The sequence below is a fragment of the Tetrao urogallus genome, assembly GCF_951394365.1.
Source record: "Tetrao urogallus genome assembly, chromosome: 2".
In the NCBI taxonomy this organism is placed as follows: Eukaryota; Metazoa; Chordata; class Aves; order Galliformes; family Phasianidae; genus Tetrao; species Tetrao urogallus.
This window is the reverse complement of record NC_136814.1, coordinates 33,986,173-34,274,530: the sequence shown is the minus strand read 5'-3', so window position 1 is coordinate 34,274,530 and position 288,358 is coordinate 33,986,173. Positions and strand designations below refer to the sequence as shown.

At 42.4% G+C, this 288,358-nt stretch overlaps 7 protein-coding genes across 9 annotated transcripts; 5 read left to right on the top strand and 2 right to left on the bottom strand.

Moving 5' to 3' along the window:
• Positions 1-6,451: 6,451 nt before the first annotated feature.
• Positions 6,452-8,034, top strand: ZBTB18 (zinc finger and BTB domain containing 18; the record flags this gene model as incomplete). Its single annotated transcript, XM_079550218.1, has 1 exon — positions 6,452-8,034. Exon 1 carries the CDS (start codon positions 6,466-6,468, stop codon positions 8,032-8,034), a length of 1,569 nt encoding a protein of 522 aa, XP_079406344.1. The 5' UTR covers positions 6,452-6,465.
• A 99,069-nt stretch (positions 8,035-107,103) lies between these two features.
• On the bottom strand, positions 107,104-138,297 carry ADSS2 (adenylosuccinate synthase 2; the record flags this gene model as incomplete). The annotated part of the gene is made up of 13 exons (XM_079549909.1): positions 107,104-107,156; positions 107,886-108,035; positions 112,443-112,540; positions 113,144-113,268; positions 114,096-114,250; positions 116,607-116,733; positions 118,054-118,135; positions 118,357-118,464; positions 121,301-121,367; positions 123,572-123,622; positions 124,361-124,429; positions 126,843-126,945; positions 138,130-138,297. 13 exons carry the CDS (start codon positions 138,295-138,297, stop codon positions 107,104-107,106), a joined length of 1,356 nt encoding a protein of 451 aa, XP_079406035.1.
• Positions 138,298-138,719: 422 nt separating this feature from the next.
• On the top strand, positions 138,720-165,840 carry CATSPERE (catsper channel auxiliary subunit epsilon; the record flags this gene model as incomplete). The annotated part of the gene is made up of 10 exons (XM_079550309.1): positions 138,720-138,922; positions 147,870-147,900; positions 149,123-149,197; positions 150,264-150,370; positions 155,288-155,408; positions 155,789-156,250; positions 162,454-162,506; positions 162,711-162,810; positions 164,017-164,174; positions 165,684-165,840. The coding sequence occupies 10 exons, from the start codon at positions 138,720-138,722 to the stop codon at positions 165,838-165,840; spliced, it is 1,467 nt and encodes a 488-aa protein (XP_079406435.1).
• A 3,005-nt stretch (positions 165,841-168,845) lies between these two features.
• On the top strand, positions 168,846-180,058 carry DESI2 (desumoylating isopeptidase 2; the record flags this gene model as incomplete). Its single annotated transcript, XM_079532899.1, has 5 exons — positions 168,846-168,884; positions 175,356-175,428; positions 177,180-177,273; positions 177,604-177,745; positions 179,825-180,058. 5 exons carry the CDS (start codon positions 168,846-168,848, stop codon positions 180,056-180,058), a joined length of 582 nt encoding a protein of 193 aa, XP_079389025.1.
• Positions 180,059-199,112: 19,054 nt separating this feature from the next.
• On the top strand, positions 199,113-202,122 carry COX20 (cytochrome c oxidase assembly factor COX20; the record flags this gene model as incomplete). 2 transcript variants are annotated; one of them, XM_079550548.1, is made up of 4 exons in its annotated part: positions 199,113-199,157; positions 201,107-201,221; positions 201,361-201,444; positions 201,981-202,122. In XM_079550548.1, the coding sequence occupies exons 2-4, from the start codon at positions 201,148-201,150 to the stop codon at positions 202,120-202,122; spliced, it is 300 nt and encodes a 99-aa protein (XP_079406674.1). In that variant the 5' UTR covers positions 199,113-199,157; positions 201,107-201,147. The 2 variants fall into 2 exon arrangements, with proteins under 2 accessions (XP_079406674.1, XP_079406675.1); XM_079550549.1 differs by having other exon boundaries at positions 199,119-199,157; positions 201,381-201,444.
• An 11,752-nt stretch (positions 202,123-213,874) lies between these two features.
• Positions 213,875-226,103, bottom strand: HNRNPU (heterogeneous nuclear ribonucleoprotein U; the record flags this gene model as incomplete). 2 transcript variants are annotated; one of them, XM_079532949.1, is made up of 14 exons in its annotated part: positions 213,875-213,938; positions 214,326-214,397; positions 215,593-215,795; positions 216,274-216,513; positions 217,050-217,218; positions 217,573-217,701; positions 218,124-218,243; positions 218,460-218,723; positions 219,108-219,220; positions 220,278-220,377; positions 221,784-221,923; positions 224,154-224,227; positions 224,361-224,472; positions 225,344-226,103. In XM_079532949.1, 14 exons carry the CDS (start codon positions 226,101-226,103, stop codon positions 213,885-213,887), a joined length of 2,550 nt encoding a protein of 849 aa, XP_079389075.1. In that variant the 3' UTR covers positions 213,875-213,884. The 2 variants fall into 2 exon arrangements, with proteins under 2 accessions (XP_079389075.1, XP_079389076.1); XM_079532950.1 differs by having other exon boundaries at positions 224,361-224,469.
• A 19,563-nt stretch (positions 226,104-245,666) lies between these two features.
• DRC8 (dynein regulatory complex subunit 8) lies at positions 245,667-268,733 on the top strand (the record flags this gene model as incomplete). The annotated part of the gene is given in 10 exon segments (XM_079550308.1): positions 245,667-245,815; positions 251,204-251,337; positions 258,098-258,182; positions 261,087-261,159; positions 262,429-262,431; positions 262,433-262,579; positions 265,892-265,971; positions 267,613-267,655; positions 267,750-267,816; positions 268,603-268,733. Coding segments are annotated over 10 exon segments (912 nt in total).
• Positions 268,734-288,358: the final 19,625 nt, after the last annotated feature.

Here is a 288,358-nt window from a genome sequence, read left to right as displayed (position 1 = left end):
TTGGCTTATGAATGCTCTTAGTTCAATTTTCATGTGTGTTCTCTATGGTTCCTCGGGATGCTTGAGGTGATTTATAAATGTGTGTAGAGACCAGGTGTATTGCCAGATGTTTATATCCCATTACAACAGGGCTTCACAATCCCTTCCAATGGAATGCCCATTCTATATTATTTCTTTCTAATAGAGCATCATCTGGACTGCAGGGTATTCAAGAGTTTTCCCAGTGCAGGATTTTTCTTAACTCCCTTTTCTATCATCTCATTTCCATATTTAAAATAACACTAAGCCTTTAAACCTCTCTAAGTACTCTTTAAAATTAGAGCTCCTTTTATACAAAAAAAAAAAAAAAAAATCACAGAGAAATGTCAACGGTTCCAGGTTTAAATGAATGAAGACTGACTCACTGCCAAAAAGATTTTTAATCTTGAAGCTTTACCTACATTCACTTTTATTACGTTTCTCTTCATCGCATATTTAGAAATAGTAAAAACTGTTTCATTGCATAGTTCCATAAGTTGTAATTTCAGATCACTCTTAAATATAACTGTGGTAAAAAAAGAGCCCATAGTCCAGAAGCTGGACTGGTCTGAAGAGGCAAAAAGATCATTGTCCATGGCTGTATTATCAAGTGATAGAAAGGAAAAGAGAATGCAACTGGATTTAATTAGTAGTCAGCATTGTAAGTACCAGGTATGGGGCGGTAAGATTTTTCTTGGTATGCTTTAAATCATAGAATGGTAAGTTCATGTGTACGAGAAGGTAAGAACAAGCGAAATAAAAGTATGAACAGTCACGTCCCACAAAATTTTGTTTTAAAATTATTTTTTAATTTTGGGTGCTGTAAAAGTATGGAAGACCTGAGAAAGTCCATTTGCTAAATGTCAACGTTAGCCAAAAAAATCCTTTCACATGAATTTTTTCACATTCATCACACTCATTCTTCCCAGAGTTCTGTATCGTGAGAATGACTAAACTGCTTCCCTCCAAAGGCTGCGCCTGGATAAGTAAGTGTAGATGAGACAAGGTCTTAGCAGCAGACCCCGAACAGTTGGTGATATCGCTCACACGAGGAAGGATGAGGCAGGATGCAGTTTACAGATCTAGGACAGCACAGTGAATGTAATCATGTCAGGCACATTCACTGGCAGTTCAAACATATATAACTGCGTATGTTATTGGTATGTTTTACATTTAAAAAACTTCAGAACTATTTTCAATGGTATTTCTTGATACAATACTTACAAGAATTTGTTTTTGCAATTTAAAGAGAAAAAAGCTTTGTGGTCATAGGAAAGATGCGTAAAGAATGGCAGGCAGTGGGGAACGGAGCACTGATCTGTCCCAGATGATGTAATTATTAGCACCGGGAGACCATCAGGGAAACATGAGGAGTCAGCATCTTACTGCTATGTCTTGAACACAAGGACAAAACCTCATTGAGCTCAAAGTATGATTTAATATGGAACATGTTATCAACGGAAAAGAAAAAAACAGCACAGAACTCTCTATCTTATACGTGGAATTGTACCACCACCCAAGATGAACTGAAACACCCTGAGATTAATAACTTTAAACATCCACACTAGAGGTCTGCACTAGAGGTTAGTTTCCCAAAATACAGAGAGAAAAGCATCTTCTTTTGTACTGGTAGGTTTGTTGTTTTTTTTATATGCAATACTTGAAGCATATGGACATGTGGATGCTGGCTGCTGTGCGATATACATAGCAGTGCTGTCAAATGATTAGGCACAGCTAGAATTCAGTGTGCTTCTTTATAGTAGTTTCATATTGCTGAAGGAGACTACATACATGCATTCCGCTTTTGTATCCACTCAATCAATTTTGGACATCAATATATAACCCTCTTTTCTTTTAGCTCTGTCTCTGCTGGTGATTTCTTCAAAAACACCATCTCCTCAGATGGATCTTTTCCTAAGGAAGGCCTTTGCTGTTGGAAACTTGCCTCCACTGCCCTCTCCTATCCCAGCCACTGTCCCCTGCCCTCAAACGGCATGGTGAACTCTGAGGAACAACTGCCCATCACTGGGCTTAGGGTGCATGCCAACCCCCAGCACAGCCTCAATGAAGGCAACACTGCCTTGAGGGGAAGCACTAAGGTGCATAGAGCAGTCAAGTTGTCAGCGACCTTTTAATGGAGGTGAGCAAGTGTCCAGGGTAATCCTTCGCTGGAAGTGAGCAAGTGCACAACCACCACACTCTACAAAATGAACAGCTTTTGGGTGAGTCCAGGAGCCACCTTTCAAGAGCCCTGCTCAGCAGCCCACGCCAGGGTGGCGTCGACGGTGTGAAGGCAGGCAAGAGGGTATGCAGAGGGCACACGGCCAGCTGCCGCCTTCACCCCCGGAGCCGCCATTTTGAAGCGTACGCCCCCAGCCCAGCACAGGTGTCCCGGCCACAGGCACGGAGCGTGACAACCCCGAGGCGAACTGCCTCACGGCTGGCACCGCGGGACAAGCGCGGCGCGGCTCGGCTCGGCTCGGCTCGGCTCGACTCGGCTCGGCTCGGCTCGCCCCGGGCACGAGGCGCCCTCCGCCACCCGCACCGCCCCTTCCCCTCTCGCCCGGCAACCGGCACGAGGCCGCGACCCGCGCACGCCCTCCCGCGCGCGCCGCGCCCCCTCGGCGCCCCGCCTCCCCGGAGCTCGCCTCACGCGCGGCCCCGCCCCCCTCGCCGGGCCCGCCGGGGCCCCGCCCCCTTCCGCCTCGGCTCCCCGCCGGGTCACGCCCCCTCGCCTCTTCGCGCGCTTCGATTGGAGGAGCCCCCGGCCTTCCCGGGCCGCCCTCCTCCACTCAGCGCCCGGCGCCGCCCGTCAGTCAGCGGCGGGGCGCCGCGCCGGTTGGCGGCGGCGGCGGCGCGGGCGGGCCGCGCTGTCAGTCAGGGAGCGGAGTCCGAAGTGGGGAGCGGGGCGGGAGGAGGGGAACATCTGTCTGCCGCAGCCGGGCCCGGCTGTGCCGCCGCCGCCGCGCGCCCGAACTGCGTGCGCCCGGCCCCCGCCCGCCCCGCCCGGCCCCCGCCCCTCCCCCGCGGCCGGCCCCGGGCTCCGCGCCGCCTCCGGCCGTCGGTGCCATGGGGAGCCGCTGAGCGCGGGGCCCGCTGAGCGCCGCCGGCTGCCCCGCTCGCTCCTCAGCTGACGGCAGGGGGGGGCTCGGGGGGGGGGCGGCGGCCCGCGGGCGGGGGCGCGGCGCGGAGCGGAGCGGAGCGGCCCACGAGAGGCGGTGGCGGCGGCGCGGGGACTTCGGGCCGCCGCGAGTGTGAGTCCCGCGCTCGTCCCCGCGCGGCGCCGGGGGCCGGGGCGGGCGGGGCCCGGGGGCGGTGGGGCCGGCGGCGCTGCCGGTCACTTTCCTTTTGTTGCCGCGGCGGCCCGGGGGCGGCTTTCCTGCGCGCCGGGCGGCCGCTTCCTGGCCGCGGGGCCGCCGGCGGGTCGGGCCCCGCGCGGCGGGGGGGCGGCGGCGCTCGCGGCCAAAAGTTGCCGCCGCCCGACGGAGATGCGGGGCCGGGCCCGCGGGGTCGCGCCCGCGGCCCCGGGAAGTTGTGGGGAGGGCCGGGGCCGGCGGCTCGGGGCGCGTCCCGGGCGGGGAGGCGGCGGCGCGGGCGCGGCCCGGGGCGGGGAGCGCGGAGCGGCGGTTCCGCGGAGCCGAGCGGCGCTGGGTCGGCGAGCCGGGGCTCGGCGCGCTGTCGACGGGCGGAGCAGCCCTCCAAGTTGAGGCAGAAGTGTCGATGTGCCGCGAGCGCGGCGGAGCCCCATATGTTGAGGGTTTTCTTTTTCTTTTTTTTTTTTTTTTTTCTTCCCCCCGTTCGAAAGTTTGACAAAAAAAAAAAAAAAAAAGAAAAAAAGAAAAAAAAGAGACTTTGAAGTATTTTGTTTATACTAACAGAAGAGAAAAGTTCTCCTAAGAAAAAGCTGGTGGCAGGAGTGTAGAGGAGTAGCATATGGCATTAAAAGGAGCACAGCTGGAGGTAGCATTTCCATCTGAACATGATGTCAGAGCAGCTGACAGCCTGCCATCCCTCAGCCTTTTATTCTAACACACAGACAGGGAGTTAGTGTGTGCAGATCTGTGTGTGGAGAAGGTATCTCATTCCTCTCTAACATCATCTCCACTTTGCATCTGTCTCTCCCAGTCTGCTTTTTTTCCACCGATCTAACAGACCTGGAGCCAGCGAGACTCAGAGGAAAGGACTTAATCAGGTTTATGTGTACTAAAGGTAGGAGTAGCAATAGATTAGATACAGCATCTTTCTGTTTTGGTGTGTTGTTTATTGAATTTCAGGAAAAATCACATTACTTTTCTAACCAAGTTTGGAGGTAATATATGAAATTGAGTATTAAGCAGATAAGTGGACTTGGTCAAAAAGGCTGGGGCTGCAGTTTGAGAGCATCGGTTTGATGCACATGGATAGAATTAACTTTAATGCGTATCGTGAGAAGAAAATTTCTGGTTTTAGGATGTGACAAGAGTAACTTCGTTCTCAATTTCTGAGACCAAAACTGAAATGCATTCGGCGGCGAGCTAACGGGAGTTCTGCTTTATGCTTTTGTGCTGCATCTTTAGGTTGACTTGATGGGGATTTTTGGTGAAATAGACACGAGAGTGCTTTTAAAAAGAACCTTCTGGCTGAACCGTGTTTGTTGTGAAGGCTCTTACTGCGCTTGGTGGTTAAATAGCCAGCAGCCCGGAACTGTGGGAGCATACAGCTGGAGTGCTTCTGAAAGATAGAAATCACTTGTGTGTTTAAAAACTTTTGTACCTGGGAGAATAGCCTGACTGGTTTCCTCTTTTCTTTCTCGCCTGTAGCATTTGCAATCTTTTATTCTGGCATAACAATAATTATTTGAAGGAGTTTTTGTATTTGCGACTAATTTAGAACTTGTAGATTTGAGCTGCCTGAATTGGCCAGACAGCTGTAATCGCACTCCTCTATTCTTAATCTCTTTATCTGGGCAGCAGCTGCCATATGGCCACAGTCAGCTGGATCAGATGTTTATAAGCTTCCTTCTTCGTCCCTCTCTGTCCTTTCAGCCTCCTAATTTGATCACAGCTACCTTGTGAGCTGCCCTCCAATCTTTATTTTTAGCCCTCTTAAGGATTAGGATTGATGTTGGCTGTGGGGCACTTAAAGTGATTGTATTGTAAATCTTCGTGCTTTACTCTAGCGGTGGTATTTCACAGAATATAGCCAGGGTTGTGCTGTAAGTTTCAGCACACCTCGCTTTGCCGGGGATGGGCATTTTTCAGCAGTAGATATTGCCAGCCCAGAGAGCCACGGTGTGTTTGGATGGTTTGGAAGAGCATTGCCAGCAATCACAGAAGAATAGGTTGAGACAGGGTTTCAGGAGATTTTACTTTCTGTTTGAATTCTGACTTCTCTACTTCTTTGAAGTTTGGTTTGTTGCTTTTTGTGGGCTTTTTTTTGTTTTGTTTTGTTTTGTTTTTTTGTTTTGTTTTTGTGGGGTTTTTTGTATCATCAGAGAGGGTGAATAGAAAAAGACTTGGGTAAGCACAGCACTCAAGATACTCCTTTTAAATGTGCACACGTTCATGTTGAATGGCTTTTTTTTTTTTTCAAGTTTGGTACTGCAAACTCAGTGTGGTGTGGGAGGGGAGGGAAATTTCTGTCCTTTTGCACAGGGGAAGCAGTGCTCAATGGCATTTTAACTGATAGTTTTCTTTTCCTTTTGCAAATTCTACACCTTAGCAAAAAAGCATTTTGTTTTTTCTTGTACAGTGTGGAGAAGGTTCCAAACCTGAAACTGTACCTACCAGGAAGAGAATGCAGTGCAGGCCAGGTTTCTAAAAAAGCTTGATTTTCCTATCAATAAAAATTCTTTACCCCTGTCAGTTCACACTCTTTATGAATGCTAGACCTTCAGGTTTGGGCGGTTAACATTTCTTCATACACAAAACTCTCCTGTTAGTACAGTTTAGCTTTAAAAAGAATGTTGATCACCTGATTTTTTTAATTTTTTTTTTCTTTCACTCTGTGAACTCTCAAACTTGGCGTTTAAAAAAAAAAAGAATTTTTTTCTTTTTTTTCTTTTTTTTTTTTTTTGCCAGTCCTGCTAAGGACACAATCTGGAGGAAGTTCCCTAAGAAAGGAAAAAAATAACTGTTGAACAAATGTTATGAACAGAGGTGGTACTTAAAAAAAAAAAAAAAAAAAAAAAAAGAAAAGAAAAGAAAGAAAGTATACAAATAGTAGCTAAATGCTTCTTAAAATGGCTTATTTAGGAGTGAGGGGAAAGCAGAACTTCAGTGGTTGACTGGGGAAAGAGAGGCCATTGTGCGTGCGCGTTAAATAATCCTCGCGTAGTGGTGGTGTCAGAATTCTGGCAGTGGGAACGCTGGGCTTTCAGAGTGGAATAACTTGGGTTCCTAAGTTCTGTTGTTCTGAGCCGCGTGTAATTTTGAAACATCTTATTACTTTCTAGGTTATGAAGACAGCATGGAGTTTCCTGACCACAGTAGACATTTGCTACAGTGTCTGAGTGAGCAGAGACATCAGGGTTTTCTTTGTGATTGCACTGTTCTGGTAGGAGATGCCCAGTTCCGAGCGCACAGAGCTGTACTGGCTTCATGCAGCATGTATTTCCACCTCTTTTACAAGGACCAGCTGGACAAAAGAGACATTGTTCATCTGAACAGCGACATTGTTACAGCCCCAGCTTTCGCTCTCCTGCTTGAATTCATGTACGAAGGAAAACTCCAGTTCAAAGACTTGCCCATTGAAGACGTGCTAGCAGCTGCCAGTTATCTCCACATGTATGACATTGTCAAAGTCTGCAAAAAGAAGCTGAAAGAGAAAGCAACCACGGAGGCAGACAGTACAAAAAAGGAGGAAGACGCCTCAAGTTGCTCAGACAAAGTGGAAAGTCTCTCCGACGGCAGCAGCCACATGCCAGGAGACTTGCCCAGCGATGAAGACGAAGGAGAAGATGAAAAATTGAACATCCTGCCTAGCAAAAGAGACTTGGCGGCCGAGCCTGGGAACATGTGGATGAGATTGCCCTCAGACTCAGCAGGCATTCCCCAGACTGGCGGAGAGGCAGAGACACACGCAACAGCAGCTGGAAAAACAGTAGCCAGCCCCTGCAGTTCAACAGAGTCTTTGTCCCAGAGGTCTGTCACCTCCATGAGGGATTCAGCAGATGTTGACTGCGTGCTGGACCTGTCTGTCAAGTCCAGCCTTTCAGGAGTTGAAAATTTGAACAGTTCTTATTTCTCTTCGCAGGACATGCTTAGAAGCAGCCTGGTTCAGGTGAAGGTGGAGAAAGAGGCTTCCTGTGATGAGAGTGATGTTGGCACTAATGACTATGATATGGAACATAGCACTGTGAAAGAAAGTGTGAGCACTAATAACAGGGTACCGTACGAGCCGGCCCATCTGGCTCCGATGAGGGAAGATTCGGTCTTGAGGGAGCTAGATAGAGAGGACAAGGCAAGTGATGATGAAATGATAACTCCAGAGAACGAGCGAGTCCAGGTGGAAGGAAACATGGACAGCAGCTTGCTCCCTTACGTGTCAAACATACTCAGCCCCGCTGGCCAAATTTTTATGTGTCCTCTGTGCAACAAAGTCTTTCCCAGTCCCCACATTCTGCAGATCCATTTAAGCACGCACTTTCGAGAGCAGGACGGGATCCGCAGCAAGCCTGCTACCGATGTCAATGTCCCCACCTGCTCGCTGTGTGGTAAGACTTTTTCTTGCATGTACACCTTGAAACGTCATGAGAGGACTCATTCAGGTGAAAAGCCCTACACTTGCACCCAGTGTGGGAAGAGCTTCCAGTACTCCCACAACCTGAGCCGCCACGCAGTGGTTCACACGCGGGAGAAGCCACACGCTTGTAAGTGGTGTGAGCGCAGGTTCACGCAGTCCGGAGACCTTTACAGACACATTCGGAAGTTTCACTGTGAGTTGGTGAACTCATTGTCTGTCAAAAGCGAAGCACTGAGCTTACCTACTGTCAGAGACTGGACCTTAGAAGATAGCTCACAAGAACTTTGGAAATGAAATTTTTATATATATAAATAATATATATATAAATCTATATAGTTGTGGTACAGTCTAAAAGCAATCTTGTTTCCTTGAACTGAAAGTTTGGCTATTAGCTTGTTTTTGCACTTTAAGGCAGCATGAATATTTCACTAATTTAGCACTCTGATAAAACGGAACTTTAGAGGTAACATGGTGGTGAAGTAATAAGCATCGGAGCGTATTTTTTCCCCTTTTTTTGGAATAGAAGCCAGCGGATACTTTAATTTTAAAGAATCTCCAATTTGAAAATGTTGACATGGCTTTGTTCTCCCCAAAACGCTGCGTTATTTTGAGCTCTAGATAATTTTCCTTTCAAAATCTGAATGTAGAAATCCTTTCCCAATTTTATCAGTTCCTTTACATTTTTTTTCTAATTGCATGAATTCTTTCTAGCTGTTGGAAACCTGAATGCTTTTAGACCCAAATGGAAAATTTCTGAAATGCTGGATTATCTATTTTTAAACAAGTGGTTGACTTAAAACTTATTATGGCAACTTCTGGATTTCTGACAGTTCCCACTGGAAAAAAAAATATATAATAAAACAAAAAAAATAACAACAACAACAACAAAAAACCACAAAACAAAAACCCTGAGAGTACACTGGGATCACTGGGACTCTGTCTTATATGAAGGTTTGCTTGGGATGAAAAAGGATATTGCAGCTTCAGCAGTGATGAACTGTGTGTTTAAAAAATGTGAATTACTGTTATTGTATACTGTAATTGATTACATGGGCCGGGGGGAGGTATCAAAGAACTTGGCAGGTTGTGTTGATGCTCTTAGTTGAGTCTTGAAAAGTAAATATTAACGCTACAGAAATGCATGAGTTTCAGTATATTTTTGTCTTTGTTTGCATTGTATAACTTTAATGAGTGAGTTTAAAATTATTTAATTTCCTTAGGAAAAAGCACCGTTGAAAATGCCGGTGTTATGAAGAACGTAAATGCACTGTTTTTATTTTATATAATTTAAATTTTCCTTCCCACTGTCTTTCAGTTGAGAAAAACTTAAGCTACGAGTTGACAATTTAGCTACGTAACAAGGAAAATATGAATGTTTACAAACAGGCTTAAAGATTTGCATGTGCAGTGTGCATTCATTAAAAGAAAACCTTCTAATTGCACAAACCCCACGCCAGCTCCAACTTTAGGTGCATACATTTACCCAGATGAGCATTTTTAGGATTCCTGCTGTACACATCCACAATAGGTCATTCTTTTTCCCCCCTTGAAAAGGGTCTGTGGACTGAAAAAGCCCCGGGCTGAAAGGACTGGAAAGCCCTGATTGACGGGGGAGGGGGGGGGGGCCGGGGGAGGGTAGAGGGCTCTGTGTATCCAAGCAGCAGAGACTGCAGCCTGACGTGTGGTTTTAATGACCAACACGCAGGTCAAAAGCATTTTGCACAGTGTTTGTTTTCCTGTCTTGCACTTACAAATAAGGTCTATGGGAGTAGCATGGAAAACGTTTGCTGTTTTTCCTTTTTTTTTTCTGCTTTTGTTTAAAATTTGATCGCCTTAACTACTGTAAACATAGCCTATTTTTGTGCTTAAGATACTGAATGGAAAACTCCATTGTGTATTGCTGGACTGTTTTGGAAATATTTGGTCAAATGTGTGTTAATTTGGCTGTAATGGCATTTAAAACAAAACAAAAAAAAAGCTGTGAAAATGGCCTTGGAGCGTTATCTTTAGTTACTTGAATAGTTTCTAGGTTTAAAAATACATTCTTTTATTAATTTAGAGAAGACAATCAGTGTCTGAGGAAAAAAAAAATGGACTTTCTCTTGGATTTTTTTGTGGTCCTTGTGAGTGATTGCTTTTTTCCTTTTATTAGTTTCACATTCTTCTTTTGTTCTAAAACTTAGACTGACATCTAGCTTTGACAATCATAGTATGTTTTATTTTCCTGAGGGGGGAATAACTTATAATGCTGTTTAGTTTTGTACTATTGGTGTGTTGGTGAATTTTTAAACTGTGTGCTAACTGCAATAAATTATATGAACTGAGAAATCAATTCCCTTGTCTTTTTTTTTTCTTTTTTTTTTTTTTTCTTTTCCCTCTTTTACATGATAGTTACGGAGTATTTTTTACAATGTGTAACTTTATTTCTTTTGCACAGACTTCTGTTGCTAACTGTTCGGAATATGTTTTCGGTATGCTTTTTGAGCACTTTGATGCTAACGTCCGTTATTTACATCTCTCTTAACATTTCAACAAATTAAATGCTTGTGTTTTGAAAGCATTTCTGTGTCTGTAGCTCTCTATCATTCTGTAGAGGGATTAATCTTTTTTCCCCCAAAGACATCTGCAGAAGCGATCTATTCAGTTCCAGAAATTTTGATTCCACGCAGATCTCTCTGAAGACACAAAATTCCTTTTCTGGGCTTAGTTTCACCCCAAGCAGATCTCTTGGGCTCTCTCTTTTGTATTCCATTTCTGTCAGAACAGTAGAGCAGAAGGAAACAACTTAATCTGAAGTATACAGCTCGGGTAGGGACTGGCAGTCTATGCTACAGAGCAAGTAACGGTCCAAATGTCCAAAATACCAGCAATCCATCAAAACTGTCTGGGCTACAAAGGAAAATGAGAATAATCCTACAGCTGTTTGTGGATTTCTCTTACAAGCTAAACCTTTCTTCTAAAAAAAAAGAAGTAAAGCGCAGTGAAACCTTTGAAAAAGATATTTTAGAGGTTTGTTGCAGGATATGCCCAGAATTCTTTATCGAAACGTTCCCTCCTAGGGATGAAACCAGCCCTGCAGAGCCCAATGGGAGTATAAAAGTAGAGCTAAATTATAAGTCTGGAACAGAGACAGCGGGGCAAATATGAAGGAAAAAATCAGGATTTTAACGTTTCATTAGATTTGTCATCTGCCTAGGTACAACTTTAGTTGACCAAATGAATCTTGTCGCTTAATGCTATGCTGCATTTCTTCCTACATTTGTGATAGTTCATACCTAGCCAATATGATTTTTTTCACTGTTTTGATCTTCATAACCATTTCAAATATCATTTGCTCTTTTTTCCCACCCTCTCTTTTCTAATAAAGTGAGTTATTTTGGAAACACTTTCTTTTGTAAATGTGAGAATGTGAGTATCCTTAGTCATGTAGGTTTCTCATTTTCTACCAGTAAGCCTTTGCTGCAGCCCAGTCTTTCATACAACAGAGTATTATGTGTAGTTAAGGCAGTTTAAAGTATCATCAAGACTGAAAAAGGCTAATATTGCAGTTCTGAAATGCGTACAGTTGATGAGCTTTAGATGTGGCTCTAGGCAGATTTGCCATTTGTTCTCGAACAAGAAGATTTTTAAGATCTGTAGATTCACAAATAAGGCTAGACTTAGAAAGAGCCCTGTTTGGGGGGGTAACAGAAAACATAACAGCCACTAATGACAAGATCATTCAAAATAGGCTTTGTAGGTTCAGATTTTATCTAGTTGGTATATACATGTGCGGCACACGCTTGCTTGTGGCTATCAACGTGTTTCTTCAGTGAAAAGATGAAACATACTTCTGTATGCTGCTTCTCTCCATCAGCTTTAATGTACTGACATATCCAAATAGCTGTAACCTTTTTTTTCCTTTTTCTTGTGATATACTCCCTAGATAATGAAGCATGAGAGAATGGTTCCATTGGCTCGGGGGTGTGTGGTAACGAAACCCATACTGTTTGTACTGCCATTGGGGCATAAGGCAAATTGTGAAGATGGAGGCTGTGCTGTAAACCTCAGAGGTTCAGAAGATCTCCTCTGACCACTGCCCCTCGTTGCTTTAGAGCTGGGTGTAGGTCTACCCTAAGGCTCTCAGGGAATTTACGATTCAGTTGTTTTTTTAAGCTCTTCACATGATCGTCCAAAATTCTCATTGTGCGTGATTTCTCTAAACTGAAGCTTGGGGATCAATGCTATAGAGAATTTTAAAGCAGGTGTATTATTCCATCTACTTAATAAGAACTTTGCACATTTTAGGTGAAATTTAAAAAGAACTCAGAGTTTTAGAAAAAACTTCCTAGTCAAAGAACAGAGGGGATCTTCACTGCTTCTCCTGCTCTAGGACCAAATGATTCCATACGTATTTCTGCTGAGCGGGAGTTAAAGCTGCACACCCCTTCAGAATTTGAATTTCCCCATTTGAATCCTAAGCAAAATTGTAAAATTAATTTGGGAACCAGCGCATTCCCTTTCCCTCCTGCAGCACACCGAACCTTCTACTGCCTGCCCGCTTCTGCCTTCTGCTTTGCTGGAGTGGAGAAGCGATACCGTGATTTGCCGGCAGTGCAGCTCCTCTTTGTTTTATCTAATTAAAAAAGGCTTCTACAACAGTCAAATATTCTAACTTTTTAATGAACTCTTCAGACGTCACAATACGTTTTCCCAAAATCATCAGTAAAATCAGCTCCCCTTTTTATGGTGGACGATACCGCGGCGATTTGCAGCCGAGGAGAACTTGCAAGGGGAGAACATTTCTGCACGCTGCCTCCTCTCCTCCTGAAGCAGTGTAAATTCGTTCAGAGCTAAAGTGAACTACGTTTTGAGGCTGCACAAATACACTAACGCTGGAAAGCAGATCCAAAGGTATTTTCATGTCGTTCTACGTCGCAGTGCTCTCAAACTTATAAACTATTGATGCTGTTTGTCCACCTGATTTTGGAACAGAAATATTCCCAAGGAGTATTGTCTTTTATTATAGAAATCTAAAAAAGGCATTAAGATTTATCTTTTTTTTTTTTTTTTTTACTGGGATCGTGAATGTGGATTATAACAAGTGCCCACTGTTTCTAAAAGAAGGAAGAAGTGAAAAAGAAGCGTTCTGAGCTCTTTCAAAATATTCTTGTTCGAGCTGTTTTGTTTAATTCTTGATGTGCTTTAGTCAGGTTTAATTGTGTCGTTAAATATCGTGAACTTGGTAATACAAATTGTTTTCTATTTGATATAAGAGGAGTTATATCTTAGTTGTATCTGTAAAGATGCCTTTGGGTAGAAAGTGCAAATGTTATCTGTTGCCAGCAAATTGAAAACCTCTTAGGAAGATGAACACTGATTACCAAACCTGGAGCCAGGAGCTCATTGTGGCATGATAAAACTCAGCTAAACCTGGTAACAGGTCGTACCAATGGCAGGTTACACTCCGTTCAGGAATACTGTCTACTTTATTATAGGAAGATAAAAAAAAAAAAAAGGCAGTGTTGCTTTTAAATGTTTGCCAATCCAGGTGTTCTCCAAGCAACAACCCAAAGTGTACCCAAGTGCAGGCTAAGCAGTCCAGCTGCCCACAGCACAAGGCGCAGGTGAACCAAAGGTGGGGCAGGCTCAGCTGTGACAGTGGTTGCAGCTGCTGCAGTGGTTTCAAGTGATAGAAGTGTTTTCAGAAAAATATGTACTTGAAATACACTACTAGGAATGTTTCTCTTGCATTGGAATTGCTTGGTTTAATTGATTTATTGTTATTTTATTTTATTGTATTTTATTTGGTCTCACAGAACTTGATTCTGTTGTGTGCTTAAAATCTTAAGGTTCATTTTGGTTTCGTCTAATTCTGTTGCTTCAGTTGCTTTTCCTAGTAAACAACCACTCCTCTGAAGCAACACATTCTTTGTGCAGAATTCAGGGAATGACCATTCCCGACCAGCCCTTGCCTTTACCCATTTGCAGCAGGAGGCCAAGAGTGCTTGCGCCGAGAAATCCTCTGCCTCGATGGAACAGGACCTGCCTCTCGTACCACTTTGGTGGTGCTGGGCCACCTGTGCTTTCACCTACTTCGATTTCTGAGGTTTTGCTGCCTGCCTGTAGCAAGCCTTGGCTTGGGGCTATAGGATAGAGCACATGCAGCCTAGCCTTGGAGCTGAAATTTTAAGTTGATTTGGGATTGTTGAGGCTGCAGGAAATAAGTGATTAATTGCAAGATGGGTTGTTTTTTAGGAAATTTTAACTTAGAGCAGTCTGATATTTCTTAAGTTTTAAAAAGCAGATTGTTATAAACATGTGTGTGTGAGGATGCACTTTAAAATAACTCACCAATTTTTATTTGGGTGTGCACTGACATCACGTTCTCAGTTAGTGCTTGAAGATCTTTGGGACACGTTTCACACCCATACACAGTAGCCAGTGCAGAGCTGTGCTGTGCAACCCATCACTTGCCGTTCTTTGGTTATCAGCCACAGCCTGAGCACCAGAAAGGATTTCAGGTGCAGTACGGAGCACACCAGCTCTGGCTGCACACTACAACCCGGTGCACAAAGCTGGCTCTAAGTCGGTAAAATATTTAGAGAGCAAATTACATGTGCACTGTGACTTAGAAAGGATTTAGCTGGGAACGCAGTATGTTGCTGCCTCAGTGCTGTAATGGATATATTAAAAGGCTTCACTGTTTCACTACAGTTATATGGTGAGTTATCTGCTGTATCAGGATGTAAAGCTCGAGATGGATTTAAATACTTCTTTCACAACCTTCCCAAAATACATTTTGGTTAAATGATACTTACAGCTATTAAGAAAATAAAAACCACTCTCAATGCTACATTTTAGGCTTTTGTCAAATTGACTTCAATTTTAGCAGTAAATCTACTTTTTATAAACTTTTGGATGTGAGCCCAATATACATTTTACAATTTTAAAAATGTACTTTATCTATAAATAAAGCCCCTGAAACTGATAGAGGTTTATCGTACAAAACATGATTTATTTTCAACTGCATTTGCTGTGTATTCACGCTTACTGAGGATTCATGTTGAGATAATTTTGGAATTTCATACTGAGACAAAATACCATTAAAATCTTAATGAAACATATCCTGTTTCCATAGGCTATTGCTACCGGGTCTTCATTATCTGTAGAATATTCTCTCTCTTTTCAAGTAGCTCAACTGGCACTGTGCATCCAAAATCTGATTTCTATTCATAGTTTTCAGGTGCGTACGTGACAGCTTGAAACTACTGCAAATACTCAACATCTCGTCATTTTAAAGTGGCTGAATGCTCTAAAGAAGGGTCTACCTCTTACCGAGATGAGGCTGACTGATCCTGAGTTCTTTGGGAGCCAGAATCGGCACATCTTTGTGTAACCTGTGGGGACACCACGGGATGTAGCTTGGAGTGCCAGGCTCCTGCTGCTGCCAGTCTGGGACCTCTGTGGGGGAAAGTGCAGTTTGCCCAGCTCTACGGGACGAGCGTTAACCCCCAGAATGTATTTATTTTTCCTAAAGATTGAGAAAGACTCACAGAGAAAAAACTTCAAAAATAGCGAGGGCAAAAAATGGCACAAAGCTGAACTTCGCTTACCAAATTTGGTATGCATAGCTTACATTTGCATCAAGAAACCCATGTGTTTTAGCATCTCTGCAAGGAGACCTTTCAAAGCCCATAATCAGTAGTTAAAAATGAGAGTAAACCAAGAGAACTTTTTTAACCGGAGCGCTAATTTTATCATGCTCTTTTATTCTCCCTAATATATAATACGAGGTTCGCGGCCTGGAGGAAAGCTGGGCTTCCTGCACAGTGGTAAAACCACAGAAGAGCCTCATCCACTTTCCATCCTGGCTGCATTGCTGGGCTGATGGTGCAGGCCATCTGAATGTGCTGGCTGGCAGGCATGCACTGTTTGGCTGATAGGAACCTGGAGGTGAGAATCCTGCAGCAAGGAGCATTGCCCTCACATAGCAACAGAAGGTATGTGGGCACACTCCTACTGGGGTGACCTGCAGTGACTGAGGGGCTGCTGCTGGGAGGATGTTGGCTAATGTGGGGTGATGCGAACGGGGAATTGCAATATCCACACTCACGCTTGCTCGGCACACAACAGAGCTGACAGATCTGCAAGCCACATAAGTACTTGATGATATAAGCTGATTTAAAATGTTAGCCATGGTTAGCCCTGAGCTAACCATGTGGGATGGTCCAGGGCTGGATATCTGGGTGCTGCACTGCAAACACTGTTTAAAAAACGCAGTGAATTTACGTGTCTAATCTTTCAACCTTTCTTCGTGGAGCAGGAGCCCGCGTATGAATGTTCAGAAGTGGGCCCTACCTGACGTGAACTGCCTGTGAGTCACTACCAAGACACCTAGTTGATGACTAGCACTCTTCCTAATGTTAGTCTTCTATTTTAGGTTGATGCTCTTCACATCCAGGGCTCCCCCACATGAAAATGCTACCATTTAATGCATTTTCTTTTTTACAAGAGTCTTTGATGGTTCCTACAAACATTCATGGATAAACCAGATTGCTTAGTTTCAAAACTGCCTGTATTATCAAGAAAATTTTTCTTTTGGAAATGCTCAGCCCCTTTGAGTAGTTTTTGCGACTTCCCAAACCAGGCAGAAATATCTCATGCAGGAGTCTGGAACAGAAAAAATGATTTACAAAGACACCACCTGAGCATGCTTTGCTAAAATTTAATATCAGTGCTCACCTTTTGAATCAATTGTTATCTCTTTTATTTAGAATGAGGAGGAGGAGTCTGTGCTTGGGACTGAAATGTGGTGAGAAAAGAGGGAACATCTGTAAATAATGTCTTTTTCTTTTAGGAGAAGGATAAGCACATTGTTAAAAGAATGAAGGAAATTACAGAAAAATGAGGTTTAAGGGAAAGCACATGTTGAAAGACAGAGCACATTAATCAGGATATAGGAATGGGAGGTATAAAGCCCCTTTTCTACACCACTTTGATTCTCGTGAAGGACAAAAAGCATTATGAGTTTTTTCTTTCTTTGCTTGCTCTGAGGAAGGAAGCAATATACCACTGGAAGTTGTGGTCCCCACTTCTGCTCCAGTTGTGGAAGATGAAGCACTTTTAATTCATCTCAAAGGCTTTTTTCTCCCTCTTTTTTTTCTTTTTTTTTTGAACAAAGGAAGGACAGAGCTGCTCCTCGTGGTTTTACAGATGAGAGGAGCCCAGTTGTGAAGCCTTTTCACCAGGTCAGAGTAAAACTCTGCATGCAGAGCAGGAGGATGTGGGGCCTGCAGTAGCAGTGCTGATAGGGACATGGCATGTTCAGAGCTGCTGAAGTCACTGGAGAAAGATGAAAAAAAAAAAAAAAAAAAAAAAGGAGGTGAAAGCCATGTTTATCCTGGGAATGGATGCAGGGTTTGATATTTCTGAGTGTTTTCACCACATCTTCTGTGCTACCTCTTTAGACCCTTTGTGCACCATGTTTGATGCCTGATGTTACACTTGGCTCTGCGCCTCTCTGCTGTCAGCAGGTTTCCGTTGGTTGTAGACTTTGAGAGGTATTTGTGAGTGAAAGAAAATAATTTTAAAGCCCTCTGTATAGCATTGGAGGCACATGCTTGGATGAAAGTCCAACCATGGGGACTAGGCAGAAATGGCGCTAATTGTGAATGTGTTCATTCCATCAGAAATTTTCCCCAGATATCAGGAATCTCATGGAGGAGCTCCTTTTTGTGTCCACATCATTGAATTGTAAAAAGGTGAGAGGCTTCGCAACTTCAGCCTCTCCCACCACTTCCCAGCTCATCCCCATTTTCCCCAGGAGCCATTTTGTGCCCTCTGCAGGCTGTGGCACTGTGTGGGGCAGGGCCACCAGCGGGTCTGGCACCTGCCACACCTCTCAACATTGCTCCCTCAGAGTGCTGCCCAAGCAGCAAAGCCTGGGTACCTGCTGCCATGGGGAGGTGGGAAAATACCGTCCTCTCCAGCTCCTGTGGGTTTTAACCTGCGCTCCGGTCTTAGACGGGATTACAAATCTTTTCTTCTTTTATTTTATTAGGCGCCTTCTAATACTTCTGGAATCTCACCCATGATGGTCTGTGAACAATTCTGGGCTCCAGCCGCCTGTCCTCCTCAGGCCTCAAATGATGCACATTTGTGAGGCGACGAACTCCACAAAAACATCCGAGTGTGATCTATTTTTTCCTTCTCTTTTGTTGCTTAATGGATGACTCAACTTTCTTTTGTGACTGGATAGCTTTAATTTATAGTTTTTAGGAGAGCAATCGTTCTTCTCATTATTTTTGGTTAAATATTCTTATTTGTTGATTATTTAATAGTTTGTTTGGATAAAGACGTAAAAAAAAAAACCAAAAAAAAAAAAAAAAAACAGCTTGGTGCCATAGACCGAGTCCAAAAGAAATTAACTGCTCTGCTGCACATATTGGAGCAGGGAGTTTGCGGAGAATGCAGCTCTGCTAATGGACTGGCAAACTTATAAAGGCTGTAAGGATTCCATAGAACCACGCTCTGCCTAATTTTATTAATTAACCCTCATTGCTTTGTACAAAGGTTGTCCTGGCTATGGAATAAATGAGTGAAAGGGCTGGTCAGTGGGCATTAAGCATAATTTTACGCTTAGCGTTGCAGAGGACTGGGGCTCAAAGGGCTTGGGTTGTTTTATTTTATTTTATTTTTCCTTGCACACATCTTTGCCGTTCTGGTGCTGACTGACATGGAAATGCAGCAAGGAGTCGCTCCCTACCCCACAGGCCGTGGCCGGGGCACGAATAGAAGAAGTCGGTGGCAGAGGCAGAAGAAGGGGCCACAGCACGCAGCTCCTCATCAACGCGTCCAGGCGAGTGGGCAGCCCTGAGGGGTGGCTGTATCTAAATGCTGCCGAGCTGAGAGACGGCGCGAAGTATTTCCATGAAATAAAGGTCTCTCCACTTAAGCTTTTTGAATGACTCATTAAGTATTAAAGCTGATTTTTGCTCTGCGTTAATTTTCTAGTATTCACACTCTATACTTTCTTTTACATTATATATGGATTATATGTCAACCAAAAAGGGACAGTAGTTGAGAGAGAAATGACTATTTTTTTTTAAATCTGTATGATTCATGGGACAAAGTTCTGTGATGCATCACACCATCCAGTCTCTGTCTGGACCGATGCACCGTTTTTTGTATATTTTTTTTCTGCCTTTTTTTTTTTTTCCCTAAAACATTACTTCTTGGCAAACTAGATATGCAAATGCCAGAATACACTAAAACCACATTTAATTGGACCCACTTGCCAACTTCTTGAACACAGCTTGGATTATTTCACTGGAGGCTGCTTCTGTTAAAAGATGGGGGAGGAGGAAGTGGCATATTGACAAGGCTTCAGATAATTTTTTTTCCACTAGAAGTACAATTATGCTATGAGCCAAGTTTGGAAGTATTTTACTATGTTTAATAATTATTATTATTAAAGGATATTGTAAACATATGCATTTAAGTGGAATGTAATGGGAATACAATCATGTCACTAATTTAGCTTTGGATTAATTTACGAAGCGTGGTTTTTTTGTAGGGTAACCGTCTTCTTCAGTCCCTGGAACCCGCACAGCACTGCAAAATGCTGGTTTAGAGAGGATGTGCATCCTGACTGCAAGCTAAACGTGATGATTAAAAATATTCATTCTTTCAGAAGATCTGTGAAATTTCCATCTCTGACTAGCAATCAATTAAATATAAACCATATAATGGGATTAAAGTCGCAAGGTTTGCAGAGTTCCCAGAAATTTCAAGCGTATATAACGGGTGCACGCCTTATACTTCAGGATTGCAGAAGGAAATAGGGAACCCCTAGAAATTACAGCCATAACCAAACTGATGCTACAAAAAGGTAGCTGGGGGGGCTCAAATCTCTCTCCCAAGCCCCATTCTGCACTCATTACATCTGCTGACGGCCACCAGCAAGCAAGCACTTGTGGGCTGAGGGCAGGGTCCAGGGTCGCTCAGGGCTGTAGGTGCTATGCCCTGCTTTTCTTGGGCCCAGTTGGACCAGCATCTTGCTGTTTTTGGCCCCAGTGGCTGTGGAGCTGCTGGATGGCCATGGGCAGGAGGTGCAGGTCAGGCAGGGACACCAGCCAGCCGCATCATCATGGGAGGCCCAGGTCTGGCCAGACCCAGCACCAGGCATAGAGAAGGGGTGCACCTCTGAAATAGCAACAATGCAGTCAGGGCAGAGGCATCATGTGAAGTAATGAGCATATTTCTAAGGTGCTTATACAGCCTGAAAAGCTGTGGCCAGGCTGGGTGTTCTTTTCCTATTGCCATCCTCCTAAAGCAAGTTTCAAAATAAGGGAGTTTTCTTTGAGCTATATCTGAGGAAATAATTTCTTTGTCATTAGAAACATCTCTTGCTCTCCTTGAGCACATAAACAGTTTACATGGTGTGGTTTTAAAATGTGCTCGTCTGCAAACCTTCACAGCAATCTGAATTGTGAACATTTCGGCGCTTGGATGTAAAATCTGGGATCTCGATTTAGCCTTCTGTAAATGCAAGGATGAAGGGCAAAGCACAGATCTGGGCATGAATTTTTAAATTAAGGGTATTCAGTTTCACAGTTTTAGGATGGCACCTATATGCAGTCGACAACCAAGATGTCTGAGCAGCTCACAGTCTGGAGTTTATTCTTAAATAGTCTGTGAGGCCTGGATTGCCTATTGTCCCTCGTGCATCAGGTTCTTGAATGCATTGGCCTCACTCTGCACTAGCAAAGCTTTTCAGTGCGAATGTGTCAATAGAAAGCATTAAAACAGAGCTTCAATTACTATAATTTATAGCGATAAAGACCTCTATTTTGGATTTAGATTATTATGCTGCAGGAACAGGTTTTTAAGGTGTTGCAGGAAATGTCATCTCCCACCAAAATAGGCTGTGGGCCGGTGTGGCAGCTGGGCAGTGTGGCCATACTGAGATCCAGAGCCAAAGGGCCCCAGGGACCCCAGCAAGCCTGGCAGGAGGCTGGTGCCAGAAAAGAAGTGTTGGCATTGGCCCTCATGCTGTCACGTGGGGTTCAAGGTACTGAACCATCCCTTTTGCACTCCCTGCATGGGTTAAAAGCAGCAGAGAGATTACACGCAGCCAGAGCTTTGTGTTACAGCCCAGTTATCTGCTCCCAGAAAAGATATCCAAAACTCTTGATACCACAGAAATCACTTACTGGAACAAAAAGATTGATCTAAGCCAGAGACTGGGGTGAATACTGGACAGTAAAAGTTACTACAATTTATTTCAGTTAATAAGAAATGCTTTTTTTCCTAAAGGGCAAATGTGTTTTGAAGATGGGGCTGGAGGATGGCTATCTGAGAAAGGTGTAAAGCCTCAGCATGGGTGTGGGGTGAGAGCAAGTAGGAAATATGTGCGCTGGTACACAAAATGTGGAACAGTCAACAGGTAGAGACTCTTACAGGGATGAAATTAGGATGTTTTACAACAAAGCTTCAAGAAAGGCAGGTATGATAGCTGGTAGAGTGGTGTGTAGGAAGACTTCTGGGTTTGGATCAATTTGCTGGAACACCACTGTGGATGTGGGGACACATAGAACTGCCTCATACCAGAAAGGGGACAGAGGAGCAGCCAAGGTGCCAGGTTAGCAACAGAGATAGAGTTGGGAGATATGAAATCTTTGAGGGAGTCACACAGTGGAAAACTCTTGGCCTCAAGACAATGGGTCTCACACAGCCTTTGCAGCTCCAGCCACTAGAGCCAACTGGGTTGGCTCTGCTTTGTCTGCATATGCGTAGTGATGAAATGCATCATTTAGGTGCAGAAATAGCTGTTTCTCAGCTGGAGGTGAGACACATGAGATGTTTCTTTGGCTCAAGTGTACTGACTGCAGAAAACCTTACGGGAAAGACATGCACTCCCTGTCACCAGGGCGACCTGCTATCCCCACAAGCCTCCACGACAGGACTGAGGTGGCAGGTCTCCTCCCTGCACTGAAGCTCAGTGGAATGGAGGTTGGACTCTTGGACCTGCACCTTCTTTGCAGCTTTGTTCATTTGTTAGATTACTTCAGCCAGCTGAGTCACAGAGGCAGATGTGTCACCATAAGATCACAGCTCACTTGAAAGGCTAAGGCTGGCAGGGACCTCTGGAGAACATCTAATTAAAACCTCTGCTCAAGCAGGGCCACCTAGAGCAAGCTGCCCAGCACCAGAGTTCCTCTGGTGTCAAATGTTTGGTAAGCTAGATGCCATTTTGCTTGGCCAGTTTTCTAAAACATCTGTGTTCTCTAATGGGACCTGCAATGATCCATTACCGCCTGCACCAAGCACCAGCAGGTGTAACAGCAACGGGGAAGCCCCATATCTCATCCGGCCTCATGAGCAGGTTCTTCTAGCACCACGATGTTCTTGCTTTGCACTGCAGGAGCACAGGATTGGAAGGGCTAAAGTGGTTTCTAAAACATCTCAAGGCACAACAGCTCAGGGATGTGAAGTTGGTATTTGGGAGTGGGCAGCAGTCAGGTTGCCTGTTTTAAAATGAGCTATGATAGGGGGTAATCACAAGATGTTTCCACATTGCAAACAAGGCAAGAAAATGTTTATTTGCCTTATAAAGGCCTGAATAAAGTTACTGCTCTCAATAAACTAAAGTTTTTATAAAACAAACATGAATGCTTGAGCTTAAATCTGCCAGGAAAATGATACTAACAACATCCTGACTAAGAGAGGTGGTCAGATAACATTTGATAAGTCAAAATCTGAGCCAGATTTTAAAAAATGCAGGCAGATTTCAAAGGCTGGGTCATTATAGAACGTGAGATTTCTGTGAATCAGCATGTTACATGGTCTGATGTATCGAGACTCAAACAAATGTTAGACATATGGAAAGACCTCTATATAATGAGAGATGTGAAAAACAGGATGAGTGTTTAATTTAGAAATAGGATAAGGAAGAGGGGCACATCGGAGGTATATAAGGCAGTGAGCAGCACAGCAGAGATAAAAGCGTGTGCTCCCATTCCTTGTGCATGAGACTGTAATTTTTATTTACTTATACATGATCAGCAAAAGAAAATGTTCTTCAAGCGTGGGTTATATACCACTGGAACATTGTGGCACCACATTCCAGTCCTTTGAAGAGTGTAAAAAGGTTACAGAAAAAAAAAAACCCATAGGTATTTATGTGAATAATGAGCTGTAAATCACACTTCAGGAAGCAAGCCAACCAAAGGCTGGAAAGAAATGTCCCCCGTGCGCCATATGTTTCCCAGACTGCCCCATCCAGAATCCTTGTACCTTGCTCTCATGTACCTGTGGCAAGAGCAGCAGTTGAAACTGGTTATTGACCTGCACTGTGGTCCTGAAAATTATTTATATTTTTTTGTAGCAACTACATCCCAGATGTCCTTCTGCACTTGGTCAGTGTTCAAAGGGAACCATACTCACAATTCCCCGCCCAGCTCCCACCACACAGAGCATGATACAGGTGAACCCCAGCAACCAGGTGCAGCCAGCTGCTGGAGCACCCCACCTGCCTCATAAGTTGTGAGAGACTGCAAGAGCCTGTACTGAGCTCAAGCTGACATTTCCACTGGTGGCCACAAATGCCCATTTGCTCTGGTGACCAGTCCAGTCATAGTATGGTGGCATTGGTTGCAGAGCTGGGCAGGTAGGGTGGGTCTCACCCACCTTAGACTCTAAGCCATGCTGCTGCAATTCCTGGCACTCTTCACAAGGCTGGTGAAGACTAATACTCTCAACGTGACATGCGGACATGCAGCCCTGCCTCCTCGTTGCTGAGAAGGAGCTGTGGCAGCAACCAGGCTCTGTGAGGACAGTTTTCTTTGAGAAAACTCAGTGTAGCAAGAAATGCGCATGCCCATACCAAATGGCAGCAAACTTATGATATAGCCCCTGCATATAACCTATATTCTAATTAATACTCTGCATCGTCTAATCAACAGAAATCTTCTGGCAAATGCGGTCTGGTTTGCAAACTATTCAGCGGAGAGGCTTTTTGAGCCTCTCCACAGATCAGGGTAATTAAGCAAAGCTGCTGGAGGGGCTTCCCTCTGCCGACTCTTCAGCGCTGGGAAGGGGAACAGAGCTTGAAAAAAGTGGCAACCTCTGGCAACCTCCCCCAGCCCTGGAAGGCTCTCTGGAACAGAAAGGGGAAAAATCCTCTCCTTTGCTGCTGCTGTGGAGCTGGTCTCTCTCCCGCTGTCTCCCTGCCAGCGCTGAAAGCCCATCCTGCTTCCTCGCGCTAAGCGCACCGTCCGGCCGGCAGCAGATGCATCGCGGCAGCGGGACCGTGCAACTCCAGAGCCTCTCCAGCAGCCCCTCCAGTAGGAGAGCACAGCTCTCTGCACAATATGCTGTGGGGGAGGAGGAAGGAAGGACTTTGGCCCTGCTTGCTTGTGCTAATTGATGGCTTCTGTTACAGCTATTCACACTTTCAGAAAATGGTAACAAGGATACAGATTTAGAAGCAGAGAAGAAAAACCCAGCAGCCTCACCAGCACAGCGGGAGAAAGCAAAACTGCGTGCAGAGCGCTCCACAGAGGTGCAGGGAGCAGGAGGAAGGACCCAGCTACAAGCCTCGAGCTCTTTACAGAAGCACAGAAATCCCAAAGTGAGTCCTTTGGTTGTGGGCGTGCAGCTCCTGCCCACCTGGCCCAGCCATGCTGCAGGCCTGGCCTCCACCGCACCGCAGAGGTTCTATCTCTGGCCTCAGTGCTCTCTGTGTGCAGACACGAATCTGCCTGGGAGAAGAAATTGCAGATATCTGTCTTTGGGGAAAGCTGTGCACTTGCCTCTTCTCTTTGCTCCCAGATATTGTCTTCTCCTGCTGGGAGAGCACTGTACCTTGCTTAGCAGTTTACATGGTGAGTCTCTACTGCAAGCCGGAGGTGTGATCACAACACGCCTGGGTGAAACCCTGCTTGCTTTAATTTAGCTAGCTGAGATATTAATTTCAGAGCAAGAGTCAGCAGTGCACACTTCGGAGCCCTGGCCTGATGGGCTGGCACCGCCTGCAGTGTTCCTGTGTTCTTGGCACCAGGGCATCGCAGCATGGAACAGGAGAGTCAGACTGGGCCTCATGCAACAGGAACCATGGACAAAGCACAGTGAAACCCAAGCATTTCAGTAGTGCTCCTCTCCCACCTGGGCACCCCGCAGGGCCTGGTGTATCCCTGCACCCAGCAGGCTCTTGGCTGCTGAGGCCATCATTGTGCAGCAGGCAGCAGAGCTCTGCCTGCTGCCCTGGCCACAGCGGCTCTTCAGAGGGGCCCTTCACCTCCTGTGTCAGTCCTCTACACCCTTCTCATGATTCACATCTGGGTGCACGCAGCCTCGTGATTTCTTTTGCTGAGAAGGTCGCTCAAGTATGTGTTTAGTAGGGGACCTTTCTATTTCTAACGTACAGAAACCTCATTAAAAGTCAGAAGACCAATGCAAAATAATAAATGAGATGTTTAGTCATAGGTCTCCATCGCATTCACATTATAAACAGCTCAGAAATGATTTCTACTTCTGAGATAAGATTTAATTGTAAATCACAGAAAATGATGTGATATATATTGCCTGGAGCAGGGTGGTAAACAGATTTCTGGGTCTTGAGGGAGAAAATAAAGCAAAGCATGTATCAGAACAGAGGTTGGCCCCGAGCACAGCTCAGCCAAACAGCATTTCAGCCCAGGCTGCCACTGCATTCCAGAGAAGGTCCTCAGCCCTGTGGGGCTCTCTGCTTCTAGGGATATGGAGGGGCACCTTCCTGCTGAGATTTATCGCTATCCAATGCTTTGCTACGAGTTTTTTTTCTGATGAAACTGCTTTTATTCCAACTTAAGCTGTTCCTTAGGCAGCATGAGACCAGATCGCAACTTAAATGGCAAATGTACAGCAGTAACTTTCCTAGCTGCAGAAGGTGATATAGACAAATCTGTTGCTGATACCAGCAAGCACTGAGCCGAGCCCCTGTTTCTCATTTGGAGTGCATTGCTGTGTCTCCTCTGACATGTTTCTTCATAGCACTGAAAAGAGGCACTTGGAGAAACAGCTTTGCTACTCACGGGAAGCTTTGATTCCAGTGCTGTAGTAGGCAATCGGCAGAAATCAAAGAGAGTACATGCTTTTCCAATGCAGGAAGAGGAATGATCAATTTATTTGAAGCAATGGAAATAGTTTACTTCATTGGCTTACCTGTTAGCCTGCTCCTGGAGGTGGAAATCTACTTAGGGCAAATGCTTAGGCTTCTTGCACCTTTATTTTCTTTGTTTCAACCATCTAGTGAGATCAGAATGCTGGTGGAGTCACCATTGGTCCTCCAGATGGTGCATTCCCCAACTGTCAGCTACCCTGAGACTTAGCCGCAGGGATGTGGCCATGCTGAGGTAGGGCAGCAGCTCCACAGCCTGCTGCTTTACCAAGCTATTAACCACGGTGAGGAAGAGATGGGTAACTTGGACAGAGATGAGGCAGGTGATAGGGCTGAGGCTGCACCACCAGAGCTTACCTACATATGGTGAGTCCTACATGTGGTGAGAAGCAGACTGCTCTTGCACCTCTTGGCCCCTGCTTTCAGTGTAATTTGCTATTATTTATGTGCTCCTTTGCGTGGTGATTCTCTGTAGGTTCACATATATGATGCATACTGAAATGTTATACCATAGCTGAGGGCAAGATTTAAGCTCCGTGTTTTGAGATGTAACGCATCTGTCTTCCAACACGTGGAGAGTCGTAACACTGAAGTGGGGTGGCTCTTCCCTGGCCATGTTCACCCAGGTACCCAAGTGAAACAGACCGGCTGCAGCCTCCTCATTACCTCTCTCATGGGCTCACCCGGCTCCAGACAACATTGCAACTTTTTCACTAACTGGAAATATGAATCTTGCTCTATCCATTAGTTACTGTATATGCAGTTTGTATATATAATATTTATATTTTCCCCCCAAAGTTGTGAAATATATAAAATATAATTCCTCTAGCTGAGAGCTCATCATTCCCATGACAAGGTGCAATCAATAAATTATGCACCACTTGCGGTTATTCTGCATGTCAACTCATATTTCCATGTCGCTGTCCTGACTGTTACTGAGTGTTTGTGTTGTTGTACCTTTCCACCTCCTCAGTGTTGATTTAGGAGTTATTATTCTGGGCTCATAGTAAGTGCAAGAAAATCAAGTTCCAAGTGTTTCTGCCAAAAGAAGGAAATGAAATGAGCAAGTCAACAGAAAATTCCACTTGTCAAACACCATTTGCTTACGACTGTGGCTTTGTTAAGGAAACTTGCATTCGGACAAGCTGCACGAAGTCAACAATTTGTCTTTGCGTCAGTATAACCCCTGTGCCCGGGGAGGACTCTTGGTCGTGACAGCTGTGGTACTCAAGTGAGCGCACAGCAAAAAACCAAAGCCACTTCTGACACTTACAAATTATGTCTTCTGAATAATGCATGGCGCATCCAGATTGGCTGTGGGAGGGGGGAGGGGGGATGCTTTTTCAATGGACAACCAGACGGGTAAGGATTGTATTCTAAGAAGAGTTTGACATACCAAGAAGGGGGAAAAAAAGAAGCCCAAGTACTCGCACACACTATGAGATTGACTGTCAAATCATTTCACATCTGTACCTAAAGCAAACAGACATAATGCTAACAGCTTGCTGGAGCTCAGAAATGCCACCCACTAATCAGTCCACCTGTGGAATTCTCAGTCCATCTTGCAAGCCGTGTACCCGATTGCCAAGACGCCTGACAAGAAGATGTATATTAAAATGTTGAGTAAGACTGGAAATACAATGTGGTGTAGTATAAACAGAATGCACTCGCCGGGCGGCAAGCGGAGACGCCTTTTTATTCCTGGCGTGATGACCCAGCACTGCTGGCTGCCGCCGGCGCTGAGCGGAAGGGTTGGCCAGCCGACCCAAAGGCGTGCTCTCCTCCTGCCCACAGTCCTGTCTCACTCTGATTTTGCACCAAAATAAACCAAAAAATACCCTCCAACTCTTCGTCTCTCTTGATTACTTTTTTTTTTTTTTTTTTTTTTTTTTCTTTTTTTTGGTGCGTGTGTATAATTAACAATTGCTTAAATATCAGTGTCCACAGGAGAAGTCTCGGCAAAAAAAAATACCCAGGAATAATCTCGCCTGTGCAATGAATGCACCCTTCGGGGTAAGACAAAGAGGTAATTCAAAGGAATGGGTGATTGAGATGGTGTGTGTTGCGTGAGCGCGATTCTTCGCAACTAAATTGCATTTAGGATTACAGCATCGGATCGCCAGTTGTTATTTAACACACTGGCAAAATGATCGTTTTGCTCTTTTCATCTCCGAAAGGAATATAAAGGAATGAAAGGAGAAAGTTTACTGGGGTTGTCAGAGGAGGAACGGGGGGCTGGGGGGTGCCGTGGGGCAGATAATTATCCCCTGCAGCACACCATCAGAAGGTTACGCTGTTTGCGGTGCAGAGGGAGGCGACGTGGCACAATTAGGCTCTTCAGATACTATTTTCTATATGTCCCAAGCTCTTACATTTGCACAGTAGCTGTTTTCCCTATCTGTGAGTACAAAACGCTATTTTAACATCTGTTCTTTTAAGGCTATTTGCTCTGGGAAGGCAGTGTGTTTTGCCATAAATTTAGGTCATTAATTTGTATCTGCTCTTTGTTTATTTAAGAAACAGGACAAAAGGGCAGCTGCTGAACCATTTGGCTGTGCCGAGGGGTAGTGGGCTCGACGTGCTGGAGCTCTGCGCACGACCAGCTTGAGTTTGCACCCGCAGCTACAGGACACAACTTTACGGAGAGACTCTGCCAAGCTGCACGGCACCGCCCCGAGAATCGCCAGAGCATGGCCTGTGGTGAAACACGAGCCCGGGGATCTGCACAGGAACGCCGCCGGCACTGGCACTGCTGTTGGGCTTGAGGCAGCTTTTTAAAAGAGGTTTGCAAAGTGATGATGTTTTACTGCCTTGACTCGAGGTGCTGCTGTTGGCTACCAAAGGTAATGCACTACGAGCAAAAAATGACCTGTATAATTAGACATTTATAAACAGAAGCACACTAATACCTCGTAAATTGTTTGTTAACCACATTTAATGCTCTTAAATTGGCCATTAAGTGCAGAATAATTTCTGGGATATTGTTGATATTATGAAGCATTAAAGAGGTTTTATTTATTCTCATAAGCCTAATGGACTCAAACAAATTGATTGTGTTCAAAAAGGTCATTTTTTCTTGTTGATTCTGTGACATCTTCTAATCAGTTTAATCAGATCAAAGAGAAAAATTGCGTAAGTATTTTGAAGTATGCCCTGTTTCCAGCTTCCCACTAGAAACAAATGCACGCACTTCACAAAGCCCTGCTTTACCAGCTAGGCATGAATAGCTCAAGCACACAGTTCAAGTCAGATGCTAAAAAAGAAGCACCCGTGTGCATAACTCGCTTGCTACACATCTCCTGCAGGCTGGCTGGCATGCAGCACTGATTTTCAGTGGGCACAGCATCTCACCCCTCCTCCAGAGAAGATATGTGTCAAGTAAGGTACAATTCAATAGGAGGAATATTACTGAAATGTGTTACCCAGTAAGTAATTCAGGTCTGGTCGGGCTTCTTGTGGAGATGACAGTTGGTCTCATTGCAGCAGCATTAGACCCAATTTGCAGAACTGGTTTCCAAGCCTAGGCTCAGTATATTCTACACTGACACTGATCTTTAGAAAAAAGAAATTAATGACAGTACTTCTGATGGTGCAAAATATGTCTCATTGCCATTTGTGTTTGGCAAAGAATTTCTCTGATCTTCACTGGGTCTTTAGATGCAGTAAATCTTCAAGGGCTTTGGGTGCCCAGACACTCATAGCAGCTCCCAAGGGCAGATTTTTAAACCAATTTAGGCTTTTGCTTCCTTAATCAGTGGGAAGGAGCACCTAAATGTCTTTATAAATCTGTCTCTGAATCATGCACAGCTGAGGAGCATACTATTTAGCAAAATCCCAGAGAAACTATTACAAGGGGGTTGAAATCAAAAGTGTCTTAGGGAAGCAGTTGGAGTTAATCCAGCAGTTTGCAACAGATCCACCATTTCAGATAATGAGTCCAAGGAACACTTCTTAGTTTGCTCATATTAAATCCTTGGTCTTAGAGTGGTCCAATTGGCAACCTCTGGTTTGGGAGAGTTGCTGTCTGATGAGAGCCTCAGGGTGAGGGCCATGGCATGCTGCTGCCTGCCCCAGTCATGTGGGTTCGTTCCCTGTGCCAGGCTCCTCAGCTCACCCCTGGGCAGATCAATTACACAAAAATGTATGGATCTAATATAAAAATGCTGATGGGCTAATGCTGGCTCTGCAGCCCTGAGGGTTTGGAGGGCTTCTTGTTACACCCTCCAGGACAGACATTCTCTGTGGTACGACTCATTTTTATCTGTCCAGATACTCTGATAAAGCAGAGTAAGAGGCAAAATACATCAGAGACAGAAGGGTAAATGAACAGCCCAGGTATTCAACCTAAATTCATCAAACTTTTGTGAAATCAGGGCCCTCGGGAATACACAAGCATTTTGGTAGTGATATGGACAATCACCACCATGTGCTTTAAATTTAATTTTCACAATGAATAATTATTTCCACGTTTCAAGTAAGGCAGCTATTCCGCCTTTGTAACTCAGAGGCTAAAGCCTGCAATTCTCTTACCGAATAACACTCCTGCTGAATTGTGGATAAGGTTGGGTTTGGGAAGCAAATTAAATATGGCACGATTGAGAAGCAGGTCTTCAATCAGAGCTGGAAAAATGAACAGTGCATGCCATGTGATGCTGTGCTTATTTTTTGAAAGAATGGACTTCTCTGTTTGAAGCATGTCAAAACTTCTTTGTAGCTCTCTGGACTTCAGGTAGAGGGGAAAGTAGCAGCTGCACTGGGAAGACAGAATGCCCAAAACAGAAAGACTAATATTTCATTCAAATGCAACAGGTGGTTTGTTGGAGGTGGCAGAAGAAGTTCTTGTGTGAGCTGGGAACTCATTTACTGTTTATTACAGTCCAGAAAGCAATGTGCTTTGCACATGTAACCCCTCTGCACTTTTAAGTTCCCCATCTGTAAAATAAGAGCAGCAAAATGGAATACTTGACTTTCTAAAATGCTTTGGTGTCTCCAGCACTGCGTGTGCATGGAAATACATGAACAAATGTGCACATGAGATTTCTTAATGAATGAGAACACACATCACAAAGTTATATTACTTGAAAAAAAAATACAATTGCATTTGTATTCCAATCTGAGTTTTTCTCATGCTATCTTCATACAAGTATTCCTTTCTACATATATCCCACCATCTTTTCTATGCCGTTTTAATGGACTGAAATGTCTGAGTAGACTATTTATTACAATCCAAAGTCACTGTCTCTTTGGTTACAAAACTTGAAACTGCCTAGCTGGAAAATGCTGGAGGGAAGAATGATTATAGAATAGCAATAAAGAGTGATTCCACTAAATTCTGTGTAATTCTGCTTCAAAATCACTGTTACAGAAGAGAGATGCTTGCTGAAAGTATCCTGCCCTTTTCCCTTTCTGCTAACGTTCTGCACATTCTTCCATGAGCATCAGGAGATTATTCTGTAGGAACTATTTCATGTTTTCTTACTATTTTAAATGGAATTAATTGCATTTGACGAGAGGACCCCACTCTATTTGCATACCCAGCTCTCTCTGAAACAAGAGTGAATTTGGCTAGCTTTTTTGGGAACAGGTCATGCTCCTACATAATTATATTTTTTTCTTCAAATCAGTATATTTTTCATCAACGACACTTCACAACAGGGAAGAACGGGTGTCAGGTTTCAATCTCATATGTTCTGTAATTTTACATTCTGTGGCAATGCCCACGGTGCTGGAATAATTTGAAACAGAATTACAATCTTTCCAAGTTTTGTAGAATAAATGTTTAGAATTGGTAAGAGTTTTGAAATGCAAATGTCAAAATTCTCTCGAACAGTATGTGATTAATTCTTGAAGTACTAACAATGCTTGCCTGTACATGGAATTAGTGGTGGGGATGGAGATAAGATACCAGCGGGCAAAAGAAATGCAGGTGCACTTTCGAATGGTAAACCTGCAAAGCTCTTTAGTTAAAAATAATGAATGAACCCCTGGAAAAAAGGGTTATCAAGACTTCAATGGGGTGACTCCTGATAACAGTAGCCCACAGAAATCAGCCTGGTACATGTCTGCCAAGGAAAGCCCAGGGTATCAAGGATCACAAGAAGCTTTAGTTTCTTTTTTAACTGGACTGCTGCCATCAGTCTTTGCAGGGTACAAGGACTCACGGAAGTGTCTTTTATGACTTCACTTCATTTAACTTTCCCTTCTTCTCCTTCAACTGGTCATGGCCACAAAAATCCAGGCTTCAACTGGGGACCTCGCACAGGCGAGGTCAACAGCTCAGAAAAAGCTTTTGTCTCACCCCATTACGGAGAAAGTCAGTGATGGGTGGTTTTCTGCTTACGGTCTTGTTCTGCATTAGGAGTACAGAAGCCCCAACCTCCTCCCCTGCCTACACAGCTTGATACCTCTCGCACTGCCTGCAGTGGCTGGGTTTCACTCCCCTGCACCACTTAGTGCTGAGACTCTGGGAGAAGAAGTCCTATGGCCCTAAGTGTCTTGCAAATGGCCAGAGAAGCAAGACTGGGGCTGAAGACATGGAGGCTGCACACAACCAAAAGAGGAGAGATGGCACGTGAAGAGCAACAAGACCTCCTGGCCATGGAGCCTTGGAAGAGATCCCCTGCTGCCTATGTTCTGCACCAGGTGCAACCACAGGTAAGCCCATGCCCAGGAATTTCAGAGTTGGAAGTCTGAGAAGCAACCCAAACTGGTATCAAGGATCACAAGAGGCTTTAGTTTCTTTTTTAACTGGACTGCTGCCATCATGCCTTGCAGGGTACAAGGACTCGCGGAAGTGTCTTTTATGACTTCATTTCATTTAACTTTCCCTCCTTCTCCTTCAACTGCAACACCAGAAAGTCTCTCCCAGTGTTGTTAATGTATTCCCATTACGCTTCTGTTAGCAACAACCACTACAATGAGTACCATATTATATCTTCCTTAATAGAGTGTTTGGCCTCCAGAGGCCATTTGCTAGCAGCATCTCTGAAGCCCAGCTAGCAGTGTTCTCTGGAGATGCTGCTGGGGCCAGCAGCACCCATCTGGATATTAGAAGGAAAGTGTGGGAAGCACCCTAGTTTTGCTGCTGTGCCAAATATCTTTTCCGTTCCTGTCCCCTCTCCTACTTCTCATCTTAGAGATCTCACTTAAAACTGAGATGGCTTGAGTCTGAGCATTTGTGCCTAGCCCTCCCATTTGGTTTTGTCAGTTTGCAGAAACAGAGGACAGATCGCAAAAATCGCCTACGGATTTCCTCCAAGTGTAGTGGGATTTGGATTTCCAAATTCGTTTTAATCCTAATTCTATTTTAGCTCAACAGTTTCTCCATTTAATACTTACTATAACTGTAAAAAAAAAAAAAAAAAAAAGGTTGCGTGGCAGATAGAAACACCCTTTTATGCTTTCTTCTACAATCATTAAATAAAAATATTTGGTAGTATCAAGGTGGGCAGTGAGTTGGCGTTAGGTCTGGCTGAGGTGAACCCAATTAGTGGGACTGTTTGCTGGGAGCACCAGCTCCGGAGACTGGGGCTGGATTCCCTTCTTGGTAATGGACCTGCTGTATCACACGCTGCTTAGCTCTGCCTAAAGGGCTCCACTTTAAGATGAAGCCAGTTAATACAACCTTTCAAACACAGAGATCATCTTCTGTAAATATAACATTTGTCATCTAAAGGCTTCAAAAAACCTTTTTACTTTTAGTAAAGAGTGTTCAGTGTAAGACTCAAAAGAACTACATTAAAGCTAAGTTGGTACTATTATCTACAAACACTAGCTTAAATGAATAATCTTGTAAGCTGCGTGCAGTTTACTTTATTGAAATCCACTGCAAATGTGCTCCAATCCTTGATATCTATACACAAAAGATCACAAATTGTTTTTTTCATGTTGAAGTTTGAAAGTGCAAATTCTACGTTTTTAAGTCCTTCAATTTGTTCCATGGGGATTTTTCTACTCTTTTGATATTTACAGTGGCTTTTCAGGAGTAGAGGATCTGTCTCTCTGACTGTAAAGAGAAAATGGTTCGTGTGACATGAAGCTTTGTTAAATGCATAAAAAAGCTGCCTGAATTAATTACTCTATTTTGCTTACACAAAAAGCAAAACCAGTGATCTCAACTATTTCTTTAAAGCACAAAGAGGAAAAAGATGGTTCAAGTGTAATATTGCTGTAATTCTTTATCTGCCTAACTGTGGCTTAATATAACAGGATTCATCCAAAACATGGAGGTGTCCTAACTACAACTACCGACATTACTTCAATGAAGACATTTTCAGGAGTGCAGTCTATTTTTGACAATGACATAAGTGCAGGATAATTTAAATTAATATAGAAGATCCTTTGGGGGCCTATATTTTTTAATTGCCATTACACAATGAATAGTTGATACCTATATTTGGCATATAATGAGGATTAAAATGATATTCCCCAAACGGAGTTTTAATAACAATGTAAACTACCGAGAACTTCATTACAGCAGCTGAAGGATTAGAAACGAGATTTGAAGGTGACCAAAGGGAAAATCAGAAACATCAAGCACTTCTTCTAATCGAAATTGCCTTATTTAAAATAAAACACACAGAACTGATGCACCTCAGTCGAAGTGCTAAATCTTCGACATCCCCACATGGAAACTCAGCAGCCACAGCCCCTCTCCCAGAGGACAGCTTTGTCAGAGCGTGGCTCTGGAGCAGTGCTAAGCCCCATGGGGTGCCTTGCCTGGCTGGACCTTCAGATGTCATCCTCTACAGCTTTTCCTATGCTTCATGATACCTATGGCGCTGGTGCTCAGTTGCCCAGGCCCACATCCACATAGATCTGCAGATCTCCAAAGAGGGAGAATCCACAGCCTCTCTTCCAGCATCAGGTAAAAATGAAATGGAAAACCCATTTGCTTCCAAAGCCAAAGCCTTCCCAGAGACATGCTCAGGACCTGGCCCTTCATCAGAAGCTGCTGATGGGATCCCTGTGCAACAGGATGAGGCAGTGAGGCCATTTCCATCAGTGAGTCCCTCCCTGCAGCAGACAGTCCCCCTCTGGGCATCTCAAGTAATGACCAGTCCTGCAGTATATGTAATCATTCCCAGACCCAAATGCAGCCAAGGTGTCTCACAGGCTGCTCTCCTCGCCTCTCACAAAGGCTTTGAGGAGGCTCACATCCCTTGAACACATTTCCTACCACATAAATATGTCCAAGTACACGCCTGTCTCTTCATGAGCAGCTGCAGCAGTTTGGGAAGATGCGTCACTTCACTAAGAAGCTATATATATATATGTATCCATACATTGATATGTATGGTATGTATTTTAGTGTATTTATGCTCTGTATGTATACATACATATATCTGTACATAGGTATGTGTATGTGTATTTGTCCGTATGCATTCAGTTGTGTTCTGGGAAGTGCATTCAGCTCTGATTGCAATGTTTCAGGTCTAGAAATGAATGATGTACCTGCAAAGTGCAGAGTAGTGCCTCCTCTCTGCTCTGATTGCTTTTGTTTTCACTCCTTTATTAATCATCTCCTGCTGATATGTGGGAGGAGATTCTGATGATGAATATGTGTTAAATAATTTGCAAGCATTCATTTTTTGTCCTGGTTTTCCAACGTGTTAAACTGGCATAAACATTGGCAGAATTTCCTTTAATCCTCCAAGGGATCCCTGCTTGCTCTCGGTCCTGAGCCCTAATCTCTGTAACATGTTGCTGGGTCAGTTACCCCAAGATGAAGGGCATGCATCCTTGCCTAATGCATTTTCTTTCTCTTTCCCCTTTGCCAACAGGGGCTGAGGCAGGAGAACTGCCCCCTCCCTCTTCTCTCATCAGACAAATCCAGCTCCCACCCTGCACAGAGGGGAGAATGCATTGAGTAGCTAGATTTTTTTGGACATGAAGTGGTGTCTTTGTGGGTCCCTAATTCACCCTTCCAAGTCTCATAATTGCCAACAGAGGTCTTTTTTCCTTCTCATAATGTACAAAATGATCTGCCCTTTTATGATTGCCTTGAGAATATCCCACAAAGCTGACGGTGAGGGAGCAGATGCCTCATTCAATTCCAAATAGAAGGAAATCTGTTGTCTCAAATAATCCCCAAATTCAGACACTTTCAGCCAGCTATTATCAAGAGACCACATTTTAAGAGCAGATGTGTTATTAAGGCTGAGAAATGTTATGAGTACTTCATGATCTGACAAATGAATTCAGGCTATCCAGCATTCCAGCATTTGATCTTTTAATAATTCAAAAACCGAAATGAAAACTGCTGGGGGTAGGGGAGGCTTTTCCACCAGAACCTGACCTGGCATTTTAGGTCTTGCTTGGATTTGTTGGGAATACTGGTAGAGGAGATTTGGGGCACATGCAGCCTACGTTAACATTTTTGTTTCTTGTGATAGCGTTAGACCTCTGCCTCATGAGTCATTCCCCGATTTTGCCACGCACCTGGCTAAAGGATAGGTTTGTATGGATACCACAGCGTTAAGCAGCAATCAGAGAGGCAAGCCTGGCTTTGATCTCCAGCTCACAGCGTGTGCTGCCTGTCGCAGAGCACTTCTGCCCCATGCATGTCCCAGGCACGGGGCTGGGCTGTGCCCAAAGGCTGCAATCGGGCAGTGGTTTGTCTGGCCAGTGCGAGAGCTCGTCCATGGTTCTTTGGGCAGCACATATACTGATTGTTGTGGCTGACCTGAAGTGGGTCTCTAAAGAAACTGCTCATTTCCTTCCCTCCTGTGGGATATCTTCTGCAAGAAATGAGCACAAGGATCTCCCTCACCAGAGCCAGAGATCACTGTGTGGTTGGCACCACATCTCCGCAAAGCTCCCAGAGCAATTTCTCATCCCAGGGCCCAGGCTGCACGCCTGTTCAGGTTCTTTTAATGGAAAATCTTTGGAGATAGGGGCAGATATATTGTAGCAAAGAGAAATTCCATTTAGGAACTGCATTACCAAGGACCAGATCTAGAGGGGGGAAGCTACAGGTAAAGCTACCATAGGTGTTTAATTGATTCAGGTGCTCTGACTAAAACTGTCACGCACTTCTGGAATATCTGCTCTGTGTGTCTCCATGGAAAATCTTCCAGGTTCTCCTAAATACCCTCGACTATAACATCTGCATTTTTAGGGCTGGAGAAGAGCTGCAGGACCCAAAATGAGACAGGCTGCAAGAAGCACGAGGGACCTTTAGGAGCGTCTCACAGCACCCCCGTCTCTTGTAGGCTGGATGTGCCACTACCGGCAGCAAGAACACAGTGCAGTGGTCCAGGAACCAAAGCCAAGCGCTGCTCAGACATGCCATCTGTAAAAAATAATGATGTCCTCCTCCCCAGCATTCTGGGTTTTTTACTTCAATTTGGTCATTCTGAGCTTTTCTGATCATTAGAAAAAGCCAGGGCTCCTCAGCGGATTTGTTTAAAAAGCATATTTAAATATCTTTTACTTCTGAGCTGAAAAAGAAGCAGCCTGCATAGAAACCTAGTTTTCCTCACTCCGATGTACCACATTTTAAATTCAGAAACAAAGAGATACACATGGGTAAGTGAAAGCACATCTTGCGGAGCTCATCTGAGAGCTGCTACATGTTTCAGACTAAAGCACAACCTGCCGACCACACCATCAGAGGAAGAAATGAGAAATTATGAGGGTCACTGGGCACTCCATGTGCCTCCAAGGGCTGCAGTTGTTTGGCGAGGCAGAGCCTGTTGCTAATAGCAGAAGGGCCATGCTCCTTGGTGGGCCCCAGATATCCCAGTCCTTGTGCTTTGAGGTAGCTCGGCCACCATAGAGGGGACAAGTTAGCAATCCCCCAAATCAAGCTATATCCCGACAGCCGAGGCTGGGGTGTTATCTTCATGTTTGTGATTCTTTTTCACAGAAAGATTGCAATGTGTGGGGTGTTTTTTTTTTCTTTCTTTCTTTTTAAATGCACATTTAGTCTGAGCAGTAGTGCAGGAGATCTGAGGTGCTAATATATGATGTGAGGAAGGACTGAAGTCTCCTGGGGGGGGGGTCTTTTTGGCAATGATGTGCCTTAGTGAGAGGCTTGAATGAGGAACGCTACGTGCACCGTAAATCACACACAGGACATGTACAAATGGAGGTGACAGCTTGGCAGGTGCTGGGGGAGCTTCTCCTCCTGGTGCCCACCACCCCATCCCAGCCCATCAGCAGTCACGCAGTGCTTCCCAGCCAGTTATCCTGTGGGTCAGAGCTGCCAGAGCACACAGGACTGCAGGGACAGCACTGGCACATCTCCAGCTCGCTTCTAAAGCAGGTGTGATTTGATGTCTGCTGGGTTTGTGGGTAGAGGTTAGAAAAGCTGCACTTTTCCAGATTGGATTCCTTACTCCTTAGGACAAGCGGAGGTGCCAGGTTTCCCTCTGCAGACACAAGCGTCGTACCGTTGGCACCAGGAGCCCCACCAGGTTGCACTAGATACTGGGAACTCTAAATCAGTTACTAGAATAAATAGCTGTGCTAGTTAAATTAGTTATTTCTGGTCAGAAAATGAAGACAAATTAGCAAAAAGCAGATCAAATACTGAATAAATAAATAAATAAATAAAACCCTGACAGCAACATCTGAAATGAACACTTTTTTTTTTCAAGTCAAGATTTTGAAATGGAAAGATTTTAAAAAAGCAACAGGAGATGTTTTAAAAAAAGACCACCCCACACTAACTTCCCCCCTGTATTCTACCTCAGTGAAAGACTCCTCTGTGATTAAAGCTGGTTCCATGAGAAGTGTTGCGATAGATGTCCTAGCAGCATGCACACACTCCCTTTACAGCATGACAAGTCAAAATATTTCTAGTTGCTCCAGAGGCTTATAAACATTGGGCTGCTTGGTCATTATTTGTGTAAAAGGTAAAATCAGGACCGTGGTTTATTTGCAAGTCGGTATCTTTGACACTTTGAAAATAACATGTAAGTTATTTACAGAGTGGCACACAAAGCCCAGAGGTATTCGAATAGGCTGAGAAGAAAGCCTATGGAAAGGAAACCTCTGGTCAGTAGATTTAAGTTTGCCTTTCAGTATGATTAATACTCTCACAGAATTAAGAATCACAGCTGAGGTTGCCAGGGACCTCTGGAGGTCATCTGAACCAACCCCTGCTCAAGCAGGGACACCTGGAGCATGCTGCGCAAAGCCACATCCAGGCTGCTTTTGAAGATCTCCAAGGAGACTCCACATCCTCTCTGGGCAGCCTACACCAGTGCTCAGTCACCTGTACAGCACAGAGGAGCTTGCTCATATTCAGAAGGAACTTTCCTAGTTCTGGCACTGGACATTATTGAGAAGACCCCAGCTCTGACTTCTCTGCACCCTCCCTTCAGGAATTTCTGTACACTGATGGAATCTTCCCTGAGCCTCCACTCCTTCAGGACTCTCAACCTGTCCTCGCAGGAGAGATGCTTCAGTCCCTTTGTCTTCTTAGTGGTTCATTACTGGATTCCAGTATCTCCGTATCTCTCAGTATAGTCAAGGGTGGAAGAACCTTCCTGCACCTGCTGGCAGCACTCCTCCTAATGCAGCCCAGAATACTATTGCTCTTCTTTCCATCAGGGGTTGCTGGCCCATAGTCAGCTTGGTGTCTAGCAGCACTCCTAGAGGCTTTTCTGCAAAACTGCTTTCCAGCCAGTTGGCCCATATATGACACACATGGTGTGTTGTAAAGTGCAACTGGAGGACATAGTTTGCTGAAGATTAGAAGGGTTTTCTCAGCCATAATGTACAGAGGTACCTTGAGTCACAGCAACACCTGAAATGTTCTCAGCAGCAGGGACAAAGGGTTCATTTTGCTGTAGTGATATAGAGAACATACTGTCATCAGTGGTGGGCAGAATTAAGGTTCACAGAGCTCTCTCTGAATCTCTCAATTATATTTTGAAATATTTTGAGGTTTTTTTTTCTTAGCTTAGAATTTCCAAACTGAATATGAAAAGAACTCGGCACGCAGAAGACTTTTTTTTCTTTACAGATCATATCTTCGTTTTACAGCTCAAGTGTGTTACTTAAGAATTTGATATAAAATTTTTTAGGAATTCCTTCCTGTACATTTTCTTCATAAATATCCTGGGTACATTTTGCTTGTGAAGTGACACCATTATTACTGTAAGAAAGAAAAAAATAAGGAAAAAAATGCGTTCTGTGCAAAGCTTATGTGCTCTGCAGGAGTTTATCTGCAGCAGTTATGATCACAGAAAGAGTTCTGGGTGATAAATACATCCTAACCTGCAGTGCCATATCTTTATCACTGCTGTAATGCAATGCAGTTCTAATGCTGCATTGTCAAAGTGTCTGGCTTTGCCCACAGGCAATATTTCTTCATCTGTGAGCTCCAACTTATACAGACTCTGTGGTCACTGGCTTTTAAAAGTAATAAAATTTGGGTACTTTAGGGTATACTTCAGGTACACGCTTAGCTGAAGGTTCAGATTTAAGGGGCACTACAGTACCTTACAAAAGCAGTCAGAATGGTGGTGGCAAGAAAGCCAGTATCGGTAAGATTTCTAACTTAGAGGACAAGAAAAAATATAAGACGTTTGGACAAAAAAATCCTACTTTTTAAATTTCCTCTCTTGGGAAGGGGGCTCTTCTTGACATTACTTTTCAAAAGAAAGCTGAACACCTTCTCCCCTAGCAAAAGAGTAAATCTATAAAGCCATGATTGTTTAGGTCACTCATTCTAGGCTGGAAGATTCCAGAGGAATATAAATTGCTTTTTTACCAGCAATCTAAGTACGTCATTATCTACAGAGAATTTGCCTTCTCCCTGTAATAATATCCCAGCTCTCAAAATACACTCATCCTTTAAAAACAATCACTTGCAAATTTGAATATAACCAAATTCTGTAGGGAAACACTTTAGCTCAGCTTGTTTTCCAGTGCTGCTCCCCTCCCTCCTTCCCCGGTTTGCTGTTGGTGCCATGAGGATTGGTGTAAGATGAGGCCAGCCAGCAGGACCTTCCTGCACCATACTGCAGCCTCCTCGCTGTGATCGGCTTAGGTAGCAGGTTTGCACCTCTTCTGCCTGAAGAGAAGTTGCCTTCGCAACCTTCTATGCAGCAAGACCTGTCTACATCAAATCAAGCTACAATTCCAAGCCACATTCTGCTTCCCATGTTTGCATAAAACTCCCACTGACATGAATAAGACTTCTGTGTATATCATGCTGTGTAATAAATAGCATTCAAAACAGAACCTATGCAAAGCTTTCTCACTGTTTTGGGCTACCAATTTATCCTCGTATTTACAGAATATTGATGTAAGCAGATGCCCAAACCTCCTGTCATTTTTAAAATATGCAGAGATGATTGGTACAGTGGCTACTGACTGCAGAAACACTGAAGAGTTTCTGATCTCCCTTGCCCCACCCCCAGGCTGCCACCAAAGATGCCCTCACTGGACACAGCTCCAGGCTCATCCCTGCACTCTGCACGTTGCATGCAGCTGAGCATGCCCTCTAAGCTACCTTGTCATGCGAGGGGAACATCAGAAAGATGCCCAGCTCCCCACCCACCAGATTGCATCTGGAGGGGTTTTGTATGGCTAGATCTACCTATCAGGGTGAATGGATCCTTTTTGGTTCCTTGGGCTGTGAACTAAGATTCCAGCAGATGCTCCCAGAGGAGTAAGAGAGGCAGCCATACAGCCCCCTCTGCTGCACTGTGGATACCCCTGGCTTCCTTCCCACAAGTGCCAGAGGAAAGGCTTTTGTCTGCTCTCTCCCATCTAAGGTGTTCTTTCAAAGTTTCCATTTCTTAATAAGGCAATTGACAAATAGCATCAACACAGCATAAATCAGATGCTAAATATTTATGTGCCATATAAATCTCAAGAAGTGCTGTCATCTTTTGTCTACCCATTTCAGAGCCTCAACCTGCTTCTTGCTTATACTGAGGCGACTGGGAGGGAAAACAAGTAACTGAGCTAGTTAGGGTGTAATTTGCCCCAGTGAAAGCCAAACACATACATAATGAGCAGTATGCCAGGCACACAAGATTTATGTATGGAGATTGTCACCAGAAAGCATTGCACTGCAAATGTCAGGGTGGCTCTACTAGGCATAGCGTCATGAATTTTTGCAGTGCCACTCTCTGATTAAAGCCTTCCCCAGCCAATTTAGGCCCGGGATGCAAACTCACTGTGACACGGTTCACTCCTTCCAGTGGCCAGCACAGCCCCCAGCAGGCTGCAGGCACCTGTGGGAGCAGCTTGTCCCATGCAGGTGCCAGTCCCCATCCTGCCAGGAAGCCGAGAGCAGGGCAGTGCCACTCTTCCCAGCTCTGACCCACCACCATCGCAGGAAAACTTAGACATGCAGTCCAGCCTGGCAGCGAGTGCCAGCTCATTGACTGGTCCTCCAACACTTGACTTCCTCTAAGCCAGCAAAACAGCTCTGTGCCAGCAGTGCGAGTGTGTGTGCGTCTATGCTTGGGTGCATGCAGATGAGCTGTCCAAAAGCACCCTGTCTTTACTGAGTGTGCTTTGGAGGTGTGCCACTCCACAAATATCGGAAAAGCCCTGTGGATCTATTTTATTTTATTTTTGAGCATTGCTAGAATATGACGACATGGTTTCCGCCCTTTTCAATTTTCCACAGATGATTTCTCTGTTATTTAGTGTTGATTCTAAAGCCACTTAATGGGATTTCCACAGAACTCGGCCATTTCAACAAGGAAAACAAGCAATTTCACTGCCCTAAAGGAGCCAGAGGAGATGACTCTCAAAAAGATACCTGGATGTTCACATTGCATTTTGGAAGAAAAATCACTGAGACAACAGTATGAAAAAAAATGAAGCTAGTAAATGAGAAATTAAAACTGAAAGCCACTCTGAAGTCAAAGAAGTTCTACAATACAACATCTGCAGCAGTATGCAAAGCAATAACAGGCCATACCATGGAAGGAAGGGTAGAGCCACACAGTCATAATGCTGTGCTTGGTGACACTTATTTTAAGAGCCGGGTGCTTTTAATTACTGGTCCCTGAGTGACGACAGGCACTCAGGTGTCTGCATCAAACTTTTTCATTTTCAAAATTTTTCAATTTTGGCTGTCTTGGATATGGCAGTTAATTCAGCAGCCAAGGAGACTCTCCTGTGCATTTCCATGAAAATAAGTCACTGTTTGTATGTTTATCCAGAATGGGATGAAAAATATTTAGCAATTTTCTGCACCTCACTTATTGATTGTGCAGCTAAAAAATCTGACATTTGTGATGTGTGCTGTTTGAATGAAAAATAGCAATTTCTCAGCGTTATTTTTCATTTTGTAATTCTGATTTTTGAAAGTAGGGGCAAGGTCTCTATTTCCATCCCATATTTTAATGCCTTGACCTTACAAGACCTTTTAGGATGCTTGAAAATCCACCTGTTGTTAAAAAAGAGGGAAAGAGTAAAGCATACCGTAAACGAAAGGGGAAATTATAATGATTACAAATAATTTGGGTCTGCTGCTTCTTACAAAAACTGCCCCCAGCATTGTAATACAAGACCGTGGTGTTGGCAGTTTACAGCTGTGTCAAACAGTAATCATTTGAAGAGAAATTTTCTGTACTGTTCAGGTTGATTGATTTTTTTTATTTTTTTTTAATTTCTGATCCATCAGCTCGGGCATTTCCAAGAATGAGATTTGGGGAAAATATGTTATTTTTGGCAACTTTTACATGGCAACTTTTTCTTGGAACCACTGTAGCATTCCCATGCTTCAAAGCAAGGCTTGAAATCTGGCAAGGGATTGGCCTTGACTTCAGGGATGTGCCTCACACATCATTTTTCTAAAAATCCACCTAATTTGGCCAATATATGCTTTGGGGAAAAAATATATCTCAGTTTATAGCTACTCAGTAGATACTCTCTTTGATACTAACAGAAAGCCCCCAAGGATACCACTTTCACAGAGCTTGCTCCTTCCCGTTATCTCCAAGAGATAATAGAGACAGTCCCTCATGAAACAACAGAGTGCACCTGGGGCCACTGTTATGGGAGAGAAGCCAGACTTTCCTGCCATAGCTGATCTAGGCTGAGCTACAGCCAGAACTCAGAAGAGGGGCCATATTTGTAGCATGTAGGACCGTATCTGTGCGGTATCCTCAGGTTATGTTTAAACTGGTAGACTGCTAAACACATCCAATCTCTTAAAGGTCTGTATGCATCAGATTGCCACTCAGTCCCTTTCAGAGGCGTGAGCACAGTCTGGTTCTCTGATCCTGATGACCAAGAAACAGGGACTCTGGGTCACAAAACCTAGAGTACCTCTACTCAATCACTGTACCACCTTCTGGTAGTGGTATGACAAAGTGGAGGCTGCTTCAGATGCAGCGGTGACAAAAAGGGGAATGAGGTTGGGAAAAGCAAGGGACACTCCAAGTTGACACTGGAGCAATAGAGTGAGATCAACAGGAGATGGAATTATTTGGACAAGTAAAATGGGAGTGAGAGCTGGGGACAGGGAGCAAAGGAATATCAAAGTGAGCACAGAAGAAGAGCTGTGGGCAGGCAATGCAATCATCTGCAGAGCTGGTGCAGGAAGAAGGCTCAGTCATGGGGAGGGAATAGTCTGATAGAGGTGGAGAACAGAGCAGGGGATGGAAGACAAATGTGGGGAACACCAGAACTGGACTTAAAAATCAGGAAGGTATAACCAGACCCATTGCCCAGGGTGAAAAAAGAAAGAAGGAGGGCAAACTGTCAGGGAGATAGTAGATCTAGTAAGGTGTAAATCTATTTCTGGACAAAATAATGAGGTTGAGGTTCTGCAAGGCAAGCAGAAATTCAAGAAAAACAAGAAGCCAGAAACAGGAAGCAGTTAGGCTGGAGTATAAGTCATTTAGAGGGCAAGAGACAGATCAGATCAAAGCATGAAGAGGAGGAATAGCAAGAGCAACCACGGCCAGCAGAATATGTTTCTTAGTGACTTTTCTACCATGTCTGTAAAGAGTAACTGTATTTTGGAGGTATTTCAATTTTGGATAAAGCTGTTCAAAGGAGAGCACTATAAATGACATTGCTGTGAAATAAAAACATGGTAGTCAAGATGAGAGAATTTCACCTGGGACCTCCTCGTGGTTTGTGAAGATTAAATAGACATTGGGCTGGAAGTTGTTGGCTCTTAGGAACATTTACCATGCCCTGACTGCTTTCGCTGTGCTGAAGACAGCATCCCCAGCAGTGTGTGTATTTGACACTTGAGAAGGGCTCATACCTAAGATGATAAAAAACGTGAAGAAAACTGGAAATAAAAATTTACAAAGATACCAAGAAGAGTGTATAAGAACGATCAGGACACTACAGGATCAAAAGGTCAAACCTTCACAATTAAGAAAAAGGGCAGATTTGTCTGACAGCTCATTCTGTTTGTGAGGCAAAAAAGGATGCACCTTTTAGGAATAAAACCACATGATATATCACAAGAGAGGCAAATGGAAGGGCACGGAATGCCAAACAACAGGCATTAAAACTTATCAAGTGCAGAAGACTAACAAAGTAGGTTCAAAGAGCTGGGGAAACAGCAGACTCAGAAGGTCAGGAACGATTTATTTAATATAGTAGAAACAAAAGGAATTGGCATCAGCCTGTTATTGGTGGGGTGTATGCCAACATTGTTAATGATGCGGAAACACTCAGTGCATATTTCCGTTCTACTTGGAAAGAAGTGGGGCAATGTAACAGTATCAAATGAAGATGTGGAAGTCCTTTCCAATCTACAAATAACTGAAGGGTATGTTAAATGACTCCTAGAGGGAAATATTTATAGATTAGTTGTTTTGGACAACTAGCACACAAGAGCTGTAAAAGTTTTACTGAGGGAATCTCTTTTCCACTATTATTTCTGGCAAATCTTTGTACATCATCCAAGGAAAGCCTGGAAGTCCCCCACATCAGGTTGGATGGGACTCTGAGAAACCTGATCTAGTGAAAGATGTCCCTGCCCAGTAGGGGTACAGTTGGGTGTACAGTAGGGGTGTTGGACAAGATGATTTTTAATGGCCCCTTCCCACACAAACTATGATAAAGCAAATAACTGAAAGTAGATTTTCCCCAGTGGATACTAAGGTAGTCCACTGTGTTTTCTGCAAGGGCATTCTGAGACACCAGAATCTTTTGTTCAGAGGTCTTAAGCTCCACCATGCATCTGGGAGCCCATGCATGGAGCTCAGAAAGCCCAGGAGTCCCGTTTTGGTCACCCTGAAGAATCTGACTGTCCTCATCTCCGTGAGTAATTTACCATCATGATCAAAAATAATTCCACATGCTCATCTCTGAAAGGTTTTGTAAAAATTAAGCACACTAGCACAAAAGCAGTAAGTACACTAGAACATCCTGCAGGAAAAGTTAATCGTGCTGTCTTCATGTTGGGGTCTGAACTGTGTTCAGTGAATAAGGCACAGGGTCTTGTGTTGAGCACAGACCCAATATAAATAGCTGCTCATTAAGTGAGCACCACCTGCTCCATGAGCTGGATGAGGCAGGGGTTCTGCGGGACAAACAGCACGGGATTATGCTTGTGTAATTAAAGACTGCCACAACGTGCAAACGCTCAGAGGGGCCAAACTGAAGCTCTGCAAGCCGGCTTAGAGTGCCTGTTTCTAGCTTCTCAGTCCTTGATTTTGCAACCTGTAGTAACAATCTTTCACTGCGCTTCGCATATGTAATATCATTACGTCTTTGGTAACCGACCAAAGCAAGCCTGGCATTGTAGAGCTCAGTGGAATCTTATTTAATTGCCTTAGAGACATCACGGATATAGAGCAATACAAAGGTAGAAGAGGGGAAAGACAAAGGAAGTTTCCTCATGTTGCAGAGCACATCTAATGAGGAAGAGGAGAGAAAAAAGAAGAAATGAAGAACATTATTGTTGACTGAAAATGCAAACAAAAACCATCTTTGTCTCCCTAAGACCCCAAACTTCAGTGAAGTTTGCCTTCTGATCCCAGTTCCAGCTCTGTGACTCAAGCTTCGCTCTCCAGATCTGCAATCTATCTTCCCATTTATCTCTAACTAGGACAATTTCTGAGTCCTCTATGAGTCATCGGTAGGTTTTATATAGAAACCAAAGAAGGTTCTTCCAGTCTCTCAGTAAGATATTCCGTGCTGCCAGGGAAGCACTTTTGGTTGTTCTGACAAGCAATTGTAACTGCTCTGAATTGCCAAAAATACTGTCTGAAGAGCAAAAGAATCGCTTGCCATCTAAACCCAAAAAGGTTTATGATACAATCTTCATATTGCCTGAGTGCGTTGATCTCACCTTGCAACAGCAGATATTATAGGCTTTGCAAACTGTCCAGATCCCAGTGGGTATAATTTTCAGGCTCGCTAATTCTCTGGGCTCGAGTGATGCCACTCAGGGGCTCTGAGCCAGCTGAGGGGAGGAGGTGGCGTGCTGCACACAGGAAGGGGTCTGAGTCAGGGCTCCCAAAAGCAAGGACCTCCTTCCTTCTGCTGGACACCGCTCCTTGCAAGCCCGCTCCCATCGCTGATGGCCACCTACCTGCAGTTAGGTCCTGTCCTTTCTCAGCTGAGACAGGAGGGACAGGTGGCCCATGCCGGAAGCAGTGGCTGTGGCACAGGAGAAGGGGGGAGATCCTGGTAGAGAGCCCAGAGCTGCAATGTGACAAACAGGAGGCCAGGTATTAACAGGTGGATGAGAAGACGGGCTGGCTGGCTGCACAGGGAAGGGGCTGTTTCAAAAGCAATGCAGCAAGGATCACAGGGAGAGCGTGCATGGCGGGGAGGGCATATTTTGAAGAGGAGGAAGGAGCTGTTTTGGAATTGGGTGCAAAGCCATTTGTTTGGAGGGATGCCAGGGTAACAGTAGGTGCCCAGAACAAACGCATACAGTCGTCCTCGCACCCCGCGCCTGCATGCTTGTCCTTCGCAGTACCTAAGTAGGTCAGCCCGTTTCTTCAACCTTTCCTCTTCCCTTTCACACTTGCTCTCTTTGTGGGAGGTGGTGGTGGCGGTAGCAGAGGGGCTACACCCGTTTTCACTGATTTCCAACACTGTCTACGTGTGAACAAGAGAAGCGGAGAGAAGCTAAAGCTGCTTTCTTATTAACAGCTGGTGACAGTCCCTTTGCACAGTGCATGTCGCATTTCTTAGTCGAGGTAGAAAGGAGCGAAAGAGGAAGGCAGTTATTTAAAGTTTAGCATTACAGATGAATTACAAGGATATTCTGAGGCTCACAGTCCCCCAGCGATTCCACGAGCCCCGAGGCTGGCCTCACCACACCTTTGCGAGTGACTATTTTAGGCAAGTGTGCTCATCGGGTCTGGGAGGACGACTGCTCCAAGTAATTCTGGGATGCAGGTTTTGCACCACAGGATGCCAGCGGGATCCAGTGAAGGTTGTGGACCGTCTAGCCTGAACTCCATCTGTGCCCTGAAGTTTCCTCTTGGCTGGGCACTGCTGAAGGACCAGAAGCAGCCAGTAGGAAGCAGTAGGCACAGGGACTCATGGGGACTTTAAGCCATCTGAACGTGGCACGCAGTTTTTAAGACATTTTTTTAAAACGCTGTGAACATATTGCACCCAATTATAATTGCGCTATGTGCTCCACGCCGTGCTATGAGTGCACAGCTCCTCGCTGCTACAGAGGGGCAAGTGTGACATACATACAACAAGTGTGCCGTTTTCTCCTGTGTATCTTTTCCCATCGTGTTCATCACGATAGGATTTGCATGCCTCCCAGTAGGGCACTGAGCTATGCGGCTAACATCTGCCACGTGCTGTTTTGTTCTGTCCTCCTCTCCCAAGGAAGGAGCTGAGTGTAGTGGAGCATCTTGTTTTAGTAGTGCATTTGGTTGGCTTTTGCTTTTCGTGCATGTGGAGCTGCATATTTATACGAGCAAAAGGGCACAGAAATGTGTCCTGCAGTTGGAAATGCCTTTATTTCAGTAAGAGGAATTATGGCTAATTAAGTCAAATTAAAAAGGGAAGAGAGAGTTGATTTTCTTTATTCTCAGCATACTCCATTTGACAAATGGGTCTTAACCACAGATGACAGTATTAAGCTTCAGCCTCTCAGACAAGGAAATCTTGGCTTCTATTCCCTCTGCCCATTTATCTATGATAAATTTAAAGACACATGTTCCCCCTTCTTGGACAAACATTCTTCAGCTCTTTTTTTTAAAAAATCAACAGTAAAATACATCTGGAATCGCTTTATATTTGTCCTTTTTCTCCTTCTTTGAATGAGTAGCCCTCCACAAAGCCCTCTGCAATGCCTCACAAAGCCCTTGGTGGACCTCATCAAAGAGTAACAAAGGCTCTGTTTCATGACAGTTTGGATCTGCACCCGATTTAGTGTCACGGGCACTTCTGAAGCCTGGAAGCCTGGCCTACTTGTACTTCTATTGCTAGGGCTTTATTTTAAGTATTTTCACCTTCATGAAGGTGAAACAATCCTTAATAAAGCAAATAATTAGTATTATTAAAACAACAATTCTGGTATTCCACAAGGAACTGAAACACAGACCGACTTTTCGAGACTAAAGAGAAAAACCGTGTTTTATACTAAAACAGAAACGTCATTTCTTGAGCCTAGAATCAATGTCCTATGCATTGGATGCGTGTTTTTTTTCAGCTTTTACAGTTTGATATTCTTTTACTTCAAAGTTGGCTTGTCTTACTATCAGTATGATAACAAAGACATGTCCACATGTTGCTGCTAATAGCAAGTCTATCCATACTTTTTCTATGTACATTTTGGGATCACCTCATTGCAGAGGGTCAGAGTGAGCCTTTCTTTGCTTTAAGCTTAGCAAAACACTTGGTTTCCTATGGTCTCTGCAGTCGCCTGTTACAGCCTATCAGTTACAGTCTATCATCCTTTACTTACTGCTTTGGTATTAAGACAAGAAACAAACACAGATTCACAAAAACATTACAGGAAGCAAATAGTACTTTTAATGTTGGATAAGCGCCAGCCTGAAAAAATAAAGCCTGAAACTTCCCTGACCTCCAGCACAACATTCAGAAGCTGGTCAGGATCCAGCTTGCAGAGACTTGGGCTGCATACGGAGCACATTTGGTAATGCCCTTTCCACATTTCTGAGATATTTGTTGGCATGATCTGTGTCATGTTTCCAAGGTCCAACGCAAAATGTGGCATTTCTGCATGTTCAACACTCCTTACAAGTCTCAATCCCCAGATTCTGTAACAATTTCAGACTCTCGCTGACTGTTCTCTTAATGTTAAGGTGATTTTAGTGAGGGAAAAATACAAGACTAACAAAAATACACTGAAGCATCAGGATAGGAATGGTATGCAGTCTATTGTACAGTTCAGAGGTATTTTCTATGTTTCTTCAGGAGTATATCAGGAAGGAAAAAAAGAACACTGCGAAAGCATTCACCACATACAGAGCCATTTGTGCACGGGGGCCTTCAGGTAGGCTGGGTGCAGCACCGAGAAACTTTCCTCCTTCCCAAGAGATTCCCAGGCACCCACCACCACCCTGCCATGGCTGCAACCTGCCCTCCAAGGGCAAGAAGTAACCCCATGTTTCTGGAGAACTGGCTACTGCAAACTCTCTCCGTCGCAACCACACTTGTTTGTCTTAAATACAAGTTTTTTCCTTGGGTTGCCACAGATTTTCCACCTTGGTGGCCAACCAACAGCTGGCCAGGGAGGTTCATTAGCGCCCATGAGAAACACTGTCTTCCAGTGCCGGCAGGGCCTTGCTCACAGGGGAGGCAGGCGGCAGCACCACGCAAAATGCCAAAAAACCCCAGTTGTTTTCCTCGGTTGCCAGGGTAGGAATTAACGTTGTCCCTGGCGGAGCACAAGGACTCCCTGTGATATGAGTAGGGACAATGGGAAGGTATGTTTTTGTGACCCGCTGCAGGAAATCCTGTGCGTCTTGCAGGGGAACACAGCACTTTCCTGCGCTGTCTGTGGCTGAGCCCTGGCTCCAGAGGCCCATAGCAGCCAGGCTCATAGCGACCCATGCCAAACCCTGCTAAATTTTAACAGTCTGTTTTTATCCAGCGAGCTGCCCTGGGCACAGTGGCAATGTTATGCAGCTCTCAGACGGGCCTCGAGGGCAGAGGGGTGACAGAAGCAATCAAAAACAAAGCTGAGCTTCTCAGCCAGTACCTGCAATCCGTTCTATTGATGGCTCTGGGCTGCAGCACTCAGAAACCCCGCCAATACAACTGGGACAGACACATAGAAACTGTCTGTTTTGAGTTTGGGGTTGGTTTTTTTTTGAGCGATGTGGTTAATACAGTAACTCAGACAAGACTGTGTTGCACGACTGATTTTGAATAAAAAGCATGAGCTACGTATCCCTGCCTCGCGCCCCAGTGGAAATCACACTGATAATTTAAACACAGCTGTCCTGCTGTGCATTTGTGTCTGTGGCCCTCAAGGATGGTGACATGCTGCAATAGCTGTGGCTGTCTCAGAACAGAAATAATAAGAGAAACATCTGTCTCCCTGTTTCTGCTCCCCTAGTTCCAGTAAGCAGCACTTCTGGGTCCTGCTCTTAATGTGGGATGCGCTCGCAGAGAAACAGAGATACCCAGCTCTTCTTCATCATTTCCCCTGGTTGACACTAAATGGACCACCTACAAGGGGCACCACTGCTGCTGTGGATGAGCCCATTTAAAAAAATAAGAAGAAACAATTCAGAAAGTGACGCATTACTTCTGCCTGCGGACAGAGGGAACAGCTGAAACGTGGGAGTCCAGACTACAGCTGTATGACTACAGCTTCAAAAAATATATATATGCATATTTGAGTGAATAAAAACTACTGATTCCCTCTGCTGGTGTTATAGACCTTATTTACTTACCGAGGTGGTGAAACTTGAAACTGTAGTCACAAGAATATCTGCGAAAGGAAAGATGAGACAACAAGAGAAGCCACTATCTCTTCAAAACTGGGAAGTGTTGATACCACAGCAGCCCCCCTGCCCGGTCTTCCCTTCAGACCTCATTCTTCCACCCCGTTCCTGTATCTATATTGTCTCCTTTTATCTTTGTCATGACTTAAGGTCCTATCACACTAAGCAGCCTAACTGCCACCGACACTTGCATCCATCAGGGGAATGGGATCATTGCTAGGAAATAAATATTCACCCAGATAAATTACCAGCAAAAGGGCTTCTGCATCCATTTGGAAAAGCCTCACATTCTAAGACCTGTCAAATGTGGGTATTTTCTGAACAGGCAAAAACAAAACAGAAGTCATTTTTTCCTATGGAGGCCAGGCACAAAGACAGTGGCATTAAGGTTAGGTGACACATCCATCAGAGAAAATGATTAACTCCAAACAACCTGTTTACAGCCAAGCCATAGGCGGCATTTTTAAGTGCTTCTTTTTTTTCTTGTCTTAATTCCTTGCCAGGCAGCTATGAACAGGAGCACGCCCATGAACTTAGTGCACCCTGTGTGCAAAATTCATGCTGAGAGGAGGAGGCTGCATTTATTAGAGAATTCATTTGCAAAAGCTAAAGGGGCTGGCTTTAGCTACACCTTTCCCCTTTCCCTTCAGCTACAGGGAGAGCAACACCTCCTGGAAACATTTGTGCCCGAATTGTGTGATACCTTGCGCTTCCAAAATAACCTCCACTACATGAATGTTGGTGACACTGTCAGACCATGAGGGACAACTCCTTCTCTATATTCTGTCTTCTGGCAGCAGTGCAACAGCGTGGCTACCACAAGCATAAGCTTACGATTAATCTGTGGATCAGGGATGCACAGCCACCGGCTGCTGGAGAAAGAGAGTGTGTGTTAGAAGAACAGTGTAAACAGACGTGATATACATGTGCCTCTGGATCTGAATGTAGGAAAATTTTACCCTGCCCCCAGATGGGCTGGCTTCTGGTTCCATGATGAATGCGCAAGGAAATGTGTGTTAGGCTTTAAACATCCTTCACAGCAATTGGAGAGTGAGGGTACACAGAAAGCAGGACTTTACTCAGGAATTTCCACTGCCACTGCTTCCTTTGACATGTCAGCATCTAACTATTTACCTCTTTGGTGCTCCTTCATACTGATGCTGAGACTATCCCTGTATCCAGGAGGTGAAGTGTCTCTGACTAGATATGATAGCACAGAGAACATGCCCTCAGGGGTACACAGTCTGGTAGAACTCCACATACAGACAGATTTGGTTGTCTGACTTTTTTTCCCCTCAGCTGGTCATTCTTTGTGCATCTTCTGATCCGTTCTCTTTCCGCATCTGTGATTTGTCCCCATCCTCACTGTGTGACTTTACTTGTCCCCACCACCCTTGTCCTCCCTTTCCCCTCTCCGCTCTTCTGTCTTCTTCTGAAGTCCCATTGCCTTCTCCCAGGGTGCTCTCCTGGTGCTTGGAAAATAAGAATAAAAACTGTGATCTCAATGGGAAAAGAAAACAAACAGTTGCAATAAGCAGCCCTTCTTGGGAGAAGTTGACCAATGACTCATTCCCAGGGCATTTAGAACGACAACAGGCATCTTCTCCTGTCTTTGCCATTGCTGCTGTTGTGTTCATTACAGCAATGCTTACCAGCCAGTGGAGAATGGGGCCCCCCTATGCCTGGTGCTGCATAAATCATTTCTTTAGCCTGGGAAAAGAAGGGGGAAAAAAGCGAGGGGAAAAAAGAAGACGACTGAAGAAGATGAATACGTGATTCAAGGATTTACTACTCAGATTGCTTTGGGGGTCTTTTATTCTTTACCCTTTCCTTTGTTTCTCTCCCAGACTGCCTTTCCTGCTGGCCTAGCCCTTCACCCCACCCCATCACTCTCACTCCTGTCTGGCTGCCCCATCTGATTTACCTTCCATTTCACTTTGTCCCCTCCTTTGTCCACCCAAATGCTTTTCTTGCTGTTACTCGCTCCCTTTCCTGTGTGGCCTGATCTCCCAGTTGCCTTCTCCATTCTGTGATACCGGGTAGCTTTTCATCACCTTGCTGGTGGAATCAAGAGATGCAAAATATTCAGTGTGAGGTAGACACTGAATGGTTAAAACTTGGCAAAGTTATAGAAAACTGAAAACAGGCTCTCATAGCAGAAAGTGTCAGGTACCACCAGCTCCAGCTAAATTAAATTCTGTCCCTGTAGTGTGTATGCACAGAGACATTTATATTCATATTTTTAACAGCCATCTAAACTCTGCAGTTCACTGACAAACCCTTCATGAAGCTATCATTCCTTTTTTAACACCTGAACTTTAAAATGTCACATACAGCATTTAAAAGGACAGGCAAATAACCAAGGAAACATCCTAGCATGCATTTTGCTTCCCCTCCTTATGGTTTGATCCAAAGTCCATGGAAATCAGTGGCAGTCTTTCTGCCTAGTTCAGCAGGGTCTGCACCCAGTATGTATGTTCCTTATAAAATTTCAGAGGAAAAAGACCCCACACAAACCTGTTGGGGTTTTTTTTCAGTTTCCTTTTACTCATATATTTGGCAAGACTGATGTGCTGTCAAATGATCTTTTCAGTGCTAAATATACACCATTAACTACTAATAAAAAAACAGGCTTTAAAAATGCAGCTCTTTTTGGCATCTGTACAGAGCATTCAACTTGATCTCACAAGATGTATGGTTTGCACTAGGACTGCAGTCACAGTTTTCTTGTTAAAGCTGTCAACCACTCGAGTATCTATCTTTACAATGCAATTCAAACCTTGGTTATGAAAACAGGCATTTTTACTTGATCTCGGATTTGAAGATCATTTGCTAGCCCTTTTCTGCATGCATTTGCAGGATACAGCTCCTATTAGAACCCGGTTGCAACATGAAAACAAGGGAGGGAAGAAGCTGATCCCTTCTATTAGAGATAGTTCCTCCCAGTGGCAGAGATAGTGTGAACAATAAATGCTTCCTTAAACTGCTGATTTTCAGAAAAAACATTGTGTTAGAACAACTTACAAGGCAAAACTTCACAGTCTTATGTCATTAGAGTTAAAAAGGTAACTTCAGGACAGAACCTTGCCTTTTGACTCTTAAAACCAGCACAGAAATTCTGAACGTCAGATTTGCCATAGCATTGCATTGATGTCTGACTGGACTCACTAACAGATACTTGCTAATGACATGGGAAAGATAGAATTAAGTTTACGTTTGTCTTGTGAAAACTGATCATCTTCTAAAGACAAACCTCTAGCGCATTTTTGACAAGGCCCTGTAAATCTTCAGCTAATATTGCTACAGTGAACTTAAACGTAGTGATACAAAGCAAAGGGAAAACTCAGGTAAGAGATAAACATATGTCTCCTAATGCCCAGGCACAATGGGGAGCCCCCTTATCTGCTCCCATAATGCGCCTTATTATGCTTAAGTAATGGGTATTAGAAGCCAAGCAGTATGTTACATCTCCTCCTACATGGTACATTCCCATACTGCCTAGATACATATGAATCCCGCATGTCACATGTCATTACGTTTTCTGAAACTGTATCTCCATCCATGCTAAAAATACACAAAGAAAGAGAGAACTTGAATGTAAGCAACAGATACTTCTGCATAGACCCTTGGCAGTACCGAAGATGGGGAGATTCACACATGTTATTATTCGTCATTGTTTGAAGAGCCTTTGTGAGGAAGATAACCAACCCCAGGAGGCTCACAGCAGGAACCCAATAGGTGCTCACACATATCCACTTCCAAGCTGGCTGAGCCAGCTTCCAAACAAGGCCCTCTGCACCTGTCTTCTCATCTGCATGGTGCCCTGATCTTTTTCTGAAATGCTTGGTTACAGAGCTGTTCCCATAAATATAACTCCAGAGTTCTCCATAAATAATCTCATTTGGAAACAACAAGCAGTGAGCAAACCTGTGCATCTGTGAACCTACTGCTGGACACTCCTTTGCTCTGGAACGCAGAGCCCTGAGCTGCTGTGGAGTTGAACCACCTTCTGGCAGCTCCTGCCCTGCTGCCCCTCACAGCAAGGAGCGGGGTGGCCCCTGAGACCATGCTGTGGCAGGGATTCAATGCAGACCTTTTGGACCAGCCTGCTTTCCCCCTCCCTGAACACCCAGGAAAATCCTCAGTGATGCTTTTTGAGGCCTAAATACTCACTCCAGCAGCTTCAGAGCTGGGTTCTGTCTCACCTGTGAGAGACAGGGGAGGAGCAGCCATTCCCTGGTGACTTGTGTCAGGCAGAACATGCACACGTTGATACCCCGGTGTCCCAGGCTTTCTCACTTCTGTGCAAGCAGCCGAATGGGCAGACCCCTCCTGCTCAGCTGCGGCAGATGGAGCAGGGAGGCAGGCTGCGTGTCTGCGGGGCTAGGCAGCGGAGCTGTGCTCTCCAGCTCCAACTAATGAAGCTGATTTGATGAGCTGATTATTCTTGTGTATTAGTGCGTTGCTGACATGGTGCTCCACACTGTACCGGATGCTGGAGGAAGGGCACAACACAGACCCCTGACCAAGCCTTCCACCTGAGCGAGTGTACCGCTCAAACCCAAAAAACAGGGTTCTGAATAAGCAGAAGGAGACGGAGCCCCTCTTTATAACAGAGCACTGCTGCTTTCTAAGCTGGAATGTAGCAGCATTCCTAATTTAGATACTCTGGTTGAATTTTAAGTGGAAGCGAACAAAACATTTGAAAAGCTGTCCCCGTTCTCTCAGCAGGGAGACATCGAGAATTTTCTGGTTTTGGGAAAGGAATACTGGCATGAAATCAGCCAGGCCTTTCCCAGGTAGAGATGTGAGCCCTGGAAGCAAACACGGGCTTTCTAGATATGTTGGATGTAAACAAAGAGAGGTTGGTTATCAGGAGGTGATTCATGACGAGAGGGATAATGATGAATAGGTGTTATGACAACAACTGCTCTGCAGCTGTAGCTCTCTCATTTGCCACAAACTGCCAAAAACTCACCAGCTTTCTCCTGGGAGCTTCTAATCACAGCAAACAAGGCTTGACAGTGTCCAACACAGAAGGTACCTGACTGTTGACCTCCCCATGGCATGAGAAAATTGGCTAAATAACATGAAGAAGTGGAATTTCAGATACCTGTTAGGTCTCTGGTCTTTTGCAGACAGCAAAGCATCTTCCAGACAACGTTATTCCTGGTTTACATAAGCCATTAATTATGTTAATTATGTTTCTACCTGTGCAGTTTTTCCAATTTTAGCTCAATATTCCTCCCTCAAAATGTAGAGAAATGCTTTTTGGGAGCACTGAGATACCTTTTTCTTTTTTTTTTTTTTTTTTTTCATTTCCACCTCAGACTGAACAAGAGCAAGCCCCAGCAGAATTTTTTTAGGCAGAGTAGTGGTTCTACTCTTGCTGAATCATCTGTGACAATGATTAGGCAAGAACACAAAAATAAACATTCCTTGGCAGTCAGGCTTGAAACTGCTGTAGAATGTATCAGAACCACCATTTAGAGATGAGCTGCAGATTCTGAAAGACGCTGGGAGATGTCACTTGGTCTGCACTGAGCACTGAGAGCAAACTGCACCAAGCATACAGCTTAACACTGCTCAGAGGAAGGACCAGCGCTGTATTGGTGATAGGTGCTCAACATGGGTACTGAGTGGTCTCCGCCACAGCATCAAATCATGCACAGAATAAACAGGAAACACATACTAGAGGGGGGCAATAAGAGAGGAATGCATGCAGAGGTTTGCTGGAAAGAGAGGCTGACATATGACATCATTGCTCACAACGTTTATGTACTCATATGTATTCGTATATCTTTCCAAATTCCCTTGCTTCAAGTACCTTATTCATGCAAGTCCCTTGCTTGGCCTCATCTGGGAGGGTTTTGATCGTCAGCTCCTCATCTCTGCCATTCCTCATTACAACAGTCACCTATGAGAATAGGTAAGAAACAAAAGGCCAGATGCACAGCTGCACAGATGAGTGGAGCACACTGCAACAAAGGAAAGCAACTCTCTTTGGACCTAACTAACATGTGTGAACTTGCTTGACTGTTTGTAATCCTCTTTCTTGCTGCCTGCTCTCACAGCTCTGCTGAATTTAACCACAATATTTTCCAGCCAGAAGTATCTTTCTTTTTCAGATGATGAGTGCTATTGAATCCATATACCAAGGTGTTAAGAGCAATGGGGATTCAGAGAAAAGGAATGATGAAGAGGAAGAATGGGCAAGAGTTAAAGAGAGAAGCTCAAGTTATTCTCTGAGTTCCTGCATGCCTTTGGACATCCCATTTCACCAGTATGTGTGTCTTGTTTGGAAAATGTCACTTGGAAACACCAGGCACCCCACACCGTGATGTCTTGCTGGGTGTCCCTGATGCACGTTAGTGAGTTTCTCAGATCCCACACTGGCTAGCACCACAGAAGCTTTAACTAAACAGGCAGAAAAGAAAGCAGAGGCTCTGAGATCTGGAAACATCAGCCTGAGAATTTGTGCCTGGCAAAGAGTGTCAATATTTTTGCCAACCACGTTCTACCAAACTTCCTGTGACGTGGCTCTTCTTGTTTCTATACAACAGCAAATATTCCATGAGGTGTGAACAACCACTGCCATATTTTGCACGACATTTCCATCATAAACCAAAGAACAAATTCACTAAATTTTCAGTGATTCTCAATCACTTCTGCAGCCATTGGAGATATAAATGGCTTTAGAGATGGAAAAACATATTGCACAGGAAGGCAAGATTTCCATCCAAGATCTGCAAACCAGAATCTCATTCATGGCAGAAACTGGACAATCCTTTCTCGTCTTGTACCCTGAAAAGCTGAGATGAAGAGGGGGTGCTCAGGCAGAAGACGACATCTACTCTGTAGGTGCCTCCTTGCTTCATAATGGGATGAGGTTGGTTGGGCAGGTGCCTGATCTGCAAAACTTTGCAGTGCGGGCTTTTCTGGCTCTCATCTTCACAAGCAGAGGACTGGACTACATAGACACTCTTCCGATATCCAAATACTGAGCTATCAGCCCAGTCCAGGAACTATATGGGGGAATCTCAAGAGACAGAGCATGCTCCTCCTGCACAATCATGGGCACCTGCAGGCTGCTTCAGGATCTCCTCTCTACTCAGCTTCCCACCACATATCTCATGATTCTCAGTCTCATTAAGATTTTGATAGGGAACTTCCTTGGCCAGGGTAATTGGCCAGTATCTCAGCTGTTGTGACAGTGTAGTCCTTCAAATTTCAGATACCAGGCTCTTGGCTTGGTCTCCAGAAAGCACTCTTATCTGAGATTTATTGAACTGCTATAGAATTACTTCTCTCCAGTCCATCCCTCCTCTGTCTATACAGAAAACATACGGCAAGTCACAGGGGATGCCTCAAGTCTCCTACCAAATTTTTGGTAGGATAGCACCAGCCCTGAACTTGCAATGGTCTTAGAGCAGTTAATCAGCATGGTGTGCTGGGCTGTTCTCACACCTTCTTCAACTGTGCATTTCTGCTGGCCATGTATCTCATGTGCTCTCCCATGCCTTTTCTAGCTCCTATCTCATATATTTTTTTTTCTTTTCAGAGACAAACACATACCTATCTTTCCTAAAAGGATTATTAAATATTTAGAACAGCACCCAGACATACAGTACTCTAGCCAATAGAGAATCCCTTAAATCTGATCATCAGGAAGCACCTGTTACCAATAGCTCATTGAGTCAGCTTCTTCTGCTATCATGTGCATGCAATTAAACAAATTCTTCTGCCCAAGTCATTAAGAATAATAAGTACTTATGTTTTGAGATAGGGGGTAGCTGGCTTCTTGGCAAAATGTAGATTTTTTAAAATGTATGTTTACTTTAAGCAACTACTTATGGAAATAACTAATGGATAAATTAGGTATTTATTGGGTGTAAAGGTGGCAGCTTACAGTGATATCCTGTGCAAGCCTAGGGAGTGATAGCCCAGAACTGTGGTAAGTTCGTATAGACAGTCTCTCAGTTATGCATCCTCTGACTGAAACTGAGGGATCTGAAGAGAGAATGAAGGAATAAGAATGTATTTCTTACTCGTTCTCTTCTGACAAGTTTCTTGATGTGAAAAGACTCAAAGGCAAGCTGGTAGATGCTGTGAACTCCATAGATATTTTTGAAATGATGACCAAGCCTAAAAGGCTATGTTTTCTGAATGTGACTTGATATTTTCTGTTTTGTATCTGCACAAGAAAACTATTTATATTTGTATTATTGTTTTGGATATATGCATCTTTTCTGAAACTTGAATCAAACAGTTTCTAAAGTGGAACCTGGGTGGGAGAGAAAAAACAGCTTATATGAAAAGTACCTGTGCCTCATCTTCCCTTCCTCTTTGCTTTTCCCAAACCTAAGTTATATCAGAAGGGCACAATCAAGCCCTAAAAAAGATTACTTTGATGCCCAAATTCTCGGTGTTGGAGGTTTCGGTAGGATAGGAGCGTAAACACAATGGAACATGAAGGAGACAGCATCTGAAGCCAAGCAGAAGTTTGTGGAAGAGAAGATTAACACTGGAGATCTGGCTAAAGAAGGGACCGAAGTAAATCATTTCTCTTCCTCAGAAAATTAAGCATATGCAAGGGGTAGCAGACAGTGACTATGGGAAAACCTGTCAGAACAAAGTAGCAGTCTTCCATTCTCTCCTACCTACAGATGCAGCCAAATGCACAAGAAAGGGGTTGGGGGTTGTTCATAAATAGTCTGGCTGCTGTTTGTCAGAGGCAACAGTTGAAATGTCCGTACACAATTGCTACTTTAGCATGTGCTAAAAATGACAATGGCATCCAGTCGCAATGGCCCCGCTGAGAACTGTCGTTCCAAGTCACAGTCATAAAACTACTGGTGGGTGGTCTTCATCTCCGCTTGTCCTCATTATCATTTCATTGTGTTTCTGTGGCCCACTGCACCATGGCACTCTCTGCATTTTAAAGCATTTCATTGATGGGGCAGTTTGACATTCATATTTATATGTCCTTGTTGTATTGCAGCGGTTTTCTCTATTCTTGGGATCGAAGCCTTTTGTGAAATGGTGCAAGGAAGATGTGTATTCAAATCTTGGCCCAATGAATTGGGTATTGTCAGGAAATAACAGAAAGTTTTGAGGATTTAAACATCCTGGACACTATCCTGCTGCTGTGAACGTAAAGGAAGAGCTTTTTCTTGCCAGGGGCTGAAAATCAGGCTGCAAAAGGAAATCAGCTGGGGGGCACGTACCTGCTTCAAGAACAAACTACAGACTTATTGAGTTACGGTGCTAAAGGGAGGCAGCCCATGCTCCATCTTCTTCTGCCAGGAGTGGACAAAAATGCTCCCCTTGTCTTCAAAAACAGAAAGTCCAAACCCTAATAATATCCCTTTTTATTTCTTAATTCTCACTTAACATGCCAGTCAAAAGCTAAGCAAAGCCTATATGCAGCTCACTGATTGGGCAAAGCCTGATTTGTAAAAGCAAACTGCTTGCCAAAGCTGTGGAAAATAAAAACAAGAGAGTTTACACAGTAGAAAAGTGAAAACTAATGAAACCTGGAGATTTGCTTCAACAGTTTTTCTTTGTGCTTTTGGCAGATGGTTACTCTTCTTCAGGAACCGGGGCAGGAGCAGCTCATTTGTCCCACAGGCAGAACGGCTGAGGGGCACCATGGAAACTTGACACACACTGAGCTGTTTTCTCCAATCTGGAATACAGAATAAAGTGGGCAGACACAGGAGGCATGGAAGGATGTTGCCATTTTGTGGGGCCGAAGTGTACGTAGCTGGCGTACTGTGAGGTAAATACCCCTGTTCTGAGTACATTGAGCTGCACTACATGGCTCTTCTGATTTTCCAGATTTTGCTTGCTCCAGACACATAAAGGAGCAGCTGCTGCTCATGTGTGCATGCAATGTTGTTCAGTGAGGAGTTGAGGACACATCTTGGCAAATGGCAAGAGCCTTAAGTTTGCAGGTAAAATGCCACAGAAAGGAAATGAACAGATAAGCTCAACTAAAAACACGAGAAAGTGTTTGTTTTAATGTTCTGTTCGTGACTGCTCAAAGTAGGGCAAAGCACTGCTTGAAAATCATACTAAAGAAAGATTTAAAAATCTGATGTGGGGCTTCTCTGGATTTTCCTTTAAAAAAAATTACCCTTGGGCAGGAAGTCAGTGGTCTGCAGTCAGTCAAAAGGCCAGTCTGCTCCAGAAGTGCTCCTTCTTGGAATATAACTTTTAAATGAGCACATTCACAAACCATAACTAAGAATATCAAAACTGATAGAGGAGACTTCATCCCTCTGGGATCGTAATTCTTTCCCTTATCTAGAGAGCAGTTCCATTTAAAAGGAGGTGTAAAGGAGTATGGCACTGCTGTTCCAACACATCTCACCCCTGATTTGCAAGCTTTCAGAGGAGGATTCATTCCCTGTGCCCATTCAGTCCATGGCCTCCAGCTGTGGGTGCCAACAGTGAGAACAAGTAGAGCCAAGTGGGATGACAGCTTTTGCGCTGTGCTCCTTGGCCCACTGGAAGCTGGATGATGAGACAGCAATAAAGATGTCTTTATCAACCATTGAGCCTAGATCCCTAGCAAAACACCAGCAACAATGACTAAATTCTGTATGTTTGTGCTCATATTCATAGCAATGACCTGAGGAGGAAGAGGTGGCTCTGAACAGGCCGTACACATCTCTGACTGCTACAGCAGAGTATCTCTGATGTGATCTAAACTCAAGGCATGTGACCCTTGCTTTGTTCTCCTCTGTGAGGTGAGGGTCACTCACAGCAGAGCTAGCAACTTAACATTATTTGTTCAAATATCACTTGCCATAGTTGCAGCACTTCTGTTGGTGAATGGTTGATGGACCAGCCAGAGCTGTGTTGAGCACGTTCATAACTTTAAAGTTTATTTTTACTTCTGGCTGCTAATGATTTAGGGTCATGATTTTCATCTTGTGCCCAATTTATGAGCTGTTTGGACTGACAGTTTCCTATTTACCATTCACCCTTTGTGGTATTCAGCCGGTCACCTAAACCACACACTAATCCTTCTGTTTTCCTTTGGATGGGTGAAACTCGTCAAAGAGAACAGTAAACAAGGAAATACTGACGTGACCATATAAACAGTCATGTTTTTATGTGCAGACGGACATTACAAAGAATAACTAACCACTCCAACAATAGACAACCATTACTTTCCTAAGCAATATGCATCAGAGACAGCCTGCAAAGAGAAATCAGATGGGATTTAAACAAATAATCACCAAATCTGTTTTTTTACCTTCTCTATTTATTGGGACCCTCACCTTTTGCTCATGTTGGAATCTTTTTGGAGATAATATTCGTGTGTATTTTTATTGCTAGTGTGTGATTTTTCTGATGAATTCTCATAGCACTCACAAGGGAGAGAGGAGAGGTTCACATTAAAAATCCTAACTAGTTATTAGGTTATTATTTTCATCTGTAGTGTGTGCTTCTACTAGCCAAAAATCAAATGAACTTTAGACAAGGTTCTGACCGACATGCAATAATGAGACCTGACATTTGAAAGTTATTAACTACTTTAATTTTAAAGGTGAGCCATCTCATGAAACACACGTAACTTCCTCCCATGCTTAGAGCCGCTTCAGCACTCAAGTCCTCCTCCAGAACAGGAACAATCCTTTTTTTGAAGGTGAATCCCCACCTCTCCCCGCATAGCCTGCAAAGAGAACATTTAAAAATTTTGCTGCGATTTGATTTTTTTCTTTCCCTCATTGGTAACAAGAAAGGGTGGAATGCAGGGGGGAAGGTGCCAGCCATTAGACTGCATGTTTGACATCCTGCCTTGATTCATTTAAGGAAGTGTGCAAGAACATAAGATTGTTACAAAGAACTGCGAAAAGATGACTCTTGGAAGAGATTGCACAGGAAAGAATGTTATAAATCACAAGCAGAGACTGTCTATAGACTGCAGGGAAATATGGAAAGAAGAGAAAATATACTTTCTTCCTAAATACAGAAAATATGGGCTTAAAAAATGAAGCAAGGGACATGGGGATGCTGCTGTTTTGAATGTTTCATTATGTTTGGTTAGATTTTGTGTAATAGCATGTGTCACTGATGTGACTACTCCACCAATATATTATACATAGGGAAAATATTCCATGCATGCAGTGGCATTTTGCACAGTGCATAGCAAAAAGAAAAATCTCAAAAGATATAGTCTTTTGAATTTTGTTTTAAATTTCCATTTTTTATTATTAGCATTGGAACACTGTGGATCCTGCTGTAATCAGGAGCGGTTTTGCCGTGCACTGTCCCCAGTGCCTGGCCGGCTGCTACGAGGCTGCTCTGTGCGCTGAGAAACACTCAGCAGGGAAACAGGGTCATGTTGGGAATCAGCACAGCCAGCTGTGACCCAGCTCTGCCCAGCAGCCAGCATTACCGAGAGGGCCCATTTGTAGGCACGGGAAGAGTCCTGGTCCCCAAGCACCATCGCCTATATTACCGTATGCGCATTCTAGCAAGGTGCCAACAAGCTTCTTATGCTCACCCGCCTCCTCCAGCCCCATCCCACCTGATGTCTCCAGGACACCAAGTCCTCGCATCCCTCCTGATGCAGCAGGAATGCTGCTTCCCAAGAAATTAAGCTGCCTCAAGGCCCTATCTCAGGATGACTGCATGCAGCTTTTCTGTGTCTAGCAGGACAGGTAGAGAGGTGCAAGCACCAGGTTCTGGGGGCCAGAAAGGCTCCTTCCAAAACGTGAGAAGTCGTGTTGTGTTTTGAAGGCTTAATTTGGTCACTGGGCAGCCCCCTCAGCCATCTGTGCTGAGCAGTATCAGCCCTGACTGGCTGGGCAGAGGTACTGGGTTGCCCCCCGCCTCGCTCACTGCTGCGTAGCCTGACACCTCCGATTAGCCTCCTGCATCCCCCTCTCCCCACATCCCTCTGGGAGAGGCAGTTCCCCTCAGGGTGCGAAAACTCAAGCAGAACGGTGGCCAGACAGGGTGTGAGCAGTGGCCTCTCTAGCTCAGTGCAGGAGATGTGGAAACAGCTTCCCTGCTGCACCTTGCCAGCCTCCAAGGTCTACAGATTGTGATCACAGAGGACTGTGTTCACGGCCACAGCTTGGTACCCACTGATTCTCCAGCTTCAAAGATTTTCTTCCAGTCTTGGGGATGAAAGTGACTCCAAAATTGCACTGAACCTCAGCTTCCAGAAACACCAGCAAGAAACAATTTTTGTCGCACAGAAGTTTTTGGAGGTATGCTCAGTGTTAGACTGTCACGTCTTTAAAATTATCTCCCTTGGAGAAGGGAAAACCTAGGTGCATGGGAATGCCTAGGTGGTCCGAAAAACCTTTGGTGCTATTTTGATACTAACAGCAGCATTGCATTTTGTTCTGGGAGGAATATTCATGGCTGAGCTCTAAGCCTCTGATTTATAATGGAAATACTGATAGATCCAGATCCATTTGCAGATGCTATTATAATGTTTCATCCTGGGGAGGGGAGGGGGAAGGGAAGCAGCCTCCTTCCCTTTTCATTTTAAATATCGGCACACTTTGATATTGGTTTCATGAAGCATTTGGATGGGTCCTTATTCACAAATGAATAAAAATGAGTAAAGTCCTCAGAATCAAAGGTAAGCCAAAACTGGCACCCATAAGCACAAGGCAACCCAGAGAGCCCATCTGCAGCCAAACCATGCAGCAGACCCAGACACAGCTTAAAGGCTGGCAACAAGACCGCCTGCAGAATCTGCCAAGGAGCCAGATGCTGTTGCTTCCCAAGCTTGGCATGAGGGTTCCTGATTGCCATCCAACAAAGAGGAAAAAGAGGAATGATATAATGTGGTGGGATAAAACACATCCCACCTCAACCTCCTTTATTGCTCATTGAAAAAAAATTGTGGAAGAAAGTATTGGAAACGTATCATTGTTTTCAGAAATACATACATTAGCCACAACAATGGCCTTGCCAAACGGGAGAAGTAGTAGCTATTTAAATGTATGTGCCATTTGAAAAAAAATTAAATCTTCATATGCTGTGTTTTGGGTATGGATGTCTTTGTGTCTTTTGTTAACTGTTACAGTGATAACCACTAAAATGAATACAAGTGTGGCAAAAAGCTTCCAGTTTTTTACAGCAGTATTTCAAAATCCTCTGTCTCGGCACAGCTGTCTAGATCAGATAGATCACAGTGATGGCTATTGAATGTAAAGAAGCTAGGTTTGTAAAAGAAGGTGCACAGAAGGAAAAAAGAAATTAAAAAAAAAAAAAAAGAAAAAATAAAGAAAAGAAAAAAGGAACCTGAATAAGGATATGTGCAGAGAAGGATTATGAAACAAAAAAAGAATTATATCAAGACATTATACAGATAAGAGCACTGCTTTTCCACAGAGTTACACAGCTCTGTGTTCATGTATCGATTCCATTGGCAATGCACCCAGGGGAAGCTGGAGTAACGCTGTGAAGAATTTGGACCCGGCAATACAAAAAGAAGTCGAGCCGTACACTTGAAGATCTATAAAGAGATGAGAGCATCATCGTGTACAGCAGTGTAAAGGAAGAAGCAAAATAAATAGCAAAGTGGGTGTAAAATGATATGTTGAAAGAAGGTAAAAAACAGCAGTAAAAAGTGGTGTAAAAGAAGAAATAAGAAACTAGTAGTAGAGTTATCTGAATAATAACAACTGATATCATTGTTCTTATCATCATCATCATTGGCATCATCATATAGTATATTGGAAAACAGCAAGGGTTTCCACAAATGGTATGTCAGGGCTGCATGAACTATTTGCAAACTGAAGTCAAATCATCTAGAGAAATGCAACTGAAACCAACACATCAGAAGTTGGTGGACAAATCCATTGAATTATTTCTAATGCTAGTTATTTTAGCACAGTCAGAAGACTGAGGTGCATATTACAAAAGGGGCTTCCAATAAAATCAAGAACAAGGGACCCTCTTTAACTTGATGTGCAATGGTCAGAGCAGCCATTGAGGGCATGGACACATAGCTCCAGCTGAACCTGCAGATGAGTGCACAGGGTATTTTCTGAAGAGGAATGTGATGCAGCTTCTCATTTCTTCCGTGCACAGGAGAGTGCTGAATGTCAGCGTGAGCCCTCCATGCCAGAAGGCTGCCCTAGCTGCTGAGATACTGGCTTATAGAAGCACTTTGAGCTGCTCCATTATTCCAACTTTTACCAGTTGGAATGCACTTGATTGCCATTACTAATTTTATTATAATTATTTTGGCTTAGGAAATTATTTTCTTCACCTGAATCAAACCGCTTTTAGACTTTACTTTTTAGTTCTAACTTGTTTTGGTCAGTCTAATCTTTTTTTTTTTTTTTTAATCAAATTCAATCATTCATACTTCCAGTGTACACAGTCAGTCACATGTTTTCAAGTTGAAAATACTTAATGTAATACGAGGTATGTAAATGTTTGTTGTAACACAAGAATATAGAATAGTGAAAAGTATATTGTGAACTGTTAAATATGAAAAGAAATAAGGTTGTTCCTGGTGCATCTCCCTAAGTTTCAAAGAGACATTTATACTTACAGAGTGCTAGATGTGATAAATCTATTAGATGTGTAAAATCCCCACTGTTGAGAATTTCAGTGACATCCACACTTAGGCACTGGAAAGTAAAGAAATGGGATACCATGAGAAGGTGTAGCAGAAATGGCTTCTCTTACCTTTGCAGACCAGATAAATGTTTTCCTTTCTAGAAATGGACATTTAAGACCAGTAATAAGGAAAGGTTCAGTCTCAATGGCCACTATGGGTTGTCATAGCTGACCACCCTAGAGCATGTAACCTTGAAAGTATGTATTACAATGCATCTGTGTCTTGGTCATTATAACTCTCTTCTTAGGGGACAACATTGCCTGTTGCAGCAATATTGCATCTTGATGTCATGTCATGCAATGAATTATAGAAAACATAAGCACTAACGAGCTCTAAATAATAGCCTAAGATTTTCTGTTCTAGAATCTTGCTTTGTTATATCGTAACATGGCTGAACATTCACCACTAGAGGTAATATTTTCCATGACGTTTTGCTGTCTCTGGTTGACAATGACAGTTCTTATTTTGCTAAGTTTTAGAAAAATCTCCCTCCTTAAAATGAGCCATCTTCTCTTGAGAAGTGAATTCTTATGGTTGGTGGACTGCCTGAGAACTCTTCTCAGGGAAGGAATAGGTCAGAAAAGCCACTTCTCTGAGATTTGACCATGAGATGGACCATCAGCTGCACACAGCAAACTCCAACCATGCTACAGCCTTGAAGTGGTCAGGCTGGTCGTGTCCTGCAGAGACAGGTTGGGGGCCAGCACCTCAGTCCTCTGGGCACACTTCAGGAGATGATGCCTTGAGTAGCTCTGCACTGCTGTCCTGCCCCTGGCCTTGCCCCTTGCCCTGGATGCTGTGGCAGCACTGCTGTGATGCCAGGAGGCTGCTTCTACCCCATAACATGGCTGGTGCTGGTGTGGATCCATCCACCAAGGACTTCTTGGCTGGCAGGGCACCGCTGTCTGGCAGAGCACCTGTATGACTGGCAGCTGCCCAGACCCCTGCTGGTGGGCAGCAGCTGCAGCTGAAGGGGCTGGCACTAAGCGACAGGGCACCCTGAGGCGTCCCATCCCCATGAGCAGGCTCTGGGTTATTAATGGGCTCCCTGGATGCCATGCTGGGGCCCAGGCCAGGGCAGCCAGCCAGCCCAGCATCCCATGAGGATTGCTCAGCTCTCCTCTCTCACCTCTTGTGCTCCATCCAGTGGTGATGAGCCTCCTCGGAGCCTGCAGGCATTGACAGTGAAGAAGGGGGCTCAGGGCAGACCCGGGTGCCCCAGAGGTGCACAAGGACCCATTTGGTCACTGTCACCCCCATGGAGGATGGCTGATCAGGACCTACCACCACCTTCACTGAGTTGAGGCCTGAGCCTGGGGTGCCAGTACATGCGGTGGTCACCATGGAGGGAACCACTTGACCCTATCTGATTGCTAGGGAATTTCTTTTTTAGTTCTTCATCTTCTTTTTTTTTTCTTCTTCTTCTTTCACATCTCTTTTTTCATTGCTAAAATCCCCAAATCTGAAATCTTCCCATAATTTATGAATTTCCCAAGGTAGAAACACACTGTCCTGACAGCAGGAGGGACCCAGCAGTGAAGAACGAGGCTCTGACACTCCCCTTCCCCATTCCCTCCTCTCTTACCTGAGATGTTTCAGATAAAAATAAACAAGAGCAAGTGCTTCCACTTCCTGGGAGCGGAGCCGGCAGGGCTGCAGCTCACTGGAGGAGAGCAGCTCAGACCTGAAAAGCTTTCTTTTCTGTTGGGATCACAGCTTGAGCGTAGGCTTGTTGTGTCGGAATGGGCCTACTGTACCCAAACATCTGAGCTTTCTCCAGCTCCGAGAGGAACATTTTATACTCATTATACATGCAGCAGAATTTCAAAATATGTCCCTGGGACCAGAATGCAGGAGGAGGACATTAAAGGTTAGAAGATAGTAGAGGGAAAAGCAAAAGGAATGAGTAATCTGGAGTTGCCTGATAACCATTTGAGGCTTAGCTAGAATGAACCGTAACAAGCTATGGTGAAAGGGAGAGATGTTCTCCTTCACGTATTGTTAGCAAAGAGAGGATTTTATTGCTTTAGGTACCTTTTAAAAGTAAAAAGCAAAGGATCAGCTCCACATCCCAGGTTTCAAAATGTTATGATCTAAGCGCAGAATTCATCACTGCCACCACTAAGAGATCATACATCCTGGAGTGTCATGAGCCATCCGTGATTTGTGTCATTGCAGAGGATGATAAATCACTGCTAAAGACATAACAAGCAGCATCATCACTGCAACACAATAGATCATGATGCATCAAGATCTTTGCTAAAATATTATTTACAGTTAGCAGGGGCTTGGAATGGCAAAGCAGAAGCTGATATTAATCTTGCCAGTATTGTGCCTTTGTGCACACCAACAGCACTGTCCTGGGAAAAATGGGATCCGTAACTTTCACAGATGCAATAACCACCAGTTGTATACACTGTGTCTGAAAGGGATTAAGTATATGTATTTCTGTGCTGGAAAGAAACAATGCAGATAGTGCAAGTGAAGCCCCATCTTTCAGACCTTTGGGAGCTCAGTGATTACACTGTTTAGAAACCATTTGTAAATGCAGGCATGTAATTGTCCCTGTACTGCAATAGTGGAGATAGAATTTAGTCTTAGAGCTTAGGAGGAAAAGGGACTTACACAAGTCCCTGGGCATTCAGAAAGGCCATAAAGGTCCAGAAAACTCTCCAGATTTCCTCCATCTCTCCAAACATACATCATGTGCATCAATTGAAACAAATCACCTTAGTTTTACTCTCAACATTGCTTTGGGAATCACTTGAAGAAAGGTGCTGAATAAACAAATAAAAGGACATGGATGCTGAATAGAAAACAATACTGCTGACTAAATTTAAGTTTGGATTTTCATTTGTTGTTTTTTGCTTTGTTTCATTTTGTTTTACTTTCAAAATAAAATTAAAAGATTAAATAAAAAAGCCCATAAAAACACCAAAACCAGACAAATTGAAATTCTGAAAATTGCTACCAGCTATTTTTATAGGAGGCTCTCTGGAAACACATCCTTGCTCTGTCAATTCAAACAAGTGTTTCTGAGACACTGGAGACTGTGAATTATTTCTCTTTCCTATGCAGGACATTGCTGATTTAGGTCACCTCAACAGGACTAACAGTTCCATTTAAAGAAATGCTGAGATGGGTAGAAAGTTTAAAAAAGAGGCTTCCTGTTAGAAAGAAATCTGCATTTCCAAGTTGCTGATGACCTTTCTGACAACAACAAAAAAAACCTTAATGCTTTACCACAGTTTCCCCAGCTCCAGCCTTACCATGTCAGTGCAGGAATATTATCCATCTCCCGCTACTCTAAAGACAAAAGGCACAAGGAAAGTGCTGTTCGGTCTTATATCAGTTACTCATCCTGTGTTTGCCTCATGATGTGAAGCTGAGCCCTCCCACAGACTTTAATTGAGTTAAATCATTGCCAGAGCCTTCCAGGCTGCCTCTCGCACACCCTTGGGTTCGTGCATTTCTGATGAGGCATGTGACTGGGGCCATGCTCCCAGGACATCCGGGAAGCCAGCCACCTGCCTAGGAGCTCCAGATATTTCCATCAACTCTATTTCACATTTTCTTCCCGTTTAGATGATCATCAGAGTTGAGGAGGGGAATAGGGAGGATCTGCGAGCAATTTACTGGAATATGTACAGGCATTCCCCAGATTTTCCATCCTCCTCCTTAATTGGATATTATCCCTCATTAATGACTCTGTCAGAGCCTGTACAGTACTAATTGTCTGTGGTTTCTCTCCCTTTCTCTCTCCTCTCCCCTCCCAGTCATTCGTCTTTTGTTCAAGTTCATGAAGTTTAATTTCTGTTCCCCTCACCATGATGGGAAGCGCATCCAACTTTTGTTTCGGCAAAGCACTCAGAGCCTGGCACTACCTCCCAGAACTGGTTCTGTAGGATCAGGGGAAGTCCCAAGGTCTCCTGCCCACTGCATTGTCAGTCATTAAAGAACAGCTATGCTTGCAGTAACAGCCCTGCAAGATTCCTTCACTTCTGAGGCAGGTGAGAATGCAGGAGAGCCAGAGCTCTGTGTCACCCCTATTTACCTTGTGAGGGGCTTGTGTTCCTTCCCAGCAAAGCAGCTAATCCCAGAACAAACAAACAAACAAACAAAACTTAATTTAAGCGCCTATTAATCAAGGGCTGACATGAACAATGAATGCTTTTGAATGGCTGAGTTATTTTGCATTGTCGCCTGCCACAGTAAGCTTTCTGCTGCTCTTTGGCCTTTTTCTGGCTGGGTGTCTTGCTACTAGGACATTTTAGGTCAGTTTATTTAAAGCACAAAGATTGGTGAGGCTTCCACTAGTATTAGCAAGCCCTGTGATCCAATTCTGGTTGCCTATGGTCAGCACAGAGATGCACAGTTACACAGAGCATGAGCATGTCTTTTAATCCTTGCTACGTAGGGAAATCTTGCTTTCCAACAAATGTCATATGATGGGAGGCTGCTTTTTCAGGAAGCAACAGCAAATTATTAGCTCGACATGGTTCAGTCCCCAGGTCATCCCAGGACACTAGCAAACAGGCACAGCCTCTCATGCTCCCACAGGCCGTGCTGCTGGGCTGTCCTCAGAGTGTCCCATGGCTGCCTCCAACCTCCTCCCCACCTTTCCACCACCAGCTTACCACCCACCCACCTACTCCTGGTTCCCTCCTGCACACCGGGGCTGCTTCTGACAACTGGATCAGATGAGCAAGTGCTTCGTGGTTCCATCCTGAGAAATATAGGACAGCAGAGACTATACGACAGTTAGAGACTTCGCTGTAAGATCTGACCCATTTTTGTCCTCTAAAAGCAATATAACATCTGTTCTCGGTATCCCTGCATGCCATTTAAGAAATACGTCTGAAGGAGTTCTAATTCATGCCCTGTCCACTTTCAAATTGTATTACTGCAGCTCTTACTTTATATAGGCTTTGGGATAGTTCTTATATTAACTAAAACATGCAGAGAAGATTATCCTGGGGAAAAGTTCTGTTGCCAAATGGACCTGTGGCACTTAGATCTCAGATCTCTCTGACTGTCCTGCAAAGCCTGCTGTGAGTAAATGCCAGTGCTCCACACTGACGCCACTTCTGGGAGGCCCCTGGAGCTTTGCTGCTGGAGGTGGCAGGAGAAAGAGCTTGGGAGGCATCTCCCCACAACCGTGAGGAAAGCGTAGGTCTTGCAGGCTCCATGGGCTGCAGGACCATGGAGACCCAAGAAGCTGCAGCTCCCAGGTTTCCCATACTTCAGTTTCACAGCCTGGAAATGATGAGCAGAAATCACTTCTCAAGCAACTCACTTCAGCTGGGTGCAGTCAAGAGGGAAAGGGACTCGGCTCAGATGCCTTTCACACCTTGGATGGAGAGAGCGAAGCACTGCTGCCCCTGGGAGACACTGCAGGCCATATATTTTGGCTCAAGGTTCAGGGGGACCTGGCAGGCTCTGAGGGGTGCTGGCTGTTGCTGAAAGTTTTCTCCAGCTCCTGAATGAGATGTTCTTGCTCTGCAGATATTCTCTGCCAGTAAATATTCCTCTAATCTGAGAGCCATCAAAAATGCTGGCTCCACTTATTTTAGAGTCCATCTTTGACCTTTACTGCTGTGAAATACGTCTACTGATATTCCACCAGAGGCTATAAAACATCTGGCTTGACTGTGCACCAAATAGATGGAAATTTCTATCCATTTCAGCTTGTGGCATTGACCCTAAATAGCAATTTATCTGCAGTACTTCTGAGTCCCTTGGCACCTGTGGAGCCCATGATGCTGGGAGCAGCATGCACGTGCCAAGCAAAACCAGCCTGCATCTGGGGAAATTGAGAAATCTTGATTTTGAGGGAAGACATACATAGGTCTCACATAGCATGATATATAGCATTTGGGCAGGTCAAGGAGGCTGAAGTATGCTGGTTCCAACTGAGAACTGCAGGTATACATGTGGATGACAAAGCAACGTATCATGTGCCCTTAAGTGCACCCATTCTGCACCCAGTATCACTGCTGGGTGGCAAAGTAGTCAGAAAAGGCAGAAAAAATGTGGACAGTAAGGCAGGGTGGCAGCCAGCTCAGCTGTGCACTCACACACCGTCAGGCAGGCTGTGAAACACCCACATGCCATGCCTTGGCGTGGGTGGCACCAATGTCTGCCTGGGAGAGGAGCAGTGCTTTGCCAACGCCCTTCATTTCTGGCTCTGTCCCTTCTTCTGTTCCTCCACGACAGCCTGCAGGGATACTGGCTGGTGAGATGGAGAGGGCTGGCCATCATTTCAAGGTAATTTCCTAGGACAGCAAACAAGGCTTGACTTTGCGTTCCTTTTGGTGGGCCGCTGGGAAGGTCAGCTTCCCAGAGGCATTTCTGATGGTGGCATCCATACTGGCAAGGCATTGTGATATCTTCGATTGCACATCTAATTCATTGTGTTCTCTGCTGCAGATGAATAGACAAAAGACCTTCCAAGCAGGAGGGGGGCTGCTTCACCAGAATTGGGATTTTTCACTGTCAGCCAAGCAGAGGATCCAAACTCCAACAATGAGCTCCCTGCTCCAGTCGAAATACATTTATAACCTCTCCAAGCAGAGCTTTGGCAGGGCAATACAAACTGTGAGCTCCACAAGCTAATGACCTTGAAAGTATCCATTTATCTTGGCCTTTCCCCCCAGCTTGAGATGCCACAGAAAGCGTGAGGTTTTCTTTCTTCTCCTTTCCTTTTTTTTTTTTCCCTTTATGAACAGAAGGGATGAATTCTCAACAAATGCAGATGACATGGAAACAGCTTAGTTTCACCTCTGTGGCTGGAGCTCAGGGTTGAAATCCCAGTGGAAATCCAGCATGCCAGTGACTGTCCCTCCTGTCCCCTGTCCAAGTACACCAGGAGAGACATTGGTGGTGAAAGGACACCACTGCTTTGCCTCACTTACCTCACCGGTCCACGCTGCCTGCTCATTCATTGATATTTCTAGATAAACAATATTTACAGCCACAAAACCCAATATTTGAGCCCGTTGTTCGTACCCACCAAAGGCAGCTCCTATCTTTCTGCGCTGTGACAATCTGCACTGCATTAAAATCCAGGAAACATGTTAAAAGTGTTCCTCGAACAAATGGAGTTGGTGCACAGTAAATGGTATTTCCTCAGAGAGAGCAGTGACTCCCTGGAGAGTTTTACTTTTCAAAGTCAGTGTCTGTTTTCTATGTCTTGCCACTGTATAGAAACCACTAGCTGGCACAGCAGGGTGCTCCCTTTCTTAAGGGATATACGACTTGGGTGTAAAATAACCCTTTTCATTTCCTTTGGCACTCAGAACAGACAGCTGAAAGTGAAAAGGAAAGTCACACAAAGCAGCTGACGGACATGGGCAGAAGCTGCTACTAAGAAACATCCTTCCACTTCCAGAAAGAAAATCAGATTTGCCAAGATGTTTTCTGACTGCTGCACGTTTTTGTCCTCATGCAGATGTGGTGAAGCAGCTCCCTCTATTTGCAGCTCTCCCCATCTGGTTGCTGCTCTGCAGATGCTCCCGCGCCGGTGGCCTGGGACCTGGTGCTCACCTTTGATCCCAGCCGGCAACAGGGGCTGTGGGCTGGGACCAGCATTTGGGCTCCAGAGAGGATCTGCTGGCTGCTGCCTTTGAAGCTGTAGAAATAAGCACCAGCTCATGTTTCCATTTTAGGCATACATGTAATGTACATCTTTGCTTACTGGACACTCTGGGATGCAATCCAGCCTCAGGAATTCTTGGCTTCCCGCTGGGCTTTGATGACTTTATAAGAGGTGGTTTTGCACCAAAGAGGTCCACAGTAGTCATCTCCTGACAGCTTGCCAGCTGGATGGAGGCCTGCATGGTGGTTTGGAGAACGGAATTTTCTCTCCAAAGGCACCCCAGCAAGTTGGGTGCTGTGCTCCCTGTGCATGGATGCACCAGACCCCACCCAGTGCCATCACTGGAGATGTGGCTGCAGTATCACACAATGTGGCACATCAAGGACACGAGGCTTGGTGTGACTGTGCACCAAAAGTGGTGGCTGTCCTGTGGCTCCATAGGCCAGATCTTTGCTTTCTGGCAGTGTGGAGAGACTGAGCAAGTTTCTGATGTCTCTCTTCCATCCCTTCTTGTGCTCTGTTTGCAGGGGAACATTCAGTGAGACCATCTCCAAAGCCTGCTTTGCTCCTTGGGTCCTCCAGCTTTAACACATCTCAAGGAGCCACCTGTAAACACTTTGAGTAGAGCTTTGCTGGCTGCCATAAGCAGGCATTAGATCTGAGTGAGCAACTGGAAGTTGATCAGCATTCAGCACAGCACTACAGCGGTCCGCTCGCTCAATGAGATCGCGTTCAGTGTGAATACAACTATCAGAGCCTGGCTGATTCCAAACACCTTTATGACACACGGGTTCAATTATTTCTTTAAAAACAAAAATTCCTTTGCAGAAAAAGGAAATGTCACAGCCTTTTCAAAGCTTCTTAATACAGTCAATAAGAAACCAGCTCTGATTTACATAACAGTGATATACATACGTATGTATACGTGCGTATACATTTGCATGAAAAGCATTTGCAGAGCATTCTAAAAATAGGAGACATTTCAGAAGGTTTCTTGGGCAAATACATCTTCACTTTCTTTTTAGTTCTATTACTTCCCTCAGAATTAATTGTTTAAATTAAAATCCAGTCCTTCCATCCCATCCGTTGTGCAGCACAGGGAGCCACAGACTTTCCAGACACCTCACTCTAATTCCCTCCATGCTCATCCAGGACTGTGGGGATGGGGATAAGCAAAGCAGTTCTCCCAAACTGAGACTCACCTCACAGTCTGGAGGCCAGTTTTTCTTAAGGGAAGGTAGAAAAACAGTAATACTTCCCTTTGCAACACTACTTGTTTTCACATGTAAATGTCTGAATGTTTGACATACAAAAGTGGGAAAAGGGAGGAGGTTAGAGACCAGCTCTTGTGAACTGTATGCTTCAAATACTTGAAAACATGCTGAGCTTAAAGCCCAGGCGTAGCCCTGCTGACATGGAGGAACAACTCCTGTGCCTCATGCTGAGTATGCTTAACTGCTCTTCTGGTCAGGGCCCCTGCTAGCAGACCAAGATCTAATTTATTCTTAGTTACAGCTGCCTAAGATTATACAAAGAAAATCAATCTATGTGAGTAAAAAAATTATGTTAAAATTTGTTTTAGGATAGAAAGGGGGAGCATAAGACAAAAGACAATATTTTGTTGCTGGATGCTGCTGCCTCTGTTACGCTTGTGCACTTTCACAGCTCTTTGTCCTCTTGAAATGCCTCTGCTTCAACCTCTTTTCATTCAGATCAGTCTTTCTATTTGCTTCTGCAAAACAGCCTCTCAGCAGAAGGTGCTCCTATGCCAGTGAGATAATACTGCACACAAAAATCCTCCAGTTTCTAAAACAAATCCTGGGAGCTAAGATCTAAGAAAACTCATAAATGAAACCAATGTCCACAAGTTAAACCCGCGCCTATGCCCATGAGCAACCACATACTGGTATCTTTGTACCTCTCTTTCTTCTCCCTTTCCTTCTCTTGGAGCTGTTCAGACTTTGACCCTCCAGTAGCTAAATCAAGAGCCCTCTGACTCTGGCATAGCTTAGGTGTGCTCTCCACATCCCATTTTGTAATGAGTTTTACATGGGAGTATGGCACAGCTAGTCCACAGGTCTTGGCCATGGATCTGGAGGCTTGGGGATGGCTTTGGCCAAGCACTCAGAAGCTGGTAACATCCAATGCAGCGTCAAAGAGACACCCACACTCCTACAGTGCTTGATGTGAAAGAATGCACAATTCACAGCAAATAAATGGTACACCCCCATCTCTAGCAGCAGCTCTCTAGCACTCCTTCTATCAGAAATATCGTTTCATCTGCCTACAAGGAAAGTAGGGAAAAGCAGCATGGACAGAGACATGCCTGGAGATGACCGAAGCCAGTACTTCAAACAAGCACCTCTCAGCATCTCTCACTGGGGTCTGGTTGTCCCCACGCAGGGAGAATTATCAACACAAAGTTTAAATTTTATTAAGCATAGGTATTTTTTTCTGTCAATCTTATCTTCTTCTTTTTCTTTTTTTTTTTTTCAATTGGCTGTAGTAGTTCTGAAATGCAACGTAAAATAGAGGATTTGTAGAATCACTGGTAGGACAGCGTCAATGTGGCAAGCCAAAAGTTTGAAGAGAAATCCATGCATACAGGCTCCTAAATATGGATCTACATGGCTATTTTCAGCCAGAGTCTTGCACATCCATAGCTCTGGGTTAGAGAAACACCAGCCCCAGGTGAAATGCATTTGGAGGCTCTCCATCACCCGATGGGAATGAAGACCCCTGCCACACAATCATCTGTATGACCTACTTGCTGCTAAGGAATTGTCCAGGACTCATATAACAACTCCAAACTCAAGCACATTCCTCGAGCTGTGTGAGGAAGCTTGCACATTGCCTGACCACATTATATCTGCCTCTAGGCAGTGTTATCACTCCTTCCCTTCCATATGCTTAAGCAGAATTTTTACAAAAATAAATGAAATACATATGTACATTATGCAAAGAGTGTTCTTGAGCCGTGCTATATTTGGTTTTGCATGATACGTATCCAGCGTGTAGACCATTGGCACTCGGTTTTTAACTGTTAGAGATAAGCAGAGTCACAGCAAGCTACAAAAGAGTGTAAAATATGCGGGGCCTGATCCTCCGGCTGACGGAGGCCCCTTTACATCACACTGGCACCGTACTGGAGCCTAAAAGCAAGTGCACATGTGACTGGAATCCACTCTGAGGCCCTTTCATACTGCCAAAAGAGCTTAAAGTTGCCTGCATTTAAATGAGACTCAGAGGCCTGTAGCACAAGCTGGTAGCCATAATTAAAATGTTCGTTAACAGAGCCGCCCCTCTGCCTCTAGAGGAGTGGGAGCACTGACCTGGGGCAGCCGTAGTGGTTGGGTCTGGAGGGTGCCATCACACTGAAGACATGAGGACAGGAAAAGGAGGGCAGCACATGAGGAGGAGCTCCCATCTGGCCCCTGCACAACCCACGACCTGCATTGCTTCTGTGTTCCTGCTCAGGGCTGCCCAGGGCCGCAGCAAACAGCAGGGAGTGATGCACGTGTGGGTGCCCAGGGACCAGACACAGCTGGGAGAAAGAGGGGAACCTGGCCTGGGATTCTCACACAGAGCAGCCCATGGCTCTCTCTTGCAATAAAAGAAAGTTCACTTAGATTTAAAATGCCGGGGGGAAGGATTTTTTTTTCCAAACTCCAAAGTCACGTGGCCAGACTATTTTAAACATTCCTGGCTATTCCCCCATGCACCAGCTCCCTTGGCTGGCACCGGGGTATTCTCGAAGCTCGGTTAGGAGAGTAAACTCTGCATGTATAATTTATCCATTGTAAAGGATGCAAAATCTACTGGGAACAGGAGGGGATAAGAAAGAGTGAAGACACTTGTGGATGCCAAGAATTCCAAGTGCCAGACCTTGCTAGCTCTCTTCCAAAATGGAGGGTCCTGCACGGCTTGCGTTCAGCTTGAGCTGAACCCAGCCGTGCCTGCTGTGTTGAGATTTGGCAGCCTGCAGCTCCCCATTGTTGCCATCTCGCATGAAGGCGGCGGTGCCAAGGCTCCGGCTGCACCCCTCACCGTGCCGCTCCTGCTGCATCAGGCTGCTTGGGCTGTACTGGGCAGTGCAGGGGACATGAGACCCAGGCGAGCCCCATCCGGCCCCGCTCACTGCCGTGACAGATTGCCACTATGAAATAACAGAAACGTGACAAACAATTGGGATGGGGGGAAACGTGAAATTTTATTCTTTATCCTTCCCACTGGGCGAGCCAGAGGGGCTTTGCCAAAGCCGGCAGTAACGCTAAGCACCCTGGGCGCAGTCCCGTGTGGTGCTGGGGCCGCTGCCCGCTGGCTGCAGGGCTCGGCCTGGCTGCCCTGGCTGCGTGCTGCAGCCCAGCTCCCCGTCTCCTTCTGTAGGGTGGGAGCACTTCTGCTCCCCATCAGCACTTGTAGGGACCTTATCCTGGGGTGCCCAAAGATAAAAGGACAGAATTTCATACCTTAGCAAGGCAGTGAGGTCGCTTTAGGAAGCAAGACACGTCAGTGGCACGAAGCCCAGGGTCCTGTGGCCTGGGTTGGCCTTTTTGGGATCCAACACAGCCACTGAGCAAATGGTTATCTGATGGTTTTTCAGCCTCATTCAGCCCTTGGTTTGAACTGGGTTTTGCAAAACAGGAATGTTTTAATAGCCAAGGCTGAGCTCCAAGTCCCTCTGCTCTGGCTGGATCTCAACAGGACATCCCTGCAGAGGGATGTATCAAGGGAGCCAGCCCAAATGAATCCCAGCACCATCCAGAGCCAAAACTGGTCCCAAGCCCATCCCTTTACATACTTCTGAACTGCCCCTCCTTGCAAGCACCAACAGGACTTGGCCAATGGGATGAGGGCATTCTAGGTCCTCAGCAGCCACTGCAGGGAGGTCCCCAGTGCTTATACTGGTTGGAAACCAGAGCTGCACCTCATGCCAGAGGCAGGGTGCAGGGGAAATTCCCAGGGCCCATAGTGTCAACTGCCCCATGCCATCACATCCCAGTCATGCCCATTGGCCATGCCAATTATGTCTGAGAAGAGCTGTGCACTCTGGGCACAAGGGCAGGGAAAGCAGAGGGGAATCAACACACCAATCTCCCATTTCCCATGCCTCCTTGAAAGCAGAGGTCTGAAAGCAGGTGCTACTGTTGGCTCCAAGCTCCTGTTGCCAGGCCAGCCCAAGTATGTGAGGAGCCCAGCCTGTGGCAGTCAGACCAGAGAAATCAGCCAGGCTCTGCCATCTTGTTTTTTCAGCCAGGTGGAAGAGATCCTTCCCTGCAAAGCCTCCCTCCTCCTTAATATGCTGGGCCATGTACTGGTGACAGAAAAGGATCTCCTTGCTACTTCAGGGAGAACTCTGAAGGATTTAGTACCTCACTGGAGTACAGTGGAGATCATCTCCTCTCAAAAGAGAGGTGTACTGACTTTTGACCCACACTCTTCAGATGAGCAATTGAAGTTCAGGTGTTCAATAAGGCACATCGTCCAGTGCTTTCTGCTCACCTGTGCTCCCTGAACCAGGGACAAGGTGACGGCACCAAGAGATGCAGATGGATGCCATGGGAGATTCTTGTTACCTCTCCTTTGGAAAACCCAAAGCAAACTTTCTACCTTGCAGTTTGTAGGTCTCTTGCAATGCCGCACACAAGCAATTGGCTATGCTTTCATGTCCAAGCCTTTCCCACAAACATCAACATACTTCACTGCTTTCCCAGCCTGGTTTCCAGCTATCCTCACTACACCAGGCTGCCCAAAGTGTTCCCTCCACATCCTCAGGCTGAACTTGGCCATGTCCTCCTCCAAACAGGGAGGGAGCAGTCAGGCAGGGAAGGAAGGGCAAGGCAAGGCAAGGCAAGGCAAAACAAACGAGATCACCATTTCCAGCTTGCCAGAGTTACAGGATATGATGGGAACGGGCAGCACATGAACATCTCAGGTTGAACAGGGTGAATTATGGCTAGAATTATGGACAAAGGCTCAACTTGGCACCCGGACATCTCTCACTGTTCCTATGGCTCAGTAATCCTGCACACGGGGGCAATCCTGCAGAGAGCACAGTGGGGCAATGCCTAAGGAAAGATGATTTAATCTAATGGTTAGGAGCTAGCTAACCTAAATAAAGTTTCTTTGTAATTTCTATTAGTATCTTTTGAGAAATTAGACTCTTTAATGAAAGAAGAAATAAGTGATAAAATTACAAATGAGACCAGCCCAGAAAAATACACATTTGCTCACTTATTTGTTAGAAGGCAACTGAGCGGGTCCTTGTACAGAAAAAGGATAACAAATGTCATTGAAGGCCTGCAGGCCTTTGACAACACTGTCATTGAACATGGTGCTAGGAACCAAGCATCCTCCTCACTGCCATCTTCCTGGAACATGTGTGCTGTGGGCTTATTCCCAAACACAAAGGAGAAGCATTTAATGATAGTGAAGTCTTTGTGCGTAATGTTTGACTGGTAGCTTATGACTTCTGTTTAGTGACACACCATTATTCAGGTCTCTGCTATTAATAATGCTTTGAAAAACCCCATTAGTTGCCTTTAACTGTAACTTCATAAAGTAATAAGCCAACATTTTTTATTTTACCAATTCTGCCCCTAAACAGCACCCTGTCTGCCCTTCCTCTCTGCTGCAGATACACGTGTATCCATGTGACTCAAACACTGAGGTGTGCCCCCCACAGACACACATGGCCAAAATGGAAATGCAAGAGCTGGGAACTAAACCAGGGAGCCCCTATTCTTCCTGGGCATTTCCTGAAGGCACTGGTAGTCTTCTGATGGTCAAGGCAGACCCCGTAATGATAAGCCCTCTACAAGTAGACTTCCAACACCATTTATATGTATTCGTACATGCATATGTGTAGCCACACTCCACATATAATCCATACAAACATGGATTCCTTTGCAAATACATTTGTGTAACTTTTATGTGCAACTTTTTTTTTTTTTGCCCCCTTCTGATCAGGTTGAGCATTGCCCCTCCAGTCTTTTCGTTTGGGGATTGAGGCATTTAACAAAATGTCTGTTAGTTTTCCATAGTCAACCCTCTCAAGTCCCCAGTATTTTCCCACGTGTACCCATTGCACAGGATCTCTGCGGTCTGCTTCTGCTATTGCTTCGCAGTCAGACAGCAAGGAAATTGTTCCTCCATTCTCCAGATGCAAAACTTCCATCCCCAATTTTCTCTGCAGCACTCCCCACATTACCTTTGCTTTTTTTCATTTTTTCTCAACACTTGTCCCAGTTGTTTCATGTGTTTCAAGCGTGGGTCCACCAGCGCCCATGTCACCACACCGCCAACTTGGTGTATCCTTCTCCCATTGTCACACAGAGCGCAATTTTCACCTGTTATTGACAATTCAATATTGGGAGATTCTAATTCCAAAGATTTTGATTTTTCAATGAAAAAGTGAAAATGAATCTCGGCAGGACTGCAGCAGAAATGTTGTAAATAAGCTGGTCACGTTGAGGTGGAAGGGGAAGAAGGAAACAGGGAAGAGGAGATGTACAAGCAAAGGGGAGAAGCACGCATAGCCAGCCCTTACAAGAAGGCACTTAAATAATTCAGATGAGAAGCATGACCAGTAGCACAGATGCAGTTCTCTGCACAATCCAACAGAAAACAGCACTGCTCGCACCGCCCCATCTGTTACTTCATTGCTGCTGTGCCTGCAGCTCAGCTCGCACCAACCATGGGTTCTGACCCCCACATTTTGGAGTAATGCTACAACATAGCTGAAAGCCATTGTTGGTGTCATCCTTATTAAATCAACTAGCACTTTCTCCTAAGGGTTAATTGGATAGGTAAAACAATGAAAAAGTGATGTTTAAAAAGAAGAGTCCAATAACCAAAGTTAAATATGGATCTGTTCTCCCTATTATTTCTGATAAAATAGTCTACATTAAATATTAATGGGCCACTTTTTGGTCTTCCGTGCAGCTGGAAATCTCACAGCATGAAGGGTGTCATGCTAGTCCTTAGTTACAAAGGACACTGATAGTTGCACATGCCTGGGGTAAGGAGGGACACAACACCATGTGTCCCAGTGCATCTGGCAAGGCTTTGGTTGGATGTTCATACCCGGAAACAGAAGTCATCACTGATTCTGGTTCTGGAGACATGCTAATTTGCCTCCTAGGGCTAACATTCTGCTGGAGACCTGCCTCCTACCTGTACCAAAATCTGAAATCTTTCATCTTCTCATGGATGAGTAGCAATCAACATGTGCCCAGCAGGGTTAAAACACGGCTGCCTGTATTTCTCTTCTCCCTCTTGTGGATCCCTTTGTCTCCAATAGCTCTGCACAACCTCCATCCCACCACCCCTCCATCCCTCCATCCTTCCATCTCACTGCCCTGTGATGCCTTCATCCCTCCATCCCACCACCCCTCCATGCACCCCTCCGCACCCCTCCACCGCTCCATCCCAGCATGCAGTGTCACCTGGGCAGCGGCTCCTGCGGGCGCCTCCCCTGGGCTCCCATCCAAGCCCGCTCTCTGCCGCTTGCAGATTCTTTCTGCATCACGTCTCTGAGATATGGCCTTCCTTACCCATCTGTACAGCTAAAACTCTTGTCAAGACTCTCAGCGTTTCACATCTCAATTACTGCAAAATCCTTCTCCCTGCTTGGCAAAGGCAGCCTCAGCCAGCGCTTCCTCTCCCATCTCCCTGCCCAGCCACCACCTTACCCGCCAACCACAGCTTTGAGCCATTTATGCACCAAAGGATCACGCAAACACCTCCTAGCAGCTATTTTTCCGCCATCCCTCGCTGGCGGTCGCAGAGCAGCGGTGAAGATGTGGAGTGATTTTACAGGTCCCCCCTTATCACTGCTGTTAGGAGCTGGCGATCACACCATAAAGCTGAGATAAAACACTGCAGCTGAGGCCAAGCCCTGCCATAGTGTGGCACTGCCCTTCCTGTGGCTCTGTACGTGCTATTCGTTTCCTCCCTTGTCTTCTCTTCCCAGATCCGCTCTTCTCCTTCCTTCCTCTCCTGCTGCTTCTCCTTTCCCCTTCATCTCCTCTCCGCAGTGTGAGGAAGCCTGGAGCTGGCTCCCACGTTTCTCTCCCATTTATCCTCAGGTCTGCGCAGCTTTTACTTTCTGTTTTCTACCCCGAAGATGACAGCAAACTGAGAGTTTAAACAAATTTGGCTTAAGGTGCTTTAATGAAAAATTAACGGTTTTAATACTGGCTTAACCATCAAAAGAAGGACATTAATGTTTAATATTTAAACAACACGTCTTCACAATAATTCCACCACATTTCACATAGAGGATTCGCAGCAAACGCCTGGGGTGAGGCAATAAAAAAACCCAACAGTAACACTATTTGCTGGCTTAACTCCTTATTGACTGCCATCCTCTGTCTACACCACATTCTTTTACAAAGAGAATTGAGACGTTATCAGTGTGCCCTCCTTTCCTCTGCCACAGAGAAAAGTAAGAACGCTGGGCTTCAGGTTGTAGCTCTGACTCCTGAAGACTTTTCAAGATCAGGGATATGGAAAAAGGATAAAAAATGGCTCCAGCATTTCTACATGTTGGAAGTCTCCCCAGATTCCCGCGCTAAGATCACCACGTGCCTTGCAGCCAGTGCAGAGGGGACCGAGGTGCTCAGCATGGCACCAGGAACAAAGAGAAGTGGGTTTGGGGCAGGTGCTGCTGTTGGCAGCCCCATGAGCAGCCATGGGCCAGCTCCTTCCATGCTTTGATTTCAGCTGATGGCCAACGAGTCCATTAGTTATGAATTACCCCTAAGCAGACAGCTCTCCAGACCCCTGCAACTCTCACTTGTGGAACGCGAACAACTAGAAAACACCTCACCCAGGAGGAAACACTGATTACATGTTACTGCCTGAACTGGCTTCAACACTCTTTTACGTGTAAAATGAGAATGATTTTCTAAACGGTGAGGAAGTTCAATTTGAGACAGCAGTCTCACTCAAGTAAATCTCAGTCTATAAAAGAGTATGATCCAGCTGGATGGCAAGAAAATAAATCACATGCATCCCAATACAGAGGAAAGAAACTACAATGCTTCCAGATGCGTATTACAGGAAAATAATTAAATAGCAGCCCTGGAAGTCGACATCACAGTTGAAGTGGATGAATAAGAAAGCTTTGTTGATGTGAACCCAGAAATAAAGCAGAGGAGGAAAGCACTTAAAAATAAAAAGTCATCAAAGAAGTTGCATGTCTGCCTTGATCATGCTTCCAGAAAGTTTCTGGGTCATGTGTCCACATAGTTTTCCTGCTTTCAAAACTGAATTCTGTAGCACAACAAATATTATACAGAAAAAGATGGACAGCTGAAGCAGGAAGCAGGCAAGGCTCCTCAGACCAAGACACAAAACGCTGCCTGAAAATTCAGATTACAATGTCTCCGTGGTCTCTACATGGCACACATGAGCAATAAAATACACCAGCACAGAAAGTACTGGGGTGAGGCACTGTCAGCTGCAGACTGGAATTGCTCAGGCATGGGCTGCTCCACTGCCCCGTACACCACAAGGGCCATGTGCTGGGCGCTTTGATTACAGAGGCAGAACACACTGTTAGGATCAAGCACGTTCATTTAAGAGCTACCATGTCTAAGCAATTGCGGAATATGACTGATGAAGGTAAATGTTAATTTTAATTGGCATTCTTTATGGAGCAGGCTCGAAGGACTGTTTGGATGGAGCCTGAGACCTTCCAGGATTCACAAAGTCCTGATGTCCCCACATCACCACAGCCCTCTCATTAGTGGCCACCATGCAACCTCAGAAGTAGGTCATTTCCAGAGATCCCTTTCAACCCCTACAATTCTGTGATTCTGTGATTGAGAAGTATCCTCCAGCTCAACCCCTCGGTGCGGCATCCTTTACTTAACCACCCTGGGGGTTGTACAGCTTCCTATGGTATACCCTTCAGCTTTCCACAAACTAAGAGTACCTTTTCCTTTTCTTTTCCTTACAAATTACCATGCCCACAGCTCCAGAGGGAGGAGATTTTCCACCGCAGTCAGGCTGATACCCCTAGAACGGGGCCACTTCTAGGGAAATGAGGAACACAACTCAGCTGCAATCATGCAAAGGGCATGCCATCCTGTTGCTGTGCAGTTGTGCACAGCGCAGCACAGAGAGACCTGCTCCACTGCTGCAACTCCTGGCTGCTGCCACCACACAAATGACAAGGAGGATGAACAAGGGGAATTGGTGGTACACAAGCCCCATCTGTGCTATGGCTAATTCCACTTTCCACAGCTATCATTTTTTCCCCCTCAGTAGTTGCTGCCCCATCAGAGAGGCTTGTAGTAAGTGGAAAGCCCCACACTGGTGACCTCAGCAGAGCAATGTTGGGACCCAGTGCTCAAACAGCAGCTTTAAATCCGCCTCAGATTCCCACTGGCCTGAATTGCATTCAGCAGAAGTGTAACAAGTGCAAGATAAAGCCTTTTAACTGAGCTTTCTCGGTTGCTTCCACAAATGTTCGCTGGTGGCAGGTACTAGGACAGGATGCTGCTGCTTCCCCGCAGGGGCAGGTGATACCTGCTAGCTTAGGATGGATTCCATTAGCATACCGGGCCAGGAAAACGTCAAGCCAGAGGGGAGAGCAGGAATGGCCTTAAATGCACTCACTGAACTACTCTGGTGGGGAAAGCGCTGACTTCATTCAGTCGCTTGTCACAGCTTTTTGTATTGGTGCCATACACAAATATGCACTTAGAGCCTATTTTGCACAGAACCACAACCCCTTCCCATTAGGTAGCGGACCCCGACTCGGTGTCAGTCGGCACTGTGAGTAAACAAGATTGAATCCAAGGACTTCTCACCATGTTATAACTTTTCAAAGAGCTTCACATGAAAGCCTACATTGTTCCTAAGTGCTAGACATTTTCCTTCTCTAAAGTTTCTAACACGGAACTTCTGCTGGGTTTTGGATTCAGGTCTTGTCGGTTCCCGGCTGCCAAAATGACTTTTGTGAAGCAGATAAAACTTGGAATCGATCTAGTGCAACCTTTACAGCCAGCTCCTACGCCTGGGAAGTTTCTGAAACAAAACCCCGAGTCTCTGGAAAGAAAAGGAAAAAAAAAAAGAGAAAAAAAAAAAAACCTGCGTTCCCGATTGTCGCTCTGTTCTCAGTCGGGTGTTATAGTTTGGGTTGACTGGAGCCCTACTGGCAAAGGGAGGTCCCCTTTCAAACTGGCCCATGAGTTTGTTCTTTGTCCCTTTCGAGGTGCAGCGTATCCAAGTGCCGTTCGCAGTACGCACGGCGCGTCGCTAACAAAGCAACAAAGCGGCTGGCCAGGAAACCGCGCAGATGTGGAGCCCCTCTGCTGACCGACCTGCGGTTTCAGCAGACCTCTGCGTTCACTCAAGCCAGGAAATTTGCGCGTGCCGTTTCGGAGCCGGAGGGGGGAAAAAATTGCATGTAGATTTTGGCACTTAGAAAAAGAGAGGGAGCACCCGAATAGCCTCTGCGCTGACTTGCTGCAAGGAGAGGCCATCCGAGCCCCTCTGCCCGGGCGCAGCCGCTCGGCCCCGGCCAGCCCCGGGCCGCTCTCCAGCTGCGGGGCCGCTTGGCCAAGCCGGCACAGGGCGGCCGCCGCCTTCTTCCCCCGACGCCGGAGCAAAGGCGGGCGGTGAGGGACCCCTAGCGTCCGAGTCGCCCGAGCCCGGCTCCCATCGCCGGGGCTGCGGCACCCTCTGCTGCTCGCCCGCCGCATGCCCGGCCCCGCCGCGTCTGGGCGTGGAGAGGTGGGGAGGCAATCCTGGGCAATGTCGTGCCCCGGGTCGCGACAGGGAGCCCTTTGTCAAATCAAGCCAGAGTAATTGCAGCCCTGATAATTAGCAGCAGCGGCAGGCCTGGCGCCTTCGTAGAATCAGTAAGGTTGGAAAAGACTTCTCAGATCATCTAGTCCAAGCACCAGCCCATCGCCACCATGCGCGCTAACCGTGTCCCTCAGTGCCACATCCACACAGTTCCTGAATACCTCCAGGGACAGTGACATCAGTGACTCCCCCGCCTCCCTGGCAGCCTGTGCCAGTGCCCCACCACACCTTCTGAGAAGTTTTTCCTAATATCCAACCTGAGCCTTCCCAGCACAGCTTGAGGCCATGACCTCTCGTCCTATCTCTGTTACCTGGGAGAAGAGACTGACTCTTTCCTTGCCTTCAGGCAGTTGTAGAGAGTGATAAGGCCTCCCCTGAGCCTCCTCTTCTCCAGACTGAACAATCCCAGCTCCATCAGCTGCTCCTCATAAGACTTGTCTTATTTCCCTACAGCCAGGTGGTGACAGAAAACCTTGTCCTTGTCCCCATCCCAGTCCCCATCCCTGCTCCCTGTCCTGCCAGCCCCACACCTTCATGTACCTTCATGTACCTATGTGCAAAGCAGAGGAGAGCAAAAACAGAGCGGTTCCTCTGAAGAAAGCCCAGAAGCAACAATGAAGGTGGTGTATTACCACCACCTCATGCCCAGCCTCCACCAGCAAGAGGCCACAGCCCAGCCACTAGAAGGGCAGGCAGCCGCACAGTACACACGGCTGGTTGAAATGGTCAATTTGTGGTTTTGCTGTGAAGAGGGGAAAGGCAAAGGGAGGCTTACTTAAGGGGGAACAGTTGGTTTTCCACATCTTTGAAGGTACCATTTGTCTTGCCCTGCTTTTTGTCTCAGAAACCTGGGTGGATGACAAAGGAACTTGTCAGACTGAGAAGCAGGAGATGACAAGCAAGTGAAAATTGGTTTGCAGGAAAGTTCCTTTATCATATTTTGATAGTTTTAGATGCACCTTGAGCCTTTTTTCAGACCTGTGTTCTGTATGTCTGGAAGGTGCCAAAGCTGCCATGCCGCCCTGCCCAAGACTCTGTGAAGGTACCTGGCAGCACCAAGACCTGAATGAGCGCTCCTGAAAAGTGAGCCTTGGAGAGAAGATAGGTGTTGTGCTGTGACCAGGGTGTTCCTGTTAATTTTAACTAGAAAAATAAAAGATGTTTTTTCCTACCAGCTATTTATCACAAGTAATGAAGAAAGAGCACCCTATTTTTTCCACACAAAGCCATCTTGAAACAGGCAAAGAGGAGCTGGAAGATGCATGAGAAGAAGCACCACAGCCTTGTGTGCCAATGCCATCACTCCCTGATGGATTTCCTCACCTGCATGTGGCAGATGCACACACAAAACACACATGTGGCCCGTGAGCACAGCACAAGAGGAACCCTAGATACACACAGCACTTGTGCACTCGCTTCCACAGCAATCGTGCTGCACCCATAGCACCCACCTGGTAGGAAAGGGTCTTTTCAATGCAAGGCAGCACGATGCACCTGCATGATGGAGGTGCTGCTTGGATGATGTCTGGAGATGTGCTGATGGTCCTGCGCAATGTGCACCAGCTCCTGTGAGGGGACCCTGGCGGGTGGTGGGTGGGAGCTGGCTTATGGGTGGGGTGACTGACTGGGTGGGGTCTGGTAGATGGTCCCCAGATCCTTAGTGCCACAACTGAGGAGCCCCATCAGCTGTGGCCTGGGAAAGATGCAAGCAAAGATGCAGAAGTGGCAGAGGGATGCAAGGGAGAAGACTGCTGGGGGTGTTCCAGGAGTAACTTTAAAGCCAATAAAGGACTTCATTTCTCTTCATTTCTAAACCTACGGAAGGGCACAGAGGATGGTGTGCGAAGGGCTGGGAGTATGTGCTGGGGAAATGTGGCAATGCAGAGGATTGCTGCCTGATTGCTGCTGGGCACCCTGAGGATGAGGAGGAAAGCAAGATGGAGCTCTCTGTGCAGTGCTGCCCTCCTGGCTGGATGGTTGCACAAACTCCCAGACCAGTCAGAAGGAGCAGGGAAACTGATTCAGTCACTTGAGACAGAGAGAACCAGACTGGAGGGGGGATGGAAACATGGGGCGAGGCTCCGTCTGTGTTGCGCAGGGATGCTGGGCTCACTGCTAGCTCCACGTTTCCCTTTCCTTTCCCTGCCGGTGTGAGAAAATGCACGCTGCATTTGTTCGGCTGCCAGGAGGATGGCAGCTCAAGCACCATCTTGCTAGCTTTGCTGTGTGTCTTTTCCCACAGCACTGCTTTAAATAATGAACGGAGTCATGATCCACCAGCTGGATTAGACGGTATGAACTTATCTGGCTTAAATCCAATGGTGATATATTTGGTCTCATTATTTTATGCACAAATGCCACAAAACAGCACAAGATTTTTTTTCCTCCAAAATACTCTTTTTCTTTTAGCACTGACATTTCTCTTCTTTGCATTAAGATTTGCACTGAACAATCTGTGCCAGACCAAATTTGACAGAAACTCGTGCTTGCATGGCCGGGTTGTTCCAGGAAACCAGGCTTGGGAACTGTGTGCTCTGCCACAGGTGTGGGCCGGTAAGCACTCCCCAGCCAGTGAAGATGAGGGAGGGCAGATGCAAAAGCCAGAGATTCCAAGGGAACAGAGCTAAGGGAGGGGTGAGAAATGCTCTGAGCGCAGGGTGATGAAGGGACAGAAGCCTTCACTCCAGCAGAGCCAGGAGCTGCTGGGGAGGGTTGGGATTGCTGGGAGCATGCTCCAGTGTTCTGCCACCCTGTCATGTGCCAGAATGAACTCACCACAAGATGCTAGTTACCTGGGATAGCAGTGCCCAGCAGCTTCAAAATTATCATTTATTGTGATAAAAGTGCAGGAAAGGAGAGTGCTGGGTGGGAAGCTTTACTCAGGCATCCTGGCAAGATCATGCCATGTTACAGATGAGTTCAGGCCCCAGACAACATGTTGCTGCTCTGCTTCCCAAAACAAACAGTGCCTGGGTGCCCAACAGTGTGTTGGGTGTTTCATCTGACAATCCAGAAAGAAGGGGAGACAAGAGAAGCAGAAATCTACCATATTTTTTTAAAGTCTTTTTTTTCCCCCTTTTGCTTTGTGTTTACTATAGTCTTAGGCCAGGGCATGCAATTGTGCAGAATCTGCTATTTGAAGCAGTTGCTGAAAAGACCAAATTCAGAAACATATGGAAAAAATATGAGCAAAATGAATCTGAAAAGCAAAGTCAGGCTCTTCCCTTTTGTTTTCTGTTAAGCAGATAAAGGGAAGAGAGCAATCCATGTATTCAGCCATTCAGGTGTGGTGTGCTCAGCACAGCCCCAGCATCACACAAATCCCAACAGTCTCAGTATAAGCAAGAGCTTTTGGAGTCTAATTTGAAGAACTCATTTCACGTGTTCTTCAATGAAAGCCATGTAGTTAGGGGAACAGCAAGCCTGAGGATGCGCGGTGTCTCTTTGAGACACGTCTTCCCAGCACCACCATGCACCACACAACCACACAGCAGTAACCTATGCGACTGGAGCTGAGCCTCCTGCCAACAGCCCACCCCCAGGCAGCTGTTCTGATCCTTTGCACAGATCCAGTTACTTAGGGTGAAGCTTAAGAGAGCACTCAATTATATATATATTTTTTAATTTTGCTAATATTTCAGTCTTTAGCAAACTCACGGACATTTTACATGGACATGAAATTGCCTGCGAAGCTGAAGAACTTTTCTCAAGACAGTAATAGCTATTCCCAGGCACTTTCCAAACTGCAGTGGTACATTTGGATCTCACAAATCCACAGCTGGATTAATGAGCTCTGGGACAGTATGCAGTCACTGAGTGCTTGTGGCGTAACAACATTATGGGAAAACAGTGCAGGAGGGAGATGATGCCTCTGGCTTGCAGGGGAACCAGGAAGCTGAATATGGGAACCAGGAAACTATTTCCATACACATTCAATAAACGCACTCAGGATATGTATGTTAATGAAGGTTTTGCAAAAAGCACCACTTGATCTTCGGTGGCCTCAGGTGGCCAGGACTGGACTGCACATCATTTGAAGACTACTGAATAAAAGAAAACCTAACGTATTTTCTCTGTAGAGACATTTCCTAACCCCTGGCTCCTGATGTAAACCACAGGAGGGGTAAGGTGGCCCTCTCAGCTTCCCTGAGAGATGACGATCAGATCTCCCAGCTCACAGGACATGTTGCCTCTCCTGTGCTAACTGTGCAGTGCAGTCATACAAGGCGACAGGCAAAGGTTTCCGGCACATTTCAAAGCAGTCACATAATCGATATGGAGGCAGAGGAGCAATGGTGGGGTTCACAGCTAAGCAGATAAGGTGTCCTGTCACGTTTGACCTATTTCACAGCATCAGCATCATTTCTGCTCCAGTTATCCTTTATGAGACACACTGGATCCCATTACCACTGGAAAACAAGAGGGAAACATCAGTGTCTTCCACTGAGATGTTAAATGGGCTCCAGCACAGGTTCTATTAGCAAGTCCTAGTGTAACTCTTCTGTAATATTTCTAAAGAAAAGCTGAGGAAAGAACATGAACTGTGCAGGGCAGACTGCCATAGGGATGCTGGCTCTTACATACCCATGAGTGCATCCAACAGCATCCCCCGTACTCAGCTCACTCCAGGCAGCATTGCCCTGTGGGATACTAGGGCAGAACTCCCTTTTTGTGTCACTGCAGGCTGATTACTGATGTGTCTGGAAGTGCGGCAACCTGTCAGGCAGGAGCAGGTAGGCAAAGCAGGCAGACTCACTGCCCTTGGAGGGCAGCAATCCTAGTTAGATTGTAAGATGAGTCTGTGCTTCTGGGAAAAGAGCCATGCTGCTCAGCAAGTATTTGCAAGTATTTGTCCCAGAGAGTTTTGCTCCACCTGTGGAAGGTCAGCCCCATATACTATTACATACAACTGGGAAGAAGCAGTTACCTGCCAGCAGCACTCTGCAAACACATATATCAAACGTAAGGCCGTTGGTCAATGAATGGGTGGGCAATGAGGAGCTGGTCAAGATGAACCAGGAGAGAAGGCAAAAGCAGCCACAAAGGATACTTTTTCAGGCTGTATCAGCAAACTAGGACACAAGTACCCTCCATTTTGCGTGTTCTGGTGCTTGGGAGCATATTGCTGCTGAAGTGTTGCTGCTTCTGCTTGGGGCATGGACCAACTCTTTTGCCTGAGGGGAAATGTAAGCATGTGCAATAGCAGGATCTCCTCTGATGCTGCATGAAGTGTTTTTCACAATTAAGTTTCCATGCACTAAATAATTTCCTTCTCAGAAATTATTCTTACACTGCATCTCAAGGATCCCTTGCTGTGGGGTGAAGAGCTAACTCACGATAGTTAGAAACATGGCAGCAGTCTGTCCCTCTGCTTTAATGTGCACAATTAGTCTTTCCCATTCTAGGTTGAAACATGGATGATGCAGCTTGGATCCTTGCCCAGAACTCAGTGGTCTCTGCTCTCTGCATTACTGGCCAGGAACAACGACCTTTGGCTATGCACTACTTCAGCTGTGTGACAGATTCAAAACCAGTGGGGCTGGAAGTTTCTCCAGAGGACTCCCAGTTTATCTCACCAGGAATGGTGAAGGTAGATGGTGAGACTTCTTGCATTTGGTCTCTGCATCCTGGTGCTGTTCTCCTTGCCACCTGGGCAATGTAGTGCAGACTATTACATCTCTGATGTCCTCTAAATGCCTCAATAGTGGGGTTTGATTGAGTCAGGACATTCCTTCATGTATTTCAAAGCACACAAGCACGTTTCAGTCCCTGGATCTAGAAACTCATAGAAATTTCAGATCTGTTTGAAATGAATTATGAATAGTTACTGCTGAGCAAGTGAGTTCATGGAGTGTGAATCCTTACCACTGTTCCAGGATCACTTGTCTAATGTGCTCCCTTTTAACACTGCTTTTCACTTCTGCAGTGCTCCTGTTGTAGGGGCAGTGCTCATAATCTCTCTTTCCTTAATGGCTCCTAGCTAACACTGCATCTGAGCTGAGGGATTCGGACTTACCTTTTCTTCATGGATGTTTTTTCACAAAAGGACTGAACTGAGGAACTGCAGCCTTCAAAAACATCACCTTCAGCCAAGTTGGTTGGAAAGTTCAGAAGTTATTTGGAGGGAGCTGGCAACAATCATCTAGGCTTTGTTTCCATGTGAAACAACGCTTTAAAAGCTCCACAGGTTAAAATTTATGAAGGCTTCTTTCACTTAGGATCCCTTTATCTGTTGTCCCTGATTTGGCCAGTTTGTGCACTTTTTCTCTTATGTCCACACAGAAGCCTAGCAGGCACAAGGACCCTCCAAGCACTGCCTCTTGAGCTCTGGACCAGCCTCAACATTCTGACTTTCCTGCATGCTCCTGCACAGTTCCTGATGGAGCTTCCCAATTTCTAGACCTTCTCCCATGGTTGCAACAACAAAGACAGACAGGATTCTGTAGGCCAGGGGCTGCTACCACCTCCTGGCTCCCCCTCCAACTCAATGCTATTATCCTAGCATTTTTCTTCTCAAATGTAAGGACAGCATATGTCTGGATCTGCAATTACAAGTTGTATCTTTGTGAATCGCCAAGAAATGAATGCTCCTTGATCCAGCCCATGTGTTGCTTCTTCCCCCTGGTGCCAGAGCATATGATGTGAGCGAGGCACCCAGCCCACCTCTGCAGAGGAGAGCTCTGCTGAAAGTAACACTTGGGTGTGTGAGCTCAGAATAACGCAGCGCTGCTTCCCTTCCTCTCTCTGTAGTGCGAGCTATAGGCAGACCTGGGCTGCTACGCTCCCACACTTTGTTGCAGGGCACCTTGCTGGCAGCTGGCAAAGGAAGAGGGTGTGTGGGCAGAGATGTCTTCAGGGGCCAGCTGGGGCAGCACCCAGCACTGTGCTGCCCGGGCACGCCTGTGCCAGTGGCTTTCCCAGAGCTGCTGCTTACTTTAGGTCACGCATTCCATTGTCTGCCAGGGGAAATTATTTTCTTTCCCCAGCTGAAGAACATTAATGGCATTGAAATAATAAGAGATCTAGAGCATCCCCGTGTTTACACAGCGACATGCCACAGCGACAGGCTCAATGTAAATAGCTAAACACTGAGATAACTCAACACTTAGATCAATGAAAAAAAAATGCCAACATTTTTCCCATTCCAAATTCTTTAGAGTAATCTCATTTGACCTCCAGCACAATGCGTGCTTTAATGATGCCTGAATGATCACTAGGCAAGGAATTAACTTCCACCGTGGGTTAACACACTCACTTTCACCCGGAAGACCTGGGTTCAAATCCTGAATAAATCAAATGGATTTGGTGATCACATTCCCATTCCTCCGAGCTCTTTGTTCACAGCCCATGATGTGACACGGCCAGCAGCCTCATGCAGAGAGCAGCCTGCTGTTCAGCCCATAGAGGTGCTGCAGGTCAGATGCGGGATGTGAGAGCAAAAACCAGAAAGCCCCCCTGGCACAGTGTCCAGAGCCCTTCCCATCCCTGCCCTGAGAGCAGGATTCGGGCACGGAGTGCATCTGGAGAGCAGGCAGCACCTCACACCACCTCCGGGATGCCAAACATGAGCTGCTTTCAGACACCTTGATGTCAAAAAAGTGCCATTTTTGACTGCGGAGCAGATGTTTGAAGACAAACTACCTCACTGTGACCAGCTGCAGATCTGTCTCGCCAGTTTTATGAGTGGGAGAGCAAATGGGATTCGTGCAACCTGTGGGAGGTCTTCACCAGGTGGCTGTGCTGGCAATGTTCTGTACAGCCTATGGAAACCCTGCACCTACAGGGAACCTGACGCTAAAACAGCTTTCTGATGCCTTACATTTCTTGCATTTCTTTTCTGCTTGCTGTAAGGACGTTTGGACAACATGGAACCTCTGGGTGACATTTCCAAATTCTGTCACCAAAAGCTAATTGCACCTGTACTGGAGCTCACAGATGATGTCAGCAAAAGCTCAGGTGCTGAATGGCTACAAAAATCACGTACTTCTGCCGAGAAGCGCTGCTGACATTAAACACATTGAAAGACTGCTTTGTCTTCTCTTTTTTTTCCTAATCAATATCTCCTTCTAATACCATACCCAAAACATAGACAGTAACATCACAATTGCAGTGCAAATAAATAAGCCAGAACACTCTATTATTTCACCTTAAGCAATGTAGGCAGCCAAACTCAAAGGTCGGTGAAGCAAAGAGCACGTTTCCCTACAAATAACTGCTGTTAACAACAGCATGCAGCCAGTGCTTGAGCCTAAATCACACAAAGAGTAAAATACACTTAATTTTTTTTCTGTGAAGCTTCATTCGGAGTGAATGCAGACATACTAGGAGTAAGTAAACATGCTAGAAACAAGATTAGTATGGACAAGCTTGAACGAATCTGTATTGTTCTTTTCCATAAGGTGACGTTGCAGTCTGGAGAGCTGCAGCATGACATGAGGACAGCTTTCTAGCATTTGCTGGGGACATCCCAGTCACAGGATGCACCAACAGGAGTTCATGCCCTCATTTCAATAGCACATTATCCCATCTTTTCATGTTCTTGATGTGCATACTAACAAGACAATCTTTTCTGGCAACACACAGTACTGAAACAGTCAGAAATAAGGTTTGGGTACTGGTTATGAAACTGAGAAGCACTCCCAGCACAGCAGGATGTTCTTCCTGCTCCCACCTCATTTCACATGTGAAACATGGAGGTCATGTTCATGCTGCTGCATTATGGAGCCCAAATGATGGCTGTGGAGCCACAGGGACTGCAGCCTTTCCCCTGTGTAGCGCAGATCCAGGGCTGTGTGCAGAGTTCTCCAAGAGCAGCGAGAACATCTTGGAGCTGCTGGTGCAGCTCTATGAGCTGAAACAAATACCTTCAGTGGGTTGCAGAGGCTCATCCCAAGTGGCTCCCACTAGCAAGGAGGGCTAGAAAGAGGTGTAAGAGAGCCAGGATCCCCTTCCCAACTGTGAGCACCAGCTGCTCATCTTGGGAAAGCATGTGCTTTGTGCTGCCCCTCCAGGTATGAAAGCACAGACTCATCATGCCATGGCTCACTGCCCTAACCCAGCAAGGTCAGGCGGGGGGGAGGCAAGGCCCAGCTGGCATGTGTCCTGTGCACAGCAGTGCCGGCCAGGTAACCCAGCAGGGAGAACTCAGCTGCCTGGGAGATCCACAGCAGATCCTGGGATGAGAGTCGCACAAGCCAGGAACAGCCAGGACATGATGAAATACCCTCCTGAGAGCATACTGCCCATCCCCATAACATGTTCCTACTGGGAGGGGTGACATCAAATGGAACAGAACAGGCTCACCCTGGCCTAGAACAGTTCGTCACACACCAGGGAGAGGCTGGGGTCAGGAACAAGGAGCCCTTCACAAATATTTCTGTACCACAGGATCTGCATGATGTTGGCCCGCACTCAGCTCTGCAGATGAGGAAATTGAGGTGAAGAAAAAACACTCAAACAACCACAGGCACCAGGCTCCATGCAGGATGGCAGGCAGCAAAGCTCTGCTTCCAGTCCATGCCCCCCGGCAGGTCTGCCACCAGCCCCAGCAGCCCTGCACTCCACACTGTGTGTGCTTGCTCTCCCTGTTTGCACACACGGATTTAAAGCATCTCCCCCGGTTTCTCTGCAAATTGCTGCATTCAGATGAAGTGGCAGCTGCTGTAATTAAGACACAGTTAATTACATATCCCCTTAATTGCGATGATAGGATTTTGTCAATTTGGTAAATAAGAACTGCGAGGTTTCTTCCGACAAGTTGAGCCCCCGTGCGGCACAGGCGTGCCTGGCTTACCCCCAGCAAAGGCTGAGACCCAGGCTGGGTGAAATGCCCACCCTGCAGGGCTCAGGACCTCAGCTGGGCCCTCTCAGTTCCACAAATCCCTACCTGTACCAGGGTGACTGTGCAAACACTGCTTTGCTCCAGGGGAGAGAAACTGAAGGAAAAGGGATGGCAAAACGCAGCGATCAACTCTGACCTTCGCAGCCAGTTTCTGAGGCAGGCTCTGCAGCTGTGACCACAGCCATGAGGTGCTGCAGAACCAGCGGGATGCCGGTTGGGTGAGAGGCACCAGGTACAGACGTGTGTGGGGCTGTGGAATTGCCTTTCTGTGACTCAGCACAAAGAGCTGTCAGCCACATTATTAATCAGCTGTGGCTCAGCAAACAAGAATGCTTAGGGTGTTCTCACACAAATAAAAAATAATAATCTCTGTAGAGGTTACCTACAGTCGCCTCAGATTTAATCATTACTTACAAATAAGTAATGATTAGTTTGAAATCAATCAAAACATTGTTTGTGTGCAAACCCAACCTTTCTCCTGATGAGAAGGAACATCAGGCAGAGTCCTGACACAGCAGAGGGAAGCCCCTGCCCCGTGCCTGCTGCTCCCAGAGGCCCCTTCGCTACATCCCTCAGACCCTTCACGGCACCACGCTGGCCTGCCAGGACCTGCATTGTCCTCTGCCTTTCTGCTCAGCAATCCCCAAGCGAGGAGCAGGATGTTTTCCTCAAGCGCTAACAAACCACCGGTATCAGCTCCAAGAGCAACACGTCCCAGCTTGCAGGGTACCACTGCGAGCAGGCAAAAGAATGCAGTCTACAGAGACCTGTGTTGAGGCAGGTGCACAACAGGACAGCAGAGTAAAAAAATTGCACCTTGGGAAGTCATTCACCATCAAACTGGCAGCGCACTTTTAGTAAACAGGCACTGCTTCCATACGGTTCAAATTCTTCATTAGTGAAGGCAGCAACAGAATAGAGAATACACTCAGAAAAAGTGCAGGATAGTAAAGCTAAGAAGGGCTGGAAGGATGTTAGAGAACAGCATAACAGTTCAAAATTGCTTTAACAAATCAGAGAAGTGGTCTGAGAAAAAAAAAACAACACACTGTGGACAGCACTCTACGTGGAAGCAACAATAAAATACTGATTAAGCAAACTCAAAATGGCATGAGATACGAACTGGCAAATATTCCATCAAATATTCCAAAATATCACACAGGATAATTGATTTGCTGATGTAATAAGATAGATATGCAATGCCATCCATCCCTTCTACCCGGCATTGCAAGCATCAGTGGATAAACCATGTTTGCTTTCAGGTCCCAACTCTCAGAGTTAGCAGAGAGTCACAAACAGCCTCAGAGATCTCTAAAAATTACCCTCAAACAAAGCCTGGACATGGACAGTCCGGAGAAAAAAAAACAACTTAGAAGCTTAGCAAATATCCAAAACATTGCTGCAGACAAAAAAGAGGAATAATCTGTCCTCCATGTCCAGTGAATGGAGCACCACACAAGCTTAAAACGGCAGCAGGAATGATCCAAATATATAGCAAGACAAGGTTTTTTTAAAACTTCACAGCAGATCCTCTGGGAGGTTACAAAGTCTCATGGCAGGAGGCTGGGCAAGCATGTGCCTCCATCAGCAGAGCCATCCTTTAGTCCTTCCTGCCACACCAGGCCCTCACTGACCAGAGGGCCCCTCGCAGCCCTCCTTGGTTCCAGAGAGGCAAAAAAAGCTCTTCCTTTCTTCCCTGCCCTACTCCATTCTCCCTGAGGTCTCTCCATTTCACTGCTGAGCTTATAGCTCCTATAACATGACAGAACATGGTGTAAAAAAAAAAAGTCCAGACTCAAATTGCACCTACACTTCTAATTCCAGAAAGGTTAAATACAGTTTTACCTTCTGCCTACAGCAAGTAAGATGCACTGGGGAGTACATCCAATGGCTGTTAAGATCCAGCCCTGAACATGTTGCTGCTTGCGTCAGACCTTCTTTGTTTTCTCATCCTTGAAGCTTCTTTACATTTCACTGTTGTCAGATTATGCTCCTACTGTCAGACCTACAAGTAACATGAGGACTATGCAGCCTGAAGACACAGCCATCTATCCACCAAAGCTCGGGGCGGTGGAGTACAGGGAAACAAGTTTCCAGGTAGTCTGCTGGTAGATCAGACTTCCCCTCCCCATCCAGCTCTGTCTCCTTTGACCCTCATCTTCAGTATGACATAGGTCGTTCATTGTATTGCTTATCATCAACTGCAGCACTGCTAGCAAATTGGACTCTGTTGCGTTTGCCTTGCAGAAGTGCTTCTGTGGTTTTGAATGCTGTCAGAGCCAATCTCATTGCTCACAGTTAACAGGACTACCAGAACCCAAAGGAAGTGAAGAAGCATCACAAAGCCTCACACAGTGAGGTAAGGGGCTTCGTTCCATCAGCTTCACCAGGGACAGGGAGCCCAGGCAGATAGCATGCTCTGCATTGCCTCACCACCCTTCTGTGATTCATCTCATCATTCATAACATCACGGTGCGTGAACTAGGGAAGGAAAGCTTGCTTTATAGCCTCCGTCTTCACCCAGTCTGCAAACAGAAATGCCACTTGGGAAAAGCTTTCCAAATTCTGGAAAGCAGAATGGATTTCACCCCAAAAAGTAAATCCTTTTCCACTGTGCTAGGTTAGAGAACTTCCAAAAAGAGGTTAGGGGGATTTTTAAATGTCTATTTTATTATTTAGCACTATCAGGGCAGTTACAGATGGTCCTATAACTTCAATTGCGTGGCTCTGGCATTTGCATGTACTCTTTTCCTCACCTATCACAGTCTTCCTGTAGGCCCCTACATCAATCACTTCACCTGCCTGAGGTTCTCTCCCTGCCTGCTGCGCTTTCCCTGCCTTGTCAGCTCAGACCAAAGCCATATTGCTCACAGCATGTTGAGTCTCAGAGGCTTCTGAGACTCATAGCAAAGTTACAAGAGAAAGCTGCAAACTAGGCATGCACATGGCAGATATTGAAAATACTCCTTGCTGTATCCAGGGTGGACTGCTAAAGTCACACTAAGGGTAAAACCAGCAAAGATTTACCCACGGGGAGGAGCCAGGGAAAAGAGAGGAATCTCTGTTGGTGCTGCTGACTATGATGAGGACAACAGTTGTGCAGAACTGGCTGACAGGGATATGGAAATGTTAGTAAATATAACAGTGATTCTCAACAGCTCATATTGTGTGTGAGTGTTGGAGTTGTCACTTTTGTATGTTGTATAGCTACATTTTCCAAGATTGACTGAAATTATCTAAAGCATGAAAATACATTCTTTTGTAGACTGAATTGGATCAGAGGATTTTACATAGTGCTGTACAGCTAAGTGGAAGACGTGCTGTTCTTAGTTTTTAGACAAAAATCAAACTATGGGTGTATTCAAGGAGTTTCTAAGACAGCCATGCCACAATGCCATCCAAAACAATAGTCTGCGACTGAGAACTGATCTTAACTCTGATCAAACTGCTCAGGCTGCAACATTTATTCACACTTCAGTGAAGTAGTTGCCATGGAGAGGCCAAAACAATTCACTGACTCTGATGGGCAACAAAGCACAGAAAACATCTACTGTTTTCCAAAAACTGGCGAGTCACTATTTTATACGTAACAGCCAAATTTCATTCCTCAGGAGGTAAAATAAATTACGACTTAATTGTGACAAATAAGTAGACTGTCAGACTCACTGATATAATGAAGCAGTCTCCAACGAAATTCTGCTTTGAGTCACAGAAAAGCTCTGCTGGCCTGAATTATAAAACACTGCCTGAGTAAGCTAACGACTTTCTGCCTTTATTTCTGCTTTGAGACTTGCTACTAATATCATGCAGCTCATCCTATACACACCCATACCTCTGCAAAGATGCAGCATTTCATAGAACCTTTACTTTTACATGTATATTCCAGTTCTTCCTGTAGCCATTTCCTGGGGGATTCCTAACAGATATGCTATTTCACAGAGGGTTTGGGTACCAAAACAGAGATTAATACATTCAGCCACATAAGCAAGTTCTTTTAGGTCTATCGGTAGACTCTTATAAAACAAAAATAACTTTTTACATCATTGCTCATAGGAATTTGTCATGTTGTACTCTGCAATCAAACTAAGGGAGTTTGTTGATCCTGCACCAATCCTGCCACCAGGGTAAGGCTCCTGACCAACGCAGCACACCTTGTGCACACAGACCAGGCTATCGTTAGTTATATAATAAAACTGCTTGACACTACTATTTCACAAGGGTATTTTTGGTAAAGAAGACTGCCCAGCTTTTTTTCTTTTTTCTTTCTTTTTTTTTTTTAATTAAAAAAAAGGTGCATCAACACAAACTCGGACTTAAAAAAGGACCAAAAAAGCCACATTCCCTTATTTGCTAGTAAGCTCAGTAGTGAAACAAACCCTGCTTTTCCACAGAACAAATGGAATCTGGGATCCTGCTCTCTGCCTGCTGCTGATACCATCACTGTCTTGTTTGCTTATCAGCTTGGTTGTTCGCCCTGGAAAGGATGTCCGTGGATTGTATCCTGGGCAAGTGGGACGGGTCCACCAGACACACGTGCTCAGAGGAGCTCCAGGGTAAGCTTACTTGTCCAAGTAAACCTACAGGAACTTTGGAAAATACCTTTCCTACTTGTGCCTATGAGCAACATCACAACAACTCCTAATGACTTTTTATGACTCTGGCCGAAAAGAGAATCCAGGTAGAGTAAACCAAAATGAAATCCAAAGGCTTTTGGCCATAAGAGAATTGATGCATGTCCTGAATGTATTAAGTAACCAAGAATCCAGGACAAAAATTGCTGGGGGAAGGTGGAAAGCACAGAATCCTCCAAGAAAATTTGTTTAATAGCACATCAACTACAAAACTTGTCTACATTTTATTCAATATGCTACATGCTATTTCAGTTGAGAAATCAAGGCTTTAAAAATCCCAATAATATTAAACTAATCCAGTTAGCTGCTCAGCTGCAAGATGCAGAACTCTTATCATGCTGATTACAAGTCAGATGGAGCCACCAGAACAATACTGAATTATTAAGGTCTTACCACACATGCTGTTAGCATCTATTAGATTACAGTGCATCATACCAGGTGGTGCTCATTTCAGCTGAAGATTAGAAAGTACATTTATACTGCTGGCTACATTTTGGGTGGATCATAGTATTTACATACCGTATGTCAGCATGAGATTACAGGAAGATTCATTCTTTTTGCCTAGGCCTTTCAGTAGACTGCAACCAGCTCCAGTAAACTATAAAGCCAAAACTCCATTTCAACCTGACTTTGACAATTCAGCTCTCAGGAATTACATTCATTTTCAAAAAACAGTGAGAAAGCCCATGACTGACTGGTACAACCAAACTTCCTACGAAGCAGCATTTGACTTGCCTCATCTCAAAACAACCCATGCTGTACTGCACACACTACTTCTTGGCAAGAGAGGCTTGAAAGATGAACCAGGGAGGTTCACTCTGCTGCAAGTGTTAGCCAGCTTAAATTGCATTGAAAAAGAAGAGTGAACAGTGCCTCACTTTTTTTTTCATCCCTCCCCCCCAAAGTGAGCTCCGCTGGCCCTCCAAAGCCATTCTGTCTCCACTATCAACACTCAGGTATCTCAGTTCCCTCTATAACAGACAGAAGGGAGCCAACAGATGAGAACAAGGCAACTTACTGATACATGTGCAGACTTATCTAAAAAGGTTAGCCGAATGCACTACAGATAGTGACAGCAATGTATATAGAAAGAGATAAAGAATACGCACCCAGATTTAGGAGCAAATTGATTCAGCACTGAAGAAATTAATAGAGTAGCACATGCAAACAAATTGTATTTATTAAATAAATGTAAGAGTTCTTAAGTGGCAGGGAAGAGGATTAGGATTTAACTCAATATTTTTAAAATCGCATGAAAAACCTTTGAACGTGAACTTATTGCAAGATATTTAAAGATGCAAGATAATTTATATTTTGAAAGATACTGTTATAAAAGAGTCTGCTATGATAGAAAAAGGGAAGTTATGAAGTTATCATTTCCAGGATGATGACAGACAAAGCAGCTGTCATGCATTACATCACCATATCTGTCCATCTCTTTATCTGAAGGGTTTGTCCATTAGCTGCATGCCAAAACCCAATTACATGTGTAATACAAATGGAAAGGCTAAGCATAAGCGTCCCTTGCTTCCTCTCCTATTAAGTTAATAAAGCAGGCTCACCAAAAAGCAGGGACATAAGAGCTGTTATACTCTGCAGTACAGCACAGGCCCAGGACTATCAACCTCATCAATATTTCAGCATAGGCAAGAATGGCATGAGATCAGAATACCTTACCTGTCATCAGCCTAGTCAGGTCTACCAGGTATCTGTGTCTCTCCTGAACACATCCCATTAGCAGGGAGGGGCATTTGGTAGAGAATCAATTTCAACTACTATCCTATGCAGCCAGCCTATCTCCTCACAAACTAGCAACAGAAGAGACTTTAAAGAGGAAAGCAGTGTATAGGAAGGGCCTGAGAAACGTATACTTGTTATTGAAAAAAGTCTGAAGTACAAGAAGTACAGTGGTTTTGTCTTTTTTTTTTTTTTTTTTTTAACAGCTTATAATGTAGCTTATGACAGACAACTGAAAGCTTTTTGCCAATGACTGTGGCAATCTGTTTTGAGGCTAAAGCAGCTCTTGACTTCATGAATGGTAATTTTGGCTCCAGAAGAAACTGGAAGAGCCTTCAAAAGCTACTTTACTTGGCAGCATACAGGCACACTGCTGTTAGTACAGTGTTAAGCTGTTCTCCTCCTTGCTTCTGCAGTGGAATGCAGTACAGTTTCAAGAGCAAAACATGAAACACTTGAAAATCTCCCTAATTTTCACCACCTGTTTCCACAACATTCAGGCTAGCAGACAAGACACCCATTACAGTGTGGCCAAAAGACCCATTTCTCCATACATACAAATGAAAGATGGGGTAAGAAAAGTACCAATTAAAAAACAAAAAACACCCAATAACAACAACAAAAACCATCACGAATTAGACAGACTGACAATTCTGTAACCATTTTTTGACACCAGGAAAGCTGCTGTGCGTCAACCCAAGAATTCACTCTGACAAATCTTGCTTGTGCAAAACTGGCATTCAGGGACAACCTGATAAGCTTTACAGAAGCTAAGTTTAACCACCCGTAATTTAAAGATAAAAATTCTTCATTCCAGGTTGTGAAAATAAACACACACCAACAACAGTTCCTGTACCATATACTACCTGGAATAGAGTATTTGCTCAGAGGATGTTTTCTGCTTCCCAAGCGTACACTTGAGTGGAAGAATGAAAGAAAAACCTTGGAAAAGGAGCATAAATCACTCTTGCATTCACAGCAATTGTTGTTTCTTTGACTGCACTAACACTTCGTATCATTTTAGGCTACAGTTACAGTGCTTAGAAACCTTGTTTCACCTAGGAATATGAATTGCACAACTGTACAAAAGGATGGTTTGTACACTGGAGTTAGGACAGTGAGAAAATTGAAAGTCTTGAAAATGAAGGTCTTTGCTTACCACAAGGCATATAGTAAGCCTTATTTACTCTTTGCAGAAGCAAAGCATTCCCTTGGTTTCAGCAGTAAACCAAGTAAACCAAATTCCCTTGGTTTACTCCTGAAACCAAGGATGCCTCCATTCCCGGGCTGGTAGTTTTGGTGACAGCTACACAGAAGACAAGAACTCCCTAATTATTACCTATTTTTCACATTCAGGACTAATTCACTTCCTTGCCTGCTTTTCACCTTTTGAAGAAACTTTGTAAATTAGGTATAACAGTTATATTGCTCTCTCTCATCACATATTTTTATTTTTTTGATTTGCCTTATCTAGGAGAGGAATTGGATGGCTCTCTCCTGAACTGTGAGGAAGAGAATAAAACTAGAAGACAGGGCCTCCTGTCAGAAAGAAAAAAAAAGTATGAAGTTGTTTTGTTTTCTGCTACTGAGGAGAATAATCTTTACATGTAATGCTGATACAAAGACCTCTTGAAATACTTGCCACTTTTTTCAGTATGCCATGTCAACCTCCTCTTTCCATGTTACACCACTAAAATACAAACCTTGCTAACTGCCCTGTCACATGCCAGCGATTTAACAGGAAATGCTCCTTCTATCCAACCTCAGGCACGTGGTTATCTAAGCCATAATGTGGAAGGCCTGACAGAGTTCATTTTATATTAAAGGTTTCTTACATTTGTCTCACAGCCAAAATCTACTGAACCACCCCCGCTCTATCCTGACACAAGTTTTCCTTCCTTTTTTTTTTCTTTTGTGAAGGAAAAATAAGTTTTATTTGGAATGAAAAGGAAGCACGTGAGTAACACTGTACAGCATACAGAAACAAGTTGCTCTCAGAAATCTGGAATGGGAACATGTAATTCCTGGGTTATTGCCAAAAGAAATCAGATTCTTTGTGTTATATCACAATGCTTATAAATGAAAATTATTCTGAAACATTTTCCAACACTAGTAAGATAAAATATGTTTATGTCATAAGGCAAATGCTTATTATTTTCCCTACATCGAAGACAAATGCACAGAATATTTTTAATGTTATTTCTAAAGCATCTCAATTTAGAATTACAAAATTGTTTGTGCTTTGTTAGCTCTCCAAAGATCTTCTATTGGTTACATTACAAAAAGTTTAAAAGGGAATCAGAACGTTAAGAATTCTCACCAAAAATAACCCTTTTTAATTAGAGAAACAGTTTGCTGAAATACATGCTTTGGAAGTAGATAAGTGCAGGGATTTTAAAGTAGTAATAAAAAAAGTAATATTATAAAACATTTAACTCAAAAATCAGTACTGTTCTTTAATAATTGCAAATGAACTTTTTACAATATCAATTTCCTAACTTCCCGAGCACACTTTCCGGTAAACACTTGAGTGTCCTCTGTGAGTTACAAAGAGTTCAGTTTTCTGTGCTATACAGCTAAGAAAAAACTTGGCATCACACCTTTTTTTTAAAAAAAAAAAAAAAAAAAACAGATCACACAATAATTTAGACAGCATTTATAGCATTACAAAATCAGAATCCCTCTCTTTAATCACTCACAAGAGCAGCCATAAGGAATACAAATAATGAGGATGTAAAACTATCTGTGCAAAACTGCATTATTTTTACTGTCTAAAATTTCAGGGAAGTAACACCGCCAAAAGCAGAGAGAGGATAACAAACAGTCATGAAGTAATGATACCTTAGATTTCCAAACAGGAATTACATTATGAACTAACATTAGGGAAAAAAAAAAAAATTGATGGCACCTTGAACAAATAACAGATGTCCTGGAAATTGCAGTTGAATAAGAACAGATACAGGTTCAAGTTAAAGTCTCTTTCAGGAGTAGCAATTGATTTAAGGATATCAACTCTAGCATTTCTTTCCATGCAAAAAAATCTATCTTTCCAACATCTTTGCTTTGCGGGCTACTAATGCATTTAGGAATGAGCAGTCTTTTGAGGAGTGTGCTTTCTTCCATGCATCTGAAATCTTTAAAACAGCTGGATCATTGATTCCCTGGACTTCCCTACTCCAATCCATTTAACTGCAGGAGAGAAAAGTAAACTTTTATTATAAGAATATAAAGAAAGATTGGACTGCAGCTTAAGATAAGACTTATCTTAAGTACTTAAGATCTTTAGCTCTATAGCTACAAAGAAAAATATTATTAGTAGGTTAAGAAGTTATATTTACATCTGCTGTTTCTGAAGTAAGAATACCCTGGTAATTTGGAAAAGCAAGAAGAGTCTTCAGGCTCCTGTAACAAATAAATCTGTTTTCCAGATCATGAGAAAAAAATACAGAAACTGTTAGAAAAGCAAAGATTTGCCTCACTGCTGTTCCCAGCTTTGGACAGAATCAGATCATCTTTATTAGAAAGCTTGAGAGTAATAGGTGGTTTGTTAGCTTAGGATCTCCTACTGCCACACATATTTAATACCTCAGTACACCAGTGGTTTCACTGACTTCATTATGGCAGCAGGACCCTATTATAACCAATTGGGAAAACACTTAAGCTTAACTTCTAAGAATGTCAGTTGAATGAGAGCTACAGTGTAAGCCAAAGAAAGGATACTTAAGTAACATCTGCAACTTCTGAAAATTTTCAATCCAACAGACAAACAGATCAATAAAAAGTGGTAAAATTAGTAATTGCAAGTATCACCAGCTAACTACAACTTAATTTTCTATATAGTGAATGTTCACTAAGGCAGAGTGTATGAAAGATGAGTTTCATGGAGCTGGGAGAAATAAATAAGTCTTCTTTACTTACCAGGAACACCTAATTCCATTTCTATAAAACGAACGTAGTTCTGTGCATTTACAGGCAACTCATCGAATGTCCTTGCATTTGATATGTCTGTATCCCATCCTGGGAGTGTCTCATACTTTACCTCTACTTTACTTAAGACTTCATGGTTGGCTGAAAAGCAAACAAGATACATCCACAAAGTTCGTACATTCCCTGTCACTAAACACGTAGATTTAAGCTTCTTGTTCTTTTCCTATAAGAAGAGATTTTCTCTTAATGCCAGCACTAAATGTGCTAACACATCTTTGTGTTAATATAAGCAGAGAAAGCAAATCTAAGCAACAATCAAGAATTAAGAGTTTTGGAATTCTAGTACTAACAGTCACATATATTTTTTTAAACTGGAAAATGTAATTTTCAGGAAGTCTGTTTGCTCAAAGTTTTGATTCTTTTTGCTACACAAACATTAAGACCCAATTCTCCTCTCAAGAAGGAATTTGGTTGATGTAAAAGCAACAATTATGCACCAGTTTGTGAGTACTGTACAGTTAAAGCACATATTCTAAATGGCACAAGAGTGTACATATTCTAAAAGAGTGTACTTTTTATTAAATAAACATAGTAGTAAACATGTCCTGTTTATACAGAACATAATACTCATGCCCCAAAACTTTACAACAGAGTAGTTTGTTTAGTTCAGTTCTTAAGGGTCTTAGATATAGAATAGGAAGAAAGGTAGTTTTCCAACATGGTATCCAAAAGAAAAAACAGAATTTCCCCCAGTGTGTGCGCAGCCAACAAACTCAGGCTCAAATTATTCAATAATTTGTCCTGGTGAATGTGAGTGCTCAAAAGCAGTGACGTCTTTATTTAACTTTATTTAAGCCTCTATGAACTAGGCCCTTTTGAGTAAGGGCAAAGAACACATGCTATGCTCTATTGACTTCAAAGCTTGCAGTAGTGAGAAAATGCACACTTTGTGTTGGAATTGAGTTAGCCTTGACAAGCAGGCAAGAACACTAAGGATATCTGATCGCAAAAGCCAAGAATAAGCACTTTTCTTTACGTCACAAGCAGTAACAATTAAGCTGCTGTGTGCTGCCCTGGTAAATTGTAAAATAGCTATATTTGAAGTGTAAAAACACACCCATCTCCAAGCATTGCAGATGGTCCAGAATAAGGTGCCAGCTTGAAAGTCTACAAGCAGTTTGGTTTTACTTTGAAGCCTCTCTGACTAAGATGGGTAGGAAAAGGCTGAAATCACTTTGAACTGATTAGTCTAATCGCACCTACATTCTTCCATTACTCTTAGTTCAATTCTTACTTCCCCAAAAGAAAGGAAGAAAAAGACAGGATAAATTTCTTGGTGCTCCTAGTGATTCTCTCATGTTGCTCCAGCAGGCGTGGTAAAAGATGTGCTGTAAAAATGAACCATTAACTTAGCTCAGCGTAGAAACAGATACAGTAACCATCTAGATTTCTCTGAGTTTTTCCCTGAGGGCAGTCATCTTTCAGGCTTTCTGGAACATTCCTTATTAGCACAGCTGATTAGATAACAGAGAGCACAGATATAATGACAGCTGGTAGTCTGATACTAGAATTTTGAGAAAGAGCAGTGTGATATTACTTTCCAACTGGGAAAGAACAGCTGATGTTTGGGATCTTGGCATAAGTGTAAAAGGATCTCAGCGTAGAAGATCCTTCAGCCATTTCCGGAAAATGAACATGCAGTCACATAGATCAGATCAAAGGTGCACCTAACACAGGGTCCCAGCTCTGCAATCACCAGTAAACGCTCGAGACAAGAGCACAAGAAAAAAAGCAAGCATGAAATAAAAGTTTCTTAAAAATACTCTCCCAATGTTTAAGAATCTGTGTTTTCCAAGTCTTCTGAGCAAGAGGTTGCATCTGTGATGAGATTAAATTGTACCTGAGCTTGTACAGGAAGCATTAGCAGGACTAGACAGTGGTTTTCACATTGCTTTTAATCTGGACCAACCTATAACTGGTAGGGACTTCTACCTTTCTTCCCTAAGCTCACAGAACCAAACAATTGGCAGGAAGACAATGGCCAGATCCACCCCAGGAGCCACTTACAAGCTGACATGATGAGATGTAAATCGCTAAGACATAATTAGTTCTTTCTTAACAGCAAGTGATGAATTGACCACAGAAATCTAACCTGAAAAGTAAAAAAGATTCTTACAATTCTCAGATTCAGCTAGAAAAATCTAGAATCTACGTAATAAAGAGTCTTTTTTTTTCTTCCTGAGATGTTAGTACCCTGCTTCTAATTTGGAGACAGTCATTTCACACGAAGAATCAACATCTCCAAGAAAATGAGATGGGGGGGAAGGGACAGAGAGAAAAATATCCTGCTAGTGAAAGATTTCAAGACAAGAACTTTTCTAGATTGAATTCAAAATATCAAAGTAGCAAGTTAAGAAATATCTAAGAGCCTGTAAAATGAAAGGGGAAGACAGTTACCTTTTGCTTTCCTACAAAGAGCTAGGGCTTGATGTTACAAGAAACCTGCAGTATAGGTTTAGAAAACACAATCAAATATTGAAGAGTATAGCAGTGAAAGAGAGAGATGGGGAACACAGAGGTACTGTGAGAGACAGCATCTTCCAGCTTAAGGGATGATCAACTCAATCTCCTTCTGACAATTCTGGAAGATATGCCAGCAGCAAAAATCACAGCTTCTACTATGTTTCTACTGAAATCTTAACAGCTAAATCAGTTAAAAGAGTCATATTGTACTGCAGTGGCCAAAGGTCAGCTTCCTGTTATACAGGCACATGCAGGGAGCAAAGTCTGCCTTCAGGAGCCTTAACAAGATTCTGGTCCCATTTGAGACACAATATATATATATAAATCACTGAATTAAATCTTCATTCTGGAAAGCATGGCCATCTACTTAAGTCATCCTTAATGATGAACTGCCAAAGGATGTCTTCTGTCCTGAACATAAGACAGCACAAATAATCCTCAGGTTAGATGACAGGGCTACAGATGAGTACCTATGGAGTAGTCCTCAATTCCAATGCACACTGTCCATAATGTTCAAAGGCTATTGCAAGTACAAAAGTTTCCTTTATTTTTTGGAAAAGATAACAAGGAAACAATATTCGAGTTTTACATGGGGAAAACCATTTCCTGGTTTAGTACAAAATGGCCACTAAACTTCCTGAATAAATCACACATCATGTTACTCAATATGCACTCATATTTTTAGCTGGCACTTTTGTTTGAAGATAACAGAGGGCAAATCAATGAGAACTCCATCAAGCACACCGAAGAACAGAACTACAAATTTCCCCAGACATACTAATTTCAAGGACTACTGATAGATCACTGCTTATGTCTTTATACATAATTACATATGTAAACCACCTAAAATCTTTTCTGAGTTGCATTTAATTATCTGTGACCCGCCTCAAACCCCAAGATAGCAACTAGATCAAAAATGTATGTATACGCAACATCAGAAAACCAGAAAGCCCAATCCTTACTACTGAACAACGTTCTTCCTTTCTCTGGAGTATCTGTACAAGAAAATCAAAAAGGATGTGTTACCTTACAAATAGTATTTAAAAAATTTTAGCAGCCAGATATATTTTTGGCCACTGTCCTCCTCAGAGTGGGACTATAGTTTCACAGAATCACAGAATCACAGAATTGTAGGGGTTGGAAGGGACCTCCAGAGATCATCTTCCTATGCTGCAGTTTCCAGCCATTTCCCCTTGTCCTGTCTCCACTCACCACTGAAAAGAGTCCGGCCTCGCCATTCTGCCCCCCACACCTTAGATATTTATAGACCTGGATCAGGTCCCCTCTCAGTCTTCTCTTCCCAAGGCTGAACAGACCCAGTTCACTCAGCCTTTCCTCACAGGAGAGATGCTCCAGGCCCTTCACCATCTTCGTGGCCCTCTGCTGGACTCTTTCCAAGAGATCCTTGTCTTTTTTGTACTGGGGAGCCCAGAACTGGACGCAGTACTCCAGATGAGGCCTCACCAGGGCAGAGTAGTTTCCATCATGCTATGCTGCTCCTGCACTGAAATACACTCTTATTTTCTCCAGAACTGTTTATTTCCTCCTTGCACCTCTCCTCCCTTCCTCTTTTACATTGTGCAGGTCTGCCTGATTATTTCCTGGCTGCTCTGTGAGTTAAGGGGTACTGACTTGTTAAAAAATAATATGCACAAAAGATCTGACTTTATCTGGCTTTTCAGCTGGAACAGTAGCCTCATCTGTTTCATTGCACATCTAAATAGTCTTGTCCTGCAGGAAGAGGGGGATGAATAGTTTCAGATGTAGCCTGAAGGAAATGCAGGCTGATTCAAAGGAAAGGACTAAAGCAAATAGCATTTAAGTTTCAGATGTTTTAGATGCTCTTTCCGGTAGGCAAATAACACTGCAGTGCAGGTATGGTGCAGAGTGTATCTCAGAAGACCTTGAAGGCTTAGTGCTGAAGTAACAAATTCCTGTCATAAATTTTACAAGTAAAAGTCCAATGTATTCAAGTTTCAGGTTGCACTTCAACAATATCTAAAACTGTTGAACAAGTGGCCTTACCTGGAAAATGAGGTATGACTTCACCATCTAGTTTGTATGCAACACCAACTTTGATTTCTGGAAATACATCCAAGATATCCAATTTGGTAAGAGCCAATCTATAAAGGAACATTACTCTGTTTAAATATGTTTTTTAACTCCTCTCAACTTTCAACACATTTTAAAAACATAGGAGAAAACTGATTCCTGCACTTTGAGCACACTGCCATTAATTCTCTTTCCCACAGAAAAACAGCCTCTGTGACACTATTCCATTCATTTTCCTGGCGACTTAAAAAACAACAACAAAAACAGCCTTTTGATTGTGCACTTAGATGTAGCACTAGAAGAAAAGTGCAAAATTCAAATAACGAGCATTCTTGAGTGGGCTACAGTTTTAAGTGGTAGAATTTTAATTGGCCAGAACGCTACCAAGATACTTTATGACCATTCATTTAATTTGGTTTCAGAGCACGATGCCTGTTGCTGTCTGCTGTTGTTGTGTGCCAAGCGTGCCTGTCCTTAAATATCAAAATAAAAAAATACTGGCTGTGTAAACACCAGGTTGCATAACCAAAACATGGTATTCTAAGTGAAAAGAACAAGAGACAAGAAAAACAGGACAATGTAAGTAAAGTATGTACTTAGGTAGGTTTAGAGTAATCCAGAGCATATCACAATTTTTCTATCAAGTTGCCAGCAAAGCTGTTGAAACAACTTACGCAGTAAAGCCATTAATCATGTAGGCATATCGGAGTTGCACGAGGTCCAGCCAGCCACATCTTCTCTTTCTACCAGTGGTAACACCAAACTCTTTACCCCGCATTTGCAGCAATTCTCCAATTTCCTAGCAAACAGTAGTATTATTACATGAGTCTCTTTTCATCTGCAGGAAGCATACATCTGCATCATATATTTTAACACTATCTTATAATACCATAAATTACTTTAAAACTTTTCCCCCATTTTTCCACAAAGTTGTCAGCCGAGAATGAACACAGAAATACAGAATTCTACTCCCTGTTCAAGAGAATGCTATCTGAACAGGTATCTTGAAAATTCCTCCTGCTCTAGCCTTCTATTCCACGGAAAGATCTAATAAGTTGTCAATCAGATTTGGCAGTCTCGGAAGCACAGTTTAGAATGATAGAATCATTTAAAGTCGTAGATAGGAAGGGACCTTAAAAACCATCTGGTTCCAACCGCCAGCCATGGGCAGGGCTGCCACCCACCAGCTGGGGCTGCCCAGAGCCCCATCTAACCCAGCCTTAAGCGTCTTCAGGGATAGGGCACCCAGAGCTTCTCTGGGCAGCAGTGCCAGGGCCTCACCGTCCCCTGCGTGAAGAAATTTTGTTAATCATCTCAAAAACCTCAGCTCATTGCCCAAACACTTTCTGCTGAAAATGAACAGAACTATATTACAGTTTCTTACAATCAAGGCTATTCTTATACCAGAAACAGTAACATGGAACTCACTTAACTTACTGGTGACAACAAACATAGGAACTCCAGTCATTATGACACAGTGAGTAAGAACAAACACATAAATAACAGAATTGGAAGAATGAGGTATCTAAACACAGTTGTCTTTTTTAGAAGCAATACTGATTTAATGTAAGACAGACACAATATTTAACTCAGTAACATGTCAAGCCAAAGGAAAATAATGCTTACATTATCTTGTTCTGTAGGAAAGGCACCAATTCCAACTCTAGTTGTATACGCTTTCACAACTCCATACACTTCCCCAACATTCTGTGGTGGCATGCCCAGACCTGTGCAAACTCCACCAACTGTGCAGTTTGATGAAGTCACAAACGGATATGTGCCTATTAAAAAAAAGAAATGAGTTTAAAAATCACATAAACACCGTTTTGTTTTTGTTTGTTTGTTTGTTTTTAGAACAGATTTTACATGTCAAACCTGGTAATGATCACTGGTATATTGCAATTACCTAGATATTACAATACATGAAAAATAGGAAAACAAAAGCCAACACCATATACTATGTGTATTCTGCAGTCAGATTTAATAAGCTCTTAGATGCTATGTACACTGCTTGATCCTTCCTTATTAAAACAGCAGAAATAGAATTACTACTTTAGTAACCTTTTTTGTCATTACTTCTTCAGAATTCAAAGTACTTAAACATCTGGAGGCATTCAAGGCCAGGCTGGATGTGGCTCTGGGCAGCCTGGTTTGGCGGTTGGTGACCCTGCACACAGCTGGAGGTTAAAACTAGATGATCATTGCGGTCCTTTTCAACCCAGGCCATTCTGTGATTCTATGATCTGAAGATCTGTGATTCCAACTGGTACAAAAGCAGAATCTAACAATTCTGAATGATCATACAAGTCAAAAATTGGAGTAAGATTCCAGGAAATCATGCCTCATGTTATATAAAATAGATTCACCATTAAAACAGTGTGAAAATTTGAGAAGAGATCAATATGAAAATGATATAAAAAGATCAGAAAATGCAGGTTTATCATTTTATATTTCTGGAGGAAAAATAACATGCTCTACGATCTGGTCAACATAATATAACGCTAAGAAATCACAAGGAGGAGTAGAATTCAAAAAAGAGTTGCTTAAAAAAAAAAAATCAATTGGAAAAAAATGATTGCCACAATTGAAATAAAAAAATCAAGGAATTAATTAAAAAAAGAAGCAAGCCAACTTCTAGAATATAATCTAGTTGGCTGGTGATTAGTTTGTCTCTGGTTAAGTATTCAGCCTTCAGCCTGGAAAACAAAATATTGCTAAAAGAGTTAAACTTCCTATAAAAGATCAGCTTTCTACCTCATGCTGCAGATGGCTTTTTTTCCTTTTTTTTTTTTTTTCCCAGAATAAGTATCAGAGATGGGAAAAGAACAATCAAGACAAAAGCAATACAACAGTACAAAAAAATAGAAGCAATTAGAAACTGCTCAGTAAAGTTTTACAAACTACGTACCTACCATCAGGTATATCTAATTTTGGGTTGGTGGGTTTTTTTTTTGTTTTTTTTTTTGTTTGTTTGTTTGTTTTTTTCTCAATTCAAATCTCTGTAGAGAAACACTGGTTTACGTGTGTAACGTTATGTTCGCAATAGCAGTTCACAAGCACTAATTAAGTCTGTATTTCTCTATGTCAGAGTAGCTGAATTACTCTTTACTGCCAGATTCTACAGCTAGTGGATGTCACAGCTGGAGTCAATTAGGTAGTTCTTGCTCATTTTCAGCTCCCAGATTGGTAAATTGACAGTAGTTTATCCTCACCCAGTGTTTAAAATACAGAAAATCAGACACAGTCACAGAGACACGTGCAAGCATCATCACAGGCTTCAGAAAAGTGGCAGAAATGCAAGACTATGGATTTACCATCTTCAGCACTTACAGACATGCACAGTTATAACATTTGTGTTGGTATTAAAACTTCTGTGCAACGAGGCACAAAAAATAGCCTCATCCAGAACAATCAATAATCAAATTTGGTATCATCAAATCTTTTGACTGAGACTTGACTGTTGTCAACCTAGGTGCCCAACCAACTGGAAATATCCGTCTGAGAGAACAGAGATTCCTGTGTCAATCTGCTTCTCAAAGCACAGGCAGGATAAAATCCAGATAACTCTGTCAATATTACAGACACACTTGATGATTTTCAGACATGATCTGCTTTTCCTGCGCTTAACAATCCAGATTCTCAGTGTCTTTCCTTGCATTGTGGAACAGTGAAACATTGTTACATGGAGTTGAAAACACTGACTTTCGAAGAGTTGTACTGTAAGTATTTTGCATACATGCTTTGTCTCTCTATTATGGAGACCTCCATTTTCCTTCTAAGTGTTTTCCCAAGATTTATAGGCATGTGAGCTATTTCGCATAAAATATACATTACACTGAAGTACCAGTTACAATCTCTTTCAAAAAAATAATTTAATCACCCAATCCTTACTGTCACTTTGAGTGAGAAACAATCAAGAAATGATCTTGGGAGACTCCTGAACTCCTTGAAAGTATTTATGTAAAAACATTTTTTTTCCATTGATTGTTTGGTAATCACAGAGTAGAGTTCTTGTGGTATACAAAACATTTGTTCCACAAGAACAGGTATGCACAGAAGAGTTCATATTGAACATATATAAAATATATAGCAATAACAAATGTATAGCAACCTGCATCTTGGAAGGGTTATACCTACCAAAATCTATGTCCAGTAGCGCTGCATTTGCACCTTCTACTAAGATCTTCTTTGGTGGTCCATGTAAAGCCTCATACATGAAATAAACACCATCCTTTACCATTGGTTTTATTTTTTCCATGTAGGCCTAAAGAATAAGAGTAGTGCATACTATAATTTCATTATAATAGAAGACAATCAGAGTGGAAGTGCTTACATTTATACTCTTACTTCCTTTTGAAAAGGAAAAGCAAAGCAAAGATGTAAAATAAATGCTAAAAAAATACGCTATAATATGTGAACAAGGGAAGGAAGAATATTATACTCAAGCTTTACATATGCAGAACATACAGTCTATTGAATTAAAAAAAAAAAAAAAAACAAGAAAAAATCCAATTTCTTTAAGAATTTTAAATACTTAGAAATATTCAAGCTTGAGAATAACCCCATGCTGTATTACACGCAAGTAATTTTCCTCAAGCTACAATTACCTATTTTTCCATCCTACCACTGCATTTTATGTATTCCATATACCTAATGTGCATTATGTAAACTACAAACCATTGTAACATGTACAAATGAAACTGATTTTTACTCCTACATATTGATGTAAGTACTTCAATTCAACAGATATAATTTAAAGTGAACAAAGCTGAAGTTCTAAGAGCTCCCACATACTCGATTCTAAACTAAAGATAGGAGAAGGATGATTTCTTCAGCCTGATTTTCTGTAAGAATTAAACATATGTAACTGTGCATGCCCTCCTCTGTTCCACAAATACCTCACTATTTTTAACTCATGTCAAATTTGGTTGACATTCTCTAAGGGGTAAGAAAATCTCAGAAAATTAAACTCTTAAAATGCTGAGAAAAAAATAAGACAAAGAACATTGCATGCTGAAATTGTACTAGCAGACATAAGAGAATCAACACAATTGAGAAATCTCACAAGTGTCTCAGGTGAATACAGGGAGAATCAAATCAGACTTCATATTTAACCACGAGAGTTGTTTGCTGATAATCAGGCTTCATTACTTCTGCTGCTATCAACCTACAGACTAACAACAATGAAAAAAGTCTTTTTTTTTCCCCCCAAGGCTTTATTACTTCAGTTCATAATGTTCCAACAATGTTCTGCCTTCCCCAACCACAACCTTGATGCTTGTTTTTTTCTAGCCAGTGTGTCTGAGAAAGCGAAAGTCAAATAATAATTCTCTCAAAACAAGTCCTCTTCTTAAAGTTTACAATAGTTCCCTTGAAACCGAGTTTTTAAATGCTGCATAAAGCAGGGTGTCAAAGGTGCTTTTTTAAAGGTATTGTTAGAAGGTTTTTTAAATGGATAAATATCAATGTCATAGGATAGGTATTTTAACTCATCACAGAAGTATGAGAGTCAGTCGCCTCAAGATTTATGTATCAGGAACTGCACACGGTGACTACATCACTTAACAGACAGAAACAGGCTTACCTTGAGTTTTTTCAATTCTCCTTCAATATCTATCTCTAAGGTGGGATATATCGCTTTGTACTGATTGGCTAACACTTTGAATCTGGAAGACAAAAGTCAGGTTTGTTTCGTTTGTTTTTCTTCTCTCACCTCCACCGACCCTGTAATGCACAGACTGAACATCCACAATTATTTTGTTAAATTAAATCATTTTTGAGCAGAACAGGTTATAAACAAACATCAAACTGCTGTAATTGTTTACACAAGGGCACACCCACAAATTAAAAATTATGCTTGAAACATGCATTAAAATACAAAAGTTACCTCTCAGAAAATTCATCAAAATCAGATACAAGATCACACATTCTGAGTCCGCTTCGAGCTGCTTTTGAAGAATATACTGGACCAATTCCTTTTTTGGTAGTTCCCAAACTTTAAAAGGTAATAAGAGAAATTACAATTGATATAAAACTGTTTTTTTTTTTTTCTTTAAAGTTAATACCCCCCTAGCATAAAATGAAATGTGGTTATTGAGAACCTTGTTTTAAATGTCTAAAAACACCAGATACTTTTAGCAGTTAACAGTTTCTGAACATCACTGCTCACAGGCATGAAGATATTCACATTCTACATACTTTTGTTTTCAGACCAGTAACTTCTTGTATTTCAATCAATTTTATTTATCTATTTGTATATAAATCCCAATTTTTCTATCCAAGGAAGCAAATTCTAGAACAATATCCTGAAACGCTATGAACTGAAAGTAACCATACTCCTTCCAAGATGCTTATTTTAAGAAGAGCTAAAGAAAAATATGAACAGTATTGTTTTCAAATCTTTGTGAGAAATACTTCATTTAATTCTGAAAGTCTCAGTTGAAGCCTGGAAAACAAATACTGCCAAACATCTAAGAGTGACATTGGTGCTCAAAATGCTGCACATACAAATATGATGTACATACACACAAAATGACTGAGAAACATTTCCAACTGTTGCTGATTATGAATACTGAATTACTGTTCTTACCCCTCCTTACCTACTAATTTTTAAGCTGGCCAGCTAAATATGAGCAACAGTCCCATATCAATTAAGTGACAATCTGAAAGACTGCAGAATCTTTGCCATGCATCATTATAAAGAATAAAGTCAATACTGAAAAAAGAAATCTGATTTTTACTGTTTAATATTATATGGATCTTTCCAGCTGATACTGGAACAGCAAGAACATCAAATTTGATTCCTTTAAACTGCCTTGAAGGTCGTAACATAATTCAAGAAAGACTCCATTCTACTCCATAAGGTACAAGCTAATCCCAAGGTCATGTCTAAACTCTATATTAAAAGGTAGCAGGTAGCAACTGATACGCAACTAAACTGAAATACAGTCGTGATCAGTACTTAATTCTTTTTAGCTAGACCATTACAAGCTTGAACTAGATTCAAAAGAATAACCTTGGAAAAAGCAAACCAACAAATGTTCTGATTAGATCGATCTCAGGGTGTGATATGTTTGTCTGCAGTCCAATATGAAAGACATTCCAATTAACTTTGCCTAACAGTATTGTTTAAATACATCAGGAGATTGTGGCCTTAAATAATTGGCTCTAGCCTCCACCTCAATTCATATCCCTCTCAAATAATTTTTTAAAAAAGAGCTGGTTTCTATTTATTAAGACAGATCAATTCATAAAGGAGTTATGCTTTCAGAAGACTGTATTTACTGACATTAAAAAACTGCGTAAGCATATCTACTTCTCTATTAGATTACCTTTTCTACAACCTTTCTGGAAGGGAAACTACTGAAAATGGACAGAAATATTCAGATAAAAATTGAACTTAATATTTATAGTACTCAACTCTGAAGTGTTAAGACACAAAAGTTTAATACAAAACATGCTATACAGTCAAATCTACAGTTAGACATACTAGCCAGCTCTTCCAGATTTCTTCCTCCCACAAGCAGAAGCCTTCCAATGATCAGTTTCTGAGATCCTGTGCTCAACCAATCTGTAAAATACTTCCCCCACTCCAGTCGTTTAGCATTAATATTTTGGAGGAAGTAGATGGCCTAATGCTTTTATCCATCAGAAGATTTAATAAGTTTGGGAACTGTATGATCAACGCAGAACTTCAAGAACATAATAAGGCTAAAGGGAAGAACAGACACAGCACTTCTAAGAGTGACTTAAATTTCTTAGCTTTAAATGTAACTTTTTTAGAGGCCAAAGTTCTTTTAAATAAATTAATTCATGAAGGTGTTCGTTACTGTGCTTTCTCTTGTAATCTTCAATGTTGATTAGTAAAATAGCTCCATCTCACAAGTAGCTCAGTGACTCTTGGTATTTTTAAATCACAGATATTACCATGTAGCAGTTTTAGCTTACACTCCACAGTCATTGCTCTAGAATAGCTGATATGAAAATACAGTCTCATAAAAAATATATATACACACATACTCTGTTTGCTTTTTAATTCCTGAGAGAACAGCTAACAAGACTGCTGGTACAGCCCAGTCAAGTGTGAAAATGACCCAACCTAAAGAACAATTGACGAGTTAACGTGCAATAGCAGCCTGTGTGAAGCAAGATATGCCCAAATCAGACACTTTGAAAGGTTACTGTCAAGGATGATAACGCTTTATGGGTCTCAGTAAGGAAGACTAAATTGCTTCTCATCCATGTAGAGAGATTAAATTTACTGGTACCTTGGAAGTCCTACATTACTTGCCAGCTGTAGACTCTTCACACTGAATGCTGCCAGCCCCTTCCCTGTCCCCAAGAAGGGAGCTACTTAGAAATAGTGTAAGAAACATTGCATCTAGTTTTTAAAACTTTCAAAATCCTCAGGAAGTCAGTAGCAACACAACCTAGGAAATATGAACATGTAATTCTAAAACTGAAGCACCCTGAGAAACTGAATTAGTGCTATCAGACCTTTTAGTTACTTGGAGACAATAAAACAGTACTTTTAAATGTAGATTTGCAGCAACATATTTCCTGTAATCAATGAAAATGCTAAGGAGCAAGAACCCCTTTTTATGAGGCAAACTGGGAACCAGGAACTTTTCCAGAGGGCAAAATATCTAGATGAAACTCTTTCATTAGGAATGTAACGTTTTACTAGCCACTGCAGGACAAAAGAGAAAGCAATTCCAGAACACTCCACATTACAGACTTACAAGGAAACATTTTAAATTTGATGACAATCAGTAATGAAAATCCAATACATCAATTCCTCTTTGTACTAAGCCATCCATTAAAGTACCTACTTCTTTCCTGCTTGTTCTTGTCTTTGTTGTTCTTGGATGCCATCAGCAGCTTGGTGGAAATCAAATACTAAAAAATAAAAATAACTTCTGTAAGTATAAATTTTGCATGAAACAAACAACCATATCAGTAATGCTCTGTTCAAACCAATTTTAGTCGTGTTCATCAATGTGGAAAAAAATATATACACAGACTGATGAGAGGGAAATAAAATGACCGGAGTTTTTTCCTCCTCTTTTACAAACTACTTCTCGCCCACCTCCCCACCCTGAGTTCTGCAGTTATTCAGAGACTCTGTGTTTATTTAGTAGACTTGCAAGCTGCTTAACACATCTCCCGTAGAAAAGCTAAAACATTTCAAGCTTCCAGTGACTCAATAGAGCAAACAGACAGAAAAGAAAACATGCAGGTAAAAGAAATCCAGGACAACAGGTTATGCAAAGATGACATCCTGCTGAAATTTATGGTGGGAACTTTAAGTAAGAGTACTCATTCATTCTAAAGATTTCTTATATCACTTTACAGTACAAATTCAAAAGTTTTTGGAAATAATAATAATTTGGTAAAGATCTCATGAACACTGGTCATGAAAACCAGTGCAACTGTTTCTCAAAGATAACAGAAGTCAACTTTACAAGCCCTGTTTTTTTTATTTTTTCAAGTATTACACATCATTAATGACAGGTAAGGATTATGCAAAATACACCTTCCATTAATTCTCTGTCCACTGTAGAAATAAAAAATAAATTTGAAAAAGTTCATGACAAATTTGAACGGAGTCAAACTCTGTTCCAGTTTAACTGATGCCAGCTCATTTTTCTTAAGCACTATATCCTCAAAATTAAAGAATTAATCTACTCCTACACAGGTAGGATAGAAATCTTGCAAAGTACTTTTTCGTTCAGTAAGAGCTTCAGCTTCTCTAGAACAGAAGTGATTTGCCTTGCTTTCCTCACCAAATTTACTTGAATGTTTCTTTTCATGCATTCCCATAATTTAAAGGATTAGATCACCAGCTTGAGCATATTTTAAGTTGATCTTTTGTTACAGACTAATTGCTCACAGACTGCCAACATTCATTTCTGAGAAGACATTTATAATACAAACAGATCTCAAGACTGCCCTTCAAAATTTTCTAAGCAGAAGCATCTGCAACTCCATTAAGATAAAAGGCTGAATGATCAGTCAAAACTAGTTCTTTTTGCTCAGGACTTGTCTACCCACGAAAATTTCATGGTGCTGCCATTGTAATGTAATCACCACAGAACAGTTCTTCTAACCTAACCACCCCAAAGAATTCACATACAGTGATTCCGCTATCAAAAAGAATTTTAGAGATTTAGGAACTGTTACTCAACTATCTCAAGTGAAGAGGAATTACACCAAAATAAAGGGGTATTTAATCTGAAATAACACATTCACTCACTGAGCTATTTGTTCTCCAGATAAGTTTTTAAAAAATCCTTTTTCTTCCCCATGTCATAAGCTTTTGTCTGATAAACACTTCAGAAGCTCCCATCTTCAGAAGAAAACTACCACAGCATCAATAACTCTATTTCCTAATTCATGCAGTTACGTAACTATTATGTCACTAAATCTATTTTACAGCAGGAATTTATGTAGTGAAGACAGGCTAGGAGAAAAAGCCTCCAGCACTGAAGCTCCGTCTTGGTGGTTTGGATTATCAACATTTTTTTTCCAGGCTCTAAACTGAAGTTTAGAGCCTTCTGGAACAAACCTGAATTAAAGCTTGATTCATGACCTCCCTGAGAGAAGAAATGCCACTGTCTTGATCCCAACAGATAAAATCTCTTTTCCGTAGTAAATGGCATTTTAGTTGGTATGGAGCTCATTACTTTGGAAGTCACATCCAGTCCCGTGGTTTCCCAAACGAAGTTGATATATTTAATGAAATGAAAGTAAAACTGCTTTTACATGGAAGGAGGAAATGAGTCCTTCAGTGAATCAGCTCCAGAAGCACATTTTGACTGCTTCTCATATCTCATTTCCAGCTTCAAAAGCGAACCCCCTTTCCAGGCTATGATCACAAATCGGGACTGAAGAGTCACTTCACAATACAAACCTAGGAGGGGGTGCCCATATGACACACAAGTTCTTTTTTAGTGTCTTCAATAAACCAAAGCCGTTATAATGTTTAGCATACAGAGATGTAACCCAAAGAAATTTCACTATAAATGTAGAGAAATGGCTAAAAACAGTCACTCTTTACTGCCATGAAAAGTTCAGAGAGAAATATGAAATTGGGAACTTACCTATATGAGCCCTGTCAGAAATTACTAGTCTTTTTTCCCAGCCTTCTAGCCCTTAAAAGACAAAGTAAGATATTTCAAATTATGCTTTGCATAGCATTTTTCTCTTTTGATGTGTAAATGAATACTTTTTGTCTTCAGTCAATCTATTAATGAGCAATCACATTTCAGAGAAAAAAAGAATAAATTCCAATAATTAAAACATCAGCCCACAGAACTAAGACAAATCAGGCCTATTCTGAGAAAGAATTCCTGATACTCTACTAGCTCTTCAACTTCAGCAATCAATTAGTAGTTTTACACTTATGAAAAATTCAGTTGATTTACCTCATTTCTAGCAGACAGCTATCAAACATGGCCACAGACATGACAGCGAGAAGCCAAAGAGAGAACTCTGAATCAAGAGGATCGCTGTCACACTCACTTCCATTAACACTCATCATCACAGTATATGCTAATAGAAGAGGTAAAGTGTCTTCAACAGCTAACGTACTTGAACAGTTCGTTTTATTTATCGAATTCACTGCTGAAAGCAACAAATGTCTGCAGATAATTCTTATTTAGAACACGTTCTGTTTCTAAGTTGTACAGATACCTTTCGGCTGTCTATATTTCCCATCAAGGCCCTGGGTCTTTTAGCAAGACTTCTGTCAGAAAGAAGCCAGTAAATGGAGTTCTGGAAAAAAGTTACTATACGCAACCTCTGCAGAAAGCATCCTCAGCCTAAATCTCAAAAGACAGTAGGAAGTATCCACAAGCTATTTTAGGACCAGTAACTTATGATTTCCTCACCTTTTCCTTTCTTTAAGTTTTTCTCGGTTTCTTCAAAGAGTCCTGGCAAATGAATTACAACACCATTTCCTGAGGAAAAAAAAGACCATTACACAAAGTTTAATGAATTATGTCAAGCATGGAAGAATAATATTTCAATCAATTCAAAGTCACTTCATGCTTTGCACACACAGTATTTTATTTTTTTAAACTTTTCATACATTACAATTTTCATTTTAGGAATTAATCTATAAAAGACTGCTTTATATCCAAAGTGTGCCTTTTTGAGAAGCTCAAACTTTCAATTTAGATCAGAAAAACAGTAACAACACTGTGGGACCGTTCAGAAAGCAACTTCCTCTTCCTCATTTCTAAAATTAACTTCCCTCTTTACACCTAATTTTAATCACCCAATAGTTTTAAAAGTTTTGCACATTTCTAACATCATTATAAACATCAGCACTCCCTCAGGCCTCTTCACCTGTAAAGACTCAGAATATTCCACGTAGAGATTTTGGGTGACTAGGAGACTAGCAAAAATAAACATTTGAAAGTTCCATCAGAAGCAAACTCACTTTCCTACAGGAAACAGAATTGCCACACTGCCTCATTGCTCAGAAACAGACTACGCAATTAACCAGTATCACCAACAGCTTTAAGAAGCATTTCCATACACCAGAACTGAACCATCTTCAGATGATGCCAAAGTCAGTAGACTTAAAGCTGTCAGTATGAGACTGTCTATAAAAGAATGAAGGGACCTGCCATTTGGAATTATATGCAAATCTTCTAGTTTATTCATCTAATAATACAAGCATTTTGAACATTAAAATATTGACTACTGAAAACAGCTTTGCTAAAACTTCTGGGGTACAATCCTAATTACTTCTTCCCTCTGTTCTTCTCACACTTTTTCTTCTTCAAAACTATAAACCCTTTTAGTGCAACCTAAGCTAAGCAGAATTTTTTTCTTCTTACTAAATACGTTAGAACCTCTAAAAGAGTTTTAAACACAACAGTGCAACAATCTTAAAAGGAACTAGAACAACAAAATTCCGAATAGACAAGGCCAAGAGACGGGCACATAAAGATTTGTGAAAAGCTCTCTCCTGCCCACTGCATTTTTGTAACGTGTTTTTCCCTACTTGACCTGAGTCCAGCAAAAAGAACATAGCAAATGAACATCCTTTTTCACAGGCTTCCAGAAACAACATTTAAAAGAAACATAATACAGCAGCATACCAAAAGAAAATAAAAGCAGTAATGTGTGTCACAGCCCGCAAAACTAGGAGAAATTAGCATCCCAACCTCCCCTCCATCAGAGGGAACTTATATTTCCATGTCTATTTGGGCACTTTCCGCAGAAGTACTAGACGGAGAGTTAATCCAAAGCAATTCAACTAAGAAATCATAATATAAAAGAGGCACTGACAAATTCCCATCGAGTACAGCATTAACACTGACTGCAAGCACACAGCCACCACAAACCAATCCCAAGAATTCAGCAGGTACTGAAAGATGCTCTTCAGTTGCTGTGTTAGTTAGCAAACTGACAATGACCACTTACTATTTGTACAAGACCCAAGCTGAGACACATGACTATAGGACCAAAGAAACGAGATGTGCAGGAAGAAATAGTGGGAAGGAGCATAACAACAAAATCCTGGCTTGTATAAGAACATTGTATAAGGGATGGGAGTTTGTGGTGTCAAAAAAACCAGCTGAAAATCTTGGTAGGTCATAGTTTTTAAGTAATGCAGAAACAACTTCATTTGTGAAAGAGCACATGAACACATGCACAGCTATAGGATTGTTCTAAGTTCACCTTCATTTTCAGGAAGTAATACTGTGTAGCTTTTAAAATTTCTAATTAAGTTAGTCATACAAACCATTCGAAGGAAAATGAGTAGGACCAGAAACAGGATTCCAAGAGTAAAAATGGGTAAGTGTATTAGTATGGAGGAACAGAGGACAGCCTAAACCTCCTTTTGCAAAGCAAACAAACCGTAGGATCCTGACATCACTTAGTACTGTCACTGGCCCAAATCTTCTAGTGTACTCTCTTGAAGAGACCTTTTGACAAGATCTACACAGTACATGGATCTTCTTGGAATCAACATTCCTTCTGCAATTCAATGGAAAAGGGAAGAAAGTGGCTAATGGTACTGGCAGTCATTTATGGAGGCTGAAGAATAAAATGGAGGAGGAATTGTGACAATAAAAGAAATCATTGATAGGAAGAAAAAAAAAAGAGGGAAAGAAAAATGAAGATATGCTTGGCAGTTAGCTGTTTGCATTGATAGAACAATAACAACAAAAATGACCTATCGAAGACAAAAGAAACATCCATAATCCAATCTTAAGCAAAGCTCAAGCCTGCAAGAATTTGAGGGAAAATTTCTGTCTGCTTCTGTCTGTCCTTGAGTATATTTTGTTGTTTTATTATGTCAAAAATTTGAAACCACATTATTGTCTGGTTTTGCTTAAGAGATATCCTACTCACCAATGAATGCAGTGACTTTTGGGTTGATAATCCCACTTGGCAGAAGATGGAAGTCATATTCCACAGAATCCACAACGACTGTGTGTCCTGCATTATTGCCTCCCTAAGGTGGCGAGGGGAAAAATAAAAAAAAAATACATTAATAGTTCTTCATATGGAAGACAAATTAAAATAGCACACATATGGAATAAACTCATTCCATCTTCGACTTTGCAGCTTTCATTTCTGCTACTGGTAAAAAAAAAAAAAAAAAAAAATCTATTAGAGACCTCCTTCTCCCAGTAAGTCTGCTGTACTTGTGTCATGCTTGACAAATTCAACATGTGTATTATCAGTCATAGATTTCGGATGGTATTTATCAAAAGTAAAAATGCCTTTTTTTAAAAATAAGATTAATGTATTTCTAGAAATTGTTGGATAGAGCTATAAATATACTGAAACATGCAAACATTTCTAAAAGCCATCAGTTTCACTACGTTCCTATTACACTTATGAAGAATAAACATTAATAGTCAAACTGCGACATTAACAAAGAAAAATACCAGTTAAAAATGAGTAGATAAAGCCCTAGTGTAATTAGGGAGGATAAGGTCAGCTGTTTGGCAACATGCAAGCTTGTTGTTTTGAATTTGTGGTTCAGTCTTTTTCATGTTTTTCCACAATAACAAGACAAGTTCATTCTATGCCTCCTCAGCCAGTACAAGGCATTAGTATTCAAAGCCTGCTGTTAAGAAGTGACTCTAGAGACAATCAAGACAACTGCGGTTAAGTAGAAGACCCCTTGCACCAAATAATATTCAGCATTTCTACCTTTGCTCATGACCATGAGGTACAAGAGTATTAAGAGATTTGTTAAACCGTGAAATACTTCAAAAATACAAAAAGGGCCCTGTGTTTAAGTCTTACGAAACTAAATAGATTACAAAACATTACAAAATATCCCCAGTTCTTATTTGTTATACTTTTGAAAATAAGCTTATGCTCTGCTGTGACTCCAAGCCTACTTGGTACCTCTAAAACACTTCAGCAGCACAAACACGATACCTAAAGCCATATACCTTGCATTACGAGTAAGGAATATTCTTAGATGTTCAAACCTCTCTGCCATAGGTAAATGCCTCATCTCATCTTATAGCAGTCTGACACCCTTTGGAAACAGAGGGAAGACATAAAGACCTTCCCCTAAGGAGAACACCTGAATTTAAGTGAAGTTGTAATACATTACAGAGTTTTTCCGCGCAGTACCTTGAAAAAGTTGTAGATTTCTCGATACAGATGGTTTTTACTGCAAGAGACTTAAGCAGAAAAGTCCAAATTTCCTATTCACAACATATGAAACATACACAAAAATAAAGCAAGTAATCTGTTTAATTAAAGTTCAGAAATAACTTTCCTCCCATCCTCTCAACAGCAGCAGTCAAGAAAGGTTTAGAGGTCTATCACCTCCACCTTTGATTTAAAAGGATGCTGAACAGCTACATTAGCAAGTAGATGTCTTACAACTGTTTTCTAAATGCAATGCTGATAACTCCTCAGGTACTGCAGGTTACTCAAAAACTAGGCTGTATCTGATGAACTATCAAGTTACACACATAAATTATACAAGCTATTTTTATTATACAAGCCATTTATGTTAGTAACTATTAAGTTACACACATAAATTATAGCTATTTTAGCTATTATACTAGCTATTTATATGAGTTCCCTTACTCTATGTTTGCAAATCTAAGCAAAAGCAGGTGAAGAAAGAACAGTTAGATACAAAAAGAGCATTTACAGTAGAGTGAATCTGACAAAATTGGTAGTTACCTTCTTCCTCATCAGATTCCTTCAATTTATTCCCATTAAATCCACTAGTAATATCAATATAAACAAATTGAACCTATAGACTGATACTTTAAATGTAAATTCAATAAATAGGTCTAAGTACAATACTGGAATACTGAGGTAGCAGTAATTTGCCAATATGAAGATGAGTCCAAACTGAAATCCTGTACTGACTGGAAATTTCATGTTTTGCTTCTCAAGTTATTTAGCAATAACATTTTTTTCTAGAATCAAAATATTTAAAAGAAGAAAAAAATTGGCCATTGTACATCATGCTTAACAATAAATTCTTAGTCTCTTAAAAGATTGCCAAGCTCACTGTGTCATTTAGATGTGCTAACAAAGTTCAGCGGCCAGTCAGCTTGAGTAAGGTGCACAGCATAAGGACAGAGCTGCTGTTTGTTGGTAGTATCAAGATTTTTCCCTTACACTACTGAATGACGTCAAGGTACACAAAGGTGTGTTGTTTCCACACTCGTTTGAAAATAGCTCATGGCTGACAGAATAAAACTGGCATTTTATCCTTTCAGCCTTGAACCGCAGGCACAGCGCAGCTCATGCTTTCTCCAAAAGCAAGCTAGTCACCCAAGTTATATAAACTTCCAGATCTTTGCTATTAGCAGCTATACTTCAAGGGAATTTGCTTGCAAGTTTAAAAAAAAAAAAAAAAAAAAAAAAAAAAAAAAAAAAAATCTCAGCATTGTGTGTGATGAATCACCACTTGAATGCACTCTTAGTTCTCAAGGTTTCTCAATGCTGGTTTGCAGATTATACTGAAATTTTAATCTCAGAGTTCACTTGTTTGTGTTAGGAAAATGCCTACAGCATGGAAAGATTTCATTCCAAATGAGCTACTGATTGCCCAGTAGAACAACTGATAGGTAGGAGTGTCTGGTCAGTTCACACCCTGCTTTCAGCATCAGTCCATCAAAAAGTTCAATTTTTAAAGTTTCAAATGTATAGGAGAGCACTACAACAGCAGCGTTCAATTAAGTCAGCCTTCAAAATATTGACTTACAGGTAAGCCCTAACCTAATGCAAGTGTACTGTTACATAACTAATGAGTCGTAATATACAAAGAGAATGATTCATGTTGTATACTTAAAGTGAACTATCAGTGAAATATACTCATGTTGTATGCTTAGATATTGCACAACACAGCTTTGGTAAACAATTTTGTTTACAAAAACCCAAATTTAGAGTTCTAGCAGCAGGGGGCTTGTTGAGTTCTTGAGTTTGGTGGGTTAATAGTATTGGTTTTGGTCTGTTTCTTTTTTCCCCCTTCATCCAGAAACTGACAATAACACCAACATCTTCATAACTGTTGCCTCCAGGCTTAATCCAATGTATAAACTGAGGAAGTTACCTCTGGCTTCAGTCCTTTCTATCTGTATTTCTCACTCCTCCCTCACCACAGTGATCCAAAAGGGATCAGTTGGGTCATTCAAGCCAACACTCCTTTGATTCAATTATTTAAACATCAGTGGAGAACTCCTGTGTTTCATTAACAGTGAGAAGAAATTTCGTTGTTTATTCTCAAATAAACTTCAAAGTTTTATGAAGTTTTTGCCAAAGGGGAAGAAAAACACAGAGGTCATTTCTTGAGAAACATTTAACAAACTCAAGACTTTACATGCTCGGTACGCAATATCTAATCTCCAAATTATGTAAAAGTGACACTCTGTGAGACAGCAAAGATGCAAACACCTAATACAAAAGATAAGTCAGGAACTCCTTTTAAGAAAAAAAAAAAAAAAAAAGGAACAAATATATTAGCTATTTTTAAGCAAACTAAAGTCACAGAAGACCAAAAAACAGGTCAGCATCGACAGTATATGTAGGACTAGAAGAAAGCCTTCAAAGTCTGCAAGACCCATGCTGTATACAGTCAAACCAATGTAACCTTTTTATGTAGCTATGTGCTCTCTCCCTGCTTCCATGGCTTCTCAGTATATTACAGCTATTTGTAAGAACTGATGCTGCTGAGCTTAACTTTTGCTTATTTAATACTGAAATAACTCTCTAGGTTATGCTAGGAGTCTGTTAGGTAAGGATACAAACAATCTTCTCTCCTGTGTTCTAATAAAGCTTACTTCAAAGATTGACAGCTATTTTTTATATTTGTGCATCTCTATCAAAGCACAGCACTGTGGAATTTTTAGCATACTCTGAGGTTTCTAAAATTTGATTTTCAGAAGTCAGCAATTTCCACATAACTGTGTTGGAGGAAGGTGAATGAAAAGTTAAAACCATTCACTTTCTACTTGTCCTTTTCTCCCTTCCTTACACTCTCTCTTCTACCCACATCTTTGTAACAGTATTTGGAAAGTCTCTCTTCTCTCATAACACGTTCTACAGCGCCAATGGGATCAGCCCTCTCAGCAAAGCAGCCCAGAGCTTTGCCAAATTATAAACAGTATTAAGTTGTGTCTTGAATAGGATTTCCTCAACTTTTCAGCTGCCATGAGCCTAGATTTTGCAAAACAAAGCTGTCTTCCCCTAATTTTTCACTTTTCCTTGTGGTCAATGCCTAGTATCACTGTTGCTTCTCAGAACTGGCTTCAAGGCCAGATGCAGCCTCCAACTTGCAACTTGCTCACTGCTGCCTGCACCGCTGCCAGTGATCCTGGGAGGGTAGCAACCACTGGGTGACACCTAACCTTTTCCGCTGGTAACTGGGAAATGTGAGCTTACTTAATATAAAATATGAACTGAACACCTCTATTTTTCCTCCCCAACAATATCAGTTTGAGCAGTTCATGGAATTGTGAAGCTCAGAATCTTAGAAACATCTCTTCCAGTCATAGATTTGAGGGAAAAACAAACAAAATACACAGCCCTAATATATATTTCCTAGTATTCTTCCAGTGTCACTATTGCAGTATGCTTACATCACTTTCTTGAAAAAGCACGTGATCCTTGGCCGCTAGCTGGTAATCCCACAACATCCAAGCTATTCAGCATGTAGAACCGCTAAGTATACAGGCATCTGAGGGGAAGGTGCACAGTAACAGACAAGTTACCAGACAAGTTCTGTTGACAGTAATCACGGGAACAACAAACTACCTATTTACCTACTTTCTCTAGAAGCCCCGTACCAAAAACCAATCCCTATGAAACACCTGTTTGAAATATTCCTTCCAGAGCAGTAAGCTGCTCAGAGAGATTTCTAAGGAAAAAAAAGTTGTTTTTCCCCTCTAACCTGCTGAAGAAGATTAAGTAGCGTGAAAATCCTTCTCAGTTTAAGTACCACACCCAAGAATCTGCACCCATATACTCAATATAGATAGGCCAGTCAGCACTATACACAGAACTATTGTAAAGTACCTCTATCCTGACAAACGTGAACAGGATCAGTTACACATGCACAGAGGGGGCTTAAGATAGCAAAGGCAGCTGCATGTATTGTACATCTGGGTGCCACTTGATAAACATTCTTAGGAAACACCCTTCTTGCAATAGTTTCAAGTGCCTGAAAATACTAATTTTGAAGGAAAAAAGTCATTACCTGCTGGCTGATATTTTTCTGAAAACAAACTTGAAAGTTCAACAAATCAAACAAGTGAGTCCCACTGGCCAAGACCTGCCATCAAAGTGCTGGAAGGCAACACACGATTATTTATTTTTTTTGAAGTACCTTTACTGGCAGTTAAAATATTTGGGTTAAAGAATTGAATAATATTTGTACAAGCACCTGACTACAATGTAATTATTGTTTTTGAGTCTCTGAGCAAAACCACCTTCTCACCTGGAACCTTCCTGCAGGCTACGAGCCCTTCAGCTTGTTACACGCTGTCCAGTGATAACACCTTCCAGTGCAGGCCACGTACAGAGCACAGAGAATGAGCATTTATAATATTTGTCAGACTCCTTCCTCCCACCTCCCCCTCCCTGGAATTGCATTACAAAATACTGAAGTTGAAATGACTCATTGTTTGCCGGGGTGCTTGGTTCCTCATGCTGATTTCTCAGTTTGTTTTTTGCTAGGTCTGCAGGTACAAGCAGCATTTCCTAAGTTACTCATTTAGCTTTCCATAAATACATTTCAATATTAAAGTTTACTCAGGATGTAAAAAATTTAAGCGGACAAAAATAACACTAATATTACGTTTGCTACCTTAAGAGCTCTTCTGAAGCCAAGTGAAGCCCACAATTGAGGAAGCATGGAATCTCATTTTCCAAAATGACCAAAAACAATATATAGTCACCTTGAAATGTTTATAGGAAAAATCCCAAGCCAGAACTCTCTTCTCTGATGAGTTCGTTCTGGAAATTCCCATGCTCATGGGTTTGCAATCAATCTCACGGACATACCTAAAAAATACCTACAGGACTTTACTGCTGGTCCTTCTGGTGAGAAGAATTTGCAGTTACTCTGTTTTCTTGGTGCATAGAATTCGCCTATATAGTACAGTAGCCAAAGCGCTAAAATCTGTTATGAACCAAGACATATCTGTACGTACCAAGACAAGGGAGTATTTCAAACCCTGACACCTTGCCAACACCAGCAACCTCCTCGCTGCCCAGCCTACAGTACCACAACTTCACCCAACAGCTGAAGTGCACAGGAGGATTTATTAGAAAAGCAGACTGAAATTCCTGCTAGAAATGTACTGTGAGGGCTCCAATACTGACATTAAACTCAGAATTGTTTAAAGCAGCTCTGATATACTAAAATATGCACTAAAGAACCCCCCAAAGTCTGCAACAGTGACTGCCTTTCCTTATGACACAGCAATGCCAAGTGGTCCACCTTAAAACAGGATGCCTCCGGGTAGAGCAAAGGAGGCTTTCAAGCTGACTCCTCTAGAACAGAAATTAATTGCCTAGTTTAAAAAGATGTTATCTTATGCCTGTATTCAGAAAGGAGTCATGCACTTCCTTGAGCTCTCCCCATCGGAGGTGTGTGGGTGTGCACACTTTTTTTTTTTCCTCCTGCCACCACACTGCAGCATTAATTTTCAGCTCAGAGCAGCCACGGTGGTTTCTGAACTAGTAATACAAGTGACTGTCATGCTGGGCAAGAAGCAAGTCCATGCTGCTTTGGTATCATATGATCGTAAACACTTCCATTTAACTCTTAAATGAAAAGCCACAAATGCATCAAAAAAGTGAGCTACCATCACTAATTACAATGCATATATCCCTTCCTTCTTGTCACATGTAGCTTCTTGGCATTCCAGAAACACCTTTAAACAAGGTGAGCAGTGTATGTGATCCTGAAGTTCCATTACATACCCCAAGGTAGCTTTGCAATTATTGGGCCACTCAATGGGGCTTCCCATTTCAAATCATATTGTCAAAAATCTACTTAGACCCTCAGCTTGCCAATCATCCCTCCTTTGAGAAAAAAAAAAACAAATAGAAAAATAACACCGAAGTGTGGATAACAAATTCATTGCCCCACATACATATTCATAATTAATTTCTTGCTCAATGTAGCCATCAAACTCAACCATATAACCTATCCCACGATTTCAGTATAAACAACATTCAACATCATTCTTTGCCTACTTTCTCTTAACAAATAAAACATTAATTTAATTACGTCTAGCCCAAGTTTCTTCAGCTCATCTCAAAAAAATGCCATACAAGTAGGAAACTGGACTCATAATGTGAGTCTTCATTTGAATCAAGAAAAAAAGACTGATCTATCCCTAAGAGATATGAGATCAGGTGAAGGAAGTCAATAAGGACGAAGAAAAATGCTGAAAGCAAAGATGGGTCCATTGCTACATTGCTTCAGTGCACAGAACCCATTGTTGTTTTCTACATTCCACAGCAATAGAATAAAGAATGGATATGAATAACAAATAGCGATTTTGGAAACCATCTACAGACAGCCTCTTCTAAATATAGAAAGCAGCAAGAGAAAAATAAAAAATATATTTGAAATTTGACTGAGCTGCTATGAAGGACTGCATCTTCATCAACCACAAGAAAACAGTGAGATTCTGTAATAACAGTCTGAAAGAACAGCAAGAAACCCGTGTGTCAAGGTGTAATTTGTTCTCTTGTGTTGTTAAGATCTCCTCTTAACATGAGGTTCCAGCTGCTCTTCTGTTTGAAATAATGCCTTGTTGCTGGATTGTTTACAACAAGGAGCAATCACCTACCCACACTGCTCTGAAGCCAGTCTGTGAAGCACTCACTCCTGGCAGGTCAATGAACTCATTTTACTGACCTCTCTGTCCAGCAGCACATGTTACCAGCATGCTGATGACCACAGCCCACAGGTGCACAGAGCACTTCAACAGAGGGAGAGCTCCAGCATGCCATTATCTACAGAGTGCCTGATATGATGGAAACTGCTGTAGCTCCTATCCTGCTCCCATCTCTGCCAAGCTGGTATCAGCTGAGATGTGGCAAGAAGCTTCAATTCAGTTTTGAAGCAGCAAGAAGATAGGATTCTCCAGCACAGTGAGCACACCTTAATTCCGGAAGACTTCAAAATCTTCATCTCTGAGGTATTACTCTAAATAAATAAGCTACCTGTAGAGCTAAAACAGTGACCAGCAAATGTGCTGAAGAAATGAACAAATGAGAATCATGCAGCAAAGACAGCATGTTGGGTGGTTGTTTGTTTTGTTTTTGCTGTGTTGTGTACAGGGGTACACTGAAGGGAGGTAATAAGAGACGCATAATATGTTTTTTCTACTCTTTGTTTTGATAAGATGATTACTTCAAATCATTCACTTGTATTATTTTGCCATTCCCATACCCATTAAGGAATGAAATCATAGTAATCAAATTTCCTAATTTGGTTGCACTTTGCAGCGTAGGAAGTCCCTTAATCAGAACAATGAACGTTCTCCTTTTAACTTTCCATTACCCACGGAACTGGCAAAAACACAACATACATGTTTAAACATTGCCAGCTCTGAGGGCAGCAAGGCTGACTGCTTGCTTAGAGGAAAGTATGACAATAAAAAACCACAAAAGCATGCTTTTCCTGACAACTGCTCCAGAAACCCAAACCAATTCTTGTTCCGTTTTACTGTCTGGACTACAGTTTAAATGACAGCAGGTAAAAAGGCTTTGGTCTGTAAGCCTCTGAGCATCAGAGGTAGGTTTAAGTGCAGAAGTCTCATAGATGTATTTGCCTTAATGAAAGCATCATTTTACCAGGTATCTCTTACTCAAACTTAACAGTGAAAGAACCAGTACGTACTATGACTATATTGCAGATGCGTTAGCATTAAGTGCATCAGAGCCCTCTGTCCTGGCAGTGCCATCATTACACAACCACAGTTGCCAGAGCAGCTGCATTAACACTACATACCTGCAGCCTCTGGGCATGTCTTTGCTTTAGCCTTGTTTGTTAGAAGTCTGGTGTTTCTGAAACCTCATCACTAATTTTAATAAACACAACAAGAAAACTTCACATCCTTTGAGCAACCTCCAAAGCCTAGGTGATATTTGGAAGAAGCACAGCCACAGCACTAGGTGTCCTGGCTGTACCTAGGCAGGCAGCCCGTTCCAGGTGCCCCAGCTTGCATCAGCCAGGCAGCCAGCTACAGAAGTAATGAGGACACCTGTTACCTATGAAACAAGGAGATACGGCAAGTGTAACTGTGCATTGCCCTTACAGGAGTTGTAAAAGTCAGTGATAACTTGCTCAGTTGCAGGACTGTTTTTATGGCCCACATCTGCACAAAACCGAGCATGGTGGTATGAAGCCATGTGAGAGCTCCCAGGCTTTCAGTTCCAATACAATAGAGTTTTCTAAGCCACCTAATATCAGCTCCAACCTACTGAGTCTGCCAATGAAGTAGCTGTACTAGCACACTTTCATAGGAACATGACAGAAATACTTGGCCTCACCCACAGGTGTTTTAGCAACTACGCAGCTGAACAGAGTCCAACAGGAAGACAGGACCCAGAAGTATGGACTGTAGGAAGCTGCCATTAGCCAAGGGCAGACTGAGGTACAGACTGTTTTCATTGGCTGTACTGCTATGAGACACACAAGAGTCATCTTCATACTCTTGCTCAACAAAACCATCAGGGGTATTCCTGCACAACACACAGTGAGATGACACACAAGTCAGCACTGCTGGATGAGAACAGCCCTATCTTCCCTCTCATTCTGGGAAACCCTTCTCTTTGCTTACCTCCTTCTGGGCTCCCCTGAGCCAAGTCAAGTCAGTTTTGCTTACTAAAACAGCAGAAAGTAAAACCAACAAAAAAAACAAACAAACAAAAAAAAAAAAAACACAGTTTCCTGCCATTTTGACGATTTAATTTAACTCCAAACATGGGAGGAGGCCCTGACAGCATGAGGCCCTCAACAGGAAACGGAAGAAAGGAGGGAAAAAACCCTCCTTCCTTCAGCAGCAGCCACAAGTAGTTAGCGAGGGCCGAAACAGCCACCAAGATCACACCACAGTTTTTCCCCATTCCTGATCTTTGCTCAGCTGACTGGAAGAAAGCAGCACATCCATTAAGCCTGGCCACCTCCCCCTCCCCGGCGGAACGCAGCACCGCGTGCTTCTCACCTGGCACCGCCTGCCCCAAGAGCAAGGCTGCAGAGAAAAAACCAGTCCCGTGCTCTGTGCCCCGCAGCACATTTTGGTTTGTGTAAACACAGGGAATGAGAAAAGTCATTCATTTGCAAAACCAGTTGTATTTCTTGACTTCCAAATCCGTCTCCAAGTTGCCAAGTTTTTTTTTTATTTCTCTGCTTTGCAACTGCCGCAGCCTTGACAACCCCAGCTTTATGCACGGCTTTCCTTAGACTGTACAACGTCTCAGTGTTCACAGTGTTAGGAGAAAGGCGCTCTTTTCCCAAACGCATTTATCAAATATGGATTTCGTGCGTGCACCCAGCGGCAGCGGGCAGATAACAGAACCGAGGTGTAGCCCACACGTGCCACGGGCATTTTGTGCAGCCGTACCTCTAACTTCGGGAAAAAACGCACGCAGCGTGGTACTCCACAGAATCGCTACGAGAGAAATATTAAGGGAAAAAGAAAAAGCTCTCCTCTCGGATCTCCATTTGTTTGATGCAGGCACTGAGGAGCGCCCTGTCTGCAGGCTGCACTCACTTTGCAACCCTTCTACGAACAAGGCCTCCACAAAGCGACCCAGGGGGAAATCCCAAGGCAGACAGAGGGGTTCTGCGCCTTCTCCCTCCGCTCACCGCCTCGGGGCCGCGGCGCGATGCTGAGGGCGGGCGTGCTTCCCTTCCCCGGCGCCTCGCAGACAAAGAGCGGAGCGCGGCGGCGGGAAGGGGAGCGCCGACCCCGGGGCACGTTCCCGCTCCCGGCCGCGGGCGGCCGAAGAGACGCCTTCCCCGCGCCTCGCGGGGACAAAGGAGGGCTGAGAGCCTCGGGGCCCGGCCGCCGCTCTTCGCCCCCAGCCCACGGCGGCCCCGCGCCGGGCGGAGAGAGGGGAAGGGGCGCGGGCGGCCTCAAGGTGACACCCGGCGACGCCGGCCGGCCTCCCGCGCTCCTCTCACCTGGCACCTGCAGACGATGTCGGCGTCCTGCGCCAGCAGATCCACCACCTTGCCCTTGCCCTCGTCGCCCCACTGGGCGCCCAGCACGACGGTCACCTTGTTGCCGGGGAGGCGGGCCGCGCACCCGCCATTGGGGATGGCGGGCGCCGGGGCGCCGTGCTCCGCCATGGCTCGCGCTGCCCGCTCCGGCGCCGCTCCAGGCACATGCGGCAGCGCGCGGCGGCCCCGCTGCCCCCGCCTCCTCCCGGCCGGGCGGGGATGCCGCATCCAGGTGGTGGTGCCGCCCACCGGCACCGCCCGCCCTGCCGAGCCGCCTCCAGGCAGCGACCCGCCCCGCTGCCGCTACCGGCACTCTGGGCGCCTTCTTCGCCCTTGCGCCGATCTCCCGCGCCCCGCGGCGCGGACTACGCTACCCATCGCGCCCCGCGGTCCCCGCCCGGCGGCCTGCCGCGCGGAGCTGGGCGCGGTGCACGCTGGGGCGCGTGGTTCCCGCGAACGGCACCTGTAACTGAAAACAGTTGGTCAGCGGCCGCCCCAGGCGCCACCGCGGCGGCGCGAGTCCGCGGCCGTTAGTGACAGGGTGGGGAGTGATGGTGCCGCTGCGGGCGTTGTTCCTGCTGCTCTTGCTGCGGCCGGAGACAGACTGCGCCCTGTGGAGGTGGAAGGAGGGGGCAGGGGCGCCAAGTGGGGCTGTGGGGCGGGAGGAGACCCTGAGCGCGGCTCGGGGTTACACGGGATCTGGTGCCTCGGGTCCTCTTTCTGACTCCCCAGCGCGCAGCAGCCCGTGGCTGAGGTGCTACAGGTGTGCTTGCGCGTCGCCAGATCCACAGAAATGAGCGTTTCTAGAACACGGGGTGAACGTGAGAAGCCATTTTCTCCAGAGGGGTCAGAACATGGCCCTAAGCTTACTCATGAGGAAGAACAATAATGGAAAAAACCCATCTCAGAGAAATGCCTTCCTCGTGCATACTTGAGGCTTTAGAAGTGGAACTAGTGTCTCAGGGGCTTTCATTCTTTCCTACTTCACAGAATCAACACGCCTAGGGGAAAGAATTTTTTTGAAAGCAGCTATTAAAAAGGCATAAGTCTAAATGATGTAATTACTGCTCAGACGGCTACTCAGAAACATGAGTCACTGAGCAGGCGCTGGCAGTCTGCAGCTATCGGGCAGGTCATGGAGTTACGTTGGGTTTTAGTTGCGTCTGTGTTCCTTCAGGCTCACTCCCTTCAACAACTCCAGGAGCTATAAAATTCACCAGAGAGAAAGTTAACCAGTTAAGGGTAGAAAGGTTTATGATAAAATCATATGTAGGACAAGGAGAAACAGCCACAAGCTGAAGTGTAGGAGGTTCCACACCAATGTGTGTAAGAACTTCTTCACAGTAAAGGTGACAAAACAGTAGAACAGGCTGCCCAGAGGTTTTGTGGAGTCTCCTCTGGAGATATTCAAGACTCATCTACCTGTGCAGTCTGCTGTAGGGAACCTGCTTTGGCAGGAGGTTGGACTAGAGGTCCCTTCCAGCCATACAATTCTGTGGTTCAGTGGTTCTGTGATAGTTGGCTGAGTTCTGTAGAAAGATGTTGAGCAATTGCAGGTGATATGAGACAATTGTATGTACACACTTTAAAGAGTAAATGAGCCCCTAACTCTTGATACTGTGCACTGTATTAATATTTTTGGCTGCTAAAAACCATAGCAATGGTGTTCCACTGGACAGAGCCTTGGGGAAGTCAGTAAGAAGCACAAGGAGCTGCTGAAGTCTGTCTCACCCATTTTGCTGATGCAATGGAAAACTTGGTTCTAGTGCAGTCACTTTGAAATAAACTGTACATTGTCTCATGACTCCCCAAAACATGGTCCTGATTTAGGATATGATTTTCCAGTTTAGCTGAAAAATACTAATGCTAAACCATTGCCAGCACAAATATTCTCCTGAAACTCAAAATATATTTGAGTCTTCATGGATAGTGTTCTGATAACATGGTATTAGTGTATTGCTACTTTCCAAAGAGGTACTAGACGCACATTGTCATTCTGCTGCTATTTTTATTCATTACAGGAGAGTTTTGAAATTATATTTTGGTGTGATTTCTTGGTAGGGATAGAACTGCGGAAGAAAACTATGAACTCTTTATCTCCAGGAAAGATGTAAGTGTTTAATGAAGATTGAGGTATAATCAGTATGGTGAGGTTTAGAATTTTTAGTTAATATATATATCTGCCATCCCTCCCCCCACTCCTCCCTTTTCTTTGCAAACTAAAGGGAAGTTTCACTCTAATACCACAAGAGATGCTAAATTATCTACACAATTCACTGTGTTTGTAGTGTAGTTATAAAAAACACTAACTCTTGACCAAAGCAGAAAAACAGGCATCTAATGCCCCTTGTCAAAAATAGGCATTTAATTGTAGTATAAGGAGAAGTTTAGAATAATACTGTACAGAAGTACCCAATTGCACTAATTTTGTTTAATATGATCAAGAGAACCAGCAAGAGCTTGCAATGTTACAGTAGTTCTTTTTCTTCTAGTATGGAGGGGATCTATTAACTTTTTTTTTAGTTCAGCAAGCCAGATCTGCTTTGTGTGAGCATTTTGAGGTGATGCAAAGTTTACCTCCAAGGAGGGAATGAAGAAATGTGACTGCTTTTTCTGGAACTAACAAGCATGGTATTGACTTAGTAAAACTGACCGCACCCATGGTAGAAACATACACTGATAAAGTTTAGGTTTTATTGTCTTCTGAATTGCTCAATGTGTCTGCTTGGAGAAAGTTATAGTTAGGATAGATTTCACTGTAACTCAGGTACATTCAGGCTTTTGACTTCAGTCATTTTCTACCTCTTGATAAACTTCAAGAGGCTCCAACAGGAACTTTTAATAAATAAACACAAACTGGGAGCAATGTGAGATAATTGTTGTATTTCATTCAGCTGAGTTGAAGATATAGATGGAAATGTTACAGATCTGTTTTGAGTTATTCTAATGAATTCTAATCTCAACTATTCTGATTTTTTTTTTTTAAAGGGTTATAGAACAATTTGCCTACATTGTTTAGAGCAGAATTTTGCTAAGAACTTCAGTAGTTCAAACAATCAAGGGTGAATATGAATGTAAAAATCCAAGAATGTCTGGTGGATTATTAGGTGTTGCTCAGCATGGCTTATGGCTCACAGGGTGTTATTTCTTTGACCTTACTCATACTTATAAAACATGTTGAAAGACAACTGAAGGGTATGAATATTTCTTCTGATACTGTTTTTCCTCCTGTAAGTTTGATTTATTTTTTTGAAAGAATACAGATAGAAGAAATAAATAGACCACAGCAACGCAGATGTCAGAACACATGGCCCATGCTACAAGTTTTTTGTTAAAACTAGTTGTTTCTGCTCAGATATTTTGCAGAGTAAAAAACCTACACTGGAATAGTTGTTGTGGAAAAGTGATCTGTAGGTATCCCACAGAACTATGTGAAATGAGAAAATTTTGAAATTCATTAAGTCATTGAAATATTTAATGAAAAACTAGTTAATTTTACTTCCTGTTCATATATGGCATCTTTATCTAAGGTATATTGTGGCTCACAAAAAAAAAAAAATATATATATATATATATATATGGGTTGATAGTGCCATAGTCCAGAAAAGCCTTAAGAATTACTGTACCAGACAATGTTGACGTCTTTAGCACTTCAAACTCTCCAGGATGCTGTTACTTCATCTTCCAATTACTTTATAGAGACAAGAACCGATTATACAGGAAGGAAATATGTCATTTTATTTGAACATTGTGCTTGATGTAATGGATCCCTTCTTGTTTATTCCTGTTTTTAAATTAGTTATTCAAGTTAAACTTTTCCATAAGTATTTTTGGTAAAATTCATTAGTCTTTTTGTCATGATAAAAACGAGATTAAGCACATTATAAAGTAATAGTTGTACACGTCATCATAATCAATAGATTATCACACAGCAATTGTTTCAACTCTGGTTAGATGGATCTAGAATATGAAGGAACTTTATTCACTGAGAGGGATTTTCATGATACATGTGCTATTGAAGATAAAAGTTAAAGACTTCAGAAATGAGAAACATCATCACAACAGCAGTACTTTGAGTTCAATGAGAGAATAGTTAAGATAATACAGTATGCTTTTTAAATTTTCAAACCACCTACTGTAAAGAGGTGTCTCTTTGTATGCAAGTGCAAGTAAGGTAGCAACAGGCAAGACTAAAGATTCTCAGGAAAATAAAATACTTTGGGATTTGTTCTTTGAAAAGTTGCAAAGCTACATCCTTTGCTTGGAAATGAGATTTGTAAATTATGAATTGCAGAGACAGCTATTTAATGTAATAATACTAAGAAAAATGAGGAAAGAAATTTTAAGTTAGTTCCTCAGATCTATGTATTCCATTTTCCCTGAAAGCATGGCAAGTGAATTGTTGTCTTTACAGATGAGAAGTGAGTTTTCGTATGGATGACATTTTAATTTCAATATTTACCATAACTTAAATAGGAAAGTGGGAAAGTAGACGTATTAAATAGAAATTAGCTTCTACTACCATGTTCCCCCAGAATTTCACTGTTCTCAATCTGTGTCCTGGCCTTTCACAGCATCAGACATTAGGAGCTTAATAGAATGCATCATGTGATAGATAGTTTGGGTCATTAACTTTCTGCAGTACATCTGTACATTTCTTAGGAACCCAAATGTTGTGCAGTATTTGACTGAGAGTGATGTTAAATTGGCAGAAAGCTTTTTCTTCTTCAAAGGTCTGGTTTTTTGTTAGAATTTTTCCCTTAAAATGGTCATTGCAAAAGTATCACCTTGAGGGGGGAACACAGTAGCTCCAAATTTACATCAGCTTTATCTGTTTGAAAACAGCAGCCTTTACCATCTCCTGGAATTGCCTTAAGAACTGTGGGTGAGATCTACTACACCAACTATGATTGTATTTGGTTGTTAAATATAGGTTAGAATATGCATTTTTGTCTGTTTTATTTGCTAATCTTTAACCTGAGTTATCTGGTAAATCCTTCGTTTCTTCTGCTGTTAATCCTACCTGATGTTTCTGGACAAGATGGATGAGAACAGACTGGTTAACGAGGTGAAGTGTGACCTTAAAGACAGGCAGTCAGGATGTGCAAGCGTGTAGAAGGGGCCATACCATTCCGCATGCTTAGATAGTTTAAGGACTGGGAAGTGTGCCCTGCCAGCTGGCTGTTCTTTGGGGGCTTGTTTATACAGCTCTTGAAAGAGACTGGTCATGTAATTCTTAATTTCCTCCAAGTGTCACTGATTCTGTGCATTAGCAAGGTTAGCTCGCTTACAGGTAAGGTAGAACTTGAGCTAAAAGCTTAATGCATATTTTATATGTTTTTAGGCTCACATTTCTCTCACACTTTTTTTTAATAAATAATTTATAATTTATAAATAATGCCCTAAACTATTTTTTTTAGTCTTAGAAACATTGATTGCCTGTAACCTGAATACTGAACTGCTAGATTGTATAGTCTGTTAAGAGACAGTTCTTGCACAGACTTCTGAAGAGAACCCTGAAATGCTGACTTTTCATGATTTAATCTAAGTAGATTTTCAGACAAATATCTGTTGTTAACTACTCTGTTATGTACAGTCTTTATTTTTTTAAATAACTGCAGTTCACCCAAAACAACACTGAAGCGTCAGTTTTCTGGAACTTACCGCATAAAACCAAAAGTAAAGACTGAGGTAAACTGCCAAAATAAGTTGTATAAAAATTGATTGCGGTCTCATTGTGTGCACAGTGATGGTTTGAAAGCAGGTGTCTCTCACAGCACCCACAGTCTGTTATGGAATGGAGTTCCTGAGCTGGATAAGCTGTTTACAAAATAACTGTCTTTAGGGATAAAGGTGCTGAAGGGGAGCTTCCAAGTAAGAATGGCATTCATTATTACATTAACTAATGTAATAATGGTTCATTTGGTTGCAGGCTTTATCAGTGAGTTCTGAGATTTATGGTAGCCCCTATTATTTTATTAAAATATTAAACATGTTACACTCATCCCTTTGATGTCCATTTCCTCTTGTTACAGAGATCTGTGTGCTGATTGTATTTTCTCTGGTAAGGCAGCTGCTTATCATATAATCACAAAAAACCCTCAACTATCTCAAAATATTTTGTAATGACCATTGATTGTTTTTGTACACATTCTGCAGTATGATTGCAGCTAAGAAATATGGGGCAATTTTATGGATTTTAACCCTAAATGAGACACCATGGTACATGTGTTATTCAATTTCTTATTGCGTCAAAAGTCTTCATTAATACGGGGAACTGGAATAATGGTGTTTCCTGCCTGTTAAATGGGATTGGTACAGATTATGTGGATATTGTCACAGATTTCCTTCATGCTTACCAACAAAAATCCCCTTCAAGAACTGGCTAATTAGGATTTTTTTGTTCAGTATTTTGTTAAGAACATAAGTGGTGGTTTAGGAGATTGGTTCTGAAGATACTCATGTTGAATCCTGATTATGGTTACCTATCAGAAGAAACTGCAGAATCTTTTAAATGGATTCAGGAAATTTGTAATATTTTGTTGCATCCATGTTCATGAATCCTAGCCTACATATGCGATCAGTGACAAAGGTTTTGGGACATTGAGTTCCTAAGTAGTCTGACTGAATTCATTTGGGTTATTCATAAATCAAAGTCTTTTTCTGTAAGTATTAGAGCATTATATAGGCACATTTATTGCTATAAGTAAAACATAAGCCCACAGCACTAGGAAGGCAGTGTATCAAAGCAGAACATATCTCTCTCTTTTAGACCTTTGAGGATGAAGAGCAATGTTTGCCTGATTCTGATCCTTCTAATTGTTTCACGTGCTATTCAACAGTAGCTTCAGAAATGGAAGGGTAGGTTTTTCTCTACGTGAATATTTTTGGAAATATATAATAATAGTCTTTACTAAAAAAGATGCATTTTTAAAATGATCTGTTTGGAGAAGTGAAAAACATCTCAGCTTGGAATTTGAGTTTTGGATAATGTTATATATTTGTGCATATATATGTGTATACATATACGTCAGATTTAGAACTTCTTTGTTTTTATATTGAATTAAAATTCATGGAAGGGGAAAAGGGAAAATTTTGTACTTGGTAGAGGCCTAAAAATGAAGGATACTGACAAATGGATTATATGCGACATTGTGGTATCATGCAGCCAGTCTTTGCCTGAGCTCAGTCTGTTTCAAGGCAATTGCAGAAGTATATAATGAATGGATATTAAGGTGTTACAATCACAAAATAAACAAGAGAGTTAGGCAAAGTAAATTATGATAACAAAAGAGAATAAATGGAAGGCTTACCTGTATGCTAGGCTCACCTACAAAAACACCAGAAGAGGAGATCTCCAGATGAAATCCTTCCTTACTGGTAGCCAGCTCTTAAATAGGTCTAGGAGGGGGGCAGCCAGGCTCCACCCCTTGCAGCAGCACAGGTGAATTGCCTTCAGCTGTGCTCCTCTGGCTGACTCATGGCTCGCCTCAGGTGATCCATCAGAGGTTCAGGCTGTGACTCAGCAGTTCCCATACACAGAAGGCAGCTAACTAGCAATAGATTACAAAGAAAACTGGGGGATTAATTACCAAAAGATGTAGGCTTTGAAGGACATATGCCTAAGAGGTCTTGAAGTTACAGTAAAAGCTCCCCTTTAGTGTAGAAAGTGGAGGTATTTTGCTTGTAGGGTCCAGAAATATGTATTTTGGAAGAAGCTAATTGTAGAAATAAATAGTATCTTGGATGCTATTGTGGGATTCCGGAGAACATTCTAGAGAAAGGAAGAAGGTGAGACAGTCTCTATGTGTATTTCTCATGCAGTTAAAGTAATGATTTTTGAATTTTAAAATGCAAACATGTCAGTCTGCCCCTTCTCATGTCTGTGAGGAACACTGTGCCAGAGTGAAGCTGCTGCTAAAAGCGTGTATTCAACCAGGAATTTAAAATATTAAACAGAAGTTGCCATTTGTGTGGAGGGAGAGTGCACTGCTGTTTGAGTGTGCCGGCAGATCAATTAAAAAAAAACAAGTAATGAAGCATGAGAGCACATGTTTTAATGCAGTAAGTCCAAACAGGAATGTTGGTGGTTGTCAGGGTAGGAAAGCCTGCCAGAGATAGATTGCCTTATATTCCAAAGCCTTAAGAAAAAGAAAAGTCTGATTATCGTCAAACTCTTGCAAAAGTTCCATAGAGATCCTGCATAAAACCAGTAGTTTTTAGGCAATAATAATAACTCATATTTTGCTCCTTTCATCCACGGAGTTCGCCGATATTCGGCTTACTTTATTTATATAGGAGGAAGAAGTCTATAATGCTAGTCAGGAATATTGTAATGGCATATATTTGTTTATTAGATAAGTATACAAAGTCCTCTTTCTGTAAACATAGCAGTAGGTTTCTTTTTGGTATTTGAACCCCTCTGGTAACTCCTGTATAATATAAAGCATCGTATGGTTGCACTCAAAGCTGTTTTATCTGTTTATTTAAATAGAAAGCCACTAAGTTCCGTACTTGGATTATTTCCATCAATTCCAGAGCAAACTTCCCTGCATGCTTTCTCTTTTGATCCATGTTAATGTTGCTTGAGAATGTCTTTACATTTCCCAGACATTACTGCAAAAGAGAGCACCCTGTTGCTTTTTCTGCTTTCTTTTGCTGAAGGGAATGCACTCGGTATATTTACAAAACAAACACTAAACATGATTGACATGAAGTCAAAGAGCCATGGCAGCAATGTCTCTCGTCCTGAAAGAACTGTACATCACACTTCTTTCTGCTCTTATACATCAGTCACACTAGTTGAAGTTACGTGTATCTGCACCTGAAAATTGCAAATTTAGTTTTGAACTCGCATGAAAATTTTTTTCATTGAATTTGAATATAATTGCTAATTTCTTAATATTTTATTCAAATGCTGATGAAAACACATTTCTGTGTTACGTTTTTCTGCTTAAATTGTTGAAAGAATGATTGACCACCTTTTGTGAAAGCAGTTGATGTTTTTGCAGTGACTTTGTGGAAGTTAGCATTTCATCCAGGATGTTTAGTGAAGTTTGATGTAATGCAATCCTAATGTATGGCTGACATCAGATATCTAACAGTTTCCCCACCTCTCCCACTCAAGTTGCAGCCCATGAATTTTCCCCATTCCAGCCGCAGCACAAGTGCAGGACGCATAGAGGTCCTGTTTCCAACATGACCAGTGCTCTGTTCCCTGTCATGTCACTGCAAAGAGGGACAGGAAAGGGAAATTGTTCTCCCAATCCACTGCACAATGCTCAGTCTCCATAGCTCTGATACAGCAGGCATCCTTCCTTCCAATCTGATCTTTTTAATCTGGTAACTTTAAATTAGATGAACTATAGCAGAAGACATGCTTTCTTTAAGCAGTGCATATTTTTGGTAAGAGGGAAACCACGTTATAAAAAAGCCTGTGAATGATGCTCAGAGTATATTTTTAAATGAGAACCACCAGCAAATATAGATATCTGTCTTTAAACATTTATGCAATGGAACAGCCAATGCCATAATGCTGAACACATTGTATTATAACGTTGTAGACAATGTACACACCTGAAACAAGCAGATTGATTTAAATTGTATAATGTATGTACAACTTGTATGTATATATATATATTATATAGTTTTATTCAATAGAAAGTTTCTTAATAATATTGTATTTTTTATTGTTTTTGTAGCGCAGATCAACTCTTCTTAAATGAGCACCAGGTGAATTTAATTTTGAATGCATTCTTTGACCTCATATTTGTATCTAGATCTTTAATTGTTTTCATTTCTTATGAAATACAATTTTGACACAAACTCATGCTTACTACTGGCAGACTGGCCAACCTATTGTACTCATTTCTTTGAACTTGTGTGTTTACTTGAGATTTTTAAAATGTGTCCCTTTCAGTGAATATGATGAAACACACCATTGGTATGGTAAATTAATATCTGGTTTATAAAATGCCTTATTTCATAACATCTGCAAATTTAATATAAGGAGATTACAAGATAAATTATTTCCTACCTCTCCCCCTTTTTGTTTGAGGTTGGGATCATTTGAGGAAATACGGAAACTTTTCTTATAAACATGTCCATGCTAACAAAGTGAATTGAGATAACTGTTCTATAAATGGTTTGCAGCCTGCTAGAAATGGTGGAAGCTCACAAGTGTGGAAGCAAGCTTAAATTCTGTTCAAGTTCTATTCACCCACCTCTGAGAAAGCAGCTGCAGGATTCCTCAGTTTGCGCTGTTCTAAGGACAGATTGTACAACTTGGCATTTTGATCTGAGTAGATGAACAGCAAACTGCAGCGCATGAACTGTGTGCTGCAAACTTACAGCATGTCTGCTGTTTCATAGCTGCCTCCGTGCACATCCTTACACTGCTCTACTTTGTGGTAAATGGGGGGAGAGCGCCTCACGGAATGATCCTTCTGTTTGCATGTACCTGGGAATTGCAGGTGCTTGCCTTCTGCCTGACTGAAAGAGCAGTGCGTCACCTCCGTTCGGTCATGGAAGTGTCATTTTAGTAGCAGTTTTGCAATGTTTCTTTGACAAGGAGGAAATTCTGTTTTGTTTTAATAGTGAGTAACCTCTCTTCCATTGCTGCAGCAGAATGGGCTGTATATAACTGTGCCACCCATGAGAAAGGCTTCTGAGGGAAACATGAAGGCCTCAGGGGAGAAAAATATCCTCTGCATGAATTTTGCTCTTCCCCCTTTATTTCTGAGAAAATGTGTGCTGTTTCCCTCAGTAGCTGTTGCCCATTGACATCAATAAGAACCAAGGTGTACAAGATTAGTCTGCAGGATCAGCGTTGCTTAAGTTGATGTTATTGCTGTGTTGTTTTATGTGCTATCAGAAGAAGAAATGTTGTCACATTGATAGATTTTTAGTATATATTTCAAAACATATTAACTCTTGTCTCTCTTATACTTACGAGTTAATTTTGTGGATATATGATCCCGAAAGTGCAGATGCCTCTGAATTGAATCACACTGCAGTTTTTCCATCAGAAGTAAGTTGAAATTATGCCACTTTAGAAAAAAGTGAAAATGTATGTCTTGTGAAAATTTACCAGCTGAAAGTGGAAATGTCTTGCTGAAATATTGTATCGGCATACATCTTTACTTCCTTTTACTGTTAGGAAAAGTACATTTGCAATATTTTCTCTTCAGTTAATACTGCAGCAGTGACACGGGTGTGGAATGAGGTGAAACCTATTGTCTGTTTCATAGATAGAAGAGTTAGCAGGTTTTAGTGATGCAGTCACATTTAAGTCTTTTTGAAAATGGTACTGAAGTTGTTGTAAGTGGTAATATCATGTAACATTTAAGTCTCTTCTTCAGATTCCCTGTATCCCAAACTGTTGGAAAATAAGTTAAAAGCATTATGGAAGTCATGAAATGTGATAAATGGTGTTGTCAACTCACTGGTTTAATTCACACCTAAAATGTAACAAGATACTGTATGGGCTGATCTGTATAGATAGATCTCTAGACTGGATTAGGTATTTACTAACGAGGTTATCCAACATGGATTAGTTATAGGGATGAATATTTACAGTAATTTTTGTTAGGACTGGCTTTCTGATCAAAACAAATAGCAGAAAGTATTCAGTTTTGGTGTGGTATCTGACACAGAGTAAGCATGCATGGCACCACAAGTTGTTTATTTATTTTAAGTTGTCATCATTAGATCTTGATTTTTTCACATTTGTTTCATATTTGTTTCATATTTGACATTACTCTCTCGCAGAATAAAAGAAGAAAAAAATAGCAATACTAATTGCATTCCGAAGGCATCTTTGTTATTAGATAACTAGATGTTAAGAAAGTGTTTTTTGTTCTCTGATGTGACAAAAAAACCCACAAATAACAGAATTATATTCTGAGTGTAATATATGCTAAAATGGATTGACTAAATATGGTTTTAGTAGTATGCCATTGTTTGAAAATATATTTTATAATAGAAGAGCTGATTCCAACGTAAGTATTTCTAAAAAGAAAAGATTGTCATAAATAACCTTATCCTAATTGGACAAAAACAGATGATTAATAAAAATGTTTGTTTTACTTACACAGAGTTCTCAGATAGTCAGCAAGATGTTACAGATTTGGGGACAGAAACCTGTTGTTCAGACCTATTTCAAGCAAAAAACATACCACTGTCAGAGGCTTCCAAAATCCGGGTATGGTAATGTATTTATGGTGCTTTTTGTTTTTTAATTGAATGTTCTATAAAATTGTTACATTTATGGCTCTGTAGACAGTTGTTAATGAGTAAGTGTAGAGAGGGCAATGAATAAAATAACTTGGTCATTTTTCTTCTAATTTTTTTTACCTACATTGTAGAAAGTGTTCTTGGAAGCATATCAGTGTGTCCGTTATTTCAGCCATAAGTAGTCAACAGACATGTCATCAAAAATAAAGTATGAGGGACACAGTGCCCAAAGAACTTCAGAATTTCTTTGTAACAGTTTTGCTACACAGAAAAAGAAGGATAATTGAAGGAAAAAAGCAAATGCATGCAAACTAGAAATTATCAGTCCTGAACTAGTGGTATCAGTCTTGTGAATTTGAGTACTTTAGGGAATAGCTTGTTCTCTGCAAGAAGATGTAATTCTTGTTTTCATGGTTACTTCTGTGGATTGATAACAAGTTTTAAACAACTTCCAGATTTGGAGAAACTTTTAGGTACCTGGCTTTAAAAACCCAGGGAGTCCAATAACAGCTTTCAGAGCAACGAGATGTGACTCCTCAAAATACAAAATATGGCTGTGGCCATGTCTGAACCTCTTCTTTGTGCAGTGGGATAACTTTGTGCTTCAGTAATAATTTTGCTCTTTTTGCTTTTCTTTGAAGACAGCTTGTCATCAGCAGGTTTATCTGCCCTTTGTTTCATTCACCATAGTACTTAAATTTACATAAGCATGCAGTTCAGTGCCAAAAAACTCTATTCTACTTTGCATGTACAGAAGCCCAAGGAGTAGAAAGCATGACTAGACTCCAAAATCACCTGAAGTTTTTACTGTAACAAATGGTCGCTGAGTCTTAATCATCAAGCTGTAGATACCAGCTTGAAGCTCAATGTCCCCCCATTCAGTCACGCCATTCCTGGAACTTTAGAACCTATGTGAGCTATTGTGTCAAGCATTTCTTTTTCATTTGGAGAAAAAAAAAAATACTGGCCAGCTGTTATTCACCCTCCTCTAGGCTTCTAAGTTTGGGATTTGCACATTTTTACCTCACGTGACACAAAAAGAAGGTAGCTCAGGTAGAATGTCATTCAGGGTCAACTAAACTGCTTCCAGTATCTCTGCTGGCTTGTTGGCCTAATTTTGCTCTCATAGAGTTATTTTTCTTGATAGTAGCTGGTGGGGTGTTGTGTTTTGGATTTAGGATGCAAACAGTCTTGATAGCACCAATGTTTTAGTTGTTACTGAGCAGTGCTTGTGCTGAGTCAAGGACTTTTCAGCTCCTCATAATTTTCATACTTCTCATACTGCTCTGCCAGCAAGGATGCTGGGGGGCACAAGAAGTTGGGAAAGGTCAGAACCAGGACTGCTGACCCAAACTGGCCAGAGAGACTTTCCATACCATATGGCACCATGCTGAATCATGAAAGTGAGGAGAGTTCACTGGGAGGGGCGGCTGCTCAAGGACTGGCTGGGCATCAGTTGGCTGGTGGTGAGCGATTGCACTTTGCATCACTTTTTTTTTATTCTTTATTTATTCTTTTCTTCTTGTTGTTGTTTTTTCCCCTCTTCCTTATCAAATTGTCCTTATCTCAACCCATGAGCTGACAAGTTGAACACCTCTCACATGAGCGGGAGTTTCTGCTGTGGGACAAAGAGTGAGCAAATGGTTGAGTTGTGCTTAGCTGCCTACCAGGTTAAACCACAGCACTTCTTCAGGTTTGAGTCCTGGTATTTGTGCAAAACATCTTTGACATCTTTTATCTTTCTTTCACCTGTTTGCTTAAGATTTTGTCATTTTCTGTGAGTCTTCCAGCAAAAACCAATACTTAAATATACTCTTCATGATCGGTAGTAGGCAGTAGTTCTAAATATTTGTGATAAAATAATACCCAAAGTATTGATACTCCTTTTAAAGCTTGTTTACTTTTAAAGCTTGTTTACTTTACAGTGTGTTTGCATGTGCTGTATAGGAAATAGGATAGCAAGAAAGTGCCTGGAGGTGAGGGAAATCTGAAGGGGACACAGGTGCTTCTTTATACTACAGCATCCACCAGCAGGTGACATTTGTTGGAGTTTCTTACAAAGGCAATATAGGATTCCAAAGGATTATTATGTATCTTTCATTACACAGGCAACTATGTCAGTTTAATTGGAAATTAAGAAACTACGGTAAGACTTTGAGTATGGACATTGACAAAAAGGCAATTAACGTATCTGATAATTTACATTTGAAAAGTTTCCTGAGGCAATGCCATCTGCTTCTATTCCTATCCTTTCTGTGCTGGAGCCCTTGATGAAAGACGTCTGCACAGGTTGGTTTTTTTTTTTTCCAGTAGTTTAGAAGAATAAATCTAATATGAGGCCTCTCCTACTGTCAGTTGCTCTACTTTTAGCACTATTTACTGCATTTTAGGACAAATACTTTTTTCTTTCCACAAGTATGTACTATTCACCATACGTTCCAACGTGCTGAGAAAAAAAAATCAGCAGTGAGAAAAAAAGTCACAGTTTATTTGATTGTGAGTTCATAAGAAAATAGATCAAGCCAGTAAATGACAGTCATGTGAAAGTATAAGGACTAATATTTCGCAAAGGTATTTGTCACCTGTTTTATTATCTGTAAAATTTTAACCTACATAGACCTCCAGTGAAGCTAATCCAAATATATCAGCTAAATTTTTGCACAAGATAATGAAAATTACTCTGGGTTTACATTTTACAAAGGATTCTCAACTGCAGACATTTCCTGCGACTGTATTTGCCATCTGTCTTTTATTTACTCTTGTTTTACTCTCTGAACACATTATAACACGCTCGCTACTATTTTGTGACTGTACTTTCTATTTATTGAAGAATTGACTCTCAGCATATAACTAATACTGGGTATGATACTGCAAGAAGCGAGTATGGTTTTAACAGGGGTGTTTTAAATACTTGTTAGGTAGGTTTGGTTTGCTCTCAGGCATCTTCATCAGTTGTATCTAACTGTGTAATCGCTAGATGGCAACATAGCAACACTCCGTATCAAAAGCTGCTGTAATTAGAGATGGGCTTTTTTCTGTAACATTTTTCACAGCAGAACTAAACTAATCCTCCCCTGCCCCACCTCGTGAAGTGGGAACACAACATTCTGGCCATTTCAGTAGACTGTTTCTTATTTATATGAGTTCTGGTATTCTTTTTTGTCTTTTTGACTATTCCTTTTTTAAAGAACTGAAGTGCAGAATAATCAAGGAAGAGAAAATAAAATTGCTTTGTAATTTATTTTAACAATGAGTCTATTGATTCACCAAAATCTTCTCATACACACTTGGATATTTTGCAGCAACTTTTTTTATTGAAGCCAGTGGCACTTATATCAACAAGAACAGAATTTGGATCATTTTGTTCTTTTCCAAAATTTAATTTACTGCCATAAGTCTGGAAGTTGATTCATCTGTTAGCAGAAAAACACATCTGAGGTGTAACAAGAAGTGTCCCATAATCCAGCATCATTGTTGAGACCACAGGGCCAGCAGACTAATTCAAATTCTAGTCAGACTGGTCAAGATGGTTACCACTGTCTGAAATTTCAGACTAAAAGAGAAGAAGAAGCAAAACCAATCTCAACTGATCTGCCAGCTTCTTTTACTTTTGGGGCCTTGGACAGACTCGCAGTTTCATTAAATTTTTGCTAAAAATTTGCTGTCTCCTCTGAAGGTCAGCAGCGTCTTAGGAAATCCAGACAGTCTGCAAGTATAGGAAAAGTGTCCTCTATCACATTTTCTTCAGAAGCCAAAGTTACAAAGCTTATATTCCTCCTAGATCTCCTTTATACTGAACTGATTTTTGTTTCTTTTCTAAGTTTGTATCAGCCCTGCTGTATCCTGATGTATTGAAATAGAACTACTTGGGTCTTAATTTTGAAGAAGTAACCTTCTTCAGGGATGTTGACTCTTGCATCCATCAGATTTGTTATTACCCTGTGTACTGCAGAAACTGGACATATTGTTATAGACTATTTCTGTTATGCATGGTTTTCTCTTATTGCTTATCAACACAGTCCTTGCTGGATCATCAGTGGCTCCAGTCATCAACTGCAGTGTGGTTTCACATTAGCTCCTGTTAGTCTGTTTTGTTCTGTGTATTGCAGGTGACTCAATGGGGGCTATGGGAAAGGTGGGGGAGAAGTTCTCTCAGTAGCAGGGAAAGCTGTGTTACTCACTGAAGCTATAATAATGTTACAACCATTCATTTTTAACTTCAGATACTCAGTTCTTAGTGAGGTATATGTATGAAAGCATATACAGAAAGTTCCCAGACATCACTGAGGTAGAGAATATGCCTGCTTAGAAATTACAGGCAGATTTTAAATCTTTTTCTCCCAGTTTTGATTTCATTATCTACTTTCTGGAAATTAGAAAAGGCTTAAGAAATAATTCTGTACCACTGTTGGTACAGTTCTTCTAAGAATATGACATTACTTACATACCTCAATTTCCATCAGTCAGTCCAACAGTAAGATTTCATCTTTCAAATTTACCTTTTTGTTTCTTTCATTTTCAGATTATGGGTAGCTGATATACCTGAAATACCTGATGACATCATCATAAAAATAACTGGAGTATTTCAGGAGTGCTTTGTTCAAAGAACTTCTTTTGTAGTCCCAAGGCCCAAACAGTCATTTCCTAGCAAGAAAAATGACATCTCACTCTGTTCCCTTCAGAGTAGTGAACTCCCTATTAAATGGTCTGCGTGTTTTCCAACAGCAGCAGTTTTGTTATCAAATTTTGGAACTTTCTATACAAACGATGCATTCAGGACACACATAGAAATTAAAATTCTCTCAGATATTTTGACCAAAGGCCTATATAGCAATATAACTGTTGTGGCTCTGTCAGATAATGGAATCTCGTTTTTAATAAACAGCACTTGTTATAAAAGAGAAGCCAGACATGTTTTTAAAGTTGGAGCAGAACACAAGCTTCCTGAGAGTGAAATACTTCGAATGCATTCAAGATATTGGTGTTCATCTGTTTATCCAGTGCAGGTGAGTTATTCGCAGTTCTCATTTGACATTTAAGATATGGATGATCTTCATTAAATGTCTGGATACATCTATTTTAGATCTCTTTTAAATCGTTCTTAGGCTAGGGTGAGAATTAGAAATTACCAGACAGCAACAAATTTATTTAAAGACATTCTGAAATAGGGTCCACGCTGTCTGGCTCTGTGTGAGCTCGTGCAGCCATTTGACATTGTTTCTAGACTCATGGCTTAAATTTGTAAATTGACTTCAATGCAGCTTTGGCAGTTACATTAGTTGAAAATGTTTCCCATAACATCTTGATTTCTTAGCGTACGTCCCTGATATGAACTTTATGAGAAGATAGTGTTTACATAATCATTGTGTTCGTTTTTTTTTAACAGAGTGGAAAACAGTTAAGTACTTGGGCAGCAGGGATGTCTACTGAGCTGTATGTTGGATACAATGAAGCATTTAATAAAATAGCAGATACTGCAAGCTTAGTGAAGATCGTCAGTTTTCCAAACACTGCTTCTTTAACTGTAACAACTGTTAGCTGTGACTCAGTCCCATGCAAAGTGACAATGTTACTTATTTGCAACGCCTGCAGCTCCTCCAGACTATTTTTTCTGGCATTTTATAATGAAGGCAGACAACTTTGGGGCTTAGGAGGTTTTTGCTTACCTGTTCCTCACAGTTCTGCTATGAGGATGATATACATAAATTCAGCATTATCTTCTGGACTGCTGTGGGATGATGTGTTTGCTACACCTATAAAAACAGCACGGATAATGGATATCTTCATGTGTCTGGATCAACACTACCAGAAATGTCTGATGGGAGCACTATCCACCAGATTATTCTCTGTTAAGTATATTTTATTTTAAGTAGTTATTAACTTTCTTTTTTTAGTAAGTGGTAAATAAATGTAAAGTAAGAGACCATTGAAGCTATCTTGTAAATGACAATACAAGAATATCTATTCAATTCATTGGTCTGTTAAGACTGAAACATTAATTTTTGATGGAAAGACGCACCAAGAAAGTATTTAGCAAACTGTTACTTGGATACAATTAACTTGCACTCCTATCAGCATGATTCTAACCTGCACCCCTCTACTCAGTGTGTTTCTAACAAGAAAACTGAGGCTTTCATCCTTAGTATTTGTAACAGGAAGATAATTTGATTTGGTTTTACCAATTGCATTTGACTAACAATGTGAGAACTAATTTTTCCCAAGAGAAAAATAGGCATGGCAATAATATGTTTTTCAGTACATCAAAGAATTTCTGATGTTTTAAGGCATTCATTTTCAGATTATAATCACAGCATCATTGAGAAGGAAATGCTTAAGCAGTAGAAACAGACATGTGGCCTGGGAAGAATATAAGGATGCTGTCCAGATGTGCAAAGGTGGGATCAGGAAAGCCAAGGCACAGCTGGAACTGAGCTTGGCAAGGGATGTAAAAAATAACAAGAAGGAATTCTATAGAAGCATTGGTTAGAAGAGACAGGCAAAGGAGAGTGTATCCCCATTAGTTAACAAGAAGAGAGGTAACAACCGACATGGAGAAAGCTGAGATACTCAATGATTTTTTTTGCCTCAGTCTTCACTGGCAGTCAGGCTTCCCACGTCTCTCACATCTCTGAACTGCTAGACAGGAGCTGGGGGAGTAAAATTCCTCCAACTGAAGGTACCATACAAAGTCATACCGATGGTTCCATGAGAGGAGGTCAAGTGTTTTTACTGAAGCAGCTTTCATAGTGATCGCTTCTAAAGAGAGAGCCTGCATTCGTAAGCATGCTTATGCTGACTTTGGTGGCTGCAAGGCTGCTTCTCCCACATTTCCTCACCCCTCTCTCACAGCTGCTGTGGCACAGTATCTTTTGTTTTCTTAGGTCTGCCCTCCCAGAATCGCCACCAGCAGTGCACAGTGGCTCACCTCTGGCCATCGGTGGGTCCTTTTAGGCACCACTGGAACTGTCTTTTATCAAACGTGGGGCAGCTTCTGGGTTCTTCTCACATAGGCTATCCTTGCAGCCTCCTGCTATCAAAACCCCGCCACATATGCCTGTTACATCCATACATCTCAAAAGTGTCTCTCTCCTGCTTAAGTAACCTGCTAGTTTGGATGTGTATACTGTAATCACAGTGTGTTGTGAAGTAACTGCTGTTTCTCAAGAATTTAAGTCCTTCCCTCACCCTGTACAAGCTCACTGTCTCCCAGCTGGCTACCTCAGAAATAAAGCCGTAACTGAGGCTCAACCACTAGTATGAAAACACCAACCTATGCACTATTGTTCTGGCTAAACTCGGGAATGGTCATTAACTGAAGAGCTGTGAAATGGCAAAAGTAATTGCTGTAGAGGAAGAAGATCTGATGAGAGAAGGGTGGAGGCAGAATCAGCTGCCATTGCTTGTTGTTCACGACACACACCTCATGCTTCCCCTAAACACAGCTCTGTGGTCATCACTGAGGAGAGAGAGTGAATGGTCTGTTTCCAGCTTTGTCTCAGTGCCATGATGTATATCCTCGCAACCTCCCTTGAAACGGATTTGGATTCATTTCCCATGATGTCATAGACATCACTTCTTTCCTCTAATCTATGTGAGAATGGCTGGCCATAAAGTGCAGACTGGGTTTGAAAATGTTGAAGGAAATTTTTTGCAGTATTCTTAGGTGGCACTTGCTTCCCTGTGCTGTGCCTATGAAGAAGGAACAGTTGAGGATTTAGGCAGCTTTGTAATTCTACTGTCCATTGACCATGGCTCCTTGTTCTTCCTTTCTTTCGTTTGTCTTCCTATCCTTGTCTTACAGCTCTCCCACCTGTTCTCATAGAATTCTCATCCATACTCCCTGGATTTCTTTCCCATGAGAGGTTGAAAGTGAAGAGGTAACCATAGTGGCTGGGTGCTGGAGTATGTAAAATAATGACTGATTAGAAAAAAAAAACTTTTTTTTTTAGAGCTGACTACAGTGGAATAGGATTGGCATTCAAGTAGAGGTGACCAGATAGCTACTATGCATACGGTCAGGACCTCTTGAAGCCAGCAAATCATAAGTGTCTGTGTGCAGAATCAAGGAGAAGGCAGGAAATGGGAATGAGGATGCTGAGTTGTGCAGTCCTTGAAAACACACTGCAGGCATGACAGTGCCTCAGATGTTTCAGGGAGGAACTGCATTGCTTAGGCTGAGAATAGACTCGTGGGTACCTTTTACAGAAGAACTTGAAGAATGTAGAGGTTCAAGCCTTATTTTTTTTGTGCCAGGGAATTTTTCTTAATTATGTGATGGCTCCTGGTTTGTGCATGTAGCCCGTAGTTTAGATACCTATTTTAGAGTAGGTGATTCCCAGATATACTGTTTGGGCAAGTCAGAACCACACAGAGAGGGAAAAGATTGTCTGTCACCTGTCGTTGGCACTGTGGAGAAGCCATAAAAACAAATTACAGAAGTAGAACTGGACATTTTTTCAGATTCTCCAGCTATCATGAAGATATCCTTTGTCTCTCTGAAAGCACTGCTGTGGTCAAAAGATTTTTACTAATTATTTTTCTTTATTCTTTTATAGGAATTTACATTTTCTCATCAAACTGACAATATTTTAGAATCCAATTATACACAGGCATTGTGAGTATCAGAAAATGTATATAGTAGATGTAAATTTGATAGTGTCGTTTTGATAAGTAGGAATTAAAAGCACATCAGGACTTCACTAGCTAATGTGACCATTATTATATAAATAATAATGTTAATATTGCTAATGGGCAGATACTGATGCTTGCTTATATACCTCAGGGAGGGGTATATGCAGCCTACTTGGAAAAACTGTGTCCACCTAATACATAGATTCATTCTTTTTTTTTTTTTAATGCCGATACTGATAGGGTTTTTCAGCATTTATATATTTGTGGGTGAAGGTTCAGCTGTTAAACAAACTTATATCCCTAGGTTATATTCACATAAGAGGATCTTGGGTTGGAAACCAATCCTAACTTTCTTATGCTCATTTTTGTTTTGGATTTGCATACAGGTTTATTCCAATCTCTCCATCTCTGAAAGTGTTGACACTCAAGTTACTGAAGTGATAGTTCTGACTATTAACCACCTTTTTTTAGAAATGGAAATGTCCCTATGACAAGCAAGATGCTGATGTCTTTTTAATGTGAATGAATTGATGACAAATTGGTAGCCTGCAGGAGGCTAAAGAAGTTTCTCTCATTTGGTAGGCCTTTTTATTAATATTGTAGAGACTTTCCAGGCTCTAAACCTTACATAATGCATGCAAATCAAGAGCCATTCTTCCTACAAAGATATGCAGGAGATCAGTAAGTGTACCACATGACTGAACTAAGCCGTTGTCTGAGGGAGATGACTTCAGCTGCTGTTAGAGTCAGCACCTCAATGTGTAACCTTAGTACAGTGCTCTGGCAAAGGCTCTGTAAGGATTTGGTGTACGTATAACATAGGGAATATGAATAAGAACTAAAAAGATCAAGCTGCACTGATGTATAGTATTGATAAAGCTGAGGCTTAGATAGTTGTGTCCTGTTCTGATATTCACCATTCAAAAGGAGTATAAAGATACTGGGAAGGATTTACAATCAAATCATTTGGTGAGTGAAGCAGTTTTACAATCTGAGGCCTAAGAAATCAGTTTGTTTTTTGTATTTTAATAAAAGAGGCCGTTGCACTCAACATTTTCATAATTCTTACAACTTTGCACAATGCTTAAGTGTTCCACTGGATGTGCTGTAGGAATTAGAAAGGTATGGTTTTCCCCAACACTTAATGGCCAAATTACCGTAAGGGAAGGTGTGTTTCTTTTCGCTCTCCTTTGAAACGCTGGAGTTTGAGCTCAGATTAACAGGATATCCAATATGATAAACAGTGCACTTCTTTGCTCCAGTTTTACCCCCGATTTCTGGGACGTAGGATTCCTGAAGTCCAGTCTTGCTGGTAAAGACTAAGCTGAAGAAGGCATTCAGTTCCTCTGCCTTTTCACTGACCTGTGTACCCAGCTCCCACAGTTCATTCAGTGAGCACACATTTTCACTGCTACCAACTGTGACCCACAAGAATCTCACTGCCACTCAGTGAAGCAACCTAAAATCTATCAGTAGGTCTACCACTGGCAGGCCCCTACATCTTACATCTCCATCTGGGAGAAAGACTGCAAGAGATTTGATGCCTCTACGTCCTTCTAACTCAGAGTATAAATCAAGCCTACTTCATAGGTAGAAATTATTTGCAGTTTTTGAGACAGTTCTGCTTGTGTTTTGTGCAAGCATCACTATGCAGTCAAATCTGGTTTCTTTCAGGCAAGTGACTTCCCTATTGTCTATGTGATAAAAGTCTGTCTTTAAGCCCTTCGTTTGGAGATGTCTGATTACTTCAGAATTTGTTCTCCCCGCTCTCTCCCAACAGCATGCTGTTCAGTTTTTCTTTCAGTATCAACTGCTGCCTTCAGTGATGATTTACAAACTTTTACAATTTGTGTAGGTGTGCCATTCCACCTTTTTTTTTTTTCCTCCATCCCAATCAGTCAAAATGGATTTCTTCTTGGCAAGTTATAAATATTGTGCAGTTGATTTCAGTCAGACTCAAGGACAAATGTCTTAACATTAATATCTTGAAGTATAGAGCTATAAAGAGCACTGTATGCATCTGATGATATCATCGTGATGCTCTGCATCAAAGCACAAAGTAGCCTGATTATTCCTTTGTCAAAAATGGTTATGCTTTCAAAGTTTTGAATCAAAGCTGCTTAATATTCTCCTTCAAGGAGTGCTAAAAATACTCCTGAACAAGCCTTGCCATTTCAGAATATCAGATCATAGATGGGAAATACCATTGGGTGTCTTCAGTACACTTTTCAAGGTCTGATGATTTTCTGAAATTGATTTATTTATGGAAAACTACACCAGAATTTGGTAAGTACTGCATATCAGGGCTGCCTCGGTCAGCAGTCTCTGACAGACTTCAGATCCAGTGCCACAGCAGGTTGTCTCATGCCTTTAATTTTGGCTTCAATAGAAGCCAGAGTTCACAAAATGTGAAATAGGATAGGATGTAACTCTGCTCATCTCCATCTGCCTAATTCCAGATTCTACTCACCCTGGTAATGGGTTCAGGGATAAGCAATTTTAAATCTCCCATTACATTGATCAGTCTCCCACCCAAACTTCACTTTTCTGCTTTTCACAGTGTCATTTATCTGCAAACTCAAATAAAAATAAAAACAAAATATTCCATCCTTGGGTAGCTACTGTGTTATTCGAAAGTAACCTGGAGGTCTAATAATGTCAAACTTGATTCTCTGGAATCAGTAAGCATCTAAAATTACTCACTACTAGAGCTGACTCTCAGTTTCAGACATCCACCTGTAATCCCATAATGCCTGAATTACTACAGTGAGAGTAAAAGAGACATTGAATTGTAGGTGATGTGATAATAAAGTAACAGTAAGTAATAATAATTAGTGCTTCTTGCCTCCAAATGAAATTACCTTCCTATTACTGTAATTAAGTTACTTTGGTGTTAACGACTGATTTCAAAATGAATTATAACATGAACTCTTGTTTGGGTGGGGGGATTCTTTTGTAGAGAACTGACCAGTGGTGTTATGTCAGCTGAACTGAAGCCTCGTGCTGTTGAAAATGCATGTGAATTACAGCATCAGGTAGGCACTGTAGCTTGAAAAAAATACAGTAACAATGCTTCCCATCAATTCCTGACCTACTGTCAAGAGGATTTCACTGTATAGCATCCTCTTTAATTAACATGACGTAAAATAACAAAGACTTTTCAAGAATAAATATAAAAGGAGGAAAGTTCACAGAATAGTCTTGATGCCAAAGTGTCCGAGATGAGTAAGGTGTGATAAGTTGTGGACTAGAAGGGAGCCACACTACTGGATTATCGTGCTGATTTGTGCAATAGTTCTTGTAGTCATTATTCCCACTAGTAGTGAGCAGCCTCCCTCAAGTCTGTGATGAAGCTCATTTCTGGAGTTTCCTGGGTAAATTAAAATTTGTTGGTTTGTGATTTGTTGGGTTTTTTTTCAGGTCTCCCACTTTTTTGTTGGCTGCCCTCCAAGAAGGCACATTGCTGTTAAGATGTAAGTTTTAATCACTTGTTGTAATTCTAAGATGCCCTAGGACACCTTAGCATTTTGCACAGTGTAGATAGGATCACCGATTACCTATCTTACCCTCTGCAGCCACAGCAGCTCTACATGCTTACTGATCCATGCACAGTTAGAAATACAAAGGCTGTATGTGTTTCTTCTGTTCTAATTAGGATCACATTCCATGTTTTACAGATATGATGGTGATATTTGTGTTAGAAATGTTGAAGCAAATTTTGTATTATGGGAGATAAAAGGCAGAACTGACGATGGGTACACTTCATCCATGAAAAAAGTAAGCCAACTACTGAGAATGCTATTGAAGTATTTTGTGCATAATGGTCTACATGGAAAATAGGACTGTTCTTACACATGTTGAGATTTCTTTAATCTGAATGGATGGATTTAGAAGTTTAACATTTTAAATTTATACTAGATTTAACATTGTATTCAATATAAAAAATGAAGCATGTGGGAGTTATCAAAGCAATACACTGAAAGGAAGAAGAATCTGCATTTAGAATCTGATTTGGAAAATGCAGCTTAAAAAACTTGAAATTTCAGACCGTCTTCTCTCCATAGAGAAAATAAAACAATACTCACTAATTCACACTGTCTTGTCCAGAGAAATTCTGCCCAATCTCTTTATGAGTAAAGTGAGGACATTTCCTCCTTTTTCAGTAGAATGACAATCAATATTTAAGCCAAATCAAACCAAACACAGACGCTGTATATAAATCTACACAGATAATACAACCTTATAATGAATCTAGAGTAAGTAATAATTTTATTTTTGCTGATTGACTAGATTCCCGTGCCAGGAACTCACAAGTGTTAGGAGTTTGAAAGAACATAAAGAGAATGTATAAACCATGACATATTGTTTTGTTTTGTAACCATCAAGCAGCCAAGCTGGGATAGGAAAAGATAAAATACATATAGACATAGATTATATAAGATATAATATCACAGAGCTACTGCTTTGTCCTGTCTGCATGAGATTTTCTTGTCTGGAATTCAGCCATAATTATGAAGCATCTTCGTCACCCTTTCTGATCAAGGAAAATATCTTCTGAAGCATCAGATGTAAATTCGGAGGCATTTCCAAGTTTGCTCGCTTTTTACATTCCATCTTTTCTGTGTAGTAGTAGACAAGGTCTGTATAGTAGAGGCTGAATAAGATAAACTGAGTGCAGACTGGCCACAATAAGATCAGCAAATTCCCTAGTGATGACCTTAGGAGAAATACAGTTCCTTTAAGAACTGATATTTGTGTTTGGGAAGTTATTGGCAGTTTCTTAATAGTGCTGTGAAGGGACTGAATTAGATAATTTATGTTCATAGGACATTTAATTTGTACATTTACACAACAGAATCCGTTTATCATTTTTAGCCACTGCCCACAAATTGAAAAGCAAAAAAACAAAGAATGACTAAATCAGTCTTCGTGTTGAATTGCTTTTCAGAGCTAGTTCAGCAATAACTTGTTGTTGTTGTTCAGAATTACAGATCCTGTTTTGAGCTTGAGAACAGTTCAAAGGAAGGACTGAATGAGCAGTATCAGATTTTAAACAGCACTTCTCAAAACCACATGGCTCGGCCTTTTAGTCATGATGCCACTTACGTGTTCAGAGTGAGGATATTAACTCGAAACTACAGGTTATTGTCTTTTTTAATGTTTAAAAAGAAAGTGTGATGGTGTCGGATCAAAATGGAAAAAAATGCGGACGTTTATATTTTAAAAATATTTTTGCTCAGCAATTCCTTTGGCTCAGGTGTTTCCAATGTTTCCACTTCAACCTAGCTCTAACTCAGAAATTATTCAGGCGTCATTCTTGAAATCCATGGCTTTTCCATTTTCTGGACTAGTCTACAAAATAAACACCTGCTACATAATCTGAAAACAATGAGGAAGTTACAGGAAAAAGAACAATACTGTTTGTAAATAAACATAGGTGAGCTGAGAATCTTTAGAAATATCCAAGAATCATAGAATTGTTTGAGTTAGAAGGGACCCTTCAAAGCCACCCAGTCCAACCCCCTTGCAATGAACAGGGACACCTACAGCTACATCAGGTTGCTCAGAGCCTGACCCTGCCTTTGCTTCAATGATGAAAACAGCCCAACAGCTTTTCTTATCTATTTCAGCTTTTGGGATTTAAAAACAGTCTTTGCAGTCCATACATATGGTGTAACAGAAAGATAACAGCTAGTGGATATTTTTAATGGATTTTTATTTAATATATTAGATTCTCCTTTTGGTCTTCCTTTTTTGCCTTTTTTGTTTGTTTGTTTGTTTGTTTGTTGTTGTTGTTTGAAATATACTTGATAGTACAAAAACAAGAAGACAAGATACTGTGTTCTTTCTCTGTACAGATGATTCATAGATAAAGACAGAAGTTATCTGCACATTTTTAAAGATTTTACTTCTTCAGAACCTCTGCTTGAAAGCAAGCAGGGTGTTTTTCAGCCTGCGAGGCCTCACCTGCTGTAACTCCATGTTCATGCGAGACCCAGAAAGCCAGATGCTTCCCTTGTGATTGTTTACATTCAGTTTGTGCCACTTGCACCTATCCTGCAGAAATCCTATTTCCACGGCCTCCTGCTGACAATAAAGGATTTCCACGGATGGAAATGAAAATCAAATTTGAACATTATCCCATCTGCACTTCTCCAGCACACCAGAAACTCAAGAGGATTGCTTTGGCCATGTTAACAAACTAATTTAACTATGTAAGAAGTGTTTAGAGAAAATCCTTTTATCCCAGCCTGCAGGCTGAAAGTAAACAATGGATAACACCTGCTTCACACTGCAATTCTTGTGGTGTTTTACCTTCTGTTTCTGTATAAAAGATAGCTGGAGTTGGTGAGGTTTTTAAACCAAATGAACTTTTAACTGCTCCAGTGCTTTTACTTAAGGCTTTATTTGTTACTCTTAATCAAAGGAATCTTGCCACTTGTTGGAAGAAGCAACTCACTGTGGTACATGCCTATAGAATTTGGAATCATGACCATATGGATTCCAAGAAATACCTAATGATTAACCAGATGAATACTGTCTTAAGTTACTGTACCAAGTGACTGTACTGCTATGATGAAATCTGAGCTATTCTTCACTTACTATTGACAGGAATCTAAAAAATTATTATATTTTTATTTGCATTCCAGGTCAGATGTTTCTATGGCTAAGCTGTATTCCTTCATCACACTCAGCACCTTGTTGGTCTGCGCCACCTTCTGCTACAGATACAGCCTCACTTGGAAGTCTGAAACACTGGGCAGAAGACCTAAAGGCCAGTATCTCACTGATACACTAACAAAGTAAAACTTTAAATAGGATGGTGTTTGGGACAAGTGATACACTGTTTATTAACAGATGGTTTTGCGAGTACTTCTTATATCTGTATAATACTATTTAATGCATTTAGTTTCATATACAGAGGGCATGCCAGTCAACGTGTCAGAGCTCCTATAGGAGCAGAGCTTTGGTGTGGCTAACAGTTTTTAAAAGACATTTTCCAAGCCAAGCTAAGTTAAGCTGCAGCTTATGCTCATGCTTGAGTTGGCTTCACATTATGATTTTCACTGACTCAACTATGGTATCAGCATAATTTTTCAGTGTGAAATCTGATAAAACAATGCAGGCAAAGTTTCTGCTCTGTCAAAGGGCTGCAGCCAATCAAGTTCTGAAAGTGCTCAGCACAGTCCACAGAGGGAATATTGTGTGTTTCTGATGATGTCTTTTGATGCTACATGTTTTACTTCTGCTGACAAATGTTAATTCTATCTTAAAAGTATGTATTTGATCATACTTCCTCTCAAGCTTATTCACTTGTTCAGTATATAAATGTTTGTTATAATATAGTTGTGAAAGTTATAGTTGGTTGCAGTAGTTACATTTGTTATATCAATAAGCAGTCATGCTTGCATCTATTTTTAACACCATCTGAAGCTGTTAAAAGTGTCAGGCTTCCAGCCTGAATTTTCTTATCATCAAATGAACATACCTTGCAAAGCTTATGCTCTTAATGGCAATTGTTTCATTTCTCCAAAACAAATTAACAAAACTCTATTGATAAATAAATGTTGAAATTCTTACAATTGCTCTCAACATTCATCATTTGCAAAAAATTTCATAAAGATTATAAAATCTGTAGAAATCTAGCTTGAATACGAGCACATTTTTAAATAGTTACTGATTCATTTTGTGTGACTCATACCCTGTGTATCTCAGTACAGTTTGCACCAAGATGGAAATCAGAAAAAATAAGTGATCAGCTTAGAAGTTTCACCTCCAGTGACAGTCTGTTCCTACTGAAGCCCACCTTCCTTTAGGCAGGACGGCCCCCTGGGCTGAAGCACAGGTGGAAGCCCCCCAGTTCCTTCTGCAGTATCTACACATCTGTGTTCCACCTTCCCTTCACATACACCCCATGCGTGCAGCTTCGTAGCAACACTCGTGTGAGGCACTCTGCATTTCTCTGGCCACCATAGTGTTCTCTCAGCTCTCTGCTACAGCTGAAATTTGCTGCTTCTCTACTCTTCACTGTTTCTACACCTGTGAAAACTAAGTAGACAACAGCATTTCCCACAGAGACAAAAAAATCAGACCGGTCTTTAAACTGATCTCTCCATACAAGCTTAGTAAAACGTTATGGCGTTGTCACAGTCAGAAAGATTAGTGCAGTGGAGGCAATACAGGAGTGGAATGACAAAAGGACAAACAGGAAAGGAATGCTCATCTGTCTCCAAGGATCTAGGCTCATGGGGAAGAACTCCACAAGGAAGGGATCTCCAATCAGAGATCCTTTGCTAGTGGCAGTCAGCTCTTACATGAGGTCTAACAGAGGTGCAGCCAGGCTCCACCCCTTGTGGTCACACAGCTGAATTGCCTTCACCTGCGCTCCCAGGGCTGACCAGGTCCTTTCCCCAGGTGCTCAATCAATGGTTCAGGCCATGACTGAATGGCTACCATGCAGCCATAAAATAAATGTAGTATAGTTTCATAGTCAGACAACAATTCAGGGTTTTGTTTTTCTTGAAGGAGGTTTTCTGTGTTCCTGTTCAGGGCCCAAGTACCTTTCAGTGTTACAAGGCAGAAATCCCTGAGTTCACACGTTACAGTTCTGAGGTAACAGTGCCCACTACTGATCACTACCCCCTTACACTGACCTTGAATGAAGACACGTAAGGTCAGGCTGGATGGGGATCGGAGCACCCTGATCTAGATGTGGACGTCCCTGTTCACTGCAGTGGAGTTGGACTAGATGACCTTTAAGAGTCCCTTCCAACTCAAATGACCTTACAAACATAAGATGCTGAGCAGAGCAGCTGTACCTTAGAGGAGACTTACCCTGAGCACCCTGTGCTACATGCCGAGCCCGGCCCCTCAGCTGCCTAAGTAGCCTACTGCTGAGCACGGAAAGATGCTGGCCTGACTCCTCCCCAGCTCTTTCTCATCACCTTCTAAACTGCAGCCACCGAAGAACAGAGGTCATCGGCAAGGAACGAAGAGGAGCCCGTGAGCTCAACAACTTCGGTTGTCACAGTTTTCAGACAAGGTTTCGACTACTGCTGTTTTAATTTTCCTCAGCACCCCGATACGGAAGCGGCTTCTGTCTACCAAACCTCTGGTTTGTAGCTACCAGCCCAGTCCCAGCCGCCAGCCGGAGGAGCAGACGGAGCGCACGGCCCTGAGCAGTCAGTCAGGGGCCGCACTGGCTGACAGCTCGGCAGGCACCGCGAGCCGTTACCGCCAGCAGTCCTCGCAGCCCAGACAGCCCCGATGGCTACACACCGGCACAACCCGTCCCGCCGTAGCCGCTCACGGCACGGCGCGCCCCGCCTACGCGGAACCGCGGAGCGACGTGAGGCGGGCGGCGCCGGGCAGGCCGGGAGCCGCGCCGCACGCCGGGAGCTGTAGTCGCCGCGGTCCCGCTCCTGGCGGAAGGTGGGGGCGGGCTCGAGCGGCTCCATTTTGCGCCCATCCGAGGGGCTCCCGGCCTGCCTGGCGCCGGCGGTACTGAGGCCGCCCGGGAGCCGCCGTTTGCGCTCTCCCCGTCTTCTCCCGCTGCCGCCGTCGGGGCGGGGCCCACTCCCCGCCTCCCGGCCCCCGCCGCCGGCCGCGGGCTGAGCGCTCCTCCCGCGGGTCGGGCCCCGTTCCTCCGCGGCGGCGGCTCCATGGTGCCCGCCGCCCCCCCCCGCCCCGCAGCAACAGGCGGGACGAGGAGGAAGCGGCCCCCGGGGGTGCCCACCGCCCCGCCGCCGGCCTGAGCCTCGCCGCCCCACTGGAGCAGCCAGCGGGCTCGGGGCGCCCGCGGGCCGCCGGCGATGGCGAACCAGCTGGTGATCCTCAACGTGTACGACATGGTGAGCGTCCGCGGGCAGGGGCCGGGAGGCGGGCGGGAGGGGGTTCTGGGGGTGGCGCGGCCCCGAGCCTGCGGGGCCGGGAACTTTCCCTTTCTCCTTCCCTCCCTCCGCCCTGCGCGGGGCTCTGTGCGGGGGTGACGCGTCGCTTCTGCTCGGCAGCGAAAGTTTGGCGTGCGGCTGGGTCGCAGCTTGCGGGGTCCGCAGCCTGCAGAGGGGCTCCTCCCCCCCTCCCTCTCCCTGCTGTAGCCGCAGTAGGAGCAAAGCGTGAATTTGTGCGAGGAGTTCGTCCTCGTCCTTCAGAAGGTTCCTGCTCCGCACGTGTCGCTGCGCAGGGTGCTGGCTGGGTGTAACCGCTGTCTTTGGAAAGTTGGAAGTTTCTGAGTGCTGTGTCGGTATTTTTGTACTGCTGTGGCATGGCGACGCTTGGCAGGAATAAAGGAATTGCCTCATCCCGATCTGCGATGCTGTGAGCTCACCTTGGCTTCCCGTGTGATGCCTGGCTGACACCTCCAGCAGCTGTTGGGTTGCCCTGCATGCAGCTGGAAGCTGCTCAGCTGCCATAGTAACAAATGAGGCAGAAGCACCTGTATGGTACAGCCACGGGATAAGTAATATTAGGGAAATATTATCCCTTAATGCGCTTCAGTAGCTGGAAATTAGATCGAGTGCTACTGGTTGTCCTCTGAGCACTGTTGGGCCTGTGGTGAGGGGCAGGGAGGCTTCACAACAGCATTGGGAACTGTGTGGGACGAGCTCTCCTTGAACCACCACCAGTTTTGAAGTGAACTTCTGGTGCTTTGGGCGGGTGGAGGAGCACAGTGTAGGTCTCATTGCTGGCAGAGAAGTGCATCGTCTTGCTTGAAAGTATTGTACTCATGTGCTTGAGTATTTGCTAGCAGTTGATAGAGGGCTGTCCTACTTGGACTTAGTTATGCATCTGATTGTTGCCATTGGTTTCTGTGGTAGGTATTGGACAGAAAGAAAACAGGGTCCCTGTCAAAGGATTCCCTTCCACTTCCTGTGCTTGGGTTCTGTTGCCAGTGAATGCAACCTGTTACATTTGCGTTGGGTTTCCTTTGCTGGAGCAGGGGTGGTTAATGGGAATGGGAGCAGTGTGTTTGCTGAGAGAGGCACAGGAACAGGGGCCCTGCTTACCTGGCCGAGCACATACATGGGGCCTGCGAGGTGCTGTCAGTGTGTTATGGTAGACCCAAGTGGTAAGGATGTGATATAGTGGGCTTCTTTGGACTGCAACTGAAAAATGTGTGTGGGAAAAGCTCGTGTAGTCTTAAAAGAGCTGGTTTTGTGTGCATTAGTTATAAGTACTATATAAAGTATAAAGAAACAGGACTTTAGTTCCAAGGCTGTTACGCAAGCAATTACCCGTGAAGTCAAAGGCATGGCATGCCTCTGATGTGGGAGGTGAGCGACCTTGACTGTGAGAGCCATCCTGGAGAGACTGCAAGGAGCCACGGGCAGCAGCAGGAGGGCTGTGCTTTTCCTCGGGATGTGCCAGGGCTCAGTAGCTGTGTCTCTGTGTCGAGGAGAAGGAGAGTCTGTAGGCCCACCGCCTGTGAAAGAGCTCGTTCTCCAAAACAAGCAGGCCAGCAAAGCTACCTGTGGGTGATTGGTTAGATTGGGGTGCTTGTTGTGTGCTTATCTGCTGAAGCTGAACATCACCACAAATTATACATAGCACGAGCTGAGACCACTAACTGGGGTGTTTATTTATCCCACCTCAGCTATGGCTGTTTTATAATCGCGTCTGTGTTATTTGACCGCTAAAGAAGCAGATTTCTTCTAAACAGGAAAGAAAAGCTGAGGATGCCATAGTATCTGAGGGACACCATCAGCATGTAGCCTTGAACTCTCTCAGAATGGTCGCTCAGTCCGTTCTATTCTTGCTTGGAGCATGCACTTCAGTGAAGCCTGGCTTCATGGGCAGTGTTAGTGCTACCACACTGAGAGCCCGCTGAAAGCAGTGGAGAGGAGAAGTGTGATGCATGGAGAGGGAAGTGTGGCTGTTTTGGGGTTGTGTGTGTTCATCAGGTGCCTCCAGTTGCGTACCAAGGCACTCAGGTTTACTTTTGGCTTCTGACATTTCACAGTCGTGGTTTGGGGTGTTTGGGTATTTGGGCTTTTGTGGGGAGGGAGTTGTTTATTTGGTGGGTGTGGATATTTTTTGTCCCCTTCTTTTTTAGGGGATGTGTAGGGGGGGCACAAGAGAGCACTATTTGTCCTGTTCATGGAATCAACACTATTATAACTGCAAAGACTGAGCAAACAGCTTGGTGTCAGCCTGCAGCTCCATCTCAAAAACAGCCCCTTCCATGCAGGGACTGCAGAGTATTGCTGCCGTTCAAGTCTGCACAGGACCAAGTTGGTTTGCTTTGTAGCATATACGCCTCTATTTTCCTTATCACTCGATAAGGAGAAAGCCTGGGGTAAAACCGAAGGTGAAGAGGTTCGAAGTTTATTCACTTGTATGGTAACATTACAGAGGGAAAGAAACTTAAGGGCATATTTATGTGCAGTAGCTCACGCCTTCAGAAATGCTTTCTGATCATTGAAAGGGCCGTGTGAAGACCAATAGACTGTGCTTGGAGCTGGAGTACTTTGTATCTTCATTATCACAAACCGCTGTCCCTGTAGCAGTAGAGGGTTTTTGTGCCCCAAGTAGCATCCTATTTTCCCACGTCAAACAAGGCGTTAACGATCTGAACTATTAGCATAAATGGGAGCTCTGAAGAATGTAATGAGGATGCTGTTGAAGCAGTGGGATTAGTGTCTCTGTCAATGCAGTGACACGACTTTATTATGCACATAGAAATGTACGTCCATGTTATTTTTGTTTTGATGGTTGCATTAGACATGAATCCCTGTTTCACAAAACGACTTGCTGCAAAATACTGAGGATGTGGGGCTGTGCTCTTAGACATTCTTCTACAGCAAAATTCAGATCGGACTAAACGAAGGGAGTCTGTTTTGTGCAATGGAAGCGTGAGTGTAGCTTTTGAGATCAGTTTGGGTTTCCAGATTGTAATGCATGTCACTGAAGCAGCCAGCTATGTGTATGTCATTTAATCTGTTGCGATCTTTACTTTGTAAGCTGTGTGTAATCTTTTTAGCTGTGGCCAAACTCAGTGTCCTTTAAGCTGTGATTGTTCTGCATTTCTTTCTTCACCGAGATAAGGCATTTCGTTCAGTGGGAGAACGCGACCGACCTTCCAATAACTGATTCAGATTAAGTAATAATTAGATGTAATTACTGTTCCTAGGGGGAAGGTAATTCTGCCTTACTGAAATTCTTTTGTCTTGAAATCACCTACTCTGTTCTTATGGAAATACAAAGCGAAGTGCTTTTGGCACTCCTTTCAAGCTGCTGACTTGTGTTTAATCTGCTGCCACTGCTCGGTTTCTGTGGTCAGGTAATCTGCATCCACATACTTATGTGCTGCCCGCAGTGAGCAATGCTCACCCAAGTAACACGGGGCTTGCTGAACAGTGCAGTGCAGCAGCTCTCCATCCCATCCACCTGCCCCTGCATGGCTCCACGAGGCAGCTCGGTGCCTGCCTTTCTGTTACGCTCCTGCCTCTTGCATCAGATTTCGCAAGGTTGGAGGAGCAGAGTTGTTTTTTCCTGCCGAGTAACAAACTAGTTTTATTACTTCCAGTGCTTATGGGATATCTCGTGTAACTTGTGTCCCGTGTCAGGCAGCAGACCTGACGTGTGTGTGGTGGGGAATTATTTGGAACTCAGAGGCCAGACCCAGAATTTTCTGCCCAAATGGGTGTCCTGGTGAGGACCAGAGCTCTGCGGACCCCGTCCACATCTGTTTGAGGTTATGTAGAGCTGGACAACCATTCTTACTAGGCAAGCACACTTTTTGCCTGTGCTGACAGACTTTATGTTGAATATTCCTATGGTATTGATTGTAAGTATAAATATAAAACTATTTCGTAACGATGAAGTGGACAAATGTAGAAAATGAGCTTTAGAGGTAGCTTTACATTTAAGAAGCTCTTGAATTGTTCTGGTTTTAATTTCACTTCAGTGAACAGAATCTATTTTTTACCAGTGCAGTTGGGTAGTTTTAACTTTCACCTTGCCTTCTCCGTTCTGTTTCTCTACACCAAGTAGATCTAGCCCCATGTGTTTCTGGATATACTTGATCTGAGAAGGTTGGATTAGATAGAAATGGACTGGCAGCACTCGCTCTTTTCTAAGGAGAGAGAAGGAAACAATTTGTTAGACCCTAGTTTAGGTGATGGTGTAGTAGGGTCTTCCCCATCCCACTCACAGATCTAGCGATGGATTAACAGAGCCAGCCATCAAGGCCACTTGTAAAGTCCAGTCTTAAGCAAAATGTATCCATGGATCTCCATGACCCTTGGCCTTAAATGTGTGCAAGGAGCAAAATCTGCCTGCTGTTAACTCCTGTTGACAAGAATTCCCCCCAGCTGGCATGTCTGAAGAAGAGCTCATCAAATCCTTGGTGTCTTGTGCAGATAATTATCATGTCCCATGCCTGCCAGCACAACTGTGATGTTTGGTGACTGCTAGCAGCTGAATTTGGGGCTGAATTTGGTGGTGCTTAGAATAAGGATGACTCTAGAAGCCAAATACATCCATTTCTGATGCTGGAAACATTGTAACATTTGGCCTGAACTGTTCTTTTTGCCATTTTACTTTAACTTCATGAGTGGCATCTCCAAAGTGTAGTGGATCATTCTTACTGGGAGAAAAATGGCTTTCAGAAATGTTCATTAAATGCCAGGTCAACTAAAATGTCTGTAATTATGTACTAACTCCAGCTAGCGCGCTTGACAACATGACACCTGTCCCCTCTTACATTTTTATTATCAGTTATGCTGTTTTTATAGTGACTTGTGATCAGAAAGCACATATTATGTCAACAGTTTGTGTGAATAAGATAGCTTTTTTTCCTCTTCTTCCCATTTCCTAAATGAATAACTTGCTGAAGGTACTCCCCCTGTCCATGTCCCCTCTGAGCTGCCTCCTTGCAGCCTGCTCTGCAGCCCCACAGCTGTGTGCATTGGGAGTGGATGACATGGGAGGGAGGGAGGATCCCACGGCTGGAGAAATTGACAGGATAAAGATTGCTGGGTTTTAGTGAGAGGTTTCACTTCCTAGTCTATTGAAGTTGTAAGGACTCACCTGGGAGTTTTTATTTTTCTTGAGCCTTTCTTGGAGATTCATCGTATCACTCTCTGAGGAGCAATTTGAAAAAGAAAGTTGTGATGCAGCCAAGGAAAGAGTCATTTTGGAGGTTTTCTTTTTCCAAACTCTGTGTGTCTTCATGGTGCTGAGGGTAATTGTTAGCTGACAGGCACTCACCACTGCTACTTCCAAAAAAGAAAACAGAAAGCACTGAGGAAAAGGCTTCCCCCAACCCCCACCTTTTTAGGAGGTAAGTGGCAATAGTACTGAAATACAGCTATGTTTCTTATCATAGAAGTGATCAGCAGTGATAGATTGTAAACACATACTGGAGGTATGGAAAGGACATCTGATAAATGGAGTCAGATATATCAGGAGCAGAATGAGAGTTCAGGCTGTTGTATGCTGTAACAATCAGAAGGATCAGTGTGGTGGAACGGTGATACAAGAGGTGTGATGACAAAAGAACTAGTGAGATAGAAAGGTGTTACAAAAGAGAAAAAAAAGCTCACCCATCTCTGAAGATTTAGGCTTGCAAGGGAAACTCCACAAGGAAAGGATCTCCAACCAGAGATTCTTCCTTGCTGGCAGTCAGCCCTTAAATGAGGTCTAAGAGAGGTGCAGCCAGGCTCCACTCCAGACACACAGCTGAATTGCCTTCACCTGTGCTCTCAAGGCTGACCAGGTCCTTTCCCCAGGTGCTCAATCAGTGGTTCACAGCGTGACTCAGCAGCTCCCATACATATGGAGACCAGCAATCTAATATTCAAAGGCAAAATACAAGCTCATTTCATTCCTCTTAAGTACCTCTTGAGTTGTGATCATCTGGTCATAAGCAAAAGTATGGTCACTGTGAATAACAACTGGGGTCTGTGTGTAATAGTTCTACATTTTGATGTCCTTTCTAAAAACAACAACAACAACAATTTTGCTCTTGCAATATCATTGGAGTTGATTTAAGTATGTACTCTGTTAGTGGAAAACTTTGAAGTTCTATCCTGGTCAAAGATTAAAAAGGATAAAAAAAGTGGATTTCTCCCAAGTATGGGCTTCATGGTTGACAGACAATGACTAACAGCACTAAGACATGGAGTAAAACCTAATGGAATTAACTGACCATGTATAGTTAATTGCATCCACTGTTCCAGTTAAAGAAAAGGTTGTGCAGTTTTATTTGGTTGACTTTCATGCTTTTGATATGGAGGGATGAGCATTTGTCAGTCTGCTGTCTGAGGACAAATCTGTATTGGAAACTAACTGGAGTGGTTTTTGTTCTTCTTTCCTTCTAGTATTGGATGAATGAGTATACTTCTTCCCTTGGAATTGGAGTATTCCATTCGGGTATAGAGGTGTATGGCCGAGGTACGTACATAACCTGGTTTTTGTGCTAGCAGTGTTGCTAAAACAAACAAGTGTATGTCAGGTAGTGAGGGAAGTCTGGTTCCTGAAACCTGTTTATCAATTTCCTTTCAGAGTTCTCTGGAAAAAAAGAACACGTGGGTGTCAATTTGGAATCATCCTGCATTCTTGTGTAAAGCTGTATGTGCAACTACATAAGAGTATGCTGACTCTTCCCCTAGAAATAGCAATACATAGCTCAGGTTTTGAAACACCAGCTGTATGCTTCATATAAATGAAATGGGACCATTTCATCCGTATTCTGCCAGCACTCGTGCAAGGAGTTAATTTTTAATTGTAGAGACAACAGTTTATTTAAAAGGTGATTGTGCCTGCTGTTTATTTAACAAAGACAGACCTCAGATAAATAGAGCAGCACAGTCTGAATTTGCTAAATAGGTTGTACTGTGGGATGCAGCTTCCTGAGCTGTTTTGTGCCTTTTTCAGTTCCTGCTGCTGCCAAAAGGGGTGTTTCTGAGTGTGTTGTAGCACAGGCTTGGGTCTAAGGTCTTCACACCTTCTGGGAAAACCAGCCTAGGAGATGAAGGTGTTGCTACAAGTAGCCTGTTTAAAAGTAAATAAGCCTCCTTAAGTTTTTTTTTTTTTACTGGGATGTGTTTGGAGGTAAGTAAAGGTGGTGGCATATGATGCAAAAACAATGCTGTGCCAAGTATCTTATGCTGGAGGTGTTTCAGTGGCCAGAGCAGTAACACTGCCATTGGGTTTGCAATGGTGAATTGATGAAATATAATGCTTGTTGTTAAAAACTTACTAAAATGTCATTTAATCCAAACCAGAAAGACCTGATTTGTAATAGCGTTGTGCCTTAAACACACTTGTGCTGTGCCAGATACATGTGCCTCCCCTTCCTGTTCAGGTCATGACAGCTTTCTTTCTCATGTTAGAGATCATTTCCCTGCTGGAAGAATGACTTGCATTTTTCAAAGTACCTCACACTTTATTTACCTGTTGTAAAAAAGATCATCCACAGAACTGCATGGTAGACGTGGATGGTTTAGTGCAAGTTTTTAGGAAAGGAAGTGTAAAGTCATGCTTGAAGCTTTTTATTGTACCTTGGGAGTGGCACGTTGTTATCATACAGACACAGAAGGAAGTTGAAGCATACTGTGATACCTCCATGAATTCTAAGGACTTAACACCAGCAGATGTCATGTGCTGACTTCAGATCCATGCACGGGTTTATTGTTCTGTTAGAGAAGAGCTTGGGATGGTGAACTGTTGCTTAGCAAGAGATTCAGAAATGTATTAGGCTAACACTAGTTGCCACATGTATAGCTGTAGCACGTCATCAGACCTTAGAGGATGCAGTCCCTTGAATCTCTAATCTAAATATGTAAGAGGATTTTTGGAGATCAACACATGTGAAACACGTAGGTAGAATTTGCAATTTAACTTTTAAATCTTCACTTCTGCAATGAAAACAATTACATACTTATTAATTAAATCTGCATGCTGATATAGGAAGTTTCTTGTCATTTTTTGCTGAGGTCAACTACTGATCAACAAAACGATTCATTGCCAGCTCCTTGCTGTTGTTATCCAAGTGTAAATGCAGCGTCTGATGTCTAGCTTTAGATCCTCGTGAAGTTCTCATTGACTGGAAGATCCCTGGAATCGATCCACCAGTCAGGGAGGTCTGCTGTTCTTACTTTCACTTTGTATCATTTTTGTTAAATCTGAGCTTTCTTTTTCAGAATTTGCCTATGGTGGTCACCCATACCCTTTTTCTGGAATATTTGAAATTTCTCCAGGAAATGCTTCCGAGCTAGGAGAGACATTTAAATTTAAGTAAGAAACATCTCTCTTCTTGTTTTTGAGAAAATAGGTTAAAAAGACACTTTGTTGCATGGATAGATATGTTAAATGATACTTGAGAGTTTCTGACTGAGAAAAGAGTGTTTTCTTTGTTTTGAAAAATAAGTGGACTACAGGTGTACAGCAAGGAAGGAATCTCATATCAGATGAGACCAGTGCCGTAAAATGGAATAGAAAAAAATGTGTCCTTCTGGGAGGGCAGAAAGATCTTGCCACCCACACAGGGGTATATTTTGAGCAATGTGAAAACAGTTACCTATTTCATGGAAGCCTGCTCATCCTCATCTCTGTTTCTCTTTTTAGAGAGGCTGTGGTTCTAGGCAGCACTGACTTCATGGAAGATGATATAGAAAAAATAGTAGAAGAGCTTGGAAAAGAATTCAAAGGAAATGCTTATCACCTAATGCACAAAAACTGCAATCACTTTTCTTCAGCTTTATCTGAGGTAAACAAACACTGGGGTCTATAGAAAGGTGCGTCCCAGGTGGCTACAGAGCATCATCTCCTTCCTGTCCTTCGGGTTGTTCGGCATAATTTCCAGCGTCTTATCTCTGGTACCTTGTGTAAATGTTACCCTTTCTTCAGATATTTTGTGTGTGTGTGTTTTTGGGAGAAAAACGCAAGCCTGCGCTGCCAAAAGTGCTGAATGTTGTTACATGCAGCTTGTGTTCCAGAAGGTGGTACTGCTAATTGAGAGACCCAGTAAAGCAAGTATCAACAGGGTTCCAAAATCTTTACAGACACTTCAGAGACAAGTGTGGGAGACAGACCCAGATGTAATTTCCATTACACAGTGCCCTTGCATTCGAAGTACTTGCTAAAGAATAACAGAAGCATTGAAGTTTCATAGACGATGTTTAGCTTCTGTTTGAGGGGCTTTTGTCAAGTTGTCCCTCTGCCAGTGCCTGTGTCCTGGTACATGCCTCTGTGCTGGTGCAGAATAGCTGACTGTGGAATTGAATGGGCATGGCATTTCCCTCTCACCCTTGTTTTAACCTTTCCAGTTTGCCAGCATAAACAAATGCCTGATCATTTACATGCTTGTAGAGACACAGGAGAAACAAACAGCCAGGAACAGGTAACCCAGGACAATGAAGGGAAAGACAGTTGTGTTTTTACTACTAGTTGCTAACCTGTGCTCATCAGAATTTATTCTAATGCTCACTGAAGTCTTTCAAACAAGGACTGGCTGTGTTTTCCATGACAAACTTCCATAAAACTCAGCTGCTTTTCATTCAGAATATTTAGTCTTGACAAAGCACAGGCTACACAAAGAGTCTGATTTCCAGTGGTGCTGGAACATCTTGAGATGATGATTTGTGTGCAGTGCTAGTAGGAATAAGTCTGGTGACATACTGATGAAGCTGCAGCTGGCATGAAGTCTGGCCAATATAGCCAGGCATGTGCTGCACTCATGAACTCATGCTCATGTCGTTTCTGTTTTAACTCATCCTGTTTAGTGTTCAAGCTGGCTAAAAACTAGGGATATAACTTCAAGTAAAACGCTCTTCAGCTACAACAGAGTAATGCTCTTGCTAGCTGTGATTTACTCCAGATTTGCACTGGGGTAAGTAATACCAGAAATGAACATGGATGCAGTTAAGTAAAATAGGTCACTTCTTCAGTAGTGTCAACAAAAACATTTAATGATTGATGTACAGTAAAAACGACCATTTAATGCAACTTTTATGTATTTGAGGAGCTGAAAGCAGCTTTGCATTGTATAGCCACTCTTGTTCTAGCAAACTTACAGTCTGTGTGCTGTAAGATACTGATCTCTTGTCCAAAGTCATCAGAGGCCATCACAGTAAATCACAGAATACTTAGAGTTGGAAGAGACCTCTGAGGGCCTTTTAGTCCAACACCCCTGCAATGAACAGGGACACACACAGCTAGATCGGGTTGCCCAGGGCCTGATCCAGCCTTGCCTAGAAAGTCTCCAGGGATGGGGCACCAACCACATCTCTGGGCAGCCTGTTCCAGTGCCTCACCACGCTCACTGTAAAAAAAATTTTCCTTATACCTAACGTACATCTACCCTCTCTGAGCTTGAAGCCATAAAAATATCCCCAGTTGCATGCATAACTCCACATCACTGTAGCACTGACACTGTCTTTTTGACTGCTTCATTTCTGGGTGTTTTTTGTCATAGTGAGCGCTCTCCTCCAGCTGCTGTTTCTGAGGAATTCTTTGTGAATATGAAACATACCTGAACTCATTTGTTTGCCTTTTAAAGAAGTTATTCACAAAATGAGGTGGTTGGGCTGATCAGAACTCTACCAATGATAATGATAAAAAATGGAGTATAACCACATGTCAAACTTGCAGTGGAAAAAAAAGTGTCTGCAAATTGGGACTCTGCTTTTACTGATGGTGGAAATCGTTTTCCTGCAGCTAACTTGTGTCTTGTGATACAGAGATAGTCAGACTGCAGCAGCTTTCGCCGATTCTTTACAGTAATTAACATCCATTACTGCTCGGTCCAGAATATGAGTTAATTCTTTCTTTTCTCCTTTTCTTTTAGATTCTGTGTGGAAAAGAGATTCCACGATGGGTGAATCGCCTCGCCTACTTCAGCTCTTGTATACCGTTTCTCCAGAGCTGTCTGCCGAAGGAATGGCTGACTCCTGCAGCCCTCCAGTCCAGTGTCAGCCAGGAGCTACAGGACGAGCTGGAGGAAGCTGAGGACGCAGCAGCATCTGCTTCCTTGGCAAGCTCAGCATCTGGGTCTAGAACTGGACGCCACACCAAATTATAAGTCCTCCTCCAAAGTACTAAATGGTTTGAAATACTTCAGTTTAATCTCTCCAGCAATTGACTTTCTGACAGAACGTGAGAGCTGACTCCAGAACATTGTTTTTATATGCAAAAATGGCTCTCATCAGCCCCTGTTTCAGCTCAGGATTATTTAAGTAGCGAAAAGAATTGCTGTGAGAAAAGGGAAGGATGTTGTGTGAAGCCACCCTTTTCATTTTCACCTGTTTGCTAGACCTGAGTTAACATCTTGTATAAAGTAGAACTTAAATTATTTGTTTACAGTATTGTGTACTGCTGTTTACAAGTCCTATAAGGACTCCTGCCACCATGGAAGAAGAGAGAACGTGAGTTTTGCTGGTGTAACTCGAAGGCAGTGGTATGATGATGCCCTGGCTATGAACTCTCCCCTTTGTTTTCAAGACCTAAGGCAGGTGAAACTTAAATTTCTGAGAAATGCTAGAAACTGCTGAATGCTATCCATGTGAACAGGGTACCGTACACTCAAAGTGGCTGATGTAAACAGGTAGATTCCAGGATGTAGGGAGACTGATTTTTGTGTAAGATCTGTTATTGAAGTATGACCTCTACATTCACAAAGCTGAGGATTTTTGCACATAGAAGTGAAATTTCTATCTCATTACACTGCCCATCGATCCCTCACATTTTGTTTTTTCTTTTAAATTCAGCCATGCAGTTTGCATAGTATCTTCTGTCCATATTTACAGTCTACTTCAACCAGAATTTAGATCTATGATTATTGCCTCTTAAAAACATCAACAGTTTTTTCACGGTTTGTGTTACTTGATTTAAAACTTGTATATACAAAGTTAGTACTTGTATTTTATTTTTTTTTAATTTTATTATTATTTCACGTAGTTTGAATAGCATAATACAAGCCATTTATGGTTGGGGAATGGCCTTGCTTCCTGCTGCTGATTTTGCTTCATTTAAGTTTGTAAGCATCAATGGGTTTTGTTTTTGTTTTTTTTTTACCTATATATTAGCACCCGGTTGTGCATATCTGCACAAATTACAGAGAAATCTTAATTTATTTTCCCACAGTTTCTATCTGTGGCATTAACTTTCCTGTCAGATGTAATGAAGAAAAACCTGAAAATTGCTTATGCACCTGCGTGTTTACACAGCAGAACCTGCTAATCTGCACACGTAATTATGTCTGAAGGTAAGAGATGCTATTTTCTAAAACACAGAAGTATGTTTGCTGGTAGATTATAATTAGAGCTAAATTATAATTAGTGATCAGAATATATAATGGAATGCCTTATTCTTGTTCACTTACCAAGAGAATTAATGGTTCTTCCAGTCATTAGTGTGAATTGGCGAGGTTCTGTTGTGTACATGAGGATACAGTAGCACAAATATGAGGGAGGTGAGCTTGTGTATGTTGTAAGACTCGCTGCCTTAAACTGTAACAAAACAACATCTATAAACTGATGAGCTCTCCAAGAAGTGTGCATTACTAGAAACATAAATGATTTTTACAAGCTTTATTTTTGATCTGTTGCTCGGTTTAATTTTTTCATCAAGTGAAATACTGACTCTAAGGTTTCTGTTGTTCAAAAGGGGAAAAAAAAAAAAAAATCCTCCTAGGAGGCAAGAATGCTTAATGCTGTGTATTCTCCAGGCCATGGGTAGTCAGTGCCATGAACCCTTCAGGAAGGTACAGTAGGTTATGTTCTAGTAAGAATTTGCATGATGGCCAACTCAATTCATGGTTGAAAAGAGCAAGAAGTTTTTCTTCTGGCAGTTGGGCTGAAGCCTTTGGAAGACAGCCTTGAAGCTTTCACTCGTCTTCTGTGATACACTGTAGTGACAAAAAGATAAGCTAGTATTCAGTACTGAGGAAGAATCAAGAGCCATTTTTTTTTCAGAAGAATGGGATAGTTGTAGAAGTCTTGTTATCTGTGCTTTGGTACACGTATTAATGATCTCTTCTACCAAGTGGGAAATGCTGAAGACTGACAAGTCTACCATGATATTTCTTTGCTCTCCAGAAGTTGGACATACTGACTCGTTTTGTTTTTCCACTTGAACCTCTGAATTGGGGGTGGGATTTTTGGTTTATTTTTTCCTGGTGTGAAAATGAGCATGGTGGTCTCCAGTCAGCTCTCAAGCATTACAGAATGAACTATTGCACTACTCACAGCTAAGGTGACAGACTGTAGGTGGGTCGTTCCGTCTCTCCTGTGCAGCTGTAGTAGTAATGTGACTCTCTTGGCCAAGGCAGGTCCTTTATTTCAGCTCAGGGTTGAGGCCACTGATCTAGCAACGTACTGTAGCTCTTCCTAGGTTTTAGGAAAAATAAATAGGATAAATTTTCATTGCTACCTAATTCTTCTGTACCAAAACCAGCTTTTTAGGCTTCTCAGATATCCAGAGCTCTAGATCTCAAATCTCTACACCTTCATTAACACAACTACAGTATGTACAATGCAAGAAAGTGACAGATCACAGCACAGTTTTTGTTTAGAAGTAAAACTAAGAATATTTTTTATAAAGCAGACTGGAAAGTTTGTAACAATTGTTCATTTTATCAGTAGCTGTACAGACGAAAATACTGTCTTACACTCCACTTTCTGTTTAAATACATCCATTTGTAAGTCCTGTGAGGAAACTGACACCTGAACCCTGAAGGCTGTTGGGTATTGCATCCAAGCAAGTGGTACTGTAACTTCAATCACGTGCTGTGAACTTGGCCTCCGCTGGATGCCCGCAAGAAGTCACCCTGCCAGCGGTTACTCCGATTTGTTAGCAATAGAGCAAGTTACCTTTCACCAGCATTACTGCCAAGCAGGGATTACTTTAGTCTACTAATGACCACACTGTGCTAGGACTAGAACACTCCAAAATGCTGTGAGAAAGCTGGACACCTGTGGAGTCTTTTCCATCAAAACGGGTAGAAAAATAATTTGCTACTTCAGGGTTCTGCTCTGTTTACTTTCCCATTCTCCTTTAGTTTTCTGTAAGGTAATCCTTTTGATACCTAGTGTACTCCTTAACTGTCATTTTATTTAAATGCCATTTTCAGTTCAGCAAGCCAAAAAAATCCAATGTACTGTCAGTGTGCACCAGAAACTTCAGAGTGGCTTGGTAAAAATATACTTGCATTACTTCAAAAATTTGCAATGCAATTCTGATCACTATTGATACATAGTAATTTTCACTGTTGGAAGTTGGTTACAAGCTGAATAATCACTGATGCATTTTGTTTTGTAAACTTGTATTCAAGTTTACTGTACTACGTAGTATTTGTATAAAATTCAAAGAATTTTGACTTTGTTACCTTGTACATGGCAACAAGTTGTCTAGCATCTTAAATCCATCTGTTTATTAAAAATACTTTTATAAAAAAAGACAGTTGGCTGTGTTTTTCTTATTCTCCTGGTACCTATAGCCTGTATTTATTGGTGCTGTGTGAGCTGACATCTTCTTTCAAACAATGCCTTATGTGAAAGGTGGGTAGTTTTGCTATAGTTACTTGAGCTATATAGGCCATATTCTGTTTTTGGCAGCTTGGTTTGTTTGAAGCATAATTAAAAGCCATTAGTTTTTAATGGGCTAGTTTCTGAAAGTTTTCATATTCTGCATGCCAACCAATACCTGTGGGCACGCAGCCACTTGAAGTGTGCTTGGGTTACGTTGCAGGTACTACATGCCATGCCAATGTGCTCCAAAACCCAGATCTGTACTCTTGGCTTTGCAGCAGACTAAACAAATGCTAGGTAATGCCCCAGGGGCTCAGCTGTTAGTGACAGATCACTGACAGCCAGCAGGGAACCTGGGCTCTGTGTTCAGCTATGCTTTGTGAACTAGGCACAGCATCTCCACGTATGCTGCTGCAGAGGAGTGGCAAGGATAGGAGTTGGTAGAGAAGCTGCTGAAGTATAGGTGCGTTACTTTGTCCAACTGGACCCAAATCACTGTGAGAGCTGCAGAGGTGGGAGGAGCTTACTGAAACAAGACTTCACAAAGGAGACGGAGTACTTCTCTTAAAACTAATAATGTAAATACAAAGATCTGTTTTGCCTGGGGATTTTCCACTCCACTCTTCAAGATTTCACTTCTGTCACCTCTTAAAAGCAAAAATTTTGAGAATGTAGATGAGTTCTGTGCTGTTGTTCCAGAAAACACACTTGTGACATTCAATGGCCAGAAGTGCTTACCCACTTTAAGAAGGCATTCAGTAACCAAAAGGTATATATAGGGTAAATGATGTGTGTCAGAGTCTTTTCCTCTTTCTCCCTCAAAAAGTTACTCTGTAACTTATATTTCTTGTACCAGGCCTATGTTAGAATCAGTAGCTCATCATGTGTTCAAGTGTTAGCTTCCAACACATTAATTCACATGTGTTAAGCAGTATGATTTGAGTAACAACTAGCAAAAGCTGATGATAACATGCCAGCTCGAATGTAAAAGTCACTGATATTCTTATCTTGAAGAGACATAAAAAGCACAGTAAAGACACTGAACGACAACCTGGAGGAAACAGGCTACATAGCTACTGTACCCACTGTAACACAATAGAAAACACAGCAATGATAGCAGAGTAACAAAGTCTAAGCTATAGCAAGCGAGCACTTGCTCAAGTGCAAGAGCCATGGGCACAGAAACAAAGGAAAGAATCCACTTACCTTTGGAAGGCCTCAGGTACGCAGGGATCTCCAGCAAGATAGCCTTGCTCCACTGCCAACCCTTAAATGAGGTCTGAGAAAGGGTGGATCCTGGCTCCACCCCTTCCAGTCACTCAGATGCATTGCATGCACCTGAGTTCCCCTGGGTTGGCCCTGCCTTCCTACCAGGTGCTCAATCACTGGTTCAAGCCTTGACTTAGCATTTCTGTTACACCCACCTACTGTTACATAGATATGATTTAGGGCTTTGTATTAAGTGGAAATGAAAGTTCATATAGTGCTTAGCAAAATGCAACTCAACAATAAGGCATTGCCAAAATCTGTTCCTGAAATACAAAACAGCATCTACTGTTTGTAATGGCTGCAAAACTGTTCTATAATCTTGTTTCATTTGTCCTTCTAGCTTTCTGCTAGTAACAAACCAGATGCTGGTCTAACAAAATTCTCTGCCAGCAACTGCATTTTCAGTTTCTCTGTTCTGGATGGCATTGGAAGATAAGACTCATGAAAGAGGAGTCTGATTTTTGTGTGTATGTTTGTGTGCTTCTTCCAATTCTTGTTCCTAGATTAAAAAAAAAAAAAAAAAAAAATCAGCAAGGCCAGCCACACACCCAAACTCCTGCCAGTCAACCAAAGCAGCCTGCCCTGGGGGAGGATTCCCAGGCCTTGGAGGATGCTCTCACCTCTGCAATTGTTCTCTTTAAGCTCCTCTGCCCTTCAACAGCCTTATGGTTTCCACACGCAGTAAGAGGTTTAAAAGCAGGATGACAGATGGCTTTGGCGGGCCTCTCATCTCTGCACTCTTCTGAGAAGCCTCACTTGGTTGCACTGTAGGTCAGGGTAGCTTTGGTTGTCCTAAAAATGCTAAAGTGGCCATGACAAACCAAACAGGGACAGTAGAAGGATGACCCGCTTTCAGCTTCCACAATCCAGCAGTTTTGGAGCTGTCTTTTGAAAGTGGCAGTGCCCTGTGCTAACCCATCCACAAGGACATCTTGCACTGCTCCAGGCAGGCCAGCCCACCATCCACCTTCTCTCCAATGTGTGGCGAGGCCTTTCTCGGTTTCCGTAGGAACCAGCTGCTGTGTGATACTATTACAAAAGATATGCTATAATACTAAAACTCACGGAAGTGCTTTGCTCCAAGAAAAAGGATTTTTCCATGCGTTTTCCTGCCCACAGTATAACACCACCTTCATAAACACCACAGGCGCCCAAGCCAAACCCCAGAAACAAGTGTGGCACTGCCAGCTCCAGGTAGGGTTTAGCAGGAGGAAGAGGAAGCAGAGCCAGAGCACTTCCAGGTTCTGAGAGCTCCTGGCAGGTGTGGGTCAGATCAGTACAAATGGCAGCACTGCTGCTGCTGCTGAAGGTGAAACCCACTGTTGGCACTACAGGTACTGGGAAAGTACAGACGCCAGGAAAATACAGAGGTGTTTTCAGGAGAGAAATGGCAGGGCTCAGTTTAGGTAGAACGGCTGGAGCTGGGGCTCATAACTGGTGTGTACTCCCCAGCTCTGCCACAGCAGCAGCAGCTGGAGCCATGAGAACTGTGCTTTTCCACGCAGCACTGTACCTGCGGGAAATCACTTCAGTGGAAGAACGACCTTCTTAATGGGTGATAATAAGGCAAATGAAAGGAAATATCTGGAAACAGAAGTTAGCGGGGTGAAGTTCATTTTTAGGGTGAGTTCTGATAAATTTTGTCAAAGTCACTCGAATATTGTACAAAAATGCAGTCAAGAATGCAGAAATACTGAAGGCAGCCAAGTCAAACACAAAGCATTTTTGTTCATTATGCAAACATTACAGCTGATCATGGCACTAATAAGTGTTCATTACTGAGAAGTTCCCATGTTCCCCAGTGCAGAGAAAGCCACATAATCTTGTAAATGAACAATTTTCTTCATTTCTTCTGTGAAATTCACTCAGAACAATTATAATGAATTAGTCCTGACCTCATTTGTGGAGAGACTCCCGTAGCAAAGCTCTACACAACTTGAGGAGATAAAGCTAGAAATCCTCGGAGTGCGATCCCTGCTCTATTGTAGGATGTTTTCCTTGTGCAGCGTTAAAGCACTGCTATGCAAGCCTCAGGAACATCAACACTAATCACTGCAGTTGTGCAACCGAAGTCATAAGGAAACATACAAAACAACAAATAAGCAATTAGATGCTAAATTAAGAAGCAGAATTTGGTGACTGACAATCCATCAACGGAGGAACAAAATCCCGTGGCAGACAGCTCTGGTACTTCATGGAAGAAAGACACAGCTCAGGAAATGCTGAGGTATGGTACAGATAGCAAAATGCCTCACGGTGCTTGATTTAAAATGTATGCTTAGATTATCAATGTCGTGATGGGAAACAACACAGTGGTCATTCCATAGATGAGGACAGCAAAAGAGTACATATAGAATGTATAAGCCACCAATTAAAACATACCGAGCTGTAGCTTGGTTCTTTGGATTCAAGATGATGGACAGTTAAGGCATGATTCAATTGCCTACATTCAATTGCATTGAGTCCCTTTTGGTTTAGCTCCTCAGACATAAGGTACTTTTCCAGCTGATTTACTATTGCCAAGGAAGCAAAGAAAATCACATATATGTGAAAGGAACTTGTTTGGCAAGGAAAAGATTTGCAGGATTGAGCAGGTTCCCTGTCATGTAGCTCTTCCGGGATGCCCACCTGAGTTTTCCTTCCAGCTCACATCAGAGGAAAGCAGCAGGAGACAGATCTGCTTTCAGAATATTCTTTACTTGGTCTTAAAAGACAGTTCAGAGAGTTGTATTGCCAAACTCTATGTCGAATTACCCATCTGCTTGACCAAAGTTGATGTAATCTTTTTAGATTTCAGCAAAGCTGCTGATATGATTTCTCACAGCAACCCTGGATGTACAGATTTTAAGTCCCAGATTTATTTGGAACACAATAGGTGTCTCTAAAATTTTACCTATAATAGGCATAACTTTATGTTCTTATAAGACATGGTAAAAGAACAGTCTCTAAAAAGAATGCCAGGCATTATGTCATTGCATTTAATTCCAATTGTGAAACAGTTCCCAAAACCTCACCAGTTTATTTATTAGATCTTCTCCAGAAAAAGTGGAGCTGTTGGAGTACATTTGGAGGAGTACCATTTAAGCATTTTATTTATATTTCAGTAACCATCAGCTCCTTGGTTATTAGGGGTTTTCCTAACATCAGTGTCACGTGTCAGCTACGCTTGTAAGTGAATATGAGTGAGAATAACTCACCAAAGCCAAAGCAGGTAATTGATGAACCCCTGCAGATTTTAGTTGAGAAAAGCACTAAATTTTGATGCTATCCACAAATGTGCTGCAACTTTTTTCCATTCATTTCACATTCATATGCAATTTTACTTTATAAAGAAAGACACATGGACTGATTTTAGCTAATTTTTAAAAGCAAACTGTTCAGAATCTTCAAGGTTATGTAAATGCTTTTTAAAACAGAATTGTTCATAGTTAGGATGACTAATTTCCTGGAAAGTTCCTGGAATTCATTTTAACATATATTCCTGAATATTTCACCAAAACAAAGAGCTCTCCAGAACCCTATAGCCTATCAGTAGCTTCAGATTGATTAAGGTTATTAATATTGGTTGTTTGGGGGGGCAGATGTTAGCATACAGACACTGTGAGTTTTGATAAATGCTAAAATACCATACAATCAATACACAACAGCATCATTAAATAAACCCTGTTTTTTTGTCCAGAAGGATAAGAAATTGTTATGTGGTTTCTATGTCAGCAAGAGGTCAACATATTTAAATGGCACTACGTTCTTGGGAAAGATAGGTCTGAAAGGGATTCCAAGATGCAATGCTGCACAGATTTCTGTCCTAACACAAAATCATTTATTCCAGCAGCTTGTCTCTACTGTCCTCGGGACCTCATGTGAGGGATACTTTTGCTCCATCCACAAGAAAATGCTTCCTATTGCCTTTATCAATCTGTCCTCAGCAGGAGGCTTGGAAACTAACAGATTCCTCATCCTCATCCCCATCTGTGTTCATTAGGAACCGCAAGTGAATAAATCAGTTAAAAATCTCTCAATCTGGAGAGCTCCTTAGACACAAAAAAAGCCTTTGCCCCTTAGGTAATATCCAGAAGGGGAACAGCAGTTTTTTCTCTCTTGCACTTTGCCTCATTGCTCTCACAGTAAAGGCTGGAAAAGTAAGGGGTGGAGCCGGTGGCTGCTGCTGCCTCGAAGGGGCTAGATGCTGATCTTCCATGGTTACGAGGTAACGCAATGATTCCAGGCTTAGTGGATCAGTTTGGAAATATTCAACTTGATCCCCTTTTTGAAAGCTCCCTCCTGCTTCAGAAACTATTTCTGTCCACCCACCCAAGGCGTTATATTTTTGTCTAGCTACATGCTGGACATTTTGTCCAGAAAAATACTGTGCAAAACAGTGTCCAAAGTTTGGGATACTAAACTAAACTTTCGAATCTAAACTAAACTTTTGAATCTAAAAAGATTAGGTCAGCTGGCTTCCCTTGGCCAAGCAGATGGGTAACCTTGTTGTAAGAGGAAATTAAGACCACAGAGTTTACCCCTGTGAATCCGTGTTAGCTGTAACCAACGACTGCATTGTCTTTTGGGTGTTTTACAATAACTCTCCATAATTCTGCCAGGACTGATGTGAGACTGACAGGCCTGTTTTGAGCAGGGTATTCTTTCTTACCTTTCCTGAAAACAGGAACAATGTTTGCTAGCTTTCAGGTGACTAGGATCTCTACAGATTGCCAAGGCTGTTGAAAAATAATTGAGAGATGTCCCACAGTGACATCAGTCAGCTCTCTGAGTACCCTGGGATGAATCCCATTGTGTCCCAGACCTATATACATCCAACTGGAGCCACAAATTCTGCACAAGTTCAGGGCTGGCTGGGAATCTACTGTTACTGCATTCACAGTTCTCCAGCTCAGGGATTCAAAGGTCCCACAGCCTGTCATCAGTGTTGAAGACAGTGTTGAAGACACTTCTCTGCTTTGTCTGTGTCCCTGTCTGTGAGGCGATCATCTTCATAAGGAACAGACCAGAGTTACCACCTCTGGTCCTTCTTTTACTTTGGACATGCCTACAATTAGGTTGGAAAAACCAGAACTCTGAGTAACACTAGTTTTTTAATAGTCATGAAAAGTCTTTCAACAAAAAAAAAAAAGAAAAAAAAGAAAAAAAAAAAGAGAGATTTAAGATAAAGTGCTGTATCACAACAATCACCTCGATCAACTAATTTAAAGTACCCTCGCAAGAGCTAAAGAAATGTAAAAAGGAAATTATGAAATATACATGCCACTCCAAGGAGCAAGGATGAGAGGGAATCAGATGGTACTCACACTATTATTCAGTATTACGCTGTTGTAAACCCAAGCTAGCACTCTGAAGGATCATTCATCAAAATAAGCACTCTCTTCCCTTCCTCATCTAAGAAATGGCCCTTCTTTCCTCTCTGAAGCACGAGATTAGATGAGGTAAGCTGTGCAGCTTTCTGCCAACACAGACTTCTCCAGAACTGGAAGAATAACTCACCATCACCAGCTGCCTCTGATTGATGTTTAGGCCATTTTAGCTTCAGTGGACCAGAAAAACTAATCTATTAAATGTAAGTTATATCCAACTTTCTAAGAATTTTAAACAGTTTATAAGCAAAGTAACGAAGTGATGTTTAGTTTCTACTCTTGTTCCTGCAGAAGTACCTGAGAAAGCATCAGTTCAACATACTGGAAAAATACAACTATCAGCATAAAGTAAAAGAGTGCTCTGCACAGCTTCGTAATCACAGAATGCCCATGCCCAAGAGCTCTGCAACTGAATTCACTAAACAGCTGGCGATCTCACCGATGAGAATAATGGCATGGGTGAGGACAAACCCACCATTAATGTTAGTAAGACTCCAAGGGCTTCTCCAGCAGCATGGCTAAATAGGACATGCACACAAATCCCACCAGTCCCTCAGGAACAACTGCCCCGGAACCCCAGACAGCTCCAGCTGCCCTACCATTTCCCAGACCTCAGAATACCAACAGCCTCTGCCACCAGCCATCTCACATCAGGTGCTCTGTAAGCTCATAGAGATGAGTGCTTTTCGCCCAGCACCTGAGGCTAGGAAACCAATGTTCTCCAAAATTAAAATATGACAGGAGGTCACAGCCCTTGGTAGGCAGTCACCAACAGGCTGACCTAGCCAGGTCACAGTGTGACAACAGAAAGAAAGCAAAATCATTTGCTGGGTTGAAAAGCACTGGAAGTATTTAATCTCTGAGCTTTCTCAGAAAGCAGCAGAAAATTCACCACATAGAGAAATATTTACATGCTAGATCCCACAGCCTGCAGGCAGCACACGACCCTGGACAGCTAGTAATGCAACCTCACAAGATGGTAAACTTTTAAGCCTTATTCCATGATTTTTAGTGATATTTTTCATGAGTTGATTGTGAGTAGCTCGAGAGCGGACCACATAGAACGGAATGCTGTGGGGTGGAGGGCACAGTGCAGCACTGATTCTGCCTCTTGCACCTGCCACACACACGCAGTCAAATCAAAACCTGCGTGCATAACACATCACATGCATTTGTGGTTTTGGTGAGTAAAACACAGTGGTTGCTGATAATAATAATTCAGTTCAACTACTTGTGTGTGTACCTGTGGCACGCCGGTGATGGCTGGGAAAAACATGCAGTGAATTATCACTGCAGCGTAAATCAAGAACATTTACGTGCTGAAGCTTTAAAAACTGATGTTTGCAGATTGTCATCAAAGCTATGAATTTCATAAAGTTCAAGGGACTGAATTGTCACCATTTCCAGCAGGTTTTTTTTTTAAAGTATGGATGCCAATTATGGGAACATTTATTTCCTTTTCTGAAGTAAGGTGTCTTAGGGTAAAATGCTAAAGATTTTATGACCTGCAACACGAAACCAAATCATTTATGGAATCAAAATGAAAATTTGTGCCAGAACATGAAGAGGAAAAATGGTTCACAGGGTTGCAAATGCATGGGGATATTCAACTTACAGAAAAATGTGATCACGTTGCTCTACTAGATTTTCATAAGAGAAAGATATCCCTCTCTTCATAACCACACCTTATTCCTGTCATGCAAGTAATTGTATATTGCAAATTGCAAATAAATGTATTACTTGCACTTGTCTTGCAAGTAATACATGCAGTTGTGAAAAACTGTTCAAGGATGAAGCACAGGACAAGTAAAATTTCATCAAACATCTCTGATGAACACCTTTAGAATTCACTAAGAATTGCAGCCATTGCCACTGAACCAGGTATTAGTTATTGTTATTAGTGTTATTATATTAGTGTTATTATATATTAGTTGTTATTGTATTAGTTTCACAGAAAAAAAAAAAGAAAAAAAAAAAGGTCAAATATCCCACCAGTATTATGTTTTCATTGCTCTCTTTTTTTATGGTTTATCAAAAAATAGAAAAGTTTTGTGACTTACATACATTGACTATATTATATATTTGATATGCGGCCCAAGACAACTCCTCTTCATTCAGGATCTCTTGGATGCAGCTGTCTTAAGAGTATGCTCTGTTAGTTCCAATGGAACAAAGCACTTGGCATCTGGCAGGCTGCAAGAGGACACTCGTGTCACCGAGCAAGGTGGGGAAATGTCAGTGAAACTTACTCTGGAACCAAAAAATCTTGGATGGATGGATGGATGGATGGAGATACAATGAGATGTACCTGACACATCACTTATTTTTCTTCCTTTTTATACATTGCATCATTTCTGGATATCTTTCCCAGTTGTCTGAGTGTCTACTTTGATATACTCTGCTCCTCAGAAACTCTACTCCTCTTTCCCTGCACAGTGGTAATGGTATACCTACTTTAACAGCACACTGCATGCAGAACACAGCAGCACAGCAGCTCTTGAACAATGCACTCCTCTCTTACCCTTCACTTCAGTGATACCATTATATTCTAGTGCTGCCTGTGTTAAAAATGAACCAGTTGTGAAGACCTTAGCATATTAATGCAGTAAGAACATTCTTTCCCTTCCCTGAGATTTAATCTCAGCTAAAACTAAAGAGCAATGGTAATAAAAAAGCTACTTTAGCCAGTGCTGGATATACACGGAAAAGCATAAGGACAGGAGAAACACACAGTAATACTTCTTCACAATACCTTTGCAACCTCCAGGTGTGGGAATTCTTAAGCCTGAGAGGCCATCTGAGTATTTAGCAGCCCTCAATAGATTTTTTTTTCTCTCTGAACTTTGCAGTAATTTTTAAATAACTATAAGTTTCTTACTGGCTCTTCAGCTTGTTCAGAATTTTCAGAAATCACATCCCAGAAGAAACAATTATAGAAATACCTTATTAGATCTAGCTTTCTTTATTCCCTGATGAGTTAATAAAGATTAAACCCGACACATTCGTATGACACAGAACACAAGGCTTAGTGTTCATGATAATCCCCCCCCCTCACGCTGCTCATGAGGGAAACCTCTGGACACCCCTCTATAACAATAAAATTAGAATGCTTCTGGGAATCTTTGGCAGAAATACAAGTGGCAACACTCTGATCTGTGAGACCTGACTATAGGATGTTCGTAGGTTTAGAACCATAGTAAAATACAGTTTTTAATGAAAAAGACTGTGATTTCACTTGTAGAAATTCAACATACAAAAAACCCATGTGCCAAAAAGTCATGACCAAAATATGGCAGATTTATAAAATAATAATTCATTTTCTGCAAATTGATCTGTAATTGGGACGAGTAATCTAAAGCCTATTAGAGTACCTATCTAATAATTTAATTACTTATCTAATTTCAATCTGATTACAATTAGGAAACTGACTGTCAAGGGAACCTGAGAGGATCCTTCTCTATGGAACACTTAGATAAACAGCTTAAGACAGACAAGAAAAGACAGCATAACTAAAGTATATTTGGGTGAAAGGAATGGATGAGCAAATCTTCCAGGTTCCCTTCCACACTCCTGTTTCTATAACCCTAAGATCACTAGGTCAGTATTATTCAGATTTGTCTCAGAAGAAACAGACATCTCCATGAATTCAATTTCAGAAAACACATTCTACACGTTACAAAGTTGCAACTTAAAAAAATAATGGACCAACCCCTCCCCTCCCCCCCCCCCCCCCCCAAAGAAATATTACCATTATCAGCTTGGAGTGGATTATAATGACATACAAGAAAGCTTAGTGTCTTTCTATTTATCACTAATACATTCAAGGAAAATGCTTTATAGATAAAATAGAATATAGTTTCATCACATAAAAAATGTCAATTAATTAGGAAAATGTCAGTTCTGTTTTCAGTCAGATAGATCCAAAAATCCAGTTGCTACTAAGAAGTCAGGAAATTCTAGATGTAACTCTACCTTCAGCAGTTTAACTGAAATTATAGTTATTAAGATTTTATATAAGCCTTTTTTTTAATAGAAGCTCTTCATTCTTTTTAAATCAGGTGTTTGAATAAGATATGATCTATCTTCTAGATAAATCTAATGATTTAGAGATTTGGCAGAAGAAATAAAGCCATAGAAGCCTGTCCTCATTTCCTTGGTAGTAAGAGGAGTGTGTTGAACTAACAACTCTTACATATTGTGGCTAAAAAGATCATTTGTATGGGTAGCTAGGAATAACTTAGGCAAAGTTATCCTACAGAAAACATCAGCAAAGCCAGTCCAGAATAAAACTGTCTTGCAGCTGAAAATTTTCATGAGCACTAATGCTGGGGAAAACGAAAGAAAAAAAAAAAAAGGTAATTTGTTTTATTTAATTACAGTGTTGTTCCTGACTGCCTTGGCAGCAGAAGTAGCCACACGTGCTTTGTGATTGCCCAATTCTCCTCAACTCTGCTCCCACAGGTGTGGTTGCTCTGACAAAACCTGCTAGATGGTATCTTTACAACCATCATAGCAAACACCACCACAGACCTACCAAAACACAGTGCCAAAATTCCTACACACCTGCATCCCATAATATGATGACTTCCTCCTGAAGGACAAACACCCTCATGAAAACTGGGGACATGAGTGGAATAACCACACTCTTCCTGACTTTTGGCAATGTAGGACCTGTTGCTTTCATGGTGTATGAATTGACACCTGGTCACCATAGGCAATTGCCTTCTGTTTAAGAAGCTCCAGGTTGACCATGAAGACAGATAAAATGTCCAGATAAAATTGTTTCAAGGCATGCTGGCCTGCTACCTAACAACACCTGTGACAGAACAACTTCAGGCACTCAAGCTACATCTGCACTGCTCTCAAAAGAGCAAACATGCGCCTCCCCTCATGACCAGTGGTGATGAGACTAAGTAGGGTCTGACCATTCAAGAAAGCACTCAGCATGATGAAGGAAATAAGCATGGAAGAAGTCAACAAGACAGATTCCTGGTTGCACTGTATGACAGGAGTACTTTTTGTCCACTGCTCTATATGCAGTAAGTGGTGGCCAGTTTGCCACTGCTAAAATGACAAGAGTCTTGTGTGGCCTGGTCTTTATGTACAGAGGTGAGGGATAATGAGCCAGAACCAGGATGGTTGCCAAAGACCAACCCAAACCACTAAAACTGATCCAAAGCACTCCCAAGCTAGGAATTCCAAGGACGAGTGGGCAGATTTCCAGCTTAACAACAAAGGGTGCTATGAATTTTTGATCAACTAATGAAAATATAGGTTGCACAAATGTAGGAAAAGCTCAAATTTCTAGGAGTGAGTGTTAGTCAGCATGCTATTATGGATAAAACTGAGCATGCATGGGCATCAAAGAATAATGTCCGTAAGGAAAAGTATCTTTCCATATCAGCCACGTCTTTAAGGAAAGAAAACCAAAGCAGCAATTCCAAATGCATGCATGATGCATGGCTTCCAGAAATGGCATACTGTTGCTACCAGTGGAGGAAGGCTGGTATGCCAATGCTCTTGCTCTGCCTCCCTCCCTGTAGGACTCACTTGCAGGGTACAAGGGCAGATACTCTGGGTTGTGCCTCTGCTGGGTCAGTGCTATCAAGTGCTTAGGAGAAGCTCAGTGCTGCCCTTGCAGCAGATCATTCTGGCAAAGTAGAGGGCATATTTCATCAGCTTTCACATTTCCTGTACCCTATAAATGCAACTACTGCATGCCTGCACTCTGCTCATTTGTTGTCACTGCAAGTAAATAATGCTGCGTGCTTTGCCAAGTATTGGTCTGGTAATACTGAATCAAGCTTGACTCATTTCACATTTACCCCAGACATGATGTAAACTGCTCAAAACAGTAATAAAGTTCTTCATACTTTGGATACTTTGAATTCATCAGAATTGACTGAAATTGTAACAAAAAATATTTATGGTCTAGTAAAAATAGGATTTTAACAGCCAATTTTATCAACTAGCAGATTCAGTCACTAGAATAAATTTTATTTTAAAAATGGCTTATTTTTATATGAACCCAGGATGAGAAAAGAAGCTCCCTCTTCCAGTCTCTAAAACAAGTCAGGAGAAAAGAAGCAGGTCTGAAGCACTGCCCTCCTTAAGGGTCTGAGGACAATGTCCTGCTTCACCACACACCCTGAGTTGCCAGGTCAAAACAGACAAGAAAGGAAAGTGAACCACACATGCGATGCTGTTTGTAAGCGTCACATCAGCAGCCCCTCCACTTTCAAGCTAAAGAGGCTCCATTTCACACATCCTCACCGATCTCAAGCAATGCCAAGCAGCCCTCTTTCTACTTGTAATTCCACAAAGGACAACAGTTACTAATCGTAGGATGACTTCTAAAACAGAAGAAGCAGAGCTATGATATGCAGCAGTATGGCAGAGCAAAGACGAAGCATCAAACGGAGAGCAAAGAGCTTGAATTTTATTGCCAGTGGGTATTTCAGTGTAAGGTATGTTGTTAGGAAAAGAGGTATATTTGCTTCTTCTCTGCCTGTTCTTGACTATCAGACAGAGGATGTTCTATTTGTGTACTCTAGTCTATAGTACATTCATTCCAAATCCAATTTTCTGTTTTAAAGCCAAAAAATCAGATTTTTTCATTCATCTCCTTCAAAATATTAACTTGTGCAGGCCAGGCCAAGTAATCAGCAATAAAAGCAGTGCCTTCAATGCTGTGGCCCTGTTAATTTCAGATGCATTAGCATACTCGTGTGAATTTTTACTATATGCTTCAGTGCTTGTAGCTGTGTAATAACATGCAATTATATGTGTTTCTTAAACCAACTAAGATAAAAACATATATTACAACTTTGAAGAAGAGGTTATGCCAATTATTTTGTTTTCCACATTTTATTATAATAATTATCCTATGTTTGTACATATATAAATTACATTAAAGATAAAAAGATATTAACAACTCACCGTTCTGGCAAGATTTACTTGTCCTTTTAAAACTGTAGATGTATTGGATCTGTTCGTTCCATGATTTCTGAGCATGATCTCGTGGCTACAGAGATAATAAAACAATTATAGACTTGGGACCAGTGGAAAGGATTGAGACCTGTTTCTGATCTATCAATCAAAGGTTTCAAGCAGTCTACGCGAATGTAGAACAGCACTTTTCAACAAGTTATATATAAATTCATTCTGTGTGAAAGGATCCTGAATCCTGAAAACATAATGCTCAAATAAACCTGAATTCCACTGAGTGCAAAAGTCCATTCTATTCAACATAAAGAACAAAATACACCCAAAAATATTATAAAAGACCTGAAGATATCTAACTCCACTGAGGAAAGTAATGTATTTCAAAACACACTACTTATTTTAAATGAAAGCGCAGTATTTCACATCTTTCATCCTTGTTTTACTTTGTAGCTGAGATATAAAAAGCCCTAAACTGACCCTAGGGGATGGTTCACTACTTAGGAGGTAGGAACCTGTATCAGTACCTGTTTGCTGATACACTAAGATTTGGAGCTGTTGGAGCTGGCCCAGAGGAGGGCCACAGAGATGATCAGAGGGCTGGAGCACCTCTCTTTATGATAGGCTGAGATGGTCTTGTTCAGCCCCCAAAAAATGAAGGCTCCTGGAAGACCTTATTGTGGCCTTCCAGTACTTCAAGGAGCTTATAAATAAGAGAGAAATCAACTTTTTACACAGGCAGTAAGTCACAGGGCAATGGGGGAATCGCTCAAAGCTATTTGAGGGGAGATTTAGGCTAGATGTTATGTAGAAGTTGTTTACTCAGAGGGCAGAGAGCTGATGGCACAGCTGCCCTGAGAAGCTGTGGCTGCTGAAGCACTCGAGGACAGGTTGGATGGCACCCTGGGCAGCCTGAGCTGATGAGGGGCAGCCCTGCCCATGGCAGGGTGTTGGGGTGAGTGGGCTTTTGAGATCCCTTCGAACCCAAACCATTCTATGACTCTACGATTCTACAATTTACCTTTTCAGATCTTGCCACAGGTAAAATTATACATCTGAGGCATTATTTCTAGCAGGCTAACTTGATTTACCCCCACTTTGCATTACTCGTGTGATTTAGTTGTAAACGAGCAAAACGAGCCCTCTTTCAAAAGCATATACTGCAACAATTCATCCTGGTCTTCCCCAATCTACCATTTCCCGATGTCCTCCAGCACTGCGTTACCGCCCTGGCCGGCACCCTCAGCCCGCTCCAGCTGCCGGCTATGGCAGAGGTACAGGCAGCCTGATCCACCTCCACCTCCCCCTCGGCGCTCCGGAGCGTTTGCCACGTTTCCTCTCGCTCCTCAGCCCTGCTCTGCTCCTTCGGCCGCTGGACGGCGGGGGGCCTATACTCGAGGATTTATGGTACAGCAAAGGCAGGGGGAGGCACGAGGAGCCGCGTCACTCTCCCTCTACATAAAGGACCGACAGCACAAGGGAGTCGGCGCAGGGCCGCTAAAGGGTTGCGTGTGTGCTCGTCCCGTCCCAAACACCAACAAAAAGCGAGCGGCCCGCTAAGGGCGGGCGGTACACGGCACCGCCAAACAGCACAGCTCTGGTAGCAGCTTAGGTCAGCGGCGGGGCAGCTCCAGGAAGCGCTAGCAGCGAGAATGGGCCGCCCTGCGCGTGGCGGGGACGGGACGTTTCGGGGTGTGGGTCCCTCAGCCGCCGGCCGCACCGGGCGGAGGTGCGCCGTAGGGAAGGTCGGGCCGGACGCCAGCGCCGCGCTCGCTCACTTCCCTCTGCGCGCCCGCGTGCCCCCGCCCTCTAGGTGCGAGCACGCGCGCGCGCCCCCTGCTCCGTGACCCATTTCACCGAACAAAGGATTTTGCTGGAATCTCAGCGCTAGACCTAAAATGGCGCCGGCGCTCTCGCCCGCCCCCGCTCCCTGCGCGGGCACCATAGAGACGCGGCGGCTAGAGCGGCCGCTCTTCGTGCCTGCTCTACACGGCCCCAGCCCGCTCTCGGTGGTGCGCGGCCGGCGCGGCGCTGTCGCAGCATGGCGGGCGAGGGCGACTCTGAGCCGGAGAAGGTAATGGAAAGCGGCGGGTGTTCTTCGCCTCGCTCAGCTCCGCTGCCGGCTCTCGGCTGAGGCGTGCCCCGGGTTTGAGTGCTGAGGAAGCGGTTGCTGAGCGGGACGTGGAGAGCGGTCACTGCGCTGTGATCAGAGCGGGGATCAGGGCAGAGGGGAGGCTGAATGGAACCGGGTTAGGAAGGACTGCGTAGTTTTGGGGGGATTGTTTTGTTGTTGTTGGTTGGTTGGGTTTTTTGTTGTTGTTCTTTTTTTTTTTTGGTTGTCTGTTTTTTTGCCTGCTCTTCTGTCGAGCCTTCTCCTTTTGGGGAAGCTGCCATGCCGCTCGAGCTTTGTGTCCCCAGCAGTTAGCAGTGGCTGGAGCCGCAGCGGATGATTTCAGTAGGGCAACAGGTGAAGGACTATTTTAAAAGGGTGCCTCATGCAGCACAGATGTAGCACCGTACCTTCGTAGCCAACAACAGAAGTGTATCGGATGACCTCTTCCATAAGGGAGTGCTTGAAATTATTCATTAGCAGATTAGACCGATATAGACCAAATCCTTTCTGTCTCACTTATACGCAGGGATTACGTTCAGCGGCTGGGTGGTTGTCCACAGAGGGCACAGGCACAGTTAATGGTGGGGATTCCCTTACCCGCCCACAAATCCAGCTGCTGGCACATGCTTGTATCCTTGTTAGCACAGCCATGCTGTGTCACACTGATGCAGACCTCCTTCCAGAGCTGCCGGCCTTTCCCATGAGGCTTTCTACAGCGTTCCATCTTCAAAATCTAACAGATGAATGAGAAAAAAAGCAGATTTATTCTAGTTAATAGAATCATAGAATGGTTTGGGTTGAAAGGGATCCTTGAGATGATCTAGTTCCAACCCCCTTGCTATAAGTTGCACCAGACCAGGTTGCTCAGAGCCCCATCCAGCCTGGCCTTGCATGCTTCCAGGGAGGGAACATCTGCAACCTCTTTGGGCAACCTGTTCATGTACCTTAGTTCTGACCGTGTTGCTTGGAAGCCTGTATAGAGGTAGTTTCATAATTCCAGGTTTTATGCACATGTGAGGATGTCTATTGGGTGAGAGATACAAGTGGTATTCAAATTAGGAGACTTAGAATGTGCTGGAGCCAATGTAGGCATCTGTGAAATTAAAAATGGATTTGTCAGTTCACAGTTGTGTTTATGAATGCCACATGGAATTGCCATTTGAAGGTTAAATAGAAAATTGGCATATAAAAACCAGTGTAGGTTATAACTGGAAAGAGCGTATGGCTTAATTTGAGTAATTTTTATCAGTAGGTTCATTTAAGAACCTATGCATGGTATACAGAAGAATTTACCTGAACAGCCTGTGCCTATACATAGGATTAGGATAAGAATGGTGCTTTTATTCAGATAAGATCCTCTGGTATCTGCATCTTTTCCGGTAATTTCTTTCCGTTTTTTTTTTAATCTACTTTTAAACACATTTACTTTTTCACTTATTAAAATGACACAGCATAACCTTACCTAGTTGGTTGTGATCTTACCTGTCTGTCCTGATGTAAGTTGGTTTTGGACAGAACTGGGTTCCTATGGGTTTTCTCCCTTCCATTTCTAAGGGAGGGAATATAAAGGAAGAAATGAAGTAGTTCTTTTATAATCTTCAATAGGAATGATAGATCACCAGGCTTATACAAAATGATGTACAAAATGAACAAATGATAAATCAATTGCTGACTCTTTCCTAACAATTCTTGATGGAGCTGTGCATGTTCACCTTTTGCTCAAATACAAATTGTTTCTGTTCAAATATAAATAGATCCTTGGAAGCAAGGAATCCTCCAGTGTTTATTGTTGACTGCTGAGTCAGTTTCAGTGTGAAACTGGCATGGTAGAAGTTTACCAAAGTCATTTTTTCATTGAAATATTAATTTGTGCTTTTTTTTTTTTTTTTTTTTTTTTTTCCTCCTTATAGTCCTTCAAACTCCTAGGATTTCTTGATGTTAAAAATGTCCCATGTGCACGAGAATCAGTGCTGTATGGCTCTCTGGGATCTTTAGTTGTGGGCCTTGGACACTTTTTAGCAACTAGTAAGTACACCTTCTGTATCTTCTCATGTGTTGATTCTTAAAGATAAATTCATTCATTTTTTCTGTTAGACTTTATGAATAATGGGAAGTCACCCATTATTCTAATTTTAATGAAATCTAATACTCTAATTTTTTTTAGCATTTTTGTCTTTGTTTCAGGTAGAGTAAGAAGATCTTGTGACTTTGCAGTCGGTGGCTTTATTTGCACAATGTTAGGATACTGGTATGTAAAATGCTCCTTGAATTTTGGCAGACCTTTGGCTGCTTTGTACAATGCAATCCTTCTGTGACCTTACCCACTGTTTTTGAAACACAAAAAATAACCTACCTAGCAAAGTATCCTCTTTTTTCTTTCCCAGACTTTTTTTTTTTTTTTTTTTTTTTTTAAAGGGAAAAAAAGTCCATGTCTTTGAATTCTTATTTCTGTATCAGAAGGAAAACAAACAGAAAACAACTGGTTTTTCTTCTGCCCTGGGAAGGCAGCATACTAAATTTTTGTGAGGTTAAGGTCCAAATTGTAAAACGGAGAATTTTCCATTGGAATTGTATATTGTATGTTCTCCTTCTCAATGGCTGAGTAATGTTTGCCTTAAAGAAATATCAGGTACCTTGGTATTTTCTTTAAGCGTTATTTAATGATGATGTCTGCCAATATTGTGTATGGTTTCAACTTTTCAGCTGGCTGAATAACACTGATTTGATACTGTCATACACATTAAAAAGGAGTGAATCCCATTTTCTGTTTGTCTCTCTTTCTAGGTTTTACTGCAGGTACAATTTAGCCCAACAGAGGATTCGGCAAAGAATGCTTAAAGAAGGAATGAGAAACAAAATGTTATTTGAAGGCAGTTCTTTTGATCCAGAAAAAAACCAAACTGGCAATGAAAGAAGCAATTCGTAGTCCTACTATAGGGGAGTCTGTATATGTGGTGTAATACAGCATCGAGAAAAGGTGGTCCAAAAATGGCAGTGTGCCCTGTAAGTATGTCAGATAACTGAAACTAATAAATCGTGCTGGTTTTCCTAGAAGATTTAAGTAAGAAATCCAGAGTGAATCTGTTAAATCTGTATATAAGCCTTTCTTTGTTTCATGTATGTACATATGTGACTATGTTCACAGTTAGCAATGACCTCCTTGTTTTTGACTTGTTAAACATTTGGCAATTGACGCTGTGTTGCACAGTCTCAGAGAATTAATGACAACATTTGGGGGCTGCTTTAACTTACAAACAAAGCAAAGTTGTCATTTCATCTCGCTTAAATGCAGGGTGTTTTCATCAGCTGTTCTGAGTAAATGCATCTTGTAGTAGCTGCTGCTAAGTGTAGCACTTGGAAAATGGGAATATTTAAACAGTAGGTGAGTGCTTTGCTTGTGCAAAGTGGAAGTTATCAGTAGCTTCTGTAACTTCAAAGAATTTATAGAGGCTGTGAAGCTGAGTTTCCATCTTTGTTCCATCTCTGCAAAATTAAGAATAAAAACACTTCAGGAGGAATTGCGCCTATTTATGTAACTTTTTAACTTCACTGAAGATTTTTAAGACATTTCGGTACAGTTGGTAGAACAACAGTTGATGTAATTTATAAGTGGTGATGGTTCATCTAAAAAGGCACACTATTAGTGTATGTCACCATAGATGTTCAGTTAAAAGAAATATAGGCATATACTTTCATAGAAAGTATCTTATTTGTCTTATTTGAAAATAGTGTTAGCTCTAATTGCGTACTGACAAGAATATGGATGGTGGTGTAGTATGCCTCTGCATGCTTCCGCCTATATAGTGAAGAGCGTATTTAGGGTTTCCACAAACTGTCTTATAGTATATTACGTTATAAACATTTCTGGTCTGAAGGCATTAATTGAGCAAAAACAGTCCTTTCTCTCTACCCTGGGCTTAGTTTGAGAGAGTTTGTGACTCAGGTTGGTGGGTGTGGGGATGTCCAGCTGTAAGCAGCAACATGGCTCTATTAATTTGGAAGTATACGTCAAAGCACTAAACCAACATGCTGCTAATACAAAGACAGTTCAACTTTTACACTTTATGGATTTGCCTCGTACAAGACGAAAACAAATCTTCATTCTTTACCATTTCTATTTGTACCCTGTTCCTCTTGTTTCTTCTGGAGGAAGTGAAAGAATGAAGATAAGTTTTATGGAGAACTTTCAGTTCAGAAATTGATATTAAAAAAACCCCCAGAGACCTGGAGTTATCACAACGAAACATTACCTTCACCAGAGAATTCAACCTTGGAATTTGACTCACATTTAGCTCTAATTCACAGGACAAAAATGTTACTCCTAATTTTGTGCTGCAAGGGGAAAGGTGCTCCTTCTCTTTGGATCGGGTAGGAATTGTTGCCTCAAAGCCCCTGGAGTGACTATAGGAAACTGAGCGAGTACTTAGCGCACACTCCTATTTTAATACATGGTTGAGTTCTTTCCTATCTGACGTAAGAAAAGGAACTGCAACCTAAGCAGGGATCTTCTTGCTGTGAGGTCACAATTCAGCTGGGGAGGTCAGAAGACAAAAATGTCTGGATTAAAGTTTAATCTTCGGCAAAAATCAGTTGTTGAGAAAGAAGAGAATGCGGTTTTGTGCTGACAGGAAAGAAGGTAGCATGCATGTAAGGGCATCTTTTAAAATGATTAATTGCTGTGACCACGATGAGGAGCAAACAGCAGGATTAGATTATCTCCAGTATTATTTGGCTCTTGTTTTGTGCTACTGTAGTTACAACTACTACCTCTGGCTGCTTAGCTGCAGTATTAGTAATTCTGGCCAATAACTGTTGAATTCTACATAGATTTATCTGCATTGCTTAGATCACCAGCGTAATGCTACTTCACTGTACAATATATAAAATGAGTGTGTTTCACACAAATGTTAGCAGAAACAGTGGAATAAGTGGTAATATGCAACAGTCTGGCCGATGTGTTTGAGTTTCATTATTTAAAGCTGGGGTAAAATGGAGCTCATAAAAAGTTGGAGCCTTTGCTGAATGGAGATGGGGGGTAGAAAAGGAAGCTGAGAAGGATTTAGCTGATGTGAAAGGGAGGGGTCTGCAACAGCAGGGAAGGAATGCACTGAGAGTTAACCATGCACAAAGTCTCCCTACTTCAAGCCAATCTAAAGTGCCATCAAAGTACATAAATGGGCCTGTGGCATTTTCAGTTCCTGCATGCCTTACTCACTGTGCTGCTTGTGCTACTGACGCTCTTGGTGTTCACCAGCCCTCTTCCAGCAGGATTGCATTCAGAGCTCCTGGCAGCGACAGGAGCACACCACACAAGGGGTCATACCCTCCAAGCCTTCCAGGAAGGAGTCAAGGCAACAGGCAGAAATATGGCAATCTAAGTAAGGTGAATTGCCAGCTCTGCAATAGAGTTGTGCGTGATCAGATTGCCTCTACTCTCCAGCACCCTTCTCTATAGCAGAGGTAATGCTTTAGCCACCAAAAATTGTGAAAGATTCAAAAGCCAAGAATTAAGATGTTTTAGTTGACAACAGAGGCAATTACAACTGTCATCCCAAAGTTGTCAATTACAGCTTTACCCAAGCAGACTTTTAGGAGATGATGGCTTTGATTTCTCCGTTCACTTTGCAGATTTCCAGGCTGTTTTTTTTTTGTTACCACCCAACCCAAGACCTAGAGCACTGTGAAGGAAAGGTCACTTGGTGTCATTAATAAATGACTCTGGCTTTTGGTAGGATGACTTTTTCAAGGGGATAACAATGAAGCGTTAGTGAGCTCCCAAGTGAAAGAATTACCCCAGCTCAGTACATTAATTCCCATGCTTCTCTCATACCTGTATGCTGTAGCTTATGTCAGGAGCTCAGTGATTACTAATGAAAGTTTGAAGCAGATACAGTAAAATCACCTTGGAAAACTAATCAAAACAAGGTTTTACAGTTCAGAAGATGAAAATGATGAGCTTCTGATTTATTTTTTTTTTTTAATCTGAACAAAGAACTAATAAGTCAGAAGTGGAGCTGAGTTTAGTTAATACAACTCAGGGCCTTGGAATATACATCATTCTTAAACTGAAAACATTACACTAAGCTTAAACCTTCAAGCTGGGGCAGGTAGATAAAGACAGAGCTTTGGATGAGGTGATCCTGCAAGTAAATTGCAGACTGATGGCTAGCAAAACCCTGGCTAAGACTGTTCTTAGCAATGATTTCCAATGATCAGTTCCTCAGAAAAGGAGATAATCTGCTCAGGCACCCTAAAGAAATCTGCAACTACTGATGATTACTGCTTTTCTTATGGCATGTTCATCCAACACTTAAAGCTGTTGAGGGTCACCTTGCAGCAGTCTTGGGAGACTGTGACAGAACTTGTTTTACTTGGTTTCTTAGTGCTGATATTGACTAACAGTGTTCTTTGGTAATCTTCTAGTCAGACTCACCAAGAGCTCAGCCCTTTCTTTCTAAACTTCAGAATGTGCCTTTGAACCACTACCATAAAGGGCTTCATACCCCTGCTGACATGCACAACGGTCCTCTTAACCCAAAAACCCATTCACTATTTCTAGTCATCAATTTCTACGTCACCATCCTCCCACTGGGAACACCGTGCTTCCTCTAGCATGCCTCTATCACCTGTGCAAGCATTCTTGAGACCTCCATCTAACATTGTCGATGATGCAGTGAGTCTTCTTCTTCAGGGTCCGCCTGATACAAGGAAAAAGGAATCCTCGCATTCTCTATGTGGCAGACACCATGCTCTTGATAGCCTAATCAAGACTGAGCATTTCGATGTGTTTGCTTCTCTGTGGCTGTGTCCATAAGCACACCTGAGTCCATGCCTCCAGTCCCTGAGAACTGCAAGGCTATGGCATGCAACAAATGACAGATTGCGTTGCATGCTCTTGGTGTGGTGGCAAAACTGACAGAATGCAGGAGAGTTCCATTACCAGTACATCAGCAATGTCTTCCATCTAACAGGCATTGCCAATGGGGTGCATACTAGCTGGAACTCAGAAGACACAGCCGCTGTTTGGGGAGAGACCATTTGCACCCTTCCCCCACCAGCCTTTCAGTTGCTTTCAGTAGTGTGATTTTCACGTTTTGTTTTGGAACAAGATAGTGATGCTTGTATTCAATGTCACGTAGTGTACTTTCCAAGGCAGTAACTAGATATAAAAGCAAGCTAATTCCTGAAAACTTTTCGTTTGCTTCAATGGTCTGCTGAAAGAAACTCTTGGAATCTATCATTTCCCTTTCATGGCCGTTTCTTTAAAAAAAAATAGAAAAGCAGTGGCAGGCTGCCAAGCCATGGAGCCACATAAATATCCCAGGGCTGAGCCAAGCTGCTGCTGAAGCAATAGTAGCAGCCCCTGCCTGAGGAATGTCCGGGAGCTGCCAGAGACTTTGCAGTCTGTCCGCCTCCTGTTCCTACCACATGGCCTCCACGCCTGGCTCCACCACTAGCAGGTCACAGGTTTTCCTCGGTCCCTCAGCGTCCAGCAGACCTGAGTGCGAGTGCCAGGTTACCGTCACCCGCTTCACCTCACTGCTTTGGAGAAAGTGGCTGCTGTGGCAGCCAGGTATCACAGTGAGCCCTTCGGCTCTCGCACTGAAATCCCGCCTTGTGATCCTCTGAGATCCTCCCCTTCCCTGTGAACAGGCAATTTCCTGCAAAGACTGTGCCTGAAAGAATGCCTTCTGGAGCCCAAATGCATTTTGTAACGTTTAACTGTTACAGTCTTTGATATGTAAGTACCAAAATAGTTTTTATTGCTCTTTCGTAGCCTCTTCCTCTGAGGTCTCCCAGAGCAGAGAAAATACACAAGACATTTAACTCGCACATGTCTAATATTTATTTCTTAGATCCTCGACTTAGTATTTAATGACTTAATGAATGCAAATTACTGCTAATATTATTATTATTACAGGAAAGCTGCTTATACAAGAGTGTACAACAGAGGCTGCTGGGTACAGCAGCCCTGCTGTATGGATAGTGCTTAACGTGGATGCCAAGTTGGATATGGGCAGTGTTCTTGTTGCAAACAGGGCAGATCACAGGCTGGGTTATGTCAGGAAGCAGGTGGCCAACAAATCAAGGAGCTGCATCAAAAGAGGAGGGGGCCAGCAAGGGTGAGAGAGATCAATGTCCTCATCTACTCTGCCCTTGTAAGGCCCCATCTGGGGTACTGCATCCAGGTCTGAGGCCCCAGCACAAGAAAGATAGAGCTGTTAGAGCAGATCCAGAGGTTGCCATGAAGATGATGAGAGGGCTGGAGCACCTCTCCCTCCTACAAAGAAAGACTGAAGGAGCTGGGCTTGTTCAGCCTGGAGAAGGTCCGAAGGAGACCTCATTGCGGCATTCCAGAACTTGAAGGGAAATTATAAAAAGGAGGGGGACCAGCTTTTTACACGGTCTGATAGTGATAGGATAAGGCGGAATGGCTTGAAGCTAAAAGAGGAAAGATTCAGGTTAGGTGTTAGGAAGAAACTGTTTACTCAGAGAGTGGTGAGGCGCTGGCACTGCTGCCCAGATAAGCTGTGGGTGCCCCATTCCTGGAGGCATACAGGGCCAGGTTGGACGGGGCCCTGGGCAGCCTGAGTTGGTGGGGGGCAGCCCTGCCCACAGCAGCGGGTTGGGGCTGGGTGGGCTTAGAGATCCAAGCCAAAGCATTCTGTGATTCTATGATTATCTCGCAGTGCATGATGCTGTGTGCAATATTGCTGTCCATTTCGGGGCCTCCTGATCGATGAGGTTGTTGAAAGTGTGGGATTAGTCTGAGGAGGAACAGACTATGGAGTGATCTAGTAACTGCCCAGAATTATTGGTAGGGCAGTCACACCCCTCTTGGTAGTGGCAGATGATGTAGCAGGGGCTTCAGGCCAGGCAATAGGATGAACATATTTACTAAGGGTAGCACAGGATGTGAATGGGTTGCTTAGACAGGTTGTGTGGTCTCTGTCCTTGGAGGTTTTCAAGATTCTGCTAGATGAAGCCCCATCTGCCTTGACTGAGTACTGCTACCTGTGCAGCTTCAATGGATGGATGGACAGCATCTCTAGAGGGCTCTTGTGAACATGTTTTGCAACTCAAGAGAAACCACAAAGCCTGAGGCAGCACAGGGGACCACTCACCCAAAGAATGCCCAGTTCTATTTCAGAGAATCAAATCCTCAGAGGCCCCAGGCTGTGCTGGAGGCCCCAGGACCCCGTGGATGTGCTGACAGCAGCAGGGACCACACAGCAGAGCAGACAAACGTGCGCAGTGCAGATCGGGCTTTGGTTATGTAGCTCCACCATTCACACCCTGCATGAGCTGCTGTGTGTGACCCCACCTCAGCTAACTCAACGATTTTCCAGTCTGTTTTTTTTTCTCAGCATGATGTGAACGAGCTGCAAGTCGCTCAGAAAAAATATTGCAAGTCCTACTAATTACCTCTCCCCCTCCTCTTTTACTACCTTCTTACCACAAAGGCAAAAGTCCTTTTATAACACAAGAGCTTATCTTATCAACTTCACTCACCAGCCCCGCAGAGCTGAAAGTTCAGTGCGGCCCAAATGCAAGTCCAGCCTGCGACATAAGTGACATACAGGAAGGCTGGAAGAAAAGAAAACCTTATCTTCCTGTGTCTCTCACCTTGTATGCAATTAGTAGTACTTCAAGCACGTGATTACAACTAAGGACTTCTTTCTGGGAGTTTTTGGTACTGCTGAACCTTCTTACTTTTGACTTGTCTCAGGCATCCACAGTGTTTCAGAGCTAGCACTCTACACTGCTCCCCCAAGCACACATCTCCACACATCCAGTAAGAGTTTTTGTTAGAACTTAGGGGAAACTGTAAGCAAAGAGCTTTAGAAGTGCTAATGTGGGCTAATGCAACGTCAACTAAGGCCAGGTACAGATCAGAAAAGAAAGACCTGCTTTTGTATCCTATGTCAGTGGTGTCCCAGTGAGGGCCTGAGGGTCTGATCCACCATCACTGTTTGGTGTAAAACGCATCTTCCCTGGACTACCATGTCATAATATTTTTTTATTTGTGAAAATTGTTTCTATTTCAGTAACTTAGCACCTAAGTGATTCTGCAGATCAAAGATTATCTACTGAAGCAGGAAACGGAACAAAAACCTGCTGTAAGGTAGCTTGTGTGCAAGGACAGAAAGCAGCAGCGTGAATGACTGCATTACAGGTTTCCTGCACTTGCCTTTGTTTGTTCCCTCTTGGAGTTTACAATGTGTTAAGCATTTAGCAGCTATCTTTTTAAGCTGCTTCTGAGTTTATGCAGCAGTTCACTGATGGCTGAAACTTCCTGCCACTCCCAGCACTGGCAGAAAGGCAAATGAAGGCGGGAGTCACACACAGTCCGATACTGGCCAGGCCCTGCTTTCCTGGCTGCCTCCTGCAGCCTCCAGCACTGGGTGCAGGTTTGGATGCCACAGGATAAGAAGGACGTAAAACTATGAGAGTGTGTCCAAAGGAGGGGCTACGAAGATGTAAGGTCTGTAGGGCATGGCGTGTGAGGAACAGCTGAGGCCCTTGGGTTTGTTCAACCCAGAGCAGAGGAGCTCAGTGGAGGCCTGACAGCGGCTGCAGCTCCTCACAGGGAGCGGAGGGGCAGCGCTGAGCTCTGCTCTGTGTGACAGCGGCAGGGCCCGAGGGAACGGCATGGAGCTGTCAGGGGGGAGGCAGTGGGGGTTAGGGACAGGGCTGCATCAGAGCACGGTGGGCACGGCCCCGAGTCCCAGAATTTAAGACACATTTGGACAGTAGTCTCAGTTATGCAATCGGGTTGTCCCGCATCTGTCACCACCCTCTGCGGCATTTCAGGGCCAAAGCAGTGCAAGCTGCATCACTGTGTGTGCGCGTGCACTTTTTTGCTTGTGAGAGTCTCAGATGTGGCTGTGGAATATCTGTGCAAGTCCTTCAGTACCTCCATCTGTAATTCAGCTGAACAGCTCAGGGCTCAGCCTGCAGCTGCACTTTCACAAAGGACTGGCCTAGTTTTCCAAAGGGTCATGGAGAAGGAAACCTCCACATTGTAAAAGATGACTTCATCAGCTGTTTCAATTCAAAACATAGTGTCATAGAAGGACATTTTAAAAAACAGCAGTCTGTGGTGTCTAAAAACACCAATACTTTTTTTAATCTCAGTGGCATGGACTGTACACAGCACTGCCAGAATTCTGGTTTAGTTCATTCCACCATCAGAAAAAATGGGGCAGTGTTGAGGGATAACAGCAATTTTGGAATGTTTTAGCCAATTAGAAATTATTCTGCCATAGGCACCAGGCACGTATGCTCCACCACACGGAGACCCCACTGCCCCTCACTGCCCAGTACTCCCTAGGCAGTCCAGCACACGAGCAGGGGGCTCCTTGCAGCAGGGTCCGGCACTGAGGGCAGGGCTCTCATAAGGAAATCCAGAGAGTAAGCTAGAATCTGACATCCCACAGGTAAGGGCCCATCCTCAGGTTACCTGAGAATGCTTCGGTGCCAGGCTTGAGGTACTTGCGGAGCCCCAAGGACACAGCCTTGTGCCAATAGCAGGGCATGAGGGGAGTGCCTGTGTTACCCTGTGTGTCATAGCGACTGCTGTGCGCAGAGGCTCAAAGACAACACAAGTATTTGTTGGCTTTGCTTTCCGAAGGGAAGCTTTCTGCCTAGCATCCTGCACAGCCTCGTACACACAGCTCCACAGTAGAGCATCCAGCAGCCATATCTGCAGCAGCAGCGAGATGTGAGCAGACCTCAGGCCGGGCTGCAGGACACAGGCAGAAGCACAGCCCTGCTGCTGAGGCCCACACAGACAGCATCCACCATGCTGCTGTCATGGAGCCATAGCCCAGACACTCCAGGTTTGGGCTGCATTACAAGGAGGCCACATCCTCACCACCCTCCTGCCACGGTGTTATATGCCACAAGCAGTGTGCTACACCCCTGCCAGCACCACGCTGCTGGAACACAGGCACCTCTCCTCCTGTAAACAAGTCCTTATAAGCTGTGAAGTTACTCAATATAACAGATGGTTCAGCCCTCCCATGCTGACAACATGCAGCTGTGCTTTCTTTGCACTGATGCTACTAAGTTACCAGACCTTTTCAGGGAAATAAATGGAAATTGAAGTTTTTTGAAAGAGTAGTGATGTTCTAGGTAAACAAATTATTTTCACGTAAAAATAAATCTCCCTTTTAGCAATAACTACTGCTAAGATAAACCAAAGGAAGTTTTCCCTTGTGGATGAACCCAGGCTGAACAAGGCCTCACACAAGTGAAGGTCTCCTCTGCCACAAGCAAGGCAAGTATTTAGACTCACATATCACATTTCTGAACTAACTGTACCTCAATGGTACTTATGGCAGAAGCTTTAGGTTTCTGTACCTGAAAACACACAGCAGTTAGCGCTGAGTACCTTAAGGCAACATTCCTCATCTAGGAGTATTTTCAGTTGAAATGTACTCCTATTTCAATTGTAAGCCACTTAAAGCCCTTCCTCTCCACTGTGGCATTAACACCGCATGTTGAACAGAAGAAAACAGCCCAGACTTTTGCATTAAAATACAAACTTTACAAGCACATAGTAAGTGTAGGCTCTTATATTTCAGTTTAAGACTATATAATTTTATAGAGTACCAAAATAAGCAAAGGATCAGCACTCCATACAAAGAGTTAGGTTCTTAGGAGGAAGGTAGAAGGGAGATGGAATTTAATTACACTAAGATTTTCTTTGCAAGTCTGAAGAAAATTCCATTTCAGCAAAAACAGAGTTGGGTTTATACTTCTCGTATTTCTAGTTCATTAAATAATGTTTCTTTAAAGACAACTTACATTGTTCTTGTTCAAAGTAAAGGGATGATTTAAAGCAGTATTAACAAGGAGGTGGTGCTGTTAATGTTTAATGTCAATATGCAATGTCATCTGCTATAAAGGCTAGAAGAGCAACACAACTTTATCATTACTTTCAAGGACTATTAGAAATTGACTAACATTTGAGGAAAGTTTCAAGCACACTACACTGCCTCTAGGTCTATGCCGCTGCTGGTAAGCCTCTGCAGTCTGTACACTGCTAACAGGAACTCGGCACGCAAATCCCAACTCCCAGCTGCTGGCAGCAATGTTTTCACATGTACACTGTCAGGCCAACTTAGAACAGTTATGTTTCTTCCCTGACTCATGGCATTAAGATGCAGTAAGTTATTAGCTAACATTATCACTACAGTTTTACAAAAGCATAGGTCTGAACAAAACAGCAGTTAAAGCGCTCTGTTTGACTCCAGGATTAATTCTGTGACAACTTGCCTTCTCTATTCCCTGCGGTTTCCTCCTCTACTCCTTCCCTAGTTTCTATTTTACAATAAATAGATTAAGTGGATTTACATGATGCAAGTGAAACTCAGAAGTCTTCTGCCCTACACATGTAACCATTAAGCTGTGAGATTATACACGTGATACACCTCTAACAGAGCAACCACTGGTTTAGATTATTAAAGAGAAACTTTTTTAAAGAAACACAAGTATTTCAGCATGTACAAAGTAATGAGTTCAGAACTGTCCAACATTGTCACTTCCATACATTCTCTTCCTCTTTATAGCCTTAAAGGGATTTAGACCTTGATGGCAACAATCCCAAAACAAGAGTAAAATGAATTTATTTTATTGCAAACAAACGTCTAGAGTTAAATTTCTCCACCCACTTTCTTTAAAGAGAAAAGGAATCAGCAGGCTAAGGAGATACACCCATTTGAGAATCGACATGATTAAAAATTAGATATAAAATGGGTGACTCACAGTTTCATTAGCTTACAAAATGGTGGAGTAACTACTACAAGCACACTAGGTATACAGTATTTTGTGGGGAAGTTATACAGACACACAGCTAACTTCATATAGATCCCATTAGACAACTGGATTTACAACAAGTTTTGTTTAATAAGAAATGGGCAAAGCCAGCTTCTTTTCAGAATCAAAATGCAGAACAAATGGAAAAGAAATTATGGTGGTGTACCTTCACAAGTTTGAGCCTCCACAAGTAACGCAACCAAGTTTTACAACTTTAAGAGCTTCTACATACACTCCACCTTCACTATTTAGCTCCAGGTTTCCTCTTCACCCCCATCTTATTGAATTCCAAATGTTACAAAAAAGTCCTAGTTTATTGCCAGAAACTTTTACCTCCCCCTTCCCTCCTCCCCACCCAAAAGCATTATAGAGAGGATGGAGTGTAATATGGAGCTTTACATTATATATTCATGAGGGCTACGAAGGAGCCTCCACACGAATCTGGTTGCTCATATTTCGATCGTATTGTGACACGACTCACGACTGTTTCTTAGAAACTGGGGTAAGTGGGGAAAAAGGAGAAAATTCTTTAATAAAAAGACACCAGGTACAAAGCAACGTTTTACTTTTGTTGTGGTAAAAAAAAAAAAAGTCACATTTTACAGATAAAATGTAGAACCCTGAAATACTGACACATTCTCTTATCGTGCACAATGCTGAGGTTCTCTTACGAATCACTTTAAAACTGCAATTAAAAATGTACAAAAAAAAGAAAAGAAAAAAATCAACCCACAAAGCTTCTAAAAAAGGAACCCGCAGGCACTTCCTCTTGTGGAATGTTTAAAAAGTTAGCCTACTAAAGAAAACAGTCGACTTCTTGTGAAGGTTTGGGAGAAATATGTATCAGTTCATTTATTTGGGTATTCAATAATATCCTTGGTGATAATGCTGACTCCATGGCTTCTGACCCCAGAATTGCTGCAATAAATGGATAAATAGTTAGTTTAACGTGTTATCACATAACACACTCCTTACAGAAAAAGTTTTTATACAGATATCTAACTTCTCCAGGAACCTGAGATTAAAATCCTCTCAAATAGCAGCAAATTCCAAAACAACTGGAGGCAGGTACATTCACTTCACAGTAGTATCACGGAGCCAAACACTTCTTGCCATTAAGACTGATAAGCCATAGCCGATACCTGATACATCAAGCCAGATTAAGCTTTGCAGAGAAAACTATTTATAATATTACTTGGCATTAGAAGATGCTGCTATCTGGTGTTGGTTACACATTTATTTCTAAGCATTCTCAAACATCCGACGGTCAAATTAAGAGGAAAAAGTGCGGTTATTACTACTTACACCCTGCTGCCACTGGTTGTAGCCCTGAGATTGGTTTTTGTAGCCACGATTATTCCCCCTTCCTCTGAAGTTCTGCAAGAGGACAACAGTTTTGAGCCACCTCATCCATGCAGACTTTTCAGAAATGCAACAATTCTTCTACTGCCACCAAAACATCATGTTATACCCAATCTTTCAAATATCAGTATCAGGTCTGGATTAAAACAACAACGCAATACCAAACACCCGTCTCCTTAAGCTGCTTCTTAAAACTTGGCTGTTTAGTGCTGGTGGTTTTACCCCATACTCAGACTACTGTTGCCAATGGTCCGGAAAGCTGGCTAATCCAATTTTGACTCACCCTATATCCAGCTACTAAACTGCCACTAGGACAACTAAAAATACTAGAGCTTGCCTATTTTTAGTTAGGAAAGACTGTAGTTGCTACAAGGATGTTATCTGATCGGACAAAAGGATATGGGTCATACAACTTAAAATAGAAGAGTTAAGTCACAAAACTTTAAATAAAAGCTACAGTATAAGAGACTCCTTGATATTGGTAGATAAAATACTGCATTTCCTGTTTGTATTAGACAAACCTGTGCCATGTTTATTAGCTTGGGCTCCATCTGCTGGCTCTTATGTAATCAAATTTACTGTTTTCAAGTACTTTCACTGATACTGTGACAGTTTAAGACTGAGACTAGTATGTCTTTGATAGTTTGACACAAGATGTCACAACAAAGACTCTACAGAGCTATTTTCAGAAAATTCTTTAAATGACTTCACCTTCAACACTGATGCACTCTGACCTTAAGGTCAAACAACGCTTACTGATGTTGTAGGTCAGAGGCCACGGGGGAATGAAACAACTTATTAGCATAGCTGTTCCTATATGGACTTTTGCACACCTTTGCAGTATCAAAAGCAATGCCCAGCTCTAAGTTAAACTCAAACTGTTAGACTATAAACCAGACTTAAGCATGAACTGCATGGGGCAACTCTACAGTCTGTCACAGAAACTCAGACTACGAACTGCTTTACCATGGAACAGAAACCCTAACAATCTTCAGCTTTAGCAGGACTAAGTCTTTCTAGGAAACCACTGCATCAGTGCTAGCTCTTCTTAGGGCTCTAGGCACGTACTCTTAGCTGGAAAGTTAAACCTTTTGCTATGGAACTAAGTGTACTAAGCTTGCCATTATCCACAGCTAACAAGTCTTTCACAAGAGAACATTAATCCAGAGTACTGCATATCAACTAGTAACTCCCCCATCAAAAGCATTACCTGGTTGTAGTTTCCCCTGTTGGGCATTCCACCTCTGTTATAGTTTCCTCTGTTTGAGTAGCCACCTCTGCTAGGAAAGACAGGGCCACGAGGATAAGGATAGCCAATGGCACCGCTGCTGCCGCCGCCGCCACCACCTCCTCCACCACCACGCTGTGGCATATTGCCTCCCCTCCTGTTGTATCCACCTCGATTGCCTGGGACTGCAGAGAAAATGTTTGCTTGATTCAAGTAACTGTCAGGTCTTAAGTATTTCTCACATAGAAAAAAATAGCTCGAAATAGAGACTCTTAATGAAGGTGAAAAAACAAGATGCCAACATTCATTGCAAAAGTTCCGATGTAAAGATTTCAACATAGCCTTTTTTCCATTATGACCAAGTGATGTAAGGGTACAAAATACCCTCTTAAAATGGCATTTGACAGAGGGAAGCACTAAATCTACAGTAAGAACTTAAACTGTACCTCAAACTACACAATGTAATTTTTTGTGATCCCCAGTTGTAACACATCAGAAAATTAGCTTTGCACTAAAGGTCAGGCTATTAAAAACTTACCGGAGCCAAAAATCTACATTACTGTCACATAATGGTTGCAATTCAAGTAGGACAAGCTTCTCTTTTTCTTATTTTTGCAAAGTATCTGTTGTCCCCAAAATTCATACACTTATTTCTAAGCTCACCTCCTCCTCTGAAGTTGCCACGCATGTTGAATCCTCCACGCCCCCTTTGCCCTCTATTAAACTGATTTTTATTGCTCTTCTTGTTTTTCTTTGAGCCAGTGTTCTGCTTCTTTTCTGGCGGAAGAGATTTCTTACTTTCTTCTTTATATTGTTCCAAGAGTTTCTGAGCTTCTTCTTTTTGCAACTCTACATAGATTATTTCATCAAAACATTCTGCTACCTCTGGCAGTGTGAAGTTCCCTATAATTGCAAAAACACTGAGTATTCAGCATCTCCATTCAGCTACAATTCAAGCTGTATTTTTAAATACCTTTCTCTCATTCTTCCTCCCACCCCCAACATTCTCTCAGCATAGGGACAAAATTACGTAATTTGAGCAGTAAAGAAAGGTAAGAGTGACAAAAGAAATAAAAGGGTCTCCATGGAGTTACCAGTACTGTTCCAAACCTTGAAAGCATTCTGCCTATGCTTTTTTTTTTTCTTTTATAAGCCTCCACTCACAACATCAGTTTCTGCCAAATATGTCACTTAAATAGGGCACTTTATGCCAAGACAGCTTTGTGCATCTGCATGAAGCATATCAGCATAAATGAGTAGTGTTAAGGACTGCAGCAGAGGGAACACAATATAGTGTTGTCCTACAAGTTACAATAGTCTTCCAGTTTTGTTTAAGTACAGCTGTTTAAGATAACGTAAATTTTTAGATTTCAGGTTTACTTAATCCTTTAAGCAGATATTCAGCATCCTAAAACACAGTATAGGATTATGTTCCATGCCTTTCATTTTGAGAACTGCATGCTCTGGAAGATCTTTTCCCTCCACCTCTGCCTTCTTTTGTGTTCTTTGCTTGTAGTCTTCATCTTTTGGGCAAACAACAACTGCTTTGCGCTGGAAGCCTGCAAACAGGCACATTTTTCTCCTCTGCGCAGCTGCAGACACATTTGTCTGAAAAAAATGCAGTAACTTACTACACGTAGCTGTCATTGTAAGAGTTAAGGAAGTCAACTTATGGTGTATAGACTTCACCTCTACAAGAGCTTGCATTGAAGTTTACAAATAACTGGATATAAAGAAGCTGCATAATGCAAAGTTACGAACGAACGAGCTCATATCAAAGTGTTACACTATTCCTCCCACATCCCAAAGAAGTTCAGAAAAGCATTTGTAGTAGCATCTCAACTTTGCGCATTAAGTCAGCAAGTGAAACAACCGCTATTAAAATATAACTTTAATCCCACTTAATTACTACATTACAGCCTAGAGCAAAATTCCTTAACAAGTTTTTACTGAAGCTTCTACCTGATCCAAAATGAAATTCCGCTTCTTACGAGCTGCAATCTCAATGAATTTTCCAAGACACTGTGGAGCTCGCTGCAACAGTGTGTTCAGTTTCCCAGTGTCTGCCATCTGCCGTTTAAAACCTGCAACCTATAGAAATTTGAGTTATAGCAGACCCAACCCATACAACTGACATTTTGCTTTAATGAATTTATCTTCCAGTGGCTTCAAGACCACAAATACAAGCTTCTGATTCAATTTCTTTACTAACAAGGAATTTGTGTGAATTGACACAGCTGAATCTAAGGTATGCTCATTGTACTACTGATTCAAAGCTGCTGTACTGAGGACAACAAATGGGAAAACATCAATGACTTAGTGATACTTATTACAAAAGAAACTTCAGAATCTGGCTGTGCTGTGCACGACAAGTAGCTCAGTATGGTAAAATCTTTAACAGTCACAGTCAATCAAATAATGATCATGTGCTTCTTAGATTACTTAGATTGAAGGGAATTCCCTGGCACCCACAGACCTTGGATTTACAGCAAGTCTTCAAACAATCAACTTACCATCATTTTGTCCATAATAGTATTAGTCCCAAGAATGTTGTATTTCCCAGGATTTGCTGCTGCATGTTTAGTTACCCATGTAGTCTTGCCAGCTCCAGGCAATCCAATCATCATCACCACCTATTACAACATGTTCCATATTTGAGATGCTAGCTCAAGATAATATTTAGTAAGCAACTTAGCCTAGCAAACCCAATAGAAATCTAGTATGGAGAGTCACACATTACTCAGTATTAAAGTCTTCAAACAAAAAGGTGAATTTTCTATAACGGCTTAAAAATCCAACGATTCCATTCATCTCTCCTCAACAACTTCTGAGATAACCAGGAATCTTACCTCACAATCCTTCTTTTGCTCAGGTCCCTTTGGTCCTCGAACCCGATCTTCCAGGGGGACCTTCTGGATGAAGGTATACTCTTCAGGTACAGGAAAGTAAGGTTCATCTTTCTGACCAAAGTTGAACTCAACTGCACAGTTATGGCAGAGAACATGTGGAAAGAGCGGGCGCCCATCAAGAACTTCCTTACTAATTTTGAATGCAACACCAAGCTCTTGTCCGTTCTTGGAATATGAGAGCTCCACTTCATCACCATCAAAATTCTGTTTTACAGACAAAGCATTAGTTTGTGTAAAAACATTCACATTGCATTGTTAAGGTGCATTAACCGTTCCACCATATTAACTGCATTTATTTAGCTTTTATAATATCATTATAAAACAAAGTAATTCCTTACATTGGGAGACAGTCTTTAAATGTCAGTGATCATGTTAAGGTGTGATGGTTTTTTTTTAAAGCCTTGAAAAACATGAAAAAGGTTGACAGCAGCCACTGCTGATCATACACGCTACTTCTACCTTCTCAATGTATTAAACAACTTGTCTTTCTTCAAGTTTTCCTGGATTTGATCTACTGCTTCTCACATCAAAGCAGCCTGAAAATTAAAGGATGTTTTTCCTCAAGAGAATACTTAAGAGAAAACTTACAGCAAAACATCCAATCACATCATTTTCATCAAACTTCTCACCAAAGTCTTCAGTCTCACAATTGCATGTCTTTATTCCTTTTAGAGAATATCCGTAAGAAAATTCTTCTTCACCTGAAGAAGAAATTTCAACTTATTAAAAATATGTATTTTCTGTTGAGAAATGCAATCATTTTACAATTACTTAAGTGAACTGCTGTTCAGAATATTTCCATTGATGCCAAAACAAGCTATCACCCCCAGAATAGCTACAGCTGTTTCTTGCGTTGAAGAATTCAATACTCTCATTTAAAATTGAACAGCAGCATTTTCCTCACCCTAACCTTAAAAGCTTTATGCTACTGGTTCTAGATTCTTGGTGACAAAATGCTGAAACTCTAGCTAAAGACACGAGTAAGTATTCTTAAACTCTGAAGACCTGTGCATCAGTATACCTGTAACGCAGTTAGTCAGAAGGGCACTTCTGAATTAAGTCTCCAGCAGCACTTACCCCTCCCCATTTTAAAGGGAGTTTAGCAGACATTCAGCCTATGCGACAGCTGAGGATGAAGCTGCAAGGAACAAGCTAACAGCAAGTGTCAAACACAAGAACTCAGATGGAATTTAAATACTTATAACTAGAAAGTTGCTGGTATCAGAATGTCCATATTCATACACATTTTCCACAGACATATCTCATCAACAGCTATTAGTTAAGAATACCATAATTTTCTCCCCCTTTATCTACTGAAGTTGTTGTTTGTTGTTCCAGCTCCTTTTAGAGAAAAGATTTCTGCCCATCAACTCCAAGAGAATAGTAATTATCTGCAAATTTTTCTTCCTTGAGTAAGCCTTATAATCACAAAACAGAAGTAATAAAAAAGCCATTGCAATTTATGACACTACACGTAAATCCTTAAAGACTTCCTTAAAGTTTTAAGGAATGTTTTTCACAACCCACATAGAGAGAATTAATTCTCAAATCACATATTTCTAAAAATCTTGAACAGTTAAGCTTGTTTGTCCCAATAATAAATTCCCACAATGTCCAGTGAATAACTCAAGACCCCTTTCCAAAACACATGGACTACAATCATTGAGTTTCACAGCCACTTTTCTCTAAGCCAGAAGGAAAACTTCAACCACACAGACAATACATAACACAGAATGAAATAAATACTTGAGGTCTTACCAAGCAACATTCCACTTGTGTTCAGTGACCAGCCAACTCGCACCTCATGTATATCAATGTCTTTTGTATACAGGTGTTTAACAGGAATCTTTTCTGTAACCTAGTTTTAAATTATTCATTAAAAGTTATGTTGTGTTTTTTAAGACTCCAACAAGAAAGAATCAACATCCAGAACCTTTATTGTCTGGTTACATCTTTACAAGTCTGAATTATTATTATTTTTTTTTGTTTGTTTAAATACAAGAGTGAAGGACATCTGTGAAATCACAAACCAGTCACTAAACATTCAAGTCTCTTGACTGATAGAGATGCAAGACATCGTATACCTTCAGAGCACTTAATCATAGCACTCTCTTGGTAGTCACAAATATCAACCCCCTTGATAGCATATTAAAATTACAGCCTACAAGGAATATATCCTTATCCATTAGAAGCTCTGCTACAACTTCGGGATTAACAACAAATTTCTTTGCCAGTAAAGTGTGGTATGAGATGAAAACACCATTCTGGACAGAGCTGGGGAAATACTACACTCATCCCTTTCCCAGAGAAAGCAGAGATTGTGGGCAAGATGCCAACTACCAAACAACATAACCAGATTCAAAAATCTCACCCAAGAGCATTGCAAGCTGAAGGCAACCAGCTCTTCCTCTAATTGCATTTTATAAAACGTCACCAAATTGAAGTGGGAAAAAAAATTACATGGCCGTTATGCCACCACTTTTCACAAATACTTGAGTCACCTGACCAAGGAAAAGCTTAAAAAGTAACAGGGCAATAAATACAATGTTTCATGTCATTGTCCTCCCAAAGTTATAGTCACCAAGGAATGGGATCACCACCAACTTAATGTTACCAGTTAGATTTGGAAGTAGTGGAAGAAGTGAACAGAATAAGCATATACCCACATACATCCTAACCAAATAAGGCTTTAATGCCCTTCAAAATAAAAATATTTGACTTTGTGACTCCTGATTTTCTTCCCTCACAAGTGGGAGGAATCTGTTTCTTCTAAGGCTGATTCCTCTTCTCCATTCCAGCCCTCTAAATTCAAGAGCCCAGCTAAATACTCACACTTCTGTGTAAACAAGGCAAAATTATTCAGGTTGGAAGGGACCTCTGCAGGTCAGCTACCAAACTCCCTCAATATTTTGTTTCTGTCATTATTTTTGGAAGATCTGAACTTCCTGTAATCTTCACAAAGTACACACAAGCGAGCTTCTGACTATTATTTTAATTCTGTACGTTTTAGTGCATTGAAGTGCCATCTAAAATTCTTGGTTCAAAACTACATGAAGTTATATGTTCATGTCATGTGCAACTTCCTTTTCACATCAAGTTCTTAAAAAAAGAAAGCAGATTCACAAATTAAGACATCTCTCATTGAAAGCCATTTCTCAGCCTCGTTACAGAATGCTTTCTTTAAGATGCAAGACTGAAACAAAGCATAAAGAGTAAAATATTTAGCTACCCAAAACAGCCTCCCACAAAAAATTGAAGTCTTACCTTCATCTCAAAGCAGACTTTGCCTTTAGAAACTCCATAGGAAGCTCTCCCCCCAGCCCAAAGGAAAGCAAAGCTTTCCATGGTCAGTGAGGAAGCACTAAACCGGTCTCTTGAGATTTTAAAATGCAGGTCACAGTTATCTGTTGACAAAAACCGTTGTGTACTTCAGTTAAGGAAAAAAAAAAAACAAACCAACAACAAAACACCACCAAAAAACAACAAAACACAACTTTCCAATTTCATGCATTAAAAGTCATTTCAGTTTTCTAAGGTGATTTTAGGACAAATAGCTGCCATTTGGCAAATGCTAACCATCTTTTAGGAAAGGAACTGAACACATGTCAAAAAACTGAGGACAACACAACTAATAGCAAAGATGATTTGCAAGGTGCCATCTTCCACCATTCAGTTCCCTGCCTTTTTTTCCCCCCCCATCTGCCTAAACACTCGGCTTCCATCTCACTTATCTCAACCTTTTTTTGTCAGTTACTCAATGCAGAATATCTGGAATACGCATGATGCTCTTTGAGCTACTTGCTAGATACCTTTTTCCAAAGCCTTACTCCTCGTGTCTGAAAGCAATTAAATGCAAACACAGGTATTTTTGTTTAAGTACTGCAAGTAGTACTGTGGTCTTCAGGAGACATACAGTCCTTTAGCAAGTCCAATTAGATTAAGCCAATAAAATAAAGTCAGTTAAGTGCAGATAAGCACACAGCACATGATAAGTGAGCTCATTTTGTGTAAAGAAAAACAACAAAAAACAACCCAACCAATCACAATCTCAGCATGAACTCAACTATCATTTTGAGAGAACCCTAGGAACTTTAAATGGAACCTCTGTTACATAGACATCCTTCAGGGCTGCTGCACTGTAAAGTTTCAAGTTTATCTTCCAGTAGCTTTAAAAATGACAACTTAAAGTGGTAACATGAGGTGCAGGATATGGCACTTGAATTCCCCAGAATAAGGAATCCACAGAATAAACTCTGAACCTATTTAACAGTTACAGGAAAGGTGTAAAATTAGCAACCAGAGTTATCTTCTGCCCTAGCAGAAAGTCTGTATGATGCCCAAGCACACCAAAATGCAGCTGTCCCTGCATTTTATTACTGGCAATTCTCAAACAGGAGATCTTGTTTGCACAAAGCCATCTGCAGCTATAGTTAGGTCTTGAGCATTCCTGTTAATACTTCTAATTGTTGCAGGAAAACCAAACAAAAAAGATCTGAAGAATGAAACAGCGTAGTTACTTTTAAAGCAACATACAAGAAAAGAATTTCTGGTCAAAATGCTCTTCAGAGACACAAGTAAAAGAAGCACTTAAGAGCACTAAACCTCTTATAGGTCTGGATTGTGACAGTCAAAAAAGAGAGCCAAGCTGTTACACAATTCACTCTTTAAAGCTGTGGTTGACTGGGTGCTCCCAACAGCCTGCTGATACTTTCAGTTACAGTTTGTCCATAACAGAACTTTCTACTAGATACAATAATCACAAGTAGCAACTAGTCAGTTATTGGGAGAGTTAAGAACTCCCACAAAGATGGCTACTCACCAAGTTAGCAGCTAGAAGATAATGGCACATTCAGCAAAATACGTGGCTGTAAACTAATGCCTCCTTCCATTTCAAAACATTTCTCAGGAAGAGAAAACCTGAAACTACTAGCAAATATGCCAAATGAAGCCAAAACTTAAGGTCTCATTTCATGGCATTTTAAGAATCCAGCAAGTCAGTGCATTACCTGAAGTTTTTAATTCTGCACTAACTTCTCATACTTACCCAAAAGAACAAGTTTTTACCCTGGTCATAGTATACCACAGTAGTACTTACACAAATCACCTCCACACCACCTCCAACTCTCAGAATACATGAATGGGTCATTTATTTTTTCTAGAAGACTTAAGCTGATTGATTGTTAAATTTCTCAGAAAACAGCACAAGAAACCCCAAACTTGCTGACACATAAATAAGACTTCAGTGAGTTATGCAGGAAACTCAGTCCAAGCATTTTACTAGCATAACTACTATTGGTACTTTAAGTGAGAAGATGATGTACATCGTTATCAATTTCTCAAGTTGCTTCAAGCATCATCTATACATACTGAACACTCAGTCAATTTTTCCATATGCAAGACCAGTATTTCATTTAAAATTTCTTCAGCAAATTATTATGTAAAAATTTAGCTGCATATTGTCAATATGAAGGCTCATGTACCCTTTTGTATGCTAAGACTGAAGGAACAAACATCTCTATGCTGCTTGGTAACGTAAGTCACCAAACATTTTACTCTACATTTCTGAAATATGGGGCTCTAAGATTAAAGACAATACTGTATCTTCGCAGACCAAAGGAAAGCACGGGTACTCACAGGTATCGAGACACACCACTGTGTCATCAAAGTGTTCATCTTCTTCTTCAACGGGTGGTTGAGGGGACTTGGCCCTAAGGAAAAAAAAAAAAGCGAAGACTGAAGCCAGGCATTCTCCCAGTGCAAGAGAAAACATTTTTTTTAGAGTAAGCCCATCTTACCTCTCCTCACTGACAAAATGGTGCCCAGCATGGAAAACTTATTTACCTGCTGTACTTATTTTCTTCAATGTATTCAAAATATCCTCGGCCGTGGTCTTCACGTGGTCTCTTGACGCCCCTCTTTTTCTCACCAGGTTTTTGTTCTGTTTTGCCATCTCCTGTAACAAAATCAATGATCTTTAACACCAGGAAGGAACTCTTCAGTTGGACATAAAATTTGATAACAACGCTTTCGACTTCGGAAAGCGCAAGAGCACCTACGGCAAAACAATAGCAGCCCACGGAAGAATCCCGTTTTTCACTATAATAATAATAACATCGTATCAAGTTTTCTCCGGGGACTCAAAACCCATCCGCTAAACCGCCCCGAACCGCGACCACCGAAGCACCGCGAGGCCGAGCGAAAGCCCGGCCCGCAGCCGTGCGCAGCGCCGAGGAGCGGACACAAAGCGGCGCGGCGCCGCCCGGCCCGCACCCCGCCGCCTCCAGGCCGCCCGCAGGGGCGCGGCGCGCCAGAGCACGACGGCGCCGCCTCTCGGCCGCCGTGCGCGGCGGGAGCTCCGCGCGGGGCCGCCAGGCCGCCTGCGGGGCAGGGATTCCGCCTCCGCCCGCCTCCATTGTACCAAGCCTTCCCAGCGCCATCCCGCGGAGCCGCCGGAAGTGACGTCACGCCGCCCGGCGCTCCTTAGCACAATACAGCGCGCCCCAGCGGCCCCTCGGCGCCCGCCCCTCCCCCCGCCGGTCCCTTCCCCGCGCCCGCCCCTCCTCCCCCCGCCCCGCGAACGGCCCCGCTCCCTAGACCCCCGCCCTCCGTGGGGCTCCAGACCCCGCGCGGCCTCGAGGGGACCACGCGGCGAGGGGGCGGTAGAAGCCCTACCTCCTCCCCCCCCCAATCCCCTTCGCCCTCTCCCCCGAGGCGCCCGCTCGCGCCCCGGAAACCGCCCTGCCGCCCGTTGCCCCGCTCCTCGCGGCCGGGGGGGGAGGGGGGGATTAACGGCTCCCTCCCCCCTTCCCGCCGCGCACACTCACCCCCGGCCGCCTGGGCTCCGGGGCGGCCTCCGCCGCCGCCGCCTTCCGCTTTCTTCTGCTGCTGCTGCTGCTGCTGCTGCTGCTGCTGCTTGGCGGGGCCGGCCGGGCCGGCGGAGGCAGCCGCCGCGGGTCCCGAGGCGCCGGCAGTGCTCTTGCCCGGGGCCTCCTTGGCGGCGGCGCGCGGGGCGAGGAGCGGCGGAGGCTGCTGCTGCTGCTGCTGGGGCGGTTGCTGGGCCTGGGGCTGCTGCTCCCCGTGCCCGTTGGCGTCCCCGGCCGCAGCCTCCTCCTCGTCGGCCAGCTCGTCCTCCCCCTCCTGGAAGCCCTGGTCGTCTCCGTTCTCGTCCTCCTCCTCCTCCTCTTCCTCCTCCTCGCCGCCCGCCTCCTCTTCCATCGGGCCGCCCCCGGCCCCCGCCCGCTCGCCGTTCTCTTCGCCCAGCTCCATGGGGTCGCCATCGGCGGCCTCCAGCCCTTCCTCGTCGTCGTCCTCCGCCGCCGAGGCCGCGGCCTGGTCGAGGCCTCCCCCCTGGCGGAGCTGCGCGGCGCCGCCGCCGCTCTCGGCCGCCTCCCCCTCCATGCTGCCGTTGCCAGGCTCAGCCGCGCTGCTGGCGGGGCCCCCCCCGCCGGCCTCCTGGTCCAGCGCGGCCTGGAGCCGCTCCATCAGGTCGGCCTTGAGGCCCTTGTCGGAGAGGCGCCGCTTTTTCAACTCCTCTTTCAGCTCCGACACCTTCAGCTTCTTCACGTTGACGGGCGAGCAGCTCATGGCGGCGGCGGCGGCTCGATCCCTGGGCGGCGCGCGGGCGGCTCTGGGCTCGGGCGGGCGGCGGCGGCTCTGGGTCGAGGCCCCGGCGGGAGGCGGTGGGCGGGTGGCGCGGCTGGTTCGTGCGGCTGCGGCAGCTGCAGAGCGGACCCGCCTGGCGCCAAATCCTTTCACCGAGCTCGCGAGGGAGACGCGCCTCGCGGGGCCGAGCACGCAGCACTGCCCGCCCCGCCCCCGCGCACGTAGTCCCTCCTCCCCCTCCCCCCCGCTACCGTAACGGCCACCCGCGCGCGCCCGTACCGTAAATACCCGTCCGAGCGCAGCGCGCCGCGCGGCCCCCGCCGCCTTCAGTCGCGTGGCGGCTCCGCCGGGCCTAGCCGAGCCTAGCCGGCCGTGGCGCAGCCGAGGGACGAGCGCCCCTCGCCCCGCTCCGCGGCCGTACCTGCGCCATGTTGGGCAGGAGGCGGCGGGAATCCGCCGCACGCGCGGGTGGAGGCCCGGCCCCGACACGCCGTGCTGCCGCCTTAACCCGGCCGGGCAACCCGGGCCTGCGTGTAGGCCGCAGCGCGGTACAGCTGCCTCCTCCTCTCGCTTGGGCCCATCGGGGGTTCGACAGCAAAGACTGCACTTCGAAATAGCTGCCCAGACACAACCTGCTGAAAAGTTACATAAGGACAGCAGTAGGGCCAGACATCCATCTCCCTACAGGCTGCAGCAGTAAGAGGCATGCGTTGACCTGATGTTTAGGCAATGTTTTCAGCAAGCCGCTGGGCCAACAAAAGCACTTCAAGCACATTAACTCTTCCACACACAACAAGCACCAGTCTGGAGCTCAGTACAGAGCTAAACAGCTTATGCATGTCCATCTTTCCCTCCGCACAACACTACTTGGATCTCTCCTCAGCCACCAAGTTGTATGGTGGGGATTTAATAATTTATCAATATACACAATTTGATCAAAAGTTACTTGAAAAAAAAGAATACAACCATGCTAGAGAAGGCTACCAATGAACAGAATGTTCAATGTGCAATTCTTAGGGAGGCTGAAGAAAAAGCTAGTTTTCACTTGCATTTAAAAAGTTCACAAAAGAGGCAAGCCAAACAATGAAGTGTAGCAGGAAGAAGTCCTACTGAAGGCATGCAGGTGCCTTATACAGGTATACAGGTCACATGGCCTTCTGAACTAAAACACATTACTTATGGGTAGCAAAAGGGAGAAGAGATGAGGAAGTCTCTTTGTTCTAAATGTAAAAGGAAAGTGCTCACACACACACACAGAGCTCTGTTTTCAGTCAGGCTGGATTGATTGCTTTTGGAGGAAACATGACTCACTCTGCAAGGTTAGCTCAACCCAACTACACAAAGTCTTGCTGGAACAGAGACAGGAAGAGTTGCCTCATGCAATATGTCCAGATTATAAGTTTTCCCTAGTATGAATGCAAGTTAGTAGGTTCTATTGCACTCCGCTAGGTTAGAGCCTTTTAAGCAGAGGAAGAAAAGAATAGTATGCATGAATACCAGAAAGATCAGTGCACAATCAAGCTGAACAGATATAAATCATTACCATTTTCCTTTCTTTGCAAAAGGGCCATCTAAACTTGTCTGAATAACAATTCTGTCAAGATGGGAGTAAAAATAAAAGAGTCTACCTGGTTAATGCTGCAAGATAATTTACTACTGAAACTTACAGAATACAGAAAACTGCATTAAATTTAGCCATCATCTATCTGTCCAACATTCAGGTTTCTTTTTCAAGTTTTGAACATAAGAAAAAAATTAAGAACATACACTGCCAAGTCTTTACGGCTTTCTTTTTTATCTGCATCTCAGAGCCTTACGTTGAAACCTTGATCTGGCCCAGCCCTTGTCACATGTTGAATGATGTTTCTAGAAAAGCTCCATTAGAATAGTCTGATAATCCCTCTCACTACAGAAAACTTTATGGATTGGTAGATTGCTTTAAGCCATTTTTAGTGCCTTGAAAAATGCCTTAAATTAGTGCATCTGTGCACATTCACAGCACCTGTTAAAAAATGGCCTTATTCAGAATCATATCAGAGTTGCAGTTGCAGCCTTCACATGTAATCCCATTCCTAAACAATGCCATGTCTGCCTGCTTCAGTAACATGCTTGTACGGCTTTATACTTCTGTTACCATGGAGAAACAAAACAGCTAACAGCTTCGAGGCACATCAAGAGATAACTTACCCTAAAGCATTCAAACCTGTACATAGAGGTTCAAGTACATAAACTAAAAATAACACCAACCTGAAAAGTGGTGCTTTTGTTGCTTCCAAAGCTGCTAACCACAAATATAGGCTGAACTTTTTAAAAATGTAGATTAATCCATACAACAATAGGAAATGTACCATCCAATGACAATTACACTATCAAACAGTGAGCCGTGCGTAGCAGTACCATGTTTTCTGACTACAATATGTTGCTACATGTCATTATAAAAGTAAGAAATCTCAGCTGATATTTCAGATGCCAGGTTGATTTAGTTGTGGTAAGAAGAGCAAAGTGTAAAGCTAAGTACTTAATGTTTTCAGTTTTGTGTACTTTATGACACCTCACAATCTAAAATACAAATTAGTTTTTTTCTCTTTTAAATATTTTTCTAACACATCTGCCTTTGGGAAAACCTCTAAGATATTCACAGAACTCAGAGGGGACATGTGGGCTAAGAAGTTTGCCTCTTCCCTACCCAAAGTTAGAGGAGTAAAAAAGTTAAGGGGTTATCACCTCCTCATTATTGGACCCTCTCTCATTTCAAACAGTAGATCCTTTAACTCAGCATTTCCCAGATCATTCAGATACCACCTACATCAACAATTAGTGTTTGATAATGCAAATTCCTGAAACAAAGTTCTAGAGGAGAACACTTTTACTTCTATGATAGTGATAGCTACATGAAAAATGTAATATTAATGCTGATAACCACAAATATTCCGCCATTAGAGGAATTGGTCTCAAAATATAAAAATCAGATTTTCCCTTTATTTAAGAGAAAAATGACACGTGACATCCACCCATAAATAAGAGATGCAATTTCTTGCACTTCATTTATTCATCATAAAGCATTTTCTTTGCAACTGTGTTCTAGTCTTCGTATTTCTTCAGATATTACTTAGATGGTCTCCTATGCCCCTTCCTAGCGTTCATTCTGTTATTTACCCTTAGTCCTTCAAAATCCCTCTTCTTCCACTTGCCAAGAGCACAGACAGAGGAATGGCAGTCTTCACAAGGAGTGACAAAAAGAAGAGCAGGCTTTTAAATATGATATGGCAGTCTTGGGACTCCTACCCATCTGGATTTTTCTACACTTGATTTTAAGAATGCATCACATAGGACCTGCTCCTTGCTGAGAGAAGCTTTGTGTTCTGAGGGATATCTACTGCAACTGTACCAGCTGTACCAGCTGCAGTGAGGGTCAGTCGTGTTTAGGCTGGTCCTACATTGGAGATAATTTCCCACGCACAACTGCATTGTACAGATCACACTACTCTTAAAATAATGACAATTCCCCATCAATGAGAGAGGCATTTGTACCTTCCCTTGCATCGTCAGTATTGCAGGAAGACCCACACACTTTTTGTTGCCTAGCTATATCTCTTACTGCCTTGCCTTGTCCTTCTCTCGTTGTTCTTCTCATGCTTTACCCTACTCCTGACCATCACAGTATGTTCCTGGTATCTTCTGTATGTCCTCAACCCATCTACCCTCAATTAACACTGCCTTCAGAGTTCTGTATTCAACACACCATGACTTTAAAGGAGAATATCATTCTCAAAATACTCTGCTGCCTTTTATGATAGAAAGACTTGCTCCACATGCTCCCTGCTTTCTCCCTTTTAATCTCCTCTCGTGAAAACCTCATTAATCATTATTACAGCCAGCCATAAATTCAGACTTTTTTAAGCACTAATTTGTCACAAGCGGAGTTGCTTGATAAAGAATCAGTTCTGATGATTTCTCAGCCATAAAATCCCAGGCTCTATTTATATAGATACATATCTATAGACACTACCAGGAGGACAGGAGCCTGCTTTGAGAAATACCACTATATACTTGCCCTGTTCTCCTTTTCCTTTGGCATTTGCTACCACTGCCAGAATCAGGATGCTGAACTAGACTGGTCTCACCTTGTACTATCTCTAATCTCTTCATGATATTTTAATACCCAATGAGGTCCAAGTAATCTTGGAAACAGAAAGGCCATCTGCCATAATAAGACCTGTTAACTGTACAGGAGCTAGATCCTTATTTCATACCTAAGGATGTTTAATGCCCAATTACAACTAGGGCTAGTAGCTAGCATTCAAGATGGAAGTTCAAGACTTCAAAATGGAAGTTTCTGGCATTGGCTTGGCTAACCATTTCCTCCTTGATAGCATCTCTCCTCTTACACTTCTGCATAATGCTCCCCTTCTACCACAATACTCTTTGGGCCTCCAGGTAGTTTTGCAGTTAAGGTTCAATTCACAATTGCTTTTTAAGTCCTAACACAATTGTGTTCACCTGTGCTAGGCTTAAATGCGGGTCTGTTTGTGTAACACTCCAGCAGTCCCACTGAGCACAATGAGGGGCTGCAAAATTGTGCTGGGACCACCAGTTACCCCTCAGTCTTTCCATATATTTACACCCTCCACAGCATGAATCAACAAAGCAAAAAAAGATGGAAGATGGAAGAGAATTAATAGTGATGCAAAACAAGGAATAAGGCTGTGTTTGCCTCATTAATACCTCATTAATAAATAATGAGGAAGTACTCCTTGGTGTCAGCAGGAATGCTTCACATTGACTAAAGAACCTGAATTTCATGGCATAGGTTAACTCCAGCCCATGTCTGTCACCCTTCAGCGTTCAAGAATCCCCATACCCTGCAGAAACAAGATTCCCCCTTCCCCATTTTCAGGGAGTAGCTTCTATTGGTTAAAAAATAAATAAATGAAAATAATTGACCAACAAAACATCAGAAGTCTGATAAACAGCTTCTTAATTTAGAGCATTTTAATAAACACACAGTTTCCAAGCCTTGGAAAAAAAAAAAAAAAAAGGCTGCATCTTCCAACATAAAGAACAGAAGTCATTTTGGCCTTATTTGGAGTCATTCCAAAACTTACTGACCACATGCATTCCAAGTGCTACATGTGAACTAATTCATAAGGTATGCAACTCAGAAAAAGTCATCCGCAGGTTTTTTAGGGTCTGCTTATAACCTGCCACATACAGACATTTACTGCCGTGCAGCTATGAATTTGGGAAAAATAGATCAACTAAGCCACTCTGAGTCAGACGGTGGAACAGGAGGTAGTTGAGGTCAGCTCCACTGTACCTTCTTGCGCACATACCTGAAGAAATGAATGGTCAGTGCATGTAACTGAAACTACAGGATCTCAGGAGCAACAACCCTATGTGGGCCAATTCAGCTGGCAGGCAACAGACCACCTCTTACCTAACGCCACTTGTCTCTTCAACCTAATTTTCATACAGGAGAAACAACCCACACTGAACATTCCAGAGACTTCCTTATTAGGTTTTCCTTCCTTTCTTCTCTCCATCACTTGTGCGATTTTTTCTTCTTTTAATACATCTTTCTCCCTCCCCAAAAGGTAAACCAGCCAAACACCTTTTGTGGCACCTGAGCCCTGTGAGGTGTCAGGTTATCTATTCTATTTCCAACATACCATTTCAGATATATATATATATATAGATAGATATAGATATACACACACGTAACCCACATGAAAACCCTAAAGCGTAAAAGAATATTGTTTGCTGACAAAGGATACTACTACGGTCAGGTCACATACATTAAATCTGCAACAGGCAGAAAGAACAGTAAGCAACCTGTTTTTGAATATTCATTAACCCACGTTTGCAGGCTTTCAATGCCTCAGCAACAGGAAGCTCTGTTTTCTTCTTCCTGAAGCTGTTGATTTCTTTGCTTTTAAGTTGAACAGCCTCAGGAGACATATGGGCAGACAGAGGCAGTTTCCCCAGACTTCTCCCCAGAGGTGTTTCCTACATAGGAAACTTGCCTGACTGGGAGAGAGAGAGAGAGGGAAAAAAAAAAACAAACAGGAAAAAGAAATAAGTAAATAGATGCTAGGGAGGTTTCTCCTCTCCAGGCACTCATCTGGCATTCCTACAAGATTGATGTTACAAAGTTCTGATGTCTGCTGAAGTAAAAAAGCACCAGAAATCAACTGAGAAAGTGCAAAACTGCCTTTCCCAGGTGTCCTGGCCTCGCATCTCTCCACTCGTACCTTTGGAAGCAGCATCCTGAAGCCTGGCTGCTTGTCTGTTACATAGCCCAGAACCAGCCAGCACAAAAGAATAGAACACTCAGCATAATTGGTGAAAGATGAAAGCAACCTTATCCTTCCCACCCTCTCATCTCCCATCACAAATGTATTGACTCAGAAAGCAAAACAAACATCACATTATGTATTAGTAAGAAGCACACAAGCATCACTATATTATCGTCAAGAAAGGAAGTATAAGGAAATAAGATATTAGAATTTGTTTTTTTAAAAGGATTACCTCAGTTTACCTCATTGAAAAATGCTGCCTGGAAAGAAAAGCCAGTTTGCATTAGGACAACTTTTCACAGACTGCTCTCTAAATTACTCTGCTAGAGCAAACCTATCCTGCTTTCCTTTATTTTCAAGATAAGGTAAAATAGCATTATTCCATATAACAGACTGGCAGCAACAGAGACCCTTCTGACCAAACAGTAACAGTACCTGCTAGCAAACAGCCCCATGATATTTCCTAGGAAGGCACCCAACCCCCTGTGAGCCCCATCAGACCAAGGAGCACTCCCCCACCCACGCAAAGAAGGAAGGCACTGCCCTGACCTTGCTGCTCCTCAGCCATTGCCCACAGCAGCCCTGAATGACACTCCACACCTGGAGGGCAGCCCTGCCGCAGGTCTTAGCTGTGTTAGACCAGGGCCAGGTGGTCCCTCAGCAGCTACTTTAAAGGAGAAGAGCTGTGAAGGGAAGAATGAAGGTGTTCTTAGTGGCCTTGTTTTGTTTTTTTTTTGCCTTTTTTGTTGTTTTGTTTTGTTTTGTTTTTGTTTTTCGTTTGTTTGTTTCTTTGTTCTTGGTAAAGCAGCTAAACCAATAGTTAACAAGCACCTGAACTCTCCAGTTGCAATTTTCTGATGTCAACCAGTAAAGCAAAGTGGCTTTTTTTACTAACATCAGACCAACATCCTTTGTGCAGCACCCCAAATTACAACTGTTTACAATTCAAGGCTTTCTATCAGGCAGCTTTTCCTACGTCCTGGGACCCCTGCGACTCTGCTGAGTTCATCAGAGGGTCAGGGCCTAAATGAGATTCTGGATTGTATGAGTTGTTTTTTTTGTATGAAAGAGATGCCTGGCAATTGCTCTGTGAGACACAGCATCTGTGCTTGGTCCTGCTGCCCCCCCCCCCCATTCACCAACAGCCAAAATTAACACAAAACCAAGTAAATACCAAGCAAGGTGAGCACAGCGTGCTGGTTGTTGCAAGGAATTGCCTTAGAATTCCTATTAGCATAGACAGGACAGTGTTTCTGCATTAAATAAGGGCTGGTTGCTAAGTGACAACAGTGTGCTTGTCTATCCTAACATTTACAAACTCAAAACTTAAAACTAAAAGGAAAAATAGAAAGGAAAAAAGCACAGACGCAGCTCTTGCACCTTCAAAACAGAAAAAAAAATCTGGATGTCCACAAATAATCTAGATTTTTTTTCAAATTGCCATTGTATTTTGCATAGAAAAGGTTCAGCTAGTTTAGCTATGGGCAGCACTGTGACATTCTAATATACTGACACAAAAAAGGCAGTTAAAAGCAATACATAGAAAACCCACATGAAAGTCTTGAAAAAGAAGCAACTACATAAGGAAATAATTAATGTTATAACTTATCAGCTTTAAATGATACGAATGCCCAGCGTTCAGATGGCAAGTCTTTAGATGAATGCTTAAAATCAACTGTTTCTCCTAATCCTCTATTTCTCTCACGGTAGGGAGGGAGAAGCTGGACTCATCACAAAAGCCAACAGGTTTTTTAACTCCATAGTAACCAGCCTTAGCGATCCCTATCCAAATTCCTGGGCTAGACAATACCAGTGCTTGTGCTTAACGCCATGCTTTAGCAACCAGGAATAAATCAGAAACCAGCTTTAGGAAATTTAGTCTATTGTTTATTTGAACAGCCCTTATTATGAGGAGATGTTTCTGTTAGCATTTACTTTTGTTATTCTTTTGTTCTTTCACTTTCCTTTCCACTCTCTCCCCACTCCCTATTTTTTTTTTTTCACTCTGCACTTTTTGTTTACTGGTTATAACTTTCTCTATATTCCTACCCCCATTTGTATTTCAAATACTTCATATACTTCAAATACTTCCAAGTTTATAATAATCCCACAGAATTTCACTCTGCTGAAAAGCTTAGCTTGAACCTGACACACACACATTGTGGATCACAGAGTGTGGCAGACCACTTGAGTGAAATGAGTTGTAGATCTCAGTCTTCTTCCAAGTTAACAAGGGCTGCTTTGGAGAACTACTCCACATAACCCCCAAACTGACAGCCACAGGGTAAAGTGAAAGTGGGTCCTAATTCTCTTTCCACTTTTTTGGAGGGGCTGTAAACAGGTAACATCCACAGAAGACAATACAGAGATGAAAACTGTGTAACACTGAAAATCATAGAATCACAGCATCATAGAACCATAGAACTGCACGATGCCTCAGGTTGGAAGGGACCTTAAAGATCTTCTAGTTCTAATGTAATTATAAAGGAAAAGTATTTTCTTTCAGTTTTTTCACAGTCTGATGTTTTATCTGAATTGGAAATTGCATCTCATTTCTGTCTTCTTTTCCATTTTTTCCCTCCCTTTTCTAAGTCTTCACTGTGGCTGCATCTGCTGAAAGTGGGGGTGGAGAGAGGGAGAAGTGTGATTTACACTGGTGTAGGTTGGTACTGAATTCACTGGTATTACTTGTGTGAGGTGAAGCTAAGCTTACATATATGCTTCATGGCTAGGACTGGGATTTTATGCTTCATGCCCCAAGACTGGGATTTTTCCATTAGCCATTTAGGTTTGCTAGTATTTTCTATCACTCTTCAGGTGTTTCCCTCCCCCCTTCCCTCCCCTCTTTTTTTTCCCCCAAAACATAAATCTCCTTTTTATATGATGCTAATAAATGCAACTTTTCTAATTATCTATAATCAATTTTTCTTTCATTCTTTTGGATGCTTTTCTGTTCAAGCATTTGATTGCTTTCTCACTTCTGTTCCTCATTTTTGTTCTATTTTGAAATCCTCTTGTGTAGGTTTCATTCTAATTCTTCTTCTAACAGTTAACTCACAGATCTTTCCTCTTCCCAGTGCATATCATCTGTCTTTCTCAACGGGTAACATATATTCTCTCTCTCCAGCTTCCAGATATTAGCACATTTATTCTTGATTTTCAAGTGACAATGGAAGTGATTAATTTCGTGCAATTAGTTGTGATCAAAAGGAACCTTACAAGCAAGGATTGTCTCTGAAAACTCATGCTTAACATAAAATTATCTCTTATCTGCTGCAATCTACCAGATTATTGAAGATGTTGTTGGGAGGATGGAGATAACTGTCATAAAAACAGAATGCATCTTCCCAAAATCAAGAACCATAGAACTGCTGTTGATGGCACTGGCTCTTTCATAACCAGTCATGTCTTATGCAGATTGAAATGCCAGGTTTGAGGCTTTGAGTGATCTGTGAGTTTATGGAGAAGATTGCGGGTTTTTTTGTTTGTTTGTTTGTTTTTCCTCATTGCAAATTTGATATTATTGAAGATCATCCCTGCTGAGAAAAATGAGATGAGTATTTACTTCTTCTAAAGTCTGGAATCAGAGATTCTCTTCTGTATTTCTCATTTCTCAAGTCTATGGGGAAGACAATAGCTCTAGGCTGATAACTTTATGCATTCATATTTTATGACAATGAATGTAAGTTGGAAAGGGAAAAAAACAGAGCTCTAGAAAGCAGCTTATTCCTTCTATTGTTGAAGCAAAGTAATGCCACAAAGACAGAAAACCTCCTGTTGACCTGTCTGGGACTGTACTATTTACTGAAGAGGTCTTCAGTCACTCTGGAAACCAGATTACTGAAAACATGCTGAAAATTTTGGCTGCTAGAGTTGTTTAGGAGAACAAGAGATTCTCAGACTTCTAAAATTTTAGATCAGAAAAATTATATGGATCTCCATGGCTACCAGATCAGTCTGAGAGCATCCTAGAAGGTTTCTGGTAGCCATTTTGGAAAGTTTCATATATAAACTGCATAGCCATGCTGGTTTGCCTGTGAGACCCAGGCTGTATATATGTGACCATCAGTCAAAATGGAGGACATTACTGTATCACCTTGTTCTTTCACCTTGTTGAACCTGCTGATGGCAGAGTTAAAGATCACCGAGATGGCCCATTAGTGTCTTGTGACCTGGGAATCATGGCCTTGTCTACATCTTTGTGCAATATAGACTTCTAGCATGCAACTATTTCACTATGGGGAAGTGGAGCAATGCCATCAAAGGGCAGGCACCAAGCATGTGTCTGCTTTCAGGGTCATCTTTGAATCTGTGTGGAAGCACAGAAGACACAAAATGATAAGCTCTTCAAAAGGCTCAGCACCTGGGTGTGTTGTCTGCCCTAGATCCCACATTGCTCACATATGCCTCCCTTTGTGCTACGTGCTCTACATTTTCTTGTTTCTTTGGCTACAAATTAACTTCAGCTTCACTTATTGAATAATTAATTTTATTTCTCTTTTCAGTCATGTACCTTTAACATGTATTCGATGTTCCACACTATGTCTGAAGACACATAACACTTGCAAAGAGAGTGGAGAGAGGTACAAATGCTAACAAATGCTATGTATTATACAATATACAGTGCTAACACTACTTATCCAGCCCATGTGCAATAGTAATATATATATATTTTAAGATGACAAATGTAATTTTTTGAGGTTTGATCTTAGTCCTGTAAATAATTACAGATAGAAAGTCACTTACATGTGTTAGTGTTAGAAAAACGAGGGTTAAAAGACTTACCTGGGGTCACAGCTGAGGTCTAGTAACAGAGACAGCACTTAATAATTTAACTGACAAACTCTGTCTACTTTAGCTACAGTAGTAGAAGAGCTTATTGTTCCAGCAGTTGCAGTACTTGAGAAGTGACAAAATGGGATGTGTGATCACTCCTGGGTCACAGATTAGTTTATCAATCTAAAGGATCAACTATGCTGTGCTTTGCAGAACAGCCGGGGTGAAGTGAAAAAAGGTAGAAGGATGTGTACCCAGGGCATCCACAGCCATTCCAACCTGATTCTTCTAATACAGAGGGAGAGATGGCCAAGCTCTGCTTCATAATACAGATGGCAGCTGGCCAAGCTTTGCTTCAAATCACTGCAGCAAGTTTGGTCCTCAGGCTTCCAGATGTGTTCCAGAACAACGCTCCCTCTCAGGTTCTTGGCTGAACCTATGCTGGCAGTAACTATACATCTCAAGGTAGTGATGATGGCCACTGCAACATCAATAAAAATTGCTGTATCACAGGAGGATATATAAAACAGAGAAAATATATGTTCTGATTATATACTGCAGTGAGCAATTCTAAGAAAATTCTAAGAAAATTATTCAGTGAATACACTCACACTGTAAATGATACCACTTTTATATTTATTTACATTTTAACCTATTCTTGATGGTAAACCATGGTGCTAATGACATAAAACTAGGAAGAGGTCACTGGTCTAGGGCTTACTGATCCTCAGTTTAAGATGGATTATTAAACTTTCCACTTTGTAAATTTCAGTTAGCAGCTGAACTTAAAGTTAAAACTTGTGCATATATTAGTAGCTCATTTGTACTGAACTGCATGATCTTAGGCAGAACTTCCTTATGTGAGCAGGTGATTGACCACAGCTATCATAATGTTGCAAATCTTTACATTTTGGAGTAATCATACACACTGACAGTCACTATGCCTGTTTAGCAACAGTGGCTTACACAGCTGTCTCGCCCTGCATTCTGTGCAAGTATTTATGTGGCTATTCAGCAAATGAGAACTCATCTCATGGAGAAATAACCCATTAGTATTTTGTTGTCTATTGTTTTTCCTGAGTTATTTTTCAGGTTGTTTCTAATTTCCCTGATGTGGTTCACTGCACTGCCCCATAACTGCTGAAGTGATGCAACACTGAATGTCCAGTCCTAAGAAAATTTAAATGGCTTTATCAGGATATTTAAGTGTTGCTTACTGTTAACTCTCCATTATTTGTATTTATCTGCTGTATCTCGTAGAATCAGTTCAATCTGTTGCAGTTTCTCTTGTTCCTCAGGGCTCTGAGGGTAATAACTGCTCGTCATACTATCCCTAAAAGTTAATGTCCTTATTGCATCTTCCTTTGCAATCATGCACCTCTACCTTGCAGGTACCAACTAGCCATTTCACTTCAATGGTCCAAATGTTTTAACATAATGACGAAATTAATTTGTTTGAAAGCAATTGCCACACTATGTTTTGGAGCTCAAAAAGGTTCAAATGTCCAAAAGCAACTTTATTTTTTTCTCTTAGTCTAATAAATGATGATACCTGCATTTTTTTCCTCTGTGGATCTCTATGTACACAGCATGACTGATGTAAGCTCAGGTTGTCCCGCACCTGAGTTAGAAGAAAGCCGGCGATGGATCAAAAGCTCCTTCCACCAACTGATGAACGATTGTGTCCAAAGGCCCAGGACAGTGCTTGGTGGCAGGCATGAAATAACCTCAGCCTCAGTCAGTTTTTCATACACTACCCCTTCTGCTTCTATGGCCAGGCTACCACAACAACAGAAAAGGGTATTTTTTTAGCTGAATCAGTTTCCTACTCAGGCCCTATGATGGCCATGCCCTGGAGCATAGCAGATTGCACAGTCCAAAACAGATGATGCCTCTGCTTGCCCTAGCACAGTGCCACTAAGAGTTCCTGGCCAACCCTAAGCATTTGTTATTTCTCTCAGCTTGAGCTACTGTGTTTAAGCGGCTCAGTAGACAAAGGCTTTTTATTTCTGGATTAATGATATATCTAAATAGCTATAATGACAAGAATAAAAAGTGGAAAAACAGTTTTCCTGTTCCCTAGGATGAAGAATACAGCAAAATGTCAATTCTTCCTGGTAAAATTGGCTGAACTTCAGCTTGTGACAGTATTGCAGTCTATTGTGGTATGACTATTTTACATTCATAGCCAGCACGCAAAGTCTCTGAGCACAGATTAGATTTTCATTAATATAGTTATATATCTCTTGGCCACAGTGCATCAAACCCCTGTTACTCACAAGGGAATCAAATAGGAGTTCAATTTCTTTCTTATTCTAAAGATAGAGATAATATTCATTAGAAGTGTCTTAGTTGTGTTCTATTTTTTCCCTCCTGTAAAACAGGCACAAAATGTACTTTTATTTTGAACTGACTTATATCTTACAATTGAAAGTCTATACAGAAAAGTTTACAAAACATATTCTGTGCAGTAAGTACTTCTAGTTAAGTTGGAGTTAACATCATTTAAATATGGAAATGAGTTAATCCCTGCAAAGTGAAGGCTTATTTTTAAGTAATAAGAAAATGTCAGGAATCTGGAACAATTGAGCTAACCATGCAATTAGCCCTCTGAATTAAAAAAAAAAAGACAATTGCTGAGATGAATGAGCATTGAGATGATGCTTATTCTATGAAATTAGACTTAATCTTGTACCATTTATTTCGATAGAGATGAATAAATCGTGAATCAAATTAAAAATAATCCCAGACACCTCAGCCTTATTCCCAAATTCTGAAGTTGGTATGAGCAGGTAGAGGGGCAGATTTATGAAGTGAAATCCTAAGCACATTAAGTTATTGCCACTTGTTACAATTTTCTCCCTTACTCTCCTACTGTAGACTTAAAAGAATAATGCTACATCAGTTCTCAATACATTATCTTCACAAGCAGATGGGCTAGATTTTTCTTTTTTTTAATGAAAACTTGCATTCTGAAGAATACAGAAAAATGTTAAGTGCTTAAATTGATGGGCCTTCTTATATTAATTTTTATTACTACTAACCTAGTGAGTACAGCAATGTCTCCCTGCCTACATAATCTTAGTAAAAGATCTAAAAAACTGTAGTTCTGCTACCTATATGCTTGGAAGATTTTGTATCATCTCAAGTGCTCATTTATATATGCTCATATATATATATATATATATCAATATATGCTCATTTAGATGTGTAACCTAAGTTCTTTCTCTGAAAGCTGTGTTGTGGCTGATGGTTTTGCAGAATATACATTGGGCCTATTTACACAAGCAATGGCCTTTACATCCTTAAATTGAATGTTATCATATAACAAACAATGAAATCAGAACTTTTTAAAAAGATTGTATTCAAAGTATTGATAACGTAATCATAACTGCAGTGTTCAATATGCTCATTCGATTATGATTCTTCAAATGTCAGCCAGAAACCTGTGATTTTCTCTTTTTCTCATATATTTCTATTTTTACACAGCTTCTAGAAGACTGCATTATTAGAGGGCCTCCCTTAAATATGACATTATAATCAAAGAACGTCTCTCCTGTAAGTACAGAAAACCAAGCTTCCTAGGTCAGATCAAAGGACCTTATCTTTGAGTATTTCTCTATGTAGTGAATAAGACAAATGGCTAACTTGAATAATCTTTCTCAGCCTCCTATGAGTGGCTCAAAGACTTCCTGAGCTATGGGTATATTAATATGTTAATATATTCATATATTAGTTTATTTTTTTCTTCCTAATAACGTTAATTTATTGATTTAATAGTCTTTTATCTGAGAATGTTTTGGTAGGGCATTGAATCACAGAATTACCAAGGTTGGAAAAGACCTTCCAGATCATCCAGTCCAACCATACACCAATCACCAATAGTGCTCACCAAACCATATCCGTAAAGACAAAAGCCAACCATTCCTTGAACATTTCCAGGGTTGGTGACTCCACCACCTCCCTGGGCAGCCCATCCAGTACTTGACCACTCTTTCAGAAAAGTAGTATTTCCTCACGTGCAGCCCAAATGTGAAGGAGTCTGTCAAAAGAAACAAAGAAATGAAAATCAGTGTTTGTTTTCATTCAGGGTTACCACTGCCCTTACTTTTGTCTCCCATAGTTCCACTGACCAAATCTTGCTGCTTTGAAAGTCATGTCTCCTCATTCTGCTAGCTGGCACCTTCTAGGCTCCAGGGGAATGCAAGTGTCTTGCAAGGTCTCCAGTGGAAGAAGATGGTTTACTTCACCAGTATAAGGCCCTTGAACTTGTCTCAGCGTTCAGAGGCAAGCCACTGATGAGCATGGAGCATGGGGAGAAGTACTCATGGCAACCTGTGTTGCTAGACAGATGGATTATTTACTGTGTTTTGTTCCTGCTACAGTGTTCTCAGAGATCCTGGCTCCATTTCTAGATAGAATCAATGGTAATGAAGTCTGAAGGTTAAAATATATGGATCTCTAGGGCCATTTCTGCTCCTGGGTGGGATGGGGAACAGCAACCTTGCACTTGCATATAAAAATGAGAGTTTTTTCTGCTGCAACTCCTCAGGCATAGTCCCAGGGGCTAAGCACTGTCAGTAGTTTCTTGCCATTGAGGAATATTGCTGAAAAATGCACGTTCAGCCACTTTTCCCCAAATGCAGCTTTCCAGAAACTGGCAAGTGGTATTTGCCAGGACAGTTGATGATGATGCCATACAGTGGAATGATTTCAGATGCTGCCACTACAAGCACATTTTGAACCTATATTTCCCTTCCTTCCAAGTTTTAGACTTAGCAAAAAATGGAACTTACTAGCTCCAAAACAACAATTTACCCTTGCTGCCCTCATCCCCATTTCTCTCTCACTTCTAATTGCATGATTCAACTTCCTGCTTGTGCCAGTTCAGATGCTTGACAGACCCTAGTGCCAAATTTCTTAACATGGCAGAAGCCTATTCACTTTTTGATGGATTGTTCTTCTACTACTTCAGTGACTCATACCTACTCTCAAGGAATGGCACAGCCAGCATGAGGTAGGAGGTTGTGTAGCCACCAGTAAAGAAAGAAGGACAAAAACTGAAGAAACAGCTGGATCCTCCCCTTTTCGGCACCAGTGCACTCTCCATGTCCCATGGAATCATATATTTTGATGCAGTATTTAAAAGATCAGATTTTGGGCAAACCTTTGAGTAAAGAAGACAGAAGAGAAACTGCAAGGAACAAGGTAGCTGCTCTTAGTATCATCTACCCAAAATTTGAAAAGAGATACAGCTTTGGCAAGGCATGGTGGAGTCTTTTTCTCATTTTTATTGGCTTGCTGTGTATAATTTGGGTGAGCAGATGAGCTTAGATAATACTTTTGAAGAAGTTGTTTCCAAATCACTCAAATCAGCAGCTGACCCCAGAGAAAGAGAAGAATGGTAAAGTCAAATGAGATTGAGTCATTCATACTGTTTGGGTGAAAAATGGTTCTGCAACACAGAACCTGATTGTTAGGGCTGTACACTTTTAGCTACAAAGGAGTTAAAAGCATACTCATGTCATGGAATCATAGCCATTAATTACTTTATCTGTGAAGAGCAAGCAAATACACTTATTTATGTCTTCATTTTCATGGTCCCATGGACCCACAGAGAGAGCTCCACAGTGAAGGTCTTCAGCAAGTGGTCAGAGCAAAGATGTGCCCAAACGCTACAGACCTGAAACATGGGGGCAGTGATTTGTGGGACATTACCATCACTCCTTCAATTTCTCTATTTTCTATGTCACTTCTCCCATTTTAGAGATACTTTTATGCTGAGCAAAATTACGCATGGAAAATATACAAAACGTGAGAGAAGTCTGTGATAACTGAGAGGAATATATGTAATTAAAATACAGAGGCAAAGGTACCTTACCTCTATTAGATGTCAGTGGATTCAGGCTTTAAATCAACATTTGTTCTGTACATATTTTTTCCCTGAGATATTTTTTGACATTTTTAAAATGAAAAATTACAAGCTTAAAAGGGTATGTTCTCTTCAGAGGAGCTCTTTCAGGATCTTGCATGCAGCAGCTGATATTTCAAGCTGTTGAATTAGTAGTTCTGGGTTTCCTTTTGTACTTGCCTGTGCCAAATGCGATTAGTTGTTTCAGCCCACTCATACCCTTGGTTTGAGATGTCTGTGCATTAAGTTAGAAGGGAAATAGTCATGTGGTTCAGGTCCAATATTTGATCTGTATTATAATTGTTAACATTTCTTTCCTACATGTTGCCAGGAGATTTTAAAGTGGTGAGTTCTCATTTTGAAGTGCTTTCTCATTCTGTATTTTCTTCTGTTCCTGCAGACAGACAAGACACCGAAGCCCTGTATGTCAGGAACTGAGGGAAGAAAGAGAAACAGGTGCTGACATTTGGCTGCAAACTGTTCAAAGCAAAAGGAAACTTCAGGTTGGAGCAGGAGATGCCAACTTACAGTAATTGTCCTGAGTGGAATCTCAATAACATGGGCAAGAGATTGTGAAATACTGTTTGCTGAAATTAATAATAGCTGCAGGTGACAAAAGATTTTGCACCTAGGCTAAGGGTGCCAAACTTACAGAAAAAAATATCCAGGATTTCACCAGTACTATTATATGCTTGGAATAATGCTCTCCCAAATGAGCTACTGTGGCAGCTAATGAGGGCCTGAGTCAACTGCTACAGCAGGTCTAAGTGTGGCAAACACAATATGTAGTACCTGTTGCAGACTTCACAATTTCCCCTTTCTTTCTGGATTTTACACTTTACTGTTTAGTTACCATAACTCTTGGAGGAAACTGAGATAAGTGTGTGTCATATATAGTGTGCGAGGAAAGCCGAGCCCAAATACTGCTGAGATTGCTGGGAAGATGTGAAAATAAAGTGGTCTGAGTGGAATGACTGTCTTACCACTTCATGTTCACAATGGCTCAGATCTACACAAAAACTGCTGTAGAAACACAAGATTCTCAAATTTCCACAGCAAGCAATGTTGTCCTTATTTTGGGCATGGGCTGGGCATGAAAATCTGAATGAGTGGGAAAGCATTTCTTAAAGCATTCATTAGGGGTATCTGGTAAACACTTTAACTTTACTCAGCATTTGTAAAATGGCTCTGAACATCTTGTGATGAATCAGGTGATCCGGAAAATGACATAGGGAACATAATCCTTGGGCACAATACTTAAGAACAAGAAATTTCACACTGAGAAGCTGAGAGAAGTAACGAAAAAGCTCTGTGCTCATCAAACCATGTATTTTGTTCTTCAGTTTCAAATACACAGCTGATCTGCCACAACAGATCAACAACCAGCAAAGATGAAGGTTTTGTATTTGGAGACATTGAGGGAACAAGAAATGGGACTGCATCACACTGAAAGATAACGGCCTTTCCTTCTGTTTCTGCTACATTCTCTAGATTTGGCTTTTGCACTGTTCTCACTGAAACTTCTGTTATCTATTTGAGAGGAAACAAATCCATGTTACTCATGTAGTCAAAACACGTATTTTGAAGTATTCGGTTACTTTAACAAACTGGTAAAATCTATAGGTAACCATTTGGAGGGATAAGCTTTGTTAGAGAGCATAATCAGTTGTTTTCCCAACAGACTAACACTTTACATTCTCTTGGGTATATATTATACCCTCTTTACTCTGAGCTACGTTCAATAAAAACAGAAATATGTGGTTAAAAGGCATTGTTGATTGCTATTTCCTGCAAATAGCAAATGTTATAAGTAAGTGATTTTCTAGAGCAAAGAAGCCCTATTTCTGTTCAACACTGGTGGGATTTTTTTTGTATTCCAGGCTTCCACGAATAGTTAACATCTCGTGTTTGTTCGGGAAGTATGTCTGAGCATTTGAAGAGGCATTCTCCAGATAAGCTTTGCAATATTTTAACATTTCACAAATAATACCAACTGTGGGGAAGACAGTGCTTTGGTTGTAGGAAATTCTTTAAAAAAAAAAATTAGTTCCTATGAATATATGGTTGCATCTTACTGGAATGTTCATATTTGTATTTTCCCCACTTCCACAATCATTTGGTCGGAAGAACTGCACATTGCAAGTACGTCTGCTAAAATACACAGCTATATTTAAACTGTGTTTCATTTAATATCACTGAGAATATTTTAGCTGCTTCAGAGCGACGATATTTAGGATAACATGTTCTTTCACTTTCTAAAGCTGAGATGGAGAAATCTCTGCAATTGCCGGGAAGACTGTTTATTAAAAAAAAAAAAAAAAAAAGGAACATTGTGAAACGGCAGATTTCTGGGACTCGTCCAAGTCTCCCTGCCAGGACGGCGGTGCTCGTGCCTGCCGCTGCCACATGCGCCAGATGTGACTTCAGTGGTGCGTTCTGTCGCTTTCGCACGGCGCTGGGGGCACGGGGAAGCCGCGGTGGCGGCGGAACGGGCGGAGGGAGGGGAGCGCCCGCCGGGCCGCTGTGCCCCGCGTCGCCACGGCGACGGCTCGGGGCCCGGCCATGGCGGAGGAGGGGAGCCGCGAGGGTAAGGCCGGCAGGTCCTCCCTGCGGGGCCACGCGCCCGAGGCGGACGGGGCCTCCCCGGAGGCGTGCTGCTGCCTGCGAGACTCAACGGGCCTGGGCGCGGGGAGCGAGGGGCCCAGAGTTGGGTGACGGCGTGGGGCGGTGCCAGCCCTCCGCCAAGGAAAAGTGATCCGTGCCGCTTGGGGCACCGGGGCTTATTTTTAGAGGCGGGCATGTTGTGCTTCGGGAAGAGCTGCCAGAAAGTGTGATTTTAAGGCGAAAGGTAATTCCTGCCGCACTGGTGTCCGAGTGTCGTTTCCAGAAGGTTGCACTTTGTGTGCAGCTCGCCACAGTGTCACTTCTGAATGCCATCTTTTGTGTAAATAAACACATGGACGTGGTAGTGCCTCGGAGATTGCGAACACCAAAAGAGAAATAGTGTAAAGAATAGATTATTTCATATTAATGAGTAAAAGTGGGATTTTCTGTGGAAAAGTATAAATAGCTGTTGTGGGTAACGCTGAGTGAGGAGTTTGATTGTGGTGGTATTGTAAGAGCAGTTTGGATGCATTGCATACAATCAGAGGTAGGACCAATGGCACACCAGTGAGGTCTGCTCTGACCATCTGTTTTTCATTTCTGTTTAGTCTTGAAGAGATGTGTTCCTTCATCATTCCATTTTTGCCACAGAAACAGGCACTGTGCTGGCAGAGGAAGCTGGAGATTGAAGGATAAGGGTTTGGAAATCTGAACCTTTGGAGAGTCACAGAATCACAGAATTGTAGGGGTTGGAAGGGACCTCCAGAGATCATCGAGTCCAACCCCCCTGCCAAAGCAGGTTCCCTATACCAGGTCACAGAGGTAGGCGTCCAGGTGGGTCTTGAACATCTCCAGAGAAGGAGACTCCACCACCTCCCTGGGCAGCCTGTTCCAGTGCTCTGTCACTTCACTGTAAAGAAGTTCTTGTGCACATTTGAGAAGAGGTAGTCTGGTGTATTGGGAAGCTCTGGCTCCATATATATTTTGGGCAGCCACTCTTATGGTATTGAGCTTTTGCACCAATTTGTTAATCCATTGGCAGAAACTATTGGAGAAGGAAGCTTTGGTAGTAGTGATGGATTTTGTTGTTTTTTTGATTGCTTGATTAATAGCTTCTAATGCATTTTTTTAGTTCTAATTAATTTTAAAAAAGTGGAAGCACTGTATTCCCAAAGACACACCCTTTTGTTGATTATTTTTTAACTACTTTGGGTATTTTATCATCCTGTAAAGAACTGTTCCCAGGAGACCACCGCATGTTATCTTCTAGGGGAAAACTGTGCTGTCAAGAATTCCATTCTTGGCCCTTCCTGTCAGATTGCAGGAAGGTGGCAAGCTGGGCTTTGGTTTCCTGTCTGTAGAAAGAAGACAACGACTTGTATCTCATGAATAGTGCAAAAACAAGGCATCTAGCTTCCCTTTGGTCACTCATGAGAACATGCTCTTACTGAGCAGATGAGTTGCTTATTGCCTCATAGAGTGTTTCATCACTGAGGCAAACTAATAGTGTCTCACTGAAGTGCAAAAGCATCCCATAAGAAAAGGTGGCTTATCTCCATGTTGGAGTTGCTCTTAGACCTCCTGCAGATAGCTGTTTGGGAGTTAATTAAAATTCCCAAATCCTGGATTCCTGCAGCAATTATGCTTTTGACAAGCATTCTACATAAACACAAACTGCAGCTTTTACTTTATTGTGTCTCAAACAGAAGAAAAGCGCTAGTTGCACTGTCAAATAATTAGTCTTTAGGGTATTCCCCTTGGTTCTTGGTAGTACTGTAGTTCCACCTGCTTTTGTGGTAAAAGTTTCCCTTAAGTCCTATTATTTTCAAGTTTGTCTTCTTCAAAGTTAAAATGCTTACTTTAATGTTTAGCAGATATACTGGATGTACACAAGAAAAAACAATGCAAGGCCAAGGCCTGCAGCCTCTTTTGTATGACACTGCTAACTTGTTACCCTCTAGCTTACATAATTGTGAATAAAATCTTGCATGTGTGTGTGTTAATATCATGCCCACAGTATATGGAGCTGTATGTTTTATGCATGAATTTATATTCCTAGATTTGTGCTTTCAATGTTGTTTAATTTTTTTTTTTTTTCTTTATGCCCATCTCATTACATTAGACTGCTGCATCTTTCTCTTTTGCATGTTCGTCCGTATCTTTCTTTCCATTATTCTGTTTCTCTTCCCTTTTTTGCTACTTAGTTCAATCTGTCTGTTCTCCGGTTTGTTCTCAGGTACTTTCTTTATAATTTGACAGAACGTGTCAGATTTTCTAAGTTTTCATATCTCTGATCTCAATGCTGATGTTACTAGAACCTGAAAGTAAAGTGTCAGACCAGTAGTGCCTGAAGTAAAATTAGATGGAAGACAAGACATATTTTTCTCCAGCTGGGATTTAAGAAATTACATGGAAGTACATAAAAGAGAGAACGTTCAGTGTGGCTTTATCATTATGGGAATGTTGTGTATGTGATCAGTGTGAGAGTTTTACACACACCATATTCTTTGTGCTACTTAGCACAAAGCATATTAGCATATTTAAAATGCAATTAATAAGTCAAGAATTTGAATCCAAAAGGAAGTAGATTAATTTAAAATCTAAAAATTAAAAGTAAATTAAATTAAATTCTGAGCTCTTGTTGCACACCCGTATGGAACTGAACAACTGATTCTGGGTAACAGAGGTCTTCCAGAAACATACCTGATTCTGATGTGAAGACTTAAGGACATGGACAATAGCCTTTCTCTGATGATGATTTTCTCTAGTAAATAGTAGTGGTTCAGGGGTTCAATTTACTGCTGCAATATGTAATTAGTCCTCACAGATCCTTTTCCCAACTTGTGAGAAACTCACATTGAGGTTGTTAGTGAAGATGGGAAAGAGTTTTTACCTCTGTTTTATAGCCTTACGTAAATGTAGTACCAATGTGTTGAGCCGTACACACACCTGCTCTTTAGCTGCCCTGCTTTGCTACCTGGCGTGCTGGTGAAAGTAGAGATACACTGCAGTTTACTTTTGTGAAGAAGAGGCTGCACACCCCATTTAACTGTTACCTTCTGTGAAAAAGTGGAGTTGCCACTGCTTCATTTGCCCCTCTGAGTCTTCCTACATCTGTGAGTAGGATCTAAATGTTCTTCACATTGCCTTGGTCTGCTTTGAGTCTGTATTCATTACAGAAATTAAAAGTGCTCTGTTGCTGTTCGCTGTATTTTTGTTGAGTTGTGAGTCCAACATTAGCGAGCCTGGTGGCTGCCATGAGTGCTGTAGGCATTTGTAACCATTAATTGTGCTCACAGCTCACTTAACGGGCAGGAGAGTTTCAAACCTAATGCAGCAAAGTGCTTAAGCTGTGTACGGCTTTGGGGAATCCTATTGAAGGTGATAATATGATGCATATGATGTTAAGTACACGAGTCCATTTAAATATTTTGCTGTACTAAGGATTTTAAATTGGTTTTGGGGGTTTTCAGGGGTTAAGCATCAGCATACAAAGTACAAAAGCTGTAGACTAAACACTTGCGATAAACCTTCAGGCTGACGTATTTCATCGGGTGAGTTATCTCTAATTGTAAAAGAAGCAGTGTTTCTTTTGAGGAAAAAAATACAACATTAGCATACGTTAAAACAAATAGCTTTCATAGGGCTCAAGCAAGGACTATTTCATCTGTAGAAGAAAACCTGAATATATGAGATCCCTTAAAAAATCAGTGTGTAGTCTTACCACCTGAGGATTTAGAGATAAATACTACTTCCTCTTGTTGACATCGCTGTGAGAAATTGTTTGAGGAGGAAAGTTGATATCTTTTATTAGGTCGTAATGCGGTTTAACATGCGCCTTGACATCACTTTGAGTTATGTTTTAATATTTGTACTTGAGACTGAGACAAAGAATAAATTGTGCCCATCTTTTATAGATCAGCACAAGCTGTAGTCATCTGATCCTCTTGGCTATAGTCCTGCACTAGAAGTTATCTCAAATGCATGTAGAAGAGGTAGTTGCAGATTGGCAGATTTCTTGTTTCCATGGCACATAAAATAGCAGAAGTTATTCAGTGTGGCTGTAATTCTAACTGACTTACTGAGTACAAAATTAACTGGTTTGCAGAAAGGGTTTAAACTTTTTTTTGTCTTTTAAACAATGCTAACCAGCAGATACGCAGCACTGACAGGGAGCTGGAGAACACCCACAAATTCTCTCTAGCAGCAGTTAACATGTTATTAAGAATTTCCATTAGTCTGCATACTAATTATTCTGAGATCTGAGGATTTATTTCTTTATTTTCAAGCAACCTTAATTTATGTGAGCAGATACTGCTTTGTTGCTATTTATGGTGGGATTTGGCAGGGTGAGGGTACGGGGCAGTAGCTGTGGCTACCGTGTGAGCCTGCAGGGACCTGCTGCAGTGTGAAAGGCAGGGGTTTCCCAAAACCAAACCTGGCCAGCAAGGGTTTTGAGGGTGCACTGTGTGTTAGTCCCATGGGATGTTTTTATAAATGACCTTTAACTGTGAATGTCAATCTTTAAAATTAAATACAGATTTCAGCTCTTTGGAAATATGAAATATTTCCTGCCTGATGTTACATAGGTGTGGGTGCTATGCAGAAGTCGTGCAGATGTGAGCTTGGATAGAATTTCCTCTAGTTCAGCCTGCTGCTGCATACAGCCATCGCTTTCAAAAACTTATCAGATTTGAAGTTTTTTGAAGAAGTTCCATCTTCAATATGGTAAGGATTTTTGTGCTGCTGGTTTAACTTGGCAAGAGGTTCTGGACCTGGACCTTGTTTACTGGTGGTTAGGTTACAGTGAGACGTGAGTTGTGAAATTTCTCCATGAGCAGCATGTGTTCTTTTTTCTGCCTCAAATGGTTATAGAAATGTCTTATCCCATATTGACAATAAATGTAAATGTCTTAAATTTGTCAGCTAAAGTACTGTTCAAATTCCAACTATGATCCTTATGCAAACAAAAATATAGTTGGAGGTTCGTATGTATTCATAATGTGTAATGAAATGGGTTTAGCCCTCCATGTGATGCTTTCAAGACAGCTCCTTAAGAAGCACGTAGCTGCACCTAATCCCTTGCTGTTTTATTTCTCTTTGAAGCTGCTTTGGTTGGTCCAAGTCCTCAGGCCAGAGCAGTGCAGATAGGATGGCAACCAGTACAGAGGCTATATTTTTGTAAGCCCATTTAAGACCCTTTCAGGCAACTTGTGATATGTTATATAGTGGCAGTGTGTATTAGAAGTCATACTGAAAAGCTCTCCTGCTCCCACAATATTCTAGACAATTATATGTCTTTCAAATGAAGGAAGTTTAACTGCTGTATTCTAGCCACTGCTGGAGTTAAACTTCACACTACTTTATGTTTGTAATAAATAACTTCTAAGAGCTTTAATATCCACTTTATGCTGATCTCTGATGACTTCATCACCCAGTGGCAGTTTACTGAGCATAGCACGTTTATGAGACGCTCTGTGCTGACACATGTTCAGGCAGGTGAACGTGTGTGCTGTTGGTGACAGGTCAGTGTGCCCTACCAGGGCCATCATCCCCAGTGCTCAGCAGCACGACCCGTGTCTCAGGGTGCACCACAGCACACTGCCTTTTGGGCAGCTTGGGGGAGTGCGTAAGGCTGGGAGTGCTGGAGTTGTCCCTTGTGGCTATGTAAAGTCCAGGAGGAATGGAGGCTCTGCCTTCAGAGGGCACACATTACAACAGCACAGGCTGCTTTCTGGCCCTGTGGCAGACTGTGTTGACTCTTACCTTTCAGCAGCAGCTGAAGGTATAGCACAACTCCCAGCGTTGCCAGAAGAGCTATATATCCTTGCAGGGCAGTTTGCCACTCGTGATGAAAGAGAATATAAGTACGGGCTAGACATAACTCTTTCATTAGCTCCCAGGTGTAACTGGGATGAAAGATATGGAACAAATTGCAGCAGTGGAGATTAGAGTTTTTGCCAGCTCTGAGCTGCAATAGGAGTACTGCCTGGTACAACTGCCAGAGTTGGGAATTTAGGGATGCACAGGACACCGCTAATGGAGATTTATGCTGAGCTTATCTCTGCCTGATGAAAAGGGAGACCGCACGAAGCTGGTATTGACTTCAAAGAAAGTATAGCAATTATTTTTTGCAGGCTAACAAACCTCAAGTGCTGTCATTTTTTTCAGTTCTGTCTAGGAAGGATAACGTTAAGACTTTCCTCAAGAGAAGTAGAAGATAGTAATTGTATATTACCTGTGAATCACGTATACAGGAGGCAGTCCACATCTATGCAGAGGTCTTTTTTGCTCTCTTTCAACGTCAGCAAGCTATCTCCACATATTCTGCTCAGCAGACAATGAAGATTTTCATATTAAAAGAGAAACATTTGCCCCAGTCGTTATGCAGGTCACTGTGGCAAAGTGTGTCATTTCATTGCCCTCATTGCCGCTTGTATACAGTGACAGGTATTTGGCAACTCGTCTGCAGACACCAGATAGCAGAGGGAATGTTTTACTCCTAGAGCTAGACCTGTGCAAATGGTTAGGATGAGCAGTATTACTCAGAGCTTGCATTTTTGGCTCACAGAGCGCTTGCCTTCATGAAGACAAACTCAACTACCACTTGAGTAGCTGCAGAATAGATGATGAGCCTGGCTGGCTGAAAACCAGATCAGAACTGAGACCTGTTAGGTTTAATTTGTACATGTGTTTCTCCTTGAGAATTCTTATTGGTGCTGTTTCCAAAATAATAATGTGCAGCTGTTGTGAACATCCAGCTGAGGTTTGGGAGCAGAAGGTAGCAAACAAGGCCGACTGCTGGAGGAGACAGGTGAGGCCAAATTCTGGGAACTATAGCTGAATATTTCATGCTATGTTCTGATAGCCATTCTAAAAATGCCACAGCTGCTCCTGACATAAACCACTTGACAGCTTATCCAATGAAAATGTGTGTCATTATGATCCAGGACTTAGAAACCTTTTGTGTGATGTAAGGTCACTGTAAGTGTCTCACTTCAGAGTTTGGCAAACTGTCTTGCTCAACCCTTCTCTTCAAGAAATGCAGAAAGACAAAGTAGTGATGGGGTGATACAGTTTTAACACATGACAGAATATAAGGAAGAAAAAGAAAGTGGTTTTTTTGTAAAGGCTGCAACAACAAATACGCAAAGTGTGTGTATGGGAACTGCTGAATCATGGCCTGAACCTCTGATGGATCACCTGAGGTGAGCCATGAGTCAGCCACGGGGCACAGCTGAAGGCAATTCACCTGTGCTGCTGGAAGGGGTGGAGCCTGGCTGCACCTCTCCTAGACCCATTGAAGAGCTGACTACCAGCAGGGAAGGATCTCTTCTGGAGATCTACTCTGCTGGAGTTTTGTAAGTGAGCCCAGGATATGGGTAAGTGTCCTGTCTTTTCTGCTTTGGTGTAATAACTATATAGCCAAGCTCTCTGGTATACCTCATAACTATAACATCTGTACATTCATTGATTGTACAGTGTGCAAGAGCTGACTTGTGTGAAAGCTGGAGGAACCAGCTTTTTTAAGGTCATGGCAGGTGCTGTTGTGTTTTGAAAGATGCTCAGGCATTTCTGGTGTACGTAATGAGGACTCCAGATTTTTTGAAACTCTAAGAGATTATTACTACTTTCTGTCTGGAAGTTTGGACATACGTGGGACATACTCATCATGTGTTTCTTTTTGTTCCCAATACTGTGCTTTATTCAGAAGACAAGGCAGTAAGCTCTGTGTTACTGCTCACAGCCCTAAACTCCTTAAATCGGGGTCAATGATGGGTTAAGATAGAAGGAATAAGGTGCTTATGGAGGCCAGGTCAGAGCATTAGTTCTCACTATTGACCATTTCAGAGTCCAGAGGGCTTAGTGCTAAGATGATAAAAATCTGTGAGCTGTAGCTCCAGGGAAAGGAGCCAGGCAGAGTGCTACTCTACACACCTGACTGCAGCGTCCCAGCAGCCAGTGAGATAGCAGGAGATGGACAGAGGCAGCCAGGGCTTTGGTGAGGTGGAGCTGTGCACAGTCTGCAGAGCAGCAGCCTCGCAGCAATAGACTGGACCTTGGAGAGGGCTGGGGGCTGAGTGTTCACTTGCTTGTGCACTTTCCTGCTGTTTAGAGGTAGTGGTCCTGCTGCACAGTATCATCCTGACTGGTCAAAACAGGAAGCAGAGAACCTGCCTCCTGTGCTGTATATGGGGGGATCCAGCTTGCATGATTATTTCTGAAGGGAAGAACTGCTGCCTAGTAACACCAGTGTGGCAGAGGCTGACAGCCTCCACTGGGCCATTTTCCTAGCGGGTATAAAAGGAAGTCTGTAGTATAGGTTACAAATGACTCACTAGAAAATGCCTGAATCTCTAGCAGTTTTAACCTGGATTAGTTGATCTTGTGGTTTTCTTCTTTTCTGGGCATACTGCTAGGTACAGAACACTTTATCAGCAGGAGGATCCAGTGCAGTAGCAAGTCCTGGCTCCAGTCTGCACACCTGTATTTCTATGGCCCACACTTGTTGCTCTTGGCTGGATTCTGCTATGGGTTACTATCAGGGCTCTCCCTAGATGAGGAACGCCTTCTTTCTTCCAGAGTCTGTCTTGCGTTAAATTGCTTTGGCTGGGAATGTGGTATGCTGTACTTCCCAACATGCGGCCCTGTCATACAAACCAGCCTCTGCATCTCCTTTTCTCCTCTATAGATGCAGTCACAAATTTGTTTTGTAAAGTGAAAGTGGAGAGGGTTGTACCCACAGAATCCTACAACAAAAATATATATATAGGTGTATAAAAACTAATCACTCATCAAACTTCAGCAGGTGCTTCAGATTTGAGAAAATTGAACTCCATCTGAATATAACTAGGTGATATTCCATGATCATTTCCCAAGATTATAGGCTTCTCTGCTGATGCTTATGAAGATTGGTGCTTCAATATATATGGATATCTATGTAGATATAACATAGGTGCACAGATTGCATACAGTGAAAGCATCAGGGCATATTTTTGGTGCATTTCCTGAGTTACATGAAGTGTTTTTTGTGGGGATTGATATATGACTGTATTCACCACTCAGACTAACTGCCTACCAGGGAGCGACGTTTTCTCTGGTGTACCACAGAACTTTGGCATCATTCCCCTGTATGTCCCAGAGCTAGCTTGTCATCAGCAATCAGCTTCTGCTCGCGAGCTGCTTTGAACAGCAGGAAGGAAAGATTTTCTTGCCTATAGTGAAGGGGAGAAACTAATCACCTTCTTAGTGCAAAATGAGTCTAATCGTGAAGGGCTGCATCTCAGTGGGACGTAATTTTTACTTCTTTGTGAATGCTTGAAAGTGACTTCTACAGAAACCAGTTAAACTCCTTTCTTCTTCTAAGAGAAAGGCTAAAACTCAGTTTGCCTACAGATTATTTGATGATAACATCTAGAACAGAGAGCGTTATGCCTTTTCTAACTCTGCAGACCGTAGCTTGGACCCCTAATAGGGCTATGTACCACTGTCTGCAAAGACTTCAGTTCAATCATTTCATATTTCACAAGCTTACAGCTTAATCATATTGTTCTTTCCTTTTCTGATATCTGCTATATTTGTGTTTTGCATACTATTGGATGTTCAGAGTGGAGAAGAAAATATTTCTCTTGTCCCATTATTTCTAGAGCTTAACATAAAATTAATGCTTCAGCATACTGAGTTGACTGTACTGTACTCTTCCTCTGGAATTGAGGTCACTAGACACAATCTAATGCATGCGTTTTCTTCTATAGAGCAGAAAGGTTTTGCCAGTAAGTCAGATTCAAAAGGCTTCAAGATTTTCTGTGTTCCTTTCTGTTAGTAATTTCTTTAAAATAGAATAAGTTAAATACTGTAAGGCTGTCGTCTTTGGAGTGGGGAGAGCTTTCTGCATTGCTTTTAAGTCAGTCAGGATCCTGAATGAACTTCACAAGGGCAATCCAAACATTTGTGGTGAAATAATTTCAGGAGTGGTATACTTTGCTTTAGAGTTAGGAAAGAGAAATAGTAATATGACAACGCCTTGCTATCACATCACCAAGAATGAATCTTAGGAAACTAGACTGGCTTTCCCTTTTTGCTCTGAAAACAAAATATCTTAATAAAAATGACGTGCTTAGTTCGGAGTCTGAGATTTCACTGGTGCTTAGTATTACAACTGCTCTTTAGTATCTTTAGGTAGTGATTCAGTAAACAGTTGCTTAAAAGCCTGATTAGATCTTGTAAGAGCTAATTGACAACCTCCTGTGAGCTGCAATTGTGAAGCTGCTTTTTCTTGCCACAGATTTGAGGACGTAAATGTTATAAATGTCTTTTAATTAGAACTACAGCCATATAGAGAGAGATTTATATATATAATTTTTGTGCTCTCACTAATAATTCTGTTGTGATGTACTTTTGTAGAGTTCAAATGAAAGAATGGCTGCAAACATCAAAGACCAGTTGTTTTTGCCTTTTAGTTCATTTCTTTCATTCATTTGCCTTGCACACCTACCTAGTAAATTGGGAATTGCTGTTGAGGGGAATGTGGTACAGGCTTCACATCTTTGTGAACAGCACCACTCTCCTGTTCCATTGGAGAACTTTTACTGCTTCTAGACACGTTTATAGGATTTTAACTCCATATTAAAGCTGTTGATTGTCAGAGGAGTAAGAACTTCATTAGTTATTTCTGCTTGTTGGCCAAACCCTTTTCTAGAGCATGCAGTTCAGATCTTAAGCAGAGACTTCACACTTTTTTTGGTACCTTGTTCATCTCCAGCTGGCTCAGATATTCCCAATAGCCCAACCACCTTCTCATCTCTCTTGTTTGCTTGGCATTGCGTGGTGAGAGAGTACTGCTTGTGGTTGTGGGGATGATGGGGAGAGCTGGAATTTGTAAAGGTTAGTTGTAGGGGTCTTACAGAACAATGTTGGAGTGGTCTTAGCAGGGTGATTATAAATCCTATAGCTTGGATCCATAAGCAGGAGGAGGAGGTTTGTTGAAGTTGAATGGAGATGGCAGGGGGCATCTCATTCTGAATATTTCAGCCTACAGGACCAAAGCGACTTCCTATCTTTTTGGTTGAAATAATGGCAGGTAGGATAGATATTAAATGATACTAGAGTAGCCAGGGCTTCTAAGTGTAGTCACTGATAGGATTCAGTACTTTGTGCTGGTGAGCCATGATAAGTGGATGGAGAGATCTACAAAAGAGCTGTTGATAAGAACCTGTTCAACTGAAAATAGAACAAGATGTAAATGACTCCAGATCTGGCTATCACTGGATAGAAGCTGTATCTCTTGTCCTTTTGGACTGACCCATTCAGAGGCAGCCCCATGTGAGAAAAGATTCACCAGAGGTCGCCAGAGACCTCAGGGTTTCAGTACACCTGCTTTTAGCCATAATATGGTACTACAAAGAGAGGATTAAGTAATTAATGAGATGCCTACATGCGGGTAGGAATTTAAATATAAATACAGTCAATTTTATTAAAGTATACCTGGACTAATGTTTATAAAGGCTGTTTCAGGTGTGTTGAGCAGTAACATCAAATAATAAAATGAAGTCCATGGATGTGTCCATCAATAAAACCTTAATCTTAGTCTTTACATAGCTTTAAAAGCGTTTCAGGGTATCATATTGTGTGAATGAGTTAATCAGGCTGCCTTGGAACTAAATCTTTTCTGGTAAGCAGCAAATACCGCTCTCTAGCATTTTAAGTGACTGTTTAAGGTTGTATTCTTTTGATGCTGCTTTTTTCTGCATATAATTTCTCTTCCGTGAAAGGACTTTTTGAACTAACAGAGCAATTGGGCCCCAGGGAAGAAAAGGAAGCTCATATAGTTAAATGAATGGTAGCATCTTGCAAATTGTATTAATTGGAAATAGCTTTTTTAAAATGCTCATTGCTTAAAAGTCTAGCAGAACCACATCTATTTAATTGCTTCTGTTCCATACAAAGACTGAAGCTGCAGTCTGTGAGGAAGAAATGTCACAGCTGGGACAGGTGTGCTGCTTATGGGCCGTCTTCAGATGAGCATCAAGTGCTGGTGAAAAGTCTGGATAACCTGAAGAGGAAATAATTGTTCTGAAGGAACCAGAAGACTTAAGGCTGATTTCCTGCCAGTCTTACTTAACTAGCAGTGCCTAGAGCTGTATCTAGTTCCTGCTAGAACTGGGAAAAGTAGAAAAGGGTAGTATGGTGAAGGAAACTGATACTGAATACAATTTTCAGTTAATGCTTCTAAAGGACGGCTTTCAAGACGTTTATTCTCATACCTCATGTGATAGAGAAATAAATGCAAAAAAACCCGAAACAACTGACAAGAATTTGAATGAGTTTATCGGCATTAAAAAGGAAGTGGAATGTTATCCCTGTTTTTTTTTTTTTTTTTTTTTTTGCAGATGGTGTGGTAGCTGAAATTGAGAGAAAGATTACAGAAGCTTTTGAGGCATTTGATCATGAAGGAAGTGAAACTGTGGACGTCAGGTTTGTAAATATGTTCACATAGAGATATTACAGGCTGTAGTACAGAGATAAGTAACTCTCCCAACTTGCATCTGCCTTACCAGAAAATGTAATTTAAACAGTCCTTTTGACACTGATCAGGCAAGTATTTCTTTGTTGGTTTAATAAACATTTTGCATTGTTCAGTGGTTGGAGGCTGAGATTCCCTTGAGAAAGGGATGCAAGACTGGTGGGGCCAAGAAGCAAGAAGAGGGTGAATCCAGTTAGGAAGTCTAAGGCTAGCAGTTACTGCTAGCAAATCTCTGCTCTAATAGCTCATTTGGCTCTATGTCCTGGGTACTGAATGGATACCTTCACTTTCAAAATAATGTCAGCACATCAAGGAGTGTCCCTGCCGGTCTCTGCCATGATTACATGCTCTCAGTAGGTCATCCCTACTTCAGTGCAGTGCACACATCCCTCCTTCTCTGGGGTACTGCGACATGTGGCTATTGCTCTCATGAGGAAGTGTTTTAGGAAGCTCACATGTAGGTGTATCATATAACCATACAATAACAGTATGTAACAATGAACATAAGGATGAACACAGTTGTACTAAGAGTCCATGTAGTCAAGTATCTTCATCTGAGCTAGTAGTTAGTTGGGGAAGGAATAAGGAATTGAGCAAATGCACAGTATTTCTTCTTTATTGTATATATGTCACATATATACACTCCTGATGTTGTGACTCCTGATGTTGTACTTTATGTTAGATAGTGAATCATTGTTCTCTATGTATCTTCTGAACACCGTTGATGATTTCATAGCTCTCTGTCAAATCCCTCCTCCATCACTGAAGTTCGATGCTGGAGAGTCTAGATATGTTTAATTTTTAATAAGAAACTGTTCCATTACTCTAGTCATTCATTTTTGTGATGCTTCTTAAAGGGCCTGTCTTTTTTTTTTTTTTTTTTTTTTTTGGCATGACCAGAACTGGGGGACTGGGATGGCCAAGAGAGTCAGGAACTGTACCTGCTAAGGCCTGCAGAAATAGAAACAAAGTATACATTTCAGGGAGTAAAAAGGTCATGGACTGTTAGACTCATCAAGGCATAACAATACACAATACATAGCTAATGGACGTCAAATTTAAAAGTTCTCAATGTTAATAGTGATATATTTCAAGTTTGAATATTTGACAATGCTACTTCAATTTCATTTTAACATAAATATTCATAACATGGAACAACATTACTTTTGTCATAAAAAATTAAACACGCTTATGTCTCCTTGAATTTTTACAAGCTGTTGTCACTGAAGATTACCAAAGGATTTCTGCATATTTCAAACTACTGTTTTCACAAGAATTTCACCAGATCTTTTAATTGTAATTCAATTAGTTAAACTCTACAAAGGAGGTGCAGAGCTGATGAAATTTTTTTTGTCACTAGACAGGATGTGTGAGGAACTCACATGTGAAATGACTTTTCAGTTTTAGTTGGTAGGGGAATTTCAGGACAAGTCTCCACATTTGGTTCACTTCTGTTCCATCCTCCCTCAAGTTTTTTTTTTTTTAAAGATTATTTCCTTAAACCTATTGGTTTATCTCCATCCTCAAGGAGGTGCTCATTGCTGGAGCTGCCCTGCTGTCCCGTCAGCTGCCTGCTCCTGGCTGGATTGGTGGCACCAAGGAACCCCTGACCCTCACTGTACCATGTCATACTTGTTTATTTGTTTGTAATTTACATCTCCGGTCTTGTCTGCATAGATGTAAAGTTTCTACGCTCTGCAGCGGATATAGAGCTTGAGAAAAATGTTACAACAATTAAATGATTCAAATATAATTTTCTTTTTAATGTTTTCATTCAGCCAGTAAGTTATAACATGTGAGAAGGGACATTCAAAGTCTATGTAACACTGTAAATGTACTATTTCACAACTAATTTTAATCAAAGAACAGTTATGACAGTTTATTGCTTACGATTTTATTGCAGGGCTGTGTCACAGTAGTGTGACTATTAATGTCTGATTATCTTATATCAGAAGGTGGCAGCACAGCACAATTCTTAGCCTTGATTGTAGCCTAGAAGTATGAGTGTTATTTCCTGAGATATTAGGTATGTGTGAAGAATATGCAAAGCTACACTGGCTTGACAGAATAACACAAGCACTGGGTAACTCCTAATGCAAATACAAGAATTAGTAAGTAATTAAGCTTAAGGAGGATAGTGTTTCATTTCTGCTTAGAATATATCCTATGTCAGTGACATCTGTGATTTTGCAAATGTTGCCATTGAGAGTATGACATCTAAGATGAAAACCATGACACAAAATTGTCATTGTGTCTGATCTACAAAACCTATATGAACATAAGCTAATTTGAACTGTATTTTTGTATGTTGGGAACTACACAGTGGAAACTGAAGCTGCTGAACTAAATGACAGTCAGGAGGAAACTAGAATTATCTATCTGTGCAGCAGGAACACAAGGTCACCTCACTTTTGTAATTGTTGTCTTCTGAAGTTAGAATTTGTATCTTTATAGCATTTAATTAAACCTATGTTTTTGTGACCTTTCATCTCAATAGACTTCAAAGTGTTTTATTAACTATGCAAATGTAGGCTTTATTGCAGTTAAGCCTAATAATTACAGGAGATCAATTGAAAATTATCTTGCACACAGTAATGAACACAAGAGTAATAAGGAATTTTTGGGGAAACTGACAGGTATAATTATACCCTTCCAAAAGCTGCAAGATATGTAACACCTGTAAAAGTAGGCATTGCTTTCTGAGACATTATCTTAAAAGTCATATAGGTGTGCTTATGCATGCAGGTGCTCATACATGCGTGCTCCTGTATGCTCGTTCTGAACTGATAGCTGTATTTGCCACAGCCACTCTTGTTTTGCAGAATCACTGACACAGATGTTTTACTTTCTTTCAGAGAGATTGGTTCAATTGTCAGGTCACTTGGTTGCTTCCCGACTGAGGCGGAGCTACATGAACTGCTTGCAAAGGTAAAGGATTTACATATTTTCTTTTATCTTGTCTTGAACTTGCACAAGTTTGACCCTTCTGCCTTGCTGTATGGAGAGCTGAGTTCTTTTCCACAGGTGAAAAGAGAAATTGCCATGTGTCATGGAAGTGAACTAGGCAGTCTCTCAGGTTGCTGTGAAACAAACCTTTATGCTGTTGAGAGAACAACACTGATGGCTTAAATTGGGGATTTTGACTGTCATTTACTACAGAAGGCCACTGTGACACTGAGCCATGGTGGAGGGCTGTCTGTAGAAAATGGAGGGATAGAATGTTTTTGGCTGTTGAAAAAGATTGCCTTAAACTGCAATTAGATTGCATATCCAAACCCTAACTATCTACCTGCTCTGGACATGCCATAGACAAATTCTGGATGACTAAATAATAAAAATTATTCTTGAACAGGTATTAAAATTATACATAAAAATCCAAAAATATGCAGAGAAAAGACATGGCAGTTTGTCTCCAACAGATTCTGTTACCATTGCATCTTATAGCCAGCCTGCTCAATTTTCAGTCCTGAGGCCTATCCCAGTCTTGAGATTTCTCAGTTAGGTAGTCTTTTCTTTCTTGATTACTCAAGTCTGCAAGTCAGAATTCAAACATAAAGACTCTCAGAACTTAGAGGTCCTCCTGATGATGTGGAGAGATAAGGAACTTCTGCTGTCTTTCTCTACAGTTTTTCACCTGTGCTGCAATTTTTATCTCTTCAACATATGCTTTCCATATGTAATGGAAAGGCTGGAGTTATGGTGCCATGGCAGGGTGGGGTTAATGCATGGGGCAAAGTAGTGGGAAAAAGAATTTGCACAGTTTTTGAAAAGTAGTATACCTTAAGGAATGGACAGTTCTGGAGCTGAGAAGTGGGAGAGGAATCTTTTCTTTTTTTTTCCATGTATACACTAGTGTCATGGTTTAACCCATCAGGCAGCTAAGCACCACACAACTGTCCAGTGGGATGTGGGAGAGAATAATAAAAAAGTAGAACTTGTGGGTTGAGATTAAAAACTAATACAGAAAAAGAAAGGAAAAATAATAATAATGATGATAATAATAACTATCAATATTTACAAAACAAGTAATGCGCAGTCAGTTGCTCATCACTAACCAACTGATGCCCAGCCAGTCCCCAGCTAGACTCTGCTCCTCTGGCCAACTTCCCCACTTTTATTGTTCAGCATGATATCATATGATATGGAATATCCCTTTGGCCAGTTTAGGTGTGCTGTCCTGATTCTGTCCCTTCACAGCTCCTTGTACATCCAAAGCCCGATCATTGAAGAAGCTGCAACATACTTGGCTATGTGCAGTACTGCTCAGCAGCAAGTGCAACATTGGTGTGTTATCAACTTTCTTTTTCTCTTAAAGACAAAACATGGCATCAAATTCACTCTAGCCCAGGTAAAACCAGAACAGTCAGGTTGCTGAGAGTGTCTCTCTTTTCTTTGTATGATTATGTGCCTGTCTCTCATCAGTACTTGCTCCACCTCTTGTAGATCAGAGTTTAATGAGAGAAACCTTGTGCAAAGTCTTAGGTCTAGCAGTGCTAACTGCTTCAGATAATGAAGTGCAAGTAACAATTGGAGGGGAAAGATCTTTTAATGTGATGCTGCATTCTGTCTGCTGTCATTCTCTACTGTCAGTAGTAGATTATTCTAGCTTCCACCAACAAACAAGATAAAATGGAAAGATTATGATGCTTAGTAAAGATATTTTTACTGTCCAGCAGATTTTTTGATTACAGTAAATGGGCAATATAATTGACTCAGGATACAGATTTAAGAAGGAGATGCTTTGACATAGAATTACAGAATCTTAGTTTTAGAGCTGAAGGGAGCCTTTGATGGTCATCTAGTCCAACTCCTCTGCAGTGAACCTCTCCCCTCCAGTCCAGAGGAACCTGGACAGTTAAAGTCCTGCCTCTTCCTACCAACTTTTTTCCCCCCTCTGTTTTCAGCATAATTGAAAATTTGAGATAAGTAATGTAACAAAGTACAGTGTAATGCAGCTATGAGATGGGAAGTTCTGTGATTCTGTGATTGCATCTCAAGAATTGTAGGGGTTGGAAGGGACCTCCAGAGATTGAGTCAAACCCCCCTGCCAAAGCAGGTCTTGACCTATACCAGGTTGCACAGGTAGGCATCCAGGCAGGTCTTGAACATCTCCAGAGAAGGAGACTCCACCACCTCCCTGGGCAGCCTGTTCCAGTGCTCCATCACCTCACTGTAAAGAAGTTCCTGCGCACATTTCTGACATATGATATATGCAATTTGTTTGTTTGTATGAGTAGGGAATTAAAGTTTTCAAGTGTTCATAAATGAAACCCTGACATAGGTTCAGTACCAGAAGAAGACTGCCTTGTATTATGCTGATCACTAATATTAAGTTATCTAAATTTATATAAGGTACAATTACCATTGACTATGGTAATACCACTTAATCTAGATAAAGTAAAAATTTTCTCTGGCGGTCAGTTTCTCATCAAACTATTTCTCCAGTATTTTTGCCTTTTTAAAGCTGCGGATTATTTCTGTTTTTCACTACCTCTCTGCAACTCCTGAAAGGAGGTTGTATTGAGATGGGTGTCAGCCTCTTCTCCCAGGTAACAGCAATAGGAGGAGAGCGATTGGCCTCATGCTGTGCCAGAGGAGGTTCAGGTTGGATATTAAGAAGAATTTTTTTTCCTCAGAAAGTCTGATGAGGTATTGGAACAATTTGCCCAGGGAGGTGGTGGAGATATGAAACGGGATGAATGCTACAGTACATCTGTTATAGGAGCTGTGGATGTACCCAAAGAAGGGAACAGAGCAGCATCCATGGAGCTTGAACAAGTACTGTTATTTTAACAGCCACTTGGGGGGGGGAGGGGGGGAAGTAAATCTAGGTACTTATAGACTTGGGTAAAATTCATACATTCAGTTTACTCTCACATCTATTTAATATTAGAAATAGGATTAATTTTAGCAGTTGAAGACTTTGCTAGGCCTGTACAGCCACTGGAATGGCAGCTATTCTAGAAGGTCAGAGGGAGTTGAGGTTTCTTACTACCTCAAAGGGCTAGGTCTGTTGTCAGGAAGTTCTTCATAAACTGCATTCTGGATGCAAAGTACAAACAGCACACCAAAAAGAGAGTCAAATCTGGATGACATTTGTCATATATTATATATAGCTATATTTCATTTTTGATCTGTGGACTTTTGAACTAATGCAAATTGAAGCACAGATGTTCCCTAAAAACATTCCATGTACAGATAGCTCTCAAAGTTGTGATGCAGTTCTACATTTAAGCAACTTAATGATTTAGACAACACCCTACTCTCTGACCCAGCTCCCAGGAAGGTTTATAGCGTTAGATCTCCCTGGCTCAGTTAGACATTTCAAATCAGTGCCTATTTGAGTCTTCTTTCAACCTAAGCTGTGTCTGTAAAGAGCCTGGCAGGGTGTGACTGTGAGACTACAATTTAAGCATCCAGTTTCAACACAGAAGCAGACTGGCTCCATTAAGAGCTCTGTTTGGAGATAAAACTTCGAACTTCTAGGGAGAAGATGCATTCAAGTTGTAGGGAGCAGTCTTTTACCATGTAATGCCATCAGAATGCTACTAGAAATCCATGATGTTTTGGGACTAATCTGTTAATTTATTTGAGAGGCAAAGGGAAGCTTTTCTTCTAGGCGACTGCGAGACACCCTCCCCCCCCCCTCAGGATGTGACACAGCAGGACCTCCCCAGCTCTATGATTGACGTGTGGCACATGCTTTAGGGGTGTAGACAAAGCACATAAGGTATATAAGCTAGAGTTCACGTGTAATAAACGCCATTTTGCTGTCCATCATATTGGTGTGTACGTGCAGTTATTTGGTCCTGACCTGGTTAGGGTTAGTAGTGTAGGAGGCAGTGCAACAATGCAGTAATTTATGGACTGACTTATGACTGTTTCAGACTGCCCTGACTCCATCTGTCTGCTTCTCTGGACCTTTTCTTTGTGACTCTCTGGCTACAGAACTTATGGAGGCAATAAATTCCATCCTTGAGATGTACTAGACAGGGTCTGTGTCCAAATTAGCACATTAAATGTGCCCAGAAATATCCTTGGGAACTGAAGCCAGCTGGCACAGAGCAGCCCATGTTTATGATAGTAAATGTTTTATGCTAGGTGGCTGTACTAAATGGCTGCTGGGGAGAAGTGCCCACAGACCCAATGCCCAAACTGGACCTGGTAGCTGTTGGGCAAAAGTTTTTGATGGCATATGCCAAAACCACGCTGGGGAATGTGGTGACAGTGTGCTGTGATGGATGATCATGTTGCACAACCTGGGGATGCTCCAGGTCATACCTGCCTTCACTAATATAATTGTGGTCTGAATTTTAAAACCACTGCTGAGTTATTGTGGGAGATCAGTTAGGTGTCCAGTTCTGCTGCGTAAATGGCTTCTAAGCACAAGAGGGCAATATTGAGTTGTTGAAAGTTTCTGAAGTAGCAGGCATATGTTTTGTCTGGGAGATTATTTCTTCCTTGAATTCTATTTGAGCAGAAGTATTTCAGGCATATGTTATGGTGCCATGTGACATTACATTCACACATAAACTTCATATAAATACTCAAAAGTCTAAATCTGTAATTATTGCAGGGCTCACCTGACCTCAATTTTCTGATTGTTCTATTAGTTTGCTAATGATTCATATAACCTACCATGCTTAAGTCTTATTTTTAGGTAGAAGAAGAACCACCAACTGGATATGTTCATCTAGAAAAATTTCTTCCAGTGATGACAAAAGTATTACTGGACAGAAGGTAATGTAAACTGGGTCTTTAGTTTACTCCATGGTTGATTCTGAATGAATTTATCTGCAGTAATTTTATTTAACTCGAAGGAATACAGATTTTTTTTTTTTTTTTTTTTAAATTAGGTTAGGTAGTGAGACTTTTAGTTCATAATGATATGGTCTACATAAAATTGTGTTATTATTTGTACCAATAGCCCATCAGCTTATAATAATGAATTGTGGTAACATCTAGCTATTGTATTTTTAACGTGAATCAGAGTGAATCAGAATTTGCTATTTCAACTCTGAAAATATTTTATATACAAATAAGGTCACAGCCATTACTTTATCTGAGTTACAGTTGCTTGAGAAGCATGGTCTGTGAAAGTGTATTTTTAATAAGTTGTATAAATCAGCTTCATGTTCATGTCTCAAAGTGACTGCCAGGTATTGTTGAATATACACAACCAGCATTCTGCTGATCTAAAATATTTGCTGATCTACAAGTCTGGAAAAAGAGTGCTGTTCATTATTGAAAGGTACATACAAATCTTTGGATGTACGCAGGAACTTGTGCTATTTTGATATTTTGCACAAAAAGTAGTCTTAACTATAGGGAGTTTATCTTTTTAAAGGCAGTAACCAGGGATTTAGTCTTGCCCAAAACTCAGAAGCTATTTTGTACATGGAGCTCTTTTGGTGTTCTACATATGAAATAGCTATGGGATTTCCCTCAAATGTCTCACAGCATCCTGCAGTATGGGGCACTCCCTGAGGCTGTGTTGAGTCTTTGTGCCTGTGCCTGGACAGGGACCAATCAATGATGTTTGGTTCCAGCACGCTGGCACGAATGCATTGCCTTCCCAGTCTTCTGCACTTCTGCACCTTTGCCTTCTCTGGCCTTCATGGCCTGTTTCTGGGTTAACACTGATGTTCAACTCTTCACAAAGTGATGCCTTGCTGCCCCAGGCTCTCTCCTCCTCCTCCTCCACCCCATCAACACAAACACACACACACAAGAGCACACATTTTTCCAGGCTAGCTCAGGCTTGTCGAGACTCACGTTTATCTTCTAATGCCGTGTCTATAGTTCACTTTATCCAAGGGCACTTGAGATCTGAATCATAAAGAACAATTTGGTTTTTAGATAGTAAAAGAGTGAAGTGAGTCTGGATGAAACAACCAAGCATTTTAAAATGAAAGCTGTGAAATCAGGTGCACTATCGGCACACACATACACCCAGTGCTGTGCTCTGTGGAACTGTTGCCTGTTGTCAGCTCAATAGACTGTCAAAGTCCCACTAGGTGATCTGTTGCTTAGCTACCAGCCTACCTGGACAAAACTTTGTTTTCTTGGTTTGGCAATTTTCTGTTCCCTGCATTTGCTATGTGGAGTGATTCAGCAACTATTGATTCCTAGTAACTCACTCAGCCTGTTCAGACATGCAAAAGCAACTCATTTGGCTTCTTAGCACAAAGAGAATGAAACAGGAATACAATGAAAGACACGGGGTGAAGATATGGAAAGTTCCATAAAGTCAAACTGGACTTAAATGTTTAATAGACAAACTAGGAAATAGGTTTTTCCTTTCTACTACTCATATTTTATTATTTCAGAATGGTACAGCAGCCTTACAAACTTAACTCTTTTCTGATTCAATGGTTTCAGCTACAGGCCTATTCCAGAAGATGTTCTTCTACATGCGTTTGAGGTCTGTAACTAAATATTCAGGTACCTAATCGCTGGGAAAAAAGTAGCTGATGTAGTATGATGAAAACACAACAGTTTATCCCTTTTGTTTAAAGGCTTTAGATGAGAATAAAAGTGGATACATTACTAAAGAGGATCTGGTGAAACATATGACTGAAGAAGGTAATATGATTTTTATAATATCACTGTTTATGTAAATAAACATTACATGTGTATATGGCACCTTGCAGTCCTAATTCTTGAAGCTGAAACTTGCAGGAATAGGTACACCATCTTCAGGCAATCCTGTTGCCTTCATGAGTGTGTATAGAGTGGAACATTTCCCTGGTGAATAATGCAGGGAATGAACATGTACCTGCCTTTTTGCAGATATTATAAGATCTTAAAGAGTCATAATCTAGTCTTGTGAATATTTTGTGATTCCGTGCACATTTTTGTGCTTCCTAAGGATGTGACTTCTTTTTTTCCTCCCTCTAAAACCTCAGTTTAGATTTTGAAACGTTTCAGGCAATTTCAGTACTCATTCATTCCTGCATTATCTTGATCTTATTCTAGTGCCCTTTGCAAACAAAGATTCAAAGACCAGATTTAAGTTGCATATCATGCAATTTTCAATATCCCTTGAAGAGCCTGCTTTTCTTGCATGGCTGATTCATGCCTGCCTGCCTCAAGTACAAAATGACAAGCATGTCTTGTGCAAGACTGGGTGTTTTGGAGCTTGTGAATTAAATGTGAATCAAAATATCCAAGCCCTCTGTCGTCTTTTTTTTTTTTTTTAAACTAGCTGGCTTGGCATGCAGGACTTCTGCATTTGCAAAAGTGAAGGAACTGGATTCTTTTTTCTGCACATAAACACTGAAAAAATATCCTGCGGGAGAGAAATGGTAATTATTCTTTTCAGAGCTTACAGATTACCAAGACAAAGTGTTACTTTCCTTTCTTTTTCAGGTGAACCGTTTACTGAGGAAGAAATGGAAGAGATGCTCTCCAGTGCTCTAGATCCAGAAACAAATGCAGTTCATTACAGAGACTACATTTCAATGATGATAGTAGATGAAACTGATCATCTTCCACAGTAGACTCTGAGGTGCCTTTTGGTAACAGCAATGTAGCTTAGCAGTTGGTTGAAATTCCAAGTATAACAAAACACAGTGTGTGACCTTGTGCTTATAATTAAATTCAAATCTGTGTAGTTAATTTCCTTAGATTCTGTCTATATATTCAAATCTATTCACACTTGGAAAAGGAGTTCTTGACAGAAATAGTATGTAAGATTTGGAAAAGAAATTATGGAATTTGGTTTGAAAAATAACAGGAAAAATAATGGAGTCCAGAAATGACTTTGCAATTGCTGCTGCAAAAGTGATGGAAAAGTGAGACTGGGAAAACAGATGATAAGTAGGTGAGTATTTTAATACAACTTGAATAGTGAGGGCATGCTGCTATGATAAAGCTTTTGTATTTAAATGCAATCCCTGTTTGTGTTTAACAAATGAGGCATTGATTGCTACATTCAAAATAATATTACAGGTGAATTAAATTTTCTGCAGTTTGTAGGTCTTAACCAAATGCACTTGCATTTTGTTCACCATAGGCAGTTAAACTGGACCAGTTAGTCCCATTGTGTGTTACTTATCCACTGGCATACAGTGCTTTGCTTCTATTTTAAACATGTAGTTAACCCTCAAACCATCACTAGATCACACTTTCAAACAAAATAATACTTGAGAACATTGCTGTTACTATATGCAACAAACAGACCTGTTTCACAATCAGTTTGAAAATCAGGAGCTTGAATTGTTAAAAATTTAGGAACATAGGACTGGAATTTAATTTTCATAAATGGATAAAGAATCATCATTTGAAAGATGTTAGTGTAGAATACTTTTTCTCCAGTATTCCTGGAAGATGGCTGCAGACCTCACTGCTCTTCTTTAGCATTTTCTTGATTGTTACTGTACTGTTGTCCTTTAACGTGACTTTCACTTCTTTCCCCTTGAGTTCCTTCTGTGTACTTTGTGTTCTAACAACTGATGAGCATTTGCTGCAGAAGTTCTTAGCTTGTTGGAGAAGATCTGTGGTCTGGTCCCCCAGGGCAGCATCTTGCGCTTTGTGCTCCACACCTTCTGCCCCACTTCTGTTCTTCTAATTTGTCATGTTTATCACTCCTGCATATACTCTGTATCCCAATTCTGTGTCATCAGACTTCATCAGCTGATAAAAGCTGGGGGAAACTGACACAAACATCTTCTCCCCTTTATACTCTTCTTGTGGCAGAGCTGAGAACAAGGCAATGGAGTCTTCATTTTTTGTCTTTTGCTCTATCCTTGTGAGCTAGAAACTCAGGGTTCTCAGACATGAGCAAGAGAGCTGCTATGCTTCATAAAGAAGAGATTAGCTTAATTCAGTGTGGCGATGGCAATCGGAAAGAGAATCTTTAAATTCTCTTTGTATTTTTGTATCCTGAGTTGTATTCCACTGACCTCTTCTTAAACAGTATGACAGCAGAGTGTTAATACAAGTAAACATTTGCCTAGATCTTAGCTTTATTTCCGTAGTGGGAATCACTATGGCACTATGCAATACACTCTTGTTAATACATTTACTATGTATTTCATTTCTTTCTTAGTAAGAATGAAAAACAAAGGTAATCACAGGGTTATAATGTATGAAGATTTTTGAAGATAAAAGTAAGAGCAGCAAAGATCCATTAAAAAAAATTAGTCTTTGTTAATCTCCCTTTGGAAGCTGCAGTTATTTTCCCTAGGTGAATCCTTCTTCCATTTGATACATGTTGTTTTGTACTAGATCTCTAACACAGCTGGCATGAATACAAGTTTCATTCATATTCTGCAGTCTGGGAGCCACTGTCAGCCTCATCTTAGATGTCAGCAGAAAGATGCTCATTTCAGCATTTCAGGAAACGATTTTGTAGCTCACAGTGCTGCAGAGAGCACAATTTGTGTCTGGTGGTGCTACCCCAGAGGCCACCTCAACTACAGCTGCATCAAATCAGAATGCCCATGTGCAACACAGTTACAATTCCTAGCAAAGACAGGATCCTAACGTATGTCCTTTGATGATATATATGTAACTTTTATCATACAATCTTGAATGCAAAGGAAGTGGGTACTCCTCTGGTCTTTTTGAAGGGTATTACTCCTCCAAAAAGATAGTGCATAAGTACAGCAAATAGCAGCAAATTGCAGTCTTGACTTTGAGCATAAGCAACCAAATTCAGTAACCTGCAGTTTCCAAACTGTAGATGAAGAAAGGGTCAAAAAACAGTCTCAATCTCTGTAAGGTCCTAAGAGCAGAGCATTTCCTGTCAGCTAGGATCACCTAGCCTGATTGACTTGTAAAGGAGCTGCCCCATGGGTTCCCTGGAGAGTAGCCAATTAGTATTAATTCTTCCATTGCACTTGTCTTCAATGCTGTCCCAGCCCATGCTGTGCCCAGCTGCTCCCCATAGTAATGCTGGGCTGCCTGAAAGTCCCAGGTTGGACTCTCTGTGCATCCTGGGGATGAGCAGGTTCCTGTACCCTAGGGACTGCTGGTCAGAGAGAGGCTTAGGGAACCATTTTGCTCTCACTAAATGAACAATTTGTTTTTAAATTTTAAATTCAGGGAGAGAAATTCATCCTCATCTTTGAGGTAGACAAATGTAACTTCATGCTGCTGAGTGGTTGTGAGCTGTCTCTTGCTGCACGTCTGCCTGTTTGTGCTGGCTGTTTTCCCTCTTCCCTCAAGATCAGGAACCAGGATAGAGGAGTGGATTGTGCCAGGAAGCCTCTAGGAAGAAACAAGCCTAGAACCTGGACTAGATCCACGGAAGGAAGTAGTAGAGCCAAAGCTTTGCAGCAACTGAGGAAGTCAGAGGCTTTTTGACCTAATTGTGGGAGGGAGGGGGAACTCATTGCATATGGAAAAGAGGAAAAAAGAAGTAGAGAAGAGCAAGAAGAAATCAAAGAAGCAAATGCTGGAAACCATCTACAAATATAACTGAATCAGCAGGCTGTCTACACCCCTGCTACAAATTACAAACTGGACAGGACCCTGCTTGTTCAAAACATGAAGTAGGTTCAGCTGTGTCAGAGCAGATCTTGTATATAGGGAGACCTTCTCCCTAGTCTTACTGATAGTGCAGAGGAAGTCTTCTAGAAGTTGAACTGATAGTTTGGAGTCCAGCTGCTTGTATTCTGGGTAGTATATTGTTTCTCATGTTTCCATCATCAGCTTCATAGCTGTTTGTTTGCAGTGCTTTTTTTCTGCTCGCAGCAGAGGGCTTCAACATTCTCTCGCTGTAATATATACCAGGATGGTATTTGGAGTTAGGGACTGAGAGATGCAGCAAATAGCTGTTGTGGAAGGGGAAGCATGTTTTTGGACATCTGGGTCTGGTAGGGGAGAAGATGAGAGCAAGGGACAGAGAAAGCTTTTTTACTCTGAGGACACACAGGTAGTGGAACAAGCTGCCCAAGGAGGTAGTCTCTATCTGTGGATGTTTTTAAGATTGAAAAGTACAAAGCCCTGAGCACCCCAGTCTGATTGCAGAGCTGACCCTGCGTTGAACAGGGGTTGGACAAGGGACCTCGTGAAGTCCCTTCCAACCTGAATTGTGACACGATCTTATAATCTGTGGAGCCATTTGTCAGATTCTTCTAATTAAATATGGGTTGTTGTCATGGATGAGTCCCTTCTTAGAGGAGTAGAGAGCCTGATATGCTGACCAATCCTGACCAATGGGGAGATCTGCTGCCTTTTGCTCTCCTTCACACAGCTAATGCCTTACTGCTTGTCTGGCAACAATTATTAAGACAGTATCAGCTGCTGATCTCAGGGTGTCATTTATGACTGGATTTGTTGGCCCTGAAATCAACACTGGCAAAACTTGTCAATAGTAAGGAGAAGGACTGAGGCGTTTAGTTTCAGGGCAAGCTTGGCTGGGAGTGCTGGAGGCCAGCCAGGGCTGGGGCTGGAAAGGGGAAGCTGTGATTTTTTTTTTTTTTAAGTTCTGTAACATACTGTTACCATTGTGTAAGTGTCTCAATAGTAAAGCATCAACTGTGATTGTGCCGAGTATCTCCAAGAGATATTGGGTAGGTCATATAATCTCTCCCTAGCTGAACTTTCCATCTATAAAGTCAGAGTAATTACAGAGGACACGGAATACCTATTTTATCTACCTGAACTGTCAACTTTTTGTATCACTAACTCTGATGTTTGTGCAATGTCTGTTACTATGATGTTCTGATCAGAATCAGTGCCTACAAACTTCTCTGCCGTATCACAAAGTTCTCAGCCTTCAGGCCTTTTGTTTCAGACTGTACACTTGGGTCACAACTTTTAAACAGGTCAGTGTGCAGCAAGTATGTTTGTTTTCATTGAACATAGCTCTGTTTCATAGTGCCTCATGCTGTGATAGGCTTGATTGTATAAGTAACTGTTGAAACATTTGGTCTTACTGTTGGTCTTACTTACTACATCAGTATGAGATATGGGAACTAGTGATTTAAAAGCTAAAGAAAGATGTAAGTTGAAACAAAGCAGATTCTCCTGTTTAACCCATCTAGAATCGTGGGGCTATTATTTGGCTTAATATAGTTCTGGAAGCCAAGAAAATGTTGTTCATCATGCTTAAAAGATTGATCACAGCATTTATATCCTGAGGCCTGAATCCTGAAGTCCTTATTCAGACAGAACTCCCTTTGATTTCAAAGGGAGTTCTATCTGAAGAAGAGCTTCAGAAATAGTGATGTACTGGCTCACAAGGCACTGTAAAACCCTTTTAGTCTCTGTAAAAGAAATCTCATCTGTGGAAGATCTAACAGATATACAATCAGCATGCAAGTTGTATCACTGAAATGACCATAAAACCATGGGAGTGGGTAGTTAATTCTTGTCTGTATTAATGTAAACAAGATTCAGCAAGTCAGGAGACAGAACTTTCCCATATTTTTCAGACTACAAAAGGTCAAATGGAGGGATGCTACTGCTACTGGAGGCTTAAAGTTACTTTTTCCTGCCATTATTTTGGAAACACTGCAGCCGTAAGAACACACACACATTGTTTCTGTGACTTCATATATTAAAAAATTTCTTTTATTCTAGACAGTAATTATTCCTTTCAGAAACTGTTTTAGAACAGGCCCTCCTGTTCGAAATACCTGCCCTAACGATAGCATGAAAGGAGGCAATATGAAATAAGGTTCACAGAATCACGGAAACACCAAGGTTGGAAAAGGCCTAAAGATCATCCAGTCCAACCATCCACCTATCACCAATAGTTCTCACTAAAAGTTCTTAAATTCTAAAAATTCTTTCAAGCTGAGGAAAGACTTGTATTATTTCCTGCCAAAAGCAGTCTCTTTCCTGTCAAGGTAGCAGTATCCTTCAATGCTGAATGAGCCCTAAGCTTCATGCTAAGGTTTGTAGCCATAACTTCCCCTGGAGACTAGCCTTGTGATTAACATAACTTGAGTGGAGTTCTCAGGCTCCCAGAGATGCAATCTTAGAATGGACCTGCAGCATTTAAAGCTGTCTGAGGTCTCTGACGTTTGCAAGTTGCCCAAGTTTTATGCATTACAGTAGTTTAAGTTTTACAGAGATGGAATACTAAGGATGTGGTAGAATCCAGGTGGAAGCTAGTAGCAAAGGCTGAATTTTAGCTTCATTTTAATTTATAGAAGCACGCTGAAGAAAAAGTCATCGGTTTCTGTTTGCGCAATGAAGCTGCACTTAATGTTGCAGAGACGAAACTGAGAAACCCAGTTATTGCCTTGAGAAGCAATGTCATTTTCAGTGCCTCCCTCCCCCCCCTCCAACTGAGAGTTGCACTAAAATTCAGCTCAAATTTGATTGAAAGTTGAGAACCTATCTCTAGTTCTTTAGGCTTCATCAAACTCTCAGAGTTTAAGCTAGATGCAGTGTTTTACTGTCAACTGATAAGACTGTCAGGGAAAAACTACCTGACAAAGTTTTATGACTAGTGGGAAGATGAACACTGAAAATAGAGGGCTTTGCCTCCTCCGGAGGGAGGGAGGGAAGGAGAGAGGGAGGAAGGGAAGGAGAGAGAGAGGAAGCTGTCCTGCTCCACCAGTCAGAGGACATTGCAAGACATAGCTGCTCAAGATAGCTTTCATTTGATTTACAGAGGCTGTCTTGATTCTGAGGTTTAGTTGTTTGAATGCAGTTTGTTTTTATTGAGAGTTTCCTCTGTTGCATCCTCATCTAGAGGCAGAATGCGTTGCTACTCTCTTCCTCCTTTTCTATTACAGAAGCACTATGAAGCTCAGATTGGGAGTAGCTTCATGACAGTGTGTGCTCTAACAACAAATGGTATCTGATTTAAGAACACATAAAATGCAGGGTAGAGTAGGGTGTTGATAAAACCACGTACATACTCTTTTTCTGTAGTTCTATCATTTTATTGAATTGTAGTTGCTTACAATTTCTATAAACAAGTTATGAGTTTCCTCTGTTGCTCCTTTACCTAGACAGGTTTGTTTTTGATGTGACGCCTAGTACATACTGATAGCATCTACAAAAATGTGCTGAAAACAGATATAAGGAACTGTTCATAGCACATAACCATTGCTTTTACACCAAGTGAAGGCCGAGGTTCTTCCTCTTCATTTCCTACTGGCAACATTTGTGTTTTCACAGGACTCTTCTGGTCCATTTGGGTAGAACTGAGACTATAAAGAAAGGGGACACGTGGAAATGTGTTATTTGTTTTTTTTTTTCCTCACATAAATGACTGAAACATTGCTGTTTCTTATATAAATAACTTATTTTTCTTTATTAAAATTTTTATTTATCTTTTAAAAATTTATTTTTCTTTGTACCTTCTCAAACAAGAATAGATACGCTGCCTTCTGGCAAAGTATTGTATCATAAAGTTGCAATTTCTCGATCTCCAATAGTAGTTCTCTCTGAAGAAGCAAAGGCTTTACAGCTATAGAGTCACAGTGGGGAAATGATGAATAATAATTCTGGACATTTTGAGAAAAATGTAGAAGTTGGAAAAAGATCTACAGTGGATATGTTGAACTTTTACTTCTTTCACATGCAGAGTTTACTCCCAGCAGAGCTGTTATCAATCACAGTTTACAAAGAGATGAGCTCAGGAAAAATATTTAAATTCAGAGAACAAGTTCTTCATACCCAAATCAAGATGGGGAGTAATGTCCAATTAAGTGGCAAGAACTTGTAGAAAAAGATCTGTGCAAAATGGGAAGAACCAACATCTACGTTCAAAGTCAGGCATGCAGAGAAACAGTGCCTTCCTGGCCTACCGTTGCATCCTTTTAGAGATGAGTAGCCATGGAAATGTCAGTAAAAGGAATGAGTCTGTAAGGAAATCCAGATAAGAGAGGAAAAATGTTAACTGGAGAACTCTTCAGGGGTGAAAATATATGTATTACTCTGTCCACAGACATTTATTGTACAAACAATATTTTATTTTACAAAATATGTTGTCACTGACATCTATGAGAAACTATCTGGGTTAAAGAATTTGTAATATCTCTTACAGTGTTGCCACATTTTTGGTTTTTGGTTTTAGAATTTACAGTCAAACTTGCACTCAGTTCTCAAGTAAGAAAAAAGAAACAATCTGCCTTCCTCACTTCTGGTAATAGCTTATAGTAAGAACAATCTGAAAGCAAGTAGCACTGGAGGGCTACAGTGTGCCTTTTCAATCACAGTTAATGTGTGTCATATTGACATTTGTTGGAAGCCAAATTCTTATTTCTGCTATTCAAACATGATTCACATTTCCATAATCAGTGAGGTGTATGAGGTATATCATCAGAAAAGGCAGATGAACAGTGATGGGGAAAAGACAGGTGTCTACACACACTCACATACAGCTTGCCTGGCCTTTTGAACAGCTGGCAGAGAACCAGATCTATGAATCAGCCAATGAATGTATATCAAGAAGCATGAGAAGAAACAATGCATTCATCACTGCTAAAATTTAACTTTGTAACTTACCTTTCGGCAATGAAAATTCATAAGAAGGATAATAAAAAGGGCAACAGAGGAACATTCTTCTCCTTTCTTTATTGGAATAAGTTGCTGTTTGTCCAGCACTTATGTGCACCGAGCTGAGACCATTGACTTCACTTTCCTTTTGTTATGCTAGATATAGACCATAAGGTAGAAAGTTGTGCACTAAAAGTCTGTTCTGTTGATGAAATCTTCAAGCCTTACAATAGTTGTTTCAAACAACAGATAAGATTCTGTTTGCATGATATTTTTCAGGTAGCAGGTGGATTAAATGACTTTGTTCAGAAATGGCCATCGTTGATCGCAGCTGATCAAGGAAAGCAGATTTCTGGAGACAAATTCTCTACCAGAGGCACAACAGGGCAGTATGGTTAACCTGCCAAATTTCATGATATTGTGTAGATCTCTCTCTCCACTGCCATGAAAACCTCAGCTTTTGGTACTTCTGTTTCTTTGTCTTTGCCTATCCTGATTGCTGTGATGTTCCAGACCCATGCAATTAGCAAACTAGCAATGCCGAACTGGTGTCTCAGCATACCTGATCTGTATCACACTGGTTCAGTTCAAAGGACATTGTTATTTCCTATACTGAAAGAGCAAGGAGCAAGCTGTGCCTTCTTCAGCAGGTACTTGTTTGGGTCAAAAGCTCACATGCACACACATACCTTTGACTGCCATCTTCCTCCTGGACAAAATGCCACACTCTGCAGGAGTTCTGGTGGCGTCAACAGCATACTTTGGATGCCTGCTAATTACAAAAGTCTGTAGAGCCGCCACGCACTGCTACATACATAGATTAGAAATAGTTTCCACTTTTACAGAACAGTCCTTCAATTACTCATTAATTGGGGCTTTGTGTTCCATTTTCTTGGTAAGGTCTGTGTTTGCTAATCCAGGGGTCAAAGAAAGTTACTTCCTTGTAAGCAGAGTTCCTTAGGACAGATCCTTCATATTTATTCCTCTTACTGACATTTTTAAGACCCTAAAAAGAAAATGAGTCTGAAAGATGCCCTTTCTTGCTACAGATGTGATGTCAAAGTGCACCTGCAAACAAGTGGTATTAAAATGTCATGTCCTGGCCCTAGCTTTTTGGCAATTATCATGAATTAGAAAATGAAGACCTATTTAAAAGAAAGCAACTACATACCTGCTTGGTGATGGCATTCAGAAGAATTTTTCAGAAGACTTCTGTTCCAGAAAAAAAAAATCTTTGTGATTGTGATGTGTGCAAGTGATCCTCATTTGTGAAGACAAGAGTGGTAAGGCTCTTGAGTTTTAAGGATTGCTGTTAACACTATTCCATGTAACCAAAGCTCAGAGAGAATATGTCTGAGAGAGAACTGTCTTGAATATATAGGGTTTTGAGTGTGCTTAGTTGACTTCTATTATGTGGCCTATTAAAAAAACATCTCTTTGGCCCATTTGCACAAAGGAGTGTGAGTGGACCATTATTCAAGGCTGGTTTACAGAATCATCATCTGTAGTGCTTAAAATTAAGAGATGTGTAAAATAACAACTGTACTTATCTGTAATGATTTTTTGTTTCACTTCTGAAAGTTTTAATATCTCCTTAGTGAATCTGAATATGACTGTAGTGCCTAATTAACCCCAGTTTTGTTTCATTAGTATGCTATAGACAAAAAAAGAGAATTAGGTGTCTAGGCAGGTGTGCACTCCTTAATAGTAAACAGTTCAACTTAGGAGAAAAAATATGTCTTTTTATTTCAGCACTGAAAATGGTAAATACAGAAATACACAAGGAAACACACACACCTTTTGCCAGGTTTCTGAGTGCCATCAGGACCTTCCCTTGGAGAAGCCTACAAGCTTGTAGCCTTCATTCCATTGCGATTGTTTGTACGTTGTTATTTGTGTGGCAATTAGTAGTTCTGAAGTTGCCATATGGGCCTGGCTGCCCATCCTTTTCCAGATTGAATCAAACAGCAGGACAGTTTCAATGTTAGTAATTTTGGCAATACTTCTTCCATGCCCTCTGGAGCCTTCTTCGTCCTTTTTAGCAATGAAAATATTTTCTTCCTGATAACTACATCATCTTGAAGCCCAAATACAGTGAAGGTTCCCTGAACAAAACATCCTTGCATATATTCCTTCCCAGAGATCTTTACATCTACTCTCAAAATCACTCTGAGAGGCAGAATGCAGCTTTTCCTAGGAAAAAAAAAATAAATAAATAAATCAGAAACGTTACGCTCTTCCTTTTTCTGATTAAAAGCTTGTTATGCTCCAGAAATGCTCCATTTCTCCTGACATATTCCACTCACTGGTACTAGTTCATTCATTTATTTGTATGTAAACAGCCTGGAAAGTTGAGAGGCTTACAGCATCTCCTCCACCTAGCAAAGATACAGTTGTCATACACTCACAAGTGAATAACAATGCAGCAAACATCCGCTTCCCACTGGCAACAAGAACATGGATCAATACAAAATCACCTGGGCCTCTGGGACCCAAAGGCATCCTGTCCTCCAGCTGCCTCCCCAGCTCTGCTCTGATACTGCTAGAGAATAATGAAGCCCCAGCTGTCCCCAGCAGTGCACGATGCCCTTCCATGCATGCTCACAGACACAGAATCTTACAGCTCCAGGGCACAGATTCCAACTCTGCCCAACCAAAAGCCAATTTCAGTTTGCAGTCTCATTATGGAAGTAACTATGTGGACTCATTGGCACGTAAAGCTTCTAAGTAAGCATTACAATTATGACACCTGGTCCTTACCTAGCAATGTTCATCCTGGAATATTGCTCTGTATTTTCAGAAGAGAACAGCCTTGGGTGTCCCTGCATCATTTTGTACTGAATACCTCACTGACATTCAAAACTTTTTGGTCATTCTCTGGCACTGTGACTTTAGGAATTCCTGCAGCATTAACCACTATCCAGACCCTCACTTTGCCTGTGCTAGGAGGTTTGGACAAAATTATTTATTTTAAATTGATGTAGTACATCAGTGCAGGTCAGATATTGTGCGATGAAGACACCAATGGGACTTAACATTGGTTAAAATGGCCCATCTGACTAATTGCTTGGGTGAACATTTCTTTAACATGGACAAGTGAAATAACCAAATTAAAATTAAGGAGATTTTAAATACTCTGAAGAACTTTCTATGCATAAAAGACATCCAGATGAGTCAGAAGTGAGATAAATCTCTGGGAAAGAGTGAATAAGGAGCAATGGGGCACTAGGACAGACTAAGAGGATCTGCATCCTCTTCCACCAGCACAGTTTTTTTTGTTTTTTTTGTTTTTTTTGCCGAGCATTCATCTTTCTACACTGCAGTCATGACTGTTATATTAAATTGATCTTGTCAAACTAATGCAGCTTTATGTCTGAATGTTGCCACCAGCCTAAAACTGGCTCACTGTAGTTGAACTTGCACCTGCTCACACAGAAGTACAAGCTAAATGGACACAGGCTGAAGGACTACAAGGCAGCTTTAAATCAAAATAACCATCCAAGAAGGTCATACTGATTTTATTAAATCAGTTTAAACTTCTATTTATTTTAAATTGATAGAACTTTCACAAGTAGACAAGCCATCTCTAAAGAATGAAAGAACCCATTTCTATTAAACTTGGTAGCACAGTAGAATGTATTCCACCTTGCCAAAGCTTTCCAGCAAGTAGGAAAAATTGCCTGTCAGTTGCTGCCAGCCAGACTCAGAAACCATGTTTGTGTTGGTAGCTGCCAAGGTATGGGATTGTTTTCCTTCTGTCATGGTATTTGACAGAATAATTATTGCTCAGAAAAGAGCCACGTCATGAAGGCAGTGAGCAAGGACATGCTGCTGAGCACAGCTGCTCCTTGCTTGTGCTGCTTCCAGGGACAGAGCATAGCCTGGAGTACAGCCTGAGACTCCCTACAGCCTGTCCTGACACAGTGCAGCAATGCTTTAGCCAAGCCTGGGTATGCAGTCAGGCTGTGGAGCTTGGAGTCATCTACTCCACACTGACTTCTGTGCTCAGTGACAAAACCACTCATCTGTTTTAACCTGAGTGAAGCTCTTTGCAAAGCAAACCAAGGTCACGAGGAGCACCAGCTTCATGGTGTCCCTCTGAGGAACAGGCATGCCTTACTATTATTCTGCACTGAGCACTCAGACTTGTGCTCTCAAGTCTGAACATCCCTTGGTGAGCAGATAGAAACACTGCAGTCCTCTGGGTCTAGTGATGAATCCCTTTGGACTCTACCAATGAGTAATTTGTGTAGTCAGAGCAGAGGAACATGGAAAAGCTACATAAAAATTCATTGTGGTGGACAAGAAAGGGCAAAGAGGGTGGCTCTGTACCTTTCTTAGCCACTAACTTGCATTCACAGAGATGCCAGCTCTAGCCATGGCTCTGCCTCTTCTGCTACTAGCAAGATGAAGAGAGTGCCCGTGACTTTCAAGGCAATAGGAAACCAGAAGCAGGTAACAAAGAGGTAAAGAGAAACAGCTGGCAGATGAGTCAGTCCGTTATCATCCCTTTCCAGTTTCTTTTTAAAGAGTAAAATCAGCATGAATTGTGGTATAGCAAAGAGAAAAATGAAACATTAAATTTTTTTGAAATCTGCGTGCTGTAAGGCTCACTTTTAATCCCAAACTCAGTGGTAAAGGAAATGTATGAAATGTTTGAAAAAGTATTGAAAAAGAGTTTCAGATGAAAAAGCTCATAGATCTGGTGTGCCTACCGTCAGGAAAGTCTCAGGAACACACTGGGGTGAGACCTTTGTCTTTACTTATCATTTATATAATTCTCTGTTATTCAAGCGCTGATATATTCACCACAGTTTTGCTGAGAGACAGAAAAGAAATACCTGCTGCCTCTTATGCAGCATTTCTTTTAAGGCATTAACATATTCAGTACAACAGGCTAGGGCCTGTGATGCCAGCTCTTTATTGGTCTGTTCTGCTATAAATTATACCTGCAGCAAGAAAGGATTTAACATAAAAATGTGATGATATAAACACTGCAGTGTTTGTTTCCCAGGGCTGCCTGTTCACTTCACTGTGTTATCTCTGCTTACCTTTCTTCCACACCATCTGCACCGCTTGCCTGAGTCCCTGGCTCCTAGAGCAAAGGAAGCACATGCAGTGTTTTTGTACATGCTTCCCTCCAACAACTACTTTGCCAGTTTTTTAACTTTGGCACATTTTGGTATATATTCCTCCTGGTAATAACATTATTTGTTAATACCATGAATGCCATCTTCTTTCTATCCAAAGAAGATCACTGAGTGATCTTTCAGAAGACACATTTTTCCTTGGCTCCTGAGACAGGAGAGTCTTTGAAGAATGTTTGAAAGGGCTCCTTTACCCCCTGAAATCTCCAGCCAGCCTTTGGCATTTAAGAAAGCACTGCTGGCATTGTGCTAGGGCTGAGTCTAGCAGCTCAGGATGCCATGGACCCCCTCTGCATGGCTCCTCTGGGCGAAGCAGCCAGCAGCCAGCTTCACTGGGGACTTTGGACACAGCCCACAGAAACAGGATGCAGCTACAGCATTATCTGGGAAGTGACTGCAACAAGCCCAGCACAGCAAGCAGCTGATAGCTGTTCAGAGTGCTTGCAGAGACAACAAGAGTTGAGAAAAGGCTTACATCTTTTTCCTTTTAATACTGCGACTCTGTCTGGTTGTTGTTACTTCAGTATTTTCCTGCTCCATTCTTGTTTTGTTTAAAAATTGGTATTGGTAGGGCTTGGTGCTTTGAGAGTCACAGGTACTCACTGTTGGTTTCATTTTTCAGACATGTCTTTAGTTCGGAGAATGCTGATTGTGTCTGAGTAACAGAAAATGGGATTCTGTCATATTTCAGTATTGGAATTTATGAACTTGACAGAAATTGGCTGCAGACTGCAATGCATCCCACTGCATAGAATGACTGTAAACTTCTCCATGCAGTCCTGCTTTGTGAGTATATGCTTATGCATCCTTTATTACTTATGAAACATATCAATACTGTATTAATAAGTAGGCATTGATTTTCTACTGAGAACATAAAGATTTATAAAAGTAGGCAGTGCAGCATGGCAGAAACTACGAAAGAGGTTTTCAGAAAATCTATGAAATGCTTTATATTTGAAATATAGAAAAAAAAATCCATTCCAAATAAATCCAAATAGAAAAGTCTTTTGTGAGTAATAAATTTGTTTTCAGTATTGAGCAAAGGCAAGATTTAAGGGCACTTAATTTGCAACAGACTGTGAATCTTGGTCCAAATCTGAACACAAATGGCTTCCTTTTATATTATGGAGAGATTCAAGGAAGCTCCCAGTGGACCGAGGGAACTACAGGCTAAACACCTGTGCAAGAACCCTGAGGCAAAAGGGCTAAGCTAAGCTAACAGGGAGACGTGCCCCTGTCAGGTAGACAATAAAGCATTCTGGTAGTGTTCAGAGTAAGGAAAAGCATTTAAAGTGTAGTGATGCAGATCTGTTGATAACAGCAAGAAGTGGAAGTTGTAATAAGGACCATTTAGAGTGTCCTTTATCTGTTAAATCTTCCAGAACTAGACACTGTAACAGGGCTCAAGATGTACATGCCTTCCAGTGTCAGAACGTCTTATGCTGACACATGAGGTAAGCCATACAGAGGAAATGCCCAGTCTTAATTCTCCATTGTATCATACTCAACAGTTGTCAAGAGCAAGTAGAAAAACACTCTCCAGCAGTCTGGCATGTCCCAGGAGCATATAAAAGAGCATTACGCACAATATCAGAATTACAGCTGCAGTCCCTATGTCTGACATCCTCCCGTACTGCACGAATCCTTAAATCCTGCAGAATACATAAGCTGTGGATATGTGCTGCTGCTGTAAGTAAAGATAAAGGATTCAAAATGTTTTTAGCAGAGCTTTTCACTGAAATGATCCGATAGTTTGACAAGGAAATGGAAACAAGAACTGGAAAGATTTTTAGAAAATAAATGCATTAAACTTGAGAAGTCCTGGTGGTTTTGTTTGTGGACCTCAGTAGTTAGCTATGTCTATTGATTCTTTGTCACTATTACTACAAATGCCTTCAATTCCCTCTGTCCCCCAATGGCCTCCAAGTCATTAATATTCTTCTTTAAGCAAGTATCAGAGATGTCATGCATTTCAAATCTCCCCAAGGAAGCTGTTTAAAATTTTAAATAAGACCTGATACTGAGACTTATTAGCACCAAACTTGGAAACAAATTTTCTGGGCAGGCGGTGATGACTCTTCAAGTTACAGTTGCTGTCACCTTTTGAATCCTGAGATTTATTATAAATGTGAGTATCTCAAAGAATTTATTTGTTGCAACCAACATTTCCAGCTCTCATAAACTGCTGTTTATTGATAGAACTGGGCTTGTGCCAGAACCTCAGATTTGAGTGATGAAGCTGAACTACTGGGTTATGTTCAGTTGCACCCACACAGCGTGATATACGCAGACAAAGTCCAAAGAAAAGCAGCAGTTGTAGCACAACGCAGCAAATGTTGCTGTATGATGGAGAAACCAGAAATTTGCATACTAGCTGAAAAACAGGTTATTATTAGAGCTTGTAATGTGTAGCTTGAGATCAGAATCCATACTCAGTGCTTTGAAACTGGCTTTTGTCTGAACCTCTCAAGCAATGAATGTATCCAGGGCTTTTGCTTCTGTTCACCTACCTATAAATGTCTGAACAACCACATTTTTTTCAGTTTTGCATCTAGAATCAAGAACAAACACCCCTAGGTGGAGAACAAATGTAAAATTGTTTGCATAGTCCTTCTCCGTTAACATCCCACAATATCTTCTGCAGCGACTGCTCCTGGATTTTTAAAATAAATGGCGTTGTATCAGCCTGCACCTGGGATCACACAGCTGCTAAATCACCCAGCTGAAGCTCAGCTTCCTGAATGAGAACAGATGTACCGAGGGAGGGCTCCTATGTGGGACGAGTACTGGAGACTGCAGCAGAAGAGAGAAGTTTGGGCACCACCAGAGATGGTGGACATCACCTCTGATGGCTGTTCTGAGCTGCTGGGCTGTCTGATGCTAAGGTGCGAAACCTGACTGCACAAGGAGCTGTAAGAGGAAACCTCATGAACTTCAACACGGGGGAGCCCAAAGAAAGGGAGAAAGCATTGCACATCAGTGCTCCCCAGAGCAGGCATTAACTCAGAGAATGGGCGCTTGGTAGTTTCTTGCTGGAGTGATACTCAGGCTAGCACAAAATAACAAGAACTGCAGAGCTTTTAGCAGCAAAACGTCTTCAGTTGGAGAATTTGGTGCATCTCTGCTCCCAGAAGTTCTCACACTTCAATAGAAGCCTTTTGTAACTGACTCAAACAAGCACGAGCGCTGATAGCAGCCAGCAGGAAGCTGCCACGGCGGAGCCCGCCTCCGCCGCGCGCCGCCAACAGCCGCCCAACCGTCCTCGCGGCCGCGCTGCCGCTCGCTGCCAGCAGAGGGCGCCCGCCGCCCGCAAAAGGATGCGCCAGCCCCGCCCGACCCGCCGCCGCCCCAAAGCGCCCGCGCTGGGCTGCGGGGGAGCGGCCCCTCCGCCCCGCAGTGCCGTGTCCCCCGCCTCCGGCAGGGACTGAGGGAAAGCGGACGCCGGGCCCGTGCAGGGTTCCGCCGCTCTCAAAGTTGTCTGCTAGCGGCTGCCCCGTGCCTCAGTGCGGGCACCGGCGCCTGGTGGGCGCGATGCTGCCGAGGTGCGGGCTGTGACAGCGGCTGCTTGGTAGGAACAGGTCTGCTGAGAAACAAAGCAACCCGCCTGTTCGCCGCCAGAATCGCTGAGCGTGGAAAAGCAGAAGTTAGGCGCCCACTGGGCATCACACGCCGCTCGGCGCGTCGAGCAGCGCGTTGGCATCCCGGTCACGTTTGCCTACGGAACGGAGCGCGGGGCAGAGCGGTGCGCGGCGGGAGGCTTTGTGTGCCAGGTGTTTGGGCACGTAGGTGGGTGCACAGGGCGCAGCTGATGCAGCCCGGCTACCTGGTGTCGGCCGAAATGAAAGCTTTCTTGTCAGGAATGGCTGCTCTGCTATCGGAGCAACAACCTGGTGAAGTTAAAGCACAGCACAGCATCGCGCTGCCGGCAGGAATGTCTCGGTGGTCCAAGACTGCTCTGGGTCCCCGTGGCCCACACAGTCCCGACACAGTGGGGGTACAATGAGGTAACGAGGGGAGAGCGGGAAGGTTGATGCAACCCCTGTCCGTGCTGCCCTCCTAGCTGCATCCTCCTCGCCTTTGCAGTTTAGCTGTATCGGGGGAGCTGGCACCCAGCTCCTTACTGCAGCCTTTTCTGAGAACGTCGCCAATTTGATTTGAGGAGGATTTGTCAGGAATGAGCGTGCTATCTGCAGGGCTAGACATCAGAAAGGAGCTGTAACCAGGTGCGCGTAAGCCACAGCTGGAAAGCAAAAATCGCGGTTAGAACGGAAAGATCAACGGGAAAACAAGTCTGCGGGTTGTTATTGTTGAGAGATCAATTTACTATGCCCTTGACTGCAAACTTAAATTAATACACGTACAATTACACGCGGAGAAGAGACGCTTGTGACGATCGGAGGCGCAGCTCGCTTTCCTCTCCCGATTAGGACCCTTGTGAAGTCATGTCCATTAAAGCCCTGAACGGAGGCAACTAACCAATAACTGCGGTGGAAGCAACAAGGTTCCCCCCAGCCCCGCCTGCCAGCTTCAAGAAAAAGGGGAAAATCGGCGGTGTCAATCAGGAGCACCGCAAAACAGCGGGGCCCTCCCCGCAGCCGGCGCGGCCCCGGGAGCGGGCAGAGCCCCGCGCCGACGGGAGACGGGGGGCCGCGGGGCCGCCAGGCGCGGCCGGGCGGGAGGATATTGGCTGAGAGGGCGCGGAGGCTCCTCCCAGAGCCCGACCGCCGAGATTTTGGGAGGATTTCTTGTAACTCACTTCCAAACCTGACTGAGGGAAACAAGTTGCCGTCGTAGCGGAGGTTACGGCGCGCGTGCACCTCCCCGCAGCCGCCTCGGATGCTTCGCTCGCGGAGGAGGGCTGCTGCCGGAGGGAGCGCTCCCGCTCTGGATGTGGCTGTTTCTGTGAAAGCATCGGCTGGAAGGGACCGGGCGGGAAGACAATGAGGGAAAGCCGGCCGGCCGAGCGCTCCGCTCCCCGGCATTCTCCCGAGGACTGACGGCGTTCGGCGCTGAGCGTTGAGGCGGCCGGCAGCGCCCAGCGCGGGGGCTCGCCGGGACCGACGGTTCCCTTCGGCTGCTGACCGGGGGAGCCCACCCGCGGAGCCACCATGAATTCGGTGGCCGGGAGCAAGGACAGGGTCGCGGTCACGGCGCGGAGCAGAAAATACGGGGTGAGTGCGTGCGATAGGAGCGGGGGGCGCTCGGGTTGTGGGGCGTCCGGGTGCGGGCTGCCCTGACCGCTGCTCCTTCTCCCGCTGCAGGTGACCGAGCCCTGCTCGCCCACCAAGCCCGCCGCGCCCTTCTCCCCCGAGAGCTGGTACCGCAAGGCTTACGAGGAGTCCCGCGCCGGGAGTCGCCCGGTCCCGGAGGGAGCCGGCTCGGCGCTCGGCTCCTCCGGCACCCCGTCCCCCGGCTCCGGCACCTCCTCGCCGGGCTCCTTCACGGGCTCCCCTGGGCCAGCCTCGCCCGGCATCGGCACCAGCTCCCCCGGCTCTCTGGGCGGCTCGCCGGGCTTCGGCACCGGCTCGCCGGGTTCCGGTAGCGGCGGCGGCTCCTCGCCGGGCTCCGACCGCGGCGTCTGGTGCGAGCACTGCAACGCCCGCCTGGCGGAGCTGAAGAGGCAGGCGCTGAAGCTGCTCATCCCCGGGCCCGTCAGCAGCAAGGTGAGCCGGGGGCCGCGCCGGGGGTAGGGGCGCGCCGTGTGCTGCAGCCGCGCCGGCTTGGGGCGGCTTTGGCTGGTACTCGCCTTTGCCGGTGCCTCCGCTGACGTTTTTAGGGTTTGTTTGTGCTGGTTCCTTCTTGGTATTGTTTTTCTTTCTTATTTCTTCCTCTTGCTTCTATTTCTGGAGGGTTGCTCGGCTTCCGGGGTGTCTGTGACAGCACCTTCAGCTTGCTCCTTGCCTCCCTCTTTCCTTATGGCTGTGGTGGCTTTGCGTTGTGATTTCCCTTGTTCTTGTTTTTGAGCCCGATGAAGAGCAGGAAAGGGTGGCAACGCCACGCGGGAGTCGGTGGTCCCATCCCCTTTTGCTCTCTTTGATCCTACAGCATGACTTTACAAAATGGCCCGAGATTCGGCAGCCAACTTTAGCCATCAGGTACTGCGATCTCATGTCTGTGCCTTGTGTTTCCATTGAGAGGCCAAGCGTGGCAGAGATCCTCCCGCACTTCCAAGATGAGACACTGAAATGCAGCATGAGCCTGAAGGTCACACAGGAGGCTGTGACAGACCTTTGCATTGAATCCAGGATGTTGTTAGACATCAGGACAACTTGGTGGTGGTGTTCTCTTACAAAGAAGCGCTAGATTTCCTTTTTATCGAAGGAGATCTTAAAAAACTCTAAGCTGTTGCTGAATAATCCAAAGCATGCAAGCACTTCTGAAATCTGGCCTTGGAGCTAAGTGATCATGAGCAGAGGCTGGAAGGACCAGCTTCTCACCAGAGGCCAAAAGCTGGCATACTCTGGAATTCCCTGCTTTTATTTTGTTTTGCATGGTTTTTTTTTTTTTTTCTTCTTTCTTGTTTGATTTGCATGTAAAGATTAAGACTAAGGGCCCTCCAAGAGTCCCCA